The sequence below is a fragment of the Mustela nivalis genome, assembly GCF_964662115.1.
Source record: "Mustela nivalis genome assembly, chromosome: 6".
In the NCBI taxonomy this organism is placed as follows: Eukaryota; Metazoa; Chordata; class Mammalia; order Carnivora; family Mustelidae; genus Mustela; species Mustela nivalis.
In genome coordinates, this window is record NC_139025.1 from 90,800,514 (window position 1) to 91,088,871 (window position 288,358).

Here is a 288,358-nt window from a genome sequence, read left to right on the forward strand (position 1 = left end):
TGCCTCAGAGAGTTGTTTGGGAAAAACAAAGTTAGTCAGAGTTGGAGCAGATGACTTCACTAGCTCAGATGTGAGGCTTTCTTCCATTCGAGCAGGACTTGGAGTCTAGAGGTTGGAATGCCAGAAGTTTAATGGGAACTGTGTTCTTCCCATGTGCTACCAAGTGTCACCCCAAACAAATATCATAAGACAGAAAATACAGTCAGGTCATCTTGGATAAAAGTCCTAACAAAGTTGAAGAATCACTTCTAGGGAAGAGTTCATTCTGTTTCCATTTTAATTTTGTGCCAGTCAGGAGCCCCCTTACATTCCTTTCACACCCACCCCTTCTGTGCTTTTATGGTGCATACTTGTCATTTATCTTGTTAAAACCTACTTGTGAGAAGTGATTTTTTTTTTTTCCCCCTTACTGGATCATCATTCAATGGCAGAAGAGGACACCTCTGAGCAATCACTGAGTTCCATCTTTCTGTCACAAAGGAATTCAATGGCTCACCTCTTGCAACTGCATTAACTCCTTCAGGACAAGAGGCCACTGGCCAGTGTTTTGGAGGAAGTAACTTACTAAATGGTGCCCTTGTGGCCAGAAAAGCTTAGCATACATAAAAAAGAAAAACCCAGATTCCATATCTCCTCTTCAGAGTGTTGGAAGCAATTAGGATTAATTATGTGTATTTGTGTGGAAGTGATGATATGAATTTCAATGGCATAAGGAAAAGGAGATAAGCCAGTTTTTCAAGGGAAATAGTTCCGGTCTAGGTCCATTATAACTACACAAATGTCATTATGAGGTATGAGAAGGAGATAACTAAATTATTCATATCATAATTTTATTTGTATTCTATTCTTTATTTTTCCTGTACAATGTCCCTATTTGTTATTAAAACTAGCATGTTTTGTAAAGAGATTTATGTTAATTACACAGAAGGATGCCTTAGTCAGAACAGCAAATTCTGTAGTGAATTTCAGGGTTTTCTAATGTGTGGTCTCTATGGTGTAGAATATTTCTTACTAATGGTTCATGGCATCTATATATCTAGTGATCTTTGAACCCCCTGTTCATTATTATGGTTATAGCTGTACCCAAATGGCAACATATTATTAAAATATGAGACACTGATTGAAGAAACTAGATATAATTATGCTTGTAAAGAGAAACAAACCTTCTAGTAGTTTTTAGAAGACAAAATAACACCTTTAAAATGTTATACTCAAAATAAACATATTATGACAAGACAAATGCCTGGTTTTCACACAAAGAGGTAGAGAGTATCAAAGGCCATCTTAAAAAATGTTGCTCACTTCAAACTGTACTTTTTTTTTTTTTTAATAGGAAGTTTCTGGGAATTTCCTTTTGATAGATTTGGAATTTTTATTAATTAAATGAATAAATATAAAATTATTTTTATTTCAGCAAACTCTGAATCCTACCAATGGGTAGTGTCATGGCTAACTTTGTGCTATTAACTTCTATACCAGTAGATCTGTTTCTGTTTCATGAAGTCTAGGAGTCTGAAAAAAAATAATGAAAACTAGTCCCTGTCACCAGCTGAACCAGTTCCATTATCATATGAGTCCTAAAAGGTCAGGGAGAAAAATAGATATCAACTGATCTTACATCAAGTTGCAGAGATATTAAGTCTCACAACAGAGACCCAGACTTGGAGGGTTCTCCATGCTAGATGTCTTGCAGACTGACCAAGAGTTGATATTGGTCTATTGAACTCCTCTCTAGAAGGGTATATATTTATTATTGGTTAGGACCAAGTAGACAATTTACATTAGTATAATTTTAATGTAATAATAGCTTAACACAGCCAGGTATTTAGAAAATGTGTTTACTTTGGATATAACTGTGAGAAATAAATGTTTAGCAGAGTAACCTTTTTTTCCCTAAATATATTTCTTATCAAAAAAGTATTTTTTTATGAAAATGTGTTTTGAGACTGCATGAACATTTAGATATTTGTACTGGTAATTCCTTTAACACTAGTACTCCTTTTAGGGCTCAGTTCTGAAAACTTCCCTGAGAAAGGAAAAAAACTGCATATATGAGGACGCAAGAAACCTGTACTTAATCAACTATTAGGGAAAGGATAGCTATGGCTAAGGCAAGGAAAAAAAAAAAAAAAGAGTGAGCAAAGAAAATTGAACAGAATTCCAAAAAAGACAACAATGGTATGTGAGATAGGCAATAAAGAAATGTAAACTATCTCAGAAGTGAAGAAAAAATCTGACACAGAAAAATAATGTATATATGTACGAAGTTACCATCCTGACAACATGATTCCCATTAATCTCCACGCAAACACCTTTCTGCATATCTCGCTGGTCATTGGTAAGCAGACAAGGCTGAGCTATCTGCCATAAGCCCTAAGGTATCACAGCATCAGCTTTTGTAGCTGAGATGCTGGAAGTAAATCCCGGAAAAACGGGAGGGGATGCAAACATAAATAAATGATAAGAAAACATATGCCACTTATCTTCTATTAAATCAGGTTTCCCTTCATAAGAATATCTTATCCAAATAAGCAGAAAATAAGAAAAGAAAAGTAAAAATTAACAAATTACAGGGTTTATACATAAAAACCATTTAAGAGTTTGAGACTATGGAGTTTTATCATTAACATAAAAATCTATAGGCTGAGCTGTGTTAGAATATCATATTTCCCTTGTCATTGTTTTTCTCGATTGCTAACCAGTAATTAACACATCTTCCTACTCATTGATGATTATCAGGTTATAGGCATGTGGGTTTTATCTTAAATTACTATCAAATTGTAAAGACCAGAAAAGTGGCAGGGAAGGGATTTTCTGTAATGCACCTGCTTTCGGTTCTTTGAAGATTAGGTTAATTTTCTGCTAATGGGTTTTAGAGCCTAGGTAAAGAACTTCCCTTACTGCCTGTGAGTAACTTGCGGGATGGACATTGTTTTTCTCTTAGACAAATTTGACTTGTGTTAGGAACTTTTAATGTTAACTACATGAGAATGGAATAAGTTTATTCCTTTTGCCTTCTAAAACACATTCTAATTAATTAATTAGGATTATATGCAACACCACCAAAAAAAAAAAAAAAAAAAAAATTGTATCACATAAACCAAAAGTGAAAAACACCCTAACCTTCTAGTAACAAACACTATAGCATGCACAAAGGGCGGGTGCATTAAGTGGCAGAGGGAGGGACGGAAGTGGATAATTATTTGTAGCAATGCTTTTACTGTTGTTTGAATGAGACAGACTAACAGTGGCAGCAGTCATTTTGCTGAATCAAAGTCCATGTTAGTCGCATTATACACTGCCACAAAAGGTTGTTAAGGCTGGTATTAGCATATACCACTGAGGACATTGGAAGGACTCGATCTGTCACACTAAATCGCCTTCTTGCCCTCAACCATTGAAGTCTCCAGCTCCTCTGACATGTTCTTTCATTAATGGCCTGGCCTTGACAACTGATCCTAATTGCCTCTGAACCGCACTTCATGTATTATTGGTGTCTGCCTGCCCTGGTTCCTGTCAACAAGCCACAGCACGCACAGGGTGCCCAGTGCCTTCGCCGAAGCCACGCTCACATCACCGTGTTCCTCGGAGGGGCTTGGGTCTCACTGGGAGTAAAGCAGAAAGCTAAACCTCTTCCTGTCTCTTCTTAGTAACACTTTAATGTCGATTTGTGCTGTGTACTTACAAAGCTTATATAAGGACTCCCTAGAAACATTCAACCAATTATGCAATATTCCGTTAAAGTACAAGTAGAAATGCTGACTGAAATTTTAGTAATTAGTAAAATGCATGTTTATGGTAAAATCTTTTTTCAACTTTAGATAGTACAGGTTGTATTCCTTTTTCCTTGATTCCGGGTAATAATTTCAATTTAATATATGATAATGGCCCCCAAAAGATCTATGGTATTATGTAGTTTCCAGGTAGAAGAACACATCAGACCAGAATTCCCCAAAAGCAAATTATTAGAGCTTTGAACAGGCTATTTTACTTCTAACACTTACCAGCAGATTTATATTTACTGCATTTTTTACAGGTAGTTAAAATAATCAATTTTAATGCATTACATGTATTTAAAAATCTTTATTTTGTTCTGACATTTCAGAAAAACACTATAGATACCTTTTAATCCACAATAAGAAGAGCGATTTATTTACAACAAAGTATTTTAAAATCTAAAAGATAACATTAGAAATGCTCGAGATATCTATGTCTTTTTTTTTCTTTTCAGAAGTGTCTCTGAGATTTAAAATTTACCTCATTCCTGTGACAATTTTTTACAAGCATATCTCCAAACAATAATACAAGATTCTTTCAATCTTTTCATCCTTTTTTATTTATTGAAGGCAGTTTTCTGGTGAGCCTTTTAAGCATGCAAGTTCTACCCGTGATCATAAAAAATAAATCATAGTAGCTCTTCGGTGCTAGGTATCATTTAGCCTAATCTAGACAGTGACATTTGGGCCACTAACAGCATAATCATGGTTATTGCTACAAATTGCTCCATGTTTGAGTTTTAATGTTATAAGTAAATTATGCCACCGGATAAAATATATGTTTCTTGGGGAATTAAACATGTTTATTTCAGCAATGTGGCCACGGACTAGCACGTAGACTGTGGGCTTCTTTCATGTAGTAATACTGCCACCTTCTGAAGCACAGAGGGATTATTCTCAAGGTTCGCTCCCTCTTAAGACTTCTCAGGTGGCCATTTGCAGTGAGTGATCCAGAAGCAAAAAACTTACAACCAAACACATTCAAGTCTGTCTGGTCGTTATCATATAACAGTTCAACTTGATCTCCACTCTTCATTTCAAACGGCAGAAAATGAATATGGATCTCCAACGGTCAGTAGAAAACGCAGTCTCCTCTTTTCATTTTACCACTGAATGCCTTTTTTATTTTCTGGACTTGAAAACCATCTTGATGGGTGATAGGTAGTTTCCTGTCAGCCAGCGCAGCTGATGTGCAGTTAATTCTGGCATGCAAGTTACAAGAGCAGTTGCCTGGCAGAAGTGGGGCAGTGGTGGCCACAGCTGGGATTGTGAGAAGGGGATGGCAAATGTTGTTTTCCTATCATTCAATCAGACAGGATGCCCTTCAGCAGAACAGCGAGCCCTCCTGATTCTTCAGAATTAGTGAGATTAGCATGAAGCACATACTGCAGGATGATGGAATTTGTCATAATTTGCATTGTCCTGGAAAAATGTGGGTTGATAGAGCGATGTATCTTGGAGCATGTCGTGTCCCACGGGCAAGTTACAGAGGAAGCATGGCAGAAATAATTTGGTGATATGTGCATCAGTTGTAAATGCTTCATAAGTGATTTGTCAAAATAAAATAAAACAAATTAGAAGAGGTTAGGAAGGTAGAGAAAGTAGGGTCATTGCAGGAGCATCCCAAAGAATTGGATATGCCATCCTCCAGGATCGGATTTTCAGTGAATAAAGGAAAATACATAGAACAAATGCTTTTCATTCTCCTTTTGGTTTTAAATTCCCAAAACCTTACCGGTAAATCTTTCCTTTTATCATGGTCTAAAAGTCAAATATTGGAAAATACATGTGTGTTTCTGCAAAGTTTGTTTATGGAGGCCCTTACAGAAATGATCAAGTACAGTCACATTAGGATAGGTTTTCTGAGAGATTGCTTCTGACCTTGATAATGTTCCCAAACTACAGATAGGAAAGGATAATCAGCATGTAGTTGACAAAACAAACATGACAGTGTTACTTATCTGCAGCAGCATTTCTGGAAATGGGCATGTAGAATTCAGACAGGCAAGGAGAGCATGCTTATTTAGCAGAGCATTGCAAGAATGAAAGGTCCAATGTCAGGAAACGTCCATGGTTTATTTATGGAGCACCTGACAGTCATGCTGCTGTCTTTGATATTTAGGAATTTCTTCTCTCCCAACATTATAACTAGTGTTCGCAGGTTATGTTATTTATCATTTCAGTATCTGCTTCTACTTCACAAAGACATTTTGCAATGTCTCCTTTATTTGTCTTTCTTTATATGTTTCAGACAAAAGATTAATGCTGGCAGTTCAGTAACACTGATCTTTTATGACAGTTGAACATTTGTGGGTTGAGGGTCTAATAAGAAAAAAAAAATTAAGGAATTTAAAGAAAATGAAAAAAAAATCACTGGTGAGGATCAGGCTTATAATAAGAATGTTTCTTCTTCCTACAGCGTTAGGTAGAAAGAATACTCATTTTCTCAGATGGTTATAATTGTAGAATTAGGTTTTATGAAAACTAAAATTACCTTAGGGCAGAGCTCAACATGAATAAATCTTTCAACACCCAGTATCTGGAAACATGATACACATGAAACTAATACTGCCCTACAATTACAAGAAGATCAAGAAGAACTGTGTGAAGTTTTTTAAAAAGTATTATTTATTGAGTTCTGTAACATGAAAGTGACGCCAAATAATTGTTAGTTCAGAGCATTTTAAATCATTTGTTCTTTGTAAAATAATAGCCCTCTATATAAACCTCATATGTTTTATAACTTGCCCTCCTGTCTTTATTCTTCAGAACTGATTGCTTTCAAACAAACTGTTTTACTAATCAGAGATAATAACTGCTTTATGGTGCCAATTGTCAAACACTAGGTTTTTTATGTACATTATTTCTCTAATATATCATCTCTTGACTCATAAAAAAGATTGTTTTAATGAACCCTGTTTGCTGGATTGTAACACTTCAGCCAAATTTCAGCACCATGGCTATTAAGTGGATATCCTGTACTGTATTTGTTGCATAAAGAGTTGGGATTGCAGACTCCATTCCTATTGTCTATGCCACATTTTAACTATTTTTTCCATTGTCTTATTTTTGATGGATACTACTATGGAAAAAAAAAAATAAGGCACCTGTTGCTTCTGTGAAATTTTTTTCCCTGCAGGAAATTTGCCTGTGGTGCCAGATAGTTTGTCTTGGTTAGAATCTTTTTAGCATTTGCCCCTAAATGGCAAAGCCACAGTACTCATAGATGATCTTCAGAGGAGAAACCAACCCACAGCCTTTGTTAGCTTTCCTTGTAGAAAATAACAATGAATGATGAAAGCTTTTTCAAATAATTATACATCTCACCACCCACCTCCCAAATATTTTAATGTAATGACAGTTAAATTAAATTTTAAATTAAAATTATATTTTTCACTCAAAGGTTTCTAAATGAAATAAAAAGAGTAATGTAGTAGACAGACCAATTTTTTAGGTGTCTTTTAACTTTATCGTTCTCTTACTCTAGCTGGCGACCACTAACCTAGCAATGCTGGTTTAACTCCTGATGTCTTATGAACTGTTTATTCAGTCAATTGTTCACTCAGTCAGTATATGCTTCTACTGTTTATGGTGCCTCCTCTGTGTCCTGTGAGGTACACCATGTGAGAGTTTATTTCCCAGAGGGATAGAAAGTGAACTGAGCAGAGAAGGCCCAATCAGCGAATTTAATCAGAGGTATTTATTGGGCAAAGCGCCTCATCCAGAGTTAATGGCATTGCCACTCTGTGAATGAGCCCCAGAAAATGAAGAGGTAGCTAAAGGAATTAGCTTATTAACGTGCTATCATCACATCTGGACCGGATTCAGTTCTTGGTGCTTGCCTGGGAAAACTCATTACATTATCAAAGTACCTGGTAATCTTCATGTTAACAGAAGGATATCTGATCTGTGGTTCTTTGTCCACCTAGTTTGTGATGCAACCCAAATCACCAGTTTATTTGAGAATAAACTGGTATTTTTTGCACAGTACAGGTGACTTGAGGAAGTAAACTATACTTGTTTTCCTTTCTGCTTTCACTAACCTGTCTTCTTTAATAAACTTAATGTTTCAAGGGCTATTAATGGTATTTGGGATTTTTTTTTTTAATTTTTGCCCAACTTTAATACCTGTCTCTATTAACTCTATCATTTTGAGTTATTCCTTAGGATTCTCTATGGTGGGCAAGTAGTCTCAAGAGAGAAGATCAAAGAAAATGTTGATTGCCAAGAGTGTCACAGAGCCAGTAGACCTTAAGAAAGAATGTACCATAGGGGTGCCAGGGTGGGCCAGTCGATTAAGCGCAGACTCTTGGTTGTCAGCGCGGTCAGCTCAGGATTTCAGGGTCATGAGACCAAGCCCTGAGATGGGCTGAGTCGGTTTTAAGACTCTCTCCCTCTGCCCCACCCCTCCTTTCTCAAAGTAATGAATTAATCTTTTTTTTTTTTTTTTAACAACAACAACAACAACAACAACAAAAATGTACCATAAAGATATTTTTTTGTAGATAGTTCAGAGTAGACAGGTAAATTCCTTGAGTAAATGAGAGTGTTAGCTAAACCACTATCCACAGAACTTAATCCTAAATATTTATTACTAAAATAAAGGAAACAGATTAAGTAATTAATATTTTAATTAATTTGAATTTTAAGGTTATTATTTTAAAGAAAAACATTCAGTTACTAATAAATCCTTTGAAAACTTATTGGAAGTGGAAAATAACTAAAAGAAATTAAGGCTAAGAATAGAATATACTTCTTTCAGATACAGTTTTCTTTTCCCTCACCAGGGTGGATGTCTCTAATAAATTTTGGAAGTTCACTCGTGAATTTTTCTTTTATATCTATCATTGGTTTGCTTCTTTTAATACAAAACTCAATGTACTTATTTCTGGCTCAAATTTGCCATGGAAGCCCTGAAGCCCTTTTACCAGCACTGTGGGGGAAAGAAGGTGTACTTCCTTCATCCATTCTTTTCTAACCTCACTATTCCCCCCCACCGCAATATATTAGAGGTCCATTGGCTATTATAAAATAATTTATATATTATGTATAATTTATATTAGAAAACAATTCTATAGTGATAAAGTAAATAAATAAAACAATGAGTTCTCATTTTTTTCTTCTTCATTAATTTTTTTTAAAGATTTTATTTATTTATTTGACAGACAGAAATCACAGGTAGGCAGAGAGACAGGCAGAGAGAGAGGAGGAAGCAGGCTCCCCGCTGAGCAGAGAGCCTGATGCAGGGCTCGATCCCAGGACCCTGGGATCATGGCCTGAGCCGAAGGCAGAGGCTTTAACCCATTGAGCCACCCAGGCACCCCTTCATTAATTTTTAAACCACCATTTTTATTGCCCAGAAAATTTTTGCAGTCTATTAGTCTATGATGTAGACAAGGCTCCTTGGAGAATTTCAGGATAAGAATTTAGCCAAATGATAGTCATTTTAACTTAGCCAAAAAATAGCATCACTTTCATTTCCTTCACACTCTTGGTAATTTTATTCCTTACAGATAATTCAGAGGATAATTTTTCTTGTATGTATTGTATGGGAAATATATTAGTTGTAAATATGAGGTATGATCATACTGTGCACTTCTGATTGTGGGATGTCATCAAACTCAAAATTTCTGAAAGTGTGTGGCAGTTCATAAATGAGTTGAATAGATAATGAAAGAGAAAAGGTTGTTAGTCTGTGGAGGATGATAAGATCACATTTAAAATGGAAAGCTTTCCTGTTGACAGAATAGAACTGTGTCCAGAAAAGACGGTGTTTCCATGTCGTGTTGGCTCCTTGGAACTGGATTAAAAACTAATGGATTCTAAAATTTATTCCTGATGAAAGAATAAAATGTCTGAAATTACCACAGCAAAGAACCAAAAGAATCACTAATGTAACTCTCAGAGAATCAGTTCTCCCCACCATTTATATTGCTATGGCATATTTCTCATATATAGGATGTCTTTACTGCCTTCCAAAGCATTTGGAAGTTATCTAACGCCACATGTGTGCTATCTGTCCAATGAATAAAAGTAAACAGTCTTTTTTGCTAGATATGGTAGCCATTGTTTTTACTTTAGGTTAAAAGTGTTTGGGTGGTGATGATGTGATTCTATAGGATCCTTCCCAGAGTTAGAGGGGATGGAAGGACCATATAAGTAATGAGTCATTAAGAACACCAAGACAAGTGGGGAGAGCTGGTAATAGCAAGACATAAAGCTTGCTTCTGGGGAACCTGGGTGGCTCAGTCAGTTAAGCATCTGACTCTTGGTTTTGGCTCAGGTTATGATCTCATGGGTTGTGAGATTGAGCGGTGCATCAGTTGGGAGTTTGCTTGAAGTTTCTCTTCCTCTGCCATGCCTCCCAATATCTTTCTCTCTCTCTCTCTTCCCCCGCCCCGACCCTCTAAAATAAATAAATAAATCTTTTTTTTTTAAAAAAAAGGCTTGCTTCTGGGCAGGAAGGGGACATAATGTGATAGAGTCAAAGGTCCAGAAAAAGATGACATTCCCTTCCAAGGCCATATGATTACGGTGCAACAACACCCAAAATGTAAATGAGAACAATAAGTGAAAATGAAGAAGCCAGGCTCCATAGAAGAGCGAGACCATTCTTAAACATAAGTTAGTTCAGACTTTAAAAAAACAAAAACAACAACAAAAATACTGGTCATGGGCCAGAGACAAAACCATAAAGACTGTATATTCCTTATGCTAAACTATACATTCCTTACTTAATACTCACAGACATCCTTTTGGATGAATATCATTACCCCATTCTCAAGTATAGAAACTGAGCTTCAGAGAGGGTATGTAACTTGTCCAGAAGCACATAGCTAGTACCTGCTAGAATAGGATATGAACCTTAGTTCTACCTGACTTCAAATTATGTTCTTTTTATACATCATTTTTCTAGTTTAGGAAAGAAAGAACCCAGTAAAAAAAAAAAAAATGTAAAGACTAAGCTTCTTTAAAAACCTATGTGCAGAAACTGAATCATGCCTTAGGAGTAAGAAAAGCAAGTAAAGATCTGGAATATTAGTTTTTTTACGAGGAGAAAATAGAAGACACAAGGATTGTCTTAGAGAAGCAAGGACTAATAAGATGAGTTGACTATTACTATACTCTTAAATATTATGTTGTCTAAATCATGAAGCAGCTTCATGAGAATATTAACTGAAGACAGTATATAAGGGAATGAATTTAGGTGAAAACAAGTAAACAAGCACATAATGAAAAACCAATTTGTTGCATGTGAGAATATCTTGACCAGAGGGTATTGAAAGGCTGACATAGGCTACTGGGAGATCTACAGTAAATGTCTCAGTGGCACATTTTTCCTTAACCTGTATTGGCTCTATGTGATTATTTGCTTAGAATTGTTGGCCTGACACATACAAAATAATCAATAAATGTTTTAGGAATGAACAAATGACCGAATGAATGACTACTTTTCTTAACCAGCCAGGGAATTCATGAATGCTTCCCTAAAAGAGATGACACCTGAACAGTGGGCCAATTTTTTAGAAAGAAGAATGAATGTTGAGAGGTCATGACTTTCTTAAAAGCCGTAGAAAAGAAAATGAGTTCCCTTCCTCCGGTAGCCTGCTCAAGTCAAAAGGCATGTCTCCTCTTGGTTGTTTTAAGTGACACTGAAAAACACATTATTGGCACATGCTGTCTCAATTAACAATTATTTGGAATCAAAATATATCTTGGTGCATTTAATTTAAATGGCAACATTTAAATAATAGTTTTCAGGCAATGTCTTTCTTGGGTCTTTAGTTTTATGAGCTATTTGGAGAAATATACCTAATAATTTTGTTTTAGAATGGTTTGATTAAAGTTTTAAATGGAGATATGATGAAATTCACCCTTGAGATCCCCTATAAATAAGAGTTTGCTTGAGGGAGCAAGACTTTAGATACCTTTTTGATTTTTACAGGACAGTTCACTCAGAATTGTAAATGAAGTGGTGCTAAAGGACAGAAAGGCAATTATCTGTCTATTTTAATATTATGTTTGAAGAAGCTTTCATCAGTACAAGGCATAGAATCATCTAACAAAGACCTAGAGGAGCCAACAAATTTGCTGTAATATCTGAGAGAATTTAAACTTTTAAAAACTGATCCAAAACAATGATAATTGGATAACATTGAGGGAATTCACAGGATTTGGATCCTCACTGAACATAACAAAAAAGAGAAAAAAATTTTTTTACCTTCCCTATTTTAACAATACTTTAGACTTATTTAAGCATCCAGATATTTAAATTTGAAATTTGTACCTTTAGTGTGTTTAAGATATATTGGCAAACAGTTTTTTGTAACTATGAAAATCTAATACAGAATAATCCAAGTTTCACATGTATATTATTACTCCTGAACCTGATATGTTTACGGTTGTGACACACAATCACACACAACTAACTCTATGCCATAGTCTCAGTTATCACAGCATTCTCTCTCTCCACCTTTTCAAAGTCTAGCCATTTTTCAGTTCCAGCTTAAATCCCATCTGTTCCATGAAACTTTCATCCCAGCCATGAGCTACAAGTGACTTCTGTCTACATTAACATCCAATATCGTTTCTTGCTAAGACTCTTCCGTTATCAATTACAGAAACCTACTTAAGCAAATGGTAGGAAATTTATGATGATTATGTTGCACTATCTCAGAACCTCAAGGTAGGAATTGTCTAGCCATCAGGAAGTTACTAGAACTAGAACCAGGAACTAAAATCAGAACAATGATGACAGCAAAGTTTTCTGTCATGTTTATGTTGTCTGCTCGGGCCACCATAACAAAATACCAGAGACTGAGTGGCTTAAACAGCAGAAATTTGTTTCTCTCAGTTCTGGAGGCTGAGAAGTCAAGATCATGGTATCAGCCATTTCGGTTTCTGGTGAGGTCTCCCTTCCTGCCTTGCAAACAGGTGCCTTCTCCCTGTGCTTACAGGGCCTTCCCTCAGTGCATGGACTTGAAAGGAGAGAGCAATCTCTCTCTCTCTCTCTCTCTTCCTCTTTTTGCAAGACCATCAATCCTATCAAACAAGACTCTACCCTTATGGTCTCACAAAACTCAATCACCTGCTAAAAGCCTTACTTCCCAACACAGTCCAGTGGGGGCTGAGACTTCACATATGAATTGGGGAGAATACAAGTCAGTCTATAGCATCCTACTTCTGAGGTACCAGGCCTTAGTATAAGCACTTTTACATAGATTAAGCCATTTAATCCACACAAGCATCCTTACTTTAGTAAGTACCGTTTTATCACCATTTCATAGATGAGGAAAAGAAAGCAGATTAAGTAACATTAAGTAACATGTCCAAGGTCACACAACTTATAAATGATGTGCAGTTTAAACATAGTTTTTCTGCCTGTGGAATCCATGGTCTTGAACACTGAACTAAATTGCCCTTCCGAAAGCCAGCAGGACTCTCTATCTCTGCTTCTGTCTCAGTGTTTGCTCTATTTTGCAGCATTGCTTCTCTGCTTCTTCAGTCCACACAGAGGAATATGACCAGCCTTCAGCTCCAGAGTTTCCATGTTACAGTTCTTTTGGTCCCCCATCCCATATGCCCAAGCAAGAGAATTCTCTGACAAGTGTGGATTAGCTTTGCCCTGCATAGTACATAAGAGTATTGATTAAAGGAGTGGAAAAATTAGCACTGCATATTACTCTCATTGCTTATAAATCCATGTATTACTATGAATGGCCCAAACAAATAAATCATACACTCTGCATTCACTCATCTTGTTTTACTGTTGTTCTCTCCCGAAATAGCATCTTGTTCCAGATGCTTTTCCATGAAGCAAGTTTAATTATTGAGAGTGTTTTTGTCAAATGTTTATCTTCTTGCCTAAGGATATACTTGCAAAGGATACGTTTTCTTCCTGCTTTACTTCAAGTTTTGAAAAGAAAGGTATCCGATTGAAAAAAAAAACCAGGAAGGATGAGTAATGCCTGTTTGGTCTGTTTGTTTGTTTAACTCAATGGACTGCCATTTGACTCTCTATTCCTAAGGGAACCGTCTGCAGTTCTGGCAGCATGGCAGCTTTGTGGGATTAGGGTTAGATTCACAACGTGAAGAAGTTTGGCTGCACTAACCCTAAGGTTTGTCTGCACTAAACATAAGGCCGCTGTTGGAGGGGTAGGGGGTGGGGGCGCCTGGGTGGCTCAGTCAGTTAAGTGTCTGCCTTCAGCTCAGGTCATGATCCCAGTGTCCTATGATTGAGCCCCCCTCGGTGGGCTCTCTGCTCAGCAGGGAGCCTGCTTCTCCCTCTCCCTCTGCCTGCCTCTCCCTCTCCTTGTGAGCTTTCTCTCTCAAATAAATAACATCTTTAAAAAATAAAAAAAAATTTAAAAAAAGAGGAATTCTTATGTTTGGCTGCCAGTGGTTTCATAGGCATGTTCATATCCTACCTTAAACTCCTCTCCATCTGCTTCTACCAAAAACTAAAGAACAAGGTAGATAATCTTGACTTCAACTCCCACTTCTGCCATTTTACAACTGATTCGACCTTTGGCAAGTTACTAATTTCTCTGAGTCTGTTTACTCAGATATAAAATGGAAATGATCTTTTGTCATAAAACTGCTGTGAAAATGTATCTATGTGTCTTGTCTGTGTTAGAAACCCAACAATCTTGTCTTTGTTTCCCAGTCTCCTTAATAGAAAACGTGACCATAATAAAAATAAGTGGTGGGCCAGATCCTTCTAGGCAATGGCCATTCTCTGCATATGGAAGAGCCGTTTGAAGGAGCATTTAGTATTTCGGGATATCCAAGGATATTGGAGAAATAGCGTGGACTTTTCCTAGATGGCCTTAAAAAAAAAATAGACAAAATTCTCACTATTGTAGACCAAATGCATTAATTAAGCCCAAAGCTTTATACAGAAATAGCTATTAAAACATAGGTGCAACTGTATTACCAGCATACCAGGGCTTGAGGTAAAATTCGGGAAGGCTGGAAGAAATTTGTAACAGTCACCTGGCATACTTCTGTCTCATATTTGGGAGCCAAAGCCCTGATGTTTCTGCTCAACTTTGAAATGTTCTTACCTTTAACTTACTATACAAATAACAAAATAGCTAACAAGATTAGCAGAACTGGATGCATTCTATTCACAGTATTGTTTCTCCGAAAATGACTTCCCACTGCATCGTAGCAGGCTGAGGATTATAGCAAGTACATTTCCATTGTTTCTTTTGATTTCGTATTTCTTATTTTCCTTGTTCGTGCCAATGAATGTTATTTTTGTTGCTAGCAGACAACAGTTCCAATACTATGGATTGCATCTTGTCTTTCAGTCAACATTCTAAAGAGTTTAGAAGCTTAGCCTTAATATTGTAAAAAGCAAAAATACAGAAAATGAGGCCCTGAAATTTACTGAAATAAGTTTATTCTTACTAACTGAAACTACTAAGAAGTCTAAACATTTCATTGTGTTCAAAGATTTCAGGAATTGCCTAAGTTCTCCCTATGTCTATAGTTTAAGGCAGACCCTATAGTCATGTTTTTTTAATTTTAGGAATAAGCAATACCTAATAAGTGAGACAGTTCATAAGACAGCAATGGGGGAAAAGGGCTATAGGTTGTAAAATCACTTAACTTAGAAAACAATGGTTTCAAAAACAATTGTTGTCTTCAAACATATGTAAGGAATTTATATAGATAGTCCTCATAAGGTGCTCTTTACTTTTACAGGTAGATCAAAATGAGTCTAAACAGCAGCAAAGAAATTGGAGATTAAGGAGTTACTTTAAATACCCCCATCAACATAATTATTTGCTCAGAGATTTATATAATCAAAAGGGTAGTTTTTGTGTTGACCACATACATCTTGACACTTTTTAAAGGACTTTTATTTTTAAGTAATCGCTATACTCAGTGTGGGTCCTGAACTCAAAACCCTGAGATCAAGAGTCACATGCTCCCCTGACCAAGCCAACCAATACCCCATCTTGACATTGTTTTACATGTAACATATTTAGTTTTCCTTATTTAATCATCTCTTTTACCTAGTGGCCTTCCCCAACTCTACCTTGCCACCCTCACTTTTTCTATATTTTCTTCCTCATGTGCCCTAGCCAAGGTTACTTCCACAAATCCCAATTCCTGGCACTTTGTTCCTTTTTAGACCACTTATTCATTTTTTTATGTCTTCTGTTAATTAGCCTGTCTGTCCTTGTGGTTCTGTAGCATGACTTCACCTATGACCTCCTGCCTTCTAATCTTATGTTTCAAAAAAAAAAAAAATTGTGTTAGAAGGTATCCTGCAGTCACCTTACCTTCACTAAGTTTATTCTACATCCCCCTTAGAAAAGAAAAGAAAAATCAGGAAAAAAAAAAAAAAAAAAGACTCTCCATCCCACTCTTTCTCATTAGTGCTATAAAATCACTAATCATCCAGGCTTCCAAAATAGGAGCTCTCAAGTCACATTTGAATATTTCATCATCACTTCTGCATTGAATTTTTCACCAAGTCCTGTCATTGTTTCTTTCACAATGCCTCTCAGATTTGTCTTTCATTATCTTTCCTATGACTGCCATCCCGCCACCTTACATCTAGACAACTCCGCTTGTTGTCCATCTAATCTACCTATCTCCATCTCCCTCCTTCCAAATTCTTCCTGAAGACATGGCGACGACACTGTTTTATTATTGTTACTTGACTGTTCAAAATCCTTTGGGTTCCTTTAGTATACTGTGTCAAGTTCAAATTATTTTCCCTGCTTTCCATTAGACTATACTGGTAGCATGAGGATCCCATTAGAGCCTTGGGCTAAGGGACCCAGGAGTCCCTATATCCTGTCCTGCGATGCAGCCCTTGTTCTAATGAGGTTCTCAAGGGAAATAAATACACAAAGAGCAATGGCAAATGAGAATATGAATTATATGTAATATCAGCAGAGTGTCTGAAACCTTCAGATTATTCTAGAAAACTGATGAGCAATTGGAGGTTTAGGCCTAAAGACAACCCCCTCATCCTGCAAAGGCCGGATCATGCCATAAACAAATCACCAAGCCTGAGATAATAAGAACTCCTGGGAAGCTAAGTGCTGGTAGGAGTGGGGAAGACAGATAGAGACAGACAGACTGAGAGGCAGGCAATAAGTAGGTAAAAATAAGTATCTGCCTTGAGAAGGGCTTATCTCTCAGCCTGATGGGTAAGAAGTAGCAGCAGCAGCAGAGCGAGAGCTAGTTTACCCAAAAAAGAAGGATTTAGGCCTTTTACCAATCTAGTTTCTAGAGCAGAAGAAAAGCAAGAAAGAGCATCCACCCTTGTGTGACATTTTGGCCTCCACGGTAAAAGAGTCCCAGTCCGAGTCAAGGCTCTTCTCTTCCCATTCACCACAGCTTACAAGGCTCTTGGGAAGCAAGCAGAGGTCTTGTTGGCCTTATTTTTCACTCCTCTCAGTTTTGTTTTGTTTCGTTTTTCATGCACTTTATACTGTCCACGCACATTTCCACTTCCGCACTTGTAACAATTCCTTCGTCTCATCTTTCATTTGTTCAAATCCTCCCATTCTTTCAAGACCAGTTTATGACTGATATCTTCCTTGAAATCATCTTTTATTGCTCCCTACAGTGATTATAACTTCATCTGAGTATCTGTGGTTTTTATGATTTCTACCCAGTTTGACACTTAACTGTTCTCTAATCATTGTATCTTAGTGAACTCCTTGAGTGCATAAACAATGTCTTTTTTTTCTTTAAGCCAAAACTCCTACTATAGTACCCATTCCATTGTAGAAAGGTAGAGCCAGGAAGGACAATGGAAAAGAATTATAAAGGATTATCAGCTGATTCAGTATTATATTTTTGATTTTCAAATCATATATAGACGATACTGTTAAATACAATTATAATGAAAGTAAGTGGTCTGGTCTACCTGCTGTGGATATTTGATACCAACAGGGAATAATATTCAAAACATGTACCAGTCATTACTGAATAGGCACTAACCAATCAGAATGGATTCTGACTGGCACAGTATCAAATTTGTATTAATCGATTGGAAGTGGGAACTTCAACTAAAGTAAACTAAAAGTTTAATTCCTTTTTTGCCAGAGATTCACAGTTGGTGTGTAGCCATATCTTATATATCTTAACTGATTTTTTTATTAGATTTATCTATAAAACCAAAAAAACCAATGAAACTATTGTAATCCTTAATCTGATCATACTTCCTTCTCCCCTCCTGCTACCATAGCTCTCCCGTGTATGGAAACTATAGTGTGATTGCCTATTCCATACATTATTACAAACTTCTGTGGACCTATAGGCATTATATTTGGAGTGTTACACTCCGTAGTATATAATAAGCACCTCCACTGACTATGCCCATAACTATGCAGTTGGTACAAGAGCAAGCCCCACCAAATAGCAGCCTGTGCCTTCATGATACAATGAGTCTTTTCAAACTACTTCAGGTGGAAAAATACTAGATGTTTTTATATTACACATACTTTTATAAAAACATATTCTTTACATGTGTCCTGAAGTAGTTGTATTTGGAGCCAGCTGTTGAAAACTATAAACAAAATTCTTTGACTGTAGTCTGTACTCTTCTATCTTGTAGTCTTCTATACCCTTTATCTATATTCTTCAACATTAACAAGGCAGTTGGAGTAAAATGCTACAATGAGTCAATCACACTTCAGTGTTACTTCAAAATATGGATACTTCAAAATACTGATAATGCCACAACTGTCACGTGATAGCGATATGAAAGAGAGACCATGTTGTTGTTTTTATTTGTCAATTTACTTTTGGGGAGGGCATTTGTTTTCTGAATTGGTTCCATATTTTACCTGTCAAGTGGTGAAAATTAGTATTTCTAAATGAAACTCTAACAGATTATGGGGATGCGTGTGTGTGCATTTAAAGACAATAGATTAGTCTCCATCCAAAAGTAAAAGCTATGTAATTAAAAAAAAAAAAAAAAAGCAGAGCAATGTATTGCTGGGTGCTAACACCTTCAGAAGCTATTATCACAGTGTAGCAGAGAAGGACTATCTTGCAGATGGAGAGAGTAATGTTAAGATTCCCACCAGACCTTGTCCTTCTATGCCTTTTCCCCTTGTGCAAAGTAATCTGTCAGATCTTATTCCTTTCTTTGAAGAAATGCCTAAAGAATGTCACTTCAGTCTGGCTACACTTAGGCATCATGTGGAAGACTGTGGATGCCTTCAAGAAAAAGAGACACATTCTGAAAAATGGAATTTAATTTAAGGATTATCAAAAGGAAGTTTTTTGGCTTTCTATGGCTAAGTAGAAAGTTTACTCTTTTTTCATTATAATGGCTTCTTACATTTGTATTGTGTTGTTTTTCCTTTCCAAAGCATTTTAGGATTAAATATCTCTTTTGATTCTCTTTAGATTCTACATTTAATTCATTTTACTATGTTTACAGCCAAAAACAGTACTGATATTTTATGTTTGCTGACCACTAGAACCTGGAGCTTATATTTGGTTATTTTTCTAGTAGACACGATGGATTTATGAACTACAGACAACACTTTATGAACTACAGACAACATGGCCCAGTCTGGAAGGGCATAACATTTTCTCTCAATAATAATTATGAACATTGGAGTATAATATACTTCAATTCAATCATTTCTGAATGTCCAGGAGGATTCTTCAAATCCTGCTTTTCGTGTTAAATTCTTAATCAGCCAGTAGAGGCCAAATATCTCGTCAAGGAGGTCTTCCCTGACCCCCAACAGAGTTACTTTGCCTTTCTGATCCCCAAACACCTTCCTTATTAACATTGTATCCATTACAGTCTTGACTATGTCATCTTTATCTCTGTGTGCTCAGTTCCTAGCTTGGCAACTGTTTGTTGAATGAATGCATGAACAAATGAATATGCATGTTGTTTTTTGTTTTATTAAACTGATACCTCTTTTAAAGGCTATTCCACATGACTATTGCTCAATTGCCATCCACAGAGTCTGAGGGTAGGTTCAGCAACATGATTAGGACATGCAGGAGCTATTTCAGGCATTTCTTTATTCACTACAATTAAAATTAAAAACAGTAAGCCCTTTGGTTTTCAAACAACACTTATAGACCAGTAGTTTTAGAAGAGAAATCTAAGAATCAAAGAGAGTCCATTATGGTTTACATATGGCCACAGGATAATATGGAAAAGATATTAAAGTTCTGGGTCAAGTTAGAGTAGAAACTTTAAAATGTCATTTTGAGCAAAGTTTTGAACATCTTAAAGGTGAAGAGTGGCATTGCCAAAGTAGAAAAAAGAAAAATTTGGGTGAAATGAATGTCAAATAGGATCTAATTTCTATTGAGCAGATATTACTGAAGAAAACAAAACAAACAAAACTTTATTCTTCATTTTCATAAAGTATTTGAAAAACATACTGCATAAATTCTTGAAATAGATTTTGCCCTTGCTCTCAAAGAGAAAAGAGAACCTGTGACATTTAAGAGATACCTATTTTAATATTTGTATCCTTCCATTTATCCTGAATTTTAAAATGAGACAACTTAAATAAGTGAAAAGTTGGCATGGACTAGAATAATCTCATTAAAAAATAGACTGTTATATTCCATTTAAAATATTTTCTTGGTAATATTCTCTTGTGAATTTAGAGATAATATGGAAGGATCTTTCTAGAGATAATTTATGCCTCTAATATTCCCAAGTACCATAGTCTCCCTGGGGGCTTGAGAAGATTAATGAGATGTTTGTCTTAGGTCTCTGGATGAAGCAATATATATAGATTAAGTATTATTGTTAGTTGGTGTGATAAACTAGTAAACAAAGTATCTTCCTTAGTTATCAAAAGTAATGAGTTCAAATCCATTGAGATGTCTCTCTTCATTAGAACATTGCTAGGTCTTTTTCTCTTATCATGTCAAGCAGAGGTCTTCCTTTTGGCACTTAATTATCCATATCGAGCTAAAATCCTCCAAGACTCAATATTTTTTTTAAAGATTTTGGTTATTTATTTGAGAGAGAGCATGAGTGCACACGTGAATGGGGGAAGGGGCAAAGGGAGAGGGAGGGCAGATTCCCTGCTGAGCAGAGAACCCAATCCAGGCTCCATCGCAGGACCCTGAGATTATAACCTGAGCTGAAGACAAACACTTAGCCACTTAGCCAACTGAGTCATCCAGATGCCCCTCAAGTATTTTAAAGGTATATTCCTTATTTGAGGGTAAAATTTTAATTTGGTAATGATTTGTAAGGGCAGAATTTTACATGGTTTTCCCATTTTAGTTTTCCACTTTAAAACATGTAAGCATAAGAATAATCTAGTGGCAGGCCCCTGGGAGTATCACGGTAAAGATCTTTCTACAGAGTCTGTCAAGAAAACAGAGATAGTTATACAATTAAGAAATAAAGAAAAGCTTCCATAAATGGCTATTCATTAAGATTTCTGAAAAAAATCACTTTAAAAAAATTTTTAAAGACAGCCAAAATTAGTTAATTAGATTAAATGTATTCTGACTCATTATTAGAATTAAAATATTTTACAAATTGTTTTTACCTTATTTTGGAAGCACTTTGGAGATTACATGAAAAAATTTTATAATACTTTTCAAATGGGAAATTTTAGGGGACTCTAATAAGAAAACTAATTTAAATCTTTGATGTAATGGAACAAAAAATTATATACATTTGTATATAAACTTACTGACTGCTATGGAACCTTGAGTTATAAAAAGTTTTTCTAGTATGTTCATTAGCTGTATTATGCAAAACTCCCAGGATAGTAAACACAGAGAAGAGTACAAGGGCCATACACAGCACTTCTCATGCAGATCCTCCTCCCTTTTTTTTTTTTTTTTTTTTTTTTTGGTATGTCTCCACCCTATCGCCTTTTTTTTTTTTTTTAAGATTTTATTTATCCATTTGACAGAGAGAAATCACAAGTAGACAGAGAGGCAGGCAGAGAGAGAGAGAGGAAAGCAGGCTCCCTCTGAGCAGAGAGCCCGATGCAGGACTCGATCCCAGGACCCTGAGATCATGACCTGAGCCGAAGGCAGCAGCTTAACCCACTGAGCCACCCAGGCGCCCCCCTATCGCCTTTTCGATAGGCATGTTATTCCCTTCTCCTTCAACACTATCAGTTCAGTTAAAACTGTTTTAGTCCATGCTTTGGATCACCATAAGTTAAAATTCCCATTCCAGTCTGTAATTCCAAGGAGGAGTTTTCTTTTTTCACTAACCTTCTAGATTTATATTCCTGCTTTATCCTGAGACATCAGTTTACCTGAGCCGTTCTATTATATATGTAAAGTTCATGTCTAATAACTTGGAGAAATCACATCTGTGTTTGTGACTATATTAATGATCAAGGTGGAACTTTTAAATTATGCAGTAGCATCTGTGAAAGATAGTGAACATGAAAAACAATCGTCATGAAGAGAATTAATTTCAAGTTGAACTAAAAGACGGAGCAAAAAAAGATCTTCAAGAGGAGGCAGGAGGAAACCCTTAAAGCCAACGAAGACCTCTAGATAACACTGGATTTCAGATTAGCTGAATGTTTCCAGTTCTGCATGACAGCAAAGAGTGGCGTGATTATGGGTACTGTGCTTGGGGCACACTGTATTGCCGTGGTGCTGCGTCGGGAAGGATAAAATCTCTCTATAAAAGCCAAGTGAAACTGCATAAGAAATGTATCTGGGGCAACCCATTAAAGAAAAAATCTAAGTCATCTAAGGAGATGAGGCAAGAAGGACCGAGGTATGCAGAAATGACTTCCAAGAAGAAATGATTTAATAGATCGTGGGCTTTGACTTCTGGGAATTTCTTTTCATAAATCTATAGTCGAGACATGAATAACTATAAGTATCGGTAGTTGTTAAAATGTTATATAGAAAATATGTAAGGTGAAAGGAATGACTTAGAGTTCCTCCAGAAAAATTAATGAATATCACTAAGTAACAATTGTGCTGGAATCCTCTACAGATCATATTGATGTCCTTAGGCCCAGTGCATCTGGAAACAAAGAAAAAGATACTCTGAAGGACTTGAGAGGCTTTCTTAAATGGATTGCCTCAGGTCAGAGGCTAAAAAATAAGAACCAGCAGATAATACAGTTGTTATAAAGGAGCTCTCCTCTTGAGATAGGGAAGGAAGAAAAAAAGGAACTAGGTAAAATACATGAAAATTAGTATCTGAATTTTCATCAGGGCTAAAGTGAGTTGAACAGCTGTTGTACAAAACTACTTCATTTATCCTAAATTCATAGAGGAAAAGTATCTGTATACATGAAGTATTCAGACTACTTATGTTATTTCAGTTTTTTGAATTAAAAAAATGGTAAAATATATTTCACTTCTACCTGCATGTTAAAAAAAAAAAAAACTGAAGAAGAATTTTATTTGTTCTTAAAGATTTGTTCTTGAAAGGTCATATTACGAACATTATTTTACTCTAAAGTAGTTATTCTCCCAAAGGCTACTGAGGTTAATAGGACGGTTAGAGTGTTTGGAATTGTTTTACGTAGTCCTTGTGTCTCCTCCCTGGCTACCAGTTGACCAGCTGTCATTTCTTGGTATCATCCATGAGCCTGAGTCTCATGACCCCTTCTCTGACACTTTCCAATTTGTTGTATCTGACTTATTGTAGGCAGAAAAAACAGACAAGAAGCTTGGTATAACCAGAACTAAAGTCAAGTAACTTTTTAGGATATATATGAGAAACTGCACTGAGACTGTATGAGCTTAAGCTTGTGGCTCTTTCAGGATTGAGATTGGCTGCTCAGTGGCTTAATTCGGCAGAAGAAGGTGGGAAGGAGCTTGCTTCAAGGCTCTTGACTGTATTCTGGATAGTAAACATCATGACATTACTTATTTCTGTGTATCAGTCAACCCATTTGAAATATCATTATCTATTTTATATTACTTTTGAATAAATACTGTCATTAATTACAGGAATGGATCTTTTCTTTCTATGATAAGTTACGTGTCAAAGACAGCTTCTCCTTCTGGGAAGTAGTGTATAACACACACAGCCATAGTTATCTCTGTAGCAAAAATCTCTGCTTTGAATAAGTAACAGGTAGCCAATAGCTCTCTTCTTTCTGTTGCCCCATGAGATATTGACTGAAGTGGGACAAAAAGCGTTGGTTTAAGCCTGCCCCTACAAAGATGTGATGGAAATTAGAATACAGAATTTACGAGGAGACAGGAAGGGAGAGATGATCATATAGGACAAATCTTAAGGAAAAGAGTATGAAGGGAGTATGAGGGATAGTAAATATATAAGGGAAGGAGAAAGGATTTGGAAGCTAAAGAAAATGTCGGTGTATATATCACTAATTAGTGAAAACAAAGGAGTCTTTATGAAACCATGTAAAAGATAAATGTATTGGCTAAAAGAAAAAGAAGAAATAAAGAAAAGAGTGTGTATTTTTCAATTAAAGGGACACCTGGGTGGCTCAGTGGGTTAAGCTTCACCTTTGGCTCAGGTTGTGATCGCAGGGTCCTGGGGTTGAGTCCTGCATTGCGCTCTCAGCTTAGCGGCCAGTCTGCTTCTCCCTCTCCCACTGTGATCTCTCCTTTTCACTCTCTCTCAAATAAATAAATAAAAAATTTTTGAAAAATCAAAGAAAATTGAGTTCCTAACCTGATAAAGGCTTATTGCCACATTGACATATATCTAAGCTTCCCGAGACAGGTTGGGGTAGAAAAAAGAACATTAATCTCTGAGCCTACCACTGTTCTAAAGAGCCTTCTAGCCTTTAGCAGACCCTTAATCCAGACTTGAGCTTTTGCACTCAAAATTATGAAATGAAAAGTTTATGTAATGAAAAATTGTGGATTACATAATTATATATTTCATCATATATTAATATGAAAATTATTAAATGAAAATTTTAGGCCAGACAATTTCTAATATCCTTTCCAACTCTAAAATTATGTGATTTTTCTGAGGAGCAGATTTTAGAATATTGGTTTAGATTTTGTACAATCAACTAGTATCACAATCAAAACATCTCTTCTCATGTCTTACACTGGTCTTGACTATCCCTGGAGGCTGCCAGGTCCATTGTTCCCTTGTAAGAGAAACTGTCCTGACAATCTCCTATATAGACGAAAGCAGTTCCAGGCTTCTCATTGTACAGGGCATAACCCCACCACTCCCACCACCAGTGGCTTTTTGTCCAGAAAAGACTTTTTGTCCAAGAAAGGACTAAGCCTTCCATCAGTCATGTAATGGCCTTTTCAAACAGCTTGACACAAACTAAAAAGCAAAAAGAATAACATCCTACCCCAAAAGATACGGGTTGGGCTATTATCATGCTGCTAAGGTAAAAACAATCCATAGAAAGATGTCATACAATAAGAGCAACCATGATGTTCCATAGGAGAGCTAACATTGTACCCACAAGAAACCAGAACCTAACAACCCTAACAAGTAGGACGCTATATGGAGTTGTAGACTAGGTAGCCATTTTGGAGATCCCTTCATTGCTTTCCTTTATGATCTAAGGCTAACACTGAAATTGTTTAGGAGTGCCACAAGTCAATCAACAGATGTGTTGTAATTATAAAACAAGTGAGAGAACACTAACACAGGAAAAAACTGACCCCTAGAAGATCACAATAATTTCATTCGAACATTAGAATGGAGATTCCTGAGCAACTGCTACTCTGGTTGTTAAGAACCACCCTCCATCCACAAGACTTTAGTTCCAGCACTCACGGGGACTTTTTTTGAGGTTTTATTTCCTATCGTGTCCCTTAGATTCCTACATAAATCCCCACTTCTTAAACCTCAGTTGCATGTAACCCAAAGGAGACTACTTAAAGAAACTGTTATACTTTGCAAATCACTTTCACATCTACAAAGTCTCAGAACAACTTTTTGAAGTAGGTCAGATCTCATTTCATGCTTATAGAAACTCGAAGAAAATGTAAAGGACTGTAGGTTAGACCCATAGGTAAAAAACTGTCTAATCTGGTGTATCTCTGATGAGATGCTGTACGCTGTCTGAGAAAAATCCAGCCCTATGACTTTTCCCAAAGACGTTACATATTCTTAAGAAAAAGTTCACATAAATATGAAAAATTAATACCTTTGGCTATTTACAAAGCATCTCCTGTTTCTCTTCCTTTCCTCATTTGCCATACTGATATCATCTTTAAGGGTGATACCTGCCCATGTCATTTCTGACACTAAATAATGGCACTAAAGTTTATTCTTTTCCCAAGTCACTAACACTCCTCCGTATCACTACCAAACCACTGACCTTCTATCAGTGCTGAGGTAGCTGGCACCACTGCCTCTAATGTCTGTTAACCAACTCTTTTTAATATTTCTTCATTCTCTTGATATATATTTCTTCCCTTCTAATTTGAAAATGATGTGGTCAAGATCACCACTATTCCTGTTCCCCCCTGCCCTACACACAGATAAGCTTGTCCAATGACCCTGAGCCAGACTCCAAAAGTTTTCTCTTTTCTCCTTGATCAGGATGTTGTCTTCTTCCACTCCTGTGTCTACCCTCCTGACTCCCTCTCTTGTGAATGCAACCCCGATGGACCCAAACTACCAGTACTGCAGACATGTCCAGACATGGCCAAAACCTACAGAGAACCCATAGCTTGACATCTGCTATGCTATTAATTAGTAAAGGAACACCTTCCTGTTATAACCACACAACCTCCTTTGTAGATTATTACTGATGATTCAATAATTTGCCTTTTATTTCTAAATAAACAAAATATTATATTTTAAGTATAGTTAATATCCTGAGAACATTCAAAGAGAAAAATATATCATGTTTTGAGAATGATACTTTACTTCTGTGGTTTTCCTCCCCAAAACCCATAACCCCAGTATAACTATGAGAAAAACATCAGACCAACTTAAATCAAAGAATAATTTATAAAATACCTGAAGAGAACTACCTGAAACTGTCAAGTTCATCAAAAACAAGGAAAGTTTGAGAAACTGTCACCAGTCAAAGTAGGTAAAGGAGACCGATTGACTATATGCAGTTTCCTGGATGAGATCCTGCAGCAGAAAAAGAACATTAGCTAAAAACTAAGGAAATCCAAATAAAATATGGAGTTTACTTAATAATAATGTTATCAGTATCAGTACACTAGTTGTGACAAATGTACCATGATAATGTACGATGTTAAAAATAAGGGAAACAGGATGCAGGTTATATACACTATACCATCTTGTGCATCTTTTCTGTAAATCTAAAACTACTATAAAATAAAAAGTTTATTAAATATATATAGTGTGTACATATTACAATAAATATATGTATTTGCATTATATACATTTATAGGTATAAATGTAAGTCAGCATATACATTGTATATTATAGATAATATATAAACATTTATATAAATTTATATGCTTTATACACACACATATTTATTGTGTGCATATGTCATTTACTTTTATGTAGTATTTATTATCGCTTACTTGCAAAAAGATTTTTAAAATCTTAACTGATAAGATGAGTAATCCTCTAAGGATAACATTCACATGATTTAGAAGTATGTCCATTCAACCAATAAACTCATTTGGTTAATTATTTAGCAATAGGCAATGATTGGGAAAGTCAACAAAAAAATCTTAATAACTTTTTACTGAAGCTAATGAGAGTAAATGTGAGGACACATTCAGATTCTCCAGGACTGCTCTACAAACTTTGAGCAACCTCCAGTGGCTGGAGAAGTCATGCATAGATAACCATCAAAAATATTAGAGACAAAAGTAGTATTTACTCTGGGGGAAACAGCTTTTCAAAGAAATCAGTGTTAATTCTTCAAGAGATCATAGAAGCATTTGAAAGGAATATTTCCATGTGATAACTATTGAATTTCAGATCATTTCTCATGAAGCCTCTGTTAGCCATAATCTTTAGCACTCATTCATCCTCACTGTTACTCTATTGATTCCCAAACTGATGGATGATTGAAGATTTTGAAGTATGTATGGTTCAGAACAGCAGGTCTCATTTAAGTAGAATTGAGGAAGCCCCAGTGCAGGACTGATACATAACCTTCTTTACATTATGCTCATGTTTCTTTGCTAAACATCTTGTCATAATGGGTCATTTGGTTGTCACCAAAGGAACTGATACCATCTTGTCTCAGATTTCTGTATTCAAAGCCCCCCAGTAAGGCAAGAACACTCGCGCATCACCTTTTACACCTGGTATTTTCTAGACTGCTGATGCTTCTGGAGTGCAACTGTAAACCACAGCTGCAAATTGGGTTGCAAACAAATGTTGCCCAAGGCGCAAACCATAAAATAAAGTAATGATCACTTCAAGATGAAACTTTTTTTTCTGTCTTTTAAAGTCAGAATGAAAGTAGGTCAATGAAATTTAGGATATTTTAGAGTATGTACAGTATTGTATTGTTTGCCAGTACCTAATTTACAATTACAGAGCTCCATGAATATTGAAATGATTCAGCTTCCCATTATAAATGTATGTGGCAGTTTGGTTGTTGATCAGTTTATGAAGTTAATGCAAATGGAACTGTCTTCCTGTCAGCATTTGAAATCTATAATGCAGTCATGTTGTATATTCAGGGACAGGCCATTGACAGTCAATTAACAAGTTTGATTGGTATGTCAACTCATTCTTTTGAATTGTTAATAGTATGTTAATAGCATTCATTTCTTTGTGCAGTCCCATTTGCAGCTTCACAGTTACAGCTATTTTTTATAATTCTGAGTAACCTAAAATAGTGCCTTAATAATAGATTATTAAACACCTGTCTAGTGTAGCTTAGGGAGGTTTTTCTAGACTGGGAGTTTGCAGTGGATCCCTTTGATATTCAAATCAACAAATGATAGCCTTTTTATTCGAAACGTAAATTCTTTTGATGGTTAGCTTGTTAAGAAATATTCAGCTCTAGTCTGACCTGATCTGGTTTCCCATGGAAAAGATCTGATGCCGTTTGAAGGTTCATAAATGGAATGCCAATGACAATTTGTTGTTGACGTTCTGCCGCCTCAGCCCTCAGATGCTGCTGGTTGATGTGCTGCTTTAGCTTCGCCCAATAATCCTTGCAGGTAAATGATCTATGGATTGATCAGCTCGTTTCAAAGCAAAGAGGGCTCTGCTGTGGTCTGGATTTTTAGGCTTGGAGGGGTACTTAAAAAGATGCATCAAAGTTGACAGATGAATCTTAAGGCATAGAATGATGGGAGAAAGCAGAAATGTGGGAATTTTTTTAAGTGAGTAGCATATTACTTGGAGTTTTGAAAACCTTCAAATGTCGATCAAATCTGTTCCCCATAGCAGATTTATTTCTACCTTGGTTTTTGTTATGGTTGTTTTGTCTGTGTGCACAGGTTTACTCTCACTTTTCTGGGGAAGTTGATGAGACATTAAACGTATTATTCCCGAATGGCGCTTTGGAATAAGGTTGCGAGTTCATTTGCACAGCCATGTTTTATTCATATGGTTCCTGTACACCAGAATATAAGAATCTGCCATTTCTCTAGCCTAAAAAACTATCTCTACCAAGGAAGCAGTAAAAATTTTATTCCTTTTACCTCCTGTTCGTCACTTCTCCTGATGATGCTTTCCACGACCTACTATTTATATTTAATTTCATCGACAGAAGTTTCTTTATAATATGGGGGGGGGAACTCCCACTGATGTAGCTTAGATATTTAGTTAATATTTTTCTGTTCTCTGCTTCAGTGAATTTGGAGGAGCAATATGCTTGTGTTTGACTTTTAGAATTAAGTGATTCTTGAGAGATTGCTACTCAAATATCCTTCATATACAGATAAAGAAACTGAGGCACGGAGTAAGACCTCACAGCTAGTTGAAGCAGAGCCTGGCCTCTTTATTTCTACCTTGTACACATTCTGCTTGCTGCCTTTAGAAACACATAGAAGCTCAATGGAAGGTTGATACAATTGTAATGTACAGTCCTCAACTAGACACAGAAAGTCACTGAAGTTTTCTAGCCATTGTATAAAAAGCTATGTACTATAGTTTAAGAACTATACTTGACACCAGTAAAGGAAATTAACTACTGTCTTTGACAGTTTATTTGTTCACCTCTAACCTTGGGCAGGACCATAGAACTTAAGATCTATCTTGGGATCAGGGAAGGAGAGGAAGAGAAAGAGACATGCAAGTATTAATTAATAACAGATTTTATTGTGTCACCTTCTATAATCCTCCAACAGTGTTTTTCAAAGTGTATTTCTTAGATCACTAGTTCCACGAGATGCTTGGCCAACAAAAGGCTGTGTCTAGAGAATCAAGTCATATATGCCCTTAATCCACTTACAGTGTCACAGTGCTTGTTGGCAGAGTAAAGACTCCTCAGAGTCCTGTCCTAAAGAAACTTGTTTATCTCTACTTAACCCAGGATTTCCAAAACATACTTTGAACACAAAGCCTTTTTTTTAAAAAATATGTTTATATGTTTGTTTCTTTTAAAGCCAGTGAATATCTTTCATGGAAATTGGGGGATACTTAAACACCTTTGGGCAAACTGTTTAATTTCTCTGTGGTTCAATTTCCTCTTCTATAAATGGAGATCATACTAGTACCATTGGCATGAGGATTAAATGAACTAATATATGCAAAACATTTAGAGTCGTGCCTGTCACATTGTGTTGTGTAACTATTTGCCATCAACATTATTTACTGATTGTAATATTGTTAGCTTTATTATTGAGACCAGTACCATAGTTTTATTGGCTTTGATTTTCTGGACGTATTCATCTAGTAAACGTTATATAAGGTGTGGGGTTGGAACTAGAGATGTTATAAGTCAATAGGTTAAGGTAGAAATAGGGAGAAGGAGACATGTAAGCTAGTAAATTATGGAACAAAATGGGAAGGGCAGTTTCAAAGTTAATAACTGGAGCTCTATGGAGTGCTGATGACAGAGAGTCTCTTGCCAGCTCTAGGAAACCCCAAAGCTTTTAGTTGGTAGCTGACAAGCTACCAGATGTCTCAGAAACTGCCAGAGAAGAAGGGATATTCCAGAGAGAGAAAGAGAGACCAGTTTTACCTTCTGTGAAGGAGACTAAAGAATCTGGGGAATGAGGATAAGTATAAGATCTTGGTTGTACCAAGCTGACAGGGTAGATTGGAGCCCAAGTATGAAGGATTTTGTATCCACACTCAGAAGTCTGAGTTGTATCCTGCAGACAACAAAGCGAATAGAGAATTTTTATGTATGAGAATGACATGATCAGCCTTGCTTTTTAGAAATGAAACTTGACAAAGAGGAGGGAGGCAGGAAAACATTGTTTGAGTCTGGACTGAGGCAGTGGCTGTGGGGAGGGAGAGGACATACGGAGATGAAAGAGGCATTTCTGAGGCAGAACTGGTGAAAGTCCACAACTGATTCATTGGGAGAGAGGAACAGAAAAATAGAGGAACAAAGGAGAAGACTGGTACATCTGGTTTGGGAGGTGTGAAAATCATGACTTAATTTAATTGCATAAATAGAGACTGTGTTTTTCAAAAAGAAACTTCCATTTGCCCCAGCCTGCCTTCCGTTTTAGAGCTCTAATCTTCTTCTCAAGGAAGACTAATTGAATACCTATGTAGATTACTTGATACAACTCGTGAAAACTACTGGTAGTACAAATCAAAAGTGACTAACTCACTAACTTACTGGAGGTATATGGGAATATACACCTAAAAATTCAATGTAAAATGCCATATACAAAGTTAAAAACTGTAGTGAAAAATTGCCTCCTTATCTGCATGCTCACACGGTTTTACATGTGGCTCTGCTAAAACACTTCTAATATTTTATTGTGTTTGTTATGGCAATGCTTTCCTCCTCTTTCCTCTTCTCCTTTCTCATTCTGAGTTTCTTGGATCCTGGAGCTTGTCTGTCTTTGTATTTCCAGGCCCTCCCGACTTCTGATGCATAGTAAGTGCCTAGTGAATGGTGAAGATATATAATACATGAGACACCGTTCCTCTAACTTCATTCTGAAAATAGAAATTCAAACAATATTCATCATTGTTAGTTATAAAACGCCACATAAGAACTTTTGCATAATGTGTTACTTGTACCTTTAAAACATTGAGATTGTATTGGCCTCCCACATAGATTTGAACTGCCATGTTACAAACTTGGTGGAAGAATAAACCCAGACTTTTAGTTTGATGATTATCAAATGTCACTTTCTCTGATATTCACAACACCTCACACTGTGGTGAGGATATTTGACGCCTTGTGTTTTAACCATAAGCCTCTTTTCCCTTTTATGGAACTGCTTTTTGGCCTGGCCTTCTGTTTTAAGACCCAGGAGTCCTGTTCTAGCCTTGTGGCGATGTTAAGCCAGTAGATTATATCTTACACAATTTTATCAGACATTGGTTGACTGTTCTTCCTATTACCTCATGTTCTGCTTATACGTATTCTAATCTAGTTTTATGTTGTGCCAGTTTTCCCCATTCCCTAGCCTATCACACAAACGTAAGTGATAGCAGAAAGAACATTATCAGCTCCAAATTCAGAGCTAATATGCTATTTTTTAAAGTTGTTCTTAACTCCCAAATTGGAGCAGCATATTACTTTCTCCTCTCTACCCTATTTAAGCAATACCAAGATTATAAATCTGTCCTGCAAAGAGACAAGAAGTAAAAAATAACCAATATAAAGACTGTGGAAGGTCTTAAAAGTTTTAATAATTATTCATTCCCCCATAAAGAATTTTTACATAAAATAATTTATCCATGCCTTTGTTACCCCCAGGAATGAAGATTTATACCATGCATTTTTTTCAAGTATTTCTAAGATTTCTTTTTTTTTTTCTTTTTTTTTTTTTTTTAGGAAAGGAATTTATGCTTTCAAAAGGGAAGGTGACCATGAAAACTCTCTCATTCCTAAACCTGTTCTAACCTAAATATCTAACTTTTTCAATCTAGATATTTTTCTTCTATTCAAATTTTTTTCTTTCATCACCAGTTTTTTTTTTTTATCTAATTCCCTGTAATATGCCAAGTATTCTCCAAATTGCAGATTAATTTTATCCACAGGAATGAATATAGTTCATAAAAGGCTGCTTTCTCAAGGAACAAGTTGAGGGATTATAGTCCCTGAAAATACATAGGCCATCTCATTTTTCAATAAAATCCTAATTTGTTCAGCCTTATATTAGACTTTTCTTAATATGGACCACTTTTTCTCCAAGTAATTACAAAATATCCCAAAGGTCTGGAATTTTGTAATATAATTCTGCAGTTTCCTCTAGTTCTGTAAGCTTGCCATCTTTATTCATTGTTAACTCTGATACTTGAGACATATTTTCATTTGATATTATTAGAGTACAGAAGGAAAACTATAATGCATAAAGCTTTAAGTACTACTTGTCCTTTAATTATATAACTATTATTGGGAATTAGATCCATAGCTCCTCCCGACTGGGTGAAATTCTAATTTCATTGGTGTATATTGTCTGTGTTACAAAATTCTTGCCATTTAAATAAATCAGAAATAGTTTGTCACTTGCATGGTATATGCCTTTAGTTACACATGGATTTCTAATTTTTTTTGTACATAAGGATTGCATCATGGACAAACTGACATGTTAGAAGGCCCTATGCACCATTTACCATTGATTTTATACTGTCGTCCACACCTTTCCTCTTAAAAATCAGTACAATTTAACTCTCAGATAGGTTTGGCTCTATGAATGTATGGCAGCTAAAGCCAAATGGTGCATACAATGATCAAATCTGGCCACTTTGACATCTACCTGGTTTTATTTCAGTTTTTTGATGCACAGTTTTTTGCTTTTACCATTACTATTTTTTAAACTCGCACAGTGAAACCAGCAGAAAGCACCAACAACAACATGTCAAGGAGGCAAAGAGATACAGTCAGGACTTGGAAATTGTACGCATGTTACTGTATCTTTGGCATGGGGATAATTGCAAGCTAGAGAAATAGTTACAGACCCCCATTCAAGTATTTCCCCTCCTCTCCTAAATGAAGCAGATCTATAGTCCTCAAATTCCTATTAATTACCTGGGGCTAAAGAGATTCATTTTCAGTAAGTTGAGAAATCCAGATTTATTTTGTGACTCGGTAGAAGTTACTTGGTGGTGAGAAAGTGAATTCCAGTAATGCAAGCTGGCAGGCCAGGCTTTGTGCTCCACTCTGTTGGCGTATGAAATTACAGCACATCATTCAAACAAAATCAATAATCCAACTTTTATGTCCTTTGCTAGGTACAGTGAAAATTTTATTATTCTGCGATTATTTTATTCTTCCTGGGTTAGGTCATGTGCTGTAGCAGTAAGAAACAGCTCAAGTGGGTAGAATTTGCAAGATCAAAACTTGTGTTTTTACCCACATACCGTAATGATCAGATAATATTCGAGGTACAATGCTATAAATGTCAGATTCTTATTTCCTTAAATCATCCCTGTAATATCCTGAATGATATGTGGCGTTTCAGTTTACCTAAAGAAGAGAATTTTCCCCCTCAGTGTGGAAAGAGTTTTATAAGCAGTGGTATTCCTTAATCAAGGCAAACAAAACAGCAAGAGACAGTTTGTTTCAACATCAAATTTTCTCTACATGAATGAGGAGGGGAAATCTGATCCTATTCTTTCATCCTTTGATTTAGCTTCTTCTGTGTCACTCTTTTTCTATGGAACAAGAGTATTTTTATAGAAAAGACAGATTGTTCTTAGGGAAGGTCTACACAGCCATAAAAGCCAGGTAATAAATTTACTTTAAAGCATCAGCTCCTAAAGTATGTTTGCATAGTGAAGTATGGACCAGGCCAAAATCCAGGCTTAAACATTTTCTCCTTGTTATCACCTCGTTAAGCTCCCCAAGTCTAAGCCATGCCTCCTACAGTCACAGGTATGGTGCCACTAATTAAGAAGAAGGGGCTCATTACAAATTCTCATTAACATCAATTGGAGTTTTAAAGCCAAATCCCTGGACTGAAAATTTACCCCCTTAATGTTCAACACAGGTGAACGAATAAAATCGTTTAAATGCCTGTATCATGGGGTAGTGCAAATGTGCTCTCCAAGGATGAACAAATTGCTTACTGCGGTCTGGCAGTAATCCCATTGCTCAGTAAAAGGCAGGCAGAGCTTTGAAGAAAAATACTATTCAAAAGGGAGACACTGACAGAGAAACGGGTTGGGTAGTGGTAGCTGGTATCACAAAGTACAAATTACCATCTACGTGTCATCTTTGGAAAGGATATATAGATAAACAAAATAAACAAAAGATTGCACCTGACAATTAACTGCTCAACCAGTATCATCTGAATTAATGAATGAATAAAAGTTCACCACTGTGGTTTGACCTGCTAATGAAACTTCTCTCTCAGATGCTTTCAGTATTTGCTTCAGAATGTCCTGCATTATATTCCTTAAATCTTCTGTGATTATAATTTCTTAGAGATAACACTGTAAATTAAGTTGTTGTGGGAGACTCTTGGGTTAAGACATTTCAAAATGCTTAATTTCATGAAAGTTAAAACATATTGATTTGGTTGATTTGAAAGGACTGTTTTGCAGTTCACTGAAGTGATAAGCCATATGGAAATAAGTCTTCTTGGAAAATAAAAGCAACCTTATCTTGCACAGATAAGGCTTTCTCTCTTTTGTAAATCCAAAGGCTAACCAATTTTTAAACTAAATTTCTGCTTTCCCTCATAATCCCTCTTCTTTACCCCAGGATAAAAACAGTTACCCAGAAATGTTTACAAGATTACTGTGTGCTCCTAAACTATGTGTGGATTGGGGAATTTTTTCTGGTTTTATACAATCTTGAGTTGTATGATGGATTCTTTTATAAATTGTTCATATTTCTCCAGAGCGGGCATGTTGTTCATATATAAATCACATTAACAGTATGTACCATGATTAGCCTCACCCAGAAAGTGTAATGACTATGGTTTAAATTTCTCCTGAGTGTTAGATTTCTTCATGATGTCACTACCTGTCAGTGGCGGTTACAGAATCATTGCACACTGTAACTAGAAGAAGCCTTCAAAGCTCCAAGCTCTAGTTCATTCTTCACATTGTATAGATAAGGAAGCTCAACTCCAAGAAGTATAATTGACGTTCCCAAACTCACGAGCAATGATAGGCCCCCAATTGGAATTTTGATCTTCTGATCCCTCTTTTATCCCTGGTGTTAATAGCCAACTCAACCCAAGTATGTAGCAGACGCTGAGAACTTCACCCCTCCTTCCCAAAGTTGTTCTAAATTTGTAGCTGATCAGACTGAAAGAAACCCTTCAGAAAATATTCTTCTAGATATATGGGAAGATAGATATTTTACTTAAGACAAGCCTGCTTTATAAGCCTTATAACCTTATAAGTGTTAACTTTTCATCTCTTCACCTGCTTAAAAATTGAAAGACAGTGATAATGGATGCATAAATGCATCATGGGATGAATAAATTGTGTGAGTTAGAGAAGAGAAAATGAATGTGTTCGTGAAAGAGCGAGCACATCAATCAGTGGTTGCATGGTGTTTGCACCAGTGTGTCCAGGGGACACCTCACCAATCAATCATCCAAGAAGCTCCCTCCAGCTTTCAGAAGGAGAAAAAGATTTCACACTGAAGTGCAATAGAGAAAGCTTAGCATTTAAAGAGGTCATTCCAGGGGTTCTTCTAGTTCCCAGAGGGGAGGGAAAAATGGAAAGGGGGCAAAATGCCATAGAAAGCAGATAGTTTGGAATTTTTAAAAAAATGTTGATTGCACTGTGCATCATTCTCATTTTATATTGATTCAAAAATCATTAATTAAGCATCATTTGTTATATCCCACTCTTATCTGAACATAAAAATATTTGACACTTGTTTATAGCTTCTGCCTTCAAGGAGCTTAAAGCTAAAAAGTGTTTACTCTTTAAAGCTTCCATCACTGTGCTGAATTATAATCCAGTACTGCTTAGAGTTCTGTTTTGTTTTTGAGCATCAGACATTCATTGGAAATGTTTCGGTTTTATGAATCATTCATCCAATAATTATTGGTCATGTGCAAGATACTACTCTAACTGCTGTATTGAAGTAGCTTATACACTGGTAAGTCAAATAAAATTATTATGTAACTAATGATGCAAGATGGAAAGGAATTAAATGACAGAACTGGATAGGCAACATTATCTGTTCCCAAATACCCAAGGAGATAAAGTGAGCCACAGAAATATGAGTAAGTTTGTCCAAACTTACTGCAACTCATTACTGAGTTGCAGATCTGGGAATATGTTCCCCAAATGGTTCAGTTTTCAATAATATCTGCTGCTAAAGGTGGTGTCTCATTTGCATAGCTAATTATTGAAATGTCTTAATAAAGTGTTGTCCAGTAGTGAGGAGAGGCAGCTACTGACAATGAAATGATTTTTTTTTAAAAGATTTTATTTATTTGTCAGAGAGAGAGAGAGGGAGAGCGAGCGAGCACAGGCAGACAGAATGGCAGGCAGAGGCAGAGGGAGAAGCAGGCTCCCTGCCGAGCAAGGAGCCCGATGTGGGACTCTATCCCAGGAGGCTGGGATCATGACCTGAGCCGAAGGCAGCCTCTTAACCAACTGAGCCACCCAGGCGTCCCAATGAAATGATTTTTTAAGCGGGAAGTCAGTCTTGCCACACACTTCTGACAGCAGGATTTCATTTACTGCTTATGGTCACTCTTTCTTTGCTGCCTTTTCCAGTCAAGAAATGGAGAAAATCTCAGTTAGGATTATCATCAAAGTGGGATTGTATAGAAAAACCCCAGCATCCAAACGACAACTGAGTGTATCCATTCCACCCCAAGAAAACCGGTATCGGTCGTGGTGTACAATAGGAAAACTGCAGCGTCTAAGACAGTACATGGTGGTTAGCATAGAATTTGAAAGCATCAGTGTGGGGATTGGGTGGATAGGGTTTGAGTGCTGCCTTTGCCATTTGTTAGCTACACGACCAAAGATTTCCCTTTCTCATATGTATTAATGTTATAATAAAAGATGGTAGTGGTTGCAATTTTCCTCCATTTTCCTCCTCTGTCACTCTTAAAACAGGTATCAGCCCTTTCTTTAAAATCCTGAAACTCTTATCACATTTTGTCTTACATGGTGCCATAGGCTCATCTGTTGCCCCACTTGGTTATAAACTATTTGGAGACAATAATCTCTTGAATTCTCTTAGTGCCTAAACAATACCATATACATAACAGGCACTGAAAATTACTATTGATTTGAATGTTATGGATGATGACAAAGAAGCCAGCTGTGTTGAAGGCCATGTGAACAATTCATAAATCCTTACCAACCATCCCAGTTTGATTAGTATCACTATGGATTGAAAGTAGCCTTCAACCCATAAGTAATTTTCTGATCTCAGGAGTTTTCTGCTACTAACAACAATGATAGCTATCATTTATTGAGGGCCAATTATAAATCTGGTATTTTCCATGCATTAACTCACATAGGCCTCACAATTAGCCTCCACAAGAGATATTTTAATTCCCATTTTAAAAATAACACCAAAAAGGGATAACTGGTGGGTTCAGTCTTTTAAGCATCCAAATCTTGATTTCAGCTCAGCTCATGATCTTGGGGTCCTGGCACTGAGCCCCGCATTGGGCTCTGGGCTCAGTGGCAAGTCTGCTTGAGCATTCTCTCTCCCTCAACCTCTGCTCCTCATCATGATTCAGTTTGCTCTCTCTTTCTCCCAATAAATAAATAAATAAATCTTAAAAAAAAATAAATAAAACAACATCAAAATAAGACTTAGGAGGCTGTTATGTAGGTAGTCCCAGCGCACACAGCTTAAAAGTAGGAAAAAAAACCTAGATTTTAATTCAGGACTAACCCCAAAGGCCCATGTCATAGTTGTGCTTTCTCTTATTATTCATTATGAGCCCTAAATCCAAAATTTGCCTAATTCAATTTTTTTAATTGGAAGAATGATCTCTAGTAGTGAAATTCAGAGGTGAGTAAAACATACTTACACTTACTTATAAATAGAATTTCATTTAAATCTCCATAAGACTTTCTTAGCCCCTTAACCATTAATTTCAGAATTCTCAGGTCCAGTGTCCTCAACAACTCACCAGATGATACAATTTGTGTAAGCCACAAAGCTACCCATCAGTTTTGTCCACTATGAACTACAGATGGAGTTTATCAGAATACATGAACTGTGTCACAGAAAGCAGTACGTAAGAATCCGGGTCAGGAAGTTACTTAGTAACTAAATGACTTCCAGATTATATTTTTTAATTATATTTAAATTTATGTTTTTTAATTAAAGCAACAATTCTTAACTACTGGTTATTTATCTAAACTCATCAAAATATACCAGCTAATAAGTAGTGATGGTCTACAGAAAGGATATCAAAATCCAGGGACGATAACCCTTAGAATACATAAGAATCATAGATACCCGAATATCAACAAAACTCAAGGTTTCCTAACATATGATTATAATAAGGCAAATTCCTTTAAGAGATTACATGGCCTATAATTACTGGTTTTTAACTACCCCAAATTATCCCTGCTTGAAAAATGTCACCAAAATCCAGTGTGAAACCTCTGACTTCTTGTCCACTTATCTTGACCTATAAATCAACTTTATAAAATGAAATGATTATTGGGTGCCTGGGTGGCTCAGTGGGTTAAGCCGCTGCCTTCGGCTCAGGTCATGATCTCAGGGTCCTGGGATCGAGTCCCGCATTGGGCTCTCTGCTCGGCAGGGAGCCTGCTTCCTGCTCTCTCTCTCTGCCTGCCTCTCTGCCTACTTGTGATGTCTCTCTGTCAAATAAATTTAAAAAAAAAATCTTTTAAAAAAATGAAATGATTATTTCTCCATGAATACTAAAATGCTGACTTAATATCAGATAAGTGACATTTCATACACACATATATATGTATGTGTATATATACATATGCATATACACACACATACACACACACACACACATAATGAGACTAAGAACATAAAACTTAAAGCCAGAAATCTGTGTGGTTCTATATAAATAGTAGATTAGAAAGCACTTAGTTCTTTGAGGCCCTCTAATCACACATTAAAATAAGCATATGTAGTGGTGGTATTTCAGTATGCTATTAGTCACAGTGTTTTTTTGGTTGTTTCTTTTTTAACTAAGAAAGTATTCATACCACAAATTAGACTTTGAAGGAACCATCAGTAGTTTCTAAGCTGAGTATCCTGTGACAGCAGTATATTTTCCTACAGCCCGGACAGCAGATACAGCACACTGTAGGAAAGAATAATGTTGTAAGCAGATACCTCAGTATAAGGAATTCAAATATTTGAAAAATAATTCTCCATTCTAAAAGCTAAGAGCTGGAACTCTAGGTTTGTATGAATTTGAAGTTTTAAAACATTATGTATCCTGGTGAACATACACACTCAAAACTACATCTGTGATTGAAGTGTCTGTGAAATTGCCCTGCAGATGGCTCTCTCTGGAGCCAGTGCAAATTGGGCAAAAGAGAAACTTCTCATCTCCTAGTTCTCATATTTGGACCTCTTCTGCCAACAATTGACCCTTGCACACCCATTGAGAGGGCACTGTCTTAGAATCAGACCCTGAATGAAGATCTGCGTGCAAATGATTTGGGAGAACTGGGCAGGATAAGAAACAAAGGAAGCCTGACTTGGGGCAGACTCAGGCAGATATCCAGCATGCAGACACTGGAATACACATCATGCCATAGGGTTGTCCCAACCCAGGCAAGGGAACTGGACTTCCTGACCCCTGAACTAGAAAGTCAGTGGAAACTCCCAGGCTGTCTGTTACTTGTGGGCCAAATGATTACTGTGGCCCAGGAAGATGTGGCCGTCACACCAGAGGGACATGAGTGCATAGAAATAGAAAGTAAAAGGGCTTCTGGGCAGAGTACTGACATTGTTTGCAACAGGTTGTATCCCAGATACCAGAGATAGAAATAGAGCCCAACTTCAGATCTACATTTTCCTTGGTATCTGTTACGAATATTTTGATTTCAGGATACAGAAATTGAGTAGCTCTTACTTCAGATGTAGTCTGCTCTGGTATTCACACGATACCATCAGGTTCCATTTCTCAGCTCTACTTCCTATGGGTTTACTCCATTGTGATATGACCTCCTACCAGTTCTAGTTTCTCTCCTCATTCCTTTGCAGTTCAAGCTTTCTATTTCCACACACTGGGCACAAATAGATATGAGGGAATCCATATCTCAATTCTCACAGCAAAAATACTGGATTATTTGCATTGATCCAGTTTAGATCATATGCTTAATCCTACTTCAGTTGATAAGACCATAGAAATGCAAAGTGTTTATTGGCTTAAGCCTGTGTTGCATGCCCATTACTAAATTTGGCTTAAATCCATGAATGGAGTCAATATTATCCAAATGTCAGAGTTTGGACATTCAGAATAATATTAGGAAGGAAAAAAGGTGCATGTTAGGAAAGAAATTAATAGTTAACTACTAATCTCCTGTTCTTACTATAAATTTAGATTGGTTATGAGTCCTCTGTGCCTGTCTTTAAGGGCAGCTCGTGTTCAGCTGGAGGTGAACTTCGAATTGCTACTGTCTTAATTCTCCAACTCAAGTTCTTAAGTCTTTGGAGTATTCCATGGAACCCTGATGAAGTCTAATACTATTTCTTGATTTTGTATTATAATAACTCTACTTTTTATTTTAGAACCCGTACAAGTTTATTAAATCCAAAAAAATTTTAATTGCTTTCCACAACAAAAAGGACTTATTTTGTGCATACCATTTTATACCTTCCCCTGCACCTGCCACTTAATGAGGTACCATGGTCATGGTTTCATGTCTGTACATGTACCACCCTCTTCATTCTTTTTCATGGTTATTGTTCATTGGTGAGTTTATGATAATTTATTGTACCAATTATTTATGGACACTTAGGTTATTTACAAGTTATTTGCTATTGTAAAAATTTTTTCAGTTGAACATTCTTGTACAAAAGTCTTTGTATTCTTCTGCAAAGAATATTTCCTAGGAAAATATTGTGCCATGCTCTTCCACACTGGCTCAACACTGGACCTGTCAATATTTTTCATCTCTGCAAATCCACAGAGGAAAAATACCGTAGAAGTTCTTATTTCAGTCATCTACATATCCTCAGATTATTTCCCCTCATTTCTTATATGTATATACTTCAGCTTCTCTGTCAGCTCTTGGTGATTACAATAACCTTTCAAAATAGTCAAGGTAGTCCTTTCAATACCTACTCTTCATCCACAGACACCAAGCCTCATAGTCATACACTGAGGATTATTTTACTAATAACAGCAAGCCCTCCATTTTCTTGTTTCCAGCAACTTACTCTTTGTTTGCCACCTCCTACTTGTCTAGTTTATTTCCTGTAGTTCTTTGATTCCACTAGGACCTATAATCATTAAACCTACCATCTCTTAATGCTTCTTAGTCCTTTGTCCTCCCTTCTTAGCTCCCCATTGTCCTTCCTATCGTTGTTTCCCTGGGTAGATGTAATGGCCCATCATTATGATCACGCCATGCATTCACCCTCATCTTCCTTGCTCCTTTCTCTCCACTTCCTTCCATTACACTCACCTGATATAAACCCAACCCCAGTGAAATCCTGTTGACTGCACACTCTTTACCTACACCTGGGCGCCTAAACATGGCTAAGAAAAAACACTGTTATACTGACTGTCTACTTTAAATCCGTGAGCATGTACCCCAACTGAGCCCTTTGTGCTAATGCAGCAATCTTACTATATTCTCTAATCCATTCACTCCCCAACACTCCTTGATAACTAGTTCACAGTGTCTCCTCTCATCACCAGACCTCCAACAACTCCTCCTACCTCTTGACTCCCTGATGATGACCTTAATTCTCTGAGATAATGGAGGCAATCAGAGCAAAATTTGTACAACCTCCCGCTCCACACTCAATATTCTATCTGCCTTCCTCCTGTTACTGCAAATGAACAGTCTGTGTACGTATCTAAGGCCAATTTTGAGGCAAGGAAACTTGAAGTCTTAAATAGGAATACTGCCTATGGGGTAAATTAATTTTTGCTTATGGACTAGGCAAGGTAAGAGTGCACCAATTTGTTATTCAGCTCTTTGTTTATATGTTGACTTCATAGTGAACATACTCTATTCATGTCATCGTGGAAATGAACAGGACCCTGTTAGTCATTTAACTATCCCCTCATTTTACAAGTTGAGACTAAAGAGGTCAAATGACTTTCCCAAGAAACATGTGAGTATGTGCACGCGCACCACACATGCCTGTGTGTTTTAAATGGGCAATTAGAGGAAAAATGGCAGGCAACATAGGGGAAGTTGCACAAATTTTTTTTCTGTGGAACTCACCAAATATTAACAAAAATTAACCCTAACCCTAACCCTAACTGAGCTTGGTCATTTCTCTTCTGGGTCCAGGAGGAAAGAAGAGAGAAAAGGAGAATAATTTCTGTGGATAATTGTGCTTCATCATGAATTGCAAGCAGCAGCCAACAAGTCAGGGAAGCTAGGGGAAAAAAAAAATGAGTGGTCAAACCATATGAACCACACAGGAAAGTATCTGGGTTATGCTAACAGGATCACAAGGTGAAGCACAGAGTACTTACCCACCTCTGAATTCTGATGTATGAGGAGGCTGAATGAAGTGCTGTCAAAAACAGGATTTCCTCACTCTTTTTCCCAGCCCCTCAAATATCTGAGACACAAAACAAATAATACTGACCATTGGCATATGTCCACTATATATGTTTGAATAGAAAACTAACTGAGTGCTTGGGCATTCAAGAAAGGAAAAACAATGGGACTACACCCATACTATTTTGGAATAAGGTAGGCTTGAATTGAAGGACCCTCTTTAGATATCAAATAAATTCTGTTCCCACTAAAATGAGAAAAAAAGGAAGCAACAAAATAGAACATATAAAATTCAGAGAGAGGGAGTACTTTGGAAGAAAATGCATTTCAAAAATGGTATCAAAATTTTGCAACTATTTTGCACAATCAAGAAAATTGAATTTTATGAAATAATAGATCCAATATGGGATAATACAGGAATAATATATGGAATCAGTGAAAAAGAAGCTGTTGGAACAAAAGAAAGAAATTGAGAGGAAAATAACACCACAAGAAACAAAAAATGTAATGTATTAAAAACAGAAAAGAAGAGACTCAGTAATGTAGAAAACCCAGACAGGATTGAGGACAGGGTTGTGAAAAGTCACACAAAAATAAGAAGTCATGAAGAGTTAAGCACTTAAAAATACCAAAGTAGATGTGAAGAAAAATGGAAAGCTAACATATGGTTATTATATGCTGGCAGGGGTAAGGGGGTAGGGTACAGAATAAATAAAACCCACAAAAATTCAAAAAAATAGTCTCCGAAAGAAGAAAAATCCTCTCTATAGATCAAAAATATTCAGTTTGCTTTAGAAAATACTTTTAAGAATCGCCAATATCAAGATATATATTTTAAACCTCAGGGATTAAAAAAAACATTTAGAAAGAAGATCACTTAAAAAGTGCAGGGAAATGGGACTGCTTAGGGATTTCAGGGTTTTCAAATTACAGATGTAAAGACAATGGAATATTATTTTTAGAATTTTCAGGTTAAAACTGTATATATCAGCCAAATTGATACATTTAAGAAAATCATATTCTCAAATGTGTATGTATATATGTCTCCCATGTTTAATTCTCTCAAATTTAATTTAATATACTTAAAACATAACCCAAACTTCCATTTCCAGCAAGATCATGGATTAGATTCTAGAGTTGTCAGATACAGCAAATAAAAATACAGAATGTCCAATCAAATTTAAATGTCAGATTAACAATGAATAATCTTTTAGTATAGGTGTGGTCCTTACAATGTTTGGGATAAACTTAGACTAACAAAGTATTCCTTGTGTATCTGAAATCCACACTTAACTATACATCCTAAATTTCTTGCAACCATAGGTAGTCTGAAAAAAATCCCCATTTTTTTAATGAGATATGCCATATTAAAAAAAGAAAGAAAGAAAAATATCCTTTACATTGTGTGACAGAGCTCATAAGAAAGTAAAGAAACCTCTAGGTTTACAACTAGAAAGGAAATTGATTAACTGAAGCCAAAACAGTGGGACTTATTTGCTAATTATAGTGGCCAAAACACTTGTGTTTGGCCATTTAGGGACAGAAGACAGTGCTTTGGAACTATATAGAGAGTAAAAACTGAGGCCTATCTGGGAGCACCAGAGATCAAGTGCCACATCAGGCTTCAAGCTCAGTGTTGAGTCCGCTGGAGACTCTCTCTCCTTCTGCCCCTCCCCGCTGAGGCCATTCTCTCTCACGCGCTCTCTCTCTCAAATAAATAAATGTTTAAAGAAAAAAAAAAAAACTGAGGCTATCTATAAACCAACACTCTCAAAGGACTATAATCTCCATGAAAAGGATGAACTAAAAAAATATGCTCACCAACAAAAGGAGACAACAAAGAATTGTCTATCTTGCCTTAGCCTCTGAGGAGAAAACAAAACATATTCCCCTGGAAATACAAACGCATAGATTTTTCCTCAAACAAATTTAGTGTTGAAACTGTATGATCAGTGTGTTCCTAGAAACCCTAAGTTTAACTTTAGGTAGTCCTGGATTAGTAAATTGGTAGTGTGGAGCAACTGGCAGAACTAAACTCAAATTACTCTGAAGAAATGCACACTGATCCCAGGCTTTATGGGAACTCTACAAATAAAGTCAAGCCAAACATGAGTCCATCATCCAAAATAACAGACTACATCAAGAAATAAACCACTGCAAAGAGTCATCAGAGTTATTAGGACAATAAATGAACAAACAAAAAATAAATCCAAAAATGTAGCAACTAATCTTTGACAAAGCAGGGAAGAATATCCAGTGGAAAATGTAGTCTCTTTCAACAAATGGTGCTGGGAATATTGGACAGCGCATGCAGAAGGATGAAGCTGGACCATTTCCTTACAACATACACAAAAATAGACTCAAAATGGTTGAAAGACCTCAGCATGAGACAGGAATCCATCAAAATCCTTGAGGAGAGCACAGGCAGCAACCTCTTCAACCTCAGCTGCAGCAACTTCTTGCTAGACATGTCTCCAAAGGCAAGGGAAACAAAGGCAAAAATGAACTATTGGGATCTCATCAAGATAAAAAGCTTTTGCACAGCAAAGGAAGTAGTTGACAAAACCAAAAGACAACTAACAGAATGGGAAAAGATATTTGCAAATTATATATCAGATCATGGGCTAGTATCCAAAATCTATAAAGAACTCATCAAACTCAACACCCAAGAACAAATAATCCAATCAAGTGGACAGAAGACATGAACAGACATTTCTCCAAAGAAGACATCCACATGGCCAACAGACACATGAAAAAGTGCTCAACGTCACCCGGCATCAGGGAAATAAAAATCAAAACCACAATGAGATACCACTCACATCAGTCAGAATAGCTAAAATTAACAAGTCAGGAAATGACAGATGCGCTCAGATGCAGGAAATGACAGATGCAGAGAAAGGGGAACACTCCTTCACTATTGGCAGGAATGTAATCTGGTGCAGCCACTGTGGAAAACAGTGTGGAGTTTCCTCAAAAAGTTGAATATAGAGCTACCCTATGATCCACCAGTTGCTTTACTCAGTATTTATCCAAAGGATACAAACATAGTGATATTAAGAGCACATACACCCCAGTGTTTATAGCAACAATGTCCACAATAGTCAAACTATGGAAAGAATTGAGATGTCCATTGACAGATGAATGGATAAAGAAGATGTGATGTATGTATACGTATCTATGTATCTATGTATATGCAGAATGGAATATTACACAGCCATCAAAAAGAATGAATCTGATATTTGCAATGATGTGGATAGAACTAGAAGGTATTATGCTAACCAAAATAAGTCAATCAGGGAAAGACAGTTATCATATGATTTCACTGATATGTGGAATTTAAGAAACAAGGCAGGGAATTATAGGGGAAGAGAGGAAAAAAAAGAAGCAAGATGAAACCAGAGAGAGAGACAAACCATAAGAGACTCTTAGTCATAGGAAACAAACTGAGGGTTGCTGGAGGAAAGGAGGGAGGAGGGATGGGGTAACTAGGTGATTGACATTAGAGAGGACATGTGTTGTAATGAGCACTGGGTATTATATAAGACCAATCAATCACAGACCTATACCTCTAAAACAAATAATATATTATATGTTAATTAATTGAATTTAAATTTTAAAAAGAAAAATAAATTTTTTAAAAAAGAGAGGGAAAAAAGAAAATAACAGCATTAGAACCCTAGGAACTTTCTATGTTCAATTATAGATATACAGTATGAGGTATTTGAAAAAACAGGAGACTATAAAAGTAAGCAGATTTTCTTTTAAAAATTGAACATTTAAGACACAGAAATTATGATTATTAAAATTAAAAATTCTGGGAATGGATCAAGCAGATTAGACACAATTCAAACAGAGAATGAGTAAACCAGAACATAGAGCTAATGTGATTTTCCAGAATGCAGCCCACCAAGAAAAGATAAAAGTAATGTGCTTAGGGTTTCCAGGACCACACCAATCATTTTCAGCTCCAGATTTATTTGAGGGAAAACCCATGTGTTTGAATTCCCAGGGAAAAGTGTTTCATTTTCCACTCAGTCATGGATCATATGAAACAGGTTAAAAAACATGAAAGAAAGAGGTATCCATTCGTGCTCTGAAAGAAGAGAAAGAAGGAATGGAAAGATGGATACTCACCGAGATCATGAGTAAGGAGGTTCCAGAGCTGAGGAAAGACTTCTCATGCAGGACAAGTAAGAAATCCTTACTTAAGCATAGGGTGTTTTCACTCTGGAACAGAGATAACAAGAAGATCGTTTAAGAGAGTAGTTTGCTAATGAGAGTGTGCATTGATCAATCTTTCCAAAGGAGAGTTTAGCAATATTTATCCATGATTAAAATATCCATATTCTTTTTTTTTTAAAGATTTTATTTATTTATTTGACAGAGAGAGAGAGGTCACAAGTAGGCAGAGAGGCAGGCAGAGAGGAAGGGAAGCAGGCTCCCTGCTGAGCAGAGAGCACCATGTGGGGCTTGATCCCAGGACCCTGAGATCATGACCTGAGCCAAAGGCAGAGGCTTTAACCCACTGAGCCACCCAGGTGACCCTAAAATATCCATATTCTTTTGCTCTCTGATCCTACTCATAGGAGTTTATCCTAAGGTGATAATCTGACAGAGACCAATAAGGACATTTGGTCTCTATATCATTTTTTTAACAATACATTTGGATGCAATTTAAATATCTGGCAGTATGAAAGTTAAGAAATAAGTCATAGAGGGTCACCTGGGTGGCTCAGTCAGTTAAGCATCCAGCTTTGGCTCAGGTCATGATCCTGTGGTCCTGGGGCTTAGTCGGAGCCCTCACTGGGCTCTCCACTCAGCAGGGAGTCTGCATCTCTCTCACTCTCTCTCTGTCCCTCCCTCTGCTCATACTCACTCTCTCTCACTCCTCTCTCTCCCTCAACTAAATAAAATTAAAAAAAAAAAAGAAAGAAAAAGAAAAAAATCATTGCATAATAGTACCTTGTCATTTTATACAGAATTAAAATGGCTGATATATGTATATATCCCCATTTATTGATAAGGACAGATCTCCATTCTTAACCAATAAATAAAGCTTATAGTAAAACAGCATATATCATATGGTCCCATTCATGTAAAGTTACATATATATTTGTTTATATTTACAATGTCTTAGAATATTACCCAATATGGGTGAATATAAATAAAAAGAGGGCAATGGAATGGTCTGAAAGATTAGAAGTGGTGATCTGTGAGTATTGGGATTACAGGGAATTTTCCTTGCTTTGTATTTCTACAACTTTGGGTGTTTTTTCTTCTAAACAGAAGCATGTTAAATACACCCACACATATACATAAGGAATATCTTACATTTTTTTGATTCCCTGGACAGTTTTCTTTTCACTAAACGTAAGACCATTTTGCTAATCTATCACTTCGGTGCTGTTAGGGCTATCTGTACAACTATAATTGCACTATGCTTTTCTTTACCTTTGTAAGTGTATATAGGAACCTTCACTATCACTCCCAAATGTCAGGTGTGACTAGTGAATGAATTCATTTTGGTTACCTTATGCATGTAAAGACTGAGGAAATGTATTCATAAGTACAGGGGGAGAGAAGTACAGAGAAATACCAAGGGACCATATTTTAGCTAAAAGCCAAAGCAGCTACAACCATACCACACAAAGACATTTCATATGTCTTGCCCAGACAGCATAAAACTGAAGAGATACATGAGTATTTATAACTACTCCTGATGTTTCTGTCATTTTTTAAAAATAAATCAGTTTTCATAAAGGTCTAAATAGGGCTGAGAAAAATCATAAATAAAAATATTATTGAAGGTAGTATGGTTTTTTTCTAAGACATTAGATAAACTGGAACAACTAATGGTAGTTTTCTTCCTTTTCTTTCTCAGGTACTTAAATTTAAGGAGAGTTGAATTTTCAACTGCGTCTCCTCATATTGTATTCTTAGTTTAAAAAAAAAAATCATTGGGGTGCCTGGGTGGCTCAATGGGTTAAAGCCTCTGCCTTTGGTCCAGGTCATGATCTCAGGGTCCTGGGATCAAGCCCTGCATTGGGCTCTCTGCTCAGCAGGGATCCTGCTTCCCCCCCTCTCTCTCTGCCTGCCTCTCTGGCTACCTGTGATCTCTGTCTGTCAAATAAGTAATAAAATCTTAAAAAAAAAAAAAGTCATTGTGGTAACATCCCAGTGAAAGTGATGACATGGCACCTAGATCTTAGTTTTTAAATGTCATTCTCCAATAAAAAGAATCAGGATTCCATGAAGAAATAACTGAATCTCTGGCTAAGGCAGGAGGATCCAAGGTGACCCTGGAGTGTCTAATATTCTCAGAAAGCAAGGAAGTGTTCAAAAAACAAAAGGATGGGGACCTAATAAGTAGACAAAGGAACCATCAGAAACAAGCCCCCAGTGGCCAAACCTGGACAAATTATAGCAACAAAATCCCAAGTATAAAATAAATATACATGAGCCCATACTGCTATAAATAATTCCCTACCTTCAAGTATATACTGGTCTTAGTGACACCCTTCCAAAAAATAGTGGGACAGGGTGAAGAGTAACTCTACAATGAATAAATCTGACAAACACTACCTCACTCAAATAATCAAGGAACATCACCTTTGCTAAGCTGTGTTCACTGCATGTAGTCCATCATGTGATAGAATGAGAAGTACACTTCGTCTCTGGGGCATTCTTCAAAAATAACATTAACCCTCAGGGACGCCTGGGTGGCTCAGTTGGTTAAGCAGCTGCCTTCAGCTCAGGTCATGATCCCAGCGTCCTGGGATCGAGTCCCACATCGGGCTCCTTGCTCCGCGGGGAGCCTGCTTCTCCCTCTGACTCTGCCTTCCACTCTGTCTGCCTGTGCTCGCTCTCGCTCGCTCTCTCCCTGACAAATAAAAAAAAAAAAAAAAAAAAAGTAAAGTATTAAAAAAAAAAAAAAAAAAAAAACCCTTCCCCCTCGGGGAAGGCATGAATATGAGATGGAGGTGAAGCACAGGGGATTTCTAGGTCAGTGAAACTATTATGTAAGATACTGTAATGGTGGCTCAGTCATTATACACTTGTCAAAACCTACAGAAGGTGCAGCAAGGGTAAACTCTAATGTAAACTATAGACTTCAGTCAATAATAATATATCATTATTGGTTCATCAGTTGTAACAAGTATACTACACTAATCCACAATGTTAATAACAAAAACAAAGGAAAAGGGCTTGAAGGCTATGTGGGAACTCCCTAAACTTACACAATTTTTAAACTGCCTCCCCGAAATGAGGTATATTTAAAAAAAAAAAAAAAAGCAGTCAAAATCTAAAAGAAAAAAATTGGTGGTAAGATGGAAAGATATATGACACAGCAAGTGTAGTAAAACATTAACAGTGGTAGGCATAGATATTCACTTTATGACTCTACTTTTCTCTGTTGGACATTTTTCATAATAAATGTGGAGGGAAAGTCATTGTGGGTAATAGTGGGAGAAAGCTTAGTCCAGTAAGTCAAAATGAGCCTGTGGGATTTCACTGAAACTCTGGGATGGATTTCTCATATTATTCTGTACAAAATACATAATTTGATTTAACGACCTAAATTACTAATCTAAATTTTTGAAACTTAATGAGACTTGTCTTCAAAACCCAGAGTCTAGGTTAAATTGCCTTGTTAGTTGGTAAATACAACTAGATACCAACCAGTTCATATTATTTGAGAAATACAACTAGCTAATCTCTGTGGTTTCTCATCGGTAGAGGAATATGAGTGTGCTTTGTAGTTTTTCCAAAAATACTGAGGACATGGTAGTAGGTCTACACATCTATCATCCTGGACTTTGTCAGTGTTCTGGTGATGCCTTAGCACTGTTTTATTTACCATGCAAACCCATATTTTTTTTATTACTTGGTACAACATGACAATAACTCTAGTTTTGAATGGTGCATATTTCTCATTATGAATCTAAATACACAGAATGTTTGCTGTTTTCAGTCACTACACTGTGTAAAATGGTGCATTAAAAATAGTATGACATATTTGCATATTTATCTGTATTAAAAGCCTCGAGTTATTGCAGATACACAGCTGTTACTTTTTCACCATTTTTAAGGGAACTGTATCCCCTCTCCTATATAAATTACATACATTTTCAAATGTATCATCTGAGCCAAAAGAGCTGCAAAGCTTTAAACAGGAAAGCTGATTCTCAGAGGAGAATGATGTTAAAGGAGAGGAATTGTAAATTTTTAGTCATTGTGTCCAAATGATACATTTTTAACCGAAAATGATAAATGCGTTCCTTTGCCAACTCGGATATTATACATTGTAAACAGAAAGTAATTCTGGAGGCTCTTACAAATTACAGCCTCATTTCAGCAGAGAAACTGTTTATCTAGAGTAGAGAGCATTTAAGGAGACGCTGCCTTAGAGCCATCAGGTTACAGAAGACTCCACTTTGTGACTTCAAAGTGACAATTTCTGTTGTAAAGAAATTTTTCTTATAGAAGCATTTCCATATCTTCATGAAAGCCAATAGTAATGTTTTTCTTTTTAATTGAAAAGGATACTCTACGTACCTGAAATGCTAGCTACTATCATCTTCGAAGTTCCCAGAAAAGTCCCAAATTGAGTGAAACAATTCTATAACGTTTCATTGTTTTCTCTAGAATCTTAATACAGACTCTTTCATTTTTAGGAAAATACATGTGTTTTTTCTACTCTGTGACCATGGTCAGTTGATTAATGTATAATTCAGATGCATACCAGAAGTTAGGGTTTTAATATCTGAATTACAGTATGTTTGTTTTGTAAGAAGGCTATTACACATAAATCATTGAATCAAAGATTTCACATTTCAGAATTCAATCTCACCCTATTAGCTAAATGAGAGGGGTCCTGAGAAGAGAGGATTATCGTATATTAAAAGTTTGCCATTTTGCAGCTCTAATCCTGTTGAAAAAAGATGATTTCTGTCTTACTTAATCAGCAAGAGGTCTTTATTGCCTTAAGTATTAATTGATTAGGTTCTCATTAAGGTCAAAAGTACACTTGGCTGACCAGAGGCAGCCAATTAGCACATTGTCAGCCATGCTTATTTACATTGACTGAGCATAATGGTAGTTATTTGACTGTCAAGTCACAAGGTCACAGAATCTTTTGTGCACTTTGCCCTCTGAAAGGGCAATAATCATTCAGACACCAGAAAGCATTCATAACAAAGATTGAGTTTATTCCTTATTGACTTAAATCACTCTTAGAAACAGGTGTTTCATTCTCTTTGGACAAATGATACATCATTCTTTGTGAAATACTTGAGGTCTGGTTGAAATTCTGTGGCTGATTGTGTCTGAGGATTTTTGTTCAGCAAGCAGCTTGCACTTCAAACTCTAAATAGCTTTTTAAAGAGCAGACCAATCCAGTGACTATATCCCTTTTGCAATAGACACTTTTCTCTTGCTAAGTGATTGCAGCAAGTTAGAACTAGTTGGGCACTCTTGTGCTGAATTGGCCCTGGGGCACCAGCCTCTAAGCCGAGGGTTGGAAGCACATTTGAGTCTCACCTTAGTAAGGAGATTAGTATGCTTTTTAAATACACTGCTGCTGACCTGGGACATTGGATATTTGCTGAAAAAAAAAAACAAAAGAAAAACAAAAATTCAGGGTTATTCATGAAACCAGTAAGCTAAAATTTCTGCCTGTAGTTCCAGTGTTTTTTATCATCATAAATCATTACACTGAATTTATATGGTGGTCATGTAACTAGTTACATTTGTTAACATTCCGTTTTATTTTTTTCTACGGGTCCTCTTCTACTTAAATTTAACATTATTGCTTCCATTTCCTGTTATTGACTCAAATATCACTGATGATTCCATGAGTTACATTTTAAGGAGAACGTTTTGTTTAATGCATCACTTTTACAACTTGTGACTCTAAATCGAACTGCATCCCGTAAGCAGCCTAAATTTTTTTCCTTTACATCCTGCCCTCCCTAAATATGCATCTCACTAAACATCACATTCCATCCATTCTAGTTACTGAATATCATCAATAAATACAAGGACCCTCCATTTCAACTCACTGCCACTGCCTCAGTTCGGCAATTTGTCTCTTGATTAAACTGTTGCAATGCCTTTTTACTGATCTTCTAAATGATTCAGTGGCCCTCTGTTGGCATAACTATCTTCCCACTCCAGTGTGGTTTCTTCAGAGTAGAGTGATATATTTTTATATTGCATCCCCAGCAAAGTTAGTGTTTGGTACATATAGGCATTCAGTAAAAATTTACTGAATAAATAAATAAATGGCCGTAATTAACTTTGTGCTACATATAAACGTAAACCTTGATAGAATAATAATTTGTTATGATTTAAGAACTCATTAAATCAAATTTTTCACTACTCTTAAATTATTAATTAATACTTTCTCAGACTGTTATAAGAAGCAATAAGTTGTAATTCATCCATGGACTAAACCGATAGAATTGAATATGAAGATAGAGAGTCCAAATCAAAGGAAAAAATTACTACCATAATTCTTGAGTAATTAAGCTACCAAGTATATATAGAAAACAATTGCATATACTACCAAAACATTTGCTTTGTGGGATCATACGATTTTCTGATGATTCAACATTAAACTAATAGTTACTATTTATATTTTGTCTACCAGGTACTGAGAATGCCACATACATTATCTACCATACTCTCAAGAACCAGAATTGTTATTTGATGGGTAGGAAAACTGGTTTCACATGGTAACTTATCCAAACGCACATAACCTAGGTCTCCAAAGTCTAAAGTCTATCTGCCACACGAATCTGATCCTAGTAAGTTTGTATCCTTCTCTCAAACTTTGGACCATCTATTTAACACTATTCTGAAACTTCACTGGAAGATAAAAAGTGAACAATAAAAGGAAAAAAATGATTAGAAATCTTGTTGGGTAAATTGAGGGATGCCTCATCTCCCACTTGATCTTGAGCCCGTTACCCTACTGGTTGAAAGAAAATATGGTTTTATCATTTAAGTTTTCAGAAGAGCAAGCTGGCCAATTCTTACTGTTTTACTGCCTTTACTTATATATGAGACAGGCAGATACAACAGATATTTTATTGCCTTTCCCCCTGTACCGAGATGCTATTGGAAGCTCTACAGTTAACACAGAGAAAGAAGGAACAAGGGGAATTAATCATACTGAGAAAGTATGTGGATTTGTGCATTCTCTGTTAGTTAAAAAGCATTTGCTGCGTACCTGTTAGGTGTCACAGCCCCCATGCTAGGTGTTGGGGATAATGTCCCAGATTCTACAGAACTCATTTTCACTCAAACTAGATAGAAGTGAAACACTAATTTATACTCTTACTTAACATAAAGTTTAGAAATTTTAAATAAAATTCAGCCATTAGTATCAGGTTAAACTCTTATTCAACTATCCTTGGGATGATCACAGTTGACACTTAATATTTGGTATGTAATCTTTAATTAAATTTTCATATTTTACTGTTTTTACCATGCCCAGGTCAATCCCTTATTGATCATACAATTAGTTATTCTAATAATAAATGGCTCTTATTCTATAATAATAACTATAGTGTTTTGCTAGTTGTTACCTATTTTCTGTGCTCATCTAAAATAAAGCATGAGGCTATGGACTACCTTTTTCCTTAACCTTTTGGTTTATTTCAAATGAAGGAATTGTATAAGTTGATTGGAAGTAGAGGGATATTCCTATTCTTTGTTCAGATTTTACAGTGTTTCCCATGATTTTTAGTATTTGTTCTTGGCAAATTGCCCTCCCTTATCATTCACTGTATTGCTTCTGAAAGGGATGTTTTTTTAGCAAATATTTGTCAAACACTCCTAACTATGCACTGGGTTCTCATGGAACTTACATGCTAAAGGGAAAGACAAAAAAGTAGACTGGATAAGGGAGATGGAGAATGGAGGTAAGGATCTGGGGAGAGGGGGGTGTTACATTAAATAGGATACTCACAGATGGGCCCACTGAGAAGGCATCAGTTAAGCAAAGACCTGAAGGAACTAAATGATTTAACAAAGCAGGTCACCAGAATAGGGCACTCCAGGCCAAGGAGACAGCCAGTGGGATTGTGAAAAAATAGAAGTTTTCAAGTTTCAGGCCTGTTTAAGAAGTACTGAGGAAATTAATGTTACCACAGCAAGGTGAATTTATAAGAGAATGCTAGAAGCCAAGGCCAGAGAGGTCAAAGGAGATGGCCAGGAATTGTGCCAGGCCTTATAGACATGGGGAAGGAATTTGGCTTTTACTCTGAGTAAAATAGGAAGCCAAGAGGGTTTTAAGCAGAGCCCTGACCGGATGTGACTTGTATGTTCAGAGTATCACTTGGGCACTAGCTTGAGCATGGACTTTCCCAAAGGTAGAAGCAGATCGACCAATTAAGAAATTATCTCACTAATCTTTATGAAAAATGATAGTGACTTGGATCAGGATGGTAACAAGGAACTTGGTAAGAAGTTGTTGGATTCTGGATATATTTTGAAGGTATAACTGACAGGATTTCCTGGCAATAGAAAGTGAGCAGTAAATGAAAAAAGAATTCAAGAAAGATTCAAGTTTCAGAGCCTAAGCAACAGAACGTGAGAAGGTAAAAATCCTTTCCTACACACTTCTTGCTCCTAATGATTCTATATGTCAACTCTCTTTATAAAACTGGTTTAAATTATATTTTACCCTCATATACTTAGATGGTAGAAACCCAGCCAACTCGAAAGTCCTAATAGCACTCTTGGTGAATTCACAGTGTCCCTATGTAAACTGGTGTACTAGCTGTCACTTCTGAGGACAAAACCCCTGCTGGAATTTACTTGAATAACATGACATCAACATGAGGATACTTGGAACACGCAAGAGAATTAAATGACACACCCTTTGTCTTCTTTAAGCATGTTGTCTGTCTTACCATCTAGGTAAGCAGAGATCCAAGTCAGCCTAGTTTTGGATCTCAGGCACAAGGCCAAGATAGAAAGATGGATGTTTTAGTTAGCCTTGGATCTCTATGTGACATAAAGGGAGGTCCAAGTGAGAACTTCTAGGTGAGATGGCTTTGGGGAACCAAGTCCCAGTATGAAATGTTAAGTCTCAAGGCAAGGGGTCAAGCCAACCCTAATGATCAATCATGAGGAAAAGACCCACCCCAGAGCACTGTGTATATTTTTCCAGTTAACTCAGAAGGCATTTTCATATCTCTTTTTTTCCTATGTATTTAAGAAGTTCTTGTTGTACCCTTCACACACTAACAACAGGTGTGCTGTGGAGGTGGAGGGAAAGATGAATACATATGAAGAGAAATATGAATAAATATACACAAGCATAAAATGTGTGGTACTATAAAAATTCATGTCCACAATAAATTGTCTTTATTATGCATCTTCCTTTTTTAATTTTACGGACTTACTTTATTGTCATTTTAGGCAACTACTATTAACAGCATTTCATTTGATAATGACAAATTTGTTGACATCTCTCTTCTTTCTAGATTTAGTTGAACTCCAGGGAAACCTGTGAAATGCAAATAATTAATCATTTCTCATGCCTCCAAGAAGGTTTGGAACATGGCAAATCTTGAATGTGTCTTAGAAAGTATTATCTACTTCCAGGAAAGTGTAGGAATCCATATCTAATTCTCAGACAGATAAGGACTGAGTGAACATGAAATACAGACTGTGGTCAACTTTAATTCTTTCCCACATCAGATTTTCATGAAACATTGTCTTTTCTTTGAGTGAGACAAATGAATTCCTCTAATACTTTATACATCCATTGGTAAAATTCAATTCAAAAACAACTCTAAGGTCAAATATAAATTATTTTGTTGTTATATCTAATTTTGGATTATATAGAATCCAAATTTTATATAAAAACAACCCTCTTGTCTTTTCTTTGCCATTAGAACAAATTACAATTGGTGAAGTCCTAAGATTATAAAGCACTATTTAAGCATTCATGTTAGGTGTGAGGATTAGAGGAGAATACAAAGACTACTGTGTTAAAGGATAAAGTTTCTGAGTCCAGATGGGGCAACTTATATGGGTTTTAAGGAGAAAATACAATACTCAGTTTTAGAAGGAATGGAGGGGAGACAGTATGTTTTGGCAGTACCTCAGGTTCTTAATACAGAAGATACTATTTTAATCATCTTCATAATTGCATCTAATAATATGCTTTCCCTGTAACAGAAAATTATATTTCCTATATCTCTGTGGGTACACTTCTATGAGCTTAAGAAGACTATTTGTAAAATGAGAATTGAATAAGGATCATATTCTTTTAAATGACTTTCCTCACCTTTGCATCTGAGAGTCTGAGGCAGCCTTGGGCACTGAGCACTGGGTCAGACCCAACCTGTTTGTACCTTTTCTGCTGCAGAGCCCAGACCCATACTCCTGGGTCAGATATGTTGGAGTCTTATTCCTCTATCAACTCTGGTTGACCTCTAACAAAATTCTAACTGCTTTTCTGTCCCTTTGTCTCTGAAGAGAGTTTTTATTTTATACTCTTCCAATTTAACAGAGGGAAAGGTTAAAAAGAAAATGAAACACCCCCTTCAAAAAACAAAACAAAACAAAAAAGTAGTCCACAGTCTCACTGTATTGGAGCCAAGAACTCTGCCAATTTTGCTCTCATATCTCTGAGTTGCACCCTGACCCTTTATATGACCAGTGCGGCTTGTTGCATAAGCTCTATCTGGGCGCCTGTCTCAAAGTGCTATCTTTGTCCATATTTCAAAACACTCACAGATATTTTATCATTAATTAGTATTCATATTATGTCTCAAACAATCTGTTCAAGAATAGGGGAAGTGAACTAGTTGGACAGCTCTTCTGTTTGCCTAGTGATTAACATGGGTAATGTATGGAGAAGCCTAAGACTTATAAAGGGAGAAGACGGTCCAATGCTGGGTAGGTAACTCCTGGAACATCTAGAAGCTCACCTACTTTGGAGGTTGGACTTCTCCAGAAAAACTATACTTGGCAAACAGGATGGGGAGACACAGACCTCTTTAAAAATAGACCCATGCCTTTTTGATTCACAGCATCCTGGATTGCTTTTCATCATGTTATCATGCCACTTGGGAGCTGGCTGGACTCCCTTGTTCAGTGACATATACTTCATAGTGTGTGTGCGTGTGTGTGTGTGTGTGTGTGTGTTTAAAAAAAAAAAAACCATTTGTTCTTTCAACCACAACATGCTTTGCATTTCTCTTTCAAATTTGAGGGTGTATATATAGATTGATCAAAATAATATTTTTAACATTCCAAACAATTTAGAAAGATAGTGGATGGGTGTCAGTTAATCTATTATGTTCCTCTCTTCCTCCTCCCCCTCTTCAGCTGCTAATCTTAGAACTTGTGTGCCAAATTGTGTAAGATATTCTTCCAATAGCTACATGTGTGACTCTTTTGTGAGCTCTACAGACAGTTATGAGGACAGATTTGGAGTTGCATATGGGACTGTCACATGATTTGATTGCCTTGTCTTCCAGGCACTGAGATTTCTTTTCACTGAGCTTTAATACTGAGGAATTTTTAGTTGTGATGGAAGTTCAGCAAAGTCTCTATTAAAGAAATTGCACACCCCAGGAATGGGGAAGAAAAAAAAAAGTTTTTACTCAACACCACTCTGCATTTGGCATCTCTATATACTGAACAGTTCATATGTTTACTTTTTCCAGTAGTGAAAAAAATTCACAGAATTTTTATGAAAATCAGAGAGTTAAGAGCCTTTATTATCCTCCTTGCTCTTTTGGAGCAAGATCTAGTAGATGTCTCGACAGAAAAAGGAAGCAGATGCTTTGTAAAAAGGTCTCATATAATTCATGTCCAATTATAGAGAATGATCTACAGAAAAAAAAAATGTTATCTATCAACTGTTAGGAGCCAAAAATACTGTGCCTTTAGTCTCTGAAACAGAAAGGTGCAAATCCATTTTCAACTTTACAGAGACATATTGAAAACCCTCTTTCAGGACCCAAACACCACAGCCCCTCATCCCACTGAACCACAGTACCACCCTTGAGGGACACACAACATTAAAACAAGGTCTTTCTCTTAATCTTATTTCAGATGTTTCTCAAGAATAAATAATACCCTAATAATATCTGTGTCCAGGGCATTAAGACATATAATATTTTTAAAGTGCTAATCACATATACCCAAAGAGCTTTTTTTTTTCTTTTAATGCACAGTGTATGAGATTACTTATCCTCATCTTATTTTCACTCTGCAAAACAAATACAGTGGTTAATTTCTGAGAGCTACACCTATTAGGTTTGAAGTCTTAATTTAGAAATAATAACAATGGCTGGCATGTATCCATTGCCACTCTGACCCTAAATTATAGAGTTTAAAATAAATATTTTTTATACATTACTTCTAATCCTCAGAATAACTCACCAGAATGAGTATTATTATTATTATTATTATATTATTATTTTCCTTTTCCCTGTTGAGTAAAAAGTCAGAAATAGCTTGAATGAGGAGAGAAGTGTATTTTGCTGTTTCAGACCTTAATTTCCTTCTTCTGTTTAGATTGGAGAAGTCTCATACCTTGCGGGGGTAATTGCACTAACACCTTGCACCATGAAACTTATGAGTGGTAGAACACAAGCAGAAGCTTCCATGTCCTTAAACCACACCCTGAAAATTCTGGAGGCCACGCATAGAGGCTCTGGACCTCACCACATTCTTGTGGCTCACTGTTACATAACAGGCAGCAAGTTCTTTGCAACTGCTCTGGATTCCTGGCAGAAGAGCTTAAGGACATATAAAAAGGTACCTACAGTATCTATTTTATTGCTAGTCTGCAAAAGAGCAATTTAGGAAAAGGTTTGCTTCAGACAATACCAGGTCTTTCTCTGTGCATTTCATAACGCTTTGAACTAAATCTGGCATAATAAGATTTGATTGAACTGTTATGTTCTGCTGCGTAAGTGACTGTGCACAATTGAGAAAAGAAATTACTTAATAGAAAGTTATAGTCATCACTAACTTTATCTTAATTCTCCAAAGCAATAAGTTAAGACTCATTCAAGAGCAGCTTAGAGCTCTGAGAAAATGTTGAAAAATATTCTGCTTAGAAACATTTCTGCCCCTGTGGTATACTGTACTTTCTGGAAATGGGGGTTTATCTCTGATATTTTGTTCACTTGGGGTATATTTTATCTTATTTCTCCAAAGACATTTGAACAGGGCCTTTTCTACCCACTCTTCTAAAATATTTAACAGAGATGATGTTTTTCAGAATGAGATCTGTACCCTGGTTTGAGGTTGTAACTCCTAGTTATCCCATAGACATCAAAAGCCATTTCTGAAATATACTGAATTTAGAATGTACCATTATTTATACTATTATATCAACAGAAAGTAATGGGTACTTAAAATAAATAATAGATTAAGCTGATGATTGGAATTTATTCTAGAAAGAACTTACAAGAATTTTTTCTCTGTTAATATTAAAAATTATATTGCAATGCCATCATTATTTGCTGTGGTATTAATATCTACCTAATAAATCTATGAGATGTGAACAACCAGTTAAACTAGCAGGAGTATTAGTAAGTTTAGAGCTTCATAACATTGCTAGTTGCAAAGGAAATACGAAAAAATTTTCTTAATATCAGCAGTAACCAATTAGAAAGATAATGGAGGAAAAAGACAACACGCACAGTAACATCAAAAAACTGTAAGAAATTTCAGGACCTCTATGAAAAAAACATAAATACTTATGGTTGGTGAAGCTTTAAAAAATTGAAAGGATAACACCATGTTTCTGAATGGAAATTATTTAAAGATACATGGTTTTAAGTAGTTTTTATCCTTAATTTTATTAAAATCAAGTCTTATAAGGAATGCACTTAACACAACAATTCTGAAGTAGATATGGAATCAAGCAGGGAAAAATAGCCTGGAAGAAGCTGAAAAAAAGAAACTAGAGGAGAGAGATGGATATAGGGAAGGAGAGGGTGAAGAATAAGAGGCCTCATACCGCCAGATACTAAACTAGAATGCAGAGATACAATTAAAATCATGGGCATTGGTACAGCAACAGATAATAATCCCAAATTTGAAATCTCTCTTGAAATTACGTGCTTTCATACTTGTAGAGGTGGCTGTGTTGCCTTAGAGGCTGCCTGTTACTGATTTGGCAAACTTTGCTTTGGAGATGCCTTGTCTTCCATGAAGGAGCCTGCTCACTTCTACAGCTGATAACAAGGTGCAATTTGCCGACGGGCAGCACTAGCTGCCTCTTACTTTAGTTATTACAAAGTAATAATTATTGTTTTTCTGAATCCAACAGTCTCCAAAGCTCCAATATCTGAGCTTCCAATTGATAGGGAAAATATTTCCTGGATTTGTACTTTATTTTTGCTGTGGCTGACACGTTTGAATTTGAGCTATTTCACAGATTTCCCACCCCCCCCCCCAAGTCCCTAGTGACTTCATTTGGTATTCAATGCAAGCTAAAAATAAGATGATATAAAAATTTAAATTATATAAGCTAAACTTGAGTTTTAATGTAGAATAAAAATATTTATTCATTATGTATTTCTTCTCACTTATCCACAGATGTTAAGTACCAATTTTCAAAAAGTTTCACCAAGGAAAGATTGTACGGTATTTTCAGTGAGCCTATGGCACAAAGTAAATACTGGTCATCTTTATAGATCTTGAAAAATAAAGGTAATCTCTAAGTATGCCAACCATACCCACTCTATAACTAAAGGTAATGCAAATTACCATATCAAACTGAAAGTCTGAGTATTGCAGTTAGTGGTATTAGTTTCCTGCTTAGTTAATGTCAGTTTAGGTACTGCTTACAGTAATTTGCTACAGAATCATCGTAATTATTTTGCTGTTGTAAGAGAATGCATTTATAGCTAAGAAGAAAATGAGTTGGGGAAAGATCATTTTTCAGAGTTGACGTTTATGGCCAGTATTCTAAAATATAAGGAATGTATCTAGTTTTTGCTTTAAAAATGACTTGCTATCAGAAGCTAAATGAACATTTTATAATTTTCTATACAGCAAAAGAAGAGTGTTTTTAACTTAATTACCTATGCCTGAAAAGATATTTGAGTATATTCTTACTAAAATAATTAGTAATATGAACGTATCATAATAAGCTATTATACTCTTTCCAGAAATTTTTTGGTTCTTCGGTTTTCTTTGAAGGTGCTAGGAGAGTACAGACAGACATAATATTATTCAACATGCTGATACTTTTTAGGATCATAATGTTGGTTGTTAAAACTTCACTAAATTGACTTGACAGCTTCAAATTAAGTATCATCTTGTGTTTTTCCTTTCCCCATATCTTTTTAATGACAGTGTCATATAATATGATGGTTTTATGAGTGGTTTTGCTATCTCATTCATCAGAGTAATCAATGGGGAAAGGAGCCATATGGGTTGTAGTCCATTTGTATTGGATAGGACAGATGGCATTATTGATAGATGGAAATATTCCAAATATTTATCGTATAATGATATCACAGGGACTCTGACTTTTTAATTTTAATACTTTAATTTCTACAGTAATGGGAAAATTAAGTAACTTATTCAGTTATCATGTATCCATTTAATTATATCAATGTGTGAATGGTAGCATTAATTACCTTTCAATTAATAGTTTATTTTACATGATGGACATTTTCCTAAGTCTTTGTTTTACTTACCTGATTTCTGACCAAGCCATCAGTTCAATCTTGAGGATTTTAAGGTGAAAACAGTTTTTAGAGCAGACAGTAAGTTAAAGATGGGATCCCAGAAGTGAATGAAGTAAAGATTCCATAAGAGTTCTTCCCCAATATCACTTCCTCTAGGAGACAGAGAGGGAAGAGGTAGTCTTAAAGATTCTATACATTTGCCTCTTGCATAAATTTCTACCCCCAATAGATTTGCTAAAATTATGTTCTAATATAAGTGTGAACATAAGGACAGAAAGATATGATTCATGTTCTAGTTATATTTCATTTTCTCAATTTGAAATTGAGTCATTTGAGGAAGGGTTACTGCTGTGTAGTAAAGTCAACGTACTGTCCTCACAAATGTTTGACACCATCCCCAAATCACATTTGCAATAGTTGAAATAAATGAAATCCAGTGGGAAGGAGGTCTTCACTATTTACTCTATATACTTTTGTATTGTTTAAATGCTTACTGAATGCATATAGCCATGCTTTGCTTTTGTAATTGCAAAGCAAAAAGATGATAGTTTGAGTCATTTCCAAACTTCTCTTGCCATTGTTTTATTTTTAAAATGGTATCAAGCCCTACTATTGAAAGCTTCCTATGTATAAATACGTATTAAAACTCTTTGGATAGTACCTCCAGGTAACTTTCTATTTTATTTAGAAGTAATGTAAATTCTTTAAAAACACGACCATTTTTTGCAAACTATAATTTAGGACACATTGTCTAACAGTATTGTTGTTGTTGTTGTTGTTAATTTGTGAGTTTGTTACTGTGAAAAAATTACAAAAGCATAAAAACTAAAGGCTTTTACATTTAGTTATAAATTTATCAATCTGTAACTGACTGACACCACTAAATTCCCAGTATCTAGCTAACTGCCTTACACATATAGAGAGCTCAAATGTTTGTTGGTTGATAAACAAGGAAGGATGCTATACACCAAAAACATCTGGAAACATAGAGTTTAGTTCAGTATTCTCAAAGTTATAGGGTGATCCCATGAACCAAATAGAAACTTTATGCTAAAGTTTTGATAAGATCACTCTTTTTAAAAAGTTTATAGATACAGATTATGTAATCATATTGAAAGGAGAAGTTGACAAAGCTTTACTTAGTCACAACTGTCCAATAGCTTCAGTGAGCCAGGAAGAGGACATGGTAAGTTAGACCTATCCTGTTCAAGATAGACTGTTGGCCATGTATGACTTAGAGCAATCAACACTGTTTGTATTCCTATTGCCCTGGCAAATACAAATGAATCAAGTATACCCTGACAGTTCCAGATTTCTCCAGCACAGGAGACAGTTTCAGAAGTGCTGATGAAATTGACGTAGATAATATTCTGATAGAAATCTTAGGACCAGTCATAAGCCAGGAAAAAGACTAGCACCAAGAGAAGTGATATGAAATTTGAAACATTCTATACATATTTCCTATTTCTTTAAAAACCATCAAAGTCTCAGGAGTATAAAAGGCACAGGGTTTTGTTTTGTTTTGTTTCTGGCCACTAAAGCCTTTTATTTCCTTCAATTGTGGAATCACATATATGAGCGCTTTCCAAAAAAGTTTGGGAATAATTTTTCTCTGAACCTTGTATCTACCTTTGCAGCCTTTATCCTTCCCCAGTCTGTTCTAATTTTCTCATTATTGATGTTTGTCTCTCCTGCTCTCTGCTTCTCCTTTGGTGCTCTTTCACACATTGAGGGACAGAAACAAAGACGTATCAGCTATTCGTTTGGATCATCAAACAGGAAACTTTTCAGGCAACACTGCAGTGTAGTTACATTATTATGTGGTTCTTATTATTATTATTTTAAGAAGATTTTATTTTTCCTTTCTTATTTCAGTTTTGTGTATTTGGAGAAGATTTCTTATATCTTCCCACTGATAGAAAGAAGAGAAAATATCTAGAACTGAGCAGATATCTAAAAATATTCAAACACATATATAGCAAATGAATGACTCTTTTCACTGTATTTTATTAAAGGTTTTTCTCTTTAAAGTTCTTATCTGCAATTTGAGCATGACCCTTCCTCTCTCCCCAACAAAACACCATATATTCCTAAAAATAAAGCATGAAGACTAAACCTCAGAATTTAATTTGTCCTAAGAATTTCAGTATGGCCCCAAATTATCTAAAGAGAAAGAGTATTAAATTTGTGTTTTAAACAAGCAAGACCTGTATGGAAGCAAATTTTCTTTATAATATTTTAAGAACACTGGAATATTTATTGAACTAATCTTCTTTTTAAGATGTACTACTCAGGGCGCCTGGGTGGCTCAGTGGGTTAAAGCCTCTGCCTTCAGCTCAGGTCATGATCCCAAGGTCCTGGGATGGAGCCCCGCATCAGGCTCTCTGCTCAGCGGGGAGCCTGCTTCCCTTCCTCTCTCTCTGCCTGCCTCTCTGCCTACTTGTGATTTCTGTCTGTCAAATAAATAAATAAAATCTTAAAAAAAAAAGATGTAATACTCTTACAGAAGAAACAATATAAAGTGCTTAATAATAAATTTCTGAATTTAGTCCCTACTCGTTTGGACTTTGATGTAATCAAATTTGTCAGGAAAAAAAAAATTGTTTTCAGGCTACCTACTTAATTTCTGAAGATGAGATGATAGTAACTGATCATGCTGTGAATAAAGAAATAAATTTTGGCATACTAAGGCAGTGTATAAGCTGAAGTTCTTGAACAAAAGCAGCCTGTCAACTATGGTGCATTTAAGTACAGGAAAGATTGATGTTTGCCAAATGTCAAATCAGAGAGAAGAAAAATGTTTTCAAGCTTAGGGGATTGCCAACAATAAAAGGGAAAATAAATAAAAATTTAGATGTGCAATATTGTTATACCTTGTCAAGGAAATGTTAATTGAAATCAGGTCTCCTTTTTGAAAACATAATGTAAAATTTCCACCAAGAGATTACTCAAGAGTCTGACAATTAACGCAATAGTAGAATTTTAAAAGATACAAAGAGATGGCTGACATTAACAAAAATTGTGCTGTTAGATAATCAAAAAGCTATGCCCTAGATTTCATTGTCAATAAGCTCCTACCGATTAATTAATATAATTGGTTATGTTACTGAGAGAAAGCTAAGAGTTTTGAAAATTATCGACATGAACCATGTGGGACTCCATCCTGAATTCAATAGTTAAAATATGCAGGTTTCTGTTTATTTATTCTGCATTATCAGGTTTATGACATTTATTTGGTAGCTAGATATTGTTGTGAATGTGCAATGATTTGAGTTATTAAAATACAGTTTGCTTATGATCCATGTTAAGAACATGCAGTGCATTCAAATAACTAGGTAACATTAGGCCTTTCATCTCAGAACAGTATGTTTCATTTCCCTAGGGTTGGGATTAAATTGAGATTTGGTATTCATTTGAAGTAATTGTAATGAGAATATTTAACATGGGTCAAATGGAGAATAGTGGCACCCTGGAAATGCTTAGAAATAATTTGCCTTTTTATACATTTTTCCACAGTGGGATTGAAAAAGATTACCACGCCTTGTTTAACGATGTTATATTGTTCTATTTGTGAATCTAATGAAATCTTTGGCAGGAAAGAGCACAAATTGCTTAAATGAATTTAAGAAAGAAAATAAGAAGGCATCTGAATCAAATAATTATACATTTGAAGCACATGAGATACTATGAACAATCTTTACCTACAGAAAATCAGAGATATGTATATTTTTTTTAAAAAACCTCTTAATATTTTCTTTTTAGTCTCATAATGGGAAGTGGAGGAAAATGGTATTTTATTTGCCCACAGACTTGGGAAAGAATTGCTCAGCAGAGCTATGTACCCACAACAGATTTTTCCAGACTCCGTTTTCCCCCTGAAGCAGTCTTTTTATTTGAGCCCATAAGTGATTTTCCATCTTTCTCACTGAAGTGCTCAGGTATATTAGCACCATACTCTCTCAGGACATTGACTTTGTTAAAGCCAGAGGAAATAAATTATTTCTTTGTGCTGGTTGTTTGTGATTGCTAAACTGAAGCAGCCTATGAGTAAAAACTGGCCTGTCACTGAATGACCAGTTATTGAAAATCATGTAAAAATTATATTAGAGTGAATGGTATCATGTGATCTTAGAAAAAGTTTCTTTACCAAAGAATGTAAATACTGATAAAATTCATTGAGCTCTAAATGATATTCAGAAATTGTTTTAGTGCTAAAACACACCCAGTGATTGCTTAAGGCTAGATTATACTGTCTCAAGAGAATATGATAAGTTGGGTCATGTAACAGGCTAAAAATAATACATTTTCCAAAAGAGTTACAGGCTTTTGCCCTAAGTAAAAATGTATTTTTGTTGAGCCCATTCTAGCATGGAAGCTTATTTGAACGTTCTGATAAATCCAGACATTACTTCGGGAAACAAAGAGGTGTCTTCCCAGTACCATTAGGAGTTAATGTATTACTACAGCTACTGTTCATTGTTTATGCCTAATGAAGGCCTTTCAAATACTCCTGGAAAACAGCTACTATGTTGTACATAGCAGACACAGTCCACATCAATATCTGCAACAAGTCAAAGATGCCTAGCAATAGCACTATTATTTAAGATTACTCTGGAAGTTCTCAACAATTCAGTAAGCCACTGAACTGCTAAGATTTATTAGAAAAAAGGAAAGCAAATTATCATTTTCATGAAATGTATAATTGCATACAATATAATTCAGGTAAAGCATACCTAAAATTGCCCAGGGCTTAATCATTCTGTTTCAAAAGAATATAATGAATTGGAATAATGGGAATGGCCTTATATAATATGACTTTTTCTAATACATTTGCAGACTCTTGCCTTAAGTAAGGGTTTGTGTTGAGCACATTCTCACATGGAGAATCCAAGTGAATCAACTGGGAAAATTACTTGAACTAAAAAGAGAAATTAACTAAGATTGCAGGATATAAAATAAATAATATATTTTTAAATTTTTCATCCACCAATACTGTCTTGATTTGGGCGTGGGGAAGAGAGGAAATGAAGTCATACAACAATCACAGTTATAAGATAATTGGTTATATTCTTAAAAATTGCACAAAAAACCTGTCTGGAAGGAATTACAAAATTTTCCTGTGTAACATACAAGATGATAGCTTCTGAATGGGAATATTGTAAAGAGGGTATTTAACATACAGGTATAACCTTAGCACATCAGTCAGAATTCTAGTGGGATTATTTTAGAAACATGAAGAAATTATTCTAAAATGTTTAGGATTTGAAATAGTAGAGGACAATTTTCAAAATATTAGTAAGAACTGATACAACCTACTAAATATGAAACTATTTTTCTAACACTACAGTGTTTAAGATGGCATGGTACAACTGCAGCCAGATTCGTAAAATGGAAGAGATCAACACAAAATTAACCCTACATTTCTAGGAACCAAATAGGACAGAAACTCCTAATACTGTAAATAGGATGGATTATTCAGTGAATGATAGAGATTTGGCTAGAATTTGGAAGGAAAAACAGAGTGATACAATAGAATTCAGACATCAAATATAATTTTTAAGAAATTTTAATTACATAGAAATGCTCATAGAATAGAAAAAACTAGGGGCTTCTCAGTGGCTCAGTCATTTAGGCATCCAAGTCTTGATCTTAGCTCGGGTGTTGAGATCAGGGTTGTGAGTTCAAGCCCCATTTTGAGCTTCACCCTAGGCATGGAGCCTACTTAAAAATATAAAGAAAAATTTGAAAATATTTATACATTATGAGTTTAATCAGGTAAAATACATATGCATGTATGTATATGTAAAATAAACTGGTAGGAGTTACACCAGAATGATATAAATAGTTAAAAAAAAAAGAGGGGGGAGTATTGGTATGATTTCAGGTGATTTTAAATTTCTTCTTTATACTTTTTATAATTTCCAGTTTTTTCTTCATTTATGGCATATTATATAATCAGAAAAATAAAAATTTTTGACTTTGGATTTTAAAACATGGAGTGCCTGAGTGGCTCAGTGGTTGGGGACTTGATTTTTTTTTTATATATATAATTTTTTATTTTTTATAAACATATATTTTTATCTCCAGGGATACAGGTCTGTGAATCACCAGGTTTACACAGACTTGATTTTTTATTTAAGCTGGGTTCATGATCTTTGGGAGGTGGTAGGTTCAAGCCCCAAGTTGGGCTCCTCTTGGCTGGAGTCTGCTTGTCCCTCCCTCTCCTCTCTTCCCTTCCCCCGACTCACTGCATGTGCGCTCTCTCTCAAATAAATGGATGATAAAGCTGCCATCATGTTATCCTAGTATGTAACAAATATTATACATTCCCCATCATAAAAAAATGACAGTCTTGCCTCAAGAAGATGCAGTTTTGTTGTTGTTGTTTTTCTTTTCCTTTTGCAATGTACAGTTAGAAGACTATCTATAACCAGGGAGCATACCACAGTGCTCACCATTATATTCACAACATTTAGATAATTTTTTTTTAAAGTAATCTCTACACCTAATGTGGGGCTCGAACTTAGGACCCAAGTGTCACATGCTCTCTAATTGAGCCAGCCATGTGATCCAGCAAAATGCTTGATACATAGTGGGCATGCAAAAAATATTTGACTAAAGAAATACCTAATTAATCTATACAAAACTCATCTATTTGCAAAAATATTAATGGATTGATTCTTTCGAATAATTTTTTTCACATTAGTCATTTTTCAAGGGAACGATCTGATCAATAAATGCCAATTCTTTTATTATCTAGTATCTAATTTGAACTAATTAAAAATGTTCCTCTTTTAATTTAACCAAGGTAGATGTAGGCGAGTACACAAGGCAAGAACTAAGAACACTAAAAAACATCTTGCTGCCTTCTATTTTGCCCTAGAATTCTGTCATCTTCCTGGTTTTGTAAACCTAACCAACCCCTCAGACTATACCACCATGACACCTATTATTCAAAACCTCTCTTCTCTATCCTTTATTTCTTTGTTTTCTAGAGAATCTCTGGGCATTTGGCTTAAATTCGCCATTGGAATCTAGTTTATTTCCTTGAGGAGGCCCATACTTCTCCAATGGGGAAAGAGAAACCACTCTGATGCACCTCCCCTTTGAAGAGCCCAGCCTTTAATTCATAGGGAATCATTTTGCATTAAACTAACTGCCTGGAGTTTACTTTGTAATAGCATTGCAATGTCAGACTGTTACCCTTTTTGCTACCCTTCTTCAAGCCCTGGTGCCTTCATTTAATAAGATGTATTTTTTTTTTTTCTCTTTTTTCTTTCATATATCCATTGGCCTCTTGCATCCCACTCAACATTTTCCTGTTCTATTTAAAGAGGATCTTTCCCCCTGGTGTCATTTATATTCAGCCATTTTGCTGAATTATATTCAGCCAATGTGTTGTAGTTACTCCATTCTTTTTTATGGCACAGAATAAAAGCTTGGTAATCTGTCATCCCTAAATTACATTAGAAAAAAAAATAATGACATGAAAAATAATTGATCTAGAAGTCAAGAAATTTCTGGGTTCTGATCCTTACTGTTTTCTCTCAGTCACAAGTTAAAATGAATGACAGTTAATTCAACTATGACCTCAATTTTCTTACAAAATAATATTTCCTTCTATCTCTAACATTGCCTTTGACCATTTCATTCATTTATTTATTCAACCAATTCCATTTATCGAATTCTTACTGGTTTTTCCAGCACTGTGTCAGGTATTCAGTTAGGATACAGAAATTATTAAGAGATAGTTCTCACCTCCATGATACAAGTTGCATTGCTTTCTGCATGAAACCCTGAGGGAGCTGATTATTTTATAACTGAAACGTTGAATCTTAACTTCTGACAGAGCTTCCTAGACAGGGTCTTTTAAAAGTAGAGCATTAAATTTTGTAATATCATGCTATCAAAAGGATAATAAATTATTTTTAAATAATTTCTATATTTAGATGCATTTAGAGTATTATTTTAAAACAATGCATTTATATTTTTTGTAATCACTTCCCAATTGTACTTATAGTAGTATGTTACCTATGTTCAATTTTAAAGAATTTTGAGTAGACAACTTTCTTCCAGGATGACTTTTCAGATAAAGATTTCTGGTCCTTTATGCTTTCCATTAATTTCAAAATATAGGAAGGTGCATCCTTGGTTTCCTTAAAGAAAAACTTAACACATTTCATATTTGCTCACCTGAGGAAACTGCTTTTAAAAGAAAGAGTAGATAGTTTTCCAAGATGAATAGTTCTTTCTGACTTACACTTGACTCAAAGGATAGAATAAATGAATAATTTTGTATGCAAGTTTCTTGGTTTGCTTACAACTTTCTGCTAAGACTCCAGAGACCTTTAAGCAAAGGATTCCACCCAGTACATTTGTTGTATGTGTATGTGTGTGTACATTTTTTTTCCAGAAAGCATATGTTAGAAGGGCTATTAAGCAATTAGCTTCATGCATATAGATAGTTCATTTTGCACCAAACCATATGATGTGATTGGAATTTATAGAAAACCATCTTTCTTGCCAGGAATTGAGGCAAGTTAATTCTCTAGTTTGGAGAAGTGTGGTCTTATGGCTGCAATCTGTACCCTTAAAAATTAGGAGCCTAGTATTCTATATTCAATAGCATAAGAAAGTATATAAAATATGAAAAATTATCTTTATTAAATATAGAAATTGAAAAATGGAAGAGAAAACTCAAGTAGAGTACCTGGTTCATTTTTCATGCTCACTAAATGTTTGTTAACTTACAATAAAATGAAACCAGCAGGGGTTGAGATTGGTTATTTGTTCTGGTTGGTTGTTGTTTTTTATAAAAAAAATATGTGCTATAAAGTTTTGTGTCATTGTCAGATTTGGCTCGGAGTTTTCTAGCAGTCTATGCAAAAAAAGAACGCAATCAGTGAAAGAACCTGTCATGTCAATGAGATGGAAACAAACTGGCTACTCAGGTGAAGCCCAACTACTTTTAGGGATTTAATAACTCATTCCAAAATGAATGAATGATGCTGAAAGCTGTGAAAGGTTTCTTCCATTTGCATTTTTAGGAGGTCCCTTGGCTCTTCGCTGTCTTGACAGTAAACAGCAAAGAACTTCCTGTCGCTATTTCTCAGGTCAGTGGTCAAGGAAAACTGCTTTCAGGGGGACAACACACCACCACTGCTTGATAGGATAATGCATCTTAATTCAAAAAATATTCTGAAATACCTAGAAATCCTGAAGCACAGATAGATCAATTGCATATACTTCAGGCATGTATACATTTTCCATGTGTAAAATAAGATTCATTGCCACCTTGTAAAGTTCTCATTTTGCTTTACAATGGGAGTGTGTTACCATCTTGTCTCGTTTTTATGGTACTCATGTCCCTGGCCCAACCATTAATCAAGATTTTTTTTTCCTCTTTTTTGAGGGGTAGAGATTATGTTAAAAATCCATGGAATGTCTCCTGCAAGAGGTAAAATTCTGTATGATTGGCCTTTTGTAAATATTAAGCAAAACCAGTAAATCAAAATGATCAGATTAACATTTTAACAGAAGCATCCATATGAAAGGAAATGTTGACATTCTTTATGAAAACTGCTTTTTCCTTTTACTGCTGCCATTTTTATTGTGGATTTCCCTGTTCAGCACTTAGTTCCAATTTTTTAAATGATCCATTTCAACACTAGACAGCAATATTCTTCCAGTCATATGAGTTTTTGGTTGCATTTTATTACACTAAAGATTGCAGAGCTCTACTGTGAATTATAGTATTAACATTTCTTGTATTTTAGAGGACTGTGTTCAGAAGAATTCATGTGACTGAGTCCAGGAATTCTTTGTTTGGGCCTTTGAAGAGTGAAGTCCAGTGTAACTTAATCTTGAGTAGTAACTGGATCAGGAGTTGTTCATCATATAATTTCAAAAAATTCAAAAGTACAAAAGAGCAGTAGATAATTCATTCAAGAATCCCAAGAGGTGTTTGATTTAAAGTTGACTTATTCAGGAAAAAAAAAATTAAAAATAAAAAATAAAGCTGGCTTACTCAGTTGAAGGTGATAATACTTTCAAGTAGTTATCTGAATGTAGTAGATACCTGAATATAGTTTTTTCCCACAACTTTGCTTATAACTTGGTTGCCTAAACTCAAAATGCAGTTTTCTTAGAAACAACACGTGCATTCAAGTCCATCCAATGGATACTTAAGTGCCAATGCTATCACAACCCTTAAGAACTTACTTGCTGCTGGTGTGGAAAAAAAGGCAAGGACACAAATAACTCAGCAAACCTCTTTTCAACACATTGTCAAGTGCCTTATAAAGCAAGCTCAAACATGGCAGGGAGCCACCACTGAATTTCAGAGTCAAAAAATGCATAAATTGTTACAAGCTTATTCTATAGATCAGCTACTCAGAATTTGGGAGGTTTGTGCTAATACCTTACTCTCAACTGATTGTCATTTCTTTTCCCTCTGCATAAGTACCCTGCTACACAGCTACCCCCCCCCAGATTGCATGGGGTGATATAAAGCTATTCTGGCAGAACTTTACTGGACTTAAGAACTTTACCCTCTTTTTAATAAGCTTAAGATCTCTACCAAGGAGTTTCTTTTCACTTAGGTATACGATTAATATCAACACCCCCTCCCAACAAAATAACAAATTGACAAAGCATTTTTATCTCTTTTATCTCTTCACCAGAAATGGCAGAGTTTCTGACACCATCGTCTATTTTCTCTTGTGGTGAATTTATTTTATGATCTCTTTAGCATGGCACAGTATTCTTGTTAGTATTTTTGAGAGTTACTTATACTGTTTTACCTTGAATTTCATGTTTGTGTTTGGAAGCAAGTTTTTTTTTTTTTCTTTTTCCTGTGGATCTCATTACAAACGTGATTGAGAATCCTATTCTATTAAATGATAAATACCTCATTTTATCAACACTTGCAGTTCTCACCTAGTCTCCCAATCGGAGATGTTATTTAAAATATTTAACGTCTACTGCAGTACCCACTCTTGACCCACCAGCCAGCCCACCCTTCCAGATTCTTTTGTCTCTCCTTAGCTCCTTCAGAGCCAAATTCCCATGGAGACTGAAGTTCTCACAGCTTCAGAAGAGACAAGGACAATCTGTAGGCATTCCTGTAGGAGCCACTGGCCATGCCCTGGGAGAGAAGTCTTGAAGAGATTGACTGGTGCAGGCATCAACTAGTCAGAGGAAGTTTCTGCAAAGCAAAGCATGCAACTCTTTGCTGGCTTTATAAGGGCATCCTGGATGAGAAGCCAGCATGGCCGGGGCACTCTTACTAACATGTGGGGGGGTTTTAAAATATTTTAATAATCTCTGGAGCTTTACCTGTAAACACTATTATTTTTAATAACCCATTATAAGAAACTGGATCTAAAGACTTACGGCAGTTGTGTGTGAGTAAAAGGGCATTTCAGCCTGCTGTCTTAATGTTTCTTTGTCTCCCATACTTGAATCTAACTTTCTTCTGCTTCGAATGTAGGTTCAGTGCCTGCAAGACTTTTGGTATCTGTTTAATCAATTGCCTCTTTCCTTCCTAAGCCTTAGCTTCCTCTTCTGTTAAATGGTTTATGTTATTAGTGTTTCAACATATGGTCACTGTGAGGTTTAGATGAAATAAAACATATGAAACCCTTAGTACAATGGTCTGGAATAGCACTAGCCACAATCGCCTTTTCATAGGATCTGCAGTTAACAGATCTTATAATCCTATATGCAGGTACATAGCTGATTGGTACATTTGACTACATGAGCACACACTGTGCATTGTGTTAGGACGGAAAGATGACCAGAAAAGTAGGTTATTATTGGGTATGAAAAGTTTTCCTGCTTTTAGACCCTATAGGGCTATTGTGGACTTTGACAACTTGAAGAAGCCTGGGGTTGCAGGGGCTGATGTCAGCTCATGGCTTCTGGGCTTGTATTCCTAATGAGAAAGAGGTATTCTTGCTCTCTAGACAGAGGGAGATCCTTTGTCAAGCTTTAGGTCTCCCTGTACTCATATATTATCTTTTCCTTTGACTTTTGCTCTAAACCAGGGAATAGAGCATATCTTAAAAGCACTATCGTCAGGAAACCCCAGGCTCTTTCATTTCTGGGCAACATGAATGAGAAGACTGTCATAAAAAATAGGGAATCTTCGAAGGAAATAAATAAAAATGAGTCCTAGAGGGCAGCATAAAAAAAAAGTGTAGAGGAAAACTCTGTTAACAAGTAAATGAGTATTTTTAACAAGGGTTTCTTGTCATCCCCTCTGACTGGCATCAGAGTCTTCATTTGAACCATGTTATCTTAGGTGCTCTGAGCACATGTCAGTTATAATCGACTCTCCTGATGAAGACTAAACATCAAAATAAGAGCGTGAAGTAAGCGGCGTGCCCCACCATTTGCTGAGAACTTCTTTGGGCCATGTCTGTTTCCTCTTCGCTCTCCGTGTTTCATCATATTCATGTGTTCTGACTTTCCTTCCTGAAAGTCTTATTCACAAATAGGTGTTGTTGTCCCAGTCACATATTGGTTTGGCACCGACTAATTACTTAACCTTCCTTGATGTTTTCTTCACCATGCATGAGGTGGTAAATATTCCTCAGGTGCATTTTGAAACCTCCCAGCGAATTCTCGAGTTGGGATTTCTAAACCAAAACTGTTTGTATTATTCTAACTCTAAAGTTTCTTAGTTTGAAAAATATCATTTCTTTATATTCTTTGAAAGGGTCTTATTTAAAACATTTTCCTCCTGTTCTTCCTATGCAACTACCTTCATTACTTCCCATGAACACTGCCATGTCCATCTAGATTAATAAATGAAAGCCAAACATAAAAGGGAGAGAAAAATGTGCAGCTGATTTTATATATAAGAAAGTATTAAACAATATCTGCAAAAGTTAAACAGTACCCAAATTCTAATCATTTATCTTTGGTTTGCATGTCTGTTGATATGATTTTCTTTGTTAAAGAAAAAAATCCCTTTTTTATGTTAAATGAAAAAAGTCCTTTTTCATGAAGTTGGAATCTTTAGCAAAACCAGATTTAGTGAGTGTCCCAATGTCTCTGTCTTTGCATTGTTTTTACAAAGGGGAAATCTCTGAAAACTTTTTACTTCAATGATACTATTTTGTGAAAATACTATTCAGATAGTAATCACAGGTATTATAAATTTAGTTTCTTTTTTTTAAAGATTTGATTTATTTATTTGTGAGAGAGACAGTGAGAAAGACCATGAGAGGGGAGAAGGTCAGACGGAGAAGCAGACTCGCCGTGGAGCTGGAAACCCAATGTGGGACTCAATCCTGGTACTCCAGGATCATGACCTGTCCTGAAGGCAGTGGCTCTACCAACTGAGCCACCCAGGTGCCCATAAATTTAGTTTCTTAATACATACATTGTATTTACACTTGTTACTAGTATTACTTTTGAGATGGAAGATAAGAATTTAGTGTTATAAGTATATGAAAAATTCTCTTTGATCTATTAGATCTTTTAATATTCTTCAATATAACACATATCATTTTGAGTTATAAGCATTAACTTACACCTCTGTCTCTTTCCTCCTTTCAAGATTGGCAGTTTCTAGAAAGCAACAACCTTATGTGCCTTATGTTCATTTCTTAACCCACAGGTTCTTGGCATGGAGCCTGGCAAATGGTAGATGTTTAAAAATGCTCTGTAAATAAATAAATTAATGATATTGATGTTACAGATGCACACAAATTGTGTGGGGTTGTTATAAGGGTACAGATTCAATAGTCTTATAAAATAATGTCAGTTAATTATCTGTATCTTAACATACATCAAGAAGCAGCAAAGAACCCTATAAAGATCAATAATCAAGCTTAACCCCAAGTAGGTATATAACTCCATCTTGTGTAGCAAAATGGATATGGTCACTCAAGACCTTTTTTAAAGCTTGGGTGGCACCTATAGTTGGGGCAATAATGGTTTAACCTGACAGTAATGGTCAGTAGGAGAAAAAAGAGCTATTTTGCTTTCAAATGGCATTACGCCCTAAAGAGAGGCAAGTTGTGCTCAAAAGATAGGGTAGAATAAGGAGGGAACTGAGTTTATGGTCTCTCCTTGTACCAGCCACCAACCCAGGAGTGCTACTATTGCTTCCTTCAGTTTTTACAGCAGCGCTAAGAGTTAGGCAGTGTTACTCCCCTTTACTAATGAGGAAACAAGTTTCTCTCAGCTATCAAGTAGGGGTCCCGGGATTTAAATGGCAGCTGGAGAATACAAACCCCGTTCTTTCATGCAGAGAACATGTGTTTCACCCCTGTCTTAAGTCCTTTGTAAAATAAGGCAGGGCATAAATCAGTGATACAGATTATTCCCATCAGCCTTATCAGAAGTCAGATCCATCTCAAGTGGGGAGAGTATCAGGGAAGGTCTTCATAGTGGAAGAGCACAGACTTTGACTTGAGATGAACTGTGATCCATACTCCTGTTCTGCATCTTGGTGATCTTGTGCAAGTTACTTACTCATGCCAATCTTAATCATTTATAAGATGAAGATGGTCATAGAGTTTCCAAATGACAAGAACAAGCAATGCCTGAAACAGAGAAGGCCTTCAAAGTGGTGATTGCTTGAATCACCATTTACATAGAATGATGCTTCGTTCTTCTTTCTGGGTATGCTACTTAAAGACTTGGCGGTTGGACCACAAGAGAAAAAGAAAAACATTGTCTCTAGGGAGAGCTTAGTTGATTTTATAACAAGGGTATATACCTCAAGGTACAAGTCAGTTTGATAGAAAATGCCTTTGACGCACAATGAAATACGGCCCATTACGCTAAATTTATATTTTTGCTTGTTATTTGCTTCATTATAAAGTGATTGATAATACATCTTGAAATTCATCAAAATTTCAAACAAACTACTTTTTGAGAAAAAAATTTACAAAAGTGCCTTCAAGGGATTTGCAGAGGTACCGTAAATTATAATCAGTGCCATAACAAATGCAATGGAAAAGTCAAATAGGGAGAGATAATTTCAAGTTTAGCAGATAATTCCAGTGTTGGGGTCTGCCTGGCTCTTAAATTATGGAACTGGCTCTCTGAAGCAAAAGGAATATGAGAAAAATGGTAAAAGGGACACTAAGGCCAGTACCTCTGTGGTACCAATATGAGAATAGTGACAGAAAAAGTAAAGCTGGTGGCAATTCTAAAATACCTAATCATGACAAGTCATTTACATACTACCTTTACAGTAAGAATTAGGGCAAAGAAGTGATCATCTCGTTGCTTGGGCAGCCTACCATGAAGTTACAAGTTTAAAGAAAAAGTCACCCATGTTGTCTTTCTATTAGGTTTCTGTCCAGTCCAGCTACAAGGATGCTTCTCCAACTAGAAAGGCAGAACAATAACAACGCTAACACTAGTACTTTGTTACTGAGACCAAGCTTTTAATGCTTCTTCATATCCCAGGGCAATATCCCTCCAGAAACCAGAGTGCACAGAAATCATGAATTCTAACTGGTGAAAAGTAGGACTGGGTCCTTGCCACTCCCTTCTCTTAAACTTCTAATGAAATTACTTATAAGATATAATAAATCAAAAATATAATAAAAGAGGCAGACCCAAGAAGCATCCAGACAACCTAATTATTACCCCCAACCCTCCCACCAGGGGAAAAAAAAAAAAGCAGCTAGACATAAACACTAATGAAATTTAAACCACTGCATCTGGCAGCTATTCCCCAGTTTATAAGTGGGTACCACTAAGCAATTCTGTCTACATCATTTTCAGCATTTACATCTATTCATTCAGCTATTGATGGTGCATTTGCAACTCAACCTGGCTAAATCCTCCAGACTGGAATCCTACTCAAAATTAGACCATAATGAAACAGCATCCTGCAGTGGAAAGAGCACAGGCTTTAGACAGATGGGTTTTTAGGCAGGCTCTCCAAACAATTAGCTGTGTAATTATAAAATGGGGATAATAGTACCCACTTGTCAGTTGTCATTGTGATTCAATGCTGTGATATATTTGAGGAAACTGATATTTATTGAGCACTTACCATGAGTCAGGTAGCCTACCAGTTAATCCTCTAGGCAACTTAATTAGGTGGATATTATAGAGTCAGGCTTTGAACACAAGTTTTAGTCCAAATTTCACACACCTTCCATACCACATAGTAAGATGTCAGACATGGTACTTAGCACAAAGCAAGCCCTCAAGAGATAGTTACTGAATGGAATAAATAGCCTGATTATAGTGGAAGTGACCAAATCATCAAATCTATTCCTTAAAGTTTAAGCCAAAATCACCTTTGATGCATTGTAAGGGAAAATTTGGGGATATCTCAACTAATGAGTTAGGCACAGGACTTCTACTTAAGCTATTTGAGTAAGTCGTTTACCTAGAAGATCAGGGGTGTCTGGGTGGCTCAGTTGGGTTAAAGCCTCTGCCTTCGGCTAGGGTCGTGATCCCAGGGTCCTAGAGTCGAGCTCCGAATCTGGCTCTCTGCTCAGCAGGGACACTGCTTCCCTTCCTCTCTCTCTGCCTGCCTCTCTGTCTACTTGTAATCTCTGTCAAATAAATAAATAAAATCTTTAAAAATATAAATTAAATAAACGAAAAGATCATTAAGGAATGAACTACACGGGGTACCTGGGTGGCTCAGTTGGTTAGGCAACTGCCTTCAGCTCAGGTCATGATCCCAGAGTCCTAGAATCAAGTCCAGCATGGGGTTCCCAGCTCAGTGGGGAATCTGTTTCTCCCTCTGACTCTCTCCCCTCTCATGCTATTTCTCTTTCTTTCTCTCTCTTCTCTCTCTCTCTCTCTCTCTCACAAATAAATAAATAAATAAATAAATAAATAAATAAATAAAATTATTTTTAAAAAAAGAAATGAACTACACATACCCTAAAACATTTAAATTAAAACAAATAAATGTACATTAATTCACTAGTGTTTTGGTGTAGGACCTAAATCTTGTCCTGGCATGTCCTGTTTATTTTGAATATTTGTTGCATAAATTCCGCTCATAATATATTACCTACAACTTCTATTTTCTTTTTCTATAAAATGGACCAACAAATTAAAAACATTTCTGAAGTAATCCTAGTGAAAAACATTTCTAGAATTTAACAGTTTTTCTAATCTTTTGCACCAAAATTAATAGCTTTTTTGTGGTTTAAAAAAAAAAAAAAACCACGACAAGATCTACTCTCTTAAATGTTTAAGGATATGTTGCAGTATTGTTAACTCTAAGCACAATGTTACACATCTGATCTGCAGGACTTTTTCATCTTGCATAACTGAAACTTTATACCCATTAAACAGCAACTTCCCACTTTCTGCCTTTCCCTCCTTGGCAAACACCATTCTACTTTCTGCTTTTATGAGTAGGTCTATTTCAGACACCTCATATAAATGGAATCATGCAGTATTTGTTTTTCTGTAACTGATTTATTTCACTATGCATGATGTCTTCAAGGGTTTTGGGTGGGTTTTTTTAAAATCTTTTTTTAAAATTTAAATTCAATTAATTAACATCTGGTGTATTATTAGTTTCAGAGGTAGAGCTCAGTGCTATATAATTTCGTATAATACCCAGTATATAATACCCAATGCTCCTTAAATCATGTGCCCTCCGCAATGTCTATCACCCAGTTACCCCATCCTCCCACCCCCATCCCTCTAGCAACCCTCATTTTGTTTCCTATGATTAAGAGTCTCTTATGCATGGTTGGATTTCCTTCTTTTCTGTGGCCGAATAATATTCCATTGAAGGTGTATACTGCATTTTATTTATCCGTCAGTCTCTCAATGGACACTTAGGTTGTTTCCACCTGTTATTGGCAATTGTGAACAATAATGCTACAATGAACATGAAAATGCACGTATCTGTTTGAGATCCTGATTTCCGTTCTTTTGGATAAATACCCAAAAGGGGGATTTCTAAATCATATGGTACTTCTATGTTTAATTTTTTCAGGAGCCTTCATACAGTTCTTCGCAGCAGCTACACCATTTTACATTCTCACCAACAGTGAGAAAGAGTTCCAATTTTCCTATCTTCTCACCAACACTGACAACATGTTTTTAGTAACAGCTCACTTTTGTAAAGCCTATCCAACAAGATTCAACTTAAGTTTTGTAGAACCGGCTCTATTTTGTTTCACATCCACATTCCATAGGATAATGTAATACTTAATTGAAGGTACATACTGTCAACAGCAAATGCAACTAGCATATTCAAATTCAGAATAAAGACAACCGATCATTTGTAACTGCACAATTCCACTGGTAGGAGCAAAGTGTAGGAATTCTGGAGACGAGTTAGCAGCCCGAATTATTCATCCTGCCCTGAGTATCAGTGAATGCATTTGTAGAGAGAGTAGAAAGGGCTACTTATGTGGAAATGAGTGAACAGAGCTCCTACTTTTTGAAATGAAAGGGTTGGACAAGGTGACCCATGAGATCAAAATAGGCCTTTGTGGCAGACTAAAAATCACCAAGCTGTATTAGAAATTCAAAGACATCATCAGGGTCTTATATTTAAAGATACCTTGAAAGTTTTCATTGAATGCACAGATTTCACACCTTGCATACCTCCCCCTCCCCAAATTTTCTTTGAAGGTATAAATGAATTGGTACAGGCATTCTTCTAATTTAAGAGGTTTGCCTCTATTTTAAAGTGGATGCTTCTAATACACTGTGAGTAGGGTGGGTGGCTAGGCCAGGCATCCAGAGACGTGGATTCAGCTGCTAACTAACTGGTGAGCAAGGAGGACCTTAGAGGATTGAATGGATGTGGACAATCTGTCCAAGCTTACAACTTTATAATTCCATAGAGAGTTTATAATCCTTTAATATTTTCTCCACTCCGACATTTTCATGTGAAAATTGTCATGTTATATGGCGGTAGCTTCTACCTGAAATGGTCGTCACTATTGGCAACTCTACCTTCTATGCAGTAATCAGCCTGACGGTTATTTTCTTGCTTTTCTGTTTTTTTCCCCCACCAAAAACAACTCTATTCCTTGTAGCTGCATACCGGGCTGTTCTGTCACCTAATGTCGTCGTCATCCACAGTTAATTCCATATTGCTCTAGGCTCTTCTTCAGCAGTAATTTAAAGCACTTCTATGCCCTCACTGTTTGGAAATACCACACTTCAGAACACTATACTCCAGTTTGTTGAGTATCCTGCTGCCGTCTCTTCCTCGTACATGACCAGTAGGCAGAATTGCGTTTTGATGAGCATCCCTTCAGTCCTGTTGGTCTGGTTGTTTTCAAGGACTTTATAGTTTCTACTCTTTTCTTGTCACTTGATTTTCAGGTTGGATGACAGGTAACCCAGATGAAATCATTCCAAAAGGTAGATATCATGTCAGCAATTGTCCATGGTTTCTATGCCTGTAAAATATTAGAGAGCATGATTTTTTTAGTTATTTTTTGTGGATGGGTTTTACTGCCACATTAAAGATGTGTTTTCTGCATGTTTTTCTACAGATGTGTCCTTGCTTTCAGTTTGGTTCTATTATTCTTAATCCATTTCTAATAAAACGTAAAAGCAGAATTTCCTTGAAGTTTTCAGTTCCATATTTCCATACGTAAACTGTCCGTAGGATCTGTGCTGGAGATTGCTAAGGGAGCTCAGTTGTTTTTAGTTCTGGAAACTGCACAGTGAAATGCTGATACCACAAAGTGACCCACTGTCTTGGGTACATACCTTCAAGGATACACAAGTCCTAGGTCACTATTGCCATGACTTCTAGCATTACCCACAATCTACTGAGTTTGAAGAATTAACCCAACTTTTGAAATGCATGATCCAATTGATATAAATTGTTAGGACCTACTTGAGTGTGAAGATACTTAAAATGTTTGCATTATAGGAGACGTGTCAGGAAACCCACTTTTCCTCCTACAGTGGAATATGGGTCAAGCAATTCAAAGGACTCAATCAACCTTAGTATATAGGTGACTTTTTAAGGTCCACTTCTTCCTACTTAATGATCCTCTTGACCTTGCCATTTGAATTTTCACAAAATGGTTAAGTTTAACTCCTACTTGCAGGTTTAGATTCTGCACCAGGTTTTGAAGCCAATACTATTACTTTTCAGAGTAAAGATTACAAGTTTATTTTAGTAGCCTAGAAGACTCAGAATATGCATTTCGTCTCTCCCAGTAATTACACTTCTAAGTTTCTTTTTTCTTTCTTTGAAAGATTTAGAGTAGCTTTCCTGGAACACTGTTAATGTCATCCTCTTAGAAGCATCTTGTCTATCAGACTTGGCTGAATGAATCCGTTGCAAAAACTAAACCCACACAAACACAGCAAACAAACACACAGCATCAGATTTTCAAGTAATGTATGGAGATGTAAGACTAACAGATAAAGTTATTGATTGTTACATTCAGATCTGTTGCCGTTTGATTTATTGGAAATTCCATGAATTGGATTCTACAGTGTATTTTCACTTATCTTAAAAAAACAAAATAAGGCTTTATTAAAAAAAAATCTCTGCTGGAAATTAGAATACATTCTGGGAACTATAAGTAATGCTTACATATGCAAACACATCATTAATATGAAATCACCTTCTGAATGTCCAGGATGGATTGTTAGGAGATATATTATATATATATATAAACTGTCCAGCAATGTTTTTCACATCTAATTATTATGTATAGTCCCAGGAATGTATTCTAATTTCTAGGAGAGATTTTCTTTTTAAATAAAGGCTTGCTAATATTCACATTTATAACCACCTCATTTTGGTTGATAATGCTGTTTCCTAAGAGATGGTTCTATTTTAGCAGGTTTTTTAAGCAAGAAATCCTTGAGTTCAATAATCTGAGAGAGATTGTGTTTTTTCTCACAGAAATCATGTGCATTTATTTTGTATCGTGATCAGTGTATTGTTTTGGTCCATCACAGCTTTCTTCTATTGGATGCGCAACAGTCGTTATAACGAACGTCAGATATGGCATGATATTTCAAGGAAGTTTAACTTGAGCAATTACAATTTCATCCAGACTCCAGAGCCTCTGTTGTCAAGAAGGTAATATTTTTAAAAGGATAAAATGCCCTTATAATCTATAATTATTTTCTTATCCATTACATTGTTATAGTCTCCCGATTAGCCAGCACTTGGTGCTTAACTTTACATTTTAGCTCTGCGGGGTCCTTTTAGACATTATTATTGCAAAGAAAAATCAAAAATCAAAGTGAATTCTTAGGATTATACTCGAAGCCATAGAGGTACAATTGCTGCGGCTGCAGCCAAGCATTGTGCTGTGGAACTAACTCCCAGCTTGGTGCCCGGTCCCTGCTGAGAAGGCAATGTAGGGGAACTGGCAGAGTTTTACTACATCTGCTCCCTGCTGCTAATGAGCTTGAACCTGTTTCATTCTTATTATGCTTACTGTTTAGATATTTTGCTTGCAAAATTAATTCTTTCGCTGGGAGAACACATGAAAGAAGAGATGATTTGTAAAGTCGAGCTGTTTAAAAATTAAAAGGTATCAGCAAGGGAGATTAAAGGCTATAATGAGCGATATGGTTACTTAATATCAATTCAAGGGCAGACACTCAGGTGGTAAAGCTGGAGTTGTTTCTCAGCTTCAGTTCATTCTGTAATGGGGACTCCAGCTTCCCAGAGGAAGCGGGCATCTACACCAGGGTACTCTGTATTTATCAAAGCGATGTAATGGTATTTTTTGCTTTGAAAGCTTCCCTGGTACTCTAAAAGGTGCCAAAGTTTTCGTGGTGTGTAGCCTCTGAAAACAATCAGGTTTTAGCAGCTGCACTTTGTGATAGCCAAGAACTGATGTGCTACCTATTCCCAACTGCTTACAACCTACTCCTGATCGCCTAAACAGGAAGAAAAAGAAGAACTCAGAGTAAATAGGCCCTGAGATGATTCTTAATGAAATAATAATGATGCCATTTGGGTAGCTGTAAAATCTTGCAATTTAAATTACTTTCACATGATCCTTTGTTCCTCACCTTAACTTTTGAAGATAATCATATAGGTATTGTCCATTTCGTAGAGATAAGAATGGAAATTTGCAAATGCATGTCATTTATCATAACTGGAGGAAAATTGTCCATGGGTCAGTATAAATCAGTGCACAGTCTGTTGATGGGGAGTGGGACCCTCATCTGTAGTTTTGCAGAATCATCTTCACCACTCTCATTGTCGTCTTTGTCAGGATAATAAGCCCACAAGGCTATCAACTTCCTGAATAGGAGCCGAATGTATTAGATTTTCAGCCAAAATTGCACGTTACTTTTGGTAATGATATGGTTTGAAACATTCTGCAAAGAAAAGCAAGTTACTCTACTACAGCATTTCTCAAACTTTTTACTCTTGAAAATGAGAAAAAAAATAATGTTTGCAGATGTCCAGTTTAGGTCTGCGCTATTTTTAGTATAACCTTACATGCCCATATAAAACTACCCACGAATTCCTTGCCTATAGCTTTTGTCAATTATACAACCAAAACAAATAGGAAGATTAAATAAAACTAAACCCACAAAGCCAATACAACTATAACTGGAAGCATCACTTTATTGTGACACATAACTGTAATTAGTCATAAGTATATACATCTTTATTTAGAAGGACAGTCATTTTAATGATCCTAACACAGATTAATAAAGAAATATTATGAAACAAAGATATTCTACATCTTATTATTTACTACTTCACACTGTTAATGAGCTACTACAAAATAATACTTGAGAAGTAGGACTCATGTAATGTATCTCCTAAACAAACAAATGCTGGCTCCTTGGGTATGATTCCTTTTCTGGCTGGCATAGCTGTACTGCAATTTGACATGGAGTGACTCTTTTCTCCCACTATTTCTCTCTATATGAACCATTGTAAAATCTTCTTTTGAACAGAATGTCATATCATTTGGCTTCTACTTGGCACAAGGGCATCATTTATACATTAAGTCCATCTAAGTTCTCTCCCTGTTAGTGTAAGACAGTTAAAGTACTACATTACTCCACTGCAATATAATTTTCTGATGTCAAATCATAATCTCAATTTATTACATAAGTTAAGAAACTCAAGTCTTACTCTATTAAAATATCTTTTAATGGTGAATTTTTACGACAAAGCCGAGTTTTGTCTTTAGAGCTGACAAAAGACTCCGAGGGCAGTAATAGTGAGTGTAAGAACAACTGCAGTATTTAGTGTCCACATTTGCATACAGTGGTGCCAAATGAACACTGTAACCAGTGGGCGCGCTACAGGATCATTGGCATCAGCACGATGTCAGCATGCTCGGAAATGCTGGTGGCAGGACCCAAATCAAAGGTCACCCTCTAAACAAATCTAAAAATGTTTTGTATTATTCTCATGACAACCTTGAGAGAGGACTTGGTGTTATCCCATTTTACAGAATAGGAAACTGGGAATTAAATGTCTGCCCTAAGATGGCACAGCCAATAAGTGGTGCAGCCGGGAATCAAGCCCTAGTTGCCTGGCAATGTGATCTTAATCATCAGAAGTGACGAAGTGACGGTTGGGAGAACAGTAATGTCAACACAACTCCATTCACTAGTTGCTTAAATGCATAGGCTTATCTTGCTAGATTCCCTTTTTCAATGGAAAACATAGGAATGAAATTTTTAAAATTCCTTTCATTGTCTACTTGATTGTAGGCACAAGTGATATGTGTGTGTGTGTGTGTATAAATTTATTACTAAAATATTGATTTGAAAGGATACAATTATTGTTTACAAGAAAAATAGTAGGCAAATGTATTACTTGACTACTCGGGCATTATAAAACTCATTAAGCAAAAACATATATATTGTGTGTGTGCATATTCTAAAACCAAGTGTCCTATTTCAGAGGGTGACCAAAAACTGAAAGGAGGCTCTGAGGTTTCTTACAGTCACTGTAAATTAGAAGAGTTTTCTTTTGAATGTATTTTGAAGTCTTTCTCACAGCTACCACTCTTTAAATTCATTCATTCATGACTCATTTATTCACTCATGTGACATCAGTTTATTTTTTAAATAACTTTTTTCTGATTATAATGGTAATATGCATTACAATAATAGTATAATACATGAGCAATATACATTAATTCATTACAGAAATCTGAGAAACGTATTACAATTCGAAGAAGGGAATGAGAACTCCTTCTCTCTCTACCCAGTTCTAAGGACTGGCTAATACTTTGGTGCATTGCTTTTTAACGATATCCCAGATGTGGTCAGCTCTTTAGGCAGCCTTGCTATTTGCCCCTGAGTGGGAGTCAATACTTGGTCACTTCCCCTCAAAGAAAACCTACCTGCTTTATAAGTAAAAGAAAAAACAAGATTTTCTGAAGTTTTCAGGAGGAGGCAAAGGTGAAGGATATAGTATATATTGCACAGAAAAACTGAATAAAAAAAAAATCTCCCTTAGACATCTGGGTTCTTTGCCGAGGCTCTAATTCCTATTAACTGCCAACTGCCTCAACTCCTTGTCCATCACCAGCCCTGCCAGGCTGCACAGGGCTGGCTCTGCCCTTGGCTCTGGTCTTTCTTCACTCTGGCTACTCACCTGGAGCTGTTCACTCAGTAAATAAAGGACCCATCCTAGCATCCTTCATCTACATAAGCCAGCAGGGGCTTAACAAGAAACATGTGGGGTTTTTTCTGTATATAATTTTTCCTGTCTCATTCATATATGTATGCATGTATATGTATGTATTTATATGCACACATATATTACATAGGCACTTTATTAATATCATACCTACATATCACTATATTAATATCATAGGATAGGCGGTGGGGTGGACGGAAATGCATTAACCTTCTGGGAAAAGTTGAATGACAGGAATGTCCCAGTTAGTAGAATAGAAACCTAAGTTGCCAAATACAAATACATAGGCACTTTATTAATATCATACCTACTAGTCTTTGAACTCTCTTTCTCCCACAAAATATATTTTATTTTCCCTTAAATGTTCAAACACAGTTTGTCATAGTTGTGTAATATTTCGTTATGTGATATACAGCAGTATGTTTGACTAATAATCTATTTTTTGATATTTTGATTGTACGTAGTTTTTGCTTTACATATAACACTTTGATAAAAACCCTGTATAACTCCAGTGAATTTCTTTGTGAACATCTCTAATTATTTTCTTAGAATAAATTTCTAAACTTAGAATTTCAGGGCCACATTGAATGAACATTTCAGAATTTGATATAAATAGCCCGCCAGAAAAATGTTAGCATGAAAACTCTCTTGACCACTTATTGGGTGCCAGGCTCTGTGCTACCTGTGGAGGTTTAAAAAAATCTGTAAGATTCTAAAGAGCTTATAGTTAGGTATTTGCTTTAATTAGATGGTAGGCCCTTGTTACTTTCCCTATAAATTATATTTTTAAGTTTGCACTCAGTGGTATGGTTGAAAAGTTGCTAGCTCTGACCTGAATTTATTTTTTAAATATATATTACAAAAAAAATAATGCTCTCTAAATTTTAAAGCCAACTAAAACTTCCATCTAAAATATTTGTCAGCATATTAAATTGTGGGCATATTCATTAGTTCTCATTTTACACCCAAAATGTGTTTTTTAAGAAAAATATAATTGCTTCGTATTTATGGATTGAAAGTTATTTTAATTTGGTCTTGAAGAGGAAACTGCTGTTTTGTTCATATAAATGTTATATATTAAAACTACCATTTCAAAACTTGATTACAAATGAACATCCGTTATACTCATGACTTTGAAGCCTCAGCAGAAAGCTACTTAACGCTTCTTTTTCCCTTCTGTCTGGCCACAGTCAACATTTATAGGCATTTTCAGGATTACCAGAACTTGAAGGATAGGTGGTGGGGTGGATGGAAATGCATTACCCTTCTGGGAAAGGTTGAGTGACAGGAATGTCCCAGTTAGTAGAATAGCAACCTAAGTTGCCAAATACAAATACATTCAACCCTATGAACAGAATGTTAAGCCAAATAGCCCTCATCACCACCATTGTTAGGCATAATCACATACTATATGTTGTTGTCTATAATCGTGTGTCTTGCAAATACAGAGGGACAATGTTCCCTGAAGAACATTATGGCTTCAACTTGGTAGTTGAAACAGTCTAGTGTTTGCAGTTAAGGCTTCTGAACAATCCAAATGACAACAGACTCCTTAAAGGACCTTAAAACCATCGAATGACGTATGATAAAGAACTCTGAAAGGCTGGGACAGCTGGACCATTACAACGATAGGCCTAGCAATCGCCAAGCGTGTAGATGCCCCTCCTCTTCCTTTGTTTCCCCATTTTAGATGACTACATCGTCCTCATTTCTCCAAGGGTAACAGCACTTCTCTTAGGCCTACATAGGAGACAGTTATTTTTAATATGCCTAAGACACGTGGTAGTAAGAGTATGGATAAACACACACTTAATTTCAACAACTCTATCATGATGATTATACACAATACCTGACATTTTGAAAGGACTTACCAAACTTAAAAAAAAAATGTGGGTGCTGTGTGTATAGTGGTTTACACATAAGGATTATCATTTGCTTTCTGGAAATGAACTCCATCTTGGCCCTAAATCCTTATATTCCTACACAGAGTTGAAATGCCAGTTGAAAGCATTCAGAAATTTAAAGTAACTGATTTAACAACTCAGACAAAGAGAACATTTCTGAAAGTTTGTCTCAATGTTTGACTTGACCTACCAGAGTTTCTCTGGGACTTATTTTCTTAACAGTACCCTGGCACCTTGGACCAACAAAATGGCCTTTAAGCTTGAATGAACAGGGTATTCTTTTTCCTCTAGTGCAAAGCTTCACTATTTCATCTTTTCAAACTCTTTTACTGCACTCAGTAAGGAATTATATTGACAAGGGTAGAATTTATCTCCTAGAGGAGAATGCTATGCTTCTGTTAAGTGCTAATATAACATTTATGTGTTGGTGCCTTAATAACAGCCCCAGCTTACCTAATGAAAGTTGAAAGCAAACAGTACTCTCCGAGATTTTATTATGACTGAAGTGACTGCAATTTGAGGCAAATTATCCCTATTTTTGTTCCCATATCAAAAACAGAAATGCTAAAGCAATTGCTACATGTTTGGTATGGAATTAGGTTCCACTCTCATTAATCTACAAGGAAGAGCATTTTTCATGTAAACAGCTCACGAGGGTCAGAGAGAAGAGCTGTTTCTGTGAAAAATGCTTGTCAATAACTTTGTGAGTGAATTTTGAAATAAAGTGCCTGTAACCTGTCATTATTCCTTCCTCTCAAAGTCGAGAGTGAGTGGATGAAAATTGAGTATGTGAATTGAAAGCAGGTTGAGTGTTATGGCCTTATCGACTTCAGGTAAAATGACTGTTTTAACTTGTTATTATTTTTCCATTCAGAGGTCAGGCAATGTACAGTATTACCAAAAGAGACTGCAGTGTAAGCAAATTGGTATACAAAGAGGCTATTACCCACACTCACAAAGCACAGGAAAGTATAAGTCACTAATACCAAGTGGACTCGTGATCTCTACAAAAACGAAGCAAGCAACAGTGTTTGGAAGAACCGCATAGGCATATAAATATAAAGCACCCAGGAGGCAGAAAATATAAGCCTGTTTAATAAAGGTGCATATGTTTAGAAGGTGCCTATGCAGATAAGAAATACACATGTTAGTGACCATTTTTAAAAATCACATATTAATCATATTTGTTTTGCAAAGGAATTATGGGACCTGAATACTAAATGTTAGCTAACACAACTCTACGTGTCACCTTAAATTTTTCCCTGCCTAAGATCATCTTAAAAGTAATTAGCTTCTGATTTTTCAAGTCCATCCAATATATTTTTATCAAAAGCAAAACACGGCTGTGATCTTCCTTTTCACTTTAGAAAAAGAAAATCAATGAGGCTTCAAAACATCAAAAACCCTTTTCTTGTCTTCTAGATTTTTATTTCTAATTTTGAAGGACAGATTAAGAGTTTAGTGTGGCTGCTTTAGGTTTGTCAAAAAAATATCTATGTTTTCACCTCAGGCCCACTGAAAGCATATATTTAATACTATTGTTCAAACAGTTGATTTTCTTTCAGAAGTCTAGTGTCTTTATCTTTGATACTCATTCTCATACACTCCATTATAGACTGTGTTGGTCAGAAAATGAGCAGATTGATCTAGATATTAGAAGAGGTTATAGGACTCAAAAGGCAGGTTGGGGGAAAAAGGGTTATATAAGAGTTTGAAGACATGTCTCTGGGTCTACTCATTAAATCACCATGTCATGTAAAAAGGTTTGGGTTCTTTTACTTCCAAACAATTTTTTTGGCTTCACAGCAACTATAATGACCTAAGATAAAAGAAAAATAGTGGCATTTCTTTGCTTCACATTTGCGAGTCTATCCGTGTCTTTAAACATTTACTGATTGGATACTGCCAATCATAATAATACAAAAACTGCAGGGGAGCCCTTCTTCATCTTCTGAGGAAGAGAATCAGGAAGACAGTGAGCTAAGCCGCAGTGCTAATGCTGGGAGAAGGAAAGCTCCATGGGGGCAAAGATCTTTTTCTGTTTGTCATCAGCAACATCGCCTGCCTCCAGAAATACTATGTGGAATCCAGCGGGCACCAGACAGATACTTGCTGGATGTTGAATGGATACAACTGGGCATGCACAGTGCATTTAAGAGACTGTGGGAAATTCAGGGAAGTCTTTCCCAGCAAAAGATAGGTCTAAACTCAGGAACAATGAAACCAGACAGAGTTGGAGCAAGTCTTCTGTATCAAGGGAGTAGACACTTTCAAAAATGAAGTGGAAATCGAGAGTTGGATAAATAGCTGTTAATTGTACATGGTCCCAGCTGAGTGAGGGGTGGGCATGTACAGTTGAGATCAGATCCTGAAGGGCCTTGCAATCCGTGCTAAGAGACTTGAATGATATAACATTCAGGGGCTTTAAAAAAAAAAAAAGGCAACAAGATGGGATTGGGAGGGAGACAGACCATAAGTGACTCTTAATCTCACAAAACAAACTGAGGGTTGCTGGGGGAACGGGGGTTGGGAGAGGGGGGTGGGGTTATGGACATTGGGGAGGGTATGTGCTATGGTGAGTGCTGTGAAGTGTGCAAACCTGGTGATTCACAGACCTGTACCCCTGGGGCTAATAATACATTATATGTTTATTTAAAAAAAAAAGGCAGATATGTCTTGGAAAAAATTACATGGGCTGAAGTGTGGCAGATGGATTGAAGATAGAGAACAGGTAGGGAGACCCATTAGGAGGCTTTACAGAAATCTAAGCAGTATAAATGACAGTGGCCCAAATTAAGGTATACATAAAGAGACAGAATGAATGGGCATATTTAAGTGCTTTTAAGGGGCTGGAGATAACAAGACTTGGTGGCTGCTTGGAATGAGATTGGGAGAAGTTTCTAAAGAAGACAGAGAGACAAGGACGAGGTACAGTTTTCCAGCCTTGGGAACTGAGCAGATAGATACTAAGATACTATTTCCCAAAATGAGGAAGAGATATTGGGTAGAGAAAGGGGCCAGTTTATTTTGGATTATGCGGAGTTGTTTAAAGCATCATGTGGTCAGAGCCCAGGATGTTTGCCTGTCCCCTCCTGGTAGCCTCAGCCTAGATTTACACAAATCCATTACAAATGCATGAAACACATCCAAGTACCTATCATACTAGTTATGTGCATACTTTTCTTACGTACACAACAAATTGCATTTTTCAGTATAAAAATATTCTTCTTTCCTCATAAAAGTCTTTGTGAAATGTAAAGGTATACAAAAAGCAAGCTGTTCCTCAGAATTAAGTTATTGTCGTGACCCTGAATTGTGACTAGTCAATGAAAAGCATGACACCACACATTAAGTCACCACAGATGATGTGCTGTGTTCTTACGAGTTAAGTATGAGTATATCTGCATAAATAAATACACTTCAGTATTTTTGCATTTACAGTTGGATGACATACTAAAGTAATGCATTGAATTGAATGTATATGCCCACACATGTTTTTAAATGTAATATAATTTTTTCCTTTTCTTTCTTGGTTCTACCGAACACATTAAACTAAAGATACAGCTATTCAGAATGCAAACATACATAATAAGGCTTCTAGTTTATATTGGTAATCATGGGCAACACTTATTAATTAATTAATTAAGAGCTAGTAAGCTGAAACACCTTATATATCCCCTGTATTCCAATCTAGTCCCATTTATTACATATTTACTAAATTTGCTAAAAATTTACTGACGTGTGTATACAGAAACCGAATAAGGTTTCTGAAATACTAGCAGATCCATTCTAACATTAACATCCTTCTTGCTTTCTTCTGTTCCGGGAAGAACATGAGTGTCGTGGCAATGCCGATAATGACTCAGGTCATATCCTGGCGGTCATGGTAGTTCTCCTCTCCCCAGAGAGGCTGTGATTAAGTGGCATGTCATTGCAGCCGCCAACGAACCATTCAGAAGGAAGCACTCTACTTTGAAGAGGCTATCTGAGGGTTTTCAAGTTGAACTTGAAGCTGTGGCACCCAGTTTGGTGTCCAGGACACCGATGTCCATTTCCTTAAAATGGACACCACCTTCTATTTCCTTACCTGATCTAAACAGGATTCTAGGAGACCCGATGACTGTGTTCCCACAAGCAAGAAGACTCTGAAGACAGCCAAGCCACACTACTGTGTTTTAGAAGATTCTACAAAAAAGACAGCCTGCCTGAAGAAATGCGAGAGGCAGGTAAGGGAACTATTAGAAAGCTGAAAGGAAGTACAGACTGTGGAATCCCATCGTCAATGGCTGTCAGAGAGAGAGGGACAGCAACCTGAGCAGTGTGGGAGGCTTGGCCTAGACCAGTCTAGTGAGAGAGTGGGGGCTAGGAGTCCACTATTTCCTCCGCTCGTCTCACCTTTCCTACGCCTTTCCTGTGAACCTTCACTACCCTGTGAGTGAGTTGAAGTCTTTAAAGAAATTTATTCTTTTCCACTATATAGCCCTCTATTACATTCCAAACCATATTAGTGAAGAGGTTTGTGTACAGAGTACCGTGAACACTACACTTTAGATGTCGTAGATGAACACTAGTAGTAGAACACTACACTTGAGATGTGTAGACCTGCCCAAAGTAAACCTGACTCCACGGAACACACATGCAACAGAGTGCCAAAATCTGCCCCCAGACCAGCTCTGACTCAAATGGGAGCTCTACTCTTCATGTTCCCAAAGCATTTTACTAAAAGGGCTTTGATCCATCCTCCCAGGAGAGAAATGCAGCAATGCGCACTTGGCATCTTTCACTTTGTGTCGGGCTACCAAAGCAAGGGGTTGAACCAAAAGGCACATTTCATTCTCCTGAAGCAAGTCATGCTCAAGAGTCAAAAGTCAAAGCCTAGCAACTGGCTTGTTTCCAGTTTGAATGGCAACGGGAAGTTCTCGGTCTTTCTAGGCAGATGGAAGTTTTGGTTTTCATTGGACCAGCCTCATGTAAATAGGACTGACTAAATCTGATTCAGAACAATCAATCCCAATTTGATGTATTATTCCTGTATCGTGTTAGCCTAAATTGTGTACACAGCCCCTTGGTGGGTTTTAAAATGCAGCAGTACCTCAGGCCTTGCTATAGGTGTATTTTAATTCAATATTTGCAAATTGAATTGTGCTTTGAACACTTTATGGAAGTGAGCTTTTAAAATGCATCATTTCCTATATCAGATATTTCTAAAGTAAAGTGAATAACTACCTCTTCATTTATCTTTTGTTTAAATACAAATTTTAATATACTGAATCTGTCTAAAGCCAGAACCTTCCAGTAGCTCTCTTCTCTTTAAGTCTGTTGGTGATTGTGGGTTTTTTTTTTTTTTGGTTTGTTTGTTTGTTTGTTTGTTTTTTGCAGACTAAACAATTTTGCCAACCCTGTGGTGTTCTTAAGAGAGCAAGTCACAGGTGTCTCTGGTCACCATCCAATGTTTGGTCACCTGGCCCCTGAGTGGACAGTTAGGTATAAAATCCTTGTTATCTGAGTTCTGGTTCAATGTCCCTTTCATTGTTACAGTGTCTGCTGCCAAGAAGAAAAGGAAAGTAGGTATATGAAAAATAGAGAATAGGCTACTCAATGTCATTGGGAGGCTTATCGATGGCTTTGAAATTGGCTCATAAAAAGAAAAACAGACTGAACTAATCAACTCAGTGCTTAATGAGCATAACTAAATCTTTTCCCAGACTTGGGATTTTCTATAGTTTAATCTTCTATGAAATAAAATACACCCTAATGGCCATAACATACCACCCTGTGACAACTTTACTTTTGAGAAAATATTACATATTCCTTCCCGGAATATCTCTTTGTACCTGTGTACCAGTATTAAAGGTCAGGGTCTATACATTCACTTTTTTATGAATATAAATATGAAATATTAATTGATCTGTATTCATTTAGTAATGCAAAAGGTAAGGCTCTAACATCCCCACTTTTCCCCCCACTGAAGCAATACTAGAAGGAAATTCGACATGACATTCTTTAATATATTTAAAACATAAAATAAAGAAGGCAATGAAAATGTAGGAAAGAGTAATCTCCTTTCATTTAGGTGGGTAGGAATAGAGCCTGATAGAATACAGTGGTGGTTCTATGAGGACTAGTTTTAGAAAAGCAAAAAAAAAAAAAAAAAAAAAAAAATCAACCTGGTAAAACGTATTTACTTTTTGCAGCATGCCTACTCAATTGCTGACTTTCCACAATCTTATGATATTCTTTGAATAAATTATACTCATTTTGCTTGAAAAAGAAATGTAACATGTACTTAAATAGTGCAGTTTAGTGAGGGAGAGGAGCTGTGCCCATGTGTGTTAAGTTAATAGCACTGGGTGCAGAATGAGTCATCATGGTTTTTATTTATTCATTCATCCTTAGATCCTTTTAAAAGTCTCGAAGGCCCTAATGACCATCATCATTATCATCAGTAAAAACTGCTTTCTGGTGAAAAGGCAATAGGCATTCAATTTAGAGGCAGCATTAAATTATCAGTAAAGAGGACCTGAAATAATACTATACCCACATTCCTAGACACAAGAGGCCGGAAGTTCATATAGTACCAGTCAGGTGATCTTCTTCATGAAGTTTCTGACCAAGATGTACTCTTTTCCTTTACAAGACAACATCATTTGGCTCAGGAGAAAATAAAGTATAGGCCAGTGTTCATGCTCCAGTGTTAAACATTGGAAGTCAAAGATATCAGTCATAAGGTTCTCAATTATAAATAAAATTTTAAGAATTATCAGATCAAAACTTTATTCCAAGGGACGTATGGGTGGCTCAGTTGGTTAGGCAACTGCCTTCGGCTTGGGTCATGATCCCGGAGTCCAGAGACTGAGGCCCGCATCCGACTCCCTGTATCAGGCTCCCTGCTCAGCAGAGGGTCTGCTTCTTCCTCTGCTGTTCCCCCTGCTTGTGCTTTCTCTCTCTCTCTGACAAATAAATAAGTAAAATCTTTAAAAAACAACAACAACAACAACAACAACAACTTTATTTCATGCATTTCTCCTACCTTACATTTCCTTGCAGGTAATAAATAAAGACTGTCCAGTGACTGACTCAGTGAAAAAACAGAACTAGACCCTATAAAAGCCTGTCTCAGAGCTATTTTATGAATATCCCATTGTCACTCAGCAAACACAGCAGGGGCTTTACTTCTCTGTATCACCTCCAGGAACAGAATTAGAACTAGCTTTGGAAAGCCACGTTCTACTCCTCCAGGAATAGACGTAGGGTGGCATCTGAAAGTATGAGAGAGGTAGAGAGGTGGTACCTTGTGACCCTTCGGAAGGGTCCGTACACCTGGCGGTTTCCATCTCCTTCCCTGACCCACAGTTCCCTTGAAGTTGGACAGTTTGTGCAGTTGGGAGTTATCAGGAAGCCAGCAGAACAGGTAAGATGACTTCTTTTCTCGGGGGAAACTATCAGTGCAACGTGTTCAGAACACTTGTCTGCTAAAAAATTATCCATTCCCTTCAACTCTCGGAGCTTGGGTGCCGCTGGATTTCTGATTTTGAAGCTGTTGGTCAGGTATTCGAACTTTCTGCTTTGTAAAAACGAGAACAACAGCAGTCATAAAATCCTGTCATAGGGGCACCTGGGTGGCTCAGTGGGTTAAGCCTCTGCCTTCAACTCAGGTCATGATCTCAGGGTCCTGGGATCGAGCCCCGAGTCGGGCTCTCTGCTCAGTGGGAAGCCTGCTTCCTCCTCTCTCTCTCTCTCTCTCTGCCTGTCTCTCTGCCTACTTGTGATCTCTGTCAAATAAATAAATAAAATCTTTAAAAAAAAGGGGGGGTAGCACATTGAGGCGTCCTCTCTATCACACCATGTAATAAATAGGCTTTTGTTTTCTTCACAATTTAAAAGCCAGGTTTAAAGATATGTCTAGTTTTAGCATTGATCTTTATAAATAGATTTCCCTAAGGCAGGCATATGCCAAAATAGAAAGGGAATTCACTTCTATGGTCACTCTTCATTTGTCCATCTCCTTAGTACTTCTAAAACAACAGAAAACGTTTCCTTCCCTGATCAGAATCTCCCTTCTGTTGCCTTTTACAAAATGCTTATTTCCCTTGAGTTCCTCTCTCCTGGGGCTTGAGTGACTGGGTTTTCAACCACAAGGATCCTCCCTCCCTTCACAGAGCAGGTTGACCTGGTCTTCCTCCCCCTGGGAGACTTGTGACGGGGTCCCCTTAGGAAAAAGAGTTCTATGTCTTGACACTTTCCAATATTCTTTGTGTTGTGTTTCTTAGCATCAGAATCTAAGCAGTACTTTAAAAAAAAAAAAAAACTGTGAATAAAGTGTAGGTGGGGTTTCTTTCTGCATTCTCTTGCACTGTGGCATCCTTACCACCTTGTGTGTGTGCGTATTGTATTCGGTTGGTTGGGGTTCTTTTGGCACCAACCCTAGGAATGAACCATTGTCATGTTTCTAACTCTTATAAAATGGTAATGGATGCCAAGGTGAGATGTTGCATTTCTGAGATTAATGGTTTTGAACTGGAAAGATCATTCTTAATTACTGGTTTCCAAAGTGAAATAATGCTCTGCATTGTTATCAGTTTTAGCATGTATATTAAGAAACCCAGGATATAGAAATTCTCGTAATGATGTTTTGATAATAATTTGATTGTTTTTGTTACTACAAGACTGCAAATTATTTGAGATGAGATGTATAATAGTTGAACTTCGTAGACACAGAGCTGTACTGATCTGTGGGGAGCTTCTGGACAATTCAAAGCTTTCCCAATCTTGTATACTCTACAGAGTTCTGAAGTGAAGTTGCAGTCCTAAGATTTAGGTAAAAGATTATAGACTAAGATTAGCTGGCTAAGTAGACTCAGGTCTTCTAATTACTGATCACAATGACTTAGCTAAACATGTTTAAGCTAATTGAAGGTTTAAGCACTATTTGTAGTTAAAATAACTTCAGGGCAATTGCTCTATTTCACTGTTCTAGGAGCAAAATCTTCTACTCCTCAAAAAAGACTAAGTTGAGTCCTGGCAAATTCAATTCCATAGCATCCACTAGTATATTTATACAGAACAGGAATTAATTATGTAGAAGAATTTGAGCTTCAATATCTGTAGTTATGAAACTTGGAATGGTAAAAATCAGGAAGTCTTTACTTTTACTGATATACTAAGCAAGTATCCTCCCCTCCTTGACAAACTTTTATATATTTTTGAAATCCTTTTTTGTATAATTAATTTTCATTTCCTACAAGTAAATCAAAGGGTGTTTTCTGCCAGAGTGACCATATAATATGAAGTATTGTTTCAGCTGCACAAAACTGAGAATTCAATTTTATAAATATTTATTGAGGTACAGAGATTCATAAGACAAAATCCCTGCCAACTAACAGTATGTCTTAAAATAATGAGGGGGCATGTAATTAAGGCATTAGATTCAGGACTCAAGTCAGTTTGTATGGCTTTATTTGGGTGATCCTCATAATCTCAAATATTAATCCAGAAGAAGGCCTGTAGAGCATTTCTGTATCACCCATTCTTTTATCCGCAGTTAGGATAGACCCCACTTGGGAGAAAATCTTAGGTATGTAAACTTACCAAACAGGTAAATTTGGGGGAAAGGGATAGACTTATTCCACTATAAAAATGGGGAGTGGGGGACAGGCTCTTTTCTAAAAGATTCACTGTTAAGGTCATTTAAATAGCAAATGCCTATAGTGACACTACCACAGAATTAATTTTGCAACAATTCAATTTAATTCAGTTTTCCAAAAGTGATAGCCCATAGACCAAAGCCTAGGATGGGGATGGCTACAGAGTGAACATTTTGTAATAAGAGGACATCTTTCAAAGGTTGACGTATTTGGTTGGAGTTATTAGCTGTTAAACTGACAATACACTCTATCATCTCAGCCAAGGCCAAAGGATGGATATGAGGCACAGGGTGAAAATATGGCATATGACCCTTCTAAAATTTGGCTTTTCTCCCTGCCCACAAAAATACTACATTATGATTGAAAACAGAATACAGGCAATGAACCATTTTTATACCAAACTGTTAATTTAAGATGAATACGTTAAAAAAAAAAAAAAAACTGGGAAACAGTTGCTGACAGCATAGGGGAGGAAATTTCACTGCTGATTCTTACAGTTTTTTGTTAAGAAAGCAATGATTTTGCCAAGTTTCATAGTTCGGGCATCAGAACTCTGCTGCTGTTCCAAAAAATAAAAATAAATAATAACTAGTTAAATTAGTGTTGGGGGAAATGAATTAGATTGTAATGTATGCAAGCAATTAAGCAACACTGAACTTGATTCACTGTGATGTCGAAAATGGCATTTTAAAAAATGAAAGTAGCTAAATTTGGCCCTGATAAAATATATAGCAGCAATGGGTTAGGAATTCTGCAGTTTTGCCCAAAGAGTCCAATCAAACAACCCATATATTAGGTGGCTGTTAACATGCTGGCAGCTGAATTTTTTACATCAGTTTCCAAGGTTGCACAGTAATTACATCTACTGTGAGTCATTTTTGCAGCATATTTTATAAAACTTTTACAGGTTTGCTGGGAAGGGATTATTCAAAGTCACCTTTTATAGATTCCGCCATGAATATTAGACAGCTCTTTGAAAATGTTAGTGTTTACCACTTACATTGCTTCTAGTTTAAGCGTAGTTGGCATTTGAGGGTTTAGTATAGTATATGAGTGGAGCTTCCTTTTCTGTGTAGACCTTCTGTTCCCTAGCATTGCTAGTTTATGTTCCCGCTGAGCTGCTGCCAGAACAAAATAAATCCAGTTGCCTTTTGCTGCTCAAGGCCAACCTAGCAACCATGGAAAAAAATTAGGCGTTCTGAGCATTTGTCCTAGGATGTCATTGGCGGGTGGTGATGTGCAGTTTCATGACCAATATGGTCCACAAAGGGTTTGCTCATTTGAACGGCTGACTAATTTAGATTTAATATTTTGGTGCTTGCTACTTATTCTTATTCCCAATTATATCCAGGCAGTGCCCAGAGATGTACTGAAGACTGTGACTGGGTAAGCTGCTCAGCATAACTTGTAGATCCACGGCTTATTAAATCAAGCGCGCTTCAGTTTATTCTATTTGCGTCAGGACATTTTCACACCTGAGTGGAAAGTCCTGGCTGTTTCTTCAAATTAATATTTTAAACCCATCTTATTATTTTATTTCAGAGATGGTGTTATATTCATTCTAGAATGTCAAGCCTGGTTAAGAATGGAGGATGAGAGATTACAATTTGGGGATGTTGCATGAGCTTCCTGAGGGGTGATGGCAGTGTTGGAATGGAGCTTGAAGGAATATAAATGGCAGTGAAGCTGGTGTCCTCTGGAAAGCCAAAAGCCAAGAGAAAGGGAGAAGACCGGTCTTCTCTGCTGGAGTCATTAGCAGCCTCAGTCGTCTTCAGGAAAGCCCAAGTACGACGTTCTAACTATGGTTCCAAAGGCACAGAGGTGAGAAGATTATGGTTGGCACAGTAGAACCGACCCCTTCCACTTTGCTTCTCACTCAAGGATCCAAAAAAGCACGTTTGTTTTCTCTGCTTACTTCATCATCAGTGCTGTAAGCATGGTTGTAAGCTCGTCTGATACCTCCAAACTTTGCCACTTAGAAATCTTGATTTACAAAGAACTAACCCTGACGATTGTACCACTTGTTCAGGGCTGGGTTTGGTTTTGTTTTTCCCCTTCTCCTCATTCAAAAAACACTTATCGGAAACAGATTTCAGAACTTAAAATTTATAAACATATAAATGTATCTTAAATCTTATTCAAGATTTAAGTATCTTAAATCTTATTTTAAAACTTCATTCACTCAACACATACATTCATTCATTCATTCAAAATGTATGTACTGAGTATCTGCTCTTTAGTGGAGGTTCTTCTGGGCATTGGGGATCCAGTGGGAAACAAGACAAAAGATCTTGGAGCTTACATTCTGATGAAAGAGAAAGTTGATAAAGCAAAGTGCAATAGAGACAAATAGAGCAGGGCAAGGGAGAAAGACAGAGTAGTGGCTATTTTATTTTATTTTGTTTTGTTTTTACATAGTTTTTATTTTAGAAGTAAAATATGGGTATTCACTGCAATATTGGAACAATTCAAAATAAATTTCAATTACACTGAACATTCTACTTTCTAACCTCATTGTTTTCACATACCATTTCATGAACACTTCCCCAGGACATGAACTATATTGTACACTTCCTTTTTAATAGGCTGAATGCATAGTGTTCTATCATATGCATATAGCAAAGTGCATTGAACCAAATCTTTACTATTGGAAAATTAGGTCAGTCCCAATTTTTTGTTGTTGTAAATAATGATGCCATGAACATTCTTATCTGTAGCTTTTTGCACCTATTTGATTATTTTCTTTTTATAAATTTCTCTAAATGGAACATCTTGGTCAAAGAATGAAAACTGTTTAAAGAATTTTCATACATACCACTAAATTTCCATTTTTTTTTTCTAAATTTCCATTTTAACTATATCCTCTCTCCAGTTGTGAAGGAGCTGCTAGGCTTACTGGTTTTTCAAAATTCTTTGCCAGTTTGATAGGCAAGAAATGGTACCTTATTTTAAATTTTAAAAATTTTTCTGATTAGTGGGGAGGATACACACCTCTGAGGTCTATTTGTCATTTTCCCCTCTTTTTTATAATTTGCTTTTCCATGGAGGAATTTCATGTAATTTTCATAAAGTTAGGCAACTTTTTTGGTATGTTCTACTTATCCTTAACACCCAGCAGGAACAATAGTAGGATTTTACTTGAGTTTTTTTGAATGAATATATTTTCTAACTGGGTGTAAATCTTTTAAAACATTTGATTTACAAAATCTGCTAACGAAATGATATGAATTCTTCATCTGGCAAATACATTACCTAACTTGGATAGTGACTGTTTTAGATACAAAGCTCAAGGGAAACCTTGCAAAGAGGTGCCATTTGAACAAAAACCTGGATGAAGTCAGGGAATGAACATTGCTACGCTCTGGGAGAAGAGTCTTTCAGAAGGAACAACTGCTCCAAAAGCCCCAAGGCAAGACCAAGAGTGGTATATTTAGAACCAGCCAATATAGCCAGAGCAAAGCAAATAAACACAAAATTGGACAGGAAATAAGATGGAGACACAAACAGTGACTGGATTATGGAGGACCTTTAGTCACACTTAGATCACTGGACTTCATTCTGAACGTCCTGGGGAGCCACAGAAGTTTCAAAGCAGAGGAAGTGACATTTTCTGACTTTTCATTCTAAAAGATATCTCTGGCTGCTATATAGAGAATATTGGGTAGAAGCTAGGGATGGGGGTATGGAAGAGTAGAAAACAGGAAGACGCATTAGAAAACTTGGCCAAAGTATGTGAGAGAAATGTAAGTGCCTTGGGCAACTTATTAGCTGATATGCAGAGAAGTATCAAAATTCAGGATACATTTCAAAGGAAGAAAGATTTTCTAGGATTGGTTGGTGAGGAATGTGATAGGAGTTGGGTGAGGAACTTGGAATCCTGATAGGATTTGGATGAGGAATGCGGGGAAAGAAAGAGTCAAGCATGCTCCTGTCAGTCTGAGCAAGTGGATACATACTAATGCCACTTATCAAATGGGGTAGCCTGAGGAGGAGCAGGTTGGAAGGCAAAGCTGTGTTAATCAGCTCAGTCTGCTGTAAGAAAATACTAGGACTGGGCTTAAACTTAAACAAAAACTTCTAGAGACTGGAAAGTCTAAGATCAAAGTGCCAGCTGATTTTCTTTCTGGAGACAGCCCTCTTCCTGGCGCAAAGATGGCTGTCTTCTCACCGTGTCCTCACATGGTGGAGAGAGAAGAAGCATTTTAGTGTCTCTTAAAAGGGCACCAATGCCATCAGACCAAGGCCCCACCCTCATAATGTCATCGAATCATAATTACCTTCCAAAAGACCTTCTCCAAACATTACCAAACTGGGGCTTAAGGGTTCGATGTATTAATTTCATGGGGAAGGATACAAACATTTAATTCTCAAAAAGGAAGTATGGTTTTGGCCATTTTTCTGCTTTCCTTTACTGCAGAAGTTGGTATCTCTGTCAATCATTCCCGTGATGTTGAGCATACTTGAGTGTAGACCTCAGGAAGGGTTTGAAGACAGAGGATAAAAATTGGGAAGGCATACAGCATTTAGATTTTAAACCACAAAAGAGATGAAAACACATAGAGAGTTGAAGGCAAAGAAAAAACATTAAGGACTGGGACTTCCTTTAGAAATGAAAAAGTTGTCAGATTCAGCAAAGGAGACTAGGGAGAGGTCTCTGAGGTAACAGCAATGCTAACAGAACATGGTATGTCAGAAACCAAGGAAAGAACATGTTTCAAGAAAAGGAGACAGTGTACCTGTGTCAAATTCTGTTGGTTAGTCAAGTAAAATGAAAACAAAGAACCAACCACTGGATTTAGCTGGATGGAGAATTCTGGGAATCGAAACCAGAATGGTTTCTGTGGAGCAATGGAGAAAACAGCCCGAATGGAGTGGGTTAGGAATAAAAAGGCAGTGAAGAGGTTAATATGGAAAGACACAGAGCCTTTCAAAGGTTTAACTGCAAAACAAAGTAATGGGGCAACAGACAGTGGGGATGTATGGTCTAGAGAGAAGTATTTTATTGATGGGAGATATTACAGTTCGTATGTGTGTTGATTGGGAATGATTGAGTAGAAAAACAGAAACTTAAGATACAAGAGAAAGGTAAGATAATTGTACAGTGAAATCCTGGAAAGGTCGGGAAGAAATGGGATCCTTGTGCAAGTAAAAAGGTCAGCCTTCCATGGGACGAGGTTCCCCAGTGTAAAGGAAGAGAAGGCAGGGTGGATACACGGAGGCAGATTTTGTAGCAGGAAGATAAAGTGATTCTCTTCTGCTTTCTCAAGTTTGAATGTAAGAGGCAAGATTATTAGCTGGGAGTGAAGAGGAGGGGGAAGTATTAGCAGTTAGAGGACAAAGGAAACAGTGTGAGTGTGAACACGTTAGCTTAGAAAATAGAAGAGCAAATGACCAGGTCAATGTACTAGGATTCTTGAAGGCCCATTTAAGGCCAGGAAATATAAACCTAAGATGCGAGCAGTGAGCATTTCTCTATTAAAATGAAGTCAGCCAGTGTGTTTTCCCAACCACCATTCCTGTTTGGTGTGGGCAGCAAGTAGGTGGAGTTGGACTTGAAGAGGGTGAGGGTTTGGCTTGGTGAATAAGATAGAAGTAGAGAAAAAGGATTTCTAAAAAATCATTTCCAGTCGTCTTTTGCTAAAACCAATTTCCCTCACAGAAACCCATTGTGTATGCTGGTATGTAGGCGTTCAACTTTTTTCTCCATCGTGCCGTAACTAAAAACTCAACAGCTGAAAAATAGCTTTCCCAACATAAGTACTATAATTTTTTCTATCTCTCACTTATTTAATTCAAGTTGAGGACTCTATTTTTTAAATTCTTTTTACCAGTTTTTCTTACATAATACATAACAGCATAAGTTGTAGAGAAATAATTATGGATGTTATTAACATTGGTACTTTTGAGTTTCAAAACAACCTGTTATAAGAATGTTCGGAAAAATATGCTATTCATCCAAGGAGGTTTATTTTAAGTGAATCGGGTTATATTTGGTACATGCATAGAACTCCATAATTCCATGAAATCACAAGTAAATTCAGTTTTATTGAGACCATGGTAAAGGTAGCAATTCAAATACCAATCAAACAAATCCAAGAAAAAAAAACACATATACTGTCCAATCAAGATATAAAAATTAGAGATCTTAGTCCATTTGAAATGTGGCCTTTTCGTCTCACCCCTCTTTTAAAAAAAATTCTGCCCTTCTATCTCCTGTAGAGAGGAGTCAGGATGAAAACTGGAAACATACAAATAAAGAATTGGATACTGTAGAAGTACAGAAAACAAGCAGGTGTCACATTTGGTCTTCAGGCAACATCAAATATTCTCTTCTCTTCCTGCCTGGTTGGAAGATGGTGGTATTTAATTATTATATAGGGATCCTAAGACTTAAAGTGAAAGTTTTTTGGTTTTGTTTTTGCTTTTTAATAAGAAAAGCAAAGAGATTATAAATGATTATAAACCCCTGATAAGGGTTTTTTATTTATTTATTTATTTATTTATTTTGCTGGATGGATGTGGAATCCTTCTCAGGAGGTGCTTTTGAGTACTCAGCCCTGTAACTCCATGTCAAGGCCTAAAATTCAGGAAACTGGCTTGCTCTAGGCTCTTAGTTTAAAGACAAGAGTGAAGAAGAAAACTTTTTAATTCCTCTGTTCACTGTCTAACTAGTTCACAAAAGCAGGAATAGCAACTAAGATTTAGGATGGATGCCTTATTCATAATTAAGAAGCAGGCATTCGGTAGAAGCATCCATCCCTTATGTCTTCTCCTTAACTTGATTGTGCATTCATAGGGGTCCAAGACCAAGAGCGAACCCCCATGCCGAGGCATATTGCACAGGATTAAAAGAAGAGGCAGGAAATAAAGGAAATGAGTCCTAAAGCGTGGTCTCTAAAGCCTTATGTTTTAAGTCTCATATAACTTGTCTGCTTATTTATTATCAATGGTTCTTAACTTTGAGGGGATAGGAGTGGTCATGGATTTCTTTGAGAATCTAATGAAAGCTATGGTAGACACACACACACACACACAATTTTATATACTTACATACAACTTTGAAAAGAAAGTTCATGCACCTAAGATAAGAAATCGCTGCATTATATCATCTTAAAATTGTAAACAGCCAATAAGATATTTATGGTGTGAAGTCCTGACTTTAACATAGGGTGTAGTGGTGCCTTGGGCACATGTTTTTTGTAAATCACTTTGGTCTTCTTCATTAATTTGGAAGATTTACATGTTGAAACAGGAAAATTAGAAGCACCATTATCTGAAAAGTTAATAGGTAACTTTGGTAAACAAATACCATCAGAAACATTCCCAGATATGTTTAAGGCTGAACTATGTGTACTCACCCTTCTTGCCTAAGTCCCATATCATGCCATTGAATCTCTTTTTCTGAAACAGATTGTGTAATGATTCTGGGTAATCAAGATCCATCCAAAATTACAGTGTGTCTGTCAAATGCTTCAGAAGATAATGTTTTGAAATCACCGAAATATGGTTTAAAGATGTGTTTTCTCCAGTAAAATATACCTAATCAGGTCCTATAAACTGGGCATTAATTCTAAGCTGTGATGCTTAGAAAGCTTTAACTCTGTGATACACATCTCTCTTATATACGTCTAGATGATCACCCATTTTCCACAAACATAGAGCACCTACAAAATTGCGTTTCTTTATCCATGGCCTACGGGGGCTTCCCTGGGCATCAGATTTTAAATAGCAGTAGGGCAAAAGGCAAAAAGAATAATCAGATCAAGGCAAATAATCCACGAATCCAATCAAAACAATAGTAGCAACAGAGCCTTTCTCAACCAACTTGAATGAATTTGCATTCCCTCGTCTTTATTTCTTCCTCTGTATCTCACTTAATAACATGTGCCCCACTCTGCCCTGTTCTGCCTATGCCCCAGTCACACACAGACAGACCCATGTGCACACACAGGCTGAAAGTTCAATGGAGATGTTTTAACCTTAAACTCCAAAGAAGATAATATTACAACTCTTCTCACATGTCATACTACTTCAAATAAGAGGATTTAAATGATAAAATTCCAGATGTTTTTAAAAAGGAAACATTTAGCTTATGCTTTCAAATGTTTCTTATCCTCTAAAAATAGCTTCCCCAAACCATTTCAATTTGGTCATTCATATGTTCTACTTCCTTTTGTACAACATATGACAGAAACAGGTCTGAAAGTTGAGCCCCACAAATCCGTGTGTGTGTGTGTGTGTGTGTGTGTGTGTTTAATTGTGTTTTTAAAGAAATCTTGACTACATTTCATATTTAATATGAAAGAAGGGTTATGGTTTCCTTAAATCTGGGCTGGGTTTGTATAAGAGAGAATCTAAGAATTAGTAAGCATTCAGGATTCCCTTTATTTCTCCAATGTGAATGTCATCGGTCATGAAGGAAGACAAAATGATTTCAGTGTTAGCCTGTGGCAGGGACCTTGGTCAGATACCAATTTGCTCCGTCTCTCTCAAAAAAGAGAAATGGTTCTAGAATATAAGAATTTTCAAGGTGAGTTTTATTTGAGATACTTCAAACTATGCCCAGAAAGTATAAACATTTAAAAACTGGTACACGTCCGATTTATCTTTGGTGAAACAAATATGATGTGATGTAAAGTAATAGTCATGCCTCATAAAATAGCTCTTTTCCCATGGAAGAATGCCTGATTCAAGCAAGATTAAATTCCATGTGTGCTTACCTCCCTTATGCACATCACCTAGCCTCCTCCAGTGGAGTGTCACCTTTACCACATTCAAACGTGACAAATGTCATCTCAGCATGTGTTTCACATAAGGAAGACCAAGCCCTTGGCTGGCACCACGCATGGCTTGGAGCTGCATTGTCTCCCTTACCCCAGAGACACGTGGCCCGTGGCAACAAGAGCAGCGGACCCAGAATCCACAGACCCATCTCTGGCACGTTCTAACCAGGCAAAAGTGGATGAAACCTTAAATCTCTCAGAGTTTCAATATGCTCCTCCATAAAAATGGAGGGCAATTATGCTTGCTTGCCTCGTAGGGCTGTTAGGAGAATCAAATGAGGTAATGTAAGTGAACATGCTTCAAAAACCGCACTACACACACACACACCGTAAGAGAAAATCTGGATTCAAATTTTATAGTTCTCTGGCTCTTGTTTGAATTATGAGGAGTTTCATAAATCCAGTCCTTTTTTATGGTTAGCTCTAATACTTTATAATGATGCAAAAAGGGATGGGAATGTGCACTGTAATCATGCAAGAGAAGATCGGGTACTTTTTCTTTTCCATCTCAATTAACCCCTGCTGAAGGTCATAGACAGGCCAGAGCTGAAGGTCCATTTGCCATTTTGATCTTGGCACACCTTCACATGGAAAAGGAAGAAGCCGCCAGTGGTAGATGATTCAGTTTTCTGAAATACTCTGAGGAAAAAAGAACGTTTTCCTCATGTGGCTCCCTTATTCACATTTTTCAAAAGTGAATAGATTTTTTTTTTCCTGCTGTCTTCTTTGCCTCTTTGTCTCAATCAAACTTGTGACTGTCTGATTATAATCACCAATGGTCTGTGATGTTTCTGCACGATATCTTACAACAGTGTAGGGCCAATGTGTCTCCAGGGCCTCATAGGTTTGATAATGTTAAGGCTACTGTAAGTAAAAGGAACTTACTACTATGATAATCCCAATTTCATAACAGTTCAGGCAATTTGTCTGATTGGTGTTCCTTTCAGTCCTAATCAAAATGTAAAAGCACAGCACTTTTTAAAGGTATACCTTGTTCCACACCTTCATCACGGAGGGAAAATATTTCTATTTTATATGTGCAACAAATATTGTGTGAGCACCTACTATGTGCTTGAGAGGGGGTTGAGAATGATGAAATAAAAGTAATGGTGGCGGTCATACTACCTGCCAGGTACAGGGCTACAAGCTTCATATGAATGATCTCATTTGAGCCTCAGAGAAGCACCGAGAAGTAAGTTCCTTGGCCCCATTCAGCAGCTGAAAGTAGGAAACTGAACATAGTTAAGTAACTGGGACAAACTCACCATTCAACAAATATTTTTTGATTATTCAAGTCAGATACCAGTTGCATATTCCTTCCTCTGGAGAGCTAGGTAACATTGACTTGAACCACTCAATTATACACCTTCGACATCCCAGTGCCTTCTCAAATTTTTCTGTTAATTCCCCTGTCTTTCTTTGTCCCTTAGGTTCCAGCTCTGCCTCACCTAAACTGAAAACCTCAGTTTCACTCTCCAGGTTTTCATAATCAGATCCCCTGCATCAAGCATTCATGTAATCTACAGATTTTTTGAAGGTTTGAGGGCCTCTCTAAAGGGGCTCACATTAAGCTACTCATAATCCTCCATTTATTCATATTCTCTCTCCATCTCTCTCTCTCTCTCCCACCTTCTTCCCTCCAGGACTGCCCACGTTTTTCTTCCTCTCTCTTACAGAGCTCTTCTGCCTCCCCAGTTCCTATGATGATGCTCTGCAGAACCAGAGGCCTTCCAATTCACCAGCTCTATACTTCTTAGAAGGATGCCGCAATGACATCAACAGTGTGGTTCCCAATATAAATTCATATTTGGTATTAAACCACGAGAAATAGTTGTAAGTGCAAATACCAGCTCTGCCTTTGGTGGGTTTTTGTTTTTGTTTTTTAGTTTAAAAACATTACTAAACAAAAGATAGGGCCTACTTCTACTGATGCTTAGACAGCAAACTATTTCCAATTTTAAATATTGAAAGACAGGAGAAAAATAATACATCAAATACACATGTGCCTTCTACCCTTAGCTCTTTTTAAACCCATGTTCTTTAGGTCTGTCACGGCGGGGGCTGGCAGATCTTTGCTGTAGAGAACGGAATAGCTAGTATCTTACTTGGCAGGCCATCTGGTCTCAGCTGCAATGACTTAGCCTTCTTTCACATAATGACAGCAGCTGTACTCAACACAAATGGATGGGCAGGACAAACTTTACTTGTGGACATTGAAATTTGAATTTCACATAATGTTTACATCATGAAATACGCTACTTCTTTTAGGTTTTCTCAACCATTTGAAACATTAAAATATAATAATAAAATCTATTCTTAGCTCCTTACGTCAATTGGCCATGAGGGCCATGGTGGCCAACCCCTCTATTGGAATAACTTTTATAATTGTGAAAGAAACATACTAGTCATGGCTGCATTTTTTTCTGCCCTGCCAAAGCCAAATCTTAGAAGAGTTAATATACTTTTTAAAAAAAACAAATGATACTCTTCTCACGATATGCAACTAAGCCCGCCATTTCTTACTCCTTCCTCTCACCTCAAAAATGTAATATTATGATTTCTCTGAGGAGATAGATTTTGGAGTAATAAGTTAAGAAAGCTGCACTCTTCTTTGGACAGGTGTCTCCTAAAGTGTGTATCCCCAAAACTGAAACTCCCCTAGATTTTAATATGCTACCAAAAAAGAAAGTGGAAGGAGAAATTTTATGGTATTTTTCCACTTAAGTCACTCACTGGGATAAAGCTAAACATATTTTCTTTCCACAGAATCTTGAGTTTTCAGAGCTCTTAATATGCTAATGTAAACTGTGACTCTCCAGGAGGATGGGATAGTATGCACTGATTCTTATTAGCCACCAAACTCTTCTTTCTTGAAGTATTTCAAAGAACTCTCAAATCTAGATGCCTGCTACTCCAGATGTGGTCCACAGACCACAAGTAGCAGCTGTACTGGGGAACTTATTAAAAATAAAGACTCAGGGAGTGCCTGGGTGGCTCAGTTTTTAAGCATCTGACTTTAGCTCAGGTCATGATCCCAGGGCTCTGGGCTTCAGCCCCATATCAGGCTCCCTGCTTAATGGGGAGCCTGCTTCTCCCTCTCCTGATCCCCCTGCTTGTGTTCCCTCTCTCTGTGTGTCTCTCTCTGTCAAATAAATGAAGAAAATCTTGAAAATAAAATAAAAATACTCAGGCCACACCCCAGACCTACTGAATCAGAATCTTCATTTTAATATAATCCCAGGTGTTTTAAATGCCCATTACATTTTTAAAACACTGCGACAGACCTAGTTTTGTAGATAATCCTTTAATTTAAGCTAAAGGAGCATCATAGATCCAGAAGCTCAAAGCAATCATAACATGAATTACTAGAAATATTGGTTACTAGGAAGTAAAATCCATTCCCATGGGTTAAAGTTGAGTAACTCAAGCTAATCATCTACATTTTTTACTTCTCTTTTTCTCATTACATTCTGATGTTTGACTGTATTTCTCTTTTGCTTTCATGGTCTTGGGAGAGCAGGAGAGAGAGAAGGCAATCAAACACTAAACTTACAAAAGATGTAGTAATTGACACAATGTTCTGAATATCTTCAAAGCCTTAAAAAAGAAATCATCATTTTGGAGCCAGAAATGTAAACTAGAAAAAAAAAAAAGAAGCTTCTGTTTTCTTTCTGACTCTTAACAGAAACAGTAATCTTCATAATCCTCATCTTTTAATAAATCACAGTTTTCTCAAGGAGCATCCAAACCTTTGTTATTATTTTTGTTCTTTTGAGTGAATACAATGATATCCCAGGTACCAGCCCTAGGACATATTCATTAGCACAAGCTTGTGTATTTAGGTAGGAATGACAGCTACATTTGACTGCTGTTTACTGTAAGAAGATATCTAAGGGTGTTGTATAAAACTTACAATACATGCTCTGCCTTCCAGACATTATATTAGTTCAAAACTGCCACAATCCGTGAGCAAATAGTTTTCTAAAGTTTGTAAGTGTTTATTAGGAATAACCACTGTGAAGTTGTTCTGTACTTCGCTATTGGCAGATACTGTTTGGAAACCAAATGAGATTCTTAAAAGGCTTCATACACATTTTCATTGCATATCACTAGTTCAAATAGCTAAGGAAATTTTCTCTTATTGCTCTTCTCAAACCTACCTTTTGTTTTTACTGTTATTAAGTTGCACCATATGATACCAAAAAATGTTCCTGATTTTCTTCTCCAGTTATAATTCTGAATCTATCATGCTCTCTGACACCTCAAAAAGAATAATGTGATTTTAAAAGGCATAATGGAGCACAAACAAAAATAACATTCACGTTGTCTCTCTCTGCAAAAATCTTTCCAGTTTCCAATTTGCTGATCCCTTTTGTAAAACAGTTCATCATATAAGATTAAAAAGTCCTAAGACTCCCAGTGGACCAGATCCTCATTCTCCTCAAAGAAAGCCATCGAGAACATTCTTCATTAAAGAGATGTGTGGGCCATGGAGCAGAACAAGCATCTGGGCCACATATGTCGTGAACATGGATGATATGCATAATAAAAATATTTCTGCCCTCACCATGCGGTAGCGACACTGAAAAGACCCTAACTGCCTCAATAATTCTTTTACACAGTCTGGTGCAATGCTAGCCTGCGGAGAGTTGACCATCACCGTGGTCTAGCGCAGACTACTAAAGTGGTGCTCCTTACAAACATTCCCTGACGTTCAAGGCTTTCAGCAGCTACAAAACTCACCTGCTCACCAGCCTTGAGTTCCTATAAAACTGAAACCTCTGGGTGATGTTTGACCTTTCCAAAATAGTCACTCACTAGCTACCTCATTCAGGCCTCTTAAGTATAAGATCACAACACTGAATTAGATCTCAAGTTCTTAAATGGACCCATGCTGATTGAATTAGGATTGATACAGTCTTTTCACCCTATTTCTTCTCACCTTACATCTTTTTGGGTCTCCCTCAGATTCTGCTGCGGCCATTAAACCATTTTTCATTTCCCCTACCATATATTTCTTCCTCTTTTGAATCTCTGAAGTATGTTGTGGTTCCCATAGGGCACATATGATGCTGTTCAGCCTCGTGTGGGGCTTATGTTCGCATGGAGGTAATAATAGCACCTACTTCGTATGGTGGTTATGAAGGTTATATCAGTAAATACATGGGAAGCTCTTAGAACAGTGTCTCACACATAGTACACGCTGTAGAAGTGCTAGCTGCTAACATCATCATCACTTGCAATATTTAGAAGGCCTTTCACACTTCACATTTATAAAGGAATTTGTGTTTTCTTCTAGAACTTTCATGGTTTGGGGTTTTTTAACATTTAAAGATTTGATCCATCTGGTGTTTTAGTCTGATAAACAGGGTGAAGTATAGAACTCTTTATTTCTCCACATGGCTACTCTCATTTATTAAGTCTTACCTTAATTAGTGAATGTAATTAACAATTACATTTATTAAGTACTCCCATTGATTTGAGGTGCCACTTTTATCACACACTAAATTTTTGTAGGTATTTTGAGTCTCTTTTATATGGCAGAATGACACAACTCTTAAAGCTTTAAAGTTTGTTTCAGTATCTGATAGGGATAGCCTCCCCCCGCACTGACCTCCTCTGGTGACCCTTGCTTCTTTGTTTTCCTAAATGAACTTTAGAATTAGTACCTGTAATTTGGGGGAGTGGGAAAGACCAACAAAAACCCGGGGATGCTGTTACCTCATCTATCTGTTCTTGAACTTTCCCAAGCACATAATTTGTCTTTACATTTGTTCCAAGTGTACTTTTCTGTGTATCAGGAGGATCTGTTCATATGGGTCTCTCACATTTTCTTGTTGAGTTTATTTCTAAATATTTAACCTTTTTTGCTACTATTTTAATAAGTCTCTTCTTCAATTATATCTTCTGTTTTTTATACATGAATATTGCATTTCTTTTTTAGCATAGAATGTTAACATCAGCTATCTTCCTAAACTATCCTACTGTATATTGTAGTTTTTTAGCTGAATTTCTTCGGTTTTCTAGACATATAATCACATCATCTGCAAATAGTATAGTTCTGCATTCTCCTTTACAATTTTTATACCTACCTCTTATACAATCTTATGCCTTTCTCTTATACAATTCAATTATGTAATTTCTTATGTAACACATAACTATTATAATCTTATATAACCACTTTCTTTTATATAATTGGGTTGTATAATGTCCTGAGCCATTGAATATGATGGTGGGAATCTTTGTCTTGGTATCTGACTTTAGGAAATATCCCCAGATCTCCCAATTAAGTTAGACGTTGGCTTTCACGCTGAGATATATCTATTTTATTAAGTTAATGAAGTGTCTCTTGATTCCTTTTGGATTACATATTTTTAAAAGAATAGGTGTTTAATTTTGTCAACTGACTTTTCAGAGTCTGTGGAGAGGATCATTATTTTTCTCAGATTTATAATATGATGAAAAATACTAACCTCATCCTAATATTGAACCATTCTTATATTTCTGGCATAAATCTTCTGTAGACATACATGATTCTTTAACAGTGGGATTCTGTTTGCTAATATTTTATTATTTTTTGCACTAGTACTTGTAAGTAAGCTCTTTCTGTAGGTTTTTTTTTACACAATCTTTTCCTAGATGCATTATTTCATAAAGAGATAGCAAAACAATAATGATACTATAATTCTGCCACTTATTTATAGAAGCAATATGGGATGCTTCCATAAGGTGAAACTTTTTTTCATCAACTGTTTGGTTATACTGAGGTCTAGCTTGTACTGAAAAGGCAGGTTAAATATTCCATGTACTATTTTTTTTTAAATAAAGAGTTGCTTTCCCAGCATTCTTCAAAGAAAATCAGTGAGGTTTTGTGGATTTCCTTCGGTATTTCTATGAACTCATGGATTTTTTACTTGATGTGTTTTAGTCATTGCTTTTTTTTTTTTTTAGATTTTACTTATTTGACAGAGAGAGAGGGCTCAGCAGGGGGAGTGACAGGAAGGGGGAGAGGGAGCCCAATGTGGGACTCAATCCCAGGACCCCAGGATTATGACTGAGGCAAAGGCAGACACTTAACTGTCTGAGCCACCCAGGCATCCCCACCATTATTATTGTCCCATTTTTGGCCAGTGAAAGTCGCTTAGCTTGGCATCAGATTCTCTGATGGTATTCCTCATTTTTTGTGGATCAAGGTTTCCAGATTCATCTTGCATAACTTACTTTCTCCTCTGGCCAGAACAGTCAGATCTTTATATTCACCCCCGCTCAGCCATTAGATTTTGTCCCACGAGGAAATGCATGACCTTGACCTTGGCAAGGCAACTCAGCTGAGGCTGAACCAGTAGAACCAGCGGTTGGAGACTCTATATTGACTGCACTCAGTAGAGCTGGGTCTTCAGTCCTTCCTGGAAGGAGAGCTGAGTAAAGTATCCCTGTATTCACCGTGCATGTAAATGTTTAGACACGTGAGTGGGGTCCCCAGGAAGACCACTGTAATATTTAGCCAACATTTATTATTTGTTATAGCAGTATTGAAAGGGTAAGCAGAAGAGCCCACAAAGGGAATGGGGAAAAAAGACCAAACATGTTGAAAGAAAACCAGGAAACCATAGTATTACCCAAATCTATTTCTTCAAATTTTCCTCACCACTGTGTCTCCTTTGCACCTACTACAGTGCCTGGCCCATAGAAAGAATTGAATAATGATTTAGTAAATAAATGAATGGTCAACCATGAATTCCACAAAAGAGGGAGCTTAATCATGAAAAAATATTCATTTGTTCTGTTGAAGCAGAGGTGATGGTAATCATGGTGCAAGAAGGGCAGAAGCTACAGTGGGTTGAGAAGTACAAGGTGGTCAGGTGGTGAAGAAAGCCCAGGCACTGGTTTGCCCTGGAAGTAGCTTGGCTAAAGATGAGAGGCTTCACTGCATTTAGAAAGGAGGGGAAGGGGGGCAAGGAAATTTTCTTAGTTTAGGGTTTTTGTTTGTTTCATTCATTTTTGTTTGTTTGGCTCTGCTTCTTGAATTGGAAGAGACCTAAGAATATTTACAGGCTAATGGAAAAAAGCAAGTGGAGGGGGTAGGGGCAGTGTTCCATAGTGAAGAGAAAGGGTAAGATTTTAAATTGTTATTTTATTTTATTATTTTTTAAAGTAAGCCATATGTGAAATGTGAGGCCTGAACTCACAACCCCAAAATCAAGAGTCACATACTCTACCAACTGAATCAGCCAGGCACTCTGAAACAGCAAGATTTTTGAAGCAGGACTCCTGAGGAGGCAAAGGCAGTTAAGAGCACTAGCACAGGCTGAGAGATCAACCTGAGCAGATGGGGGGCCAAAGTTTCTATTGAGATAGGAGGAAAAAGAAAGCAACATGGCAAATATTTACCTAGTTCTTCCATAAAGTATAAGAATGATAAATCTAGAGCTAGGTGTCATAGGTAATATTAGTAGTCTTCAATGTATACTAATACTAGCTCTCCTTTTTTGGTAATGTGTATAGGGAATTTTTTTCTAATAGTTTATTACATTAGTATATATTAATATTTTATTGAGACAGATTAGAACTAAAACAAAACCCCTTCTCTAAAACTGTCATAGTAGATCAGAGAGACAGCCCTACCAGGACTCGGAAGACCCAGGTTCTGGTCTCAGCAAGACAATATATGGCTCTGGGTCCACAGAAATAATTAGCCCTTATGAACTGGACACCTTTATAAGATATTTAAGAGATATAAAAAGAACATAGGTTGATTAGCTATTAAATGGGAAGTGAGAGGAAAAATTAAGAATGACTCCAAGTTTCTAATTTTATTTTATTTTTCATTTGTGAGAGAGACAGAGAGAGAGTACTATGGAGGAGCAGAGAGAGAGGGAGAGAGAGATTCCTTAAGCAGATTCCACGCTCAGAGCATGGAACCCAATGCAGGGCTCGATTTCACATCTCTGAGATCATGACCTGAGCCAAAATCAAGACTCAGATGCTGCTTAACTGACTGAGCCACCCAAGGACCCCAGCCAACTTTCTAATTTTAATTAACTGGATGGATGGTAGAAATACTAGAGAGAAAATAACATAATAATATATCTAAATTATTAGATATATTGAGATAATTTATATATTCAATCTACCCGTGAATTAAACACATTATATATAAGACATTAATATTAGGAAACTGATACTGAAAATATGGAATGTATAGATTAAATGATAATTAGCTATAATGGGAAGCCAAACTACAGTACAGTTTAATAGCAAGTAAGTTAAGTAGTAGAAAAATAAAATAATCTTATGGTGAAGTTAAGAGAAATGGCAGGAGTAGATATAGAGGATTCTTAAAGATTTAAATTTTCCTATGTTCTTATTTATCCCAAGGTGCCACTGGTCTTGTTATTTAACTCACCCATTATTTCTTCTGAAACAATTGCATTACAGTAAGAGTAGATAAATATAACTCTGAAGTACTATAGATCACTGAAACATTGTTTTAAAAAAAAAAAAAAAAGAAGAAGAAGTATCAAATCAAGTTAGTTTCTAGCTTGCTGTTCTCCTGGGCACTGGTTCATCATTCGGAGCTGTCAAAGGGTCTTGTCACTCACAAGCTCCTATGACACACGGGACTAATTGTTTGCAGCCCAAGGCATTGCATGGCCCACTTGTTAAGGCATCAAGACAAGCATCTTCTGAATTATATGATCACTCTAATTCTCCCTATTAATGGCACAATAATGGTGTTTTGAATTTTTTTGTTTTATGCAAATAATTCTCACTTACCTGCTGGGTTCTAATCAAGTACTCGTAACTTTACCAACAGATGATTCAAACTATTTTTAGACCATCTGTCTTAGTGATTTTCCGATGCATTTTTAAACTATTCACATTTTTTATAACATTCAATAAAAAGCATCTTGACCTTTGATCCAGACATCTCAAAACTCCATAAACTTGAAGTCTTTCCCAAATTTCCCCACCTGTAGTGACCTGGGCACCTTCAAAACCCCTGAGAACTCTTCTGAATGGCTCCTTTATCACAGGTTCTGCTGCCTGGAATGATCTTCAGTTTTCCATTGTTTACCTTGTCTTTCTAACTAGCCTGAAGATCTCTAAGGGCACAAACTGTCTTATACCTTTTTAAATTTTTTTTTATTTTTAACATTCCTGGTGCATAGTATAATACTCTGCATATTTTTTCAAATGTGATCAAATACTTCATGATACTATAACAAGGTGGGATGGCATTAGGGTTAAGAGAAGAGCCTCTGGAAGTATGCCGCTTGGCTTAAAATGCCAGGTGTCCTCTGTAGGAGCCCTGTGACTTTGGACAAGTTCTCTAATCAGCCTACTCCTTGGTTTTCTCAACTGTTAAATAGGGATAATGTTGTACCCATTCAATAAATTGTTAGAGGAAGAGAGAAACAGGTTAATATATGGCAATAATTTAGATCAAATGCTTGCCATACAGAAAGTACCATGTAAATGTTTGCTTGACAATGAAAATGACCTTTCTTCAGCCCTTTTGAGCTTAATTTATTCAATAATGCAACAATGTTGTACAGAAATCACAAGTAGGCAGAAAGGCAGACAGAGAGAGAGATAGAGAGAGAACATTGTTGTACATAATATATATTAACCAGTGTTTCCTCCAGAAAAAAAAAAATCAGGATCATCTTCTCCACTTTTATTTTTCAAGAGTTAGCTATAACTGACCCCAAGACATCTATGAACAGACTAACATTAATGATAGATTGGCAGGACAGTCTGATCAGCTACTTGGTGACCTGCTGGAATGTAAAGTAATAGTAGACATTCGCCAAATGAATACCTTTTTTTTTTTTATTAACATGTAATGTATTATTAGCCCCAGGGGTACAGGTCTGTGAATTACCAGGTTTGCACACTTCACAACACTCACCATAGCCCATTCCCTCCCCAATGTCCACAGTTTGTTTTGTGAGATTAAGAGTCTCTTACGGTTTGTCTCCCTCCCAATCCCATCTTGTTTCATTTATTCTTTTCCTATCCCCCCAAACCCCCGCATTGCATCTCTACTTCCTCATATCAGGGAGATCATATGATAACTGTCTTTCTCTGATTGACTTATTTCGCTAAGCATAATACCCTCTAATTCCATCCACATCGAACCAAATGGCAAGATTTCATATCTTTTGATGGCTGCATAGTATTCCATTGTGTGTGTGTGTGTGTGTGTGTGTGTGTGTGTGTGTATCTCACATCTTCTTTATCCATTCATCTGTTGATGGATAACTAGGTTCTTTCCATAGTTTGGCTGTTGTGGACATTGCTGCTATAAACATTTGGGTGCACATGCCCCTTTGGACCACTACGTTTGTATCTTTAGGGTAAATACCCAGTAGTGCGATTGCTGGGTCATAGGGTAGCTCTATTTTCAACTTTTTGAGGAACCTCCATGCTATTTTCCAGAGTGGTTGCACCAGCTTGCATTCCCACCAAGAGTGTAGGAGGGTTCCCCTTTTCCCACATCCTCACCAGCATCTGTCTTTTCCTGACTTGTTAATTTTAGCCATTCTGACTGGTGTGAGGTGGTATCTCATTGTGGTTTTGATTTGTATTTTCCTGATGATGAGTGATGTGGAGCACTTGTTGGCCATCTGGATGTCTTCTTTGCAGAAATGTATGTTCATGTCCTCTGCCCATTTCTTGATTGGATTATTTGTTCTTTGGGTGTTGAGTTTGATAAGTTCTTTACAGATTTTGGATGCTAGCCTTTATCTGATATGTCGTTTGCAAATATCTTCTCCCATTCTGTCAGTTGTCTTTTGGTTTTGTTAACTGTTTCCTTTGCTGTGCAAAAGCTTTGGCAATGTTCCTAGGAAGAAGTTGCTGTGGCTGAGGTCGAAGAGATTGCTGCCTGTGTTCTCCTCAAGGATTTTGATGGATTCCTTTCTCACACTGAGGTCCTTCATCCATTTTGAGTCTATTTTTGTATGTGGTGTAAGAAAATGGTCCAATTTCATTTTTCTGCATGTGGCTGTCCAAATTTTCCCAACACCATTTGTTGAAGAGGCTGTCTTTATTCCACTGGACATTTGTTCCTGCTTTGTTGAAGATTAGTTGACCATAGAGTTGAGGGTCTGTTTCTGGGCTCTCTATTCTGTTCCATTAATCTATGTGTCTGTTTTTGTGCCAGTACCATATTGTCTTGATGATGACAGCTTTGGAATAGAGCTTGAAGTCTGGAATTATGATGCCACCAACTTAGGCTTTCTTTTTCAACATTCCCCTGGCTATTCAAGGTCTTTTCTGGTTCCATATAAATTTTAGGATTATTTGTTCCATTTCTTTGAAAAAAATGGATGGGATTTTGATAGGGATTGCATTAAATGTGTAGATTACTTTAGGTAGCATAGACATTTTCACAATATTTGTTCTTCGAATCCATGAGCATGGAACATTTTTCCATTTCTTTGTGTCTTCCTCAATTTCTTTCATGAGTACTTTATAGTTTTCTGAATACAGATTCTTTGCCTCATTGGTTTATTCCTAGGTATCTTATGGTTTTGGGTGAAATTGTAAATGGGATTGACTCCTTAATTTCTCTTTCTTCTCTCTTGTTCTTGGTGTATGGAAATGCAACCGATTTCTGTGCATTAATTTTATATCCTGAGCCTTTACTGAAATCCTTGTACAAGTTCTAGCAGATTTGGAGTGGAGTCTTTTAGGTTTTCCACATAAGGTATCATATCATCTCCAAAGAGTGATAGTTTGACTTCTTCTTTGCTGATTTGGATGCCTTTAATTTCTTTTTGTTGTCTGATTGCTGGGGCTAGGACTTCTAGTACTATATTAAATAGCAGTGGTGATAATGGACATCCCTGCCGTGTTCCTGACCGTAATAGAAAATCTGTTTTTCTCCATTGAGAATAATATTTGTGGTGGGTTTTCATAGATGGCTTTGATGATATTGAGGTATGTACCCTCTATCCCTACACTTTGCAAAGTTTTGATCAGGAAAGGATGCTGCACTTTATCAAATGCTTTTTCAGCGTCTATTGAGAGTATCATATGATTCTTGTTCTTTCTTTTATTAATGTATTATATCACAGTGATTGATTTGTGGGTGTTGAACCAACCTTGCAGCCCTGGAATAAATCCCACTTGGTTCTGGTGAATAATCCTTTTAATATACTGTTGGATCCTATTAGCTACTATTTTGGTGAGAATTTTTGCATCTGTGTTCATCAAGGGTATTGGTCTGTATTCTCTTTTTTGATGGGATCCTTGGTTTTGGGATCAAGGTAATGCTGGCCTCATAAAATGAGTTTGGAAGTTTTCCTTCCATTTCTATTTTTTGGAACAGTTTCAGGAGAATTGGGATTAATTCTTCTTTAAATGTTTGGTAGAATTCTGCTGGGAAGCCGTCTGGCCCTGGGCTCTTGTTTTTTGGGAGATTTTTGATGACTGCTTCAATCTCCTTATGGTTATGGGTCTTTCAGGTTTTTTATTTCTTCCTGGTTCAGTTGTGGTATTTTGTATGTGTCTAGGAATGCATCCATTTCTTCCAGATTATCAAATTTGCTGGTGTATAGTTGCTCATAATATGTTTTTATAATTGTTTGTATTTCTTTGGTGTTGGTTGTGATTTCTCCTCTTTCATTCATGATTTTATTTATTTGGGTCCTTTCTCTTTTCTTTTTCATAAGTCTGGCCAGGAGTTTATCAATCTTATTAATTCTTTCAAAGAGCCATTTCCTAGTTTTGTTGATTTGTTCTTTTTTGTTTTGTTTTGTTTTGTTTCTATTTCATTGATTTCTGCTCTGATCTTTATGATTTCTCTTCTCCTGCTAGGTTTAGGCTTTCTTTCTTGTTCTTTCTCCAGCTCCTGTAAGTGTAGGGTTAGGTTTTATATTTGAGACCTTTCTTGTTTCTTGAGAAAGGCTTGTATCACTATATATTTTCCTCTCAGGACTGCCTTTGCTCTGTCCCACATATTTTGAACAGTTGTGTTATCATTATCATTCATTTCCATGAAATTTTTCAAGTCTTCTTTAATTTCCTGGTAAACCCATTCATTCTTTAGAAGGATGCTGTTTAGTCTCCATGTATTTGGGTTCTTTCCAAATTTCCTCTTGTGATTGAGTTCTAGCTTCAGAGCACTGTGGTCTGAAAATATGCAGGGAATGATCCCAATCGTTTGATACCAGTTGAGACCTGATTTATGACCCAGGATGTGATCTATTCTGGAAAATGTTCCATGTGCACTAGAGAAGAATGTGTATTCTGTCGCTTTGGGATGGAGTGTTCTGAATATATCTGTGATGTCCATCTGGTCCAATGTTCATTTAAGGCCTTTATTTCCTTGTCTATCTTTTGCTTGGATGATCTGTCCATTTCAGTGAGGGGACTGTTAAAGTCCCCTACTATTATTGTATTATTTTCAATGTGTTTCTTTGATTTTGTTATTAATTGGTTTATATAGTTGGCTGCTTCTATATTAGTGGCATAGATATTTAATATTATTGGATCTTCTTTTGGACAGACCCTTTGAGTATGATATAGTGTCCTTCCTCATTTCTTATTATAGTCTTTGGCTTAAAATCTAATTGATCTGACATAAGAAGTGCCACCCCAGCTTTCTTTTGATGTCCACTAGCATGGTAAATCGTTTTCCACCCCTCACTTTAAATCTGGAGGTGTCTTCAGGTCTAAAATGAGTTTCTTGTAAGCAGCATATTGATGGGTTTTGTTTTTTTATCCATTCTGAGATCCTATGTCTTTTGATTGGGGCATTTAGACCATTTACATGCTGGGTAACTATTAAGAGATATGAATTTAGTGCCATTGTATTGCCTGTAAGGTGACTATTATTCTATATTGTCTCTGTTCTTTTCTGATCTACTACTTTTAGGCTCTCTCTTTGCTTAGAGGACCCCTTTCAATATTTCCTGTAGAGCTGGTTTGGTGTTTGCAAATTCTTTCAATTTTGTTTGTCCTGGAAGCTTTTAATCTCTCCTTCTATTTTCAATGATAGCCTAGCTGGATATAGTATTCTTGGCTGCATGTTTTTCTTGTTTAGTGCTCTGAATATATCATACCAGTTCTTTCTGGCCTGCCAGGTCTCTGTGGAGAAGTCTGCTGCCAATCTAATATTTTTATATTTTTATCATTGTATGTTACAGACTTCTTGTCCTGGGCTTGTCCTGAGCTGCTTTCAGGATTTTCTCTTTGTCACTTAGGCTTGTAAATTTTACTATTCTTATTGATTTTGAGAGGGGTTCTCTGTGCCTTCTGGATTTTGATGCTTGTTCCCTTTGCCATATTAGGGAAATTCTTTACAATAATTCTCTCCAATATACATTCTGCTCCCCTCTTTCTTCTTCTTCTGGAATCCCAGTTTTTCTAATGTTGTTTTGTCTTATGGTATCACTTATCTCTCAAATTCTCCTCTTGTAGTCCAGTAGTTGTTTGTCTCTCTTTTGCTCAGCTTCTTTATTTTCTGTCATTTGGTCTTCTATATCACTAATTCTTTATTTTCTGTCATTTGGTCTTCTATATCACTAATTCTCTCTTCTGCCTCATTCATCCTAGCAGTAAGAGCTTCCATTTTTTATTGCACCTTATTCATAGCTTTTTTATTTATTTCAACTTGGTTAGATTTTAATTCTTTTATTTCTCCAGAAAGGGCTTTTATTTCTCCAGACAGGGTTTCTCTAATATCTCCCATGCCTTTTTCAAGCCAGGCTAGCACCTTGAGAATTGTCATTCTGAACTCTAGATCTGACATATTACCAATGTCCATATTGATTAGGTCCCTGGCCTTCGGTACTGCCTCTTGTTCTTTTTTTGTGGTGAGTTTTTCCACCTTGTCATTTTATCCAGATAAGAACATATGAAGGAGCGAATAAAATACTAAAAGGATGGCAAAGACCCCAGGAAAATGTGCTTTAACCAAGTCAGAAGAGACTCCAAATCGTGGGGGGGGAAGAATCGGGGTAAAAAGAATTAAAAAAAATGTTTTTTAAGAACAAATATAAAAAAGAATACATTATATTTTTTATATTATATATATATATATATATATATATATATATATATATATATATATTAGACTGGTGAATAGAACAGGGTCACCCACTTAGTTTTGGGAGTATTTTGGTCTCTTAGAAGAAACTATCTCCCAAAATTTTAAAGAATGAAAAACATATTAGGGTAAACATGATGAAGGGATGGAATATGACTATAAAGATGAAAAAAAAATTTTTTTTTAAATTTCTAAAAAAGGAGTTGATAAGTTGGTTGGGAGAATAAAGAAAAAGAAAGTAGAATTTGCTCAGGCTGGAGGCTAGAAAAAAGCCCTGTGCTAGATTTAAGGTATATTTTGACCTATTAGAAGAAGTTGTATCCCAAATTTTTTTTTAGAAGAAAAAACACTATGTGTATACAAAAAATAAAGTTAGATACAATGAAGGATAAAATATGACTATAATAATGAAGGTTCAAAAAGGGTTTTTTTGGAAAGGTATTATTAAGATAAACTTTCAGAGAGTGGTTGATTTTCTGTTTCTATAATTGCTGCTCTTCTCTTCAATCTCTTGTTGGATTTGTAGGTGCTCAGAATGGTTTGATGAGTTATCTAGCTGATCTCCTGCTATCTGATGTTGTCTCAGCCTGCTACTTCTCTGCCATCTTGATTCCTCCTCCCCTCCCCCCGCCTTTTTTTAAATTTAGAGTAGGCTCCACACCAGCGTGGAACCCAGTGTGGGGCTTAACTCACAACCCTGAGATCAAGACTTAGCTGAGGTCAAGAGTCAGACACTTAACCGACTGAGCCACCCAGGGACCCCAGATGAATACTGTTTTAAACAAAGGAACCTAACCAATATAGAGCCTTAATATACAATTAAAATACAGACCAAAGCAGTGTAAAACACTGTGATAAAAAATACTGTAAAGTCTTTCAAGCCCACCTTTAGCAGCACTGTTAGTAGTACTTCTGGAATATGGCAGATCAAAATTATTATTGTAGGAAAGAGAGGAAAAGGGTCAGGAAGAAAAGTGAAAGAAGATACAGAGGGCAAAAAATGGTCCCAAATACTGTAAAAGATCATACTGAAATAATGTAGCGATAAAAACAAAGTATTAGTTTTCATCTCTTACTGCCCATAATATCCAAAAGAAAAGATAATGTTTAGAGATATGAATATGAGAGTATTCAAGAAGAAAATAAGGAAAAATTCTAAATGAGAAAAGAAAATATTGAAATAGACACGAGGCACTAATATCATTTAAGCAAATAGATAGCCTTGACAGTCTTAAGTTTTGATACCACATTTTCTGAAACATTGTGGTCAAATATATTTTTAAGAACCAGAAACGGAAGATTATTGCAGTGGGAACTTTTAAAATGATTCCTCATGAACTTCCTTTGTTTTGTCTATCACAAAAGTGATATAGATTCAGTGAATAAAACTTGAAATAAGTGCTCAGTCACATATGTACACATGTATATACATGCATGCTCACACACACATACAAAAAAACTATAAACCCTTTACATTTAACCCTTATATACATTATGGTGTTTGCCTTTCAGTGTTTGGTGTTTTATTTGTTTATTTTTATTTAGGCATGCATCAGTGAAATATTACACAAATACTATTGCAAAGTGGGTTTAAATGTTTCATTATCCTATTTATTTTTAAATCGTTCCTTATTATAGAAATGAAACTATTTAGAAGCACCTTGGTGATTCAGTCAGCTAAGCATCTGACTCTTGGTTCAGGTCCTGAGCTCAGGGTCAGGAGATGGAGCCCTGCAGTTGGGTTCTGCACTCAGTAGACAGTCTGCTTCTCTCCTTCTCCCTCTGCCCCTCCTCCCACTCACACCTGCTCTCTCACGCTCTCTAAAATAAATAAATAAATAAATCTTTAAAAAAAAAAAAAAAAAGAAACTGTAGTAGATGTATTTTTGTGCCTCAAGATAGATAAATGGATGTTCAGATAGAAATACCTCCAGCCACCTTTTTCATGATGCATAAATAAAATTGTTCTTTGATTGCTGGCTAAGGTCACTACTTCAGAACTTGGAGCTATTTTCATCTCTGTGTGTTCCCGGTGAAGTCAATCACTGTGCATTAAGTATTCAGGACTATACTGCAGCAAAGGGAGAAATGGCAGAAGAATTTTGACAAACTGAAGGGATCTGCCACACGCAGACAGGAACAGGGAATGTGTATTTCTGAGCAAGTGCCTTCTGAGCAAGAGCTCCCAAAAAGTGTGTTCACCTTCTCAGTCCTCTAATGGACAGTCACTGCCAGTCTCTGGTTTTCCTCATTCCAGGCCAGTGTGATTTACTTACAGAGGACCTTCAGCTAAAGGATACTAGGAAAACAAAACAAACAAACAAACAAACAAAAGAAAAACAGAACTCACTGTGAGTGCCAAACGTATAAAACATAGCATCCCCCTTGCTATGAAATCTAAAATCTGTCACCATGAAATGCATGTGTGTACACAAAAGGCCAAAAGAAAATTTACCAAAAAAAAAAAAAAAAAAAATGTTAAAAGAGGTTATCTCTACATAAAGATAGATTTAGAGATGATTTGGGTTTTCTTCTTTATAAATTTCTGATATTGCAGAAAGAGAATATTATAAGAAGACAGAATAATAATTATTTTAATAGCCTAGGAAAGAAAGGAGATTAAGGTAAAATTAGTCACAAGGTTAGTGTTACTATAATTAGAGCTCAACAGAAACCTTTGTCTCACAGTCCTTAAAATTCAAAGTTCTTACCAAGAAAAGAAAAAAGGACAAACTCAAAATTCATTAAAAATAATTCATAATAGGGGCGCCTGGATGGCTCAGTCAGTTAAGTGTCTGCCTTTGGCCCAGATCATGATCTCAGGGTCCTGGAATCCAGCCACACAGCGGGTTCACTGCTGAGCCGGGAATCTGCCTCTTCCTCTCACTCTCTCTCTGTGCTCTCATACTCTTTCAAATAAAAAGCTCTTTAAAAAAAATTCATTATAAAAAAAGCTTTTCAGTGTTTTTGTTTTATTTATGTTAACATTTTTCAGGTTCTAACTAGGCCAATAACTCAATTCCTAAAGTTCTTGGTTTATCAGTATGCTTCAGTTAGCCCAGATTAACAATTGTGAAAGATTCCTATTTATTGGCACTCGTTTGAAAATTACTGAGTTGGGTTTTGAGAGAAAGGAGACAGAGAAGAAAAGTTTAATTCCCAGGATTGATGAAAAAGATATCTAGCCAAAGATAGCTTTCTGATAAAATACATTTAGGAAGTGATAGAATGTAAGGGTTTTTTGAGAAATGACCCCTAAAATAAGAAAATAATTAAATTAATATTTAACAATTAAAATTTTAAAACTAAATTCAGGAACCCAAAGACAACTTCTATCCTGAAAAAATCATTAGGAAGTTAATAGCTTGATAAAATTATCATTAATAAAATAGATTCAATTCTTTCTGAATTGTTTTTATTTTGTTAAATAGAATCATATATGCTATTTATCATAATTTCCAACTACATTAAGTATTAGAGTCATCTGTGTTTGGGGCTTTTCTTCTTTATGCTGGTTTTTGTTTTTTTTTTTATTGTAGCTCTTTGTTTAGTTTTTTTGTTCCATTTATACCAAATTTAAGTTCGATTATTTCTTCAGTGGTTCTCACAATGAGCCTTCTTCAGGGAAGAATGAGGGTGAGACCTAATCACAGTCTCCTTGCATTGCCGTGATGAGATTTATATTTAGACCAGCTATATTTTCAGTCTTGTTTCCTTTAAAGTTGAATGTGGATAGGTCTAGCAGGCCATGAATCAACTCTGGGAGCCTTCCTTTTTGACTTTTCATTTACATCCCCTGTTGTGCCTGTGAAATGTCCTGGTAAGAAACACAGCCCAAGCCTCATACCAACAAAGGGAGGATAGTGAGGAGAGAAGACCCATTTTGGAGGTCTTATGCGGGGGGCAGGTGAGGGCCCTATTCTGCTGTTTGTGTTGCCTTAATCTCAGCAATTAGAATTTCCTCCACTTTTTGAGGGATTTTTAGAGTATAAATTATGGCCTAGATTAAACGGTTACCCTTCTAATTCTTACAAGGACCACATCTTCTTTGAGAAAAGAAGGAAAACTGAATGATGCTAGAGTTGCTATGAAATGCTGACTAGAAAAGTCTGTCCTGAGGTCTCTGAAATATTTGCTTCACGAATTTACCCAACATTGCTTTCGTGTGTCCTTGGTCCTCTTATATTTTTGCCGGGAGTCTAATTCCCACATCAATAAGAGATTGCCAGCCTGGGGTCTCATGGTAAAGACAAGTTGTGTACACACGCGCCCCACAGCCCAAAGCAGGACCCTTCCGTCTGGGCCTCCCCTGAGGAGGGCTGGCCAGCTGGACCGTGGACACATCCCCCAACACTGTACTACATCATCTGACCCGGCTTCCCTCCTTGCTTCAGATTTCAGGCATCTCTGCCTGGGCCCCAGTCTGTTTAAACTCACACTAGCACTTCAACAAAACCGTCATATCTTTGTAACACTTTTCAAATGTAAAGTTTTCAAGGTTTTTTTTTTTTCTTTTTTTTTTTTAGAGGAGTACATATATTGAAATAGCCATATAGCTTTGCCCAGTAATAAATAACTCTTTGGAAAAAAAGAAGTGCTTAAGATGGATATTCTGCAAAACTCCAGAATTATTTTGAAATCACATTTTTATCTACCATTTTTAGAGCCCATTTGATTTATCCCAGCTTGGCATATTAGAATAGACATGGGGATACAAACAGCCTGATAGTTAAAATTTTGTCTGCATATGAATCTCCTCTGGCTTCCTCCTCTGCCAGGAAAATTTTTCCTGTTGTCAGTCAACTGATCCTAATATCTTCTTGGAACAGAGCAAACATTTTAAAGTGCAAAGCAAAAGTCCTCCCGCAGCCCTGGAGAGAAAACTTTTTTTTTTCCTTGAGCTGTTGCTGTCTTTAAGAGGAATGACTTTAGCTGGTTCAGTCAGATGATAGCAGACACGCTCGGCTCCATATAAAGGAAAATATTTGAACACCAGTACCATTGATTTCCAGGAAGGTTTATTTGGATAACATTTGTTTAAGAAGATAATCTGAGTCATAAATTGCATAGTGAGTAAATCCCTCTTAAGCAACAGCAGAAGCATAGTTTTGTTATTTTGAACTTTATATCTTTACTCTGAAAAAGTCCGACGTTATTATGCATTTTGAAATATTTTATGAACTTCAGAACTCAGGCCTCTCAATCATAGACTACATTGCTTTAATTAACTGATTACTTCCAATTCTTTTTAGAATTTTGGTCAAAATTAGTAACTCTGAACCTAAAGAAGGAAATGAAGACACAACTGTATCTTAAACCTTAGTAGAGGGTTTTGTTTTAAGGTAGACAAAGCAAGTCTTCTGCACAGCCTTATGGTTAATGATCTAGAGTCTCTAATCAACTAGTATCCCTACATACATTATTTTAACTGTTGGCTAAACATAAATTGGTAGAAAATAGTCACAAGCAAGAATAGAAAGCAGTAGCAATGGTCAATGAAAAGAGATTTAAGCCAAAATAGCAAATAAACCCAAAAACTATGACAGAATGTCAATAGAACTCTTCATTGATATTGTATTTTAGAAAAATGAAGTGTGTGTTAGGGACGATTCATGGTCTGGATAGGAAAGTGGTTGGAGGCTGGTTTAGGATGGGGAAAGAAACACAGGAAACAGCAATACTGGAGAGAAAGAACAGGTTCTTGTGAGCTTTTCAAATGTTCATGATCAATTTGGGCTTAAAAGGAATAAAATATTTTGGCTCAATTTAAATAAAGCAAGTGATAGGGGCCCAAAATGAGACTATAGAATTACTTCAGAATTAATCAAGTATTATTTGAAGGATGTTTGGGCAATAATAGTCATATTATGAAGTGTTCTCCTGAGGAACAAACCCAATAGGAGATACAGCTATCATCCATCTCTCTCTATCTATCTACCTATCTATCAAGAGATTTTAAGAAACTGGCTTACACAATTGTAGAGGTTAGAAAGTCTGAAATCCATAGGGGAGGCGAACAGGCTGGACATTCAGGGAAGAGTTGAAGTTGCAGTCTTATGGGTCCAAAATCTGTAATGTACGCCAACAGCTGGGAAGCTCAGGCAATGTTTCCATGTTGCAATATTGAGGGCAAATTGCTTTTTCTTCAGGAAACTTCATAGAGCCTTTAACTGATTCAGTGAGGCCCACCCACATTATGAAGGGCAATCTCCTTCATTTAAAGTCTACTGATTATAAATGTTAACCATACCTAAAAACTACTTTTGTAACAACATGTAGACTGGTGTTTAAGTAACTGGGCACTATAGCCCAGCCAAGTTTACGCATCACAATAGTTTTAGCAACTACCCTTAACTTTGTAAATTTTAGTTTCTTATTGTGTTTAAGAAGAATGAGATGATGTGTTAAATACTAAGTAGAATGTTAAATAGTATTGGATTTTCGTGTGCCTCTTCTGGTGTGTGTGTGTATGTATGTACGTTTGTGCAATAATAATAAGTTAATAATAAGTTAATATAGCTATTATTGCCCAAACATCCTTCAAATAATACTTGATTAATTCTGAAGTAATTCTATTATGCAATGCACAGTATTACTGGTGTGTGTCTCTAACTTACTCTGGTAAAATAAGTATATGCTTTCAGAGCATTTCTTCTGCATCCTTCCAAAGGAATATAATCTGTATGTCTCAACACAACAGATGGATATACCTCTAATGATAACATTTAAACAACTCCACTCCAGATTCCGAATAATATGGCTAATATCTTTGAAGGGAGAGGACTTAAACATAAAAGAAAAAATGATCCATTAGGCTATATGACTTCGGTAACCTAGGCATTGATCTTTTGTCCTTTGTTTTAATACCAGCAAGATAAAAATAATATATTGGAAATTTCATTCATGCCATTGGCATCGATTTTCAAAAGTGACTGCTTATAAACTTTAAATGCTTTGTTTTTGTTTCTTTTTTTCTTTTTTCTTTTTCTCATGTTTATGTTTGAAGAGTGAGTCATTCAGTTGGGTGAGTGGTTGATTTTTGAATTCTAATACCTTATTTATCAAGACTCAGAAAAAAAAGCAGCTACAAATATAAATGGGAATTTAGAGAATGATTTTGACGAAATTGATCATAGATTTTAGTTGATTTTATTGAAAGTCCCATATCTTAATAAGGATAAACAATTTCACTGGCTTCTATAAAATAATACAGTGTGTTTTTTTTCTCTTCAATATTCACCTGTGTATTGCAATTAGATGTTAAATAGCATGGTTCTTACAGGTCAGAGCTCTGAAATGGGTCTCACAAGGCTAAAATCAAGGTGTCCACAAACCTGCATTCCTTCCAGAGGCTCTGAGGGAAAATCTGTTTCCTCATCTTTTCCAGCTTCCAGAAGCCACCAACATTCCCTGGCTCAGGGCCCTTCCCTCCACCTGCATCCAGAAGCAACATCAAGCCAAGCCCTTCTCACACGGCCCTCCCTGGGTCCCTATCTCTGCCTTTCTCTTGCACTCCCACCAATATGAGTTACAAAATAATACATTTGTGTGGTTTTAAGCCACTAAGTTTGTGGTAATTTTTTGTAGCAGCTCTAAGGACATTTCTATAAAAGAAAAAAAAAAAAAGAGAGAGAAAGAGAAAGACCGTTAAAGTATGAAGAGGATAAAATAATCCTTTAGGATAAAACTAGAAATTTCTTTGTATGTATTTTCAAGTAAAACAAGTTATTTGACAAAATGAATAAAAAATAAAAATAAATTTTAAATAAATTTAAAAACCCCAAATAAGTTATTTGCCAGTTTAGCAAAGAAAAAACAATGCTCTTATTCTTGTGCTTTGACTCTAATAGGGATAGATGTCACTCTGAATACCTATAAAAAGAGATTTAAATATATGCTACCAAATTTAAATATTTAAATTGCTAATATGATTCTCTAGGTGGGAGCAATTGAATCACACATGTCTTCCCATCTCAAGGTCAGATGATTAGCAACTTTAATTCCATCTGCAAACATAATTCCTACTTACTTATGTAACCTCACAGATTCACAAGTTCTAAGGTTTAGGACATAGACATCTTTGCAGAGACCATTATTCTAACCTGTGAGTTAATAATTTGTGAAGCTAAGGGATGAGCACATAGGAGTCATTATACTAATCTATCATTTTTTATAGGTTTTAACTTTTCCAAACTAAAGAGGTAAAACAAATAAATTTAAGACCTTATATCATCCAAGGAATTGTGTCTAGGAGAGGATTCCAAATTCAGTTAGAACGTCATTAGTATTCAGCCTCTTGGGAAATTTCCATTTTTATTTCCAGTGAGCTATCTGAAAAAGGATAAAATAGTGCAACAATTCGAAAACTTAAAAGTATAAAAATATAGGCATACATTTTGCTTCCAGAAAATAGCCCTTCCCCAGATTTAATCTCTCCCCGCCACCCAGAAAAAAGCTTTAAAATAATTTTTAGAAATACTGATTACTCATTACAGATTCTTAGAATTCCTAGGTTTGGAGAGCTCTTTCTTATCATCTGGTTCAGGTGCTCTCTGACATAGAGCTTTCTGCCAAGTAATTATCCACATATTTATTGGACATCTCCAGGGTGGGGGATAGGAATCATACCCTCCAAACTAGTTTGCTTCATCTTTTGACAACTACAGTTATTAAGATTTTGCACTACTGATAACAGCTATAGAGAATAAGTATAATACTACTTCCACATAATAGTCTAGAGATGTTTGAAAGTAGCTCAGATGTTACCCCATGGCTGAATACCTTTAGTTTTTCTGGACATCCGTGGCAATCCAAAATAGCTAAAGAATAAAGACTGTGTCCCTGTGGAATATTATATTGGAAGTAAACTTGTCACTTTAAGTGAAAATTCCCTAACAACTCATTTATCTGATAAGTTGAATCATAATACATGGAGAAAATCTAGAGAAGATTTTACCCATGGCTCTACTCCAAAACCCAGCCTCAGATTTTTCTGGGACTCTTCCATAGATAGGCTATTTCAGCTGGGTGGTAAATAACCATTTTTGTCCTGGCATAGTCCTAGACATAACTGCCTGCACATCTATGAGCTGTGAGCACAGATAACTAGATTAGAGGAGATCAGAGGATCTCAAAGTACAGCAGCTGAAGTTTCAACATTCCCTGAAAACCTTTCATTGTGTAAGGACAGTTGAATCTCTGTTCTATAACTTGAGAGAGGCTAATCGTCTTCCACGTATTAGCAGATTTTAAAACCAATTTTTACCTTAAAATAAAATTTCACTTTTCTTTATTCAAAAATAAAGATTCCACTTTTCATTTTTCTAGTACCTGGTTTGATGAGATTTGCTGGAGAAGCTTAAAGTAACACAATTAAACAAGAGGCATGGCCTTAAGATTTAAAGCTTTTAAGTTTATTATCTCGGGAAAGTCTTGGTTCTGATAAGACTTTTGGAGGACCAGAGCCATGCCACTAGATATCATTAGACGAAAAGAGTAGATTCATAACAGTTAACACGGATATGAAATAGGCGGGGAAGAATTGTCCAACTGACTGAGGGGACACATTTCTCGCCACCTTATAACACAGTTAACTGCCTCAACTTTTGTCAGGCAGCCCTCAACTGTATGGGTGATTGAAAATAGAAACCAATAAAAAGGCCCTAGTTGAGACATTTTACCCTGAAAGCTAATCAGCAGCTTTTCGGAACTGAGGTCTTTTCTCTTTAATGGCTTGTTTTACAGTTTTGTTGACTCTGGGCATAGTAGCTACTGGTGGGAATCCGTTGTGTATTCCATTTTCAGAAAGGATCACCTCCGTTCGCCCAAATCAGAGACTTACAAAACCACTTGACTGTTGACCTGAATCATACACATGCCTGACAAATTACTTAGTTACTCAGGACATTGTGAGAAACTAGTGACCTTTAGATGTAGTGTACTGAACTATAAGCTGCCACCACACTGTAATGTTTTCTATCATTTCATAGATCTCTACCAGGAATACTTTCAGATTATGTACAGTTTTTATTAACTTTTGCCTCTGAGGACAGGACTCAGTTATGGGCCAAGAAACACAAGCTCCACAGAGATTACTCTCATCCTATATTTCTAATGTTTACACAAAAATAGAGTCAGATGACTGACACTAGAATGAGCTTTGGTCAGGATGATCTTTCAACATAGCAGTTAATTTTTTCATAGTTTGTGTTCTGTCCCCTCTTCTTATGAACTTGCTGCTAAACAATCTTAGAAGCAGGTCTAGATATACTCAGTTAAAGCTCCTTTATGATAGAGAGTATTTGGTTCATGGAGTTTGGGTCTTGCAAACTCAGAATAGCCAACACAGGCAATTCCTCTTGCTAACTACTCACTGTCAAAACGAAGAGCTACATGTCAACCATCCTAAAACCAAACTTAGTGTATTCCTTAGAAGAATGCATCTTTTACTTGGCTTAAAAATAACAAGCCAAGGGTCGCCTGGGGGGCTCAGTTGGTTAAGCAGCTGCCTTCGGCTCAGGTCATGATCCCAGTGTCCGGGGATCGAGTCCCACATCGGGCTCCTTGCTCAGCGGGGAGCCTGCTTCTCCCTCTGCCTCTGCCTGCCATTCTGTCTGCCTGTGCTTGCTCTCCTTCTCTCTCTCTCTCTCTCTCTGATAAATAAATAAAATCTTAAAAAAAAAAAATAACAAGCCAAGCAACAAGTTAAATTATTTCTTTGGATTAGTACAGAAGTCATGAATAAGTCATTTTAGCAATATCTGGGCAATAGAATTATTAGAGACAGACATTCCTTGAGTGCTTTATTAAGATTGTGTTTTAATGGAGGAGGCATTTGGTTATACCGCCTTTAAAAATTATTTTCAACTTGGGGTACTTGGGTGGCTCAGTACCTTAAGCACTGACTCTTGATTTCAACTCAGGTCATGATCTCAGGATTGTGAGATCGAGCCCTATGTCAGGCTCCATGCTGAGTATGAAGACTGCTTGAGATCTTCTTTCTCCCTCTCTCTCTGCCCTTCCCTGTCCCCTGCTCACTCTCTCTCTCTCTCTCTCTCCAAAAAAAGAAAAAAATTTTCAAGTGAAAAGCTTACCAACTATGCTATAAGAAATAAGATATCATGACATCTACCACCCATCTGTCCATTTGAATAAATAACTTCAGAAATAATTATTTTGAAAGATTCTGGCTTTCAGATTTCAGCTTACTCAGCAAAGGTTGCCATTCTCTCCTCAATTTGTTTGTTAACTTCCACACAATGATAAGTTTACTACATCCTCTCCCTCATCTTTTCTCATCTTTCACCCTCAATTTTATTCATTCTCTATATACTGTTTAAAATTCCATATGTAACTATATCTAATAAATGAGTGAATGGACAGAGGGATGGACAAGTTTGTCCTACTTAAGAATGAACCTAAGCCCTTTTCTGTAGTACAACTTAGCACTTATTAACACACACTCCTGATGCTCTTTCCAGCCTCATCTCTTGACATTTCTCACTACCCACCCCCCACACATACACCAACACACTGAAGTGGCTATACCTCCAAACACTTACCAGTTCCTCTTTGGGACACATCTGTTTACCATTTGGAACCTCATATTCTTATGGGAAAAATGGGAATAATACCTATCTTATAGAGCAGCTGTAAGAATTAAAGGCATTAATTTATGAAAAGCTCATCACAAGGCATCTGGCACATAGTAAGCACACAGTAAAGGTTACTTGTCATTGTGATTGCCACAGTAGTGATGATCATGTCTTCCCCCAAACCCATGGCTTTACACATTTTTTTTTTTCCTTCTGCCTAAAATACTGCCATTCATTTTAACCCCTATAAAAAAAGTTGGGCTCTTCCTTGTCTGTAGGTTAAAACATTTTCATAGACCTTCTGATATCTTCATGTATTTCTTTTCCCCACTAGATTCTTAAGGTGGGGGACAGGATTTCCTTAAGGATGTCCCTGACACTTGGCGTGGAATAGATCCTCAATATATGGGAAAGGAAAAAGGGAGGGAGGGAGAGTGAGAAAGAAAGGGGGGAGGGGAGGGAAAGGAAGAAAAGGAAGGGACAAAAGAGGGATAGGAAGGAAGGAAGGAAGGAAGGAAGGAAGGAAGGAAGGAAGGAAGGAAGGAAGGAAGGAGCAAGCAAATGAATGAATCCAGTCCTCTGGCAGCCATCCTGTCCTCCATCATTCCTGGAAGATCCCCAACAGTGATGCATTGATCTCATTTACAAATTCTGTCAGTGCGCTGATTAACAGTTCCCAAGTTTATCACTCAGGGCATAAATAACTCTGGTTCTGGAAGATATTAATTCATTTGCAGTGACTAATTTGCCTCCTATTTGATGATAATGCCAACTATTGACTAAGGCAAAATCCCTCAGCTTGCCAACCAAAAAAAATCACTTATTCAGAAAATGGCTCATATAGGAAAGAAGCAGCTGCTTTTGCAATTGACACAAATAAGCCAAAATTTGCTTCTCTAGAAAAAAAATTCATTCAGTGATTCATTTAGCTTCATCGGTGAGGTTTTGGTGAAGACAAGAGAAGTAGAAAATGAAAGATAAGGGAGTACCAAGAAGGTAAGCATATCTATTTTCTTCATTTGCTTTCTCTTTGATGATTTTCCCTGTCTAGATTTCCTAAGTTATAGATGCACAGTTCTTATTGATCTACCCTGTTATACTGGAAAAAGAAAAGAAAATTCAGTGAGGAAAAATAAAATTAATTGTAAATTGGAAACATTTTCTCATAAAGAGCAACAGTTTTTCTCCCCTGATGTGACAAAAATCTTCTTTATAAATATCCTGTTTTGAAGATATTGTTCATTGACAATAGAACTCATAAAAGTGAGGAAAAGTTTCTCATTTTACAAAACAATATTTCAAGCTCTGGAAATGCTACAATTTTAAGTTTCACTAGATAACCTGTTAGATGATCCCAATAGTAATAGGTTTGCCAATTTTTTTTTTTTAATGGCAAAAAAATGTGTGGTACCTAAAATGTAGATGAGGTTCCTATTCACAAACACACACACACACACGCACACACCCCAATTCTCTTGCCACCAGTGAAGGGAATCGAAAACTCTGCTTTCTCTCTTCAACCCAAGTTCTTTCCCACGCCAGTGTGTTTGTGGAACCCAACCATGACTGAAGAATTTCTCCCTCTAGAGCAGATTTAGCCCTTCTCTCAGAAGCTGGTTGCATTCTCTCCCTTCTACCGGCTACATCTCTGCTTCTCAAAAATTACCAACCAAGAAACTCTCTATGATTAACCCTACTCCACTCTTAACTTTGTTTACGTCTTAAAATAAATGCATTTTCTGTTTGTTTGACCTCTTTCCCAACTCTCTTTGGCTCTTTTATAATTATTCTTGTCACTTTTGACTCTTTGTCTCATATCTAACTGCCCCCCCCACCATTCTTACTCCCCAAATCCTACTGCAGGCATGCACTTTCTACCCCTTCCAGCTTATCCTACACATCATTGTATATTTCCTAAAGTCACAATTCAGAAAAAGGTTGAGTTTCTAATCTCTTAAACCCTTTGCAGTCCGGAAATGGCAATCTAGCTGGTCAGCCACATCAGCCCCATTTGGACATTTGATTGCCATCTACCTCACCCCAACCTTTTCTAGATCAATAAAGGATATGACCAGCCAGCCAGTTACTCAAGTAAAAACTCTAGGAATTATTTCTGAGTCCTCCCTTGCACAGCCCACATTCAGTCCACCACCTAGCCCGTTGACACTACTTCCATAACATCTACCCAGACTGTCCGTTTGAATTAATACCTGTCTGAACCACCACTATCACTCAACTGGGCAACTGCAGTACATCCCATTTGATCTCTTCTTGCCTCTCTACAATACAGTTTCCACACATCTGAAGAGAGTTACGTTAAAATCTAAATCAGATCACATGAGACCCTGTTTAAAACTGTCCAGTGACATTTCATTCTACCTAGAATAAAATTCCTTCTTCTTCCCTGATGTCATCTGGCTCATGTGGGCCTGTTTGACTCCAGCCTTTACCACTTTAGCATCTCCCACCATGCACCAGACACACTGGCCTTCCTTATATTCTTCTTACATACATTTTCACTGAAAGCCTTCACTGGCTTCTTCCATCTCCCAATAATGCTTTCCCCCCTAAATTTTGCATGGCCACTATCTTTGTCATTGACCTCTCACCTTAATATATATCCAATATCAAGTAGCTGCTAGGACACTGTCACCACACCCTGCATAGCACTTATCTGATATTTTCTCCTGGTTTTTTGTTCGTATGTTTAGGTTCTGTCTTGTTCACTGCTGAATTCCCCCATATCTACAACATTGCTTGGCTCTCAATATGTAATGGATAGATGAACTTTACTTTCCCATCTCTCTGCCCTGTCTACAACACTGGACAGTATTCCTGATGGGGAATGATAGAATCAATTACCAGAGATAGATTGGGTTGATATGGAGACAGGAAGGCTGAGGAACAGTAAGAGAGAATGACTTGATTACAGGGGACCATCTTTATTGAATGATAGTTAAGAAATGAGCTCACTTAAGATCTTCAACATCAAACTAAGAAGTTTTGGGTCAAATATGATATGTTATAGAGGCCCCTTCTTTAACCTACATGAACATAGACTGTGAATTCCATGAAATCAATGATGTTTGCTTTGGTCACTACTATAAACCCAATGCTTAGAACATACTGCGTACTCAATAAATCATCGAAGGTCCAAATGAATGAGTGAATGAACATGGTCTAATCTTTAGGATTCTTTGTTTGGAAATAGTTTATAAGACCTGATAGAGATAAGAAGATTATAGAGCAGAATTTCTTAAAATCTGGACAAGGGATTATATGTAAATGATTTATTAAAATGCAATTTCCTGTGCCTTTCTTAAGACCACCAAATCACTGGAGATTGGGGTCAAGAATCTGATTGTTTATGAATTTCCTTTGTTTCTACTATGCACACTAATGGAATGTCTGCCCTAGAAGGGTGAGATGATGACAGGCCCTAAAGTAGGATCTGTATTTGAGGGAATTCGTGAATGTGGACAAGTTGCCAGAATTTTGCAAAGTATAGGATAGAGTCAGAATGACTGTTTCCAACCTAGCGAGCAGAGAGAATGACACTGTCGTGGTGGAATACAGGAGACTTGTGCATCAGTATGAAAAGGGCTCCTCTTTTGAAAACATGGAAGGTAATAGCTTTTTACCTTTTGGGGAATGAGACCAACTCATGTGTAAGGTGAAATGTTAGACTAAGCTAAGAAAATTATGTATTCCCAAAACCATGGAAGGTACTACACCATGGTATAATAAATACCAAAGGTATTTCCCCTGCATTCCATAGTGTGAGAGTGCTGAAGACAAGTATGTCTTGTTTCTTCTTGTTAAAACATATATTAAAGGCATGCTACTCCTGTTTATTTCGTAGTGAAAGCGTTACATATGTCTCAGTAAATAGCTCTTTGTGCAATACATCCTTGAAATTGGCTTCCTCCCAGCCATGAACAGATATAACATTGGAGCAATGCTAGAAAGCAAGGAAGCAATGCCAGAGATCTAATTTGAGGAAAGATCTGAATGCAAATGTCTCCAGCAAATAGTAACATTTTAGGAAGTTGTTCAGTTTTCCATAGTTCAGATTTTATTCATTATTCTTAGGCTTTAGAATCTAGAATCCATACTTTAGAATAAGGTTTTTGTTTTTGTTTTTGTTTTGATATACAGATGGACTGAGGCCAGTGAATGCTGCTACTCATGAGAAGAAATCTTAAAACATGGAACTACTTTGGGCACCTGATAGTCTCTGTATTTTTGTGTTATGGGAAACCTGACATTTAGAATACCCAGTGAGTTAAATACCTAAAAGTAAATCAGCCCTTCCCAGCATGATGGATAAATGTTTAATATAAGCGAGTAGACTAGTCATCATAAAACCCCAAGTTTCTCTTGTCAGTTTCCAGTTATTCACTATCACATGAGAGAAGTGAAGTTAAGGAAGGCCAGCTGACAGAAGTGAGTATTGGAACATGCCGACAACTATACCCATAAGACTGCTTGCTTCACTGTAACTATCTTGGAAGCTCTGATTTTTTTTATTTGAGTTTGTTGCAAAAGTAAAGATAAAATAGTGGGAGATTCTATGTGAATTGTTCTACCAGATAAACCTTTCTATTTTTTTCTTAAGCAGAATAAGAAGTAAGATTGATGCCAATTAAAAAAACAAAAAGGAGAAAAAAAAAAAAACTACTTGTTGAAAATTTATGCCATAAAATTTGGGTCACACATCAGTGAGGTAGGAGCACAATAACTAATCCCTTCACTACTCCTGTTAAGGGACCTATGACTGTCTTGCCAAAGAAAAGGCCAAAACCTAATTAAGGTAGTATGGTTGACAGTAACAACTTCCTCACCACCCACCCCGCCCTGCCAAAAGTCTGGTGAGATCAACACATCAATGAAGAGAACACATTTTAACATAAAAAGAGCATCATAATTTGCTTCATAAAGTTCTTTTCTTCATAGATGACCATTCTGGGGCATCTTCATATAGGAACTCTAGGTCAACAAACTGACACCTGAAGAGAGAAGTACTTTAAACTTTTTAAAACATGCTAATAATTCCTCCTAAGTCATCTCAGTTCAAATACTGAAAGAAAGATCTTGAAGTTATATATGCATTCAGTCAATAAATACTGTCATACAACTTTATATCTGCATGATACGTTTCAATGCCCACTATCAGAACCATGCTCAGCTTGATCCAGGAACAAGAAGGAAGCTGAGTGACTGCCCCTAAGATCCTCAGACCATCCAAAGCCGGAGAGCGTACAGCCAGCGGCTTCTTTTGCTTGGTCCTCTCACCATCCAGGCCCTCTAGATAGGGCATGTGCAATGCAAAAGCAGAGGAAAAGGAAAAAAGTGATCTTTATCCAAGGCTCAGAGCTCTGGACATAAATGCTAAGTCAAATATCCCAAAAGAGAAAGAGCCCTTCTGTGTCCTTGGCTTCTTGTGAAACAGCAAACTTAAAAAATATGAAGACCCTCTTTCTTCATCTCAATACTGTAATACTTCTATCATTTTTATCACTTTCCCCAACACAGATAAAGATCTAGTCATACACTAGAAGGAAAAACTGTTTTCTTTCTGCAAAGAGATATGTTTTTCTGGTTTTCTATATGTCAAGGACAACTGAGCTCAGAAGGCATAAATTAGATTTATTTAGGGTCTGATATTATACAAGACAAAACTGTGACATTTTATTTTCACTCAAGTTTGGCCTTAAAACCATGTCACTTTGTTCTGAAGGTGTACTTTTATTTTGGTAGATATTAGATTTATAGACCTTTTGCGAAAGATAATATTGTTAAGTATAGGTGTGTTTTAATCAATTAGCAAAGTGCTGATAATCAATTGCATTTAGCAAATTAATGTTTTTAAAAATACTTCAAAATTCACGTTCTCAAACATACTGTTACTATTTTATTATTTGTTGGGTGATGCCACTGTGATTCCCTAGAAACAAATAGCCCCTGACTAGCGTTGCCCCAGGTCTGGTCCTCCTTTAAACAACAACTTATCGAAGGTGTTTAAAAAGCCAAGATTCAAAGTAAATTTCATCCATTGTAGTCAAAAAGGACAAAATGCTTTTTTTTCTTTCTTTTTTTTTTTCAGATTAGACTCCTTTCTATCAGGCATTTAAAAAAACCATAGCACCAGAAACATAAACACAAATGAAGTAAGTCACTTTCAATAATTTAGCTTAAAAACATGTAACTGGGTCATTTTTCAAAGTCCATCTTCTATTGCAGGAAAACAGAGTAATTTAGAGATGCAGAATACCTTTTTCCTAAATATTTCCAATCCAGGGCCTCCATCTGGATTATAAATAGTTGAAGAAAGAATTGTGTAGCAACGGCTCAAGTGCTCCCAAGCTGTTAACACTCATCTTGCAAACATCAAAAACTCGTGAGTAAAGGGACGCACACTTTCTTCACACAACTGCTACAGGCTGATCTGTGTCAGTCACGGAAACTTTCTAGCTTTACTTCTCTTCTCTATCCCTCCCACTTTTAGTCTTTTATTATTTTTTTTTTATAAGATTTTTATTTTTAAGTAATCTGCACCCCAGGTGGCATCTGAACTTCCAACCCTGACATCAGGAGACCCATGCTCTATGGACCGAGCCCACCAGGCACCGCGCCCTCCCATTCTTAGTCTTCAGATTGTGCACAAACCACACAGAGTCGGGTAGCAGGCGTCTCTGACATTGGGAGGGACTCAGATCCCTTCCAGTTTTTGAGGATCCCGGTACACTAAAAACTAAAGATGTGTTAAAATGAGGTTACAAAATTTGTGGCATGCTTTAAAAGTTCAGTCTTGACAATAAATCTCAGTGACAGTGTGGATAGCTTCATTAGGAGACAACATCAGGAGTCTAAATCGGAGGCCCTCCAGGAGGAGAGCAGACCACACGGCTCCCCTGCTCCCTCTATAATTAGCCTGCTATTTACTCCCCGCTTTCATTCTCTCGCGGTTTTCTAACAGGTTTCTCTGCCACCAGTATTTCACACCTCTAATCCATCCTCCATCATGCTGCCAGAGTGATCTTTCGAAAATGCCTGTTTGATCATGCTATTTCCCTGTTTAAAACCCTCACATTTCCAGTCGTCTGCAGGATGAGTCAGGCCGCTTCACAAGGGGACCGCGGAAGCCCTTCCTCGCTCCAGCCGCCCGCCTCAGCAGCCCCTTCCCATCTCCCAGGGCATGCCTTCTCTCCCGCTTCGCCTCTGTACTCTGCACGCATTGATCGGCTCACACTGTTCCCTGAGCCTGGACCGTTCTCTCTCTCTCTGCAGCCGCCTTCTTCGGGATTCACCCCCAGCCTTCGCTGCGCCCCTCAGAGGTCTCTGGCCACCGTTCTCGGTCTGGCCCCGCTGTACCCAGTTACCTTTGTCATGGTCTTTATCACAATGGAAGGCCGTGCTTACTTGCTAATGAGTTTGACTCCCCTTCTTGAGGGCAGGGGCTGTGACTGACCCATGTCTGTATGCTCAGAGCCCAGAGCACAGGGAGGACTAGATTGATAGGAAGTCTAATATTTTCATTTTTGTTGTTCCGGTTACCTGATTTTTCTTCACTTGTTTCTCTCTTTGCCCCTTTTCACCATTACATTTTTGAATCTTAAAAAGTACCTTAATCTTGGCTGACAAGAGCTAAACTAATGTTACTGAAAGACTTTTATCACGGATAAGTGGAACATAGTTTTGCAGGGGAATTCTGAGTAATTTTTAAAAAGCCACCGGCTTCTAAATTTCCTGAGCTTCTAAGCCTCTCCAAGACAATCTCAATACATCTCTTCATCTTCTCATACTTAAATCTGCTTCTCTTCAAGCACTGAGGGGCAAGAAAATTTTAAGTTTTTATGCAATTTTATTATTTCTCTCTTTGATTTTATTGCTGCAGTATTTTATTTTTTCCTTCTCCTTGTTCACCTCAAATGTATAACGTTTCCGCTATGTGGGAGATTAAGTGACTTTCAGGAACTGGCGTGGTCACCCCCCACCCCATACCATCCACGCAGGATAGCTTGTTCTGCAGGGAAATGTATTTTAAGTTGCAAACAATCTGCCTCAAAATTCTTTTGAATTTTAGCACCTCTGTGGGTTGTGGATTCTCTACCAAGGTTAGGAAACCTGATATGTACTTGTTTGAGGTATTTATTCAGCAAATATTTATTGACTAACATTTGTCAGGATGAACGTCAGGCTCTAAGGAGAAGGAGTGAGATAAATTAGGGCCCTGCCTTCAAGAGGTTTACAATCTATCCATAGACTTTGTTAGAAGTCGGCATATTTCTCTTATTGCCTCTCTGGTATTTATTGCCACACATGAAAACAGATAAATCCTATTTATGATCTTAATCACATGAAAAACAGCTATTATGAGAATAGTAAATTAACATCCTTCTGAGAAGCACTTCATAGATATTAGAGATATTTTGTCATGTTTGTTTCCTTAAATGTTCGTTTGAGATCATAATTGTTCACGTACTTTCCTTTTTAATGAACTTCCCTCCATCTCAGTGAGACTTGTGATATTTTGTTATTTCATAATATCTACACCAATCCTTGAACACCCCTTTGGAAGGACTCCTCAAACCTTACATTCATTTTTGTAGCCCTCTTTTTCTCCAGTCTGGATGAAAGAAGATCCATCCAATATTTGAGGCCCTCATTTATTATCTTCTACCAAGAGAAAAAGGATAATGGGTCTAGAGATGTAAGGTCTTTAACAATGTACAACCCTAAGCATTTAATATGTGAATTAGTGGTCTTTAAATGGTTATCCTTTAATCAGATCAGAATTATTCTTGGCAACTAATGGATGTATCTGTAAAATGGAATTTGCCCATTAATGATAGAAAGGTTTCTAAAGATCTTTTAACATGAGATAAATAAAAGCAGTAGATCAACAGAAGATAGGTACATTTCATAATAATCACTCCGAAGGAGCTATTTCAAGTAATAATTACCCACTCAGAAACGATGGGGGAATTTCTAATGGCTATAACTGTAAGAATCACTTACCATGTGGCAAGACAAACCGGCTATTTCCCCAAGCTTAAAATGGAAACATTCGTTAATGGGAAAATAATGTCTTAATTCACTCTCTTAACATTTTTAAATTAAATTGACAAAATACAATGTTTTCATCTCTACAGTTTTACTCACTTTCCTAAGGATAATGTTTTTAAAAATCTATCCTTCCATGCATAAAAAGCTGACAAAACAGTGTATTCCTTTTCTGTTCCCATGGAAGCCTTCTTTCTATAAGACATACCTTTCCTGATAAAGTTATTGTCTTTAACCATTTCAAATTTTGGTAGTCTCTTCTCCTAAATCTTCAGTTTAAATCAGTTGATATTTTGTGGCTTAACCGGTTGTACAAACGTCTTTCTATGAAATTGGTTGCACAACTGAGAAAAAAACAATATGGCTTCTTGGTGCCGCTCTGAGAAGAATAAAGAGGCCAGCTCCTATTCCTTAGAGTTGAGTAAAGGGAAGGAAGAACAGCACTGTCTTTCTTGGCACTTTCTTCCCTCATAGGCTTACTTATTCAGCTGGTACTGGTGTAATGAGATGTACCAGAAAAAAACTATCAGTGGAAAAGGAACTAGGGAGAAAGCCAAAAGTCAAAATAAAGTCAAAACGAACATTTCTATGCATATAAAATTAGGGATTCACGAAAGCCTCCAAATCTATTGCTGTAAGTATTAGGGGTCAACCCCACTGTTTAAGGTGCTTAAATATAAAATGATTTTTGTTACTCCATGTGAATTTTTTTTATTATTTTTTATTTGGGTAAAATACAACTCTTAGCATTTTAACCATGTTTAAGTGAACAGTTGAGTGGCATTAAATGCATTCACTTTGTTGGGCAACAACCACCACTATCCATCTCCAGAACTTTTTCATCATCCCAAACAAAACCTCTCTGATTCCATTAAACATTAATTTCCCATTCTTCCCTCCCTCCAACCCCGGTAACCACTATTCTACTTTACATCTCTATAAATTTGTCTGTTCTAGATAACCACATATACGTGAAACCATATAACATTTCACTTAGCATTAGACCCTCAAGGTTTGCCCATATTGTACCATGTGTAAGAATTTCACTCCTTTTAAGACTAAATATTCTTTGTATGTATATATCACTCATATATATTAAGTTCATCCAGTTATGTGTTGATGAACACCTGAACTGTTTCCACTTTTTGGCTGTGGTGAATAAAGCTGCTATACAAATGGGTTACAAAGATCTCTCTGCTTTCCTGCATTCCATTATTTAGGGTATATACCCTGCTTTCCATTATTTAGGGTATATACCCTAAAGTGGAATTGTTGGATTAGTGGTATGAACTTATGTGTTTAATTTTTTGAAGCCATGTCATACAAATTTTGAGGAACAGCCTCGCAAATATTTTTAATGGAACTAAGATAGTTTGTATAATGGTATCAAAGCTTAATTTCAAATAATAATTATCCTCACTACCGGTTTCAGTAAAATAATTAAAACAAAAATCACACTTACCCTTTAACAACTCTTACTTGCTGGTGCAAACATCTTGCACATATTCCACTGTTTCTAGTCCAGGATGTCTATAGCCATATGTGCTCTTTTATTTCTCTGGAAGCTGTCCATTGATTTTTCTTGGTGATTTGTGACTTCTGATTCTTAATTATTAATTGTGTTTTGGTGGCAGAAACCTAAAAGCAGAAGAATTATCTACTGTGAAATTTGTTCTCAGAATTTAGGTTCACCTTGTGCACTGCTAGTGGGCATGTAAATTGGTGTAGCCACTAGGGAAAAACAGTAAGAGGGTGCCTCAAAAAATTAAAAATAGAACTACCATATGATACATCAATCCTACTTCTGGAAATATATCTGAAGGAAACAAAAACAGTAGATCAAATAAAAACATGCATCCCTATGTTTATTGCAGCATTATTTATTATAGCCAAGACATGGAAACAACCTAAGTGACCATCAATGGATGAGCAGATAAAGAAATTGTGGCATATATATATATATATATTAGCTAGCCATAAAGATGAGGAAATCTACCATTTGTGACAAAATGGATGGACCTTAAAGGACCACAAACTCAGAGAGAAAGAAACCAGATTTGTGGTTACCAGGAGCAGGGGATTGGAGGAGGAGGAATTGGAGAAAGATGGTCAAAAGGAACAAACTTCCAGTTATAAGATGAAGACATCCTGGGAATGTAATGTACAACACAATGACATAGTTGACTCTGTTGTATGATATGCAAGGAAATTGTTAAGAGTGTAAATCCGAAGACTTTCCCCTACAAGGAGAACATTTTTTTCTTCCTTCTTTTCTTTATATTGTATCTATATGAGACAACAGATGTTACCTGAACTGGTGCTAATCATTTCACAGCATATGTAAATCACACTGGCTATATATTAAACTTATATAGTCATGTGTGTCCATAATTTCTCAATAAACCTAGAGAATAAATTAAAAGTGAAGATTTAAAATAAAGGATATAACTTCACGTTTTCTTTTACCCCAATGTAGTTCTACTTACTCTTCACACAAGTCAGAAACAAATGACAGTTATGACCACGGTCTGTTAACTTCTGATTCTGTAGTTTATTTTGCAGTGTGTTTCTGTTCCCATTTGTAAGGAAATAACTTACTTAAAATGACCGGGGATCTTCTTTCCTCCTTTGATTATAACATCATTCGTATTTTCAGTTGGTTTCCTGAGTGTTTTAATGTAACAATACAAATATTGTCCATCATAAGGCTTATTCAAAACCTTTCAGATCAAAACCTAGTTCTGATATTCAATATCCACTGAAGTCATATATTTGTGAGAAATAACTTTTGACCTTAAAGTCTGTATACCAATCAAATGCCAGACGAGCTGTTTTGTGTGTCTCTCATCAACATCAAAACTGGGGTTTGTTTCAATACAATAATGTCAGTGATGAAATATGCAGGGAAAACAAGGAATTGAAATAAAATTTAATGAAACGTTCTCTCTACCTTATTTTATTTATGCATTGCACTGGAGCCAAGTAATGACTCAGATTTCTGCAAAAATATTTCCTTAACTCTCAAAATATGTGTAGCATTACCCATATTTTGTGTTGTTGTGATAGTATAATCAAATTAGATATAATCTTTTTATTCTGGGGCTATGACAGTATATTGCTCCAAATTTGAAATCTGCTGAAGTTTCTTTGCTTCAGAAACTTAAATCAAATCAGATCTTTAAGTGTGTAGCTTCATTTATTCTGAACCAAATATAATTTCCCTTTTCAGGAGAGAGTATCCTTAAAAGGCTCATTAATAAAATCCTAACAAGGCATCTTGGACTTTGGAGAATACTCATGTCATTTTTATGAGTTAAGTATGGAAAGTTGTAAAATGTAAAGATAAGATTTCTTATCAAGTACACAATGGCAAATGTTCCCGACAAAATCAGAACATTCTAAAAAATTTGAAAACTTTTCTAATGCCTCTGAAAAACATTAAAGTAATCATGCTGATATTTTATGAACCAAAGGTCTTATTTTCTCCTTGTGACTTGGGTACAGCAGATACACCTATGGAAAGAAAAATTGGCACTCCTTGTTACGTTTGTAGCCCAGATGGCCTTATGGCTTTAACTTTGAGGATATAAATGGTCTGTTTCTGGAACCATGTAAATATGCAAAGAAAATGCATGCCAAGCGAAAGGACTAGTTGAAGAAATGTAAATTTAAGAACCTTAACAGGGATCCAAGATCTGTAATAAATAAAGGCTGAAACTAAAAAAAAAAAAAAAAAAATAGAAAAAGAAAAGAAAAGAAAAAATGGAAAAAAAAAAAAAACCCTCCCACCCCCAAAAAAACAAAAAAACCTCAGACCATGGATAAATATAATCATTGTAATAAAAGTGGAACTTCAATCCAAGGACAATAAAATTTTACCTAAGGCTATTAGTTGGCATCAAATGGGGGATCAGTGATAATGGGAAGCATAAGAAGGGCATAAAAATTTTGGAAACTGTTAAAATCATCAAAGGTCAAAATATTTGTTTTAATCCAGCAACAAATTTATTTCCAACGAGGCTCATTCACATAAGGCCTTGTGCCCATTGCACTGTTGCAAATTGGCAGTTCACAGTCTATTAGTGGCATCCAAACTACCAATAGATATAAACCACAGAATCATTCATCTTCAAAGAACCTCAAGAAATGATCTGGTCTGTCCCCTAAACAGACGCGTATACCATTCAAGACAAAATATCACCTCTCTAATTTTAGAGATCCTCAGGAAAATTTCTGCTGCAGTTCTTTCTGTTCAAATACGATCTAACACATTTACCTGTTTTGTCTTGTGGCCCCCGAGTTCAGAGCATAAACTACAATTTTGTTTAAATTAAGACAGCTTAGAATTTTTTTTTCTTTCTGCAAATGTCTCTTTTCTATATTTGATCCTCAAAACTGCTGAGCTGATTTTAATATTTAAAAAAAAAAAAAAAAAACTTACTCCTAGGCTGTAAACCTGCATGACGAATTCCAGCCCAGAGCAACATTTTATGATCCAGTGTCAAGTTCTTGAAAAATGAAAAATGAGAGGAAAGAGAGATTTAACTGTAATGTGGGTACGTTTTGGCCTGGATGTTAACCAACTGAATAAGGTGTGTGTGTTTAAGCATTAAAGTTGTCTATATTTGCCTTTTCTGATTTGAGCATGCAAAATCTTTTCTTTTCATAATCAGGGCCAAATGTATTTTGTACTCTGGACTTGAACCAGAACTCAAAAAGGGGATGAAAGAGCATTACCCATGCAAACGAAAGATTTGAGGCAAGTTTTAATTGAAAAAAAAAAAAAATCCCACCATCTATTCATTTTTAAAGCATGAGCGGCATTCAACACATAAATCCTTCATTATTCATACATGGAACTATGTGTTTAATGATTAAGTCTCTAAGGATTTATTTGATAGAATAATTTAAATGTCTTTTTTTTTAAGGCAAATGAAACGTGGTTTTTAATTCTTTAAAGGACAAGTTACAAAGCATGCAAAAATATAACACAGGCTCTTAGTTTTTAAAACTATATCTACAATTTGCCTATCCATTGGTTTGTTCATCTGGATATCAGTAACATACAGACTTGATCTAATAATGGCTAATTATGCAGTTGTTTATCAGCTCATTTGAAACATTTTGAGATTCAGTCTAGCTCAGCAAATTACTGTGCTTAAGGCAGTTCTATATTCTAGAAAATTATAATATCCCCAGAAGGCAAAGAATTAATAATAAAAATCCTCTTTTGTAAAAGATTATCATTGCAGAGCAAATGGAGCAGATCTTCCCTATCCTACTGCATTTAATATTCTCATTTTTTCCCTGAAACTTTGATGGAGAGGCAATGAGAATATCTCTGTTTTATTAACTTATTAAGAGGCACATTTATAGAACTCGTGCACTATATTGATTCCTAAAGCTGCAGTGCTGCTAAGAGCCAATAATCACAGAAGAGCAGGATGATTCAATTTGTTAGCCCAGAATGTTTCTGAAGCTCAGCAGAGTCCAAATTTTCACCTGATTCAGAGAACCTGGTTATTTAACTTCTCTGAGCCTCCATTTTCTCATTTGTAAGACAGAGGTAAGAGCCAAAGGCTGCCTCTACATGTTGTGAGGAGTGAATCAGACCATGTGTGGGTTGCACCTAATGCAATGACTGACCCCAGTAAATAATGTTAGTTTTAGTTATTGTTATGGCTATGATGGTCCTTACTTCCTCTGGTGCAAGACTTAAATAAGATGTATGCATTTAATTAGCCATTTGCCTCAGTAGTCATGCAACTTTTCAACATCGATATTTTTATATCAGCTGAAAGTTTAACAAGACCTTACCGCTCCAGCACTTTTTAGCCCAAAACTACCTTACCAAGCCAACATCCAGCCAGCCAGAATAGGTGGGATATGACGACATGAGATAAATCACCTGCCCGAGCGTTTGGAATCATTCCAACTTCATAGCAGTTGGACTTGACAACATAGTATTTTAAAAAGCACTTGGGCTTGCTTCTATTGAACTACACCAAAGAGTTTTGAACTTTTTCTTCATAATTCAGATTTTGTCATAGATTTCTACCACCTTCATTTCCTCCACCTTGGATCATTGCATCATATTTTAAGAAGAAAAAAATCTCTAAAAAGTATCCAGATGCCTTAGCTGGAACATATGAGACTATTTGCTTTATAGCATTATTTACACAGAATATATGTATCACTTCATTTGTTTTGTCAACCAGGACTACTTTTTGGCTTCCTGATAAGACGCAGTGTGCTACCTTTAGTTTATAAATATGCCCGAGGCCTCCCTCTCCCTCTTTCCTTCTCTCCCCCCCTCCCAACTTCCCTATTTCTCTCCATACATCCACATATACACAAATTTATATATATATGCACAAACTGTATCTTCATTTGTATATTTAAGGAGTTCAGTTAAAGAGCGCTTCTCAAAAACCCGTATCCTAAAGCTAGACTTAGGGGCGGATGGCTCAATTTCCCCTTGCAGCTCTCAACTTCCGGGTATCTTTGCCTCTCTTGGTTCAGGAAGACGACTCATGTTGCAGAGCATTTCAATTTAGGGACAATGAACACACTATTAAGCTTTATTTTATTTTATTTTGCCCTTAAATGCGAAAAGCAAACTATCCAAGTAATAGAGACTAATTACACAAGTTAGCTATTCTTTACCTCATGCTATAGCCAGTACCTGGTTTTTTCTGATTTTATTTTATTTTTTTTAAAGATTTTATTTATTTATTTGACAGAGAGAGATCACAAGCAGGCAGAGAGGCAGGCAGAGAGAGAGAGAGAGAGGAGGAAGCAGGCTCCCTGCTGAGCAGAGAGCCCGATGCGGGGCTGGATCCCAGGACCCTGAGATCATGACCTGAGCCGAAGGCGGAGGCTTAACCCTCTGAGCCGCCCAGGTGCCCCGGTTTTTTCTGATTTTAAAACATGCAAACAACTTTGCTTAAATTCAGAAACACCCAAGAAGAGCCTCTTCCCCTTTATTATTCCTCAAACATTCCTAAGGTAAAATGAAATCCATTCCAGGGGCTACATACATAGAAGAGCAAAATGAGACCAAACAGAGGGAAAGTTCACGCAGGGTGCAGAAGCCAGCAGCCATCACAGGTGGAGGCCCGCTGGAAAGCAGGGAGCCTGGAATGTGTTTCTACTCTGCAGACTTGCGGGACCTCAGCATGCTGGAGGAGAAAGTTTTGCACCCCCTTCATTGCAGGACGCTGTTAAATGGGCTCTCTGTCTCTCTCTACTAACTACCGGGACTGTTTAGAAAAAGCTAACCTGGAAAGGGCAAGGTGTCTTTCACCAAAGGTTTCCAGAATCCAATCAAACCCCTTACCCCAGGGCGCGAGAGCACCTCCTTTCTCCGCACCCATCACAGCCAGGATTGGGCTGTTTCTGTAGTTTGGTCTCTCCGTGTAGGAGCCTGCTATAATCGCCGTTAAGTCACCTGGAAATTACGTGATTAGCAGCCTGTGTTGTGGTGAGAATGAAACACCACTCACAGACCGTCCGTGGCCTCTCACCCCAAGGTGGGCAGGGGTGACCTTGGCCAAGAGACAAAATGCAGAAACTGTCATGGTGCCGCCTGCGCTCTCTGAGGCTTGGGGAGTAAAGGGAAAGTTTTATTTTCCGGCTGGGTGTGTGATCCCGCAGTAGCCATATTATGGAAGCTCAGTTCCCCCACCTCCCTCGAGGAGCTAATTTATGCTCACCCTGGGCAGATCTCAAAAAGATTTTGTAGAGTCTCGCCCTAGTGCACTAATGCAAAAGGCAGAGTGACGTTTTTAATAGAAACATAACAGCTCTTAAATTTCGTTTGCAACATCTCCAGTATATTAAGTGCATGTTGGACATATTAAGAAGAGGCTTGGGAAATTTAATGCTTCTTCGTCTTGGGCTGAAGTCAATATAGACCAGACAAGTCCACTAAACGACAATCATTGGCAAGAACATACAAATTACTAACATCCTCTCTATCTAAAAGGAACGTATTTCCTCCCATGCTAATGTCTAAGTTATGTGGGACACTTTTCATCATAAACACCTAAGAATCTGTTATTTAATTCACACACCTTTCAGATCATTGAAACAATCAGTCAGAATTAGGAAATTATTTTCTGACAATTCATATGACAGGGAGAAGAGTGGTCAGTTTAAAATATATTAAAAAAAAGGGGCTCCTGGGTGGCTCAGTTGGTTAAGCAACTGCCTTCTGCTCAGGTCATGATCCTGGAGTTTGGGATCGAGTCCCACATAAGGCTCTCTGATTGCCATAGAGTCTGTTTCTCTCTCTCATTCTCTCTCTCTCTCTCAAATAAATAAATAAAATCTTTAAATATATATATATAAATTTATATATTTATATATATATATGAAAAAAAAAAGCCTTTATGGTATGTTGTTGTTTATCACACCTAAACTCTCTACCAGATTGACAATATGTAGCATGACCGGTTTAATTTTCTTCAGCACAGTACAAATTCTCTGCATTTTTTTAAATTACCATTTCCAACAAGTCAGTTTGGATAGGAATAGACTCACTCGGTTCTGTTCCATTCCCACAGCTTGACAGGCATTGATATCAAAATTAATTCTAAAATGAAATTTCATAAAGGAAAATCCTATTTGACAAAAGAACGATTGGGCTTGAATCACGGTTACATTTGCATCACAGAGTCCCATTTTTGTTTTTATTGTATATGAAATAATGCTGAGGGAGAGATTGAATACCCAGAGAGAGTTCATTTGAGGCATCCTGATGGTATCTGCCAGATGCAAGTAAAGCAGAAGCCGTTTTCATGACATCTTCAGAACTTGAAGATTGAATTACAGTTTCAGTAATCATCAGTTCCCCTTCTCCAGTGTCACTTTTTGGTAATATATTGCACAGAAAAGACTTATGGTTCCAGTTTTATAAGCTTGCCATAAAAATATAACAACTGTTGTATTAAATTATTTAAGTTGTAAACCATTGTGAAAAAGGAGAAAAAGTTTTATCGACACAGAGCCTGAAAAACTGATTATAATGGAGAGCAAAATGTATCGTGCTGATTATTCACAAGTTTCCCCCTAGTTTAGCATCTTGTAAATCTCCAAGATCTCCTTCAAATCAAGGTTTGGATACAGAGGGTTCTTGTATTTGTTGATTATTTAGAACTGGCGATGGAGAGAAAGAGAGTCTGTGCAGTTACCAGTCACCATTTTATTTTAGCAGAGCTATGAAAACAAAGTCAGAAAAGAAGGTAACAGAGAGAGACTTAAGAGTAAGTAAAAGATGCTAACTGAAAAAACCTAAGTATGAAATGATTACTTTCCTTCAGAGCAATATAGACTCTGGATGTGTCTCAAGTAGAAGGCCAGCAGCATCTTTCTAGAATGTTTTTCCATCTCATCTTTCTAGAATGTTTTTCTCTTGTGATATTGGTTTTATGGGCACTTGGTACCTCTCTTTCTGGCTACCACTCTATTCTGCGGCTGCATACAAAAAGTACTAGGCTAGGACGCTTTCTTTTCTCCACTATTCCTCTGTAGGTCTTCTAGGTCTTCTCTTCCCATACAAAGCTTCCAGAACTTTCTGTCCACCACTGCCTCCTTTCTCTTGCATTTCCAGGCCCCACCTAGGATTCCCCACCTAGGAATCAGTGAGCATTCTCTGGCTTGGTCAGAATTTTTTCATCTCATGCCTCCACACTCCTACATTCCCTCTCTACCTGAACGGTTGCTGGATATTTAAACACAGCTCAGGTCAGTCATACACACACACACACACCTCCAGGTCACCCGGAAGCCAAAGGGAGATCCCTTTCACTAAATCACTCAAAGGAAATGAGAACAAGGAAACCATGTATGTCCACCCGGGAAATCAAATCACACAGAGGATGTACAGTAACTGTGATTTAGTTGATCCATGAGTGTTGTTCATAACAGCAATTCTGACTCTCTTACTTGCTGTTACAGATGTTTTCTCCCTTTCGCCTAGATTCAACAGCAGCAAACTGGCCATATTCTCACTTCGATGACAGTGATAATAATAAAAATAATGTAACTTACATGTGCCAGGCACTGCAGGTTAATTTATTTAATCCTCACATCCCAAATGACCTAAGTATTATCCTAATTCTACAGAGGAAGGCATTTAAGTCTTATTCAAAATCACATAGCTACAAAGTATCAGAATCAATATATAAGATTCAACTTAAGCACATGACATTGATGTGCTTACCAACTATACTATATTTTACTAGTCATGGAATGATTCCATCTTTAGGTCACCATCTCCCAAGAGGAAAGAATAGGATTACAAAGAAGTATGGAAGACTGGGTTTTCCTCTCTGATGTCTACTCTTAACTCATTGTTATACATTTGTGGTGTGCAGGTAATATGCCAGAGTCTGTCTATGGTCTGAGGACACAAAGATGAATAGCATATGGTTACCGCTTCCGTTATCCATTGGAAAGGAAAACCAGGTAGACGAATGCAGTTCACTATGATGCTGCAATTGAAATGTACACAAGGTACTATGACAGCACTGGGGAAAAAAAGAAAGCCCAAGGAATTCAATGCTCTTCTTTAACTTGTCACAGCCTATCTCCAGGAGATTAGTAGATCTTTTAAGGGAGAATCCAGAATAGCTTCATCCTCAACCAAGAAGCTTTGTAGAAGTGACTATCTGCTTCCCCTTCCCTGGACTAAGAAGGAAAACACTTATCTAGGTCATCTCCATTCATTTACTTGGAATCAGAGGCTCTTCTTTTTTTCTTCCACACCTACAGCTTTATGAGCCAGAAACACTCAGATCAATTTGGAGCAATTTGTGTCAGCAATGCAGAATTGGGCAGTAACTCTCTTGGGCTACTTCCTTGACATCTGGAATCCATGAAGGTACATTGCTTGGTTTAATTAGAACCTCCTACACCTCTACTTCCAACTTCACAGCAATGAGACTTGATATTAAGTCGTATGAGCCATAGATATATGGATAACTAGAAACAAGCTATCATTTTCCTGGGCCACTCCCTAACAGATGATTTTCATCATTAGGACATACCACCAGTTGGGCTGGCTTCACTGCTTGGGCATGGCTCAATAGCAGAGAACCACATTAGATGGATAGTTTTATAGAAAAGCCAGAAAATGAAAATCCCCTAGTAAAGAAAAGGAAGAACTTTATAAATGATCTAGGATAGCTAAAAATCCCTTTTCTTTTTTCTGAAGTAACCAAATTTCTTCCTTTTCTACCTAAAAGTAGCTAGTATCTTTGTAATCAAAGTCTGTTAATTTTTCTAACCAGACAGGGTAAAAACAGGGGGATTTGGTCCCTCGCAATAAAATCTATGGGACTACAACTAGAAAAATCTTAAGAACAGGTTGCCTGGCTCACCTTGAATAAAGAAAGTTGTTAGGAGCTTCTGACAGACTGAGGGCTGAAGAGAAGAAGATCTATAGAGGGTTTCTTGGACCTAGTGGGATGAGATCAGGTAGTCGAAGATCTGGGCATCCCTACTACCCAACACATCACTATGGATGCCCAGGTTGGGATTAAGAGCTTCCTAAAGACTATGAGCAAGTGGAGGATAATCATCTCACCCAAGAACTGCAGAGAACAGTATTCAGGAAAGCCTTCTGTCTGGTAAGCAACTGGACCTGGAGTTTTTATGGAATAAAAGATGAGAATGTTATAACCTGTACTTTAGAAAAGACCTGAAAGGCAAACAAAGAAAGGAGATATACATATCTATGATCTCTAGAAAAGAAACATTTCTACAGTCTATCCTACAAAGAAAAGACTATATAACAGCTTGGGGCAACCCATCGGAGATCAACTACCCTGGTTTAGGAGAAAATGTCACACAGAGTGAACTGTTCTATCACTGGATACAGCAAGCCTTGCGATCAGCAATTACGATTGCTTACCATAGGAGATTATAAATGTGGACATATCTATGAAAAATAACTAGGATTGCTGATAATGCAATAACTTTTCACCTTACATACACCCTCTGCCGGTAAGGGACAATGTCTCTGAATACAAGGAACAATGAATTCATGAGGGTACTCAGTTGAAAGTACTGGTTTGTTTCACATCCGCTGTCAGATAGGCCTCTTGAAACTCCTGTAAGAATTGGGAACAGTGGCCTGAGGGTAAAAGGCTCATAGCCCAGGAACTGATCCCTTGAGCCATCCAGATCTCAATCCCTGACGATTTTGATTAATCCATGCTGACAAACCAGATTTGGATCAATAGAAATTATCTGTAACAAGAAACTAATTGTGTATTTAGTAAGTGCAGTGCAATTTTTGGTGGCTGTAAATTTATATGGAAAAGACCTTATTGACTTTTGAAATCAAAATTCATACCATTTTAAGGTAATATTGCCTTAGGTTATAATAAATTACAGTGTTCTACTTTCTCTCTTGGGTAATAGATGGTCTGAAGGCATCTAATCTGTTTACTTTTAGCCTATGCATATTCTTTAATTGTTATTTATGGAGACTTCAGATCTATTTACATAATGTAAAAAAGCACAGAACATGTACCTCTTATGCTACTTTCATACACCATCCCTGTTTAAATGAAGCAGCAAATCACAGCCAATTTCAAGCCACGTTACAATCTCAGCTCAAATTATGCAGTGGCTTAGAACAGTAAAAAAGATGTCCCTAAAGTTGCATCATCTTCAGGATACAGGAGACCTCAGGTGTTAGAGAGCTGCTGAGAGGCAAAGTAGATGAACCAATGAACCAGTGTTGAATTTATATTGTACTTTTCACACAGGAAGATTATCTAGGCCTGCAGCACACCTATACGTGAATCCATGTGTGACGTCTAACTCTTTGCACTTAATTTCCTTATGGACCATTTTTCTGGAAAGGAAGATGGGAAATTTCAGCCAGCCGCCAATGGACTGAGACCCGCCAATCTCATTTCACATCAAGCAGGTGTCCCAGACCAGGCTTTGAAACCAAGCTACGGAGGTGAAACAAAGAAAATGCTGTTAGAGCTAAACAGATGGCCCTTTATAGAAGCTGTGTCATCAGCTGAAACTAGGTTTGTCTTGGGGTCTAGGAGCAAACCTTACCTCACAATTTCTTGCAATTTAATGTTATTAAAATCCACTTCTTAGCAGAAACTACTAACATATCTAATAGAAGGAATTTGCTGATCGTTCTACCCTCAAGGAGGAGAAAAGTCCAAAGGCCAGGACTTGAGGTCACGGATCTCTGAGGGAAGGCCGCAGGGTCAGTACTCTGTCAAAGAAGGCGACGCCTCTTAACCGGGTTGCTCTTTTTCAGGCCAAAAACAGAACTGCTCAACCATTCTCAGCCTTAAATGGATAAAAACCCCTTTGAATATTCACTAGTTTCCTCTAGCATACCTGCATCAGTTTACATTAAGGATTTTAAGCAGACTATTAGTGTTTGTTCTGAAGAGTTGTACCACTGTACCAAGCGCATGTAGGGCAATAGGAAAGGGTAAAGAGCCCTTGTTTAATAGAATTTACATGCTATGTGACTCTAAATTGTTTAGCTGCCTGATAGAATTTTTATAAAGCCTAAAATAAATATCCATAAACTTAACAGATATGCAGGAGAACTGAAAAGCTGCTTGTTTTATTTCTTCAAAGGTCACACTTTTTTCCTATGACATAACAGTAAATAGCATGATAAAATGCCTTCAATATATCATAAATCATGAAAAATTACCATTGACTTTTCAGAATAGTTTGGGATATAAATACTTTGAGATTAATGTTATAAATGCTTTCCAAATGCAAGCAAGAAATATTGCCAAACTCATAATTGCACAAATAAGTCATAAATATGAGACAAATTAAAAATTAGAAGGATGTTAGTCACACTTAAAAGAATGGTTCTAGAATAGTCCAGTTTACTCATGAAATACATTGGGTTGAAATTATATAAATTTAAAAACCATTAACGGTGGACCCAGGACTACTATTCATATATCGGAAAATCTGTTTGATATTGTCCCCTGTGTGTCTCCAGATTATAAATCATCTGGTTCAAGGGCCCCACCTTATAAATTCAAATAATCCTTCAGCCGACTAATATATTTACTTACCGACTATCCTAGTATCATTTAAAATAAATAACAAGTATTAATGGGTATTACGGAGGGCACATATTGCAGGGAGCGCGGGGTGTGGTGCACAAACAATGTATCTTGAAACACTGAAAAAAAATAAAATAAATAAATAAACAAAAGAACTGACGAGGTAGATTTTAAGAAGATACAATAGCAGTATGCAGGGTTGCCTGGGTAGCTCAGTGGGTTAAAGCCTCTGCCTTTGGCTCAAGTCATGATCCCAGGGTCCTGGGATTGAGCCTGACTCTCTGGCTACCTGCGATCTCTCTCTGTCAAATAAATAAATAAAATCTTAAAAAAAAAAAAAAACAACAATAGTAGTATCCAAGGCCACCTTCAAGAATATTTATCTATTTTTTAAACTACATCTCAATTCCTTTGTGTCATCTATGCATAGCATATTTCCAGTTAAATTTTCTCAATATCTTGAACCTCATAAACCAGGAACAAGCAGTCTCTGATCTATAACCAACTCTGGACCAGCTGCCTGTTTTTGAAAATAAAGTTTGATTGAAACTCACCTACACCTGTTGTCTATGACTTTCTTTACCCTATAGTGATAGAGTTGAATAGCAGCAGCAGAGACCATATTGCCCACAAAGCAAACATTTCCTGTCTGGCTCTTTACAGAAAAAATTTGTCAACTTATTATAAACACAAAGAGAACTTAGGATCTTTAACCAAAACATGGTGATCTCCTCACAGTTCCTGCAATTTGGAGGCATATCATATAGTATGTTCACATTATCACATATCCTCCATTCTAGTTACATATTACTGCATAACAGGATACTCCAAAACTTAATGACGTAAGACAACCACCGTTGTTTCATATCTCGTGATTTTTGTGGATCAAAAACTTGGACAATTCTCAACTGAGCAATTGTTCTGCTCCATGTGGTGTTCATGAGTTTCACTCATTGGAATTTAGCTGGCTGCTGGCTTGTCTGGAGGACGTAGGAGAGCCAGGGCCTATCCGAGTGACAACTTCAATAGGGTGGTTGAACTTCTTAGATGGCGATTCAGGGTTCCAAGGTATCCATCTTCCAGTCTTCTTAAAGGATAGTCCCAGAACTGACATAGCATCCCTTCTTCTTCAGGCCATCCCAGATTCAAGGGGAAAGGAAACACCTCAGAGAGAAGAATGTCGAAGAGTTGGTGGCCATCTTTAATCTCCTACCTCCTAACTTCTCTCTTTGCCTCAAATCGTTTTCCAAAGTCTGGTCGGATACTCCTAAAATACCAATTTCATGATGTCTCTTTCCTTCTCAAAAGCCTAAAATGGCTTTCTCTTGCCTATTTGGTTAAACTCCTCTCCCTAGTTTTAAAAGCCTATTATATCTGCTATCACAATCTTACATCCTTTTGTATTAGTCTCTTCACTGATCATTAGCCTGTTTGCTGTTATCAATATCTTTTACTTTCACTTACTCCATTCTGTATTACAGGGAGATTGACCCCTGCAGACATTTTTTTTTCCCCCCATAGGCTCCTTGTCAGCTTCTATCTGGATGTGGTCCATGGAAGACATTGGCAGGTGATGGAGCAGGGGGACAGACAGGAAGAAGCCAGGATATTTCTCTTGTTCTCTCTGCTTCATGTAGACCTCTAGCAGCAAATGCATTTGTATTTCTCCATTCTTCCAGCACCTACTGGTTAGGGCTTCTCTAGTTCTGTCCTCCCCTGGGTGGCCCTGGTCTCGGAGCTCCAGAAACTCTATCTTCTCCCTTGTCCTTCCACCCCAAGTTTTGCTGGCAGCTTCCAGAACTTGCTAATCTTTAATTGCCACACTGTCTCCTATTGGTCATCTCAAGTCATCACCTGAAAATCAGTTCCCTGAATTAAATTTCTTCTGTGTTAAATGCTTAAAGTGATTTATAATCTCCTGATCAGATCCCAAAAGATACAGCCCTCAACACAAAGCATCCACTGAAAGCCAGGCAATTTCCTAGCTGGTCTTCTACTTGCCATGTTCTTATCACTATATTTTTGGCTTGGACATCTGGCCTCATTCTCCAAAGACAGCTCAAGCTCTTACTTCCTTGCAAAGGCTTTTGACCTCACTCTAGGGTTTGGCCCTCCAAATCCACTGTTAGTTGGTGACTTCCAATGTGTACATATTCCCAGTTTGCAGTTTGTTGAGGATGCTTCTGCTATCCTGTGGTGCCCAAAGTTCCCAGCAAAATGTCAGTGCATAGGCAGCACTCAATACATATGGCCCTGATTCACTGGCTTTATCTTTTAACCTATTGTTGACTATAATACCTTCTAGGTCTGACTAATTTCTGTTAGACATCAAGGCTAAGACAATCTTCACCCTGAATAGCATCCTAACTGAATTTAGGAATGCTCTTCTGTTCAGTGCTCCTGTTCCTTTTTGCCAGTCTGGATGAACATGTTATAATGGACAGAGAGAGACAGAGGCATTTTGGGGTGGGGGAAGGACACAAGATGTAACTCAATGTCCTATATGAAGTAGATACCAAATAAGCATTAAGTGAATAGGATATAGCCATATCATGACTGATGAATTCATGGGGAGAAGCCAATGAATGAAAATTTTAAACATGGCACAGTCCTTTCAACCCTTTCATAAAGTACAATTAATTTTGGTATTAAAAAGCAAATATAATTTAATTTACATCTCTTTAAATAAAATCATATTAAAAGGGAGAAAGTGCCATAAGAAGTAGGTATAATTAGTTAAGATTCAGTCTCTAAACTATGTCCCACGTTCCTTAAACCCTGAATATTTTGTTTATTTTGTTTCTCTGGTTCTGTAACAGCACCAGAAATATAAAAGGTATTCATTAAATATCTTAATTGTTTGAAGCTATATACTAGCTGTGCTAGTATTCTGTATACTATAAAAACAAATTAAATAAATGATGTTCCTGCCTTGTGGTTGCAAAATTGTCTTATAAAAGAGACTGCTTTAGGCAAAATTGTTTCATTTGGGGGTTCTCTTTTGCCAAACAAATTACAAACAGGAAAGCTTGCTGCAGCATTTGCTGATTTAGGAGCCAAAAAAGTGTAGCTATTTTGGACCAGAACATGGTCCAGTTTGAGTTATGAAGATCTGGCATTACCTAACTCAGCTTCTGGTACTCCAAGATGACATCAGAAGGAGCCCCACTTTCTCTTGCAAAAAAGTCTTTTAGCTGGCTAATTTTGAAAATGAATTTCTCTCCCACTGCTGTTTGTAACCACAGAGACAGTCGTTTGAATGCTTTACAAAAAAGGCCTCAAGCCTCCTCGTGTTTCACCTTTTCATTGCACTGACGATCATTTAGAGGGCAGACTTGTTCCAGACAGCTTTAATTAAACTGTACCAAGGACGCAGATAGATGTCAATGGAAGTGATCCATAACATGAGGCTAAGCATGTATTTAACAGTGTTCCGTCCAGTTCAATCACCTTCTAGCATTTCAGTGGCTTTATATTCGTGTAGCAAAGACTGAATGTGTGTATTTGTTGGTTGTTTTTTTTTTTTTTTTTTTTTTTTAAGCCATCCCATTAGTGACCATATGCCTGGGCTTCGATGGATACAAGAACTGTCTGCAATCTGCCAGGGATTTAGGGACATCAATAATTTGTGAATAGTCATGTTGGTACTGGTCGAAGGGTTAAGTGCTCTGCACACCAGGGGCACCTCTTTGGGGATTTGAACTCTTAGTTGACTGTTAGGAACCTTATCCCCTGTGAGGTTCCTACTAGATGCTGCTTGTCAGAGGCTTCCAGCTGTATGTAGCTGGGAAGCATTATTAGCTCTGGGATTTAAAGATCTGTGTTAAGTACTGATAAAATGGTGTCTTTGAGTTAAAAAGCAGGGAGAGTATATCGCAGCACCCTCAAGGAGGTTTTCATGCTCCATATTCAGCTTATGGTCTTTGTTTTTTCTTCTTTCGTACATTCCTTGTGAACAGATAGCACGGCATCACTTTGAGAAAGCGGTTATGTTTGATATTTGTTTCTACAGCTTGCTGGTAGATTAGATGGCATCAGTCTAAGTGGAAAAATAGATGTCTCCTTAAAATAAGAGAAATTGTGTTACAAAAACTTTTTCTTCCCATTCCTCTACCCAGAGGGTGAGAAATAGGTAATGTGAATGATTTTTGAAATTTAACTTATCTTAATGGTTTGCATGAAGATTTCTCAAATATGGTTGCTTTAATACCGAAAGCAACAAAAATCATATAAAATCTTTTGTTTTGTGTGCAAGCCTGTAACTTCATGTATACCTAACCCTTGCCGGACATGCTTACTATTGTGGCCCATGTCCTTGGCACATAGACAGTATTTAATAAATGCTTGCTGGATGAAGGATGGATGGATGGGTGGATGGATGGATGGGCAGACAGATGGACAGATGGAAGAGAGCAAGGCAGAAGGGAAGGAAACGCTTGGGAAAACAGTATGTCAGTCTGACCTGCGTGAAAGTATTTGTTCTCTTAACATTTTCTAGAAGGTGTTTTGGATCTCAGAGTGGATGTTTAGCATTAAAACGTGTTTTAACGGTTTTAATGGATATAGATTTCAGAGCTAGCTTACATTATTACTATCTCTTAATAATAGTAGCACTTAGTTTCCTTGTTGGGATAGGAATAATTACGTTGTGATGACAGCTTTCCATCAGATTATATTTTTTCTGCCACATATCTAGACGTGGTCTTGTTTTAATATAACTGAATACTCCCATAGTAGGTATACTGTGGTTTCATTAAGGAGGATAATGATTATTAAGCAAAGGGGTCTTTAGTCTTTGTCTCTGAATATCTAACTGATCTTAAAGATAGTTTGTCTAGTTTGCAGTTGATATTCTATATGTGTTTGTTTCCAGTAATTTCAGCCTTCTTACCCTGGAGTAGTTTTACCCATCCCTTAATTGTGCCTAGCTGATGTCTAGAAAGTCTTTTTAAACTTCTTAACTGCACAATGAGGCCTCAGTGGACACCTAGATTGTGTCTGCTTGGGAAAATGCCAAGCACTAATGAGTATTTTGTTTAATGTAATGGAAACTGAAAGTGCACAGCTTCTTCCTTGACTGATCAATGCCCACTTCTGTTGTTTGAATGTATCTATACATTCTGAATTCTAGAAGAAAGGTCACAGAGGGCAGAGCACTTAGTGTCTTCCCAGGAAGGACTGGGGGAGTCGGAACTGTGTTTATATGGGGCTTAGTAGGTAGAAAGCACTTGAGTTAGCACTTCGTCTGCTCCTTTTCTATGTTCAGATATGCCACTGTGACTTTCAAACCCATAATCTTACACTTTTCCATGTTAATTTTCAGGTTTCACATTAATTTAAGAAAACAACGAGGAAATAAATTATGTCATTAAATGCCAGACCAGGCAATACGTACTTACTTCTATGTAATTGTCTATTTATGTCATCGTGGTTTTATTATTATGAAAAAATTTGGCATATATTTATGTTATTGCTTACTTTTTTCCAAGTTCACATACAATGTGTCACAAATCTTAAAGTAAATAATTAAAAACTATTTCTTAGTTACATTACAAGTCATATTTGCTGGAAAACCAAACTGTAAGCAATTCAGTAGGCCAGTATGATCAAGTATGTTTGGGTGAAGAATAATAAGTTCCATGTGGTACTAATGTTCTACACACAACCAACTGGAAAGAGTAGAGGGTGTTTCTGAAATTTCAATGAACTATATCTGGTTGAATAGATACAGAGCTCCCTTTGGTAGTATTTATAATTTATAGACTACTTGAATGTGCTAGATAATTTTCAAAAATAAAGATTTCAAGCTATTTAAAAACTTAAAAGAGATTTACCTCTCCTCTAAAGCTACCTAGGTTTAGAGATTTCGTAAAAGTTCTGTGGGGATGGTAAGAAAAGATGGGCTTTGAATATGGAGAGTAGAAATAATCTAATTCCTCACCTTTGAGTGTAATGACTCACTTTCTCTATTTATTTCCAAGCCATCATCTTGCTTCAGTCATACTATCTCATGCCTTTGGAGACTCTGAAACTATGCAAGCCTCCCCAAATTAGAGTTTATCAAAGAAACCTTGCCTGACCCTTAATAACTGTTACTATACCGAAACACCGTAATACCTTAACTAAGTTGCTTATTACACTAAGCATGAAGTCCTTTGACCCTTAAGGTTCAATATTGATCAGCCCTGCTTCTGTCAATACTTGCCTCTAGTGTCAACAATGTCCAATGTGGAATAAATTTAGGAATGGATAGTCTTTTTAATCCACAGACATTCCAAATATTTAATTCTTATGCATGACAGTTTCTATACAATTAAACAATTTGTTTATTTCCTCTGTACTCTTAATTAATGATTGGAGATCGGGCATCATTGTGAGTATATCATGAAATGTCATTACAATAAGAAGTTAGCTGTAAATGATCCTCATAGGAGGTACAGGACTCACGTAAAAATCTTCACCGATAAAATGTTACTCTAAATGAGACTTAAAGCAAATGCACACAAATTCAACAAAAGTGGCTGAGCTGTTTTTTAGTTCTGAGGTCATGGGGCAGGGGGGAATATTCTAGTGCTTGCTTTACCCTTGGATAATGCAATAGCAGGTTCATTTTTCTTAAGCTGTGGTATTTTTCAGATTGTCAAATGTGTATCAGAGAGTTATTCTTTTGGCAAGTTTTATGAATTTCAGTTCCATTTTCTTGACAATTTAAAATTCAATTATCCAATTATAACTAAAGGTCATTAGTCTAATGTGGCAACTTTGTGACAGTTTTAGTTACAGGAGAATTTCTCAGTTTAGAGAGGAAATTCTCCCATATAAGAAATTTTTATTGTACTTAGAAGTTGGATGATATTTGAAAATATTTTTTCTCTTGTGCTTTTATTATTTATTAATAAAAACATATACTTAATTTCTCTCAATCCCATATTATAATGTACAGTGTCTCATGTTTCACTTCTATGATTAACATTACCAAATAACAGCAAATGATAATGCTGTTAATGATGTTATTATCATCAGATTGTCTTAAATGTTCCTTTAGGGTTGCTTTCCTGTGTTTTAAGTAACTTTAACCTGCACATCACTTCCAGATCTAGGGAAAGGCATTCTCATTTCAATCATGTTACAAGTAGAATTTCTGCTAAGATTACAAACCAGAAAAGTTAGATACCTAATATTTTAACATTAGTGCCATTTGGTGTGATAATGGAGAACTCCTCAGGCAAAACATACCACAGAACGAGACACAATGGATGCTCGCTGGCTGTCACGCCAGTACAAGATACAAAAATCTTTATCCCTATCCCACCCCCAAAGAAATTGACTTTGCAGTGATAGATAAATAAATATGTTCAACAGCTATTGATTGTGCACTGCTCTGTGCAAGGTCAACAGTGAAACTCATCATTTTTCTGTTTTTGCATTTTAGAGTTCCAGGCATTGCTGGAAGCAGAGATGGACAAGACGTTACCCACATTGGTTCTGGGATCCGTGACCCATTTACCCCAAAGAGAAATGATCCACATGGCAGCCTGGCTTAGCACCTAGACCACCAAACAAACGTTCCACCATTCCGCTTCAGGAGTAAGCTTTTACACTCACTGTCCTCAACACCATTCTGAAATGTCTTTGTCTTACTGGTGCAAAGCTGACCTAAGGATTTTAATACTGAAGCCCACAGTTAACAGGTAAAACCCCAAATCAACTGTTCTACCCAAGTATAAACATACGTTTTGCTTCAAGGGTTCAAAAATATTTCCTATTAACACAAATTCCCTGAACTGTTAGCTCCCTGCAACAGCTCTGTAAGTCAGCTTTTTCTGAGCCATTTGAAATGTAAATGGACTGATGGTTGTGATTTACCAATTATGTCAGCACCATCATTTCTTGTCCACTGACCAGAGAAATTGTAGGTGTGGATGAGAGTTGTATCTGGCATCCAATATGGCTTCCCTTATCAATTCACTTTTAAGTCCCATCATTTAGCAGAGAATGCTCTTTTCTATATCACAGATTGTTGTATTCATCCACTATTGGGCTAAGCACGAATTTACCCACATTATCTCATTTAATCCTCATAGCTATCCTCCAAATTGTAAAGAGATTAAAATGACTTGGACAGGGTCATTAAAAACTAAAAAACCAGAACTTGAACCAAGGTCATCTGACAGCAGAGCTCTTATTTTTAATCACTTCCTTTAGACTGCTTCACTAAGAATTGTCTTTCCATAATTAAAATTAGATCATAAATTTTTAAAAATCTGTTAGAATTCACAGGGAATTCTAAGAACATAAAAACTAACTTGATTAAAATGGAAGCTTTTTATTAGTGTCCTGCAGATAGAGGTAGACATCAGAGGCAGGTACATTTACTTCTGATTTACAGGTCGGTGTGCGGGAGCAGAAAACGTGGTGATAAAAGACCCTTTCTGCCTTTGTAGACATTTAGCCCATTCTTCCACCACCTAATTGTTCAGACACATATCCTGCAATGTCTTTCAACTTTCCCACCATAGTCAAAAGATTCTGCACCCCTATTTGAGTATATATAGTGAGGACTATTTTGAATAAAGGGTGAATGTGACTTTCATTTTACCTTGTGATAGATAAACGAGTCAGTAAAGTTTCCTCTTGAAATTTCTCCAAGGAATGGCATGCATTTCCAATTAATCTCATAATTTGTCTTCAACTGTTTGGTCATGTTCCATAACTGATAGATGTTATTTTAATTCAGATTAAAAAAAAAAAAAAGACCGAGGGAAAGAGAGAATGGTCAAGCCAGAGAATAAGGTATACACCAGCTTTTGGACACATTCTATTCACCCAGTCAATCAATATTTTTTGAGGCCCCAACACACTTTGGCTGATCTCTGTGAACAATCACTATTGTCAGTTCTTAACAAAATTACAAAAATGGGGCGCCTGGGTGGCTCAATGGGTTAAGCCTCTACCTTTGGCTCAGGTCATGATCCCAGGGTCCTGGGATCGAGCCCCACATTGGGCTCTCTGCTCAGCGGGGAGCCTGCTTCCTCCTCTCTCTCTCTCTCTCTCTCTCTCTCTTCCTACTTGTGATCTCTGTCTGTCAAATAAATAAATAAAATCTTTTTTAAAAACATTGCAAGAATGACTTGCCCGAAAAAAGCCATCAAATTGCTGGCAAATCTTGCTCAGGACCTAGGACAGGCTACCTCTTACTTATCAAAGAGTGGGCATCAGTGGAAAATCATTTAAGTCTCTAGAAAAGATGACTTTTAAAGAGAAATTTACCTGTTGGAACCTGGTGGACCAGGAGATAGAAGACACTTGGAGTCTGGATGAAGCTGTGCAATGAAGGCAAGAAAAACAGATAATGCCAGAAAGTAAAGAAATGTTGAGAGAATAAGAAGAACACCACATTGGCCTTTCATATGGCTTACGTGATAGCACCCAAATCCTTTCACACTGCACTCAAAGTCTTCTACAAGTTGACGCCAACACTCTGAGAGCCTCACCTCCCAGCACTGTCCCTGTGTTTTCTGTCCCACCACCACACCATGGCCTTTTCCCTAGAGACATGGCCCACTTTCCCACGTAAGTGCCCTTGATTGTGCTTCCTCCTCTATCCCCACGTCATCTGCCTGGAAAAGTCTTACTCAGGTTTTGAGTCTTTCAGTCCCACTCTCTTTCCATGAAAACTTTGCAAACTTCTCTCCCCGACCTCCACTCACTAACCCCAACAAGCAGAAGGAACCACCTTCTCCCTGAGCCTCTCGCGAGCTCTTTCAGTATCTTCCATGCCGGGCTGGCATTTGCTACAGGTCAAAAAGCCTATCTCGTTCATCTCCATATACCAAAGGCATAGTCAGCATTTAATACATTTTATTGACATGTGTTCCTTCCATATGTCCAGGCTGGTTTCTCTTCCTGGCTCCACCCTAATACCCCACCTCGTGATAATGATGATAACTAATATTTGTAAAATACTCCATAAACTGCCAAACACCTTCAAATCTGCATGAGTTTTCTAGAGCTACCATCACAAAATACCCTAGACTGGGTGCCTTATTGGAAATTTGGGGTTTTTTTGCAGTTCTGAAGGCTAGGAATCCAAGATCAAGGTGCCAGCAGGTTGGTTTCTTCTGAGGCCTCTCTCCTGTGCTTGTAGACAGCCATTCTCTCACCTCCTTTCACGATTGCCCCTCAGTCTGTGTTGTCTGTGTCCTAATCTCTTTTTATAAATGCACTACTCATATTGGATTAAGGCTTACCCCTATGACTTCATTTTACTTCATTAATGCTTTAAACACCCTATCTCCAAATGTAGGTGTATCCTAAGGTACTAAAGGGTAAGACTTCAACATATGCAAGGGGCAGGAGTTGAGGACACAATCCAGCACAGGCCAATATCCATGATCTCATTTATCCCCTCAAGCAGTAGCTAAGCCGCTCTGTACCTCTGCACTATTTTGTGAGCTTTGAAAGACAGCTCTTCTATGCCTAGCCTTACTCCTTCAAGGCTTCCCTCGTCTAGACCTCAAGTCTATTTATTTTGGAAAGGGGCTTTGTTCCTTAATGGGCGAATAAAAACAATACTTCAAAATTCTATCATTTCTTACAGAGTGTAAATTGTCAAAAGCAAAGCCCTGATGTCAGTATAAGAAGAAAATAGAAAAACTGCCTCTTTTCTAGCACAGAGAACACAGGAAGGCAATGAAATACTTTGGGGGCATATTTTGTAGTTAGTAAAAAAACTAAGTAAGGGATTTAAATAAAGGTGCATGTATTAGCCATTTCAACTGAACAAATGCTGGCCTAGTTATAAAGGGAATCAGGCACTTGCTACCTAATACATCGGCCTACATTCTGACCCCAAGACCTGAGAAACACCCATCACGTGAATAGTTCCTTTCCTGTGAAGAAAAGGGCTCTTTTCAAAAGGGTCCTAATCTCAGGCCAAAGTAGGGAGCTCTGTGTGTTCTACAGTCTGTTAACTAAGAGTTTCTTTAGAATCCTTCAAATTCCCCTTGTTTCCGTGTTAATTAGGGATGAGCAGGGGATTCTTAATAGGTAGGAAGACACTGTGTTTTGCGACTTTCAGCCATTTCTGTCTCCTCCCTCATAAATCATTCTCATGCCATGCCCAGAAGAAGTGGCCACATGCAACCCGATGCATTTCAGCATTTCATTTGAGCTCCAGGAGGATGACATGGCATATGCAACATTGACCATGACCTCGATGTGGAGCTGGGCCAACGCCAGACCTCCCTATCTTCAGAAGGGCAGTCACTATCCCCATCCTCTTTTCAATTATGTTTGGGGAAGTAGAGAAATCAGGGGGCATGGGTGGCTCAGTTGGTTAAGCACCTGACTCTTGATCTGGGCTCAGGTCATGATCTCAGGGATGAGATTTAGTCCCACGTTGGGCTCTGTGCTGAGCATGGAGTCTCCTTAAGATTCTCTCTCTCCCTCATCCTCGGTTTCTCTACCCACTCACGCTCTCAAAAAAAGAAAGAGAGAGAGAGGAAGGAAGGAAAGGAGGGAGAGAGAAAGAGAGAGAGAAAGAAAGCAGAGGGAAGGAGGAAAAGAAAACTGAAGAAATAATAGAGGCTCAAGACATGGTCATAAGATAATTCCTCTGCCGTCAAGAACGCTCTCTTTTCCTTTTATGAGGTAGAAAAATTTAAAGTCATACCTATGAGAAAGATAGCTTTTGAGATGTTTTGGAGGAGGGTGAGAGGTTGCTGACTCTGCCCTGCCCAAGCCTCTGGTTCTTTTTTCTCTCCTTTCTTCTCCTTGTCGCATCCTCAGGGTTTTAACAGAAACATTTTATATCAACATAGTGATGTGACTTATGTGTGTAAATAAATGCAAAGTGCTGTTAAATGTTCAGGAAGTAGCGTAACCAATTTTTACACGATTTGTGCTAGTGAGTGTTTTCCATTATCATTTCCCATACCTGCTGCCAAAAATCATTCCCCAGAGATCTTTGTGGCAACGTATGTATCCAGATCATGACTGCAAGACCCTGGGACACTGTATGGAGGGGAATGTATTTAAGATTTGAAATTTAAGAACTTTTATTTATTAGGCAATCACTATTTAACTAACAAGGTTCTATCTTGGGGTACACAAATATATATTTGATTTTTGTTTCTAGAATCTTTTTAAGAATATATGTAGACTAATTTTATACTAATTTAAGAATATATGTGGATTGAGAAACAAACTATTTTGTTTCCTTGATTTCATCAACAATGCCCTCTTGCCAGAAGAATTTAGGATGTAGTGATTGTATCAGAATTAGTCTATGGTGATGACTATTCCAGCTCCCAAAACACAAAGGTGTGTTAGAAGACTCTTGCAATTCACAAAGCAAGTTGCAAGCAGTTATGGGAAAATGAGCATTTTTTAAATGAACCTTGATTTTCCTCTCACTTATGTGTATTAGGCTATGAAAATACCTCAGTACTCTTTTTTCCTGGATCTGTGTGGTGTGTGTGCACATCTGCCTACTCAGTCTCACCCTCTCTCCCATCTCCCTCAAGAGCTCTCTCTGCTCTTCCTCTAATTGTTGGGCAGTGAGACAGATGGACAGATCAGGCTAAGCGAGTAGAGCTTGTGGAGAGCAGACACAGATTGACTAACTTTGATGATGGCTTCTAGTGAGTTCTGACCATACACATGGCTGAATTGCCATGAAGCCAGTAAGCCAATCGCCCCAAATAGGTTAAAAGATGACATGGAGAGATTTTAAGTGGAAATGATTTCATTCTTTCCTCTCACCAGTTACATGGTTAGCTGGTTCATGCAATGATTTGCTATACCACATAAGGCTGGCTCACAGTCCCTGGCAGCTTTCTGAAGTCTTGACGGTGTCGGAAATGGACTGTCTCCTGGGAATGTGTAAAGAAAGGAGGTCAGAGCTCCTCTCCTTCAAGGACACTCTCTTCAATCCATTATCTCCTCCCTGAGTGCAATAGTCTAGTCTATCAAAATACAGTGATTGAGCAAAATTTTGTTTCACATGATGAATGCATTGATTTAATAAAGGGTTTGTACTACATGGTATTATAGTTCCCTAAATGAGCACTGAAATCCTAAAATGAGAAAACTTATCATTGGTCCCAGTTAACTCATAGCAACTTCTTTTAAACTGAATATCCTAATAAGATATGAACCCATCTGATACTTTAAAAAAAAAATCAGTTATCTTATATAAGTGCTTAACATTTTCCAGCTATCTTAAAGCCACCTGTTTTTCCTATCATAAGTACATCTGGCTTCAGGCAAACAAATTACAGCCATGGACAACTGACTAATTTATGATGTTTTTATATTTTCATTTTTTTGGCAGACTAATCCAGTTTGATATATTAACCAGCTTTCAGAGATGAATCTTGAAGTCTTGCACTCTTGCAACCTTTTTACTTTTTTCTCTTCCAAACTCTAGAATATTTTTGCCATGTTCTAAAATGTAATTAGAAAACAGAGACAGGGAGAGTGAATCGCTCCCTTATGCTCAGCCCATCTAGTGCCCTTTCCAGCTGACTTCCTAAAAGGAATTGTTTATCTATGTACCCAATGTTGGTGGTGAAAGATCTTTTTATTTTTGATCATTCATTGCTCCTAGGTTCATTGGGCACACTGACAGTTGTGTTTGCACCTAGTTTGAGAACTGCACTTTTGTCCAAATACAATGGGAATTTGGTAGGTCAAACCAAACAGAAGAATCAGTTGCCTGTCTTTGCCAAAGAAATTGGAAATTTTGAGCCACAAGGAATGGAGGCAAGACTATTTTCTGTGGTGGTTCTGCTTCTGCATCTTGAGTTAGAAAGGCCAAGTCCACTCACTCACTCACTCGCTTTCTTTCTCCTTCTTTCTTTCTTTCTCTCTTTCTCTCTTCTTTCTTTCCTTTTTTCCTTTATTTTTAAGATTTTGTTTGTTTATTTGAGAGACTGTGAAAGTGAGAGAGATCACAGAGGAAGAGGGAGAAGCAGACTCGCTGAGCAGAGGCCATTATGAGGGGCTTGATCCCAGGACCACACAGAGATCATGACCTGAACTGAAGGCAGATGCTTAACCCACTGAGCCACACAGGCACAAGTCCAGAGCATCTTTTTGATCTGACAACCCCTTAGGGGTCATCCGTTAGCTATTTATGGGTAATCTTAACTGCTGTGTTGAATATGCCATATTCTTTCTTTAAATATCTACCCCAAGGCCCCAAAGTAATAGATGTGTTTTTAATAAACCTAACACATAAATCATGGATCAGAGATACTCCAAAATGGAGAAACTATCAGAACACCCTGAAAGATTCATTAGAACATTTTTTTTTCCCCAGACATTGTCACCAAGTTAAATAAATGTAGGTCAACTCAAAACAGAGATGAAAAATGGCAGAATGCTTTATGGATTGAGAGTCAAGAATATAAGAATTCTAGTCTTGTCTTTCTTGCTCACTTGTTTAATGACTATAGTGTGCTTATCACATATTCCTAATTACTCTCACCTCGGACCAAAAACCAGAACAATGTCTACAGAAGATTTTGAGCTCCTAAGAGAATAGCTCTCAGTAAGTTCAGTTGTCAGTAATCAAGCCTTCCTTGTAGAAGTATAGAGTGGGCTTGCCTGGATTCAAGTCCTAACCACCCCCCCACCGCGCCCCACCAAAAGCTTGGTACTTAACTCGGAGTTCAAACCTGTTGAATAGAATTAAGAGGTCTACTATTATTGTACATAATACTGAAATGAACATCTTTGAACACATAGATGTGTTTGTGCATTTATATGTTTATACCTATAGGGAGAATTCCTGAAAGATTTACCTAAGATTAGGTAAATTTAAAATGTTCATGTATATGGCTAACTGGCCCTTCAAAGAATTTATACCAAATTTGTGCTTCCGAGTATATTGATGTTCCTATTTCCTCAGACCCTTGTTCACACGATTCATTGTCAATTTTAAATCTGAGTCATCATCCAAAGTCAAAGAGGGAATCTCATTGTCATTTGCCCTTCTTGAAATAAAGATGTGCATCTTTTCATATTTCAGTAGTCTTTCATTAGTTCATGCATCCCCCATTCTCAATTTCGTGTGTATATTTGGTGTTTTTCTTATTGCTTTGTAGTGCTCTTGGTAGATTAAGATCTTTGTAAAAACAGAAAAGTTGGGGAGAAATTCTAATTAATTTCATTCATGGGCAGTATTTATAAATTGGAAAATTTTATGGTAATTGGCATTACTAACTGAAAAAGGACAAAACCTCTCCAGGTATGAACAGTGAAAAGCCCCAGCTATGTATCACCTAAGTTATCACCGTACTAATCACTGAAATAACCCATTTTGTATGTAAAACATAATGCAAAGAAGTCCATGATGTGATCTCTGCCCTTAAGGAGTTCACAGTAAAGAACACGAGACACATTCATGAGAAATGATAATAATCTGAGATCATAAAAGGAACAAGTGATATAGACCATAAAATGGCCTAGGAATTAAGGAAGGGAAGCTCATCTTCCGTTGGAGTAGTTAAAGAACATAAAGAATAGCACTTAAAAGAAAACACATGCTTGAATAGGCAAAGAGATCGATTCAAAGTCCAAAAAGGGAGAAGCCAGTGAGAGACAGCAGTTAAGTAGACATGGGTCTCCATTCAAGAGAGGTTTGGATGAGGGAGCGGTGGGAAAGTTCACACATGGAAAGATGGGTTGGGGTCAAATTATTGAAGGCCTTGGATATCTGGATTAGGTTGGATTTTATGCTAGGGGAACAAGTGAAATTTTTGACCAGAGTATAGACATAATGAAAACAATTTTTAGAATAATAATTTGGACCAGTTAATGATGAATGAATGAATGAATGACAAATGTTGCATTAGAACAGGGGATGACAAGTGTATTAATACTTTCTGTGAGGAGAATGAACTAATTTAAAGGAAAAGGGGTTTGTATTTACATCGATTTATAATGCATAAAACAGGTCTAGAACTAATGCTACCTAACATTACTTAAGATAAGAAAACTGATTCAAACCCAGAATTCCTTGTGTATAGATTGAACATTCCAATGCAGTGCCTTTTTCTGAATCTGACTCAGCTTTCAGACCCCACCACTCCCTCACTCTGATGATGGTATAAAGGCTTTCCTTGTTGGGTCTGGAATTCATATCAGTTTTCTCACAGACCCAGAAATTCCAAACATGCTATTGTCATTACACCTCATCTGTCAACCTAAGGAATGGCATTATTTATTCTTGTGATTTGGAGAAATGAGGTGATGGTAGAAAGGGCTCAGAATAATGGGAGGAAGGTGTTGGCTTCATAGAATCAGCAATTCCTTTCTTACTTCATTACCTTTACATGTTCCTAAAGTTTAGGTGATTGAGCTGAGCCCCCTGCACTGTAACTGCAAAGCAGTGTCCATTCAACAAGTATTTATTGTATTTATCGAACACCTTCAATAAATGTCAGATACTGTGTAAAGTACTGGGAACAGGGCTTGAAGTGTAGAGCCAGCCCTTACCCTAAGAAGCTTACGGACAGGCGGGAAGCATAGAATCAAGTTCACATTCCACTGTTGCTCTTCACACAGGCCAGGGGGCTGGACACCTCCCTTGAAATTTTCTATGTGGAACAACCCTATTCTACCACATCTGCAGTTTACTTCATGCTTTCCTATGTATACATTCCTATGTGTAGTGAGGCATAGAGTCTACTTCTGATGGGTATAAGGAGATAAAAGGAATTCAAATAATATATATTTGGTAAACTTGCTGCAAAATACCAGATGTGAGAGTGGTTATGGAAATCACCAAAGAGTAGAACATGGAACCAATCCATAGAATTGAAGAGATGCAGTAAATGCATTTGCAAAGGTAAACTTTGTAATGTAAGTAATAAACCTATGGCACAGATAGTAAGCGCTGAGGGAACTTAGAAGAAGAGGCACAACTTCCAGAAAGAGGTGGGCTTTGCACGGTTTCCTGAAGGAGAGATCTGATTTGAATAGGTAGAGGAGATGGGTGGTGCCATGTAGGAGCCTGGTTAGCAATGGATCTTGCAATTCCCAAGAACAGAAGCCCGGAGCACACAGACTCGTGCAGGAGTGGTCCTAGGGCTTCCACATGGCTAGAGTCATGGGGTCCAACCATCTGAACTGGTGTCTCTCCCTTCTCCTGGCTCTGCTTTCCCCTGAATTGTTTTTGTCTCAGACAACCGACTCTACCTGGTAGCTTCCAGGTTCACAGTTTACCCCACCAACCACCCGACACAAAAGGCAACTTCCTTCCTCTATAGTTCTAAGCAAACTCCTGTGATTTACTCTGATTGGACCAACTCATTGGACTTTCCCATCCCTGACCTGACTCAATCACTGTAGCAAGGAGGATAGAATTAACTGATTGGCCAGATCTAGATTATGTCTCCACCCTTGGAACAAAAGCAGGCGGGGTCAGCTCCATCTAAGCCACATCAGAACAAGATTAGGGAAGAGGTGTTCCCCAGAGAGAAGAATTGTAATGCTGTTTCCAGAAAAATAACAAGAATCACCAGCACTGAAACCCTCTATGATAAAGAACTTACTATGAGGACTAAAAAACTTACTCACTGGGTATTATTCTAAACAATGTTCATAGATTCCTTATTTACTTGTCTTACATCCTGTGAAGAAGCTAATCTGATCTCCATTTTCAGATAAAGAAACTGAGGCACGGGGATTTAAAGGAATTTATCACACGGCTGGTACACATCAGGCCAGGGACTGGAACCCGGGACTGTCAGATTGCTGAGTTCATGATCTTACCCACTATAGCATACTAAAATTGACTTCTGTACACACAGAAAACTAGCTAATGCTCAGACTCAGAAATAAGCAAAGTATATCCAACGAAGAGTGAGAAGACCAGCAATGGAGGACAGTAATTTTGGTCTATTCTCACAGCTATGGAAACAATATCCAGAAAGTTTGTAGGCAGTGCTATCCTCCCCAGCAGGTCAAGATCTAACAAGACCCAAGCGACCATCACCTGAACTTCCAAGGGAAATGAAATGTCACTGCAGAAAACCGAGTTATCCCCCCCCCCAACCTACCGCAGCCCAATCCTCTTGACAGATTGCGGTTAGTACTTTTGCACAATGGGCCAAGGAAATGACTTCATATCTATGTCTGATTCTCATTCTCTCCTCTTTCTCACGCTCTCTCTCTCCTGCTTTGAAACATCATTCATGCAGCATATATTCATTTTAGTTAAAACTAACAATGCATTCAAAAACACATGCAAAATCAAACAATTGCCATTTTGGGCGGGGAGAACCAGCAGCCCCTGGCTGGAGTCTGTTGACTGCATTTCCTGATGCAAAGAAAAGCCAGCACAGTTGGAGAAAACACCACAAAGCATTAGATGGAGACAGCTCGTGTACTTCAGAAGAGAAATGGATACATTAGGAAAAGTTTTTCTCCCTTTGATGTGGAATGTGCTATCTTTTTTTTTTTTTTGTATTAAAATGGGAGTTAACTTTAAATAAATAAAATTCAGCCTGTAGGCTTCAGAAAACTAATGTTGTATTTTGACAGTGTCATTTCTCTGATCCTTGAAAGCATTATGGGAGTTAACTTGGGCCTTCATCATGATTTTCCTTTATGGCGTGGAGAGCACATTATTTTTTCAGTCTGTGTTATTGATTTCCCCTCACTTCCTCCCACATTTTCTCTTTGCCAGCTGTTACCTCTGCCCCTTCTGCTCCCCCACTCGCTGAGAGGGCAGGTGAAGTGACTTTCTCCCTTGTCTTGGGCTGCCGGTGGTCCAGGCACTCCCCCTTAGGGCTCCTCCCTCAGCTATGAACTCTCCTCTGCGTGGTTTCAAAATGCATATAAACCAAGGGCCCTAGACCGCCTTCCAGAAGAGATCAGAGTGCGCCTCATGTTCCTCTGATAAACCAGTGAAAATGATGAAGTCCCAGAACCTAAGTCAGGTTCAGTGGGGTGAGGAGGTTCGGAGCCGACGACTAAAGAAAGAATTCTTAAGACGTCGTTAGTGCAAAATGGTGGTTTATTAAAGCATGGGGACAGGACCCGTGGGCAGGAAGAGCTGCTGCCCCAGGTTGTGAAGGTGGGCATGTTATATACCCCATGGTTGGGGGGAGGTGGTGAAGGAATGGGAGATTTTGACAGAGTTCTCACATGCTAGGGAGGGCCTACAAGGTGCCGGGGTTGGGGGGTGGGGGTGGGAGTCTTTGCCCTTATGGCTTGATCAAAGGATGTGCAATTTTTACTTAGCATGTCTTTAATTGGACTTGAAAATATGCCCCCTCCATTTAGGACACAGAATGCATGAACCTGATAGACTGATGAAAATGTTGTTTTCTTGTGTGGTTCTTAGTGTCCCAAAAGAGCACTGAATAGTCAAATATCAGGTGATTTGAGCCCCCCCTTAGAATTTACTAATGAAATAAAGCCTTTTTACTTCTAAATAAAGTTGCTTCTAGGTAAATGAAATGTGTAGCCACCTCAAATAAGGTGTGCTTTGCCACATGAGAAAAAACAAGGTTTTTTTTCCTTGTAATTATCCATTTTGATCACTCTTTTCACTCAAGGAATTGCTTCTAAAACTGAATGTATTTGAGACATACAAAACAACAATTAGAAAAAGAAAATCCTTTAATATAAAAAAATTGTCATGATTAAGGAGTTTTCAGAACTTCACGGTTGTTAATAAGATTTGGAAATTTATAGCTTCTAGAGTTTAAGTTTTTAAAACAAAAGGTACATTTATGTGTAAGGAAGATTCATGAAATTATATGCAAAATTGTGTGTGCATATGCATATGTTTGTGTTCTGAAGAAAGGCTTCATGGCTTTAATCAATTTTCAGGAGGGTTGATGACAGGAAGAATTCCCAGTTTGCAGGTCTCACTTTCCTCGCCTTGCTTCTCTGAAGTCAACATCTCTCTCTCTCTCCCCCCAGCTTCCTATTAATCCTTTCCCAGATGAATTGTTCTTTTGTTTTGTAAATAAGTTAGGCTGAGCCTGGATGGTGATGGTGGTGGCAGGTAAATGGCAAGACCACCGGGTGTGGGGGGGAGGGGGGAATGCAGTGAGTGCCCTGGGGGTGGGCTGTTAGGAAGATGGATGGTGCTTCCTGGACCTGCCCTGAGCAGCCTCTCCCGGGAGGGAAATGGTGCCTCCAACATGCCACCATGTCAAGCTTCCATTACATCGAGGATACACGGAAAGAGACCGTCAAGGGGAGAAAGTGAAGTGGATAGTAGATTTCCTGAATGCTCTACTGTGATCCATTTTTTTCCACTCTGTTTTATTTTTTATTGAGGTTTGGGGGCATTTTTCCCCACTTTCCTTAGTTTCTGTATCCATTACAACATCCTAACACTCTAATTGGCTTTCTGTGGGGGCAAACAGGAGGTATTGCTTCTGGCAGGATAGGATTTTCTGTCCTGTTGATTGATGGGTTAATTTTTATTGAGCACAGTGTGCTACCAGCAGAACCAAAAATCCAAGACACAATTCCAGCTTTAGGAGTTTCCATTCTAATGAAAAGTCAGACAGACAACACATGCAAACCTCCCGGTTTCTTTCTCTTACCAGTAGTTTTCCCTTATATCTCTCCTGCTTAAATCAAGTCTACATAAGCAGCAAGTGGATATTGAGGCACCTAGACAGATAAAGTAGGGCCCAGAAACTTGCCATGAAAAAACAGGGGGTGCCGGCTGGATCAAGCAGCTTGGTGAGGGGAGTGGGTTCATCGGAGAGTTCGAGTGGCTGTTCAATGCTAAACTTCAGAACAGGCAAACGCTTCTCCAGACTCTTTTGGTTTTATCCTATGTCAAGTTAGATTAAATTATATCAAGTTAGATAAAAGAAAGTTATGTTCTTGGACTATGTAATAGTTTAATGCCCACAGAAATCCCTTCACTGAAATACAACACAATACTACCTGACGTAATCTCACGAAGGTCTGACGATTTTTCGATAGTCATTTGAAGAATGCTTCATTGTCCCTCTGTGTCCATGATATAAGAATACATAGGCGCATTCCTCCGTAAATTACCAGGCACCCCCGAAGAAGTTTCCCTTTCCAGACAGTTCTCTTTCCTTGTATCAAACACTCTAAGTTAAGTGGCCCAGAGTGTTGTCCAATTCGCTCAGAGGAAATTTAGGGCTCAAATGAACTCATTGTTCCATCTCTGAATCACTTGGAATATTTCTCCTCTTTTTAAAATTTTATTTATTTGTCAGAAAGAGCGTGCACAAGCAGAGGGAGTGGCTGGTAGAGGGAAAAGGAGAAGTAGGGAGCCAAACCGGGGGCTCAATCCCAGGACCGCAGTGTCACGACTGGAGCTGAAGGCAAACACTTAACCCACAGCCACACAGGTGGCCACAGTCACAGTATTTTTGAACTGCGATTTCCTCATCCATAATATGGTGTATATTGGAGATGATGATCTTTACGATTCTTCCAGCTCTGAAGTACCTCCCAGCACACACACATTCTTAGATGATTTCTGATCTCATTCATACCCTTACTTAATTACAATAGAAGCTCTGTAAAAGCATGACCCATGTCTGCCTTATTCACCTAGACACCCTGGTTCCTAGCCCATAAATGGAGTACACTAAATACAACTTGAACGAATAAATTACATTCATAGAGATGTGTGCCTCAAATCCTTCTTTGAAAGGAAACAGTCCATAAAGGAAATCCTCACACTCTATTTGCATATAATTCTTATATTGTATGTAAAAATCTCATGCTTCCTCTGCCTATGTAGCTACCGTTAAAATTTTGTCCTTTCCTTCCCCTTTCTTCTCTTGTTGATCTGGTTCTCTTGCATACTATTTCACAAAAGGCCCCGATTTTAAAATAGTGCTAAATGTAGAACAGGACACTCGCACGCAGGTGGCCAGAGCTAAGGCTGCTCAGAACGGAGGGAGCAAGGTCCCTGAGCCCAGGGAGGCCAGGTCTGCCGCCACCAAACTCACCTGCTGACAGCTGATCCAACAACACACAGAAGTAACAAAGCTCCTTGCTCCCTCTGCTAAACAGGTTAACCTGCCACCCCCCCCCCCCAACAATGGGCCTGATCCTTCAGAGTTGGGCAGAATGAGGCAGCCACTGCCTCAGAGGCCCCAGAGACTCTCCTTGCTGCCCACGGGCGCGGGGCGGGGGGGGGAGTCCACGGGGGGAGTCCACGGGGGGGGGGGTAGTCCACAGGGAGGGCTAGGGTCCGCCCATGTTATGTTCAATGTGCTGATTTTATCTTTTCCTGACACGTCAGGGGTTTTTCTCTAAACATAAAGTTTAGCCAGGACAGTATGACGGTGTTGCATTGGTGGACGGCAGAGAGCTAAAGGGTGGATTATGGGGAAGGTCCAGGAAGACACAGGAAACCGAGATAGGAAAAGAGATGTACTTGTGGGACTGCCGCTCTCCCTCCAATTGGCAGTCGGAAGCGCGGCCTTCCCATACATTTGATAGGCAATGCTGCCCTCTCGTGGCCAAGTGAGATGAGCACAGGCTCCAGTTAAATTCCCAGACAGCGTTTAGGGACATCTTTTGTTGTTAGGGATTTCATCCGCAGTTTTAAGATTACTTTGCTTCTAGATCTGGAAGTGAAAAGACAGACATTTTACCAAAACTCATAACTTCTTAAAAAAGATCTCGTGTGACTCCTCCTCTTTCTTCCTTCACTCATTTTTCCATGATGTTTCTACATAATGCCGGCCGTTGGCCTTCCAGCAAACCGCTGGGCCTGACCCCTTGAAGAGGCCTGGGAAAAAGCCTGGCACCTGCCTTACACCTCAGAGGCTGCCTACTAGAGGACGCCTGGGAGAGGCGTGTGGTGGACATTTTCTCTCACTGCTCCTTTCAACTGGAAGGCTCTGTCCTTATTTCCTCACGTGGCTGGTTCCTTCCCATCACTTAGCTCAGCTCTGGAGCCAGGGGACCACAGCAGCCGCACCACACCCTCGCCACCCCCCACACACACACCCAGTCCTACCCAGAGTGCCAGTCTTCTGGCACGTGATCGGTCTTCTGACTCCATACAGCTCATTGCTTTTTAAAATTATGTGTATTTGCTTCCTCATCTACTGTCTCTCTCTCCCCCATTACAATATAACCTTTATAACAGCAGGAACCGTAGTTTTTCCCACTCATCGATCTGCACACACTAGAAAATGTTGCACATGTCTGGCACATAGCAGACTCTCAATAAATATTTCTGAATGAATGATAGAGACGATTTATCTCCTAAAACTTCTCTCCCCATAGCAATATTTGTGTCTAACATCTTGCCATCTCCAGTGTCGGGAAGGTGGGACGTGGAGATGCAGGCAGAATTTCGCTAGGGAAACCTGGAAGGCACACAATCCCTTCTCCTGCATCGGCAGACGCTCCAGATTAGAACTGCAAGTTACTAGTGCTGGGTTTAAGATGATTTCTTAAAAGTCTGATTATCTATGTTTCTCCTTGTCTACTCAGCAAAAAAGTCCTATCGCAGGCAGGCACAGTTTTCTAAAACAGTAGAAACAGAGAAAAGAAATGGAAAAGAACATAATGATAACGAAAATTCTCAGTCTTGTCAATAATTAAACCTCAGTTGGTGGTAGTAAACTCATGGATACACAACCTCATTGTACCATTTTAAGAGGACGATACCCATTCTTGGTCATACCAGCATATCCTGTGCTGTAGTGACCACAATGTCTGCCTTCATTACATCTTTTTTTTTTTTTCCTCATTACGTCTTTTCTCTTTCTTTTTTTTTTTTTTTTTTTAAAGATTTTATTTATTTATTTATTTGACAGAGAGAAATCACAGTAGGCAGAGAGGAAGGCAGAGAGAGGGGAAAGGAAGCAGGCCCCCCGCTGAGCAGAGAGCCCGACGCGGGACTCGATCCCAGGACCCTGAGATCATGACCTGAGCCGAAGGCAGCGGCTTAACCCACTGAGCCACCCAGGCGCCCCTCATTACGTCTTTTAAAGCAACAGTTTCTACTTACCTGTAGAACCATCTTTATAAGACATGTTTTGATAGTCTCCTTACATCAGGGCTTTTCTCCTTTTTGTTTCTTTTTTTTTTCTTCTTCCTTTTTTCTCCCCATATAAAATATAATATGCCTCACTAATGTGTAAAACAAAACAAAACAAAAATCCTGAACAGCTCTGTTAAAGCCACGTTAGGGACCCAGAGTCCTGCCCAGTGAGCTTCTCTCACCATTCTTTCTTTCTCCCTCCCCTTCGCTCACGATGAAAGCCACTGGGTTCCCGCAGGGGAACTACAGGGCTCCCAAAATTAGACAGAAACCAATGGCGAAAATCATACCTATGGCAACCCCAATACTTTTTAAAAGTATTCTAATATTTTACTATTAATTCTGGGTAAAGAGAAGCACTTGTTAAACAGGCTAATGTGTGATTTCTATCCATTTGCTCATTCAGTAAACCTTGTGGATCATGATCTTACCACAATGATCTTACATGATCTGCTAAAAATGGGGGATCCCTGTGAAACAAATGGGGCCCCTGCTTTCATGGAGTTTATTGCAGTTGGAGATATTTGATAAATAAACAAACAGGTACAATACAGTGTAGCAAATGTGATGATAGAGCAAATACAGGGGGAGCACCGGGAAGTACACCGAGCAGGAGCTTCATAGATCACAGAAGACTTTCTGGAGGTGGAGATAGAGACAGAGAGATAGGTGACTACTTTGGAAAGCAGTTTTCTGGTTAAGAGGATAACAAGGACCCATGGGCCTCAGGGGGGAAAGAGCATGGCTCATCTGAGAAACTGGAAAAAACTGTGTTTCAAAGGAGCATCAAGTGTATGGGAGACACAGCAGGGAGAGGAGGGAAAGGTGAGGCTGGAGAGGTGGGCACAGTCTGCATCACAAAGGACCATGTAAGTAATTGTAAGAACTCTGAACTTCAGCTGGAGGACAATGTAAACCCACTGAAAGATTATAACCAGCTGCAGCTGAAGAATGCCAGCAAGGTTGATGGATGAGATTGACGAAGAAAATGTTGTAGTGACTGAGATGAGAAACGATGGTGGTCGAATTCAGCAAATCGCCATTGAGATGGATTTAAGGGATAGAAGTGTCTAGTCAAGAAGTAGAATCAACAAGACGTAGTTGGCTGTATATGGGAGATGAGGGTAAAGGAAGGGAAAAATATGTCCAGGCTTCTGGCTTGAGCGACAGAGTAGATGGAGATTCCATCACCAACAGGGGAACTCATAGGGGCAGAAGTATAATGAGTTTTATTTGGACTGGTCGTGGGATATGTTTGTGAGACAAGCAAGTGGAAACAATCGAGATGCCGTTGGGTATGTGGATTTGAATCTCAGAAAAAAAATATGGTCTAAAGATTAAGATACAGGATTCATCAGCATATGTGATTGGTGGTACTTGAAAATATGCAAATACATAAGATATCCAAAAGATTTTGTAGAGAAAGAAAGACAGGATCCAGAAGAAAACCTTGTGGGACAACACATGTGAAGGGCAAACGGAAGAAGGGCTCCACAGGAAGGAAGCAACAAGGAAGTAGAAGGCAAATTTTTGGAAGCCAGAGGAAATGTGTTTTTAGAAGGAGAGAGTGGTTGATGCTGGAATTTGCTGAGAGATAAGGCCGGGGTGGGTGGGGGGGGCACTGTTCTTTGGTTTTAGCCAGAAGGCATTCATTGGTGACCTTAGTGAAAACAATATCCATGGAAGTCATAAGAATAGAAGTCACCCTGTTGTAAGGTCAAGGGAAGATGGGAAAGTAAAGGTGAGACAGTTCTTAGGAAGCTTCACTATGAAAGAAAAGTAGGACCCATGGTGAGAACAGAATAGAAATGTAAAGTCAGAGGAGGTTTCTGTTTGATTTTATCTAGAAATACTGATGGAAAGGAAAGTATTATCATTCTTATATTATAGAGAAGCAAAGAAGTTAAGCAATTTACCCAAAGTCATATAATCAACAGAACTAGGATTCAAACCCAGATCTGTCTGGCTCTAGAGTCCTTGTTCCTAACCACAAATATAAAAGAATAACTCTAATAAATAAATAAATAAATAAATAAATAAATAAAAGAAGAACTCAGTCCTAGATACTGGCTTTCCAATAGAGTTTACTAGCTCAGAATCACATTTTGGTTAGTACCGGGATGGGGGGAAGCATATGTCAGGTACCCCACCCCCATTTAATGGACTAGGAAACTGCAGCTAGAGGAGTCTGGTTTATGCTTGCACAACTCACTCATGGCAAATCTCAGCTCTGCTCTTTGTCGGCTTTTATTCTATCTTTCTAACATCTCCACTTGGCTTAGGAGACTTGGAGTAGGAAAGTAAGACATAAAGTATCTTGGTATGACAACCAAATGAGTTATGTTATGTAGATTTGCTGCATGAATATGTTGAGGCTAACATGGTCTCTAGAAACTCTGCTTAGCATGCTAATAGGTAAATAAGTAAAATTCTGAAGATATATACCTAACCTGCCTTATATTGTATTTCCAGTAAAATTATCAAAATTAGCACTTTTCAACTCAGCCTCATTTGAGGTTATTCATATATATGTACTTATTACAGGAGTATATAATAACTTTAAACATTATCCTCAGGGAAATGAGTGTATCAATTTTTCATTCCCCAGTTTAGTTTTCCCAAAAGTTCTGTAAATACAGATTGAACAATTAAGGGAAGTTTTGAAATGAGAGGCATAAAACTATAATAAAATAAAAAATAACCATATATAAAATTGTGCAGTAGAGGTGGTCAACCTTTTTGTGACACAAAACTCTTATCTATGTATGCATCAGATTCAGTTCAGTGACATAATGGTTTAAAAATATGAAAATTAACGAAGAGGTAAGGGGTGCCATCTAGATAAGTTTCACTCTTGGAGTCTACTCGCAAACCTCCTAAACACGCCCACAGAGTTGACTTTCAGGCAATGTACTAAAACACTACCGAGGCAGAGCATGTGCTCTGGAATCAGACTGCTTAGCTCAAATGCCAGTCGCATGTGGACTAATTAGTGACCTTAGGCAAGTCACTTAACCACCTCATGTCTCAGATTAGTCAGTATAATATGAGGATATTCACGTGTATTTGGGGGGCATAGTTCTCCATGAGTCTCCATATTGCTCCCATCTTTAGAAGACACTGACTGCTCATTGTTCTAGGATAACTTCTCAAGGATTTTGTAGAGCAAGCAGCTTTGGAACACAGAAATAGTGTCTCCCTCAGAACAAAGGGCAGGCATACTTACTGCCTGCTATAAAAGATTTAGGTTGACTAAGCTTAGGGCTCCTCTCCTACTACACAGTCCACTGTGTATGCTAGCATCCCCATGGAACTTCAGGTCCAGAAGAACTACACAAATAGGTCAACGTTCACGCTGTAGGCTGAGTCATGAGTAATAAAGTCCTTTGTCTCTGACCCAGGAGGCTGGTGTCCTCTGCCAGCCCTCAGAAACTTGCCCACAGAGCAAAATCTCAGATCCTCCGCAGTTCTTCGCAACTTAGGGAATTTAAAGATGAAATGAATTTGTCCATTGAAAATGCTTAGCACACTTCTTGGTACTTAGTAAGCACTCAATAAATGTAAATTCTACATCAGAACCATCACAATAGGGGTATGTCCATGGGAGTGCCACATAAATGAAAGCGTGTATTATGCCTGAAGCCCCACTCATAGAAATCAATCAATAAAGCTTTGCATATTTTCAGTAGACTTTTACAAATTCCAGGTACAAATATTATTTATACGTGTTATTATATATTATTATAGATATAATTATATATTCCCATCAACACCTCAGTGACTACCGGCACTCACTTCTCATAGCAGAGCCTGGCAGAGGAAGTCTTAAGAGGTGTACATTTTATGTGATTGAGAGTTCCTCAACATGAGGTATTGCCCAGATAAACAGACTTGAGTAGGAGACAAGGGTATCATTATGACGGTGGGGTTGGTATCTTTCTTGTCCAGTACTGTATTTCCAACATACATACAGCATGAGGCCTAGCACACAAAGGCCCAGAAAAATCTCTGTTGAATGAATGGATGATATCCCAGATAGAAGTTTGGGGAGCCTTTCTTTGTCATCCAGAAGTAGACTTCTAAGTCGCTGAGGTGTCCTTGTCCTCAAATTACCCCCACCAAATTTGACAACCATTTTACCTACTAAAAAGAAACTCCATCAAAAGTCTAAGATAAAAAGCAACAATAAAATAACAAAACAAACTTTTGACCTACTTTGTTATGCATTGAAAAGCACACTTTGGCAGACAGAAAGGCTTGTGCTGTGCAATTGTCATCAGTGTTTCACTTAATATTTTAATGAGCTGAGCAACGGACATCCTGGCTGAACACGTGCCTTTTGTGGCTCTTGTTGCTAAGTAAAAAAGTGTATAAAAAACTAGTTGTCCTCCGCCCCACCAAAAAAACCCCTACATAATTCCTTAAAACATAAATACATCCCAACTGCCACTTGGATTTATACAAAGATGATTCCCGAGATCCTCCTTCCAGCTCTTCTCATATTTTCCTTCTCCCTCAGAGCCGCTGAGTTGGGCTCCAGAGCCCTGTGCTGGTTCCTGGACACAGAGCACATCCTCCTGAGCCAGGACTTGTCTGCCAGGACAGGCAGGGTCGTCTTTAGCTCTTTCTCTCTTCTTCTCAACCCTCCCCAGAACTACCCTGATACATTTATTTTAATATTTCTTCTTTCTTTCCAACTGGCAAGGTCTTCTCCTTAGCTGATGTTTTTCTCTTTTTGCTCCATTCTCTTCTTTTATCTCTTCCCTACGCCCCCCCACCCCGCTACCCCGGGAGGGGTGATTTATTGGAAACCCCAGAATGATCAAGAGGTAATTTTAGAGAAGCGGGGGACATCGGTAACGTGATTCTACATTGGGCGGGCGGGAACAGCAGTGAACTGAATACTCTTTACGCAATGTGGAATTTACATTCCTTATTTGCCAGCATTTGAAGATAAGCTCTAAAATTCACCCCATCAGGGGCACCTGGTGGCTCAGTGGGTTAAGCATCTGCCTTCAGCTCAGGTCATGATCCCTGGGTCCTGGCGCTGAACCCTACGTTGGACTCCCTACTCATCAGGCAGTCTGCTACCCCCTCTCCCTCTGCTTCCCTCCTGTTTATGTTCAGGCTCTCTCTCTGTCTAATAAATTCATAAAATCTAAAATAAAAGAAAATAAAATGAAGTAAAAGTAAATAGTTTTAAAATAAATAAAAGTAAAGTAAGATAAAATAAAATTCACCCCATCATACAGTTGGGAAAACTAAAGACTGAGAGATGAAGCTACCACACTGGGTCTACCAGAGATTAAATGGCAACACCCAGATTTATGCCCAGACAGTCCAAAGCTGACTCTTAGCCATGTGATCTCATGTATTGAGCTCAGATTTGGGGGATAAATAGGAGTTATCTAAACAAATTAATAAAGGATAGGACAAGCTCTTGTAGATGTGGAAGCCAAGAAAAACAAGGCTGTACCCACCTCGAGTCTAGCCCTGACATAAGTGCAGCCATCTTGATGTTCCAGATTATCACAAAATATTTCTTGGGTTCTGACCTACTCAGGTTAGCACTTTAAATAGTCCCTCTCTCCTTTAATGATTGATTTAAATCCCTGGACTGGAAAAGGGTTTTTTTGTCAAATAGCAAAAAACTTATTTGAGCTTCATTTTCTTTTTGTTACACTAATCATGTTTTGCTCTTTTCTCCCATGTCTCCTCACCTGACCTCAACTCCTCCACTGTCATAACTTCCACAGATGATCCTTTCCACCTTGGAAGATCACCTGAGCAGTCTCCCCCCGACTCAGCCGCCTCCGTCTTTCATAACTCCCCTACACATTCCCCAATTGACCAGTGTTGACCTGAGCAGGTAGGGCCAACTCTACGTCCCTATTCAGCAGAAAGAAGTTATAGAAGATGAAACCTTCCACCCTCAACAACCTTAAAGATTTAAGGGTCAAAATTGTTCAGTGGGGAATGATGTGGGAAACAGAGGGAGAAGAAAATCATTAAAATTCTTACCTACTGACAAGCCCTTGAAACAGACAGAGTGGCTCTCCCCTGGGGACTTAACTGCCCTCACCTTGAGGTTTTGCTAAGGACAATCCTAGCCTGACTGACCCCCTACCTGGACAGGTCCGACCAGGATCCTGTGAGTCTACTCTAACAATTCCTTCAGAAAACTTTTTCTCTAAACCTCCAAGATAGTGTCAAGAATCATTCCCAAGCATATGGCCCACTGATACACATCTAAAGGGTCTCATGAGAAGATTTTTACTACTGGTAATAAATAACCTTGCTCCCAACAATAGCTAGCTCCTCAAGGTCCTGGAGACCTTGCTTCCAAAATTCCTTAGAGACGTACATCATCCATAATCCCCTTTGCCCGCATCCACCGACGAGTCCACCCCTACTCTGCCTTTAAAAACTCTGACTGTAATCTGGTTCGAGGTCCAAGTCCCTACTCTGCTGTGTCGGGTATACTTGGGCCCAAGCTTAAGCTTGTCAAATAAACTCTGGTGTGATTGCATCGGTGTTGGCTCCTTGGTGGTCTCTCGGACACGAAAACTCGGGCATAACAGTAGGCAGAGGACACGGCATTACATACAGGCCAAAAGATATGAAGCGGCTTAACAAGTTTGGGAAACCACAATATCCACAGGGGAGTAACCAGAAAACAAACAAACAAAATACCTAGGAAACTCTGGACACTCATTTAGGACGTAGCATAGGAGTGGAAAGACATGCAGGGTCATATCTAAGAGACCTGGGTTGGAATAACGTCTGACATAATGGTCTATGCATTGTAAAACCTCTGTGAGCCTCTATTTCCTCATCTCTAAAACTGAGATAACACACATTTCACAGTTTAATGGTACAGATTTTAACAAGATAATATATGAATAGCTGTGTAAACTATGGCATTCTATGCAAATATCTTTCTCCCTCTTAGCTTCTCCCCCTCTGTCATGGAAAGTAGGTTCATAACTGGGACTCAGGAAGCAGCTATAAAAGAAAGGATGTTCCAGGGGCCTGGGGAAATCTTGTAGGCAGGCTGCACTCTAGAAGTTATTCTTTTCTAGCCTGAAGTCTGGGAGGTTTATGAGACCCATCCTAACCCAGCGGCACAGAGAAAACGGTTTTGTCAAAGACATTAGTCAAGCATTTTTCTACTAGAGGGAAGTTGCACCTTTGAACTCCGGCATTTTATGGATTTTTTTATGAAATACGATAAGAACAGAAATGACTAAAACAAAGGAATGCTAGACTCTCCATCTTAAAAACGGAACTTTGAGAAGATATGGAGAACTCCGGAATCTGCATATCTGCTCTACTCCGATGAGCTGGTGCAGGCTGCAGGGTCGGCCTGGGATGTGGGCGGGGCCAGAAGCGAGGCTGAGCAGCAGACGAGGACTCGGCCTGGGACGGAAGATCCCAAGCTCACCAAACCACCTCCCCAAGCCACCACTCAGTTTCAGTACCTAGAAGGATTCCCAGCCATTTGCAAGGCAGGCAATACTAGCCAGCAGAAAATCCTGCCATGCTTTGAGGGCTCTTCTCTGTCCCTAAACACCTTTCCAGGAGCGCAAGATGCAGCCGTGGACAGCACGCACAATATCACTGCTGTCCTGGAGCTTACATTCTAGGCCCAGGTGGGCAGGGGTGGAGAGTCTAAATGAACCAGGTAATTTCAAATAAAGTGCTCAATGACATATAGGAGGTGCTCACTAGTATTTGTTAACTGGATAGATTAATGAGGCCTAGGATTCTCTCAAAAGGCCATCTTTGTGCAGCAAGGCAGTCAAGCCAACTTGTCTTCATTGACAGTGCCCTTTAAAGCGTCATTCAGATTCATTCAACCATTTAGCAAAGAGTTTTTAAGTATCTATTCCATGCCAGGCACGATGCTAGGCGCTAGGGATGTAAAGACAAAACCTAGCCCACTCAGTAATCCTTTTATTGAGGAATCAGCTCCTGTCAGCTCTGTTCTTCTACTGATTTTGCCCACTTTCAGATTCAGCCTGAATGTGCCTGTCACGAGGAGGGACACAGAAGGCTTGGTGCCAGAGCCTGGATGGCCCAGGCTTCCCATCTAGGAGACGTAAGGAGTGACATTTTCACAAGGCAGGTGGCCCCTTGCTGGAGTTTCCTGTTGCCCTCAGAATCTCATGTAAACCTAGTAAAGAAAATGAAAGTAAGCATTAGGCAGTGCAGTCACCAATTCTCTCCCAAGCAGAAGCGCACATGCTATTTAGTTTATAGGTGGGTAACCCAACCACAGAATACTCCAGACATCTAGACATCCAGAAGTCTCCCATATTCTAGAAGTCTAAAAGTCTGGAAGTTGACCTTCTGTAAAGAGGAGTGGGACATTCCTACAGAGGAGGAGTCTTCCTGGATGCTATTTCCACACAGCAGAACAGAGTCCTGTGACTGTGGCAGGCTCCTCTCACCGCTGGCTCTCCCTGAACCCACAAACATGCGTAGACATGTACGAATCATGAGGACAGCTTTGGTCATCTTATTATTAATATTTGAGATATGGGAGGAAACTAATTTGGTCAGTTCTGTGGTGTCTTTTCTTCACTTAATCCCATGAGATCTTTGGGAAAAGCCTACCCTTTCTTCCCAAGGTATAAAGCTCTCTTCCAGGTGCCTGTTAATCTTTTTTTTTTTTTTTAAATATTTTATTAAGTGAATAAAGTTTATTGAGCTGACAAAACCATTTAATTTGTGATTTCAAAACTGTGACCAGAGAAGTTCAAGTTTGTGAATTGTTTAAAGATTTGTAAGGTGGAAAACAGCCCAGATGAGCAGCCAGAAAGGCTGAGAAGGAAACACAGTGACAAGAAAGGAAAATAATCTCCCCCAAGAGGCTGAGCAGGGAACACATGGAAAATCACAATACAGAATAAGAAAGAACACATCGTGTCCAACTGAAAATTGTTGTCTATCTCTTTTCTCTTAAGAAAAAAAAGAAGATGAATTCATATGCAACAATATGTATCAAATGGGTTTACAAACACCATTGTTAACACACAGCAGGACAACGTGGCTCTCGTTTAAGGTAGACCATGATGACAGGAAGACGAGATCTAAACCATGTTTAAATTTTAGCAGAAAGTCCATCTGAGGAAAGTTGATCCATAAATCCAAGAAATAAATAAACAGGCCACCATCTTAGGCAATGTTCTTGAAACACTGACAAGGCAAATTTCTTCTAAGTTGATAGGTTAAGGTTGGAAAAGTGGCTCTGGATTCTGCTTGGTTTCCCCTGACTTGATGAAGGACTGTAATTGCTGTTCTCCATTCTCCCTAAACTCTGTCCCCTCCTCCTTCCGCCCCTACCCATGCACCCCTCCCAGATATTAAATGTGACGATCTTTATAGCATGCTGAAATATCACACTAGCCTCTTTGGCTCAGTGTTAGTTGTGGATTCTAAAAGTCAGCAGGTTGATTTTTCCAGATATACTTTGGTTTGATTTCTTACTATAGCTTGTAGTGACAGGAATCTGCTTGGTTGTTTTTTGTGGATTTTCTTTTTTTACTTGATATTTACATTTAAATTTCATAGGCCATGAGTGAGAAAAGTAATGTGACTAATGTAAATTTTATATTCTATAGCACTATGAGCATGGACACTGATAACCTTATATGTTGACACTAGTGTTGGTTTAACGACAGAAGAGACCTAATTACGACTTAAACTTTTCTTCCAGATGGAAAATTCTATCATGAACCTTAGAGTCAATATTCTGAAAGGGATCATCAGCATATCTTTGGATACTTGATGAAGTCGATATATGTGGGGTGTCCTCAGAGCTCTTAGCAGCTCCGTATCAAGCCGTGTAAGTGATAAAACAACCTCAGGTGTAGAAGGCTTATTCTGAAAAATATAGCTGACTATTGTCCTAAAGAATGAAGCATGGAGGGGGCCTGGGTGGCTCAGCTGGTTAGACGACTGCCTTCGGCTCAGGTCATGATCCCGGAGTCCTGGGATCAAGTCCCACATCAGGCTCCCAGCTCCATAGGGAGTCTGCTTCTCCCTCTGACCTTCTCCTCTCTCATGCTCTCTTTCACTCTCTCTCTTAAATAAACAAATTAAATCTTAAAAAAAAAAAAAAGAATGAAGCATGGGGAAAATAAAATAGACCATAAAAACAGGGCTTAGCTTATCTTCAGTGCTGAGCATAGTGTCTGGCACAGAGCAAAGGTCCTATGAATAATATTTTGAATGAGTGACATTCCCTTATCCTCATTAGTATGTTCACCAGATACCTGATAAAACACCAAAAATTGAAATCACACTTCAAATTTGAAGATTCAAATTTTTCAATTTCTTCTACTAATGAGTATTTTGCTACCATACCCAATGGATGGTAGAATGAACCTAGACTCTCCTGTGCCCATCCTCTCATCTTTAAAAGCTAAAGGATCCTTCATCTTCATGTGTAAGACCTGTACTGATCTTGACTTGGATAGATCACTTTCTGTTCCACGGCCCATCACAACAAAGATCTGGAAAATTTACAAACCACCTAATCATCCCCTGAATCATAAAATGTCCAGTTCAAAGCAAAGTATGGGTCAGTGGCGTAAGGATGGTTTTCTAATGGTTTGTGCTTCACTACGTTTACTACTATTATTACTACTACTACCACTACTACTATTATCATTATCATTAGTATTATTATTATTTTAGAACACTTTTTTGGAATGTGGCTGCTGTACTTTTATCCTACTAAGAAAAGAAGGTTTTTTGCTTGAAAAGAGTTTTTTAATTGATAGAAGCAACAAAAGGAAAAAAAGCCACTAATAGCTTCTGCTAACTTATGACCTTCTAACCTTCCCTTCTTTGTTTCTTTGAAGCCGTTAAATATGTTTTGCCTGAGTGTCACCAAGATGGTGAGCACACACTCTACGTCTCTAAACAAACCTTAAGGTCAGACTTGATTCTTTACTGCACTTCTTTTTTAATATTTTTTAAAAGATTTTATTTATTTTGACAGAAAGAGAGAGAGAGCACAAGTAGGCAGAGCAGCAGGCAGAGGGAGAGGGAGAAGCAGACTCTCCATTGAGCAGAGAGCCTGATGTGGAGCTTGATCCCAGGACCCTGGGATCATGCATGACCCAAGCCAAAGGCAGCCATTTAACTTACTGAGCTACCCAGACACTCCTAAATTTTTCTTAAAGACAAATTCATGGGGCACCTGAGTGGCGCAGTCAGTTGAGTGTCTGACTCTTGGTTTCAGCTAAGGTTGTGATCTCAAGGTCTTGAGATTGGGCCCCACGCTGGGCTCCCCACTCAGTGTGGAGTCTGCTTGAGATTTCCCCTCCTCTCTCCCTGCCCCTCTGGCTCATGCTCTCTCTATATAAAATAAAATAAAATAAAATAAAATAAAATAAAATAAAATAAAATAAAATGACAAATTCACATTTCTAGAGCATTAAAGATTAGTCGAGATTTTCTGAAGAATCTTCCAAAAAGACAGAGACCCGCTCGCAGGTGGCAATACAGCCTTTTCGCAAATATCCGAGAGAAGATAATCACCGTTCCTTCAGCAAATTCTGATAGTGTTGAACAAAAATATCAGCAAAAAAATGTCAGTTCAGTTGGTCCAGGAGGAGATAAGCCATCATGCCAGATTCCTTCTTTGCATTCCCCTTTTCTTCATTATCTTGCTCCTGGATTACCAGTTGTATTTCTATGCTTAGGAAAGCAGTAAGCTATAGTAGAAAGGACAAGGAGCCAGGAAGAATGAGAGATTGTAAGGTGGCAAGGAACAGAATCCTACTAAAGCTAGTTCAGGGTGCTCGACTCTTGCAGAGCACAATTGCATGGGGAGCTCTAAAAAAAATTGCTGGCAATTTTCATTAGTGGGTGTAGGAGGGGGACTGATGCAACTGTCGTTACAAATGCTGCCTGTCCCCCAGCAGCCTCTGATCTCTCACTCCCTCTGCATGGTCTTCATCCCTGCCTAACAGAGCTAATTCCTTTGCTGATTCCTACACCATGATGTAAGGGGACTTGTGGCTTTGGTTTGATGGGTCACCAATCCTGCTCCCACTTTTCAGAAACTTTCAGAACTGTCAGGTCGAATGACAGAGCAGATATGTCTCCTCTCTGCACAACAAATACATCAGTTCTTCTTTGTTTAAATATTCCCACCGCTTCTAGATGTGTGACCTTGACCATGATACTTAGGTTCTTTGTTAGGTCTAGAATCAGTATCTTCCCTGAGGTATTTTTTGTTTTTCTTTTTGTTTTAAGATTTAATTTATTCATTTGTCAGAGAGAGAGAGAGAGAGAGAGAGCACAGCAGGCAGAGGGAGATGCTGGCTCTCTGATGAACAAAGAGCCCAATACGGGACTTGATCCCAGAATCCTGGGGTCATGCATGACCTGAGCCAAAGGCAGATACTTAACTGACTGAGCCACCCAGGTGCCCCACCTTCCCTTAGTTTTTAATGGCTCCATAAACCCTCAGTCCTATCCACCCTGCTTTGAGTTAGTTTGTCTTATTGCTTTTTGGTTTTGGTCAGTGGGAAGAGAGCATATGGGGCTCTATAGGGTGGGAACTAGAGAGAAAATTATGACAAGCAGCTTTTATTTGATAAGCTCTCTCATGTGAAATCATGTCCTCTCTGTGCCTTACCAGGACAGGTGGTGGAGAAGCTTTTGAGATTGTTTTTTCTTCTGGGAAACTTTGTTCATTTGGAGCAAAGCCTTCCTTTTTAAAAATCTTCTGCTACACTGTTCAAAGTTTAAAAAAAAAAAAAAAAAGCAGCACAGAAAAAGTCAGTTTTCATCCAGAGATGGCTCCTTTCGGAAGCCCTGGACTGCAGAGAGAGGTATCAGGGGACAGGAGGTCACCTTTCTTTGAGGTCAGACGGCTTTTCCTTTGTCACACTAGTAACTGCTGACTGGGAAGAACATCTGAAAAACATATTCCAAACATAAAAGTTGAGGCACCTCTTTACCCTGCCACTTCCCACCTCGGTCTCTACAGGAGTCCCTCCCAACAAACCTGTCACAGGAGTGGCAGGCCCCCTCCTTCAGTCTCATTCTGCTCGGCAGCCTTTGCAAGGAGCACACTCATCCTCCTACCCCTCCCACCCACGTCCGTAGGTGTTTTGAAGTTTATGCTTTAGAGATGAGAGAAAAGTCTAACATCTCAATGACAACGTTCAAATGTATTCTCGCCCCGGCAGAAATTAATAAATCATCAGAGCCACTTTGAAATTGGGAAATGAGGGGGAGTGTAGACCACATGAACTTTGGGGGCCTCACTGGGAACCCTCATTTAGGTTCTGAGTGAAGCTTTAGAGGGCATTTTATGTAGACATCCCATGGTCCTGCCTATGACCTTGAAAGCACATAGTGTCACTATTTCCACCAGTCAGAAGGCCTAGGCATGAACCTCTCAAAGAGAAGGAAAAATGATTTATGAAATCAATATTTAAATAAGAATGACAGCCGATTTTATTAAACATTTACTCTGTACCAGGTACTATTTTTAAATGCTTTTATAACAATTATCTCATTTGGAGGGGAGGGGGGTGGCGGGGTGGGTGAGCCTGGTGGTGGGTTTTAAGGAAGGCACGTATTGCCTGGAGCCCTGAGTTGATGCGTAAACAATGAATCTTGGAACATGAAAAAATTAAATTAATTAAAAAAAATAATAATTCAAAAGAAAAAAAACAATTATTTCATTTAATCCCCCCACCAATCCCTACAATATCTTTTTTATAGATGAGTAAAGTAAATACAGTAAACCAGAAGAATATATGCACATGTGTTGTTTGTAGTGGACATAGCCTGGAAGCATCCTGACTATCCATTAATAGAGAAATAATTAATTATGTTTTTTAGTAAAAAAGAAATTTGCAGTATAATACTGATTTTAAAAACTACCTGTTTTAGCTTAAAGGAAAAAAGAAAGAGAGGGATCAAAAGAAATTCAGATATGATTAAAACTGAACACATAGTAGGAACTAGGAAGCCTACCTCTCAAGGAAAACCCTCGCCCTGTTCTAGACTAGTTTCTTGATACTTTAGAAACTTTATGTTTATGTTTTATGTACTGACAACACAGCACCCTCGTGGAATGCTGATGAGCTATCTCGGGAGGTGAGCAGGCAAGCTGACGATGCAATTGATCATCTAAATCAGAACTGTTTTGAGAGTAGAAGGGGGAGTTATGGATAACTGCCCTGGGGTGACAGGCATAACCCAGGAGTACCCAGAGCAGGCCAGAACACACGGTTAGCAGCGCCAGGACACCTACGGAGACTCAGCCCCAGCGAAGCCCGCACACAGCTGTGACTGATTCCAGGCTCTGCGGGCTCCAGCACTCCAACCTGATCCAACATCCTATTACTTCGTTACATTTTCAAGCATTATGTCTCTTTCCCTCTCATGCACTGACTGACTTCAGGTACCTTAGCCCCAGCAACCCCCCTGGGGCTAATAGCTTCCACTCATGTCTCCAAGGGGAAGGAGACCATCCTCCATTGAGGACAAATGGAACACAGATACCATGTCACTCTCCTTCTCTATGAATCCCTCCATGGGCACTACTGCATGCATAGGGCAGGGCATAACAAAGCAGGTGCCTAGGACTTCATGAGGACAGAAGCCTGGCTCACAGTCTCCCCAGGGTTGCTCAAGAAGACCAGACAGTCCTAAGCTCCAGGGGACTGAAGAGAAGATGAAAAGAGATGGAGGAAGTCCAGAAAGTCAAATGCCAAACTCGGTTCTTCTCAAATTGTCTCAATCATTTGTCAGGAAAAAAAGCACCGAGCCCAGATCCTAAAATAAAACAAATCTTCATTTCATCTTTTTCAAAATGAAATAGAATGCAGATGGGAGTGTCAACCTATCCTCTCTTGACTCATCCACAACTTCCCCATTTCCATTAGTCACCAGGAGCTTCTTATACCACATAAAACATAGTCTAGGAGAGGCCAGACCTATCAATCCAGAACAGGTATTTATATCCACTGTATAGGGTTCTAAGGAATCCTATTTTCCAGGGAGTAGAAATATCATTTAAAAATATTGTGCAGAGCCCCCTGGATGGCTCAGTCTGTTAAGTATCTGACTCTTGCTCTCAGCTCAGGTCTTGATCTCAGGGTCATTAGTTTAAGTCCCACATTAGGCTCCACACTGGGTGTGGAGCTTACTTTAAAAAATTATATATATATATATATATATATATATATATATATATATATATGTGTGTGTATATATATACACATTTAATATATATATATATTTATACTTATGTGTGTCTGTGTATATATACACACACACATAACTGTTGTGCAAATGATTTATTAAATCCTTTTCCCCTCCCCTTTTAATGGTTAGCACTTGTGCTTTGAGTTGTTTGAGTCTATTGAAACAAAATCTAGGAGACATGGCCAAAGCCCTCCTTTATTCAGGCGGTGTTACCTAAATCAACAAGCAAATCAGATCATGTCCCATGGAAAGTAGCAGCTTCCTGAGGAAAGTGCCCCACATGATATCTGTAAGCAGCTGTTTGCCCTGAGCTCCCTGGATGAGGTAAGTGATGGGGGAAGTGGGTGATCATCAAAAGGACCCCAAGAACTTGGCCATTGCACCCAGAGTCCCTTGCTCTGTAGTTATACTCCCACTGTATAGGATTTGAGGAAATCCTCATTTCACTCTGTGGTGGGAGACAGAGGAAATTAAGTGGCTAGACAGAGTGACCAGTGCTCTCCCTTCTCACACACCAACACCTGTGCTTTATGAATAATCATTAACATAAATGGCTGAGCTGTCTTCTGTACCTTTACTCAAAACTGGGTACAGAGGAAGATTCACAGAGACATCTACAGGTCATAGTTGGAACTGCTCTAAAATCAAAACTATGTCTTAACGTTGTCAATATTTTAATTTGGATGATTCTATCAAACACTAAGATCAATTCATCGGTAGTTAATTGGAGCAAATTAACTAAGAAACAATTTGTCATTTGTTTGTCAACTGCAAATTATTCAGTGTGGGAAGAAAAGAAAATCGACATTTGTTGAGCATTTACCACGTGACAAACTGCGCTGGCAATTCTACATTCAGATGCCATTGAATTCCAGAACAAGACTCTGGTCTGCAACATTAAATCCAATCTACAGAAAACCATGACTTAGAGGTGTTAAGTAACTCACTCAACCTCCCGCAGAGAGGAAGCAGAATGCAAGGGCCAGGCTCAAACCTAGATCTATGTGGGGCTATAGCCTACCCTCTTTCCACTGTCCCCAAAAAGCCCGAAGCTTTCGAATGTAGAAAGCTAACTATATTCAGCGTTATCAACAATCATGTACATATTATGAGGTTGTAATTTACTCACTCTTCTTATCAGACAAGTGAAAAGAAAATTGGTATTTTTAGACAACTAGACAAACATCTTTTGTCAACTTTCAACTGCTGAGTGAGTAACAAGGAGAAAAATAACTAAAAGCCAAACTGGTTTAAACCTTGGCCTGACACAACCATTTAGAGTCCCTTTGTTTGATGTTCCACTGTTCCAGATAAGGTACTTGGTGATTCCTCTGCCTTCCAACTCCCCTTCCTGGCTCCTCTTCCAGATGGCATCTGAATACATGAATATACGGGGGGCTGGGTTGTCATCATAAAACTTTGCAGTCTCGTGGTAGATGGAGTCAGGAGTCTCAAGCATGACTCCATCTACCAAGGTCCGTGGTCTGCAGGACCTTATCATGTACCCAACCAGTTGCTGTTGCCTGACTAAGGTCTGCTGCTCCAGCTGCTTGCAGCTTGTCCTCTGACTTCTCTTCAAGCTTGGCCAAAGCCCAGTGGTGCCTCCGGGCTAACGGCTAACGAGCAGCCTCATCTTCCCTCTTGCTAGAGTCTTGCTAGAGATCCTGAGGAGCCCTTCCTACAAATCTCATTTGGGCTCCAGACCAGCGTTTTCCCGAGCGAAAAGCCAAGTTTTCTTCTCTGCCCATCTCGCCTCCCAGCCTTCTGTACTGACATGCCAGGGATCTCACTGAGCCCTCTGGCAAGCTTCCAGCCAGGCTTTAGCATCATCAGTGTTCCTCCTGAATATACGAGCACCACTGGATACGTTCAGGGTATCATGGAATCTGGGTGAAACTGCTGAGCGACTGAATTCAGGCCCTCCCTCCATGCCCCCCTATGTGGGAGTGAGGAACAACCTTGAGAATAGTGATGTATGGGTTGAAAGGTGGCTGGACGGGGAGACACCAGATTTTGCCTGGATGAGAGATTAACAAGGGGCTAGAGGGAGGCCAGGGGCACAAGCTGTTTCTACTTATGTATTAGAGAGGCTCTTCTTTTCCAATTACATTTTTATCTTTGTCGTAGTGCCAATTAAAATAACCATGTCCTTCTATGAGTCCTGTGATAGTGTGGTCACTGCAGGCCAACTGGGTCAACCTAAAATGAGCCTGATTCTAGGGCAGGCTGAGCCTCAAACCACAGCCTCCTCCACTTTCCTCACCAGTGTCCTGCTCTGGTGTACCCTGTCCACTGTCAGGTCCCCAAAGAAGTGGCCAGGGCACCAGCTGTGCCCCTCCTTCCCTGCCCCCTCCAACCCCCCACAGCTTCAGCACTTCAGTGGTTGTGTTTTGTGCCTGGCAGGTCTCCAATGGAGAGCTTTGATTGTCTTTGATTGTCCTGTTTAAGGTGCCAGATGTCTAATTTCAAATATTTAAACAAAATGCAAAAATACCAGATGCATAAACGTCCGGTATTAGAAAGTGTCTCTTTCTTCAAAATGTTAACTTTAAATTTTATTACGGTAACCAAATGTTTCCAAGTCTTTCCACATTTTTATGGCTGCCTCTATTTAAAATATCCAAATAAAACAGTTCAGGCTATTGTGGGAAAAGTCAGAAAGGTCCTTCCCAGGGCCTCAAGTTCCATTGTTCCCTCTCACGTGAAATGTCTGTTCCCAGGAAGCTCTTGGTGTTCCCAGCTCGGTATCTCAGCATTCGAAAGCACGGCACTGTCTCCTCTGCACTCGGCCACTTGGCCTCCCTCCCCAAAGCACTACTCATGCAAGAAGGTTGTACATGCCAGATGTGATTCGTTTGGGGAATTCATTCATTTAACAAACAGTTACTGAGCACCTACTATAGACTACACCCTGCTTGGACTCCAGGGATTCATCAGCAAGTAAAAGAGACAAAAATCTCTGCTCGTGTGGAGCCTATCTTCCAGGGGAAACACTCAGACAACAGGTACACTAAGTAAGACCCCGCAGAGTGTCAGGGCTCAGAGAAAAATAAAGACAAGAAAAGGGAAGCCGAGTCCTAGGAGGAGAGTTGATGTTTAAAATCTATGACCCAAGCAGGCTTCAGTGAGCAGACTTGGCATTGAGTAGAGGAGGTGCTGGAGGAGCCATGCTCATATCTGGGGGAAGGATGTTCCAGGTAGAAGGAGCAGCAAAGGCACAGACTCCGATGGAGGAAGAGGCTGAGGCCAGTGTGATGACAACGGGAATAAATGAGGGAAGCGCCAAAATGTGATCAGAGGGGTTGGAAATGGGTTGTGCAGGCCAGTAGGTCAGTGTGACAGTTGACTTTTACTCAGAGTGAGTTAGGAAGCTGTTGCGGGCTTTGGGTGAGGGGAGTGCTCGAACCTGACTTGCTTTAGAAAGATCATCTGTCTGGCTCCTGGGATGGGAGAAGACTGAGAGAGGCAAAGGCGGAGGCTGCATGATGACTTTGGAAGCTATTACAACTGTGTAGGTTAGAGCTGGTGACTGGGACCACTGTCCAGCAGTGTGATGATAAGGAGTATACATAGGTTATGGACATATATTGAAGGTCTGCCAACAGGGTTTGCAGATGAATCAAATGTAGATGTAAAAGAATGAGAGGAAGCAAGCATAAAACCAAAGTTTTGGAGCACCTGGGTGGCTCAGTTGGTTGGGTGTCTGACTCCTGATTTCGGCTCAGGTCATGGTCTTAGGGTCATGGGATTGAACCCATGTTGTACTGTATGCTGAGAATGGAGTCTGCTTGGGATTCTCTCTCCCTCTCCCTCAACCTCTCCCTCCAGCACTCACTCTCTCCCTCTCTCTTTCAAATAAATACATAAACAAAATCTCTATTAAAAACAAGAAAAAACAAGGTTTTGTTCTGTGCCAGTAGAAAGATGGGGTTGTCATTTGCTGGGATAGGGGAGAACAGTAGTAATAACACAGCTCAGGAAAGAATATCAAGTTGGATATTAGGCATAAGCATTTCTCCCCAGTCGTGTCCCCCCAGAGTCCCCATGTCTGGCCTTGCTGTTGGGCTCCTCTCTCTCCATATTCTTTTCCTCCAACCACTCCTTCCAAGGTTCCAACTACAGACCATGAGCAGCTGAACTTGAAACTCCAGAATTCCTATTTTTACTAGGTGCCAATGAGCAATTTAGTTCTTTTTCATGTGATGAAAAACTAAAGAAAGCAAGTTCCCAGGCAAATTGATTATGAGATACACTGGAGTTTTATTTTAAGCTTACTACAGGCCAAACCAAAGAATTCTTTCTTGGGAGAAACATAGAAAAGAAGAAAAAGAAAAGGGGAAAGCGGAAGAAGAGGGTGCAAAGGAAGAAGAAGGAGAAGTTACTAACATATGCAAAAAGTAGGCAGAGTGTGATGAACTTTTATGTACTCACCACCTCGCTTCAGTAGTTGCCAACTCGGGCTGACCGTACTTCATCCCCCGCCCACTTCTCTTCCTCTTGTACTATCCTGAAGCAAATCCCAGGCATACCTTTCATCTATAAACTTTTCACTGTATATTTCTAAACCATAAAGTTGATTTTGTATCAATTCATTACCATTGTCACAATTCAAAAATTAACAATAATCTCTTAATATCATTACATTTCTAGTAAGAATTCACATTTTCAACTGCTTCATGAACGTCATCATTTTCTTTTGTAGCATGTTTGAATCAGGATGCAAATGAGGTCTACATGTTGTAGTAGTTGGTAAGTCTTTTAAGTATTTTTTTTTATAGATTCCTTTCTTCCACCCCCCCCCACTCCCTACTACCTGCAATGTGCTTATTGAAGAAAACATTTGGACTCTTATAGATTTCCCATGGTATGGATATTACCACCCCTTCATGGTATAGTCTATCATGTACTTCTTATAAATGGGTAGGTAGATAATAGACACTGCTGGCTTGTTTTCAAATCACACTGGTAGCTTACATTAATGCTATTTCCATTATGAAATCTTACTGTTTCTTCAAAATGTTGCATTTTGTTGCATGAAAAACTTCCATGTTTTTCAAAGCTTACAACACTCTTTTCAGGTAAGAAATATTTTTATTCCAAAAGGGCTTACCACCTGAAATCAAATTTTAAGGAAAAAACCATTACTTTAGAACAAAAAACTGATGATAAGGTTTTAGCACATAAGTTATATTCACATTGAGAATAAAAACTGTCCCAAACCTGGTGTAGGGCAGAACTTTTTGCATGATATAATTCACAACCTCCTCTGGGATGTAATTGGCTTTGCTGTTAAAATGCTTGAGCAATTTTCTGATAGACCTAAATAAGATTAAGGACTTCTGGGAAGCCAGGGTTACCCACCCAGCTGACTGGCCAGTCTAATAATCTTTAACCAGACATGATTTTTCCTTGTATCCAGTTTAACAATGATTAACCATTCACTTTTCTTATAAAATCCCTAAAGAGAATCTTGAATCGGTGCACTTAAAGGTTTCATCCCTTGTGGCCAGCTCAAAAGAAAGTTTTGGCCCAGACTTATAATCCATTTATCTAAAAAGGTGTTTTAACAACATTTAGGAAGAAATACTGTAATTTTTTTTTTTTTACTACTTAGTGTAGGTAAGAAATTTTCATCAAAAGGTATTAAATGTAAACACAAGAGTCCTTAAATATATGGAAAATTGGTTTCTTTGAAAGCTTTGGGCACTTTGACTAATGGAGAGAAATTTCTCCTTTGGATAACATAATTCAAACTTAGCTGCTGTCATGAAGTGAAAGATCTTCCTTCAGATTCCTTGTATGAGCAAGTGTGTGCCTTGAATGTGGCATCCAAGTGCCCTGAGAAAACAACCTCTCTTGATAGGTGGAAACTGGTTTAACATCATGATTTAATTCTTATCTCAAATACATCATGGATAATCTACGGACTTTAATAAATCTAACAGGTAAAGGCTGAATTGGTAAGAATGAACTTCAGCCCTGCATTTTAAAAAATACATTTAACCCAACGGAAAGTAAAAATGAATACTTGGATAAAATTTTAAACTTGATCATAAATAAATAAAAATTGAATGAAATATAGTAAGAGGATAGGTTGTATATTTTATGTGTTGTGTATAAATGTATTTCAGAAAATTATTTTTTATCATGTCTATACAACAACTTTGTTGACTTCATCTGCAAACTCTTTTAGTTCCGAAGGACAGATATATGAGCTCTCAAACTACGTAATACAGTGGAGTTAAACCCATTCTCCTTGGCCTTTCAGGATGCTAGATTGGGCCAAAAGGCTCAAGATGGCTCTAAATTAGACCTGCAGACCTCAAGGTCTGAGCAAGGTTACCAGGGGCAGATTGGACTACACCAAAAGGGAACAGACTCTTGCATTAAGGAAATGAACTTTAGGGGCAATGGAGAATAATAAAAACTATTTCACGGAATTTTTAGAAAGATTAAAAGCAATGATGTATATAAAGTACTTAGCACAATGTTCAATGGGCACAGGAGGTATGTAATATTGATTATTTTTAATATATTAAATTGTTAATAAATGTATTAAACTATTATTTAATATACTAAATTGATAATATTTATTAGCACCTCCTCTCTCCCAAAGCTGGAAGATCCACAAGTGCTCAGGATCAGAGATTATCAATGAGGAAATCATGATGTGACCAAAATAATTATGTCTGAATAATGCTTTATAATCTCCAAAAAGTTTTAACATGTACTGTTACACGTGGACCTCAGCTCACCAGCAACACCCAAAGTGCTCTGTGGCACAGGATTAAGTATATCCAGTGTACAGTCGCTGCGAACCTGGTGAAGAAGGACGTGCTTTTGCAGCCACACTCCTGGAAGAGATCTGACCTCTGTGGGTCCTGACTTTCAGGTATGTGACGCCCACAGTTCAGACCCCCCCACACACACACATACATCCCACAGACACAAGATTCCAATTCAGGTGAACAATGAAGGGATTCCAGGAACACCAGTCTTCCAGTGCTAAAATGGAGAAAGTCTCACGCAAACCCAGATGAGCTGGTCACCCTAAGTCTAAGAGAAGTGAACACCAAACCCCACAGACCAAGAGAGCATAAAACGTTAGCCGCCAGAGCCATGGGAAACATGCTGCTTAGCACATGCCATAGAACCTGGGGTTTCATGGTTTGAGAGCCTTACATTGCTGTTCAGTCTGAGAAGACAGCTTCTCCAAGCTCTCAGGACCAGAGCGGATTACAAAGCATTTCTTTCCAGAATCCCCTCTGAGGCATCAACATTAGTGCTAATCTTCTCCTTCATCCTGTTCCTGTGGTTTGTAGGTGCGTCCCCCCATGCATGGGGTGACCCCACCCAGCTCAGTTTGTCCCTCCCAGAGGCAGATGTCTACAGGAGAGCCAAGCAGCTCTGCTATAGCTCCTCTCCAACTGTGGCAAGAGACTGGGGCACAGTGGAATACAGAGGGCCCCATCTCCAAGCCTTTCCTTTAGAAAAGTCTAAACACTCCCACTGACACAGAATTCCTTCCACAGAAGGAACTTTATGCACTAAATAATAGTGACATCCTTTGCTTTCAGTATTGCTCCCACCCTTGCATTTGTTTCAGAGCCTATATCTGGAGTGCAACAGCACATTCCTCTGCCCCTTTTGGATCTGGTGTATATGAGTTCACGGAATCATCTTCAGAAGAAATGCTGAATCAAAAGCTGGGGCAGCTCAGAAGAGGCAATATCTAGGTGGGTCTCCCGTACCCAGCTCCTCAATCTCTCAGTTCCCCTCTAGAGAATCTGTTTCTCTCTCTGAAGATCAAGACTCTGCCTTTTCAAATTCTCCACAAGTTGGTGTGCGTGTGCACTTGCGTGTGTGTGTGTGTTACAGGGAGAGAAAGGGGAGAAAACTCTCTATATGGCTTCCAATACTTAGCAGACATGTCTCAAAGAGAAGGTTAATCTCTAGACAAAGAGAAGAGAGGCATCTGGCTTGTGGTTTGATCCATCTCTGAAAGGAATACAACTGAAAGGGGCATCAAAGAAAACTGCGGTTTGTCCCCAGCGCAAGCTACCACAGGAACAACTTCCACAGGCTCAAGATGCTGGAGGCTAAAGGCCTAGGAGACAAACCTGCAAGCCAGAGACCCAAAGAGACCTTGAGGCTGTAAGAAAGCTACTTTCATATTACTGGATCTTAGGGAAAAAAAAAAAAAAAGTTTTCATAGAAAAACATGGCTATGTAAGCTTCTAAGAGACTTTAAAAACATGGTCCACTCACCACACGCACCACATCAAAACACTCTTACTGTGTAAAGAGGCAACGCCAGCTGAGGATCAATGACTAGATGTGCCAGATTTCTTCAGCCTCAGCCCTCCAGATGCTCCTTCCATCGCCTCTGCCTTCTGGTTGGGTTTGGCTAATGGGAAGCACCAGCAAGTGACAGAACAGGAGACATGAGCACGGGAGGAGAAGGAGGAGTGAGGTCAGAGGTCCTTCCTTGTGCCACCAAGGCTTGGCAGTAGCTCCCTCCTTCTCTGGAAAAGGACATAGCCCCCACTATTCTTCTCAAGGTTCTCGTAGCTCTTCCCACTATCCTTTTAAGCCAGTGGCTGGTGAAGACTCCCACTGTTGCTAGCCCTGAATGTGTTGGTTTCCCTCACACCTGTCTACACTCTTACAGATAGCCTCTTCCTTAAACACCCTGAGTAAGGCCCTATTAAGTGAGCATTCTGTCTTGTTTGGGGCCTGTACTGATACCTTCAGCAGATCAAGGATCTACATAGGGAAATGCAGCAGAGTACAAAGGCCAATGGCAAGCAAATAAGAAACAATGCAGAAGTAAGGTAGGACTACCTTTCTCCTCTTTCCCACTTTCATCTATCAGCCAAGGAATACATACATTGAAGGGGGAGTTTGATAATAAACAAGGGCTACAAGGAATCCTTCTGAGATTTTTGTCCCTGGTCCTAAGTTCCTGGTCTTAATAATTTCTGGATGAAATGATGCAGAGAAGCTTTCTTCATGCTTATAAGAGTGCAGTTAGATGGTTTTTGCATAAGACATCATTTTGGTGACCCTAAAAATCTAGTTAACTCTCTCTTTTTCCAACAGAGGAGTGCATCTGAGTTTCTCTTACTGTACTAAACAAAAACTGAGTGGGGCAGCCAGAAAAACCAAGAAGGCGGAACCATTTGGAAAAAAATGAAATGTTCAGGGTCTGGGGAGAGTCGTAGCTCCATGCAGGAGGTCATCATGGTCAGAAGATGATTGTTTTGTGAAAGGAGATGTGAATCTAGGAAGTGGTGCTGAAACAAATCAGCCCGAAGGGAAAAGGACAAAGGAGACTCAGTGGACTCCTGAGACCTAGGGAGCACGTGTCTAGGGCAGGCAGGTCCAGAGTGGGCAGTTAAGTAGAGATCTTCACTAGAAGCAATTGGTGGGATCATTGTAGGCACGTGGTCAACAAAAAGGGTCAGCAGCTGATGTCATGTTCCCATAAGGCACCAGTCCCTGGAAAACAAGAGAAAACTGACTAAAGTTTATCCTAGTAGAGCCAACAAAGAAGACCCACTCAGAGATGGCATGAGGCTCCTCACTGACCCCATGATTAAGGCCCACATTAAATCCTCCTTCCTGAATAACTAAAGACCATCAGTGCAGGTTAGGAGCCCAAGGGCCAGAACAAGAGGAACAGAAACAAAGCAAGGGTTACAACTAAACTGATGCGTCATAAATAAAGTTAGTGTTGAAATGTATTCTCCTACTACACCAAGATAAAAAGCCATACAACAAAAAAATTCTTTAGGCAGCATTTTCACAAAAAGGAATAATATCCTCATCTTACTTATGGCATTTTTAAAACAAGATTTTATTTATTTATTTGAGAGAGAGACAGATAGCAACAGAGAGCAGAAGCAGAGAGGAGAGGGAGAAGCCTGGGAGCCTGATGTGGGGCTTGATCCCAGCTCTGGGGTCTGATCTTGGGACATGAACTGACCCAAAGGCAGATATTCAACCAACTGAGGCACCCAGGCACCTCTCAGCATTTAAGTAAAACTGCATAAAGCCCAACATTTCTCCAAATATGACATATCAAAGAGCAAAAGAAGGGAATAAATCTCTGTCAAGAGCTTGACTGGGTATTTTCTGTGCAACTTACTGACAAGAAAGCAAGATTTGGAGTTCATCTTTAATTCGTATTTCAAATAGCTCTTCCTTTCCCCCAAGAATGTGGCACATGATTAGTCAGAAGTATTTATTAATCAGTGATGAAAGGTGACACACACTCCTAAATGAGCTAATTTTAGTCATGTTGGAAAGAAAGCAAGAGTAAGAGAAAGGTTTGAAAGCTCTCAGTCCTTGGGGCGCCTGGGTGGCTCAGTGGGTTAAAGCCTCTGCCTTCGGCTCAGGTCATGATCTCAGGTTCCTGGGATCGAGCCCCGCATCGGGCTCTCTGCTCATTGGGGAGCCTGCTTCCTCCTTTCTCTCTGCCTGCCTCTCTGCCTATATGTGATCTCTGTCTGTCAAATAAATAAATAAAATCTTTAAAAAAAAAAAAAAAAAAGCTCTCAGTCCTTAAACTAAAGGGAAATTTGGGAATTTGATCTTAGAAGTCTGACCTTGATTATCACAGTACCATCATCAGGATTTCAAAACTAACATAGGGACCTATTATGTATTGGCTTTGTATTAACACAGTAGTCCTTTTTTGGTTCAAAGACAACTCTTGGGGGCACCTGGGTGGCTCAGTCATTACGTGTCTGCCTTCAACTCAGGTCGTGATCCCAGCATCCTGGGCTCAAGTCCCATATGGGGCTCTCTGCTCAGCAGGAAGCATGCTTCTCCCTCTCTCACTCCCCCTGCTTGTGTTCCTTCTCTCACTGTGTCTCTCTCTGTCAAAAAAACTAAACGAAATCCTTTTTTAAAAACCTACAACTCTTTTCCCATATTACATAAAAGATCCTCTTTCCTAGAATTCTTAAACATATATATGTTAGATAGATATTATATATAATACATAATAATATTATATATGTATGCACTATATGTGATATATAATTTATACATATGTGTTTGTATATCTCATATAAATCAATGTATAGTATCTATATAGTTATACATATATTTATAATATATAAAATGAATGTCCATATAGCTATCTATTTATATACATACATCTATCCATTTAATGCATCATTCCTTGAAGAGTAACTGGTTATCATGCTCAAGGCCCTATGTTTGATGATGGGAATGCAGAGGTGCATAAGACATCTTCTCTATCAAAATTTAGTGGAAGAAACTAACAAATACTATGTATCAAGTTAAAACACATTGTGACAAATGCTATCAGAGAACAGTATGATTTATAATTAGGTACCCAGTGTCTCTGTAGTATCTTATATGTACAATTATTAAATTCCATAATCATGAGTCTGTCTGAATTGTTACATAATCTCTCCCACAATCTCTCTTCCAGGCTGTCAAAGAAGTTTTCATCTGGACCACAATACCTATCACGTGCCCAGCAAGTGTTTGTTGTTTTAATGAGGATTAGATAGATAATGCTATGAAAGTTCTCTGAAAGATATAAAATGTGACACACACACAGAAAGCTGTAATTGTTTATTCAATGGAGTTAAAAATAGAGAAACTCATTAAAATAACCCCATTAAAAGATAAAAGTGTATCACTATGTTCTTTTTAATAATAAGAGCACTGAGAAGAAGGTAGAGACTATATTAACATGTCCAGGCAAGATGCATTGACATGGACCAAAGTCTACTGGAGAACTGATGGTCAGATTCTAAATGATTACTTCCTTTAAAATCCATCTTCATTCCCTGGAAAATTGTGAGATTTTTATCATCTTAATAATTGTGTTGTGATTTAAAAAACTAAAAACATCACTGCATTCCAGCTTGTTTAATATTTCCACAGTGGAAATAAATGATAATACAGGTTTTACTAAGAGTTTCCATTTGTTGAACACAGCGGGTAAGTTGGTAGCAGCTGAGCTCTGTCAATGCGAAATCAATTTGGGTTAGACTGATATAAAAATTAAACTTCTGTAGTGTATCAGAATATGGTAAAGTGCCTTTAAATCTTAGCCACGGTAGGGGCGCCTGGGTGGCTCAGTGGGTTAAGCTGCTGCCTTCGGCTCAGGTCATGATCTCAGGTTCCTGGGATCTAGTCCCGCATCGGGCTCTCTGCTCAGCAGGGAGCCTGCTTCCTTCTCTCTCTCTCTGCCTGCCTCTCAGTGTACTTGTGATTTCTCTCTGTCAAATAAATAAATAAAATCTTAAAAAAAAAAATCTTAGCCACGGTAATTTATTGAAAAGAAGGAAGTGACTTATTGGAAAGGAGGAAGTAAAGAAGAAGACAGTAGCAAGAAGAGTTAATGATAACGAAAGATGGAAGAAATGATCTCAAAACCAGTCAGTTCCTTCCATTTTTGCACCTGTGTTTTATTGCACTTAAAGGGAGACCACAAAAGCTGGGTTGATTTTGTCTTTTCTCTTTTTTAGGCAGAGGGGAGAAAAATAAGGAAAAAAGTGATAGTAAAGTAAGATAGAAATCAGGGAGAGCTGTGAGTAAAAATAAAAGAATTAGTGAAGACGAGCAAAGGAAAGACAGAAACCTGAGAACTTAGAAAAAAAAGGAGAATAGTGAGGAAACTGACCAGAAACCAGGCAGAACTGGTACCTTTGTGTAAAGTATTTTTGCCCCAAATCGAAGGACAAATATCTTGATAATGGTTTAATATTTTTGCTTTCCTTCTACTGAGTTATGCTCATCATTGAAAATGTTAAACACTAACCACCATCCTTTTCTCCTTCCTACTCTACCCTTTTCTGTTCTCACAGTTTTCTTTAGGCAAGAATTTCAAGATCCATACATCTTGAAGTGTGGAGCAACTGGGTTGGGATTATTTTTTTCCAGAACAAGAACAAGCAATTCTATGTGGGAAAACAGAGCATCAAAAATTAAGAGTGGTCTACACTGATTTTAGAAATCAGTGACTTGTAGGCATCACCTCTAAAACTGGAATAAATGCATCTGCAGGTTATACAGTCTTTGTAAAATGTAATGAGTTAAGGTTTATAAAGCCCCTAAGGCTCAGGCACACAACAAGACTTGTATTTTGAATGAAGATTTGTACTTGAACTGTTTTAATAACTGAAGCATTAAAAACTTAAATTTTCTGGGGCATCTGGCTGGCTCAGTCAGTAGAGCATACAAATCTTGATCTCAGGGTCATGAGTTTGAGCCCCATGTTTGGTGTACAGATTACAAATAAGCAAATTTTGGTTATAAATAAACAATCTTTTTAAAAAACTTAAATTTTGTTTAGTTTGGGGAAATGCTTACTCTTTCTTTTTTTACCTTCGTATTCTTCAAAGCCTTTGAGATGTAAAACTCACAAAATAAAAATAGAGATGTTTTTAAAAAAGGGCTGAGGACTCCCCACCTGATGAAAACCTGATCCAAGATTTCCTCCTTTTTCAAAGGAAAATCTGTCCCTGTACTCTTTTCCAGCATCATGATCTTTCATGTCAAGAAACGATCTCCAACCTTATACTTTATAACATTCATTTAAACAGCACAAGGCATGAAGGCATCTCTCCAACTTTCTCCCATCCCTCTGCCTTTCTCTTTCAGGTTTCCTATAAGCAGATAAGAAGGAGAGAGAGTAGGTACACACTACTACATCTAGCTGTCTTGCTGGTGAAGTATTGTAGAAATAAATTCACAATGGCAATTTCCTCAAAGGAAAGGGTCAAAAATGAGCCACGTAATTTAATTTTAAAAGGGACTTTAAAACAGGAAATCAGGAGTTGGTTTGTGGGGAACTCAGGGAAGACTGAGGACTTCAGCGAAGGCACAGATCCTGCACCACCCCAAACTTAGTGAGGTCAAGCCTTGTAAAGGAAAGCTCGTAAGACCTTTGTAGAACAATATCTTACTTTCAGGCCCCTGCCTGTCAGTCCTCTGCTCTGGTTAATATCATCAAGGGAATCCTTGCCTGACAGAATGTAATTTAGGATCTATTAAATATGATTACTTGGCCTTGAAAATGATGGATATTGGACAGAATTATAGAATCACTTTACAAAAGAAAGGTCTCTTTTACATCCTTTCTTGTGGAGCCTAAAATGAAGCCTGGGGAAATCCCTCAGAGGGGCTGTGGCATTTATAGGTTGGGTTTATGAAAAAAGGGAACTGATATTCATATTAAAAACTGTGAAAATTGAGCAAGGTGAAGATAGTGAACATGCAGACAGCTGTGACGTGTGTCTGAAGGGTGAGTGGCATGTTGCCCAACTGATTTACTTGCTTTAATTATATTAGTAATGTGAAAGTCGACATGATTCGAAACAAGCTCTTTGGGTTTTTCATTCAAATACTAGCCCCCAGTGACCAATTTTTATGGTCCTCCCAATTTCCAATTACTTAAAACGTTCATAGCTGAAATACTTCAGAGTTCATCGCTAGGTTTGCTTTAGAGGTGGCCTAGGCCTGAGTTTTTATTTAATTACATTTTGTTCCTGGTTATAAAAGTAATATATAGTCATTGAAAACATCACAAAACATAAAAAATTGCAAAGAAGAAATTAAAATCACTAATAATTCTGTCACCCAGAGATTACCACTAACATTTTCTGTATACCTACTAGGACTTTCATACATATGGTTTATATATATACATATATATATATAATTGAGGTACTGTCATAATACTGTTCTCTAAATTTTTTTAACTTTATGCTATAGTATGACAATACCCCAATATTTTAAACATTATTTGATAATGAGATATTTAGGGGTTATATGGTATTCATTGCATGTATATGCCATCGATTTTTAAACTGATCTGCAACTGATGAGAATTTAGAAGATCTAGTTACATTTTTTACCCATTATCAGATAACTCTGTATACCTCCCCTGCTCTTTCCTTAGGATACATTTCCTGAAGAGTCATTATGCCCAGAAATTTGCAAAATACTAAAACTTTTTACATGTGGTAAATTTCTCCTATTATTCAAAGTCTACATTGCAGTATTTCTTCACCACTTCTATCTTACCAAGACCAAAACAATGAAGGTAATAGCTAAAGTTGAGATTATCATTATATTTTGGTTGACAATGAATTCTGTGTTAGGTGGGAGCAGCCTTAGAATTTTAAACCTCAAACAAACAAGGAAGTAGGAAGTGAGGAATGGGAAGTTATTGTTTAACTGGGTATAGAGTTTCAATTTTGCGAAATAAAAGAGTTCTAGTGATGGATGGTGGTGATGGTTGCATAATGTACTTAATACATTGTACTAATAATGTACTAATAATGTACTTAATACATTGAACTATACACTTAAAAATGATTAGGACAGTAAATTTTACATTATTTGTATTTTATCACCAAAAAAAAAAGTGGCAGAAAAATGACTAAGCAAACAAAAAAGATCACCACTACTTGTGTTGCAGAGGAGCACATGTGAAACAAGGAAATAGGTTCTCCATATTCCAAGTGCTTCTGCACACATAATTTCATTGACACAAGAGCCTTGTGAAATAGTTGATTATCATCATTTTGTATATGGAACTTTGAGATGAAGTTTCAATAACTGCCCAAGGTGATATTAGAAGCAAGAAATCATCCCAGGGCCCCAACTCCTTGCCTAACCTGTCTTCTCTCTCCTGTAGACTATACCACCAAGATGGCAGCAAGGCCATTGCGCTAGCAAAACCATCAAGTCTTTTCATTTGGCAAGTCAGATGTTTCATCTATAAACTGAAAAGGGCAGATATTTAAATAGCACTTATAAGATTAAGCTTAGAAAAACTTTTTGTAATGCTTTAGATAAATAATTCAATAAAACAGTAATTGTACTAATATCACTCACAAATAATACCCTCAATGTTTGAACTCTTATTTTGTGTTTCTGGCACTTTCACATGTCGAGGTATTTTTGAAATTTGCCCTCCATAACGTATTTTTCATCCTCAAGGGGAAAACATGTGACATGACCAGTGATCAGTGTGGCCAGGCAAGGATACAGGGAGAGGAACTGAGCACACTTAGAATAATTTAGAGTCAGTAGTCTCTCTTCAGTGTCTTGTCCTATTAAAATACAAAGAGAAAAGTTACATATTTCCAAATTAAATATTAACATAAATGTAGATTTTTTAATGCAGATTTTCCCTTGTTCCCTAAGTTTTCTTTGCCTATTTTTGGGTGCGGGATCTGATCAAAGATTAAAAAGTTGTTATTGGCTCTTTTATTCATTATCATCTTGAGTTTTGATAGATGAGTTCTCCAACTCTTCAAGATCACTTAGAGTTTTGTCTTTGATGATCCCTGAATAATTTAATCTGACAAGCAGGTATTTTTGGTAAATAGAAATCTGATTTGTGAAATTTGTTTTTCCTGTGAGCCTACTTATCTTAGGAATTTTAAAGCATCGATAGACACCATGAACATTACTTGTTATCATATAGTGACTAACCACATGCATTTAATACACATTATTATGAACCTGTTATGTGCCCAGTACTGCAAATCTAAATAAGACAAGGTCCTGTGGAACTCCCATTATATTAATAACTAGAAAAACTAAGAAGACAAAATGTATTTAAACAAAATAGAAGAAGTATAATACTAGAAGTGCATGTACATACTCTGGGGTCACAGAAGTAGTATTTTTGCTCCTGTAAGTAAGAGAAAGCTTCAAAAAGGAAGAATCATCTGAGTTGGGACTAAAAAAATGAACAGTTTTTCATAAGGAAAAAGATTGGGAAAGTTTCTATTACTTTATCCCTTGTTTTATGATTAGATATTTTTCTTCAATTAATAGTATGAAGCCACACAATAGCATCAGCTCTGGCTATAACATTAAAAACATCCTTAGATTTCATAGCCGTTTCATCATCCTTTTGTAAAGTCTGTATTCTCTTAAAATTCACCAAACTATCATCTTCTGATACACCTGCCATTGAGTCGACTGATAACAATTCATTGTTGATCAATAAACATTAAGTTTAACTATGAACTCCTTGACTAATTTACCACTCTACTAGTAGTGTCAGGATACCCAGCTGCAGGGCCCACCATTTATATAAACACTTTCTACTCTGTACATAATCTATTTTAACACTGCATTTTCCTTTCCAGTTGAACTATACTTAGAGTAGAATTTTAAGAAAAAATTGCTTCCTAATATTTATGGTGGCCACTACTCCAGTTAATTTGGATAAATAGAATTTCTAGAACAGTAATAATGATTTTCTAAAATACTGTATCATTGCCTGTCTTACTTTCTAACCAGTATTGATATAATATGGATCACTGAACAATGTAAATCCCCATTGTATGGTTGATATTGATGGTTTCTGGTCAATTGATGTATGCCACATTTTTTCAGAAATCATACTAGCTTTGAGATTCCTGATCAACTATGCTGTATATTCTTAACCATTAATTGAATTTTGAAAAGAAATTTAATATATTTCTAATTTCTTTTTTTTTTTTAAGATTTTATTTATTCATTTGACAGACAGAGATCACAAGTAGGCAGAGAGGCAGGCAGAAGGAGACGAAGGGAAGCAGGCTCCCTGCTGAGCAGAGGGTCCAATGAGGGGCTCGATCCCAGGACCCTGGGATCATGACCTGATCCAAAGGCAGAGGCTTTAACCCACTGAGCCACCCAGGCACCCCTCTAATTTCTTTTTTTTTTTTTTTATGATAAATCAGGGCATAAATGGTCTATTGTCTGGCATCTTGAAAGGCATCTACTGTGCTTATTCTTTGTTAATAAATAGTGCAGGTTATCTTGAACTGTGCATGGATATTTTTACATATCTGAAACAAATGGGGAATGGTTATTCTCTACAATCTTCATATTTTCAAATTTTATGTTGGATCTCCTCTATACCAGTGGATTCCTTTGAGTTTGATGTGTCTGCCTGGCCAGCACTCTCAACAATAGCATTTTCCCTGATTTCGACTTTTGCCTATCAGAGGTTTTTGAAGAAAAGGAAATTCATTTACACAGAGTGGTTTGAACATTCAATATGCACTCAAGAGAATTAGTTCTGCAGGACTTTCCAGCTCTAGAATTCAGTGTGTATAATAGAGTGAAAACAACAGATTGTAATTGCATGAATGTCATCTGTGTTATGTCAAAGAGAAAAACAACTTCATCCTGAATCAGATCAAATAGAACAGTCCAAAAAATGTTAATAGAGGTGAAAATTTAGTCAGTTAATTGAATTGGGAATTATAATTTTTGGTGTTTGGACATGACATATTGAAATGAAAATTTCTAAAAAATATTAATTAGATTCTTCCTAAGGGCTTTTGAATCCCATCAGATTTATTTAATTTTTTGGAATCTTTTGCAATATGGCACATGGGTACTGAGGTGTCTGCGCAGAGTCATGTGTAATCACCCCACTCTAATGCCTCTGTGTGTGGTTTCTCACACAGTGACTTGTCCCCTGACAAAACAGGAGGTCATGACAACTAAGAAACCAGAGATTCTGCCCTAAATACAGACAGAGGAAAACAGATATTTCCATCAATGCATCAGCTTCTCTTCCATTTCTAGAAGAGAACTTCTCTGCAGGCTATTCAGGAACAAACTGAGCACTTGGTCAATGCAAATTCAAAAATATCAATGAATTATTTTTTAAGACAGTAAAGGAGTGGATTTTTTTCCTGGATTCAGGAAAATATGTCTACCTTCTCATAACTGACATGCACCTGCAGGGAATTACCTAAAGTATTTCATTAGCAACACATACAGCAATGTTTTAACACAGCAGGGCCAATAACCCACCAATACAATCTTGTTCTCTTCCTAAGCAATCTGGGGATGAATTATAGAAAATAACTATTTTTATTTTCATCTTCAAGCTTTAGAAATCTTCTTTTCTTCCTACTTTGCTCCACTTCTCTGATGCCTATTCACAGCCAAGCACATGTAAAGTGTTCATTATGACAGTGATTCTCAAAGAGTGGTCCTCAGTCTAGTAGGGGCAGCATCGCCGGGAATTTGTTAGAAATGCAAATTTCCAGGCACTATGCTACACCTGCTGAGTGAGAAACTCCAGGCGCTTCTGGGTTTTACAAGTCCTCTAACTGATTTTGATAATCGTTTGATTCAGAACCATAATACATGCTCTAGAGTATTTTAATACTCCTTTATTTCCTATTCACTTTCTCCCCTGCCCCAATAGATCTTTCTAGCTTCATCTCTTCCTCAGAGCTGTTTCCTCGGTCCTGTTTCCTCTCATCCTCCCCACCTGCATTCTTCCCCAAGGAGATCTTACTCATTCCTTAGTGAGATCTCGCCCATGTCTAAAAGAAAAAAAAAAAAAAAAAACACTTTATGGATAATAACGGGGTAATAATTAGCTGATAGCAATAGCCTCTTCCAGACTTCTTACTAAATGTTAACTCTCAACCCAATGGCCTGTTCTCTTCAGATGTTTCTCTAATGTTGAATGAACTCATATTAGATCTCCTATCTGATAGTAATAAAAGCTAACCCTTGTTGAGCAATTAATATGTACTGTCCTAAACACGTGTGTATATTATCTCATTTAATTCTCACTATAACTCTATGAGGTAGGTAACATCAGTAATTCATTTTACAGATATGCAAATTGAGGCACAGAGTCGCTAAGTGATAGGACAAGGTCATACAACCAAGAAGTAGTGGGGAGCATATTAAAAGCCAAAGTGTCTAAGATGATTGTTACTCAGCAAGGAAAAAAAACCTAGTCTTATAAAGCAAACAGGAAATTAAGGACTTTCCCTTCTGCCACATGAAGACCATAATGGAATTTTTCCTAAAAGATTATTTTAGAAAGCAGGAGATGCACCATAAAATTATATATATACTAAGTTTGGGGGGAAAATTCCCCCAGGCAGTGACCTTTATTACTAAGATTTGATTTGGAAGCCAATTTTTATAGCTCAGTTAAAAACTGCTAAACCCAGTCACTTATATAATAGAAATGCTGACATGACCTTAATTCTAGAGGTGCAAAGGGTATAATTGAATTTAAGAACAATGTATCTCATCCATTAAGTCATTAAATAGATCGTAATAATCTGACACATTTGGTAAGTACTACATGAAAGTGGTTAACAATGGTATGCAAATAAAATGAGCTTACGCTATTAGCTACTGTATTTTAGGGTGTGTTTGCCAAATATAACATTAAATTACAATACAGTCATTTAGGAAATGTTATGGAAATATATTTTAAATGTTCCTGAACATGATGCCAACATTAAGAAAAGGAATGTTAGAATCTACAGGATATTGCCAAGTGCCTGTGTGTAATTCAGATAGCTTATATTTACAGTTTATGGAGTTAAACTTAATCAGAAATACATCCTTTTGACCCAAACTTCTGGAGTTGCTCTGGCGATATAGTGCATCTGATTGGAAAGCATATATAAAGATGCCAACTAAATGCCAAAGTCAGAACATTCCTCCCCACAGATGCATATTTGGCACTGCTGAAAGGAAAACATCCAGATGTTTGGCATCCTAAAACCAAATGCCCAAATCCAAGTGAAATCATGAGTTAAACACATATTTAGGGAATGTAACCAAAGTAGACATCCAGTCAGGCTCATTCTGGCTCAAACAAAACGAAGCAAAGCCAAAACAAAATTTCTTGAGGGCAGGGCTAGCGATCTGAATTCTCAACTTATATTGTCTCAATTCTTTCTTCATTTAATCGATTTACAGGCCCAGTAATGAAGCATACTAACCATTTCAGTGTAATAGAGAAGTCAGTAGTGCAAAACGTTATGGGCTTCAGAATTACAACAATTATTTTAATCAGATCTTCTGTTTGTTTTATTTCCTTATGCAAATGCTAACATGACAAATAAGATTAATAAAGGAGAATATATCTAATAAATTATCCAGGTTCTTACCTGTTGGTCACAATAATCACAAATGTATTCAAATGTCTTATGTTAAATGTATCTATGGGCAACAAACCATGGATATGGATATATGTGTTTATAGAAAAAATATGTAATATGGTGATATGAAAATTCAAAAGGTTAAAAAAAATGCTGTCCTAATAAGATAAATAAAAATAATTAAGAGTTTAAATTAAATAGAAGTGACTCAATTAGCGTGATAGAGCAATTATAAAAATGGCTCCAATTTTCTCCCTTCTTACAACATATCTATAAAGCTCCTCCCATCATGTTGTGGTATTTATTTGTGCCACCTCTTGAACTGAACTGTCCTGCAACTTGCTTTGGCCTCTAGAATGGTTGACATGATGGGGTGCCATGTAGCAGAGGCCTCAGAGGCATTATGCATTCTTACTCACTCTTTAGCTCCTGTTCCTTTGTCCTGAAAACAGTTCTGAGCTAGCCTACTAAAGAATAAGAGATCACGTGAAAGAGAGCCAGAGCATGCCCGCTGGGGTCATCCTAATCCCCCAGTTTATCACAGATGCATAAGCAAGCCCAAGAAGAGCTGAGCCTGGCACAGGCCAGCACAATCCACACAGCTGATATGTAGGTTTACGGCAAATACTAAATGGTTGTTTTAAGCCAATAGGTTTGAGGTCGTTTTTCTTATGTAGCAATAGACAACTGATACAATTGGTGTCAGACAATATTTCTATAGCAGAATAATGCAAATATTATGATTATCTCTAAATATTAGTGATCCTTCAATTTATATATAGTTGATATTTTAAAAAACATTTATTTCTTTATTTGGGAGAGAGAGAGTGGGGGGTGCAGAGGGAGAGGGAAAGAGAGTATTAAGCAGACTCCCTGCTGAGCATAGAGCTGGCTGTGGGCCTCAATCCCAGGACCCTGAGATCATGACCTGAGCCAAAACCAAGAGTCAGACAGCTCAACCAACTGAACCACCAAGGCGCCCCAACATACATTTGATCATTTTTAATGTACTGTCACAGATGTGGCTTGCATGATAAAGAAGACAAATGTGATTATCCTAATTTTAAAGATAAGAAAATTGAGACAGGAAAGTTAAATCACACAGACAGGTATAATAACTAAGGTGAGGTAGGGGGATAAGGATAGATTAAAGTGTAGAATCCAGTTCTCCTCTTTCTAAGTCCACATCAATTTCCAATAACCCTTATGATCTTAACTGGCTTCACTCTGAATCTGACTTAAAGATTAAAAATATCAGCATCGTGGTACCCCAGCTAACATGACAAGCTCTATCTTCACCATTACAAAAACAAGGGTATCCCTGCCTCCAATAAATCCACTAAAACAGAAAATGAGAAGATCCCCAAAACCTACAAGAAATTTAATATTAATTGCTGTTTTTGTTATTGTTGCTGTTTTTGTTGAATGTCTCGGGCTTCCATTTACCCTTCATGGAAATGAAAGGGGAGCAGGAGGAAAATCTACCTCTCCTACTTTGGTGTCAACCTTTGGACTACTTAATAAACCAATTAGATGAAAAAATCAGAAAGTACCAATCTTTACACTGAGATAACCACTGAGCAATCAATGATAATTAAAAAAATCAATTGGTCTTCTGTAGTAATTAAATTTGTCCACTTAGATATAATTGATATTGTTCACAACTAATTATCCAAGTAAAGGCTCTGAGGGACTTTTAGAGACTAAAGGATTGAGCCAAAGATTCTTCCTAATTTGAAATTGGACTGAATGCCATGTTTTCTCAAAAACTGATTAAGTCTTCCCTAGAAACATAATATTGAACAAACCCAAATACAGTCAGGAAATCAGTATTTCATTAGAGGCAGTTTAGCATACTATCTAGTACTCTCTGTGTGACGGTGAGCTAATCACTTAACCCCTGTTTCAGCTCCTTCATCCATAAAATGGAAATAATGCCAGTGTCTACCTCATGGAGTTGTTTTAAGCATAAATTATTATTAGTAAAGTGTTTAGAACAGTAAGACGTGTGTTGATACCATCATTAGTTGTCCCTTGAAACTCTTTAGGAAGAATGGTAAGATAGTCATCAATCGTTAAGTTTATTCTACTATTTTATTCTCAATGTATTCCTTTACATTCAAGAACTGCTACTGTCCTTTCCCATATTTGAGACTCAGTTGTTCCTGGGATAAAAGATGGCTAAAATAGGGCAAAAAGGAAGTTCACATTTGCTGTGTGCCATATCTGATTACAAGTTATTAAGCCAATCCTCCCTTCTCTCTCATAAGCAATTCATTTCTCAGCACCAGAGGGGAGGAATAATAATAAAACACAGGATGATCTTATCACTGATGCTTAGCATTTGTATATTCACTTAAAAAGGTGGCAGAGCAATTTACTACAGCCCTCAAGCGGCCTAAATGACATGTTAGCAAGTTATATAGATATGCTATTACCTATTTATTCTGATATTCAATGCAAAAGTGTCAAGGAGATCCCTACTTAAGTACACTAAATTACTGACTCCTGGGGCTAGAAAGTACTTGGAGAAGCTATTAGCTATTGAACCTATCCCCCGGATAAGAATCTATGGCCCGTATAGATGCGAACCTTCCCAAATTCTAGAGAAAGCTATTAAACTATCTTCTACATTAAGATCCTCACTCTTCCAGGAAATTCTTTTCAAGGTGTTCTGGCTTCAGCTGAAGTATATGTGCATTTGTCCTATCACTGGATAGAATGAAAACAGCTGGTCAGCCTTGTGACCCAGCTATTAAACTATCTTCTACATTAAGATCCTCACTCTTCCAGGAAATTCTTTTCAAGGTGTTCTGGCTTCAGCTGAAGTATATGTGCATTTGTCCTATCACTGGATAGAATGAAAACAGCTGGTCAGCCTTGTGACCCATGCAGCATTTCCTTGAATTCTCGCCTTCATCCCAGACCTGTATTTCCCGGTACCAGTACAACGGCTTCATCTGAATGACATCCACTTCTCCCATAAGGATTACTGTCTTATATCCTATAAGGTTACCATCTTCTAATATGAGATTAAATTAAGAATATTTTATGCACTCTGATTCTGAAAATGCAGGAATCATCACTTGACATTTGCAGTCCGGCTTTGCCTTCTTCAACTTTCCGAAATACCCTTCAGTCAAATAAGCATTAAGGGGGAAAAAATGGCACTGAGGTCAGATACTTCTCTATTGTTACTTCTAATGGTGAGATAAGAAGCCTCCTCAGGAATCAGAAGTTGAGCCAGAGGGCAGGAGGCATATCCTAAGAGCACAGTTTACAAAACACTGTAGTTCCTAAGTAAATACAGAATTAAATACAAGTAGATGCATGAATGGAATATCATAAAAAACAAATAGATTTCCTTTTTTAATTTATTTTTATTTTTTATTTTTAAGTGATCTCTACACCCAACATGGGGCTCAAACTCATAACCCTGAGGTCAAGAGTAGCACTTTCCACCAACTGAGCCAGCCCAGGGGCCCCAAACTGTCAGGTTTCTACATATATTTCCTTTTCCTTTTTTTTTTTTTTTTTTAGATTTTATTTATTTATTTGTCAGAGAGCGAGCACATAAGCAGGGAGAGCAGCAGGCAGAAAGAGAAGCAGGCTCCCCACTGCACAAGGTGCCCAATGTGGGACTCGATCCCAGGACTCTATGATCATGACCTGAGTGAAATGAAGGCAGATGCTTAACTGACTGAGCCACCCAGGAGTCCCCAAATATTTCTTAATTAGGAATTCTGGCACTAAACAATTGGAAACAACCTGATGTATTATGCAAGGGAAACCAGACTTTGATTTTTGGTGGTATTAAGAAGATGGTTTCAGAAATGCAAATTGAGCACATACTGTGGGGCATAACTGACTACAAGTTCCCAGTGTCATTAAAATTTATATTTATTAATATACATTAGCTAGAAAACAAGAAAAGGAGCCAGTATCAGACCAGAAAGTTGCAAGAACTATTAAAAGTAAGATAAAGACTAAGAGAAAAAAAGAACAGGGAAACCTATAGCCCACATCATCAAAAGGTAAGAAAAGTCCTTCCCTAGGAAGCCCTGAAGCACGCCTGATCTGGGAACCCAGGTTAAGTACTGAGTCACTAATCAAGGCCATTAATTTTAAAACTTTATTTGCAACAATTGCGCAGGTTGCATTTCTCTTCCTCTTTCTCCATTTCTATGCAAGCAGAATATATGAAGCTGGTGTCCGGTTTTGTTCAAAAAGAAAACACCAAAACTTTTAAGAGCACTCTAGCGTTCAAAAAGCAGAAAGGGTGAAGGGCAAGAGGCTCTCATTAGGCACTTTGGTTCAATTGTGCCTGCCTAGCAAGTCAGCATGGTAATGTATACATTGTATATTCAAAAAACTGCAGAAAACTGCCTGTAGAAAGAGATCTTAGTATTATAAAGAGCCAAAGGTAATTTCAGGACAACTCCAGGGGGCCGCTGAGAAGGTCCTCAGCTCCCAGCTGGCTCAAACTGACTCATGTAAGGAGATACCAGGCAAGACACCTAGTTGGCATCTCCTTGGCTGAAACCGTTCGTTCTGCAAAATGAAACACATTCCTTCCCTTCCTTCCTTCTGCTGTTAGGTGTTATAATGCCTTCTTATTCAAGTAACTTCCCATTGCTTCCTAGCTAACACAGGATTTTCCAGAGGAGAAAAGATACACTAACAAAAATCAAAGAAGTTTAGTAAATGCCTGTAATCCTAAATTCAAGCTAGAAATACCAGTGAAGAGTTGAGGACGCATTTCTCTTTTTAAAAAATTGTGTATTTCCTAGCTCTCTCTGTGTAAAGGCCAAGCAACAGCCAACCCAGGAACAGGGAGCGCCGCTGCTAAACTGGGTTGTGGCTGCTAAATACGACTTCTGCCTCGTAATTTACAGGTCCGGGACAGGAACTGTAGCACTTGAGCCTGAACATTCTGTCATCAAGAAAGTAAGGAAGCTATCAAAAACTACTGGGCGGAGGGGTTCATATCAAAGGTGCATAGGCCAACTTGAGGAAGTTTCTCTTGGCAAAAGACAGAAATCAATAGAAATAACTACTGCTGCGGATTGCAAACACATCAAATATGGTAACATCCATGAGTTTATGATACTTAAAAAAAATCTCATTGGTTACCTTTGGAATATGTTAAGGAATCAGCTCATAATTCTTAAATCTGGTAAATACAGAGAAAGAATCAAGCATTTAACGTGCTTGTTTGTATCAAATACTTCAGTGCACTGCTCTGATCCCCCGCTCCAAGACTGAGACATTCATCCAACTGTCGGGAGCCTTTATGGCTAAAGGTTCCCACCTGAGCCTTCCCCAGGAACTGCCATTCGATAAAGGCTGTTGTCTTACACAAGAAAACATTCTCAATCCGGAGGCAGCCCACAAACAAGGATCTGTCATTGCAAAGGTAGAATGGGAATACAAAGGCACAGCCATGGTTCCGAAGAGTTTTCCCAGCTTCAAAGTTCCCTGTGGGATGGGCTGAGTCCTCCTTTGCAAGTCCTTCACCATTCAACCTCTCCCTCATCCAGTCCCTGCCTCCATCACTCTCTTACAGGTGTTGGTCCCAGAACTCTCCCCTGTAAGCCTCTGATAGGCAATCTCCACCTCAAAATCTGTTTCCCAGGGCACTGACCTATGATACTTACCCTTATAAAATACACCTTACGGTGACAAAATAATCGGTGGGGGAAAGTTTTCTCAATAATACATAGAAAAAGAATGATGCAGCCAAACAAACACCATTTTGCTGATTTCTAGTTAAATAATGGATCTAGGCAATGATCGTCAGTGGTTTTTGATATCACAAAAAGAGAGATAATTGGATATTATATACCTCATAATACACACCACCATTTACCAGGTACTCTTGCAGAAAAAAAAAAAAAAATTAACCTGAATTCAACCACATCTCCACAACCAACTACCAGTTTATAAGACATACAGAGACTGAGGGTCATAATCTGGAATGTAGGAGACTCGGGTGGATAACCAAGCTTCCTCGATAAATAGGGAGAAACATATCTACAAATTAAAAGAAAAGGACTTTGGTTTCTGGTCTCTGATTTAAAAAAATACACACATATTGAAAAATTGTGGAACAACCAGAGAAATTTGAACCCTAATTTAATATTTGATAATATAAAAAATATACATTGTTTTAGGTATGATTATTTTTATAGGTATATTTTTAAAATATCTTTCTCTTTTTACAGATATATACTGAAGTAATTATCACGGAAATGTTCTGATGTCTGGCATTTGTTCTAAAATAACTGAAGTGGTGGGAGGGAGGCAGAATGGGTAAAGTTATAGATAAAACAATGCTGGCCATGAGGTAGTAACTGTTGAAGCTGGCTGATGATACAGGAAGTTCATAAAAATACTCCTCCTTTTGTATACATTTGAAATTTTCAATAAAAACAAAAATAATATAGGAGTGCCTGGGTGGCTCAGTTGGTTAGATGTCTAACTCTTGATCTCAGCGTGCATCTTGCTCTCAGGGTCATGAGCTCAAGCTCCACGCTGGGCTCCACAATGGGCATGGCTCCACCCTGAGGTCATGACCTGAGCCAAAATCAAGGGTCCAATGCTTAACTGACTGAGCCACTCAGGAGCCTCAGGGTTATTTTGAAGTGAAATGTAATTTTAAAACACTAAATGATAACATTCAACTCATATAAGCAATGATACTACAGAATGAATATTCTTAAAAACATTTTATTGGGGTGCCTCGGTGGCTCAGTTGGGTAAGTATCTGCCTTCAGCTCAGCCATGATCTCAGGGTCCTGGGATCGAGCCCCACATTGAGCTCCAAGCTCAGTGGGGAGCCTGCTTCTCCTTCTCTCTCTGCTGCTCCCCCATTTGTGCGCTCTCTCTCTCTGTTAAATAAACAAATAAAATCTTTTTAAAAAATAAATAAATAAAAACATTTTATTTTTCACTATGGAATAATTAGAACAGAACGAAGGGAAAAGGAGATGCTTTCCAATAAAATTTGCCTGGTAAAATATAGAACACCAAGTTAAATTTGGATTTCAGATAGAAATAACAAATAATTTCTTAATGTATGTCCCAAATATTTTTATTTGTTATATCAACTCTACTCCGAATTCTCTTTTTCCAGTTTTATTGAGGTATAATTGACATATAACTTTGAGTAAGTTTAAGGTGTATAATGTGATGACTCTGTATATGTATATATTGTGAAATGCTTTCACACTTGTTTTTTTAGTCAAATTTTTTTTTCTTCCACCATTTGATTACCTGTCCTAGAATATTATCCATATGGTGCTTCATTAAGGAAACTATTATTTAAAGCCTCTCATGTTAAGAAGCCAAGAGAGATTTCTAGCACTGTCACCTTGGAGATGGCAGTTCTGGTACAGGTATTTAATTTTGAGATCTCAAAATACCAGCAGAAAAATTATCCCCTAGAGAATGAGGAATCTGGAAAGTGTTTGTGACAGATCCACCACACTCTTACACCAGCAAGTGCAGCTACTTTGTTCTCTCTGCTCCTCCCCTTTCCCTTGCAATAACACACAAGTCGTATTAATCAACCAGATAATGGCAGTGGTGAGTGGGGGTTGATGAGGGCTCCACTGGACTGACTGTGCTGAATGACTTGACCAGACGTATGGCTTGAGGTGGGAAAAATAGGAACCAGAATGTGGCCTCTTAGTCCCAACCACAGCCCTTAAGGGATGACTCCATTTCTTCTACGTCTCCACAACTGTGCACTCATATTTACGTTGTGTTTCGAGTACTTTCCTATACTTCCCTCTGCTACTCAGAAATCTGCTACTCAGATAAAGATGTTAAGCAACCGGTCAGAAGTCACACACCTTGTGCTCCTGATTCTCCTCTTGGGATTCTTGTCATAATCTGGATAACGTTGAGCTCTGGTAAAGTTAGGGATTCTGTTCACTGGATTTTCGGCGAACTGATCAGTTCCTGTCCCAGCCTTTGATCCTTCTAGGTGAGGGGCTCACTCTGCATACAGTCTCACATTCTCAGCTCATTCAGTCCTCAACACAGATTGGACAAACATTGGATTCACTGTGAGGAAACTGTGAGGGACAAGACAGAAAAGGTCCCTGCCTTCCTTGAGCTCACAGTGTAGGGGGAAATAGACAATTAGGTATGCGGTAACAATAAAACGTGATGAGTGCTATCGCAGAGTTGTCAGAACACAATTAAGTCGTTAACCTCTATGTTGGGGAGGCCTCCCAAGGAAGGAATGCTCAAGCTGAGACCTGAGAGACTAATAATAATAAAGGTGAAGGGAAAGAGGGTCAGAGAGAGCAGAGTAGTTTCCCTAGCATGGGATTAGATGTGCAAAGATTTGGAGGAGAGAAAAGGTGATATGGGCACGCTGTCATAGGGAAGGCAAACCAAAACATGGGGATGCGTGAGGAGGTCAATGATTTGTGCCTTTTCAAGTCAGTATATTTAATATATTTACTAAATATTTCCTTAGAAGAGAAGTTGATTAGCCTGGGAAAAAAATTAGCGGGGGGGGGGGGGACACTGGTGTCCCCTCAACTACTCCTCTATGGTCCTAAGCAGGGACACCCTTTGGCCCCCAAACTGCAATGTCTCAGCCTAATAAAAGATCTGCACCTAGCAGGACCTGCCCTTCTTAGAACGAGTTTAATGACTGTCTTTGTTACTGAACTAAACTCCTGGGGGAGCTCATGCATTCTTCCATTCACTACCTACCCCAAGAAGCTTCTTTTCAACCATAAACCCGGTTCAGTTCTTGCTGAAGATTCTACTAAAAACAATTTCCACTATCTTGGTACATTCAAATGTTTTGCTTTAGCACCCTTCTTAACTGGCCAGTTTTCTGACCATGTGAGAGAGACAGATGAGTATGAAGAATCAACAAGGACCAAGAGTGGGTAGTTTTGTGCAGAATTGGATGTCATAGGGGCACTTGGGTTGCTCAGTGGGTTAAGCCTCTGCCTTTGGCTCAGGTCATGATCTCAGAGTCCTGGGATCATGCCCCGTGTTGGGCTCTCTGCTCAGCGGGGAGCCTGCTTCCTCCTTCTCACTCTGCCTGTCTCTCTGCCTACTCACGATCTCTGTCTGTAAAATAAATAAAATCTTAAAAAAAAAAAAAAAAAAAAGAACTGGTCGTCATAGGTAGTTCCTCTGGTATCTCTCAGTCACGGGGCAGGGTGTTGAGGCCTGTGCACAAGAACACATCCTGCCTCCTGGCTGACTTAGGAGCAGCACTGAGGAATAAAGCTGGGGTCCTTGTCCTGACAGCAAATCAACAAGGCTTTGGGGTGCCTGGGTGGCTCAGTCAGTTAAGTATCTGCCTTTGGCTCAGGTCATGATCTCAGGGTCATGGTATCAAGTCCTGCATCAGGCTCTCTGCTCAGCAGGGAGCCTGCTTCCTCCTCTCTCTGACTGCCTCTCTGCCTACTTGTAATCTCTGTCTGTCAGGTAAATAAATAAAATCTTAAAAAAAATGTATTTTCCTGGTGGTAAAATTAATATACTATACAAACCAAGATACAGACTTTTAACTATAGAAAACAAACTGATGGTCACCAGGGGAGAGGGGAGATGGGTGAAATAGGTGAAGGGGATTAAGGAAGGCACTTGTCGCACTGAGTACTGGGTTATGTATGGCAGAGTTGAATCACTATATCGTACACCTGAAAATATTACGCAGTGTGTTAACTAACTGGAATTAAAATAAAAACTCTAAAAATTAGTATACTGCATGTTCATTAGACACAATTTGGGGAATAGTAAAAATACTATATAAAAAAGAAAATTAAAACCGTCTCTATCGCCTAGAAATAATGAAATTAACATGTTGATGTGTTTGTTCCAAATATTTTATTTTTTTAAAGAGTAGAGCCAGAGAGTGAGCAGGAGGAGTGGCAGAGGGAAGGAATCTCAAGCAGACTTCCTGCTGAGTGTGGGGCTCAATCTCATAATCCTGAGATCATGACCTGAGCCAAAATCAAGAGATAGGTACTTAACCTACTGAGCCAACCAGGTGCCCCCTCAAGTCTGTTATGATCATGTATTTTAGAAAGTTGGCACAAGATATATATATCTTATGCCAACTTATATATATATATATATATATATATATATATATATATAGTTTCTGAATCATACTTTTCCCCTTAACCTTATATTGTAACTTTTTAATACATTGCTAAAAATTTTCAAAACTATAATTTTTAATGTTGGTAATATTATACTTTATAAATATATTCCATAATCTATTTCCTTATTATTGGACACTTAGGCTTCCTCCCTCTATTTTTTACCATCATAAATAGTAAGAGCTAGCTTTGCTATTTTCAGTTTACCTTTGGGAAAATAGCACTACAGAGGTTAAATGGCTTGCTGCAGGACTAGGACTGGAACACAAATTCTGTACTCCAGCCTAATTCTCTTTTTCATAGACCAAACTTTAATTTGTTTTAAAACTATTAATCAGTGCTTAGACCATACTTGCCACTTCAATACATTTTTATTTCCTGGCCTTCATATTTAAAAATAAATACTACTGACAGGCTAGGAGGGTATGAATCAAGTTATATATAGTCCCAAAGTGGGGGTGAATAGGGTGAGGGGTAATTCAGAGTCCCTACAGCTCCGTTCTTTGTTTCTACCTTTTCTCATTGTACAGCTTCCCCAAATGAATCACCTGATAGTGATAACATCACTCTCTTTTGATTCATAAGAAGAGATAAAGTTTCTCTGGTGCTCAGCATTGACCCCTACATGATAGTGCTTCCCCTCTTTCTTCACCTGATGTCCCAGCTCCCTTGTTCACTCACTTACACTCTTTCTTTCTCTCTCTCTCTCAAAGTCTGACTGGTGTCTGCTTTTCTGTAAAAACCACTGGTATTTGCTCTTCTGCTGTCACATCATTAAAAACATACTTAAGGTATAAGATACAACTGCCCTGTGTCTATTCTTCCATGCTGCTTAGAGTTATATTTCAAGGCAGTTCCACACCAGGCCATGGAAAAAACCCAGTCCTGAGAACCTGGAAGCCCACCCTACCAGTGTTCGGCTGAGCTCTATCACTGCTCAGAACGGCGGAGTCTGACGTTGGGCAAGTTACTTGTTTGTATCTGTGGTCTCTATTCCATCTTCATTAGCCGACCCTGAAGATTCCTTCCAGTTTGACCTCATAGCTTTGAACAGTGTTGTTCTTTCAGATGCTCTTTTAGAACATCTCTCGAAACTTCCCTGTTTAAAAAATAACTTGTTTGAAATGCTTCTTTCTGGCCGTCAAACACCTTTGCTTCCATTTCTGTACAGGTCCTACACAAGAGACAATGCCTGTAGGAGGGTTCCACACCAGAGTTTTCTTGTCAGCAGTACTGCTCTTGATCCAATCAGCTGGACTTCTTTCCTGGGTCTAATGCTTTAGGTCCTATTCTGGCCCTCCTTTCCCTCCACCTCCTCCTCCCCATAAGGTGACAGGTCTGTCAGGATTTGCCCTCCTGGAACCTGCTCTCCTTCTTCTAAAGCAAGCTCTCTTGACCTAGGAAACCTAGAATTCCCTGCTCATGAAGCCCTGAGTCTCCTTGGGGTGGCTTGAGCTTCTGCTCCTCTCTGTTCTCTTAAGGGCAGAATATATTACGCACAGTCAGGTCAAGGGGTGACTACTTGAGCAATTTGTGTGTGCACTTGTGGAGAGAGCTTGGATATGTAGGATATGTAGGGTGAAGTCTATACATTTATACACAAGCTTCTCTGAAGTCAGTGTGGACAGAAGTGTATATGGCCCATTGAGATGGGGAAGGTTGGAGACAACCATTTGCACATTCATCTCAGGCTCACAAATATTAGGGATGGGCCCACTTGTGAGATAAACTGCTTTGCACAGAGTGTCATACAGCAGCAAAGAAGAGTGGCTCTTCAAAGACTCTATGAGTTATTTGTGGCCACATTGGAGAACTCGCTAATTGGAATGAGTGGTCAATGGAAAGAGCATGGGGAAGCCAGAGACTTTTCATCTTTGGCTCTAGCTAGATGCAAGTTCTGGACACAAAGATAACTTATAATTTCTTACAAACTCAAGTTGTGATCTTGTAGACACAAAGTGTGATATTTATTAACAGTAATGACAATTGATAATTGAGGCTAACCTAACACCCATTTCTCTCTATGTGTGTTGTTCCATTTTCCCTCAACTCCCTCCTCTACCAAAATAAGATCTTAGGTAAACCAAAGCAATCTTCTTGGACCTAGTCAACCCTCAGTTAACCACCACCTCTGAGACCATTGTTATGATAAATGTTCTATTAAAAAGCATGGTAGGGATGCCTGGGTGGCTCAGTCATTAAGCGTCTGCCTTTGGCTCAGGTCCTGATCCCAGGGACCTTGGATTGAGTCCCGCATCTGGCTCCTTGTTCAGCGGGGAGACTGCTTCTCCCTCTGCCTGCTGCTCTGTCTACTTGTGCTCACTCTCTGTCCGTCAAATAAACAAATCTTAAAAAAAAAAAAAAAAAAAAAAAAAGCATGGTAATTCCAAACCTCATTTAACTATTTCTCACATCACAGTGTTTTTTTAAGATTAGGAGTCATGATTTCATAAATTTGGTTCTTTAAGTTATATTCATATGACAGCTCAAAAGGATCAAGATGGAAAAGTTTGTGCCCTTTAAAATGGCTTTAGTTGTAGTTCTACCCAATTCAAAAAATTAGCTTCGGAAAAATTCTCAACAGCTTACAAATTAGCTGGATGACACTGAACAAGTTATTTACCCTCTTGGGACCTCGATTTCTTTAACTGTAAAATGAGGGGGCTGGATTAAATGATCTCTAAATTTCCTTAAAAAATCTAAGGTTTTATGATTGCCTATGATTTTCTAAGCAGTTATGCCTAGAGCCATTTAGCAGAGAAAACTGCGGAATGTGAAAGCCTTCAGGACTCAGTGAAAAAATGAAAAGCCCATTCATCAGGAAATGGGGTCAAGTTAGAGAGCAAAGAGTGTAGTTGCCTGAGCAACTAGACTTTGAAAAGAAATTATTACAGAGTTAAGCACAGGCCTGTGCAGGCCAAGGAGAAAGAAAAGAAATGAGAGCTCCATCTTTTCCTGATGCTGTCCTGGAAGAGGAGTCGTATAACTGCTTGACTTTGCGGAACAAGGTGAGGTATAAAAAACCAAACACACAGAATACCCAATTATAGGTTGATTATAGCTGTATCTGCTACAGCTTCCTTCCAAGTGTTTTAATCAAAGTCTAAAAGCTCGAATGCCAACTCCCTATGGGTACTTCAGCAGCTATCCACAGCATGCAAATTTTCCCTCTTTCTTTCAGTATTAAAAATCCCGCCCAAAGTCCTACAAGTATTATGCTATCCTGAAACTGGGGTTTAAAGCTGGTGTCAAGCCCTCAAATCCTGTTAGTGATAATATGATGAAGTAAGACATTCAGCTTTGTTGGGAAACTAAGTCATATTACAGCAGACAACAATATGAAATTACTCTGTCAGTGTGTTCAACCCAAAGCTACAAACTACCCCAGAGAATATGGAGCCTCTCCAGAAGGGGAGGCTTTTTAGTCCTATAATTTCTTGCTAAAGAGAAAGTGAGGAGCTATATGGTCAGTGTTGGAAATCTAACCATATTACGAGAAACCAATTTCACACCTGACTTCACATGCTCTGTAATTGATCAAAAGGCAGAAAATTGCAGGTTTAGGGTAGGAAGGAAACAGGAACAAAAAAACTTGTAAAATACCAGATCTGGCTAATCAGCCCTTGTATAAATAAAAATTGGATGCATTTCTAATAGCTATAATATTAAAATTTGAAAATGTGAGGTATAAATATATATTGTCAATGAATTTTATATCATTTTCTTGCATTCGGAAAGTCACAGATTTCCTATGAATCCAGACAATTTTTATTGTGTTTATGTTTCTGAAATCTAACTCAATTTCTTCCGTGATGTGTTTTTGCAAAGCTCCTCTGCTTATGAGAATATTTTGTTGAACAAAAAGAACGTGTTAATGACTATCTAGAAAGCAGACACGCGATATCAGTCCATCTTCTATTTAACCTAAATAAGGTATCATTTCTCATTAGAAGTTTAGACATCCAGAGCAGGCCACTGGACATATATAGGACTTCTGGGAGCACTGAATAGAGACACCTCTACAGTGAAGCCACTGACAAACAGGAAAAGGAAGAGTTTTCACACCACATTTTGGTCAACTTCAGCTGCATTTGAACTTTGGTTAGGTCTCATGAACAGCTGCTTCTTCAGGAAACTCAGAAAAACAGCCACAGTGCCCATACCATTGTGCCATTCTTGTTTTTTTTTTTTAAGATCTTATTTCTTTATTTGATAGAGAGAGAGAGAGATCACAAGTAGACAGAGAGGCAGGCAGAGAGAGGGGGGAAGCAGGCTCCCTGCAGAGCAGAGAGCCCGATGCGGGGCTTGATCCCAGGATGCTGAGATCACGACCTGAGCCAAAGGCAGAGGCTAAACCCATTGAGCCACCCAGGCATCCCTGTGCCATTCTTATTTAACAAACACTTATATAGAGTTTATTATGTACCCGCCCCTGTAAATGCTTTACAAATACTACTCTTTGATTTTTTTCATAGCAATCCTATAGAGTAGGCGATATCATCATCACCATCCCTGTCCCTGTCCCCATTTTAATAGATGAAGAAACTGAGTCACAAGGAGGTAAGTCATTTGTTCAAGCCCCAGAGCTAACAAGAGGCAGAACCTGGGGTGTCTGACTGCAGAGCCCATGCTCCTAACCAACACACTCCCCTCCTCTCAGAGTAGGTCACTATTTGACGCAGAGGTGGAGGTAAAGAATTAGAAAGCGGCTTTGTGCCAGAGCCCTTTAGTATGTCACTTCTCCAGTGTGGAAACACTGCTTTTAAATTCTAGCAAATTCCACCTCTTTAACCTGGAGATTCTTTCTCAGGTCTGTGCTTCTTAGATGTTCCTACAATGAAAGATATGATAACGCGAATGCTAAAGAATTTTAAGAGCAACCTCCAGAATGACCTTGCTTAAGAAGATGAGACTGGTGAGCTAAAGGAGTCAACAGCAAGACATTAATGGTTTCTACCACATCAGAGCCCTCTCAGTTACCTTTATAGTTCTCATTAAAAAAATCAACAAATGCTTTTTGTTGCTGTATTTACAGGTTAACATGAATGACTTCTCTTCGACTTAAGAGAAAAGAAGGTACCAGTTCCTAGAAAATATACATTTTGGCTAAGGACCTTAGAGAGTGAGGTCTTTTAAGTATGACTAAGAGGTGGTACAGGGGTATAAATCTGAAGGAATAGTTGCCATCATAAAAACATAGAAAAACCCTATTTATCTGTCAGTAGGACAATGGGTAAATTAAAGACATCCATGCAATAGAACATGAAGCAATCATTAAAAAGAATCAGGTTGATCTATACATATTTCTTTGAAAAGATACATAGAACATACTAAGCGAAGTGGACAAGCTGCAGAACACCTTCATAGCATTACGCCACTTCCGTGAGAGAATGACACAAGAAACATTTGGTGTTTTTTTCTTTACATTCAATTACCCAACATATAGTACATCATTAATTGTGGATGCAGTGTTCAATAATTTATCAGTTGCATATCACACCCAGGGCTCATCGCATCCTGTGCCCTCCTTAATGCCCATCACCCAACATTTGTTTTTGTATATCTATGACATAAGGCACGCTCACATACAAATTTTTTAAAAAGTCTGAAGGAATATATACACACCTCTTAAGAGTGGTTACCTCTGGACAATGTGCTGCAGGGGGAGGAGGATGTGGTGAAAAAGAGACAATTTTTTACTTTATAGACTTCCACTTGCTTGTGGTAGGTAGGAGTCACCAAATGCACACGAGTTAAAGCACAAGCAAGCATATAGAAACCATTAAACAACTGGAGAAAGATTAAGAAATCATCAATCATAAATGTGCAGGGTATAAATTTGACAAACTGATTCCTGAGATACATCATATAACCCCTTTATGCACGAGTTCTTCCATAATTATGTATACATTACTGTGCTGAATTCACTAGATTTCTATTTTGCTAATGCTATAGATTTTGAGGTTTCAATATTTTTTTTTTTTTGAGAGAGAGAGAAAGTGAAAGCACAAGTGGGAGGAGGGGCAGAGGGGGAGAGAGAGAATATCAAGCAGGCCCTACACTCAGTGTAGAGCCCAATATGGGGCTCTATCTCACAACCCCATCATTATGACCCAACCAAAATCAAGAGCTGGACGCTTAACTGACAGAGCCACCCAGGCACCCTGAAGTTTTATTTTCATTAAAACTTAAAGAGGAGGGGCACCTGGTGGCTCAGTCAGTTAAGGATCTGCCTTAGGCTCAGGTCATGACCCTGACTCCCAGGACAGAACCACAAGTTGATCTCTCTGCTCAGCAGGGAGTCTGCTTCTCCCTCTGACCCTCCACCACTCATGCTCCCTTCTCTCACTCATTCTCTCTCTCAAATACATAAATAAAATCTTTAAAAAAAACATAAAGAGGAAAAATAATACCTTCTATAAAACTGATAAGTAAATAGTTAATGTGCCAGTCTTTTATAATCATATACTCCTTTAGAACTCATATATACATTATGTGGACCATAACCATACTTTAGACTGACTGGATATCAGTGTAGTATGATAGAAATAATGTGAACTCACGTGATAAATGCAGCACACCAATGAGTTCAGATGGAATTGGTTTTCTTGCCTCATGCTTTCAGCTTTCAGAACTTTTTGGAATTCAGAATTACATCAAAGATATTGTGAAACCATATAGTCTACTGCTTCTCTCTTCCGTTTAACACATACTGCTTCTAGCTGGAATGCCCTTCTTTCCTTGCCCAACTGGCTAACTTAAATTTAGTCTTTAAACACCATCTGTCCAGTGAACTTCAAGGTTGAACTGTCCACAGACCAATCCCCTGTAGACAACCCCCATCCCACAGGCCTAAACACTTACAAAGTCCCTGGAACAGCCCTGGAAAACTTGTGTGAGAATTGGGCTTAAGGGAAACCCTATCCAGGGAAGCGATGAATGGGCAAGTACTGTTAATGTTACATATGTCAAATATCTGTTGAATGAAAGGTTTAAAATTTCATAACATTATAGCATGGTACAAGAGACAGTGGATGAGTGTATTCCTAAATTACTAAAATTTAGTGAGTTTTAAACTTCTTTTGATCACCCTCTTGCACCAAAGACTCACAAAAAATACATAAATAGAAATTTTTGAAAAATACTTATCTTCAGTATGTGAAATGCATACTGGCATTTTCTAGCCTATTATAATCAAAACCACTTTTTAAAAATACTGATTGAGGGTGCTTGGGTGGCTCAGTGGGTTAAGCCGCTGCCTTCAGCTCAGGTCATGATCTCAGGGTCCTGGGATCGAGTCCCACATCAGGCTCTCTGCTCAGCAGGGAGCCTGCTTCCTCCTCTCTCTCTCTCTGCCTGCCTCTCTGTCTACTTGTGATCTCTGTCTGTCAAATAAATAAATAAAATCTTTAAAAAAAAATACTGATCAAACCCTAGAAATGGATCATCCCCATCACAGTTTGAAAGATCCCAAACTAAATAATATGTGTTGACAAATGATTACAAACATTGTCAAACAAAGAACCAAAATGTAACTAAAATTGCAACCAGAGTTTAGTTCCTTTTTCGCCCTTTCCACTTTCATGTTGTTTCTCCCCATTTTTAGCAACTTGTTCGCCCAAGTTGGGGGCAGGAATTCCTGTCCTAAAGTTGGATGACATCTGGCCTAAACCATAGGACGTGTGCTGAGACAGAAACCAGAGCAGCCAGCAATCTCAGAGTTGGGAATGTCTTAGCCAATTTTGGATATTTGGTCACCTTATCTGAGATTACATGTAAACTCACCTGTTTCAGTTTCTCAGAAAGCAGTTTTTATAGTGTCATTTAAAAAGAATTTTTTTCTGTGTTGTTTAATGGTTTGGGTTAATTTTAAACAAGGGTTTATGAAATGTGAGCTGGTGCCAGAAAAATGTGGATCTATTGTTGCATCCCTAGGGAAAGTAGTGGTGCTTTTAATAATACAGATTCTAGTAAAGTGTCTATATTTCTTTTGAGGACCTAAAAAGCAAAGCAAAATATGGGTTGGGTAGGGGTGTTTTTAGTGTGTAGGTAGACCAAATTTCACATGGCCTGAGTAAGAAAAACTGTCCTTATTAGACTCTTGTTTGTAACAAACAGATCATTATTTAGGTACCATGAGAAGAAAAGGAGTTAATTATATGAATATTGTATCATTTAGGATTAACACTGCATGTGACAGAACTCCAAAATAGTGGTGGATAACAGTCTTATCTTAAATAAGATAGTATTTAGCTCTCTTAGAAAAGCTAAGAGGTAGACAGTCCGAAACTGGCATTGCTCCATGGTGTCAAAGGACCAGGGTTCTTGCCTGTTGCTTACTACTGGTGTTTCTGTCAATGCATTCAAATTCTAGAATGCTGAAAGTAGAAGGGAGGAGAAATGGTATGCCCCCCTCTTTAAGGCTATGACCAACAAATTGCACACACCATGTCCCCCTGTAGCCCATTAAATAGAATATAATCACATGCCTGTACTTAGCTCCCGGGAATGTTGGGAAATGTAGTCTTTATACCAGTAGACCGTATACCCAGCTAAACAGTGGAAGATCTCTTACATAGAAAGATGGCAAGGATGGATACCAGGAAAATAAGCAGATTCTCCCACACATATCCATGGCTTGGGATTTTTTTTTAAAAGGGGGGGGGCACCTGGGTGGCTCAGTGGGTTAAGCCTCTGCCTTCAGCTCAGGTCATGATCTCCGGGCCCTTGGATCGAGCCCCGCATCAGTCTCTCTGCTCAGTGGGGAGCCTGCTTCCTCCTCTCTCTCTCTGCCTGTCTCTCTGCCTACTTGTGATCTCTCTCTCTGTCAAATAAATAAAATCTTTAAAAAAAAAAAAAAACCTTTAGGCTCCATTTCTGCAATCTTTGTCTCTCCTTCTCAAACAGTTTCTCTTTCTCCTTTTTTTCCCCAGTTGAAGGGCATTACAAAGAGCACTAGTCTGCTCGGCTTGGTTGATTATTTGTTATATGGCAGAACCTGCAATGACAGGACAGCATGGCTAGAACTAGAGCCAATCAAACCCTAACCACAAAGCTGGGAAACGGTCTAGCCAGGCACCAGGAAGAGGGAAATGAATGTTGGGGAAGCAAGCAACAAATACCTTAACACAATGTCTAAAAGGCAGCTCTGAGTTAACACGTTCCAATCAAAATTCTTAATTTCTCCCCCAAATTCCGCCTCCAAATGCACTACTGTCCACACAGTTGTTTATGCCAACAACCTAAGCGTAATCCTTGAGCTTCTTTTCCTCTCACTCCTCATATCTAATCAGGACCTGCTACATATTATGTGGAGCCCAGTAAAAAATTAACATGCAGGACCCCTTGTTGAAAAATTACCAAGAATTTTAAGACTCCAACATCAGAGAATTAAACCAACTGTGGAGTCCTTCCAAGTGTGGGGTCTAGTGCAAGCGCATATGAAGGCAGACATGCATCCAATATACATCTCATGAAATAATAGAAAATATATATTGGTCTCTGTCCCCAGTTCCTGGCACACAGCTCCTAAAATCCCTATCAATTCCTAAGTGATAAGAGCAGTACAAGCATCTTCTGTTCTAATGAGGTGACTTTGGGTGGGTTCCTGGATGGCTCCTGGATAAGGGCTGGTCACTGGAAAGAGGGAGTCACGATTAGTAGCTTGGGGTTTTTAGCCACAACCCCATTCTCCTGAGAGGGGCAAAGGCTGAAAATGGAATTAATGATGATCAATCATGCCAACATAATAAAACCTCCATAAAATCCCAAAAGTATGGAGTTCAAAGAGCTTCCAAGTGGGTGTACACATCTATACCAAGAGGGTGATGCACTCCAGATCCATGGGGACAGAACCTCCCAGACCTTGCTCTAGGTATCTCTTCATCTGGCTGTACCCCTGTCTCATCTATCATGAGATACATAGAGATCATGAGATTCATATCCCTGAATGAACCGGTAAAGGTATGTAGGTATTTCCCTGAGTTCTGAGAGTCCCTCTAGCAAATTAATTGTGCTTGTAGAAGGGGTCATTGAAACCTTTGCTCTAAATCCAGTGGGTCAGAGCCATGGACAATAAGAAGCTTGCAACTGGGGTCTGAAGTGGGGAGAGGCAGACTTATGGGAGTGAGCCCTTAACCCATGAGATCTGAGGCTACCTCAAGGTAGACAGTGTCAGAATTGAGTTGAATGGTAGGACACCCAGCTGACATCAGAGGCTGGCTTGTTGTTGTGAAGAAAACCCCCCACATATCTGGTGACTAGAAATGTCAGAAGTGGTTTGTGTTAATAGGAAATTCACAGGGAAGAAACTCAAAGTAGAGGAGAACTGGGTTTTTCTCTATACAGGAAGGGGAAAAAACCTGAGTTTTTCCTTTATATCTATGTGAAAGTTACTTTTATGTGTCGACTCAACTGGGCAACAGAGTGCACAGACATTTGGTTAAAGCATTTTTCTGGGTTTGTCTCTGAGAATGTTTCTGGATGAGATTAACACAGGAATCAGTAGACGGAAAAAAGCAGATTGCTCTCTCTAATGTGGGTGGGCTTTATACAACAAGTTGAGGGCCTGACTAGATCAAAAACAACAAAAAATATGAGGGACCACCTTCTGCCTAGACATAAGCCTTTTCCTGCCCTTAAACTCGAACTGAAACTTCAACTATTCTTGGGTCTCGAGCCTGCCAGCTTCCACCATCAGCCCCCCCGAGTCTGGAGCTTACCAACCGCCAATCTTGGGACTTCACAGCCTCCATACTTACATGAGCCAATTCCTTATGAGAAATCACTTTCTTTTCTTCCTCTCTCTCTATCCTACTGGTTTCTCTGGAGAACCATAATACGACCTCCAAAACATTTCTTAAATTGGTAAATATGTCTTCATCTCCATGATGACATTTTGGATCTTTGGTCCTAGACTAAATGGTGTTGGCCTCTTAACAAATGTACCAGCTTTCACTTTTGCCCCTGCTTCAGTGGTGTTCAATCAGAGAAGCAGAACCGCAAGAAAGGACACACTCACACATAATACATATATAACAAATGTATAAATATAAAATATACATATTATATATGGTGAGTGTTTACATAAAATATCACATATTTCAAATACAAAATGTATTTATTTATTTATTAAGATTTTATTAATCTATTTGACAGAGGGAGAGACAGTGAAAGAGGGAACACAAGCAGGAGGAGTGGGAGAGGGAGAAGCAGGCTTCCTGCTGAGCAAGGAGCCCTATGTGAGGCTCGATCCCAGGACCCTGGGATCATGACCTGAACTGAAGGCAGACACTTAACAAGCCACCCAGGCACCCCATAAATAATATCTAAATATGTATTATTTTTATATATGTATTTTAAATAATATTTAAAATGTACAAAATACATATCACACATTTGTATATGAAATATATTTAGATAAATATATTAAAATATAAAACATTTGACTCTGAGTGAAAAAAATAAGAATAAAAAGTACAATATATTGAGCACCAAATATGCTGTAAGCATTGTACTACATATTTTATATTATGGTGCAGTAGAAAGAATATAGGTTTTGGAGTCAAGACAAAACTGGATTTGAAACTAACTACTCAGGATACCTGGGTAGCTCATACAGTTAAGCATCTGCTTTCAGCTCAGGTAATGATCCCAGGGTCCTGGGATTGAGTCCAGCATCAGGCTTCTTGCTCATGGAGGAGCCTGATTCTCCCTCTGCTTGCTGCTCCCCCTGCTTGTGGTCTCTCTCTCTCTCTCTGATATATAAATAAATAAAATCTTAAAAAAAAAAAAAGAAAGAAACATACTCTTGTACTCACTAGCTGCATGACTTTGACAAGTCAACTAAACTCTAGGTCTTTATGTTTCCTAATTCATAAATAGAGACAAAAATATTTCCTTTTGAAGTTCTTGAGAAGATGAAGAAATTAGAAAGCAATCATAAGGATACTTACTGACCCTGAGAAAAGAATAGAAGCCATCAGGCGGCAGACCCTTTCTACAGAGATAAAACAGTTGAAAAAAAAATCAGAGATTAAGAGTGTAATAAATGAGATTAGAAACAGGCTTGATGCAATGAACAGCAGGCTGGAAGAACAGGAGGAAGGAATTTGTGACCTAGAAGACAAAACAATGGAAAATAATGAAGCTGAACAACAGAAAGAAAGAATTATGCAATGGGAGAATGGACTTAGGGAACTGGGTGAATCCATCAAACAGTAGCGTTCATATTATAGGAGTCCCAAAAGAAGAGAGAAAACAGGGGGCAGAAAATTTATTTGAAGAAATAATAGCTGAAAACTTCTCTAAACTGGGAAAGGAAACAGATATCCAGATTTAAGAGGCACAGAGAACTCTCATCAAAATCAACATACAGGGAAAATGGCAAGACATCGCAATTAAATTTGCAAAATACAGTGATAAAGAAAAGATATTAAAAGCAGCAAGACAAAAGAAGTCTTTAACCTACAACTCTGTACAGAGCTGATGAAAGATTCTTTTGATGATTGCTTCTTCTACTGAGTCAGGGTCCCTCAATGATCTGAACTGGGGACTCCCTGTTAGGACCCCTAGAGAATGTTACATGACGGAAAAAATAAAGACATTTTTTAGTAATGCAGGAAAAGGATTTTCACATTCCCTGAAATATTAGAGGAATAACAGTTGGAATGTAGACAATGATTCATTAAAAGTTTTCAGGATCCAGATTTAGGAATCGATGTGATACCAAAGTGCATCCCTAGGGTACACTGAATCCCTAGGGTAGCTGAATGCTTATCAAGGGCATTGTTAATGGCAATCATGCTTGGCAATGTGGTAAATGTCTGGATTTATAAATCAGAATTTAGGCAGCATAACAACTGGAAGGAGAAGTGACCTTTGCATTTGTGTTAACACTTAAGAGGTTTTTGCCCTAAAGCATCACCATGTCGCCTTTGGAAAGTAGTGTGGAAAAATCAGGCTTGTTGGGGTTAAGTTGTTGTAGGAGGAATTTAAAGCAAAACATTACAGGGGAAGCTCAGAACCTCTTGTGAAAATCTTGATTATCCTTCTACTCCTTGCTTTTAAAGAAGTCATTTAAAGGGAGAAAGAGAGAAGACTGAGTATTGGGGTCAGAGATTAAAATACTCGTGTAACTGAGCGGAGTGTGCAGAACTCAGCCACCCAAGTTCAGAGAATTAGTTCACACGGGTCGTTCACCCAACTACCAAAGCCCCCAGGCTATGGGGTAAGTGAGTTACTGACTCTGGGTCAGAGAACACACTGGAAAAAGCCCTAGGCCTAAACACAAACCATGACTATTGAGCTTTTATCTAGTTGGGAAGCCGGGTCCCAAACAAAAGATCAGTAATACCTCAAACATTTGCCCCCACCATCGAGCAGCCACCAGAGACAGTTTTAATACCATAGCACTACATGGGTTTGGGGGATGAGAAAGAAAATGCTTCCATCTGTTCTGGCTCTTGTGAGGACAGGTATTTTTTAGAGGGATCAAAAGAACTCAAGAAACTAAGATCCAGAAACAAAAGAGAGGTCACAGAGTCAATCTCTCCTGACCCCATAAACAAAAACGCTTGGATAGATACCATAGCTCTCCCCCCTTTCCTTGATTGGCCTACAGCCCAGTATTAAAGTAGTATGTGGGGTTTCTGTAATCAATGTGGTTCCAAAGGTCAGCCCCAACTCTAAGTGTGAACAAATGTGGTCAAAGCCCTATGTTGAGAATGTCCCCCGCTTTCAGGGTAACTATGGAACTCCAGGGCTTTTGAATTTGAACCAACACAAACTGAGTAGGGTAGGATGGACTGGACTGGGTAGAGTAGGATGCTACTGCCTAACGAGTCCCAGAAATCCTATAGGCATTAGCAGCAGCTTTAGAGAAAATTTCTAGCAACCCTTCAAGAGATTGGACTAGCCTAGAAGTTGGATGTGGTCCAACTGCCTTAATGAAATATAGCGGTACCACTTTTTATCTTCTGATTCCAACTCACCACCCCTTACCTCCAGCCCCTGCCACCCCCTCAGAAGTCCTGTACTAAAACACACAAGTGTCTGCAAATATTTTTCTTGAGAAAATGTATGACGGGAAAGAGAGAGTTTTATTTACCAAAAATCCTCTTAGAAAGGTAGTACTGTCTTTGTTAGAAAAATCCTTTGATAATTGCTTGGGGGTAGAACTGACATTTGAAGGCACCCGGGAGGCTCAGTGGGTTAAAGCCTCTGCCTTTGGCTCAGGTCATGATCTCAGGGTCCTGGGATCGAGTCCCGCATTGGGCTCTCTGCTCAGCAGGGAGCCTGCTTCCTCGTCTCTCTCTCTCAGCCTGCCTCTCTACCTACTTGTAATCTCTGTCAAATAAATAAATAAAATCTTTAAAAAAAAACAAAAACAAGCTGACATTTGAGGGATATTGATTTGGTGGCTTATCTGCAGAAGGCAAGGGAATGGTTTTATTGATTGATCCCTGAGAGAAGGGGGAAAAGTGAGAGGAAAATAAGAAGGAGCTGAAAATAGGAGATGTGAACTCCCTGCTAGATCAATCACTTGGGAGCAGGAAGAGCTTTAGCAAGCATTAAAACTCAATTTCATAGTTTCTTTCCTAAAAATATTCCAAAGACATATGAAAGATGCTAAAAGTGTGGACTCCTTTCAAGTGCAATTATCTTGGATGCACTTGGTACTAGCTGAGTTGCTAGAAACTGACAAGGAAGCTAAGTTCTACATTCAACGTGTTGTTGCTAACAAGGAGATAGATAGCTCTAAAGGTTAAGAACTACCAAGGAGGACACACACACACACACTAGGAGCAAACTGTGAGAACAGGTATCATGAAGACGGTCACAGGCCACAGAACTGGGTTTTCATCCAAGTTAATCAGATATTCAAGGAGTAGGAAACCCCTAGCTGACAATGTGGCTATTCTAATTTTGCCGCCGCTGTGCTGTCATCCATCTTACTTCTGAGTGAGTTTTCTATGACACAAACGGAAGCGTGCCACACCTGTAATCAAAATTCTTCAATAATCCCCCATTGCCTACAGGATTAAAATAAAGAAGAAAAAAGAAAACCTCTACAAGGTATTTAAGGTTCTTCTCAGCTTCTTGCAAACTGCCTGGTGAGCCGTAGGCACTCTAACCACTGATGTATAAATAAGTAGGACTGGCTGTCTCATTTCTATTAGGCTTCACACAAAAATCACAGGACTAATCAGTAAAGTCATCCCTGGCCATCTGTTGAAATCCCAACAAGCCCTCACACCCAAATCTCTATAGCCTCCTTCTCTGCTTATTTCTCCCCTCAGTTCTCATCAATACTTTACATATTAGATATATTTTCCTTATTTAGTTTATTGTGTATCCCTCTGTAGGCATAGAAATATATAAAAAATAAACTACACACGAAAAATCTATGGAGACAGGAATTGTTAACTTTTTAATTTCTTCACTACTCTATCTTCAGTAACTTAGAACAGGACTTGGCACATAGCAAGGGCTTAAAATATATGTAGGTTGGATGGATGGGTCGATGGATAATGAAAGCCTCAGCTCAAAAACAATCTCCACCTGAAGTCGCCAGCAGATTTAGACATTTCTCCTCCCACTGCTGTCCCATACATATCTTATCTTACCATATTGTACTTCTTTGCATGTTGCTCTGAGTTGAAAACTACAGCGAAGTTAGGGCCCTCACTGTTTCATCTTCATATGCTTACAAGTGAATTCTTTGTATTTTGTACATGACAGGTCACTGAGTGAATGATTAATTATATCCCCATTTTAAAGATGCAGAAGCTGAGATTCAGAAAGGTTAAATAACTTTTAAGGACACACACTAGTAAGTTGCAGTGGTTAAGATTTATCATAAACATATGCCACACCATTCCTTTATTTTCCTTGTCACTACTACCATCTCTCCCTACAATGTTCTAGCCTGCCCCCCACATTTTCTGTTTATCCATATTGAACCCACTAAGTCCCTGCTCAAATCTCACCTATTTAGTGAAATCTTCCTGATGGCTTATTCATGGTAATTTCTCCCTTTTTTCTCCAGAAAACTCCTGAGATGACATTCAGGGTGAATGGGGCATGGGCCTTGGAGAATAGTTTATCCATGTCTCATCTGTGTTCCACACTCCAAATTCAGACTCTTGGTGCAAAGGCCTACTTATTTTGCAGGTAATGCACCCTCCATTGGTTCCAACTTCAGGAAATGTTCTCTTATGGTCTGCCTATCTTTCCTGATGATTTATGTGGTTGATGATGGAAGCAATTATTGGAAGCATGATTTGGTTGAGCAGAGCTCCCAGAAGAAGCTGCAAAATGCAGCAAAGTACCTAAGGTTATCTGAACACACAGCGTCCTTACCCTGAGGTTAGCGTTTAGGACACCAAAAATTTTCCCCTCCTTTCTCTGTCTCTGCTTCTCTTGGAAGTAAGGGCTTCAACCTTCCCCAGATGTGACTCCTCCAAGCTTCCTACATAAAAAGCCAAAGCTTACGTCCTATTAGCCATTTCCTCATGCTGCCATATGGGAAGTAGAGACTGACTTTTCATTGGCCCAACTTTTTCCTTTTTAAATAGAGGAATGTATACCAACATTAGAAATAACAATTGTTGTTGTCAGTGGTCCTTAACAAGTAATGCAAAAAGTTACTTACAGTCGAAAGAAAATGTGCTTGTTTCCTGCCCTCATGTCCTCAGCGCTCAAGCTGAGACACTTAAAGTCGGAACCTGCAAAAATTCGCAGGAATTTCCCACTGTCTTTTGTACTTAAAATCTTCGGTAGATATCGAAACATCCTATCCCTACTAATGTGCCTTCCAAGTCTGTAAAAGGACTGCAACGTTGAACCCTTCATTGTGTCCACATCAAATACTGAGGTTAATTTGGGAAGAAGTGAATTAAAAGTGCAGGTTTGGGCTAAACAGCGGTGTTCGAATCCCATTCTCCATCGTCTACCAGCCACGCAACCCTGAATAAGTTTCTTAACGCCTCGATCTCATTTCCCTCATTTTAAATGAGATCCCACCCCTTCATAAAGTTGTATGTAATATAAAAAGAGTAATAAGTGATAAAGCTATTTGGGGGCTTACTATGCTCTAGGCACTATGTTGAGCACTTTACGCCCATCTCATCTCATCGTCGCCAATCAGACGAGCCCGCCTTCTTCACGCCGCTATTCTCTTTCCCGCGAAACTGCAGCGCGGGGCGAGCGGCCGCAGGGGCGGGGATCAACCTCTGGAACCCCGTTTCACGCCCGACTCGCAGACGGCGCCGAAGCGACGGCGGCCCTGGGGTGGGGGGGAGCCTGTTTCCAGCCGGACCGCGTCCCTGGGCGCTCCGGAGCGCTGCGCCTGCGCGCTCAGCCCGTCGCCGCGCCAGCCCTACGGACGTGCGCTCGCTGCCTTCGCGGCGCCTGGGCCCTGGGATGCGCGCCTGCCCGGTCCGTGCCAGCTCCAGGTGCGTGAGGAGGACTCGAGGAGTCCGTGTGTGAGGTGGAGCGATCCCCGGGAAGGGTCGGCCCTGCCTCGACCCCTCCAAGGTGCCCGGGGACCCGTCGCGGGGACGCCACGACCTCCGCTCCCATTCCTTTTCCAGTCCCCCGCCTCCCGACTGCGTCTCTTGGGGAGCCGCAGTCCTTTAGAGGAAGGCGCAGAAAGGATGCTTCTCCCCCCCCTGCTGGGGGTCGAGTCGCAGGAGGCATTTCCCCCGGACTGCGGCCAAAGCCGTTTTCACGCTTGCCCTTCCTTTCCTGGTGTGGGATTTTGCAGTCTCTGGGCTCGACTCGACTCCTTAGATGCTTCTGGGTTGTGGGTGATTAGGGCGACGGCCGGACGTCAGGGTCCTCTGTCCTTTGCAGCCCGTCTGGGACGAGAGGTGAGGGTTTAAGAGCGTGGGCCAGGGGAAGTGGGGCAGAAGCAGCCACCACGAAGGAAAGGCTGTGATAAATGTCGCCAGAGATGATTCCCCAGCTGGAAGTGGCCCACGTTTCTCTCAGGGCTTTCGTCTCTTGTTCATTGGCTTTTGTGATGTCCCCACTGTGCTTTATTATGTTAGTTTAAAAGAAAGAAAGAAAACACAACAAACAAAAAAAAAACACCAAAAAGCTTTCAGCCTTGAAGCGTCATTGAAATTCTTTTAAATCGGTATTTACAGTCATCCAACAGAGCCTGTCGTGCCGTTGTCGAATAGTCTTCAGGTTGAACCACTGAGATTTACTATTTTACTTTTTATTTTCAGTTTAACAGGAAAAAGTACACAGAGTTGGCTTTGGTTTGGTTTGGTTTGGTTTTAATAATTACCACCAACGATAAAATCAATTGAGAGCACAGAGAATCAGTTGAAGTGGGATTTGCAGCTCTATCAGATTAATGTGCACCCTGTAGAAGTACTTATGGGACTGCCCTGGGAGCCCTGGAGATCCCTGAGCTATCACTTATAAATAGCAGATGAGATCACTTGTTGCCACCCATGGTTCAAGCAAAGTAAAGTGCTTTCCCACGTGGTATAAAGGCAAATGACAATAGTATCCAGTCTTAACTGTTAGTGGTAGTTGATCAGCCATAGACACCTTGGCACAGGAACTGTAGGTAGTCAGTTCCTGTTATAATCAGAGATGGTTGTGTGGTGTGGTTCTAGTCTGGGACTTCTTTCAAGAGTATTCCATAGACACTATTAAAGAAAAAAAGTTATACTGTAGGAATAGAGGAGATTGGCTCATCCTGGACAAAATCCTTTGTGTGATCTTTCAGGCCCGAAGGTAGACAATTGCATGTCTTTGGCTGGCCAGTCTTAGTAGGGGGGAAAACTGCCCTCTCTACACCAGACTTGTGCATGGCCAGTGCATTGCAGTTTTCTGGAGAGAGTTGCAATCAAGGACTCACTCCGTGTTTATTCTAGCTTGGGTTGTTGGCTCAGTTACCTGCATTCAGAAGGTCTTGGCGGGTGCTTCCCAGGCCCCTCCATCTCTGCCAAGACCCCTTGGATGGGTGGGGGGAGGGGCTTGCTTGAGGTACTTTGCTCTGTTTTAACTCAGGACTTTTCTACTCCTAGCCCTTCCTTCCTCTTCCTCTGGCCCACAGGCCCATGATGAGGTTGAGCCTTTTGTTCTGGCCCCCTCTGCAGGGAGATGCGGTGTCTGCTGCATCCATCTGATCCTCACCTAGTGTAGTTCTGTCTACTGGACCCTGGGAACCAGTACTTGTTTTGCCTCATCCTTGCACTGTGGCAGTAAGTGAATAAAGGCTTGATTATTATTTTCATCTTGGCTCTTTGTCCTGATTGACCAACCTGACACCTGATAGCTTGACAGGAATTCATAACTTAATTCTCGTAACTGTTGGTGTGTTAGCATGTTTAGGGATTTAGAGAGTGTTCACAAGTATTTTCTCTAACCCAGTGTAGTGAAAATGAATATGAATAGCACCAACAGTTGATTGTTGCTAACATGGATATCTGGGTCATATGGTATATTTGTGAATTAATATAGTGGCTTGCAGTCAGAGTCTTTTATTTGCATAGACTTGTATGGCATATCCATTAGGCCTCTAATTACATTTTTTTGGTAAATATTTCAGGTTTATATGGCCCAAGTGAAAAAAATTAGATACTGCTGCTTTCCTTAGTAATCCTGCCTCATCCTGTGGGCCCCAGTCTTACCTAATGGATTACTTGGTTACTTTGAACAAAGTGACTGATTTGTTGTGGTTTCGTCTGACTAGGGTTGTGTGAAGAGATATAGGAGGAACAGCTTTCACAACATTCTTACCTCTTTCAACAGAAGTTTCACAAAACGGTATTCATCTTTATGTTATGCAGTCTCATATTATCTACTCTTTATTAAACAAGACTTCCGATCGTGACCCACTGAATTGATTTCACGGTGCATTAATGGTAGCAACATGCAGTTGTGTTTTTCAAACACGAAAACACTATAATAAAGCCCCTAGTAGAAGAAACTTGCTCAATAAACGAATGTTTTTGTTTCTAATTCACATTGCTGAAAAGAACCACAGTGGATATGTTTGTGATTTTGTGTTTAGGGTATCTTGTAGGAGAAAACAGTACACATATATACAAATAGCATATATGTTGGATGTTTGCTAAGTTAACTGACAAAAGAACACTGTGTTTCTTGATTTAATAACTTTGTGATTTCAACTAGAAGATACAACATTAGAGAGGTAGAGCAGCTTTTTTTTTTTTTTAAATCTCTGACTCCTTTATTTAAAGTAAATGCAATAGTAGAAGAATGAGAAGATTGTTTTCTCTGATAAAAGAAAATAGGGTATACAGTTTTTGTGAAAATACCTAGTAATCTTTTGCATGTATCCTACAGAGTTATATTAATGAAAGCATATTTGTCCTTATACTAACTCCAAAACCAAAATGATCCTTTTATTATATTGTCTGAAAAGTGAACCACACTTAACTTTCAGTTACTTAGTCATTGATAAGAATATAAGTAGCCAGTTTGCCTCATCGACTCTTTTAGGAATTCCACAACAAATGCAAAGAAGAAATACAAAGAACTATAAATTTAGTTTGTTTATTTCTTTTTTCTTTTGGTATGTTTATTTCTTAGAAACCCTAAAAATACATAATATGTAGACAAGGATAAAGTTTTAAAATTTGATTAGTGTTGAGCTAAGTAATACCTCCCTTTTGTATATCACTTCATAGTTTTCCAATACATTTAGATGGATTATTTCCATTGATTCTCACAACTTGATGTGGTATGCAGCCAGGAGACATTTTCCCTGTTTTAGTGATGAATTTATTTCCTTTTTTTGCTACTGAGATTATACAGTAACAAATCAAGACTAGAACCCAAGTTATCTGGGGCATTTTCTCCCAGTTGTCCATGTTGTCTTTGTTGGTCCAAAGAGGTAATTAAAAGTAAATACTGTTAGTGATGTGGCTAAGTAATCCAACCTTGGTAACTGAAACATACTCTCAGATCTTACCCATGGTATGCTATAATTATATGCAAATAATCTTATTTTTAGTTTTACATTTTAATTCTTCCATATTTTAATTCTTAAATATATTTTAATTCTCTTATATTTTAATTCTTTATATATTTAATTCTTACTTTAATTTTATTTTATATTTTAATTCTTTACCTTCTAGCTTAATTTTTAAAAAATGACAAAACGGGACACCTGGGTGGCTTAGTCATTTGAGCATCCAACTTGATTTGGGCTCAGGTCATGATTTCATGGTCGTGAGGTGGAGCCCCACATTGGGCTCTGTGCTGAGGGTGGAGCCTGCTAAGATTCTTTTCTCTCACTGCCCCTCCTCACCCTGATTCACACACAGGTTCTCTCTCTCTTTCTCTTAAAAATGAATAAATAATAAATAATGACAAAGCAACTAAATAATGATGATGCTACTTAATAGAGAACTAGGAAACTTGGAATTAAAGAGTCTATTTATAATGTTAAGAAATTTGACTCCTCCCCTTTTTAATGTATTGTCTCAATTAGTTAGAAATATAGCTTAAAATTATGTTTATTTAAAGTTTTTTACAATTTTATTTACTTATTTATTGATTTATTTTTTAAGATTTTATTTATTTATTTGACAGAAAGATCACAGGCAGGCAGAGAGGCAAGCAGAGAGAAAGGGGGAAGCAGGCCCCCTGCTGAGCAGAGAACCCATTTCAGGGCTCGATTCCAGAACCCTGGGATCATGACCTGAGCTGAAGGCAGAGGCTTTAACCCACTGAGTCACCCAGGTGCCCCAATTTATTTATTTATTTTTAAGTATGTTCTACACCCAGGGGCTTGAACTCATGATCCTGAGATCAAGAGTCCTATACTGTACTGACTGAGCCAGCCAGGTACTCCTAGAAATTTATTTTAAAGACTCATCATTTCTTTTCTGTTTTTTTTTTTTTTTTAAGATTTTATTTATTTGTCAGAGAGAGTGAACAGGCAGGCAGAGTGGCAGGCAGGGGCAGAGAGAGAAGCAGGCTCCCTGCCAAGCAAGGAGCCTGATGTGGGACTCGATCCCAGGACACTGGGATCATGACCTGAGCTGAAAGCAGATGCTTTTTTTTTTTTTTAAGATTTTATTTATTTATTTGACAGAGATCACAAGTAGGCAGAGAGGAGGCAGAGAGAGAAGGGAAAGCAGGCTCCCTGAGGAGCAGAGAGCCCAATGTGGGACTCGATCCCAGGACCCTGGGATCATGACCTGAGCTGATGGCAGAGGCTTTAACCCACTGAGCCACCCAGGCACCCCTGAAAGCAGATGCTTACCGAACTGAGCCACCTAGGCATCCCAAGACCAATCATTTCTGTATGTGAATTTAGTTCTATAAATCTAAACTATTCATCTAAAATGGTTATTAACTTACTTTTTAAACAAAGAAAAAGGCCAGGTTCTCCTGTACCCTTAATATCTTTAACCAAAGGACAACTTAAATTATTTTTTTATTTGAATAAATAATTTTTAAATTAATACATTTTTATTTTTGATTTTTAGACATCTGTGGAGTTTAAGAACATGGAGTTCATCAGAGTATATCACTGAAGAATATGATGGCTGAAAACAATTTAAAAATGCTAAAGATTCAACAGTGTGTAGTAGCCAACAAACTACCTAGAAACAGGCCATATATTTGCAATATTTGCTTCAAGCACTTTGAAACACCATCAAAATTAGCTAGGCATTATCTCATTCATACTGGTCAAAAGCCATTTGAATGTGATGTGTGTCATAAAACCTTTAGGCAACTGGTTCATCTGGAGAGACATCAACTAACTCATAATCTGCCTTTTAAATGTAGCATTTGTCAACGCCACTTTAAAAATCTGAAGACATTTGTGAAGCACCAACAACTTCACAATGAAACGTACCAGAATGATGTTAAACAGGTCAGAAGACTGTTGGAGGCCAAGCAAGAAAAGCCAGTATATGGGATGTATCATACTTTTACCACAGAGGAAAGATGGGCATTACACTCACGCTCTAAGTCCGATCCTACATACAGCCCTACAAAGAAAAGAAAGAATATTCACGCGTGTACAATCTGTGGCAAGATGTTTCCATCACAGTCAAAACTTGATAGGCATGCACTTATTCATACTGGCCAGAGGCCTTTTAAGTGTGTCTTGTGCAGTAAATCTTTCCGACAGTCAACTCATTTAAAAATTCATCAACTCACACATTCAGAAGAAAGACCTTTTCAATGTTGTTTTTGTCAAAAAGGATTTAAGATTCAGAGCAAACTTATGAAGCATAAACAAATCCATACCAGGAATAAGACTTTTCAGACACTTTCACTAAAGGTAAAGAGTCCAGAATCCTGCCCCCTGCCTAATAAATTAAATGCAAAGCAGGATGGTTTTGAAAATGGTGATATAGGTGAATCTGAGGAGAATAATCAACTTGACGTCCACTCTATTTATATCGTCCCTTTTCAGTGTCCAGAGTGTGAAGAGTGTTTTGAATCAGAGCAGATTCTCAATGGACATAAGTGTTTTCCTGCCAGAGGTGGCAAAATTCCAAGCCGGCTCAAAAGAAACTACAACTATAAAACCATTGTGAAAAAAATCTTGGCTAAACTTAAACGTGTTGGGGGTAAGAAATTAGATAATTTTCGATCTGAGAAAAAAGTATACAAAAACAGTTTCTTGAAAAATTACGATCTTATTTCTGGTGAGCAGAGCCCTGAACAAACCCCGAAAACATTTATGGGTTCTCTTGGCAAACATGGAACATATAAGCCAGTTGGCAATAAAAAGAAGAAAACATTGACTTTGCCATTTTCTTGGCAAAAGCACTTTCAGAGCCAAAATATGGGTAAAAACTTGAAAGGTATCCTTACAACAGAAAACATGTTAGATAACTCCGTGAATAATAAAGATGTATCTATCTATGGTTCATCAGGAGAGGAATTCTTTGATAACTGTGAAGTGCTTCAGTGTGGTTTTTCAGTTCCTAGTGAAAACATCCATACTGGACATAAGATGTGTCCTTGTGACAAATGTGAGAAAGTGTTTCCTTCTATATCCAAACTACAAAGACACTATTTAATTCATACTGGACAGAGACCTTTTGGCTGTAATGTTTGTGGGAAATCTTTTAGGCAGTCAGCTCACTTAAAAAGACACAAATTAACTCATATTGATAAGATTCCTTATAGAAGATCTCTTTGCCAAGAATTTGAAAATTTGAACCAACTTCTTATTCATCCAGGCGATAATGTTAACTATAATGCTTCCCAACAATGTCAGACTCTTGGTTTCCAAAAATACGAGGTCTCAGAGTCAGATCAGATACCAGAAATAAAAGTTAAGGCTGAATCAGAGGATTTCATTCTTAGTACCCCCTATAGGAACAGGCAGCCTTATCTCTCTAGTGCACTACTGCAATCAGAGCAGAGCCAACACGGTCATTGTTGTAGTTATTCAGGGCGTGCAGAGAGGAATGATGGCCTTCTTTACCAATGCAGCGTTTGTTCCAAAAGTTTTAGATCTCCATCTAAACTGGAAAGACACTATCTAATTCATGCAGGGCAGAAGCCATTTGAATGCTCGGTTTGTGGCAAAACATTCAGACAGGCTCCTCACTGGAAAAGACATCAACTTACTCACTTTAAGGAATGACCAACCACAAGATAAAGTTCTCAGATTCAGTTATGTAACTGACAGCACCAGGAACACATCTGTGGTCTCTCTGGTGATCTCATTCTTAAAGCCTATATCATTTAAAATGTGTTTTCATTAAAAGACCTTTGTTAGGTTGAGTGATGTCATAGGCAGTTGCTTGTCCTGAAAGTAAGAGCCAAGATACACAGAAAATTAATACGATGTTTTAGGAACAGCCAACTTAATTTTTAGGGGGAAGAGCATGGTTTGATGCCATATAGAAGACATTTATTTATTTTAATATATACTTTGTATTGAAAATGTAAATCCATGATGCGGTACAATAACTCAGTTCATCATTTTTTAAAGGAATTATTTCTTACTGTATGCCATCTCCTTTTAGATATACTCAAAAGACAGAGGTAAAAGTTGGGTTTTGGCTGCAGCAAATAGCCCCACTACATTTTATTTATTTTGTTTCATATGAAAGCATAATTTTGTCCACCTATGGCTCAAATTCCATTGCAGATTTTTTTTCTTGTAAATTTAAAAACTGAAGACAGTAAAAGTGAAGATGGATGAAAAAATCATGGCATTATTTTCATTGGTCTTTTGCAAACCATTTATTCTTAGGACCCCTGGTAGCTTCACCTCCTTTTCCAGAGGGGATTCGAAGTTGGCCTTTTGCGCAGCTTGTTGTCTTTCCCAAAAGATCTGAAAGTCGGAGAGAGACTAGAATGCACCTGTATACATTTATCATGTTTACTAATCGGGAATATTTTCCAAGTGCCATAATCTTTTTGAGGATATGTATGCAGTATTATCTTTTCAGAGGAATAAATGAAATTCATCTATTTACTAAATAACAGTAGTTGTATAGACTTAAGACTCACCCATAGATCTACATCTCCATCTCCACATGATTTCTGTTTTACTTCAGTAAAACTTTGTTTTAATGCCTCTTGAATTGAGTGGTCCTGTACTTAACTAAATCTGTTAAGTTTGATCAAATGGCAAAGAGTAGGTCTAATTCTAGTTTTTAATTCTGTTGTTTCTCACAAGACGCTAATGCTAAAGAATGTTATTTTGATCCTTAGCAAATTGTTTTGATTAGTAAGGTAATTATTCCCAATAGTAATAAAGTGCTTATGGAATTGAGGGTATCATTCTTCGAAACAGCACTGTCATGATTGGGAAATACTGAATCTTAAGCTATAAAAGACATAATCACAAATTGTCCTTTGTATTTGCCATTTTTTAATAAAATCTTTAAGAATGACATTTCTTAGTAATAAAGTAACCATTATCTTTGAAGAGAAGAACTGGTGGGTGTTTTTCCTGGTATACTTAAATATAGTGACAAGCCCTCTGTTAAGAATGGATAATAAACATTCTTTGCATTGTAAGCTCTTTGTCATACTCTAAGAATTGTCTTTGTATAGGAGGAAGGGGGAAGAGAGGTTGGTATCTTCTTTTTCCAGTGCATTTTGAGAAACTTGGGTTTAATATACAGAGATAAAATGTAACAGTATAGTAACAGATAACAGTAACAGTAACCGATAAAATGCCCAATGTGTATTAATATGCAGGAGAATCATGTTTTAAAGAAGAATTTCTCTTAGGTTTCCTCCAGATATGTTCCTCCAATGCAAGCAAGATGATTGTTTACAGAATTTGCTTTACACAAAACTTTTCAAGAACATACCTATTACATAAAAACAAGGAAAAATTAGTTCATATTTTCCAAGAATATATGTAGGTTCAAGGATTTTTTGTTTGTAATTATGTATTGGGGGATTTTCCAAAGCTATTTATTTAATTTTATTAGAAGCAAATGTCTCATTTAGCCATTTCCCAGCTCAAACAGGGAGAGTCCTAACAGTGTTGTGCTTGTATGATTATTAGACTTTATTTGCTTAAGTGATACTACTATACTTTTTTTTTTTTTTTTTTTTTGGCCCATGACTTTTTAAGCTGTTTCATATTGAAAGTTGAAAGTTGGAATATTGTAAAAAATTTTGTCAAAGATGTACTGTAGTGCTATTGGAAGTACCTGTAACAATCCTTATTTACCTTTATCACTGCAAGCTTCTTGTGGAAACTTTATAGGAATGAAAATAAACTGTATACCTCCATGATACAAAAATTAAACATTTGATGTTAAATGATGATTTGCTGCATGCTAGAACTGTTAGTATTGTTGAATCAATTACTTTGGTTTTCTGAAAAAATAAACTTTATAAATACCTTTAAAGAGATTTATTAAAAATTTTTGTTTGGTTGATTCCAGGTTGTAGCATGATTACTTACTGAAGTAGTTCCATTGGCTGAGTTAGTGGAATTATTGTTTCTTGTTTTGTACAGCAGTAGGGCCAACAATTTTAAGACAAAATACGTGTGTGTTGAAAGAAAGTGGGTGGTGGTTAAGAGTCCCGAAGAATTTAAATTTCAGAGTATTTTAAAAATAAACTTTCAAATTACAGAGTTTGGACTTTTTTTTTTTTTAATAGAAGGCAAAAGCTCATAATACTAGAATAAGGTACTGATGGCCAAACACTTTTCCTGGGCCCACTCCAATCCACCTTCTACACTGAATTTCCTAACATGGATATTTAATCATCTCCCTTTTACTTATTTATTTATTTTTTTTTTACGTTTCCTTCTTAGTACATTTCTTTGATATTTTATTACCACCTACAAAAGGATGTTAACTGCATTACATGTGACATGATCTACCCGTTTACCCATTTATCTTCCTCTTTGGCTTGCTCCAGATTTGTGCTAAAGAAATACAGAATTAGTTCCTCCCATGCATATTCTTGCTATTCTTGTCTCCATTTTGTCTACCCACTATTATTTTAAATTAGATACAGACTTCACACTGTTCAAAGAAGAAATTCAGTTCAGCCAGATTTTATTTGACTTTACATGATTATGGGAAAAAAACTAAAGTGTTTAAAACTGGCTTGCAGAAAACATTTTTTAAATGATGAATTGACTTCTACTTATTTTTTAACATAATCTCTATCCCAACATGGGGCTTCAACTCACAACCCTGGGATCAAGGTCGCATATTCTTTTTTTCTTTTTTTTTTTTTTTAAGAGTCGCATATTCTATTGACTGAGCCAGCCAGGAGCCCCCAAAACATTTCAATTTACATATTATGTTAAATAACCCTTATTTGGGTTTTCTGTTGTTTTTTAGTAATCTCTACACTATACGTGGGGGGCTTGAACTCATGGCTCTGGGATCAAGAGTCCAGGCCACCTACTGAGCCAGCCAGATGACTCAAGGACTTTTTGATGAAACAGACTATCTGCTTTTTAGAAGCAGGAAAGAACATTTAATTCCTATCTTGAACTTTCTATTGCTGATTAGAAGGACTTAAATTTCAGGGCTAACTGCTGGGGTTCAGTTAGCACCAAGAGGGGAAAAAAAAAAAAAAAAGAAAAAAAACGAAAAGTGACACAATGGTATTATTAAAGGGATATGGAACTTGTAATATTTTACATCTACACTGGCAAATTTCTATTCATTCTTTGAGTTTGACCTTAAATACTACTTCCTCTGGAAGCCTTTCTGACTTACCCAAACAATCCATCCCCTGTGCTCCCCTGCTTTTTGTTCATAACTCCATTAATTGCAACTGTTGATCAGTGTTTTTCAAACTTTAGTGTGCATTGGAATCATATAGAGAGTTTGTTAAAAGCATGGATAGCTAAGCCACATCTTCAGAGTTTCTCTCATGTCACGTGTTGGGCCCAATAATTTGCATTTATTTGCATTTATTAGGTCAAATTTGAAGTTGTGTTTGGAAAGAAGGGAGGATAGGCCAAAAAATAAAAAAATAAAAAAAATCCACTGCACCTTGCGTAAAAACAGATAACAGTTGGGACAAAAAACTTGAGTTTTACCTGTCATTCTGGTTACTGTTGTATCTTTCTGTTTTTTATATTGAAAATCCATTTTACACCTACTTTCTCCATTGCCTCTTCACTCACTAATCTGTCAGCCCCTTTTAACCTAGTGACCTTTTCCCCTAGTTTGGCAATAGGGATGGATTGCAAAAAGCATGAGGAAACTTTTCGGGGTGTTGAATATGCTTAACATCCTGATTTGGGTGATGGTTTCACCGATGTAGGACTGAAAACAGATCAAATTTTACACTCCAAATATGTGCATGCAGTTCATTGTATGTCAACCTATACCTTCATGAATCTTTTAAAAACATTTAAAACCAAGCCCTTCATACCCAGCCTATATTTTTTTCACTACCGCTTTTTTTAGGTTTGAGAGAACTGCCAAGTCTCCCCGACGCCGGCAACTCTACCAGGAGAACCCTCGCCCAACACCGCCTACCTACCTGCCCAGACATTGAGACTCTATCCGCACTACCGGGTGCGTTCTCCCATCTTCCCGCTAGGGGGCGCACGAGGAGGAGGCCGAAGCCCTTGCATTCTCTAGCTCAGACCCAACACCTGCACGAACTTCCGGCCCTATTCCGTTCCGCTTCCGGGGAAGTGTAGGGGCTGCGGTACGCGCTCCTCTGAGACTGTGAACAGTGAGGATATTTTGGCCCGCGGGCTCCTGGTTCGCGGAGTTGGGCCGCCACAGCTACCTGTTAGGGGAAGTGCATCGGGTTCCCCACTGCTCCGAGCGGACCTTTCCTTTCCACTGGAGCGGAGAGTGCTGCCATGGCGGCCCCTGCTCAGCCCAAGAAAATCGTGGCTCCTACGGTGTCCCAGATCAACGCGGAGTTCGTAACCCAGGTGCGCTTGGCCGAGTCTGGTGGGTGTGAGAGGGGGAGATGTCAAGGCTCCCGAGGCCTGGGTCTGGGATTTTCCGTGGGACTGGGAGCACCCAGGAAGCATTCGTTCGTCAATTCATTCACTCAAGTGTTCGAACTGAGTATCTGCTCTGAGTCGGCCACTGTGTTGGGCGCTGGGGATAGCACAGGGGAAGAGCCGCCTTGCCCTGCGGAGAACAGGTTCCAGGGAAGATAGAGAAATAAAGAGAAACATACTGAGCGAGCTTTTCTGTCCCGGAGTCTGTCGCAGAAGCGGTGGATTCATGGTAGAAAGCACCCCAGTCTATCTGACACTGGCAGGGCTTCGTAGCCGAGATGATGCCTAACAGAGAGGAAGGAGTAGAGTTTTCCTTAGCCTTAGAGTAACTAGGCTTCTGAGTGGAGCGACGAGAGTCTTCCAAGACACCTGCTCCAAGCGGATGCATCTGTGAAGAGGGCAGTGGCGTCATCCGAAAGCATTCATGTAGAACCCGTTTACTGTGCTGCATTGCGAACCGCGGTGGGCTGTGAAAAAGGAAACAGTCCTGGCCCTCAACAACATTCCTAATCCTTATTTCGCTGCTTTGGGTGTTGGTTAAGAGTGCAAGTAGTGGGGCGCCTGGGTGGCTCAGTGGGTTAAGCCTCTGCCTTCGGCTCGGGTCGTGATCTCAGGGTCCTGGGATCGAGCCCCACATCGGGCTCTCTGCTCAGCGGGGAGCCTGCTTCCCCCTCTCTCTCTGCCTGCCTCTCTGCCTACTTGTGATCTTTGTCTATCAAATAAATAAAAATCTTTAAAAAAAAAAAAAAGAGTGCAAGTAGTTCCCTGCCCAAGTTATCCCATCTTCGTCTTTCTTCTCTGGTCTGTCTCAGATGTGCCAACGCAGAAGCCTCAGGGTCATTTTGAACCGCCCTTTCCCTTAACCACCATGTGTTTACATTCTAAATAGCTTTCAAGTTTGTCTGCGTCTCTGTACCCTTGTTTATTCTGTGGGCCTACGCACCCTAACCTGTGGTTCGTGGCTTTCCCCCAGCCCATTCTTCATATTGCTGCCAGTGATTTTATACAAATGCAAATCCAGTCATATCACTTACCTTCTTAAGATCTGTAGAGTTCTAATTTCTCTTAGGGTAATGACCAGGATCTTTCAAAATACTATGTAATCTGGCTTGTGCTTATATCCACTTTCCTCTCTCTTTCTAACTCTGCTTTAGCCATACTGACCCGCATTTTCTTAAATTCGACATGCTTTCTTTAATCTCCTGTTCTTTCAACATTGTTCCTTCTGCTCAGAATCCTTATTTTCTCCCATTTTATGCGGTTAATTCATTGTCATCCATCTACATTACGTGGGAGAAGCTTTCTTTACAACTTAAACTATATTAGATCTCCCTTTTCCCATGTACCTTTTTTTTTTTAATATTTTATTTATTTATTTGACAGACAGAGATCACAAGTAGGCAGAGAGAGAGAGGAGGAAGCAGGCTCCCTGCTGAGCAGAGAGCCCGATGCAGGACTTGATCCCAGGACCCTGAGATCATGACCTGAGCCAAAGGCAGAGGCTTAACCCACTGAGCCACCCAGGTGCTCCTGTACCTGTATTTTTATGGTTAAAGCCATTTATTAATTTCCTTCGCTCAAGGAGCTTAGATTTTAGAGATGAGTCAGACAAATTAACAGTACAGTTTCAAATAGGGATAAGTGGTATCAGAAAAATGAATCAGGGTGTTATGACACTGACTAGGGTGGGGTGTATGAAAGGCAGTCAGGAAAGTTCTCTCTGAGGTGACATTTGAACTAAGACCTGAATGCGAAGAAATGCCAGTTTGGGGGAGAGCAGGGAAACAGTGCAGGGAATAGCAAGTGCAAATGCTTTATGGTATGAATATAAAAAACGCCGGGATAGAAACATAAGAGGAGAGATAGTATGTAGACATCATATCGTATATAGTTTTGGAGGGTGAGATAAGAAGTTTGGATTTCATTCTCAGTACAGTAGATTTTAATTGCAATCCAGGGAATATTTTAGAAAGGATCTTCTGGCTAATGGGTGGAAACTGGGTGGGAGTGAAAGAGCAAAAGTAGCAGTAGGGTCACCAGTGACTCCAGGTAAGAGATGATGGTGGTCTCTACTATTAAAGATTAGGATAGGGCGCCTCGGTGGCTCAGTTGGTTAAACAACTGCCTTCAGCTCAGGTCGTGACCCTGGAGTCCTGGGATCGAGTCCCACATTGGGCTCCCTGCTCGGCAGGGAGTCTGCTTCTCTCTCCCACCCTTCCCCTTCTCATGTTCTCTCTCTCTCTCTCTGAAATAAATAAAGACTTAAACATATATTAAAAAATAATAAAAAAATAAAGATTAGGGTAACTGATACATACTGAGGCTAGAGGCAGCAGGACCTGATGATGATTGTGGAAGGATGGAGGAAAAGACGAATTGGTCATAGCTTGAACAACTAGGTGAATGGTATGGACATTTACTGAGATAGGAAAGGAGAGGGTTTAGTGGGGGAATATCAAGAGCTCTCTTTGGGACTTGTTAAATGTGAGATGCCTAGTAAACATTCAGTTGAAAATACTGAGAAGGCAGTTGAATATGTGTGTTGAGAGTACCCGAGCAAGCTGTGGGCTTGAATATAAATTTTGTATTTTTTCACCCAAGATGGTATTTAAAACTGTAGGATTGACTGATATGTCCCAGGGAATGTTATTTGTGAACATGTAACTTTTACTGTATCCTACATTAGATTGAGAGAGCTGAAGCTAGGAACCGTGTCTGATTTATTCCCCATGTACCCCCAGTGCCTAGCGTTGTACTAGGTGCACATTGTGTGATGAGTATTTGTTAAAAGAGTGAGTGAATTAATGGGTAAACATAACAGAGCATTAAAAATATAGAAGTAGGGATGAACATTCTCAGCAGTATTGGGCCATGGAGAGCAAACATGAATGCCTAATTTCTGCTAGATACCGTTTTGGGCTCTTATAGGCTGCAAAGATAAATAAAATGTGATCCTTGTATTTAGGGAGTTCAGTTTCTGGGAGACTTTAAGAGACTCATCATAGTTCAGTCAATAAATGCCAGAATAGAGATGTGAGGGAAATGCTTTGAGAACACAGTTTTAAATTGAAAGTTTTGTCTAAGAAAAGACTGTCAAGAAAGAATCTTCTCCCCATTGAGAAAGTGCCATTTTAGATGGACTTTAAAACATAAATAGTGACATGAGGAAATGGGTTTTCTAGCTGGAGGGGGTATCTTGGATTTAGGTGGTGGTTTATTCTTTTTCTTCTTCTCTTTCTCCTCCCATTTCTCCTTCCTCCTTCTTCATTTCTGAGTACCTGACCAGAGAAGGTATTTTTAAATTATTATTAAATGAGTAAGTTGCAGAGCTTAAAATTTAGTTTTAAAGAGATCAGAAATCTGAACTTTGTGAATTTAGTTTTTTATGCTACTGTATTTTATGTCCTTTTTGTCTTACACTAAAATTTATTTTGAACAATCTATGCTGTCATAGCTATGTTAAGTGGGAAATGGAAAGAGTTTCTGTTTTGCATGAGACTGGAGAGTATGGGGGAAGGCAGTAGTGTCTGAGAGGTCACAGGTTCGACCCCAAGGAAAAGCTGGATCAGATATTTACAGTAAGCAGTTTTGATCAGAAGATAGGATTTACATATGTGTTTGGAAGACCCTAAATCCATGAAAACTGATCGGATTCAGTTCTCTTAATGGTATGAGGTGAGTAAAAGTAGTTTGTGTGATGCCCATAGACAGTGGAATGAGGAATCAGAATGCCATACGATGGGCCGTTGATATATGGGTTGGAGAGACTTCCTCAGGGTCAGTGTCCTCACTGCTCGTGAGGCCCTTTGGGTGTGCTTACTGGGATAGGTACTTAGCTATAGAAGCAAAGAAGATATGAGTCCCATCTCTTTAGTGTTCCACTTAGGCAGACAGGAAGATAGACAAGCAATCAAATGATTGATAATACAGAAAGATAAAACTATAGTAGAGTTCTTTATGAAATGAAGAGAAGGAAGAAACAATTATCACCCTCAGGTAGGGTTGAGGAAAACCTCATAGAAGAGGTAACATTTCAGATTTTACTTTATTTGTTCATTCAGCCTTGCACCTGTGTGTATATACCTACATACGTCAATCCATTGGCTATTATTTGAGTTCCTCCAGTATACCAGACACTGTGCAGATAACACTTTCTTATAAATGTGTTGAATCTTTGTGCTTACCAGAGTTTTCTGTTTTTCAAGAGATTGCAGTTTAGTTTCTTTTTTAAAAAATGCATATTAATAAGACAAGTTTTTTCTTGATATTATATAATAATATACAACCCATCTAAAGATCTGGAAATATTGTGTGTGTGTGTGTGTGTGTGTGTGTGTGTGTATTCTGCTGAAGTATATCAGTTCTTTTGTTCTCTGTAATAACCTGCTTATAGATTAGAAACTTTTTAGATTTCGTTATGTGTGTCTGGGTGTCCACTAATCACTTAAAGTTATTGTTTTACAAGTAAACATTCCTGAAGATTTTGAATCTGATTTTCAATACTTGCTCAATTCTTAACTAATTGTAATTTTTGGAGAGCTCACTTAACTCTAGGTTCTAGGGTGTTCTTTCTAGGCAGTTTCTGGGTTTCATTGTCTCTATGTTGAAGATGTTTGACTGTGGTTATTAAGTTCCTCTGTTCCTACTGTTCCTCTTGGTGTGGTTAGAAAAGTTTGTTTTGTTTTTATAAATCACAAGAGCAGGGTGCAGTGCAGGGCATTACTGGCATTTAGTGGATTGGGGCCAAGGATGCTGACTGGCCTGCATGCCTGTATAGTCCTCCTAGGAGGTGGGATTACTCTGTCCTCCCAATGCCTGTAGTGCCCTATTAAGAAATAGCTTGTTACTGTATGAATCCAATCTTCTAGCTCAACAATGGTATGAACCTGTGACTTATTATTTATACTATTTATTTTTGCAGTTAGCATGTAAATACTGGGCTCCTCATATCAAGAAAAAATCACCTTTTGATATAAAGGTAAGTATTTTGGGGTTACAACATTCTTTTTGTATAGGTATGTTCTTTTTATCTCATTTTTAAGGACTAATTCAACAAAAGCATTCCCTGCTCTGAGGGGAGCCTGCTTCCCCTTCTCTCTGCCTGCCTCTCTGCCTGCTTATGATCTCTGTCAAATAAATAAATAAAATCTTAAAAAAAAAAAAAAAAGTCCAGTGCTCTATCCGCTACATGACAGAGCCACCTTGAATACATGATTTTAGTGGTTGTTTCTAGGACTCTTTTCATATATATATATATATATATATATATATATATATATATTTTATTATTTATCTTCTACTACTTTGCTTTCTATTATTTTACATTTTGAGGACTATGATGAGGTTATAAAAAAATCTTTTAAGTAATTATTTCAGTAATATTTTATAAGTATCCTAAGCCAGCTTATTTTATATAAACTGAGTAACTGGAAACTACCAACTTGGGATCTAAAAATATGCTGTTTGAGATATTAAATATTTTTATATTTTTGATAACAGGTCATTGAAGATATATATGAAAAAGAGATTGTCAAATCGAGGTAAGAATGAGTTTAATTTTCATATATAGAGGTTAGGTGGGACCAAGTTGGATCTCTTTTGCAATTCTAAACTAAATGTGATCGTAACTAGGAACTTTTTTCTTTCTTTTTGATTTGGTCATTGGGGAGATGGTGACCAGAAAAACTTATATCTAGCTGCTTCAATGTATAGAATATATGTAAAATAATAAAAATAAATAATAGAAAAGAAGGGGGTAAGTTTCGAGAAATCTTCGGTGTCCCTTAACCCTTGATTTATTTATCTACATATTTTTTTTTAATACAGAAAGCTTATACTGTACACATCATTCCATCTCATCTTTTTTTTTTTTTTTAATGTATTTTGGGTATGTTTCTGTATCTGCAGCTGTAGACATACATGCCTACATGTGAGTGCTTTAGAAGAATAATTGATTAAGTGTTTTCATATAAAATGGAAACATTTAGGTTATGACTAAAAAAACTTAAAAATCTCAGATTTGTTATTTTTCATGTGTTTGAGCCCTAGAAGGTTAATTTTACTAAATATTATGAAGGCAAATCCATGGTAGCATCAAAATGAGAAGCTAGTTGTTTTTGCTTTAATGATTGATTTGTGAGCATATAAAAGGAAGCAGGACCAAAGGTCATGTTAAGGATTTTGTTTCTTATCTGAAGAATAATGAGAAGTTAAGCATGTAAGCTTAACTTGGTTAAGATGGTGATATTTAAAAAAAATAATTTGAGGGTATAAGAAGCAAGAAATTAGGTGAGTATTGTAGTAATTACATTCCAGATAATGGTGGCTTGAATTAGCTTGGAAGATTGAGATACAGAGGTGTGCCAATTTGAGATAGAAGTGGCAAGATGGTTGGTGGTTGGATGTAGTAGATGAGGGAAAGGGGAGAATCAAAGGTGACTTCTCTAAGTTTTTGGCTTAGGTTAATTAGTGGATTCCATTACTGATTTCTCCGTTGTTGTTAGAGATGGAGTTGGACATAGATCATTAGTCCACTTTTAGAAAGGTTGAATTCTAAGTAGTAAAGAGCCATGCAGATGGAGATGTAGAGTAAACAGTTGGGTATCTCAGTACAGAGCTCACAAAAGATGACAGAGTTGAGCCGCTTTGTATCAACCACTATGTCAGTGCTAAAGGAACAACAGTGAACATGGCAGATAAAGTCTCTACTCACTGAGCTTGTGTTCTAGTTCTAGTCCAGACAGGAAATATACAGGTATATAGTGTTTCAGGTAGTATTATAAATTTCAGTGTGTTTAGGGTAGTTACAAGGACCATTTTAGATTGAATGATCAGGGAAATCCTCTAAAGATACAACATTTGAGCAGATACATAACTTATGACTTGGTCTGGGAATGGGTATGGATGAGATTACCTAATAAAACTTAAATAAATGGGTAGATAAATTCTAGGATTCTTTTTTCTTACATATTAAGGATATACCAATCTGAAAATCATCTTGAACCTTCTCAATTAGTTTTCTGTCTCTTCAGAGTGGCTTTACTTCAGTGGAAAGTAATTGCTTGTGATTTTGTTTGCTTGTTTGTTTCATTCAAAACCTTAGTGATTAATATTTCTTCTTAAAGATAATTTTTATGTGACTAATAATCAAAAGCTGCCAGTGTTTTTAAATTATATACTTGGCTACATTATTTTTAGTTGTAAAAGAAGTAACTGTTGTTGGCCAGGCTCACGAAGATTTATCATGGCCCTCTTACCAGTCATTTTCTCACCTTGTATACATTTGAATACTTAAAGTAAACATTACATTTTGCCCTCGATCTCAAAGTTCAGAAAGTGAAGTGTACTTCTATAATACATAAACTGTCATGTGTATATATGTTTTCATCATAAGTGTACTCTTGAATTCCCATTCCCTGAGGTAAATAATATATATTTACATTTTTAAATGACCGTGTTTTAGCCTAGTGTCTGAGGAAGCTGTTTTGCTGAGTTATGTGCTGGTAATATCTTCATTATTGGAGAATGACAATATAAGATTTATTAACTTGTTTGTAGGCTATCAAAATAGACAGTTTAAAGCTGTAAGGTACTCTTCATATTACACATTAATGTTCTTATAATATGCATTTTTTGCATATCAACCCTATTTCTGTAGGAGGAATCTGGGAAATAAATCAATCAGTTCTTAATATTCTTATGGTAAGAATAACTTCTAGGATCTCAAAAGTGGTGAAATACCATCTCGCTCAGTCACCCATGAATGTGTGGTCTATTACACAATTGATTTGAAATACGAAATATGAAATACGAAAAGGATATTTCGTATCCTTACATTTCCAGATTTGGCAAACATATCTTAATATTTTTTCTGTTTAATTTTAATGTATTAAAAATAATCATAATTGTTATTTGTTAAGTGCTTACTGTGTACCAGATTCTGTTCTAAGCACCTTGCATATATAGTAGCTCATTTTTCCTCACAACAACATGTGATAGTCACAGAATTATTCTTGTTTTATTGATGAGGAAACTGCAGTACAGAGGGGTTAAATAGTAGTTAACCCAAAATGTTTCCCAGTAGTTAGAGGAAGAGCTAGGTATTAAATCCTCATTCTTTGACTCTTATCCAATACTCCATTCTTTTTTTTTTTTTTTAAGGATTTTATTTATCCATTTGACAGAGACAGAGAGAGAGAGAAAACAAGCCTGGGGTAGTGAGAGAAAGAGAAGCAGGCCTCCCACCGAGCAGGGAGCCTGATGTGGGGCTCGATCTCAGGACCCTGGGATCATGACCCGAGCCGAAGGCAGAGGCTTTAACCCACTGGGCCACCCAGGCACACCCTCCAATACTCCTTTCTTAAGTAGTGCAGGGAACATTGCCTTTTAGAATCCCTTAAACAGCACACTTTGGTATGAAAATTAATTCTGTTATGAATCCATCTAAGTGGCTTTTATGCAGAAAAAAAAGTGAGTTGTACTATAGTTTACTTTTGCAAATGTTCATATTTGTTTTGATTTAAAATGTTTAAACCCCAGGGTGCCTGGCCAGCTTACCCAGAAGAGCATGTAACTCTTGACCTCATGGTCATAAGTTTGAGACCCACATGGCATGTAGAAGTTACTTAAATAAATTTTAAAAACTTAAAAAGTGTTTGAACCCCTTTGCTATGAAACATAATACAGAAAAGGGCATAAAACAGAAATGTTTAGCCTTCTAGATTATTACCATTCATAACCACCACCAAGATAATAAAAGCCGGTATTTGTTAGCATCCCAGAAGCCCTTGCATGGCCTTTTGCTTTAACTAATTTTGAGTTGTAAGTATGGAAACATGAACACTATAGTTTTGCTTGTTTTTAAACTTTAAATAGAATCATGTGATATACTCTTTTGTGGCTGGCTTCTTTTGTTCACTATTCTTATTTGTTTTTTTAATCATCTACTTTACAACAAATCTGGATATGGGTAGTTCAGAAGTTAATGTGAGAGCCTTTGTCAACCTTTTCACAATTTGGGGGGGAGGTGCTTTCCGTATGTGGTTGCAATAGCGCTGCCACAGCTCCAGACCTCACGTGTTCACACAGTTATTTCCCAAGAGAACCAGCAGTGGCAATTAGAGCAGCAAGGCTTATTGGCAGAATAAAACTCCAAATTTAATGAATACCACCAAGAATGCTAGAGTTAAAATTAAAATTGAGTGTTTTTGCTTTATTTTGACCTATCATGACTTGTTTTTCTCTTGTCCAGTCATTCGGAAGTAAATTGTCTACTTTGCCACTTTTGAATATGAGGAAACTGGGTCCCAGAATGTTTAAAAGATGTTGTGAAGGTAGTTTTGAGTCATGACCAAAATATGATGATCTTCTCTTCTTTTTTAAAAATTAATTAATTAATAATAATAATACTTTTTTTTTTTTTTTAGGGAGAGAGAAGGCAAGGGGGCAGGGGTAGGGCAGAGGGAGATGGAGAAAGATCTTAAGCAGGCTCCACACATAAAGTGCAGAGGCTTGATCCCACGACCCCAAGATCATGACCTGAGCCTAAACCAAGAGTCAGAGGCTCAACCAACTAACAACCCAAGGCACCCTTAGAATATGGTCTTCTATATTATGAGCTGGTATTTTTTCTTTCTTTCACCAAGAGGTCCTTTCTGTGACTGAAGAAATTAAGCATGCAGTTGTGCATAGTGGACACTGAGTGAATTCTGTTAACCGTCATGTCTGCAGCTGGAGACCGTGTGTGTGACACACAAGATGTTATATCCACTCCATGGTCTGGCTGGCTGTAGAAGCCAGTACTTTCTCAGTGTTCTATCTTTGTGCTTTTGCACAGTAAAAACTTTCATTTTATTCTCAGTAAAGTTCTGTGACATTGTTTGCTTAGTGAAACTATGTAAGAGATTGGAAATCAGGGGAGTAGTATTTTAACAGGATAATCGTCTCTTGGGGTATTATAGATTCATAATGTCTACACATTTAATTTTCAAAGCTGGAGGCTGTTATCTAGTGGCAGTGTTCTACTCTGACTACTGTATTTCCAATATGCAAAATGGTAAAACCGAATTAGTGGACATTTGAACCTGCCTTTGGAGAGATACCTGGTAACTACAGCATTATTTATTCTTATGAAACAAAGTATTTTTATTTTAAAAAGACAGTCCAGTAAATAAAGATATCTAATACTTTTTTCACAATTTTGTCATATTGTAGACTTAAGGTCAAGACTTATAAAAGCTGTGAAAAGTCTGATTCCTGTGATGGAGATACATGTGTCCCATGTACTTTCAGGAGGGCATGACTTCAGAATGTTTCCTTTTGAATATTGATAAAAGGATGTTTGTCATTGCTTAAGAAGTTAATATAGGCTACCTATTGGCAATTGTGATCCAATAATATGGATAGTGATGAACATTTGTGTTTTCATTAAAATTATTTGCCTTATTAACCTATGTGTTATATCTCAGTATGTCATGGTTCTAATTATGTTTGTTAATACAGGTAAGGTAAGGTTTCATCTCTCCTATTAAGTAACTTTTCTTAGTTTTTAAAAAATAAACTACCCTGACAAAATACAAAGAAAAAGTATAAAAGCAAAATTAACTTTCTTCATTGCATATTAAAATATGATTCTGATATGTGGGTCAGTATTAAAACAAGATTCTGAAATGCATCTGTATTAATGACTGAAATATTTATATTTTCTGTTTAAACATTTTTATTATTTATTTTTATACTTTAGGTTTGCCATCAGAAAGATAATGCTCTTGGAATTTAGGTGAGTTAAAAGACTTTACTTTGATGAAGTTAAAGATGGTGTCAGATCTATATTGTCTGTATACCATAGGGATACCTGTATCATGTTTTTTTAATTCTAGTGTAGTTAACATACAGCATTATGTTAGGTTCAGATGCAATATAGTGATTTAACAATTCCATACATCAGTAGGTGCTCATCTTGACAAGGGCACTTCTAAATCCCTGCCACCTATTTCACCCATCTACCCATATCATCTTGAGCAGATCATCTACTTTCATAGCCTCAGTTCCTTATCTGAAAATGTTAAGAATGGATTTGGAGTTTACTGTGTAGTCAGATAACCCCCAAGATAAAACATTAGTATTAGTATTACTATCAAAATGTGACAGACACAAGCCAGTGATAAACCTCTGAGGCATCCAGCAGAAACAAATGTAAGGGTACTCTGGAAGGATATGTATCCCAATTGCATTGCAGAAAAATTCCTATAGAACCCTAGTAAAATTGAGTTCTTAGTCCCTGATTATAAAGCATGTTAGGATAATAATCAACTGTAAGCTGGTCAGTTGAAATAACAGGAGAATTATATCCTCATCCTACCCACGCAGGACCTTAGATAATAATTGATATACACTGTCAAATCATTATGTTTAAAACTGAATATAAAAGAAGAAATTGTGCATACATGCAATAGGATACTAAAAATGGATAGATTTGGGGAAAACAGAAATAAAAACTATTGAAATTTTAAAACTCAGTGGACAAATTAGATACAGGCACATTGGAGATATTGCAAGTTCAGTTTGAGACCACCGCAATAAAGCAAGTCAAACGTATTTTCTGGTTTCCTAGTGCATCATATAAAAGTGTTATGTTTATACTATATTATAGTCTATTAAGTGTGCAACAGAATTATGTCTAAAAAAAATTCTATATACCTTAATTTAAAAATACCTACTTGCTAAAAAGTGCTAACCGTCATTTGAGCTTTCAATAAGCATAATCACAAATCATGGATTACCATAACAAATATAATAATCAGAAAGTTTGAAATATTCTTATTGCCAAATTCTTTGATAATTCTTACTATCAAAATGTAACAGACACACAGTTAGCAAATACTGTTAGGAAAAAATGGTGCTGTTAGACTTGGTCAATGCAACATTGCCACAAGCCCTTCAATTTGTGAAAAATGCAACGTCTGCAAAACTGAATAAAGCAAAGCACAATAAAAGAGCATAGGCCTGTGGTGGATTAGACACAGCCAAAGAGGGGATTAGAGGATTGGAATATAGAAAATTAATTAATAATAGCAAAGAGAAATAGAGATGAATAATATAAAAGGAAATTCAGAGATACAGAGGTGAAAATCCGAAAGTCCAATAAGAATTTCAGAAGAAATTTAGGGAGAATGGAGAAGTAGCCATTTAGAAGAGATGGTGGTTAAGAATTTTCTACAGTTGAAACATGAGTTTTAGATTCAGGAAGTACAGTAATACTCAATAGAACAACTGAAGACTGACAAAGACGGAATGAAGACCTCATCTGCTAGAGGAAAAAAAGACATTACTCAAACAAGGATGCAGAGGTTAATTGTAGATTTCTCTGCTGTAGTAATAGAGAATGTAATAGAATAGGACCAATACAAGAAAAAAATTACAACCCAGAAAGAATTATATAACCAGCTAAATTGTCATGAAATAAATTTCAAATAGATTAATACTAACAGATTTGCTGAGAGAAGTTCTAAAGGATATAATTTGGGAAAAAGGAATTTAAACTTTTAAGAAAGGAATGAAAAAAGCTTTGTTCATTTTATTTATTAAAGAGCATTCAAGTGCTTTACTTGGAGCCTTTTGGCCATCATTTTAAGTAAAATTCCACTTGTCCGGTTTCTTGGGTTCTTATAAATAAAGTAAGTATTGCTAAAGATTGAAGTACTGATGTGAGCATAAGAGGAAGTAGAAAAATCACAGTGTTACAGCAGAATCTGAAGCACCTAACTGTGTGGGTTTGTTCATAGGCCTGCACACATGTGTGTGAATGCAACATGCATGTGGCGTGATTTAAAAGTGGGAACAAAACACCTTGCTTTTTTAAAATTGACGCTCAAGAGTATTTTAACCCCAGTGTGGTAAATGATGTTTATAAGTACCCTGAATGGTAGCTAAGTTCTCTTGTAGAAATCAGAAATACTAAAATTTATATATAATAATTGTAGCTTTGGAGAATAAGAGTTTATGCTTTCAAGGCAGGAAGACAGCAAAGATTACTAACATGTAATTATTACCATCAGAACACTGGATATTCTTATCTAAAACTCTTCATGAAATAAAAAACCAGAATGATATTATGGGCAATTTCAGCAGATAAATGTATCTGAGACATTAATATTACCTCATATGAGGGCCAAATAACTTCCAGAAACTAAGAAAGAAACTTAATAAAAAGAAGCATTTTAATACCTGATTTACTAGGTATTCAACATAAGTCAGGTTTCAAGTTAACTGGCATTTTCCCTCCAAGATACCAAAATTCTTATTTTGAGACTGTGGTGAACAATACTCCTTAATAAATTTTAAAAATTGCTAGCAGATAGCAATGACCTAGATTATAGGTAAGTTTGTAAAGGATTTCCAAGTCATGTAGTTTTTAAAAAGTTTTCAGAAAGTTGTAGATAATCATGATTTTCCAGGTGAGTGACATATTATGGTGAGTGGTGTTAACTAATGAAGTATTCTGTGCTTTTTCACTCTTCACAGCCAGTATCTTGAAAATTACCTCTGGATGAATTATTCTCCAGAGGTGTCCAGCAAGGCCTATTTAATGTCAATCTGCTGTATGGTGAATGAGAAATTCAGAGAAAATGTCCCTGCATGGGAGGTAACAGATTTAAATTACTTCAGAGCTTTCATACTCTGTTTAAGCCATTAAAAAATAGAACTTTTGACTGATAATAAATAATGCTTTTAGAATGGAACTTTCCCCCAAAATTAAGTGTTGAGAAAAAAGTGGATATATGAAGAATACTATTCTTTTTTGGTTTCAATACTTTGTTCAAACTAATTTACTATGAACCAAAGCATTATGAAAGTGAAATTATTTTTCTATTTTGGGCTTGAATGAAGAATGGCATGGATTATAAAGACTTTTCTTTAGATCAAAATGAAGTTTATATTAATTAGCACAAATCGTGCTCAAATGAGATATTTTTCAGTGTCCTTTTTCACAACAGGGAGTATATATTTGTTTTCTATACATTTCCAAAGTTAAGACATATGTTCATATTATAATTTCACTTTTCTCTTTATCCCCAATTTAGAATCTGCTTCCCCCCCCCTTTTTTTAAAGATTTTATTTATTTATTTGTCAGAGAGAGAGCGAGTGAGAGCGAGCACAGGCAGACAGAGTGGAAGGCAGAGTCAGAGAAGCAGGCTCCCTGTGGAGCAAGGAGCCCGATGTGGGACTCTATCCCAGGACGCTGGGATCATGACCTGAGCTGAAGGCAGCTGCTTAACCAACTGAGCCACCCAGGCGTCCTTGCTTTCCCTTTTTGAAATTTCTAGTAGACTGACATTTTCTCTTTGTGCTAGTGTTAATAGAGGCTTGGTCAGTAGAGGTCCAAAATCTAGGTTCTGTTTGGCTGCCATAGAATGATCAGGTCATCAACTTTTTTAAATGAAGAAAAGGCATGGGTGCGTGTCATCTTTTTGTGTCAATGGTCTCTAAATTAAGGAAGTATTAAACTCCTTAATACTTCTCTTGGATAGGATATTCCTTAAGAAGAGCCATCTTTGGGGAGATTAGAGCCCAGAATAAACTATGGGCCTGCTGTATTATTGAAAGATCCTGCAGATTTCTTGAAGTTTCTTCAAGCTATTACAGGAAGGGAGAGGCAAGATTTTTTTGAGCTAAAAAATGACCTGATCAGTTTGCATGTTGGTGATTAGGACTTGAAGTAGAGGAATACAGATGAAGAGAAGAGGATATACTAAGATTTAGAAAGTAGAATTGAGGGCACCTGGGTGGCTCATTTGGTTAAGCGACTGCCTTTGGCCCAGGTCATGATCCCAGAGTTCCAGGATGGAGTCCCGTATCAGGCTCCCAGCTCCATGGGGAGTCTGCTTCTCCCTCTGACCTTCTCCCCTCTCATCTTCTCTCTCACTCTCTCTCTCTCAAATAAATAAAATCTTTTTTTTTTTTTTTTTAAGTAGAATTGACAGGATTTCATAACTGAATAATTAATATTCGGGAAGGGTGTTATTTCCGGTAAGTTTCCAGTCTTGGGCAATAGTGTAATAGATGAGTGTAATAGATGATACTGCCATTTACTGTGATAGGTAATAATAATAGAGGGTTGAGAGGTACCAAGGAGGGTACAAAAACTGTTGAATTGATTTTTGGACTTACTGAGTTTAAATTGCCTTTTGAATATCTAGATGAAATTGTCTAGTAGACAGAGGAATCCTGGAATGTAGAGTTAATAATGAGAGTAATCTACTGAGGATATATATTTGGAATCATTAGCATATGTTTTTGAATTCAAGGGATGGGAAAAGAAGAATGAGGTTAGAACCGTAAAATATCAACATCTATACAACAGAAGAAGAGGAGCCCTCAGCATTTGAAAAGGAGTGTGGGGTTGAGTCCCCTGGACTTGATAACCCTAATAGCCTCAGGGACATCCTTGAGGTGGGAGCCTATTTTAGAGAAGTAAATGAAAACAACTAATGTAGACCACACATTTGGAGCACTTACCTGAAAGAAGAGATGTGGAAGTAACTTGATGGGGAGGTAGATCAGTGGGAAGCTTGAATATATTTACATTGTCTACTTTTTGTATATTGCATGTTAAGACGAAAGAGCTAATACGACGCAGACATGGGAGAGGCTGTCTTTGAGATTAGAGATTAGTTAGTGGGAAACTAATTTTTGCTAAACATTTTTTTTTGCTTATGTTAGAAGAATTAAAATGTTTATTAAGATCCTTAGAAAACAAACACTAGGCTAAATGTGAGCATAATCCACAAAAGAAAAAAATAAAGGAAGTAAGCCATTATTTTAGGGACACCTGACTGGCTAAGTCAGTAGAGCATGAAACTAGATCTTGGGGTCATGAGCTCAAGACCCATGTTTGGCGTAGGGATTACTTAAAATATCTCTCTATATGTATATACATATATAATAAATATATGTATGTACATATATGTATATATAATATATACATACACATTGTATATACAATGCATATATACATTGTATATATAATGCATATACATGCATGTACATACATACATACATACATGTATATATATATTTTTTTAAACACGCATAAAACATTATTTTATTAGGTAAAGGTTGCTGCAACTCTCTCATGATCTTGCCAGAAACCTATATTTGATTTGTTACCATTAATTATAATTAAGCAAATAATCTTTTTGTAATTTTTTGGTGTTGTTACTAGACTCCTAAAAAGAGTCTACTGATGTTTGTTTAAGGGAGAAAAAGTGGAGAGCAAGCCATATCAAAATAAATTTTTATTCTTTCTCTTTTCAGACTTTTAAGAAGAAGCCAGACCACTTCCCATTTTTTTTTAAGTGTATCTTGAAAGCAGCATTAGCTGAAACTGATGGTGAATTTTCACTCCATGAACAGACGGTCTTACTGCTTTTTCTTGACCATTGCTTCAATAGTTTGGTAATTCTACTTTATCTTTTGGGAAAACTTTCACATTCTCTTGTATTTTAAGTGGAACATAAATGAAATTACTTGTATAGCCAACTCTTCATCCGTGGTAGCAGGGATGGAGGATAATGCCAAAGCTTCGTTTTGGCCACTTCTCAATAAAAGCAGTTTAGAAGAGCCATTCACTTTTAAAATAGATTTGGGCTGGATCTCCTTTTTTCTGTCTTGACTCTTAAGGAAAGTGGTAATTAGAACTGAAATTCTCCAAAGGTAGAACAGCAAAGAATCTAGCCAGTATGAACTTTGAGTAATGAGATCTGTGCCACAGTTGCCCACAGAAACTAGCTTTATTACTTTTCAGACATCCTTCATGCACAAGCTCCCAGGTCAGCAGGAGAGTTTTGTTTTGAATTGACTAGTTAGGGGCAGTTGTGGATGATCTCTGAAAATCTCTTGGGTGTGTATGACATATTTTCATCCCTCATAAGAGTACCTTCAAAAGAATTAAATATTTACAGTAATTAATATTTCTTTTGCACTTCTCTACTGTGGTTAAGTGAAGGTCTGTACCTATTTATTTAAAAATATGTGCTTCTGAAATGATTGTGCTTTCAACCCATGCAGGACCCCAAAGCTGGGGGTTCTTTCTTAAGACTGGATGTTGATAGATGGATGGTTATTACTTGTTGTAGGTACTACCTCACATGAATCTTGTAAAGGCATTTTTAAAAAAATGCCTTTACAAAAAATAATCTTAAAAAAAAAAAAAAAAGATTTGTGAAGCCCCCAGTAGATGCCACTATTACCACCTTAACATTTACTGAACTACACGATGCAAATGTAAATATAGACAGGACACTTTATCAGAAATTGAATTAAAAAAAAGATTTTTATTTAGAATTAGTAGTTTGGTGCTAGGTTTGGTTAACTTAGAAGCTAGTTTATTATTAAAATACTTCATTTTGGGGCATTCGGGTGGCTCAGTGGGTTAAGCCTCTGCCTTTGGCTCAGGTCATGGTCTCAGAGACCTGGGATCAAGCCCCACATTGGGCTCTCCGCTCAGCCGGGAGTCTGCTTCCCCCTCTCTCTCTCTGCCTGCCTCTCTGCTTACTTGTGATCTCTCTCTCTCTTTGTGTCAAATAAACAAAATCTTTAAAAAAAAAAAAAAAACTTCACTTTTTTTCAGTATGCCATCAGTTTATTACTTGAGGTAGTTAGGTCTGTGAAGTAGCTAAAAACACTGAATTGGCTGAAACTGAATCATTGTTCCTAGGGAAAATACAGGGTTAGGTCCCTATGAGCCTATGATCACAGCATTTTCATCAGTTGATCAATACATAAACTTGTTTTATGTGTTTCTGTTTAAAGACATTTTATGTAATAATATATTGTTGATTTATTAACCTTGAAGTCATGGCCAACAGCACTATAACTGAAGTCTAAACAAACCTTATTTACCACAGGTATTTTCTCCACAAGATACAACACAGCCTTCTTGGAACTGTGGAACACTAACCAGCACTTTGAGCCCTTAATATGAAATATTAAAATATCATTAATTTGAAAGTATTGGTGGTATATTTTCACCCCAGGACTTAAAAAAGGTGTAGTTATTCCTTATGTAAATATTTATTTATTTTATTAATCGATTTATTTATTTTTTTTTCAAAGATTTTATTTATTTGACAGACAGAGATCACAAGTAGGCAGACAGGCAGGCAGAGAGAGAGAGAGAGAGAGACAGAGAAGCAGGCTTCCTGCTGAGCAGAGAGCCCGATGCGGGGCTCGATCCCAGGACCCCGAGTCATGACCCGAGCCGAAGGCAGCGGCCCATCCCACTGAGCCACCCAGGCTCCCTCCTTATGTAAATATTTAAATTAAAATACTGGTGTGCTTATAAATTTTTCTTTGTGCCTTAAACAGGAAGTAGACTTGATAAGGAGTCAAGTACAGCAGCTTATCTCCCTCCCAATGTGGATGGGCTTACAGCCTGTAAGTACCTAATTTCATTCAGAAACTTATGGGTATATGTATTATGTAAGTGGAAAATGCAGTTTAAGACAATGTAGCTTTAATATGGATATAAAATGGTAACTAAAAATCCCCTTTCCTGCTTAGAAAATATGTTTAATTTACTATGCATTAACTTATCATACATGTAGTTTTTTTAAATTTTAGTTTTTATGTATAAGCTAGGAGATCTTTCACCTAATGTCATTATTATGAGGTAAAATAAGGTAGTATCTGTTGAGCTCCTAAAAAAGGGTTAATTTAGCAAAATGTGGTTGTTATTCATGTGTGTGTTTGGGTGAGACTAAATACAGACTTGAATTTTTTATTTCCTTAGATTAGAATGTACACACAGTTAAAGGAGGTCTAGATCATATTTGATATTAATGACTTCCTTTTTTCTTACCTCAAATCCTTATTGGATCGTCTGTGTCACTATGGAAACCAAATTAATTGTGATCTTGGGGAATAAAGTAATAACTATCAAATTTCAGGATAAGTAATAAATTTACTGAAAATTCCACTTCTTGCATATGGGGTTTTTGCGCATATCCAGATATGCAGGCTTATTCACAAGTACCAGTTGATGGTGATAAAAACAGACATAAATAATGCTAAGTTAAAACTGATAAGTGCCATTAGAAAGAATATAGTTGTGTGGACATTTCTTTGTTTACATGTGACTGCTGTTTCTATGTTCAGTGTTTCAGACTCATTTTTCAGATTTCAGTGATTATACTAATTAGTGTTAATGCTTTAATTTTTCAAACTTAAATCCTTAATTTTAGAAATAGGAAAGAAATTTAATTGATTATTGAGCTTAAGACCTTGACAAGAAAAGGCAGTTTTTATTATTTTTTTGTATTATTAGCAATTATTAAAATTGAATGGTTTTTAAAAATAGAGTTATGAGTTTCATAGTTTTCAGATTTTATCATGTTGCTTTCAGGTTTAATCCTGTAGTATCCACATCTTAGAAAATTAGCTAATAGTGGATCTAATTTTTATCCTTGTAAACTTTAAAGGTACTGGTGATTTAATATCACATTATTCTTTCAGGCACGATTGGAATTAGAATTAAAAAAGACACCTAAGCTAAGAAAATTCTGGAACTTGATTAAAAAGAACGATGAAAAGATGGATCCAGAAGCAAGAGAACAGTATGTTCCCAAAGCTTATTCCTTGTTGGTTTGTTACGCTGTTTTGAGTCTTAGATGATATTGACTGATTTGTTGTTTCCTTTATATAAGGCTGAACCAAATAATTTACTGTCATATTTTTCATAAAGATGTGAAGGGAAAACCAGAACATCAGCATGTTATTCTTCTTTCTCCTCTGTCTGCCCCAGTGATAAGTATATCACTGATCTTCTGTCTGTCTGTTGACCATAGTTTGTCTCTCATGGATGGCTCTCGATTTTCTCCACAGTCTTCAGGCTGTCAATCCAACCTTTCTTTGTTTTTCTTAATCTCACACACTTAACAATGACTTTTATACACTCTAACCATCATGCTTTCATTCAACAAATAGTGAATATTTATATTTTTCCAGGTACTATTCTAGATATAGGGCATATAGCAGAGAACAAAGTGGAAGTAATTCTTGCTCTATGGAACTTACATTCTATTTGGGAAGGACAGCAGCAAACAGATCAATTATGTAGTGTTTTAGATGGTGATACATGCTGCGGAGAAAAATAAATCAGGTATAAGGATTAAAGAAGCAAGCGAGTGTTATGGGTTCTTTTAATAGTAATATTTATAATCATTTGGGTAAATATGGCAGCAAGTATTTATTTCAACAAAGTGCTGTTAGTAGGACACAGGGAACTGCATGCTTTAAGAGCTCTCTCTCCTCTCTTTCTCTCTCTCAGGCTAACTGGCTAACTGTGACCTTGCCTTTCTACGTGATGGCTGCAGCTGCACTCCGTATTCTGTTTCCATCTTTTATTCTTTTCCACTCACTCCACTCCTTTTTCTCTGCTTATGTAAATATGCCAAAGATTCCCTTCCCTTGGACCTAGGATAACTTTCTAGCCCTAGCTTATTTTTTCTTCCACTTAGGAGAGTACTCTGTACATGTGTAGCTAACTAATAATGAAAGCCGTGAGTATGGGTGAGATGATTTAGTCAGATACATAAACCCTGAAAAGAGGGTTGAGGACAAAAAGAAGTGAAACCTGGAGTTACGCTGGTGGCTACCGAAAATGGGAAGAACTTTAAAAAGCTGCGTGCCAGAGAAATGAGTTTGGGTGAAAGGGAGTGAGAGCTATACGGACAGGATATTATTAGGGTCAGAGTAGGAAAATTCCTTCTTTAATTTCCAACTCTAGCCTCATCTCTCACAATGCCTTTCCACCCAACAGCCTCTTATCACATGGCATCTATATTGACTACTCTATTTTTTTTTTTAACCCGCTCTTACCATTACCTCAATATGATTTAACCATAAATCTCTGTGGCCCTGTCTTCTCTGCTTCCAGTCTTCATGTAACTCTTTGCTGTGTACACTTGGCCCTTGAACAGCACGGAGGTTGGGGTACCAATATCCCCCACCATACAGTCAGAAGTCCACATATAGTTTGTGACTTCCCAAAAACCTAACTGCTAATTCCCCGCTGTTGACCAGAAGGTTTACTAATAACAGTCAGTGAACACATATTTTGTATACTTTATTTATTACATACTGTACTCTTAAAGGAAGATAGAGAATAGAAAATGTTAAGAAAATCCTAAGGAAGAGAAAATGTATTCACAGTCCTATAGTGTATTAATTGAAAAAAATCTGCATACAGTTCAAACCCCTGCTATTGAAGGATCTGTTCTGTTTGCCATGAACTCCATTTCGGCTTAAGTAATCATTGTTCTTCCTCCTAACCTTGCCCTTCTAGCCAATTTCTCTTAATTTTTCCAGACAGTAGGGCTTGGAATATTCCAGTCCTTTGACTAGCAATTTATATCCCATCCATCAGTCCTATTGGATCATCTTTTGTCCTCTTTCTTCTTTCTTGCTTTTCACACTGCTGTTGTCTTAATTCAGGCCTTCATAGCTTCTGATTAAAGCACAACAATAAATTCCTATTTGGTGTTTCTTCCAGCTTTCCCACAACAATGAGCCTAACAAGCCATCTCCATAGAAAATTTTGTTTTGCTTGCCATATTCCTATTCACAAGTTTTCAATGGTTTCCTGGTTACCTAGGATAAACTCTGAAGTCCTTGCAGTGACATTCAGAAACCCCCAACTATTTTTTGCGACTCCCCCAAATCCTTGTCCCTGTCTGTTCTTTGTTTGTTAAACTTTGCTTCCCTAAGTACCTTTTCCCCTCCATTCCACTTAATTGTAGGCTAACCTAAGCACTTCTAGATGGACTACTTTAGGCCGCAGTGCTTTCTTCTTCTGAATTCCAAAAACATGCTGTGTGTTCTTTGATTGCAATGCCAGCTGTTCGTGTAATGGTTAGAATATGTGTAGTTATTTAGAAAAAAGATTCTGCAGTCACACTTAACTAGGCTCCACACTCACTTGCTGTGTAACTTTGGGCAAGGTAACCTCACCTCTTTCAGCACCAGTGTGAAATTGGGACAGTTAGTAGTACCTATCTCAAGGACCATTGTCAGCATTACATGAGATCATTCATATGAAGTACTAAATGCAGCTCAGATCCTGACACACTAAGTGCTCAATTAATGTCTGCCAGTCTTATTAATTACGTGCTGGTCTGTGTTACTGATTTTATCTTTAAATTATAATACTTGTCATTTCAAATACATTTTAGTCATTCCTCCTTTATATTTCCAGTAGGACTGGCATAATCATTTGCAGCTGCCCAGTACGTGATGAATATTTGCTGATTGATTGGTATATAGTGCATCTTAAATTAGTAATGAGTAGAATATTGTTTTTTAAACCAACATTTAATTTTTAGACATTGTAATATTCTATGTGATACTTCAAACATATTAAAGTATAAAACTGCTTATTTTATTTTAACTATATACTTAAACATTAAATTTTGAACCTTAAGGGCAGACTATAAATGAAATTTTGGAAACTCCTTTCTTGTTCTGACCTTTAAATCACAAGTGAGAACTTTGACAGAAAGAGAAAGGGGTGTTTCTTAGCTGGCTTATTATACCAGTAATAAAGAAGCAGCTGTGTGTTCAAATTATGGTCCCAATTTCAGAGAAAAATGGAACATTTGAACAGTGTTAGAAAGGCTCCTTTGACATTTAAAGTTTACTTTTGAAATAATTATTTTTCAAAAATAATTTGGTCAATGTTACTCTCTGATTTTAGAGCCTATCAAGAAAGAAGATTTCTTTCACAACTCATACAGAAGTTTATCTCTGTGTTGAAATCAGTGCCTCTTTCTGGTAACTATCTTCTCTTACTTCATTTGTAAAGTTGTCATTTAGGTATCCCGACAGTATTTCCTGGTCTGCAGTCTAAAACCTGCTCTTAGAATAGTTTTAAATCATAATGACAACATATCTGTCCTCCCCTTTTCGTGAATATTACCAGTCTGAGTATTGTGACTGCCTTAGGAGTTCACATATTTTTAAAGGTACCTGCATGATTATTGAAATAATTATTTAGCAAATATGTTTTGAGTTTGCTTGCTAGACCTAGGTCCTGAGCAAGGTGCTAGAATACAGTGGTGAACAAGACAGTAACAGAGCCACGTGGCATTTACAATATGGTCCTAAATAGTGTTTTTAAACAACATCAAATACTGTTTCGAGGGGGAAGAATTATTTTTGAGTTATGAGGTACAAGACAAAATAGGAAAGATTTCCTTCCAACATGGCCTCCATTTATGGATGAAACAAATATATGTTGTATAGACTGTATACTTAAAAATATACCATGGTTATACTATATTTGTGTGTGTGTGTGAGAGATAATGCCTGTATACTCGGGGTGGGGGGTGGGATATTACATTATCCTGAGTTTGCAAGATCTTTATAATCATTAAGTGAATGTACATAGAATATTTTTTACTTAATAAAGGTGTATATATGCTATGTAAGATATGTCATTGGTTAATAAAGTTTTATTTTCTAAGTGGGATATAATCTAAGAGCAGCTCTGTAGGTGTATCATATGTATATTTTTGCATCAGAGATTGTAGGTTTTTTAAAACTAAAATACAACAGGATTACTTACAAATATTGACCTTTCAAGTAGTATTTTACAACTGAAAATCATATCTATAATTCAGCGAGTAGTAGATACTAATGCTGTTCATCAGCTATACCTGATTTGAGACATAAGATTACTCCCACCATCGGTGTAAAGAAAAAATTATCATATACTAATAATCTAAGTCACTTAATATTAGTTTTTTTTTTTAAAGATTTTATTTATTTATTAGACAGAGAGAGAGCACAAGTAAGCAGAGCAGCAGGCAGAAGGGGAGAGAGAAGCAGGCTCTCTGCTGAGCAGGGAGCCTGATACAGGCCTTGATCACAGGACCCTGGAATCATGACCAGGGCCGAAAGCAACCACTTAACCAACTGAGCCACCCAGGCACCCCAATATTAGTATTTTTAAGTGTTTCAGTTAAGTGGCTTAAATCTAGAAGGAAAACTTAGATATATTTTTTGGAGCACAAAAGGTATTAATGAGTACTTGGAGCTACTAATGCCTGTAATAATTAAAGTCATAAAAATTGACATCTCTATAGAATGTTAATTTTGGGGCATCAGCAAGGTTTGAAAACCAAGTAACAACAGTAACATGGGACCTGCAGTAATTTTAACAATCTGCAAACCAGCTATTACCATTGCTTATTGGCAGAAAAGAAAATTTCTTAGATTGACCTTGAGTTTTAATCAAAATTTGTTAACTCTTTGGCAGCTGAACCAACAAGATGATTAAAGAAGTGTGCCCGTTCAGAGAGTAAAGGTGGATAGATTATATAGTTAAAAAACAGAAAACTGGCTTTTAAAAACTAAGGATTATAGCTTCATTTCACAGGCTCATGAAAAACAGCATATCCATATTAGTTATTATTAAGGAAGTCTTTGTAGTTGAGCTGTCAGGACTGCTGTCAGAAGAAAGGGGGAAAAACCCCCACAGTGTACGTAAGAAGCAAATGATAAGGATATCTCGGTGTCTGAAATTGGAATGACAAGGTTTCTGCTGTAAACAGCATGCCTAGTAGGGCCTACATACATAAAAATATGCGGCTTTATTCATCAGAGCTCAGAAGTTGAGTGGCAAGTATCATGTTCTAATTTTAATTTTAAATAGGACGTTGCCGGTAATTTTCTCAAAACTGAAAATAAAAATACAGAGTACAGAGTTTGCTCACTTTTTCAATTTTGGACAAAAATATTTTTCTTTGACAGTAACAAGAAAAAGGAGCAGAGGACTAAATTGAATGAATTTAATTTTTAAGTTGCTTCTTTAAATTCTTTAGTTTCAACAGCTATATGACTAGACTGTGTCTCAGAAAACCTGAGTTTCAGTTCTAACGAGTCATTATTTTGTTCTACACTTTTACGAGGTCATTTTCTCTGGTTTTCACTTTCTTACCTGAAAAATGAAGAGCTAGAATAGGCATTCTCTATGGTCTTTTCCAGGTGTGAAACTTTATGGTTATGTTATTTCATAGTCTGGATTTGGAGCATATGTTTGCGAGAAAAGTTCTACTTAATATTTCTATATATTAGTCACAAAAATATTCGCATTTCTTTCTTTAGATGAAGCCTTCCAATTTTCTGTATAGTACAAATAAATTAAATACATGGATTTATTTAAGCATTCATAGTTTAAATCTAGGCACTGGGGTTAGTCGCTGCTGGGAGTCCGTCCTTAGACTAAGCAATAGTGGGGACTCTGGAATTTTTTCCTTTTTAACTGACAGAATCTTGGGATGCCTGGGTGGCTCAGTTGGTTAAGCGGCTGCCTTCAGCTCAGGTCATGATCCCAGGGTCCTGAGATCAAGTTCCCGCATCAGGCTCCTTTCTCAGTGGGGAGCCTGCTTCTCTCTCTGCCTCTGCCTGTCTCTTTACTTGTGATCCTCTCTCTCTTTCTCTCTCTATCTCTCTCTCTCACAAATAAATAAATAAATCTTTAATTGACAGACTCTTGGTAGGATGATTATCTGGTAAAATGATAGACTATTACCTGGCATTATGAAAAAAAAAAAAAAACTTTAAAGGTTTGTCATGTCATGAGGCTGTAATTATTTAAAAATAGAAGTAAATATTTTATAAAAATAGTACATTAATAGTCATGAATAGCATAAAATAAGGTAATGGTTTAAAAATATTTCATTGCTCTGTCATTGATGTTTTATTGTTAAATACTAACATATATATATATATATATACATACACACACACACAGAGGGGAAAAAAACTCATTTAACAGTTGTCCCTTTAATTAGTTTGGTGTGTACCTTTCCTGCCCATTTTCTTTGCATTCTAAAGGTATCTATTTCTGCATGTACACATATATATATGTGTGTTTATGTATATGAGAGAACTAGAAGTTTAGTGTGTGAAGACAAGAAGGAAAGTGGGTCAAAAACTGATTTAAACTGCCTTTTTTTTTTTTTAAAGATTTTATTTATTTACTTGACAGGGAGACATAGCAAGAGAGGTAACACAAGCGGGGGGAGTGGGAGAGGGAGAAGCAGGCTTCCCGCTGAGCAGGGAGCCTGATGTGGGGCTCCATCTCAGGACCCTGAGATCATGACCCAAGCTGAAGGCAGACGCTTAACAACTGAGCCACCCAGGTGCCCCTTAAATTGCCTTTTTAGTTCTGTTTTTTTTTAGACTGCCTTTTTAGTTTTTGTATCACTTGGTTTTTTCAAATCTAGTCATTTAGTACAGGTCTTTTTTTATGACTAATTATTACAGACATTAGTAGGTCTAAACACTTCAAAAATATTTTTGCAAACCTGACTTTTTAAATGTGTTTCTGACCCAAGATAGGTTTTTCGTTGTCTTATATTTGTAGAGCTAAACATAAGGGTAAGGCCCACCTTTTTTGAAATATAGGTGGGGTCCTTACACAGGATCATGATCCTGTCCTGTAAGAGACACATGACAGTTTCAGTAACTAAATAATTGCCAGTTAAGGATTTAGTACATTGAATGGCCTAAATAAGAAGATTCTAACCTGTTTTCTGTGTTATGTCTAGAGCCAGTCACTATGGACAAAGTTCATTACTGTGAAAGATTCATTGAACTTATGATTGACCTAGAGGTAAGAAATGGGCAGTGGCTTTTCTGTTACATCATCTTTAAGGGGGCAAGATTAATCATATAACTATATGAAATATATGAAATATTTCTTCATTACTGGCCTTAGTTTTTTTTACCCATTTCTAGGTGTAACAGAGAGGAAAGTCAAACGCAGTTGGCCCTTGAGGTTTTCAGATAGCTGTCAGATGGCTATTGTTTGTAGAAAAAACTACTATATAGTGTAGTTATTAAACATGAGTCTAGCAATAGCATTTTATTTTTTATCATATTTTAATACCCTATCATAGAGGGTCTTGGTTTTGGCTTTAGTTTTTTTTTCCCCCCATCACAGAGTTTTAATAGTGGCTGAAGTTGGGGGTTTTTGTCCATCTCTTTAATAATCTCACTTTTCTAAATGTGCCTAAATATTGTTGATGAAAAAAGGTATAGCTGCTATTGTCAATTTTTTTAATTAAGATTCTTAAAGAAGATTTCATGTTATTAGGTGCAAGATTTTGACAGAAAGTTCAGATGCAGAGTTGGTGTAATTCAGATTGAATTCATTTTCTTTCCTTTCCCTCTTTACTGCAGGAAATTGAAAGAAAATCCTTTGTGTTCATTTCTTATCTGGAGAGAGAGGGTGGTTTCTTGACATAAGGATTAGAGTATTGGACTGGCAGCCATTCATGAGATCTTTATTCAGATTCTAGTTCTGCCAGCAACTAATTTATAACCTCTAAGGATCTTGATAACCTCATCTATAAAATGAGGATATTTCGTTAGATTAGTGGTCTTCACACTGATATCAGTATCGGCATTTTCTTGCTGACTGTCATAAGAGGGATATGGGAAGAAGATACAGGGAAAGAAGTCTCCACATAACCCCTTATCTCCAGTCTCTTTTCTTTCAGAGTAGTACCATTTTAAAATTTATACACAATACATATTGGGATTTCATATAGGATTTTGTTTGAAAACTACTGGCCTGTATATCGGTGAAATTTCTTCCAGTATTGGATTTTATTTTTAAACATTGCCACTGAGTTTACTTACAGCACTGACCAGACCCCTTGCTTTGTGACCGTGGCTTTTCAAGACTAGAGGGAACCCTATATGTGATTGACGCTTATGAACCAAATAGTAGATCTTTATCTCTAGCTGCAGAGAACATGCAGACTTACTGCTATAGTATTTATTTTTTCTAGGCCCTACTTCCCACAAGGCGCTGGTTTAATACCATCCTGGATGACTCCCACCTTTTGGTTCACTGTTACCTTTCCAATCTTGTTCATAGGGAAGAGGATGGCCATCTTTTTTCCCAGGTGAGCATTGCTATATCTGAACTGTCACATAGTTTTCATTTCTAAATTGACCTTTTTTTTGCCATGCAACTAAGAATACCAGTGGATGATATAAAGGAAAGTTTTCTAAATATTGAATTGAATAATGTAACTTCCTAATTAGTCATTTTAAAGTAAAATCAAGTCAATATAGAAAATGAATGAATGAGAGCTTTTGTTAATCATATGTGATTTTATTATTGAACTGAATTATGATCTTGACAATGATAGTAATCACTGTGGAATTGAATAGATAATGAGCATTAATTTCAAGAGAACTATGCCCTAATCTCATGGCTGTCTTTCCATAACATGATGGTGACAGAGACAGTTGATAGCATGGAAGTGCTCATTTGCTACCTTGGGTAGAAAGAAGTATTAGTGTTTCACCTTGTTTCACATCTCTTTTTCAGAAGGAAAGTCTTCTAACAAACTTCTAACCTTACGTTTCAATGAGATCATACTTGGAGATACAATTTTTGTGTGTTTACATTTTCTTTCAGGAATTCTTTTATTTTTTCATTTTTTTTCCAATTTATTTTAGAGAGAGTGTACAAGCTAGGGGAGAGGAAAAGAAAGAATCTCAAAAAGACTCCCCACTGGGACGCCTGGGTGGCTCAGTTGGTTGGACAACTGCCTTTGGCTCGGGTCATGACCCCGGAGTCCTGGGATCGAGTCCCGCATCGGGCTCCCAGCTCCATAGGGAGTCTGCTTCTCCCTCTGACCTTCTCCTTGCTCATGCTCTCTCTCACTGTCTCTCTCTCAAATAAATAAATAAAATCTTTAAAAAAAAAAAAAAAAAAAAAAAGACTCCCCACTGAGTGCAGAGTCCCACTTGGGGCTCAATCGCACGATCCTGAGAACATAACCTGAAGCGAAAACCAGAAGTCGGATGCTTAACCGACTGCAGTACCCAGGCGCCCCCAAAATTCTTTTATCTTGTATCTATATTTTTTCTCATTCTCTTATTGAATTTCTATCTAGTGATTTGCCACATACATTACTAAAATTCTAAAATTTTAGTAAAATTCTAAATTTTACTAAAATTCTCGTATCTGATCTTCCATAGATTAAAATTAAGAATAATAAAGATCTGGGGTGAATGCAGCCAGTAGATTCTTGATGCCATTGCTATGAAGGGAGAGCAGGCCTTCATTAGCAGCAGTAACTAGGCCAAAGAAAGGGTTTGGTGGCCATGGAGACTGATGAGAGGAAATAGTATCTTAACTTTCCTCACCTTGCTATTTTTCCCTAATAGAAGCAGCACACAGAGGCGATTATCGCTAATATGAATTACAAAGCCTTCATTCAGAAAATTCTGTATTAAGTGTCATAAGTAAAAGACCTCCGCAGTGATAATTTGTTTTTTTTTTTTCCTTTAGTATGCCTTTCTTTGATTAGATCCTTAATGTCTGTTCATTATTAGGATTGCAGTTTAAGTTCGTCTCTGTAGAAGTAGACCATGTATATGACATAGATTTTAACAATTTATTGTTAGAACCATACTTTATTCTTATACAAATAACACATTTGGATATGTTCTGAAGTGTTTGTTGCAGTGTTTATATTCCATAGTTTTTCAGCACCTCTGAGAAGTTATATGGACTTGTTATTCTTTATAATAGCTTTTGTTTGTGGTTTCTTGTTCTTATGTTCACACAGTTTAGTAATGTAAATGTATCCTTTCAGCTTTTGGACATGCTTAAGTTCTATACTGGTTTTGAGATTAACGACCAGACTGGAAATGCTCTGACAGAGAATGAGATGACCACAATTCACTATGACAGAATTACTTCTCT

The 288,358-nt window shown here is 37.7% G+C and overlaps 2 protein-coding genes and 4 long non-coding RNA genes across 7 annotated transcripts in view; 3 read left to right on the forward strand and 3 right to left on the reverse strand.

Annotated features, from left to right (window-relative positions):
* Positions 1-31,573: 31,573 nt before the first annotated feature.
* Positions 31,574-39,955, reverse strand: LOC309866526. The gene is made up of 3 exons (XR_014312733.1): positions 39,880-39,955; positions 33,770-33,901; positions 31,574-31,725 (listed from the first exon to the last, which is right to left on the reverse strand). It is a non-coding gene; the product is annotated as an uncharacterized lncRNA (long non-coding RNA).
* A 3,404-nt stretch (positions 39,956-43,359) lies between these two features.
* Positions 43,360-59,967, reverse strand: LOC309866527. The gene is made up of 3 exons (XR_014312734.1): positions 59,897-59,967; positions 47,506-47,598; positions 43,360-43,432 (listed from the first exon to the last, which is right to left on the reverse strand). It is a non-coding gene; the product is annotated as an uncharacterized lncRNA (long non-coding RNA).
* On the forward strand, positions 59,954-167,931 carry LOC309866525. Its single transcript, XR_014312732.1, has 5 exons — positions 59,954-60,162; positions 83,958-84,081; positions 100,727-101,005; positions 102,462-102,593; positions 166,201-167,931. It is a non-coding gene; the product is annotated as an uncharacterized lncRNA (long non-coding RNA).
* Positions 167,932-190,738: 22,807 nt separating this feature from the next.
* On the reverse strand, positions 190,739-202,568 carry LOC309866528. The gene is made up of 2 exons (XR_014312735.1): positions 202,477-202,568; positions 190,739-190,975 (listed from the first exon to the last, which is right to left on the reverse strand). It is a non-coding gene; the product is annotated as an uncharacterized lncRNA (long non-coding RNA).
* Positions 202,569-246,462: 43,894 nt separating this feature from the next.
* On the forward strand, positions 246,463-256,201 carry ZNF770 (zinc finger protein 770). Of its 2 annotated transcripts, XM_082734291.1 has the most exons (3): positions 246,497-246,582; positions 248,844-248,917; positions 251,614-256,201. In XM_082734291.1, the coding sequence occupies exon 3, from the start codon at positions 251,667-251,669 to the stop codon at positions 253,737-253,739; it is 2,073 nt and encodes a 690-aa protein (XP_082590417.1). In that variant the 5' UTR covers positions 246,497-246,582; positions 248,844-248,917; positions 251,614-251,666; the 3' UTR covers positions 253,740-256,201. The 2 variants fall into 2 exon arrangements, with proteins under 2 accessions (XP_082590418.1, XP_082590417.1); XM_082734292.1 differs by lacking the exon at positions 248,844-248,917 and having other exon boundaries at positions 246,463-246,582.
* AQR (aquarius intron-binding spliceosomal factor) overlaps positions 246,496-288,358 on the forward strand; it is a 101,957-nt gene continuing 60,094 nt past the window's right edge. Inside the window, exons 1-13 of the mRNA XM_082734290.1 lie at positions 246,496-246,582; positions 258,010-258,491; positions 263,488-263,544; positions 264,066-264,106; positions 269,308-269,343; positions 272,088-272,208; positions 274,882-275,022; positions 276,934-277,002; positions 278,080-278,180; positions 281,318-281,394; positions 285,177-285,241; positions 286,425-286,541; positions 288,249-288,358. The exon at positions 288,249-288,358 is cut by the window's right edge and continues 4 nt beyond it. Coding sequence (XP_082590416.1) covers positions 258,417-258,491; positions 263,488-263,544; positions 264,066-264,106; positions 269,308-269,343; positions 272,088-272,208; positions 274,882-275,022; positions 276,934-277,002; positions 278,080-278,180; positions 281,318-281,394; positions 285,177-285,241; positions 286,425-286,541; positions 288,249-288,358 — 1,010 coding nt within the window. The 5' untranslated portion in view covers positions 246,496-246,582; positions 258,010-258,416. The remainder of the gene's footprint in view (positions 246,583-258,009; positions 258,492-263,487; positions 263,545-264,065; positions 264,107-269,307; positions 269,344-272,087; positions 272,209-274,881; positions 275,023-276,933; positions 277,003-278,079; positions 278,181-281,317; positions 281,395-285,176; positions 285,242-286,424; positions 286,542-288,248) is intronic.

What these genes read in the sequence shown, in the direction of transcription:
- ZNF770 (XM_082734292.1), top strand. Translation starts at nt 251,667, where the DNA reads ATGATGGCTGAAAACAATTTAAAAATGCTAAAGATTCAACAGTGTGTA.